The sequence below is a fragment of the Ictidomys tridecemlineatus genome, chromosome 1 (genome assembly GCF_052094955.1).
Source record: "Ictidomys tridecemlineatus isolate mIctTri1 chromosome 1, mIctTri1.hap1, whole genome shotgun sequence".
Taxonomy (NCBI): Eukaryota; Metazoa; Chordata; class Mammalia; order Rodentia; family Sciuridae; genus Ictidomys; species Ictidomys tridecemlineatus.
Window position 1 is genome coordinate 182131018 of NC_135477.1, and position 285414 is coordinate 182416431.

Below are 285414 nucleotides of genomic sequence, written 5' to 3' on the forward strand. Positions count from 1 at the left end.
GCAGCCAACTTCCTCCTGTCCCCTCTCAGGCCCGCCATTTGTATTTGCCTCCTTAGGGGCATCAGGTACACCCCTGCTCTTTCCAGCTGTGCTGGACTCACCTGAACAGTTAGGAGGGCATAGAGCAATGTTGGCGGTCATCTAACCTATACAATAAAGCGAGAAATAGGCCCCTGCCAATGTAGTATTATACTGTTCAGTGGGGGTGGGGGCATAGCCCATAGGGCAGTGCACCTTCAAACTAAGGGAACTATAATGGATTAGTCTCATGATGAATATACTCGATACCATATAGATTGCAAATTTAAATCTAAAAATGAAGTATAGGATTGCTATACATGATAAGATAATAATTTTGGAGTGTTTGTATATTTTGGAGGGTGGATGAGGAGGAAAAAAAGACATAGAAACCATACAAGATTGTGTAAAAACTGTCATACAGGGGAAAAAACCAACAACACAGAGGACACAACACAAAAGGAAAATGCTAGAAATATGTGACAAAAAGGATATCCATAATATGGAAAGAGTTCCTGTAAACCAACAAAAACACGACTCAATAAAATTGAAAAAATGGTTGAGAGCAGTAGGGCCTTGCTGAAAATAGGAGAGAAAAACAAATAAAAATAAAGAACTTGCAAATTAAAACACTGATCAGATTGTCAAAGATCAAAAAGTTTGATATTCTCAGCAGCACAAAAAAAAAAAGAAAGAAAGAAAAAAGAAGAGAAAAAGGGAAAAGGAAAAAGAAAGAAACTGAGTGAAATGAGAAAAAATTCACTTGGGGCCAGGAGTGTAGCTCAGTGGTGGAAGGCTTGCCTGGCGTTCCTGAGGCCTGGGTTCCGTCCCCAAGTTAGAGAATGACTGTACCTGCTTACCTTTTTATGTGGTTGATTGGGCATGTAAGGTGGTAAGCCTCTTTGGAGCAATTGGGTACTGACAAAATTTTAAATGCAAAAGTCCTTCAAGCAAATATTTCCCCTTCTCGGACTGTAGGTATAGACACATGCACACACAGTCTTTTTCATGGCAGTTTTTCATATTTTTTTAACAATGAAAATATTTAAAAAACAATGCAAGGGCTGGGGATACAGCTCAGTTGGTAGAGTGCTTCCCTCGCCTGCAGAAGCCCTGGGTTCAATCCCCAGCACCACACACACACACACACACACACACACACACACACACACAGAGGAATATATCCACATTAGGGACTGGTTAAAAAAAAATCATGTTACACCAAAACCAGCAGCCATAAGAACTAATTAGTTTCATTCCTACATGTTCTTATGGATGTACTTTGTGATACATAAAATATCAAACCAAGATTCAGAAATTTAAAAAACATATTTTAAATATGGGCATACTCACACACACTCACTCATATGGTTCTATGGAGTTGTTTGTTTGTCCTTGTTGTTTTCTTTGTGATGCTGGGGACTTGGGGGCCCTGTGTACCCAGCACTCCTCCACTGAGCTACATTTCCAGCCGTGGAATTTTTTTTTTTCTTTTTGAAGGGAAACAAAATGGTAGGGAATCGCCTGGGGAAGAGTACTTGGGAACGGGGCTCAGGTATAAAACATGGCATTTTAAATACTACGTTTTTGGGGACACTTGCCTTTTCACTTTCAGGTCTGGGGAAATAAATATCTAGGTCAGAATCCCTTGAGACATTTGTTAAAAATGCAATTCCTGGGTGCGACCCCTCATTCAGGAAGTTAAAAATCAAAGGTGCCTGTAGTTCTCAGCAGCGGCAGTGAGGGAAGCCTGCCTGGTAGGGAGACCCAGTACGGTGGTCAGCAGAGCCCCAGAGGTAGGAGGAGCGGTGGCCTTGTCCAGCATTGTCTGAGGACAAGACCTTAATGGTTCTGGCTGCATAAGGCAAAGACTCTCCCCCAACTGTGCTTTGGTCTTAAGGGCCCAAGTTTTGGGGTCACTGAGGATGCAGTTCCCCCACTGTGGTCAGTGCCCAGTCCTGCTGGTCCCTGTGAGTGGCACCATGAGGCTAGCCCACAGGCTCGGAAACCCCCTCCTGGCCCTGCCCCCACGCCCACGGTGAAGTGTGAAGGTCCCTCAGTTCCGGAGCCTGTCCTTGGGCCTACTGTTCAGCTTCTCCTGAGAGCCAGCCTCCAGATGCACTTGGGAATCAGAACCAGACCCGGAATGTCCTCAAAAGACTGAAGTGACAATCCCCAATCTTGGGTGACAGGGCCGGTAAACAGAAGTATTTCATACCTTGTCCCCCCCAAACACGTGGGGACCTTTACAGCCACTAGTCGAGAGTTACACGCTGCAGTGAGGTGGACCCAGCAGCTCCCCGAAGCTCTGAGGGACACAGGTGGCACGGCTTCAGGCCTCTCTGGACCCTTCAGGCTATCAAGGTCCCTTCCATCTAGGCGACCCCCTCCCCCTTCCCAGAGGGAGCCCAGGGTCCTGAATTCGCCAGGGTCTGGCCTTAAGCCGCAGCGCAGCCGCCACCATATCTTTGCTCCAAGCGGGACTGTGGGCAGCGGGAGCCTGAGCAGCTAACTGAACCCTTCTTGCTGTCACCCCTGAGATCTACATCCTGCTCCCCTGTGCCCAAGCGCCCTATGGCCCTTGAGGGGGATATGACAGCCACACACAGCACACCTAACCACCAGGAAAGTTCTGGGTCCTCTTTTTCTGGTGGTGTTAAATAATGAGTAAAGCCCAAACAAAACAAAGCGGCATGTTGCAGCCACCTCCCTCCCCAGAGGGTTCCCGCCGGGCTTGGTTCCTGGTCCCACTTACTTTGATTTTCTAACAACTGATTTACAGGCACATCAATGACTGCTCAAATAATATATTTAAAAACAAGTAATACATCGTAAAAACAACACCACACCACACAAAACAAGCATGTAAAAACGGGGGACTCAGGGGACCAGGTCTTTCCCGAAGTCACCCAATTACCTCCCCCAAAGGCTGATTTGGGTTTTCTCCTCCTCCCTCCTCTGGGTGCTGGGGATCCAACTCAAGGCTTTGCATGTGCTAGGAAAGCCCTGGTTTTAAAACCCACTTTATCAAAGCATAATGTTCTTAGAACAAAATGAACAGTTGGAGCTACATTTCCAAGGCTCTGGGACACGTGCCTGAGCTTGTGGAAAGACCACCAATAATCAAGAGAAGAGAAACATTGACATCATCCCAAAGTTTTTTTTTTTCCTGCTTCTTCCTAGTTAATTGCCACACAGACTGTCACTGGTTTTTAAAGATATTTTAAAAAGTGTCTGAAGATATTTTCTGTGAATTTTATTTGTTACTAATTAAGTTATATCGTAGAATGCATTTTGTTTTTTTTGTCCTCTGAGAGCAACTGTGTTCCCTTTGCATTCTTGCTGTTGGCGGTTTTTGTTAGAATCTTGGTGGAAGTCACTTTCCTAATGCTTTTGGGAGTGAGTTTCTAAAACCGAATTTGTCCTGGGTCATGGGGCATGATCGACTTTAAAACTCGTCTTAGGGCTGCCGGGTACGAGGGAGTCACTTTTCAACTTCCGTTGTCCTTTCGCATTAATTTCGCCCTCTTTCCTCCCCGGGCTGGGCGGCCGGCCGAGGACATTCCATCCCCGCTCCCCCGACGGCTGCAGCCGCCCCGTGACGAGCACCGCGTGGAGAGGCAGGGCGCAGTCCTTTAGGATCCCGTCGTGGGAGGCCACAGCTGGAAAAATCAGGTGACGTTTGAGTCGGAGAGATGACGATTCAGAAAATGATGAAGAGGAAAATGCCCAACGGGCGTGAACCTGGGGAGCCGCGGTTTGGAAGAACTTTAGGCTGGGCGCTCGGGCTGGTAAACGCCAAGCTTCTTGGACTGACTGCCGCCGCCAGTTTTTGCCCAAAGCGCAGGGTCGAGCTGGGTGCTGGGCTTGGGTGATCTGGCACAGCTCGGGGGAAGAAGTGTCGCGGGTGTGGACGGATCCTGGTTCCGGCTGAGCCGCGGTCCCGGGAGCTTCCCCCACCCCGCAGGCTGATGCCTGGTCAGTGTCGAATTCTGGTTGGAAACCGCCGGGTGGGCGGACGATCAAACCTTCCCAGGTCGCCGCCCTTACTCCCTCTTCACCGGCTTTCTTCCTTTCAACCTGCTCTGCGGAAGGGCTGCGACATTTCCACTGCCCAACGGAGCTTGCGGTGACCAATCAGTGGGAAATCGGGCACAGGAAAAGCCCCATTCGATTCTGTACAACTGGGTTCCATCAGTTTCTATGGAGAGTGTCCGGGGGCATGACGCGGGAGGCCAGGAGGCCAACGAGCTCCGGGATTCCGGAGCACATGAAGGACCGGCAGCAGGATGCCGCCAAGAGCCTTCTGTTCGCCTGACAAAATTGGCAAAATGCGGGGATTCGAACGCCAAATGAGCGTAATGGACACATCCCCTACTTTGAGCGTACACGTGACGGTTGTAGACATTCAAGCCCTTAAAAGGAGCACGATGCAGCGTTTACGGTGTAGATCTGCATCGGTGGGGACGTTCACAGCGACCAGAAACGGCTTCGAATGTGCATGCTGGTGTGCTTTAAGCATACTGAGACCATGCGAGGACACAAACGTGTTCCCTGAGCGCACAGTCACTTTTTGTCTCTCTTTGCGTGTGTTTTAGGAGCGCACGGTCAAAAAATTTTCCAAGGGTACAGAGGCGACATGGTGAAGTGCCCCTTGCTGTCCCCTCCGTTCCTACAGGGCTCCAGGCTGCTCCTGGCGCGCACGTATTCGTGCACTCCACGGTGTAAACGAGTCTGCTCTCCCTGTGCCCTAGCTGGACGTCGCCTGGGCAATCCTTCTGCTGTGTGGCCCTGTATCTTTAGGTAGGGGACATCTTTTGTCTCTCGGCAAGAAGCTTTCCTCCGGGAGAGATAAAGTAATCGATAGGGTCTTTTAAATAGCTCCGCGTTTCCTGTGCGGCGAGGAGTATCAGCGTGTGCACCAAATCTGCTCTGGTATGTCACCTTATCTCCCGTCCCCGCTGTTGTCCCCAAACGCTGCCTGTCAAGGGAGACGCCACCCGCATTAGGACCCAGACTGGGGCCCTTCCGCTCGGGGTCACGCGCTGCGTCCTCAGCTCGGGCCCTGCTGCCTCTTTGGGGTCCTGGGGGGTGGTGGGAAGATGAGGTGGGGGACAGGATAGGGGCGCTGGGGGCTCCGTCAGGGGAAGGGGGAATCGTTAGGGTTCATATCACTCAGGGATGGGCTTCTTCTAACTACAAAAATAGCTGGACTGCAGCTAACTGGGAGCAGTGAATGGCAGCTAGGCGCACAACCTGGCTTGCCGGTCGGTGCCTGCAGGAAAACTAGGCTTGTCCTTCCGAGAGGACTGCTCGGATTTTAGAAAGCGCTGCCTGGCCGGTGGTCACCTTCCTCAAGCGGTTAAGTGGCAAACCCTGGAACAATCCTGGAAGATCTTCTGCGGGCCAGGCCTTGTGCCCAAGTCTTTCTAGGGGTTGGAACAAGCTCTAAGACCAGGAAGACCCCGGGCCTCTTCCAATGTCTAAGCACTGTAATGCACATCTCTTCGTGCACCCGGCCTCAATTCAGAGTCTGTCTGCTTTATCTATTTCTTTTAAGAAAATAAATCAAATTACAATAATAAAAACTTGTTGCCCTCCTCTCTCCCATCCCCAAATCATGCACCAGTCCACCAGCCATCTAGGCAACAGGGCATTAAGTTCCCCGTGTTTCCAGACTCAGAATTCCCCACAGGGCTCTTTCTCCTGGGAAGTAGTAGGAGGAGTGATTTCTTGGCTTCAAATCAGACTTGCTCCCTTGCAAATCGCCCAGGATCATTCTGGATTGCTCCAACTGCTGGGGGAGGACCACCCACCAAAACAACCAGGGGAAAACCCAGACCTTGGAAAACCATGTTTTCCCGTTTATCAGGATTTATTTCTCTAAAATAGAAATTTCTGTCGGGAAATAGAATAGGGGCAAACATCACTTTTCTCCATCCTGGTGAGGTAGAGCATTCCTGAATCTTCTTTAGGTCTTCCTTCTCCTTGTGGGTCTTTCCATATCATCTCAGCCCTCATTTAAAGGAAAGAAAGAAAATAATTTGATTATTAGCGATTGCCAAAGGTTGGTGGTGTGGGAAGGGAGTGCTCTCTGGAAGAGTGGTCCCTCATATCCTGGGCTGTGCTGTGCTGTGCTGTGTGAGTTGGACAGCACCTTTGCATTCTGGGCCCAATGGTTTCATGCACTCTCTTGGAGTGACTCTGGGGACCCAGCTGTTCAGTCCTGGGTAGACTGACGGAGAAGGCCTTTGTGGAGGGGCAGCCATCTCCTCTGCCAGGACAGGGCCCTCCTGGGAGGGCTGCCTTTGAGTGGGCACCTGTTAGGAGGGGGCCAGGGTGCCTGAATTCTTTTCTTATAACAAAATGTGTGGGGTGAGATGGGGAAGTTGGAACATTTACAAGATGCAGAGTGATAAGAACAGCCGGCTTCTGGTATGGGCATCTCCTATCGCCCTTTCCCTAGATGTGACTGCCCTGTGGGACCTTTAGGTCCTTTTCTTTAGGGGAAGCTGTACTGCCTGTTCAGTGGAAAGTGACCAGAGGGGGAGGTGAGACAGGTAAGATTGGGAGCAACTCTCAGCCTAATCCTGGATCCTAGGCTCCGGGAGGGACATGCTTCTTAGATAGGAAAGTAAGCTTTCCTATTTAGGACATTTAGGAAAGTGAGCTTTCCTAGTTCCTATTTAGGACAGGAGTGAGCTTTCCATTGCTGTGACCAATCTTGGGGTGCCTCAGCCCCCTCCCAGATCCAGCAATGCTCTTGCTCCCCTCTCTGGACGGGAGTGTGTGGCTTTGCAGCCTTCCTAGCTTTCAGGAACCTTTTACTCCAGCATAACCAGAAGTGCCAAGAATAAAAATGAACAGCCCTGGGAATTTTCACAAGCCCAACTCAGCCTTGTAGTAGCACGTGGTCCAAGAAACGGAACATGCTGGCACCTGGGAGCCCCTTGGATCACCTTTCCCTCTGGGTAATCCCTGTCTGACCTCCTGCAGAGATTGCTTTTGCCCAGTTTTGAACTTCACTCTATGTATGTCTGCTCATAGAGGATGTGGACTGTGTCTGGCGATTTTTATGCAACCTATGTTGGTGAGATCCATCCACATTGTTTGTAGCCCTAGTCAAGCCCCCTTTCACTGCTGTGTGGCAATTTATTTTCTTAATGTTCTATAGGTTGAGCAACCCTAACTGACATCTGAGATGCTCCAGGATCCACAACTTTTTGAGCCTCAACCGGACACCACAAGTGGGAAATTCCACATCTGACCTCCTGTGATGGGTTGCAACCCAAATTCAAGTGCATCGACATAATGACTTTTGTGTTTAGACTTGAGTCCTTTCCCTAAGATATTTAGTTTTATATGCATGCAAATATTCCCAAATCTGAAAAAGTATGAAATCTGAAATACTTCTGATCCCAAGCACTTTCATAAGGGACATCCAACTTGAACCATATGTTCATACTCTGTTGATGAACTTTTGGGTGGTTTCCAGGTTTTTGTTTTGTTTTGTTTGGGGGCTGAACCCAGGGGCTGTGCTTTTTTGGCAGTTGTGAGTAGTAAGTGCCACTGTGAACTCCCTAGACATGTGTTTTGGTGAACATATATTACATCTTGCTTCTGGGCAGTAGACATAGATTTGATTTTAGAAGATTCTAAACCAAATTCAACAGGCTTTGAAATCGTTTTTTTAAACTACAGTTTCTCCATGTCCTCTCCGGTTCTTGGTATTGTGTTTTTAAATTTAAGCCAGTCTGGTGGGGTGTGGGGATAGCTCATTGTGGTTTTATTTTGTCTTTCTCTAATGACTGATGAATCAAACACCTAAAATCTAAAAATAGATGTTCCTTGGCTTTTTGAATAGTTTCTTTTGTGAAATGCTGATTTAAATCTTTGGCTTTTTTTTTTTTCCCCCATGATTAGTGGAGTCTGTTATTTGTTTGTTTGTTTGTTTGAACTGGATTCAATCCAGGGGCACTTAAGCACTGAGCCACATCCCAGCCCCTTTTTGTATTTTGTTTAGAGACAGAGTCTCACTGAGTTGCTTAGGGCCTCACTAAGTTGCTGAGGCTGGCTTTGAACTCTCAATCCTCCTGTCTCAGGCATTGGGATTACAGGCCTGTGCCGCTACAACAGGCTGTGATTAATATATTTTTAAAATTCTTTTCAAAATTAGCTTTTATTTTAAAATTCATTTTAACTGGGACTAGCATGCATGAGGCCCTGGGTTCAATCCCACGACTGATACATAAAAATAAAATAAAATACCTGATACATACAATATAACAATGGTGCATATTGATGGGATATAATGTAATGCTTTGATACATTGTGTAGTGTTCAAATCAGGTTAAACCTCTGTATCTCCTCAAATGTTCATCATTTCTTTATGAAATGTACAGCATATTACTGTTATCTATAGTCACATTATAGTGCAATAGCTCACTAGAACTTCTTGCTGCTTTCTAATTGTAATTTAGAATCTATTGATCACATTTCCCCTCCCATCCCACCTGGTCTGCATTTAACTCTCCTGATGACTTAGCGCCTATTTTAACCCTCATCTAGGAACATACTTGACTTCTAGGTTGTGCACTGCTGGTCTGTATTGGGGGTACTTGTGGCTGAGATATTTTCTTGGGCTCTGCTGTCCCTGTGAACTCCTTGAAGACAGAATCCAGGACTCATTCTGTTTGTTTTTCTCCTAGTTGCTAAAGTATTATCTTTTGCAAGAATATTTTAATGACCCATTAAACAGGGAGAGCCCCAACAGAACCATGTGGATATGAAGAAGAGGGCTGACCTGAATATTAGGTCTCTCTCTCTCTCTCTCTTGAAATTTTTTAATATTTGTTTTTTAGTTTTCGGTGGACACAACATCTTTATTTTATTTTTATGTGGTGCTGAGGATTGAACCCAGCACCCCGCACATGCCAGGTGAGCGCGTTACTGCTTGAGCCACATCCCCAGCCCTTATGTATCCTTTTTAGTTTTGTTTGTTTAAATACAGTGATGGGTTACAAAGCAAACTAAAATTAAATGGAAAAATTAAAATTTTAAGAGTTTTTTTTTTTCCTTTCAGTGCTAGGGATTGATTCCAGGGCCCCTCGAGTACCAAACCCATACCTCTGAGCTATACTCCTAGCCCTATATTTACATGTCACTTTTAAACTTTAAAAGTGACATATAGATATAGAAGGGTAGCTGACCCCACCCTCTTTCAACGTCTCAGACCTAGTGCTGTCTCTTTCAGGTAGTCTTTCCTGATTGCTGCAGTTTAGAGAGAGATGCTTGCCTCTTGGAACATGAGCAAAATAAAGAATATAATTTTATACAATCTTTCCATACTTTGGGAATTATCATTTTAAAAAGCCTGCAAAATTTGGAGTGAGAATAGCGAATGATAATAATAATAATAATATAATAATAATAATAATATATTATTATTATTATTATTATTGGGGTTTGAAACTGGGGATTGAACTCAGGGGCACTTGACTACTGAGCCACATCCCCAGCCCTCTTTTGTATTTTATTTAGAGACAAGGTCTCACTGAGTTGCTTAGTGCCTCACTTTTGCTGAGGCTGGCTTTGAACTCCTCCCTCAGCCTCCCGAGATGCTGGGTTTATAGGCGTGTGCCACTACTCTCGTCTGCAGATGGTTATTTTTAATCACTTTGACTAGTTTCCAGCCACCAGAACTTCTTGCTGCTTTCTATTAGTATTGCCTATTTACATCTTCTATTGAGATCTTCTTTTTAGTGTTTTTTTTTTTTTTTTGGTCTCTAATTAATGTGTGATGCTTTGTCATTTTTTTTTTTTACACTGCGAATATTTTTTACCAGTAACCCATTTGTCTTCCTCGAACCTTCACTTTTATTCCAAGGCATTTGGTGATGTCTAAGGGGGGATACTTATTGCTGGTGGGGTTTGACTCCTAATCAGGACTGGCTATGGTCAATGGCAGAGCAAGACAGCACCATCAGGGCTCTGACCATTCTGGCAGTGACCCTGCGGGGCAGGGATTCCACAGGACAAAGCCTGCTCCTACTGTGGCCTATTAGAGGCCATAAATAGCTGACCTTAGAGATTGGAGCACTGCGTTCCTTGAAATTTCCATCCCAGGCCCAGGGAGAGGGAGTGTGGATGGCTCCTCCCCAGACAGAAGGAGACTCAGAGCAGGCCACCCAGAGGAGAGCGGAGAGGGAAGGAGGGTTCTGAGTTTAGGCTGGCGGCCTTTGAGGCACACGCAGAGGAAAGGAGAGCACAAAGAACTGGCGGGCATTGGTCTGGTGGGCAGGTCCACCTCTGGGTGAGCTCAGGCTCTGTGGAGCTGCATCCTCCTCCAGAGAATTGCTTGACCTCCCCAGACCTCAGTGTTGCCATCTGAAAACTGGGATAAAACTTATAATTTCTCAAAAGATAATTTATGAGAATTAAGCAGGGCAATGTGACGCGAAGCCTTGACTTCTCTGAGGCTCTTCCCATTGAGAATCAGTGGTAACTTTGCTACTGCTTCCGCCAACAGGACACGTAGTTTCCAGGGCCAGGCAGGCCAGGGAAAGGCACTGGATCCTTTCTTTTACCCTTTCTGCTCTCTGAGCCCTGAGCTTCAGACAAGAAGCCAGTCACTGGAAGAGGCCACCTGTGGGACCCTGGTTAACCGTGTGTGACGGGCCCTCCAGGTGATCCAGCATCTCACTGGCCCAGTTTTTTCCGACTTCAGAGACCAGCCATTCCTGCTGGGTTCCTTCCCGTGTTTTGGCCCACAGAATCAGCGTGTATGGGTGTATGTGGTCATGCCACTGGGTTCTGGGATGGTGAGTTACACAGCAGTTGATAGGCAGAGCACAGTCTGAGCAGAGAGGTGTTCTGCACTTTTTGCTCAATAATGGGTGCTCAGTAAACAGAGCCTTTAGTGATATCAGTAGCAGAGCTGTCCCAGTGTAGAGAACAGAGGCTGTTAACAGAGAAGAGAGCAGAGGGGCTTGCTAGAGGCAGGTTGACTTGATGATCTCAGGTTTTCCACCTTGGCTCCAATTTTAGCTTCTCTTTCCTCTACCTCCAGAGTCCAAAACTACCAATATTCATCGTAGGAGATGGTCAGAGGCCTCAGACTTTTCTCATCCTTCTTTTACTAGTGGTCTTGGCAGGGATTGCAGGGTGGGGTGGAGTTGGGGAGGTGGGGTGGGGAGCAGAGGAGGTGCCAGCAACCATGTCCTTGCTGCAGCTAGCAAACCTCAACAAGACAGCAACCAGGATAGTGACGAGGCCGCATGACCACAGTGCCTGGCCTCCGTGGGCTGCTTTTCAGTTGATCATGCGCTTCGAGCGCTGCCTGGTCTTTAGGCAGCAGTGATTCTGCAGCAAGTGCCCAGGCACCGGCACTGCCACCTGCACAGGCAAAGAGTGGAGAATTTTTAAGAGAGGGAGTTTTATTTTGTTGCCCAGACAGGCCCGGAACTCCTAGGCTCAAAGGATCCTCCTGCCTCAGCCTTCCCAGCACCTGGGATTGGAAAGGAAAGTTTATGGGATATGGGGGTTCCGAGTCAGGCTTTCTCTCTTCCTCTTCAAGTTTTCCTGCTCATCTCTCCTAAGGGAGAGTGCAGCGGGGCTCAGGCCTACAGGAGGAACTGTAGTTGTACATATTGATGGATTTGCTGTTACATATTGTGCACAGCATGGTAGTACAACTTAGCCAATATCACTCCCCACACCTCCTTCCCTCCCTGTCCCCTACCTTTTTCCTCTACTGATCTCCCTTTAATTTTTAGGATATCCACCCTCCCCTTTTTTTCTTTTTTCCTCTCTGGCTTCTGCATTTGAGAGAAAACATACAACCCTTTACCTTCTGAATTTGACTTATTTAACATGATGGTCTTTAGTTCCATCCATTTTCCTGCAAATGCCATAATTCATTTTTCTTTATAACTGAATAAAACTCCATTGTGTATATATACCAAATTTTCTTTCTTTCTTTCTTTCTTTTCTTTCTTTCTTTTTTTTTTTTGTGGTGCTGGGGATTGAACCCAGGGCCTTGTGCATGCAAGGCAAGCACTCTGACAACTGAGCTATGTCCCCAGCCCGTTTTCTTTTCTTCTCTCTCTCTCTCTCTGTCTTTAAAATATTTTTTTAAGTTGTAGATGGGCACAATACCTTTATTTTATTTATTTATTCATTTTTGTGTGGTGCCGAGGATCAAACCCAGTGCCTCCCACATGCCAGATGAGTGCACTACTACTGAGCCACAAATCCAGCCTTACCACATTTTCTTTATCCATCCATCCATTGATGGACACCTGGGCTGGTTCCATCACTTGGCTATTGTGAATTATGCTGCTATAAACATGGGTTTGCATGTGTCACCATGACTTCAGTTCTTTAGGATAAATACTGAGGAATGGCATAGCTGGTCATATAGTGATTCCATGCCTAGTCTTTGAAGGAGCCTCCACACTGACTTCCACAGTTGTACTAATTCACAGTCCCACCAACAGTGTAAAAGTGTTCCTTTTCCTCTCCAGCATTTATCATTTGTAGTCTTGGTGGCTGCTATTCTGACTGGTGGGGATGAGACGTCAGTGTCTGCATTTCCCCAGTTCTAATGATGCTGAATGCTTTTCATGTATTCGTTGGCCATTTGCATTTCTTTTGAAAAGTATCTGTTTAACTCACTTGCCCATTTATTAACTGAAGTTATTTGATCTTAGGGTATAAAGTCGCTGAGTTCTATGCATTCCAGATATTCATCCTGTAAAGGTGTAGCTGGCCAACATTTCCTCCACATCTGTGGGTCTCTCTTCACATTCCTCATTTCCTTGACTGTGCAGAAGCTTGTTTAAGGCTTTGGATTTGCCAAACAAAACTTTCAGCTGCAGCAGGCTGTGGCGGGCTGTCCTGGTCCCTCGTTTTCTTGAGCTGGTGTGGGCCCGCGCTGCAGGAGTGCGGACTGGGCTGGCCCTGAGCTCTGGCTTCTCGGGTTTCCTGGCGAGTGCGTCCATCTCTCCTCAGCTCCAGGAGGAGGCTCTTCCCTCTGAAGCGCGGCAGGCAGAGCGGCACCAGCAGATTTTCCACGACTTGGGGAACATCTGGACGGGTCGTTACTGCGTTAATGCGGCTGCAGGGCTCATCTCAGCTGCATCTCCCAGTGCCTGACCTTGACCTTCCCCTTGGGAAGCGCCTTTGACTGTGGGGGTGCTCCTGCCAGGGAGGAGAGAGGGAGAGGGCGCCTGGGAGATGGAGCCGAGAGATGGAGAGAGAGAAGACTGAGAGCAGAATACCGCCTCTCCTCCTCGGGTAAGATGGACAGCAGCCAGCTGCCAGGAAGGACATCGAGCATCAGATTATTGGAGGACAGTTCGCTTTGATGAAAACCTTCATCTTCTCGTTTAATGGCATAAGAGCGCTTTCCTTTTAATCAGCAAAATGAGCCAATTGCTGGGCCAAGAGACTGTGAAGAGGGCAGGGGACGGGCCAGGCAGAGCCCCCACCTGCCCCTCAGGCCCAGCCAACCAGCCCCTTCCTTGGAAGTTGTGAGCAGAGGGCCCCACGTGTAGAGAGCACTTGCCTGTCACAGAGAGGCTCTGGGTCCGTCCCCAACACACACACACACACACACACACACACACACACACACACTCACACACACACTTCAGAGAGGAAGGAGGGATAAGTTTTGAGATCTACTACGCAGCAGATGACGTCGGCCAATGATACTGTATTATGTATTTCAAAATGACTCAGAGTTTCAAATATATCACCCTAAAAGATAATAGGTAAGCAAGGTGACAAGTGTGTTAATCGGCTTGAGGTGACCACTTCACATTGTGCACACCTATCAAGACATCACATTGTCCCATATATGTGTGTGCAATTATGACTGCCAAACAATATTATATTAATAAACATGAGAAGAGCAACAATACCCACTTCTCAACGACTGGGATCACTTGTGTAAACTACTGGGCTCAAGGTCAAGTTTAGCTTCCCCCACATCCTCTCTTTTTCTCAATCCTCACCACCTTATTTCTTTTCCTTCCTTTTCTCTCTCTCTTTCTTTGTAAAATGGGGATAATGTCACTGGTAGACTTCCCTGGGCTGTTGAGAGGGATCAATGCGCATGAAGGATGTTATGTACATGTAAATGATACTTTTTCTCTTTGGAGAATATGCCTTTGAAGAAGTCATCCTTATTTATTTAGTCCTTATTTATTTATTTATGTCGGGGTTGAGCTGACCTACCACTGAGCTACACCCCCACTCCTCCTCACTCCTTTATATAGTGAATCGAATCTTTGTTTTATTTGGTTTATTTCAAAAGGAGGAAGAAAACCACTGAAGACCAAATAGATGTAAGCTCTGTCACCTAAGGGGACACCTATGCAGATGTCCCAAGGTCATCTGTGGGACGTGGAAACCGAAACACCTCTTTGGGGCTGAGGTGGGCTCTGCTGCACGGGCTTGGCTTTATCTTGAGGGCTTTCCTGGACAGGGCAGAGTGGAAGGGATGGCCTGCTTTCTTGTTGTGGGGTGTTTAAACATCCTTCAGGAAGAGTTTTCACATGTCTTCCTCCAGGTGGGCAGCCAGAGTCCAGAGGGTTTGGATCTCCTGCCTTCTAGGCAGGAATCCTTAGCATTGCAGAATCACCTAGAAGACAATGGTATCCTTTTGTATCTTAGTGGCCCTTAGGAATCACCTGGAATTCTTGTTCAATGAAATTCGGGTTTAGCTGGGGGCAGGAGTCTGCACTCTAAAACCAACACTTCAGGCTTCAGGATGGCCCTGACTTTCTGATCTGTGCTTTGACAAAGCTCTTTGAATATTCCAGAGCATGAATTGAGATCGTTGTAACTTTGAGGTGGGGGGAAAAAAAGAATGTGAAACAGCTCATTAGTTATCTTTATATTGATTAACAGAATCTTTCGGATACATTGGGTTATCTAAAATAAATTCCCCTGTGTAAAACTATGGCTACTAACGAAATTTTAAATTACAAATGCGGATCACACCATTATTAATGCTGTTCTAGAACTTTCTCTCTGTAGATTTGGATGCAGTTATGGATACTGCTGCATGTACAGTTACAAAAAAGAGATAACTGGGATCATTCATTTTGCACTGGCCTGAAGCTTACTCTTTTTTTTTTTTTTGAATCAAATAGGGTATAATTTCTCATTTTTCCAAGTGTGCAGGTTGCACTCTTACCCATCTGTCTTGGAGATCTTCCTGTCATTATGTAGAGGTCTGCTTTTTTCTTTTAAATGGATGTGTTGTATTCCATCTCGATAAGCCACAACTTATCAAACCACTTCCTATTGATTGACATTTGACTTTTTCCATATTTTTTTTGCTATTACAGGCCAATGACTTTTATTGTACATTTTTTTTTTAAATACCTACATCTCTTGGCTCAAAGGGTTACTGGGGTTTTCCAGGTTCTTCCTGAAAACTATAGGGTGACTGTGCTGCTTATTGTCCACAACGCAACATTTGGGAGTGAAAGACATTGGTCTCAGTGACGATTATGGGACAGTATTTGCTACAGAGAGGACTGACCTATGCCGATGACATGTGGTCACTGGAGCCATAGAAAGTCCTAGCATGTGTCCTGCTAGGTGATGATTCACATGATGACAGCTAGAAGCCAGTCCAAGCCCTTGTCTCCAGGCTCCAGGTCCATCGCTGCCATCTGTCTGGAAAGTGGAGGCCATGGAGGCTGGGGGGAGGGCAAGAGGGAAATGGACCCAATCTCCCAAGAGAGCGCTCAGGGAATAGGGAGGCTCCCTGGCTGGAGGCCGACTCCCAGGAGCCCTTAGTGGAGTGGATGGTGGGCAGGGGGTTGCCGAGATGGCCTCATCCTTGACCACTCATGGCCGACTCAGGGACCATCTGAGCTGCTGTGACCTCGAGGTGAAAGACCCCGGATCTTGTTACGGGTCCCTCCAGGAAGCCTCCCCTCTCTTCCCGCCCTCCTTTCTGTGACTAATTTCTGAAATCTCTGTAACCGAGAAGGCATTGGATGGGATTTCCTACTGTGGGAGGGCCATGGGTGCCGGACCCGGCGGGGGTGGGGTGGTGAAGGCCGAGCCTCCTGGGCGGCCTCCTGCCAGCCCTGCAGAGTGGAGCTGAGGCCCAGGCTGGGGGCAGCAGCTGGTGGGGCGTTGGGATGACCTCACTGATGACGGCCAGATATGGCTCTCTCCTGTGGGTAGATTCCAGAAGACAATGTGCTCCCTGCTACAAGAGCCGTGGTCATTGTCTGAGGGGATCTGCCCGCCGGGCTCTGACAGTTCTCAGCTGCCCTGTAAATCTTCCCTCAGCTGCATCTGGCCAAAAAGATGTCATCACCATCTTCCCATAAGCCACGGGAGGAAAGGTTGCTATGACACAGCTCCCTGTCCCCTGCAAGCCCAAGAATCCTGGGGAAGGGAGTCACCTTGTCAGGGCTGCTTAGCTGGAGCCGGGGTTCCATTCACAGGTGGCCGGAGGCTGGACACCTGGGCTCCCATCTGCTTCATCACGGACGGGATCCAGGATCTGGAAGCCCTATAGGCCCATTCAGTTAAATTGCCTCCATTTTTTTTTTAAAGCAATGGAACCTTCTTGAAAATGATATTTTTATGCATAATCTCACCATGTAGAGTAGAGGTCCTGCGCCCTTTCAGCACCGGTTCCCGTTGTCCTCAGGGGCTCCTTTCTGGAAGCTGCTGTGTCGGCACTCTGTCCAGCCTGGGCATCCCCCCCCCCCCGCCGGGGGGCATCTCTGACGCCTGGTTGTGGGTGTCTGGGCCCCTGGTGCTTGGGACAAAGTCTTCCCTATGTTAAGACAGAGCCATGGCCAGGAAGACATGCTTTGGGGCAAGGCGGTTCTCCAATGTGGCCCCTGGAAGTGGCTGTTTAGTCCCTGAGCTGGAGGTGACCAACGTGCCAGGCTGTACTGAGCTGTGACGGAGGCCTGCTGTCGCACCGTGGGGTGGTCAGGAAACCACCACGATCCTTGCGACTGTCATCGAGCAGACACCAGGGACTGGGGAAGTCACAGGAACTGCTCTCAGCCGGGGCGGCTCTGCTTGGGGGTTCCTGGCGGAGACACGGTTCCTGGGTTTTCATGGCCCATGATGAGCACCGCGCTGGGGAGGGGCTGTCAGCAGATGGCATCCAGGTTGGAAGTGGTCTTGGTAATTTCCAGGAAACACCAAAACACAAAAAAACAGAAACACCAGGCTATATCATCAGAGGGGACTGACTGGACAGTGGCTTGGGAACTGGCCATGTCCTTCCTCGGCCTCGCCTGCAGGCTGCAGAGCATGGTGCTGGTGAAGGCAGAGTTTTTATTGCTCTCTCTGTCCTCACCAGTGGAGTGCTGGGCAATTTTTTTCCCTTCTTGATGCTGGAGACTGAACCCCAGGGGTGCGCTACTTCTGAGCTGTATCCCCAGCCACCTTCCTTAAAAAAAAATATATATATTTTAGTTGTTGGACCCTTATTTTACTTATTTATATGTGGTGCTGAGAATCGAACCCACACAAGGCAAACGCTCTGCCCCTGAGCCCCAGCCCCAGCCTCTCCCCCGCCTTTTTTATTTTTCATTTTTGAGACAGGGTCTTATGAGTGTCCTAGGCTTGGGGTCCTCCTGCCTCAGCCTCTGTGCACCACTGTGGCCGGCTGAGATTCTCCTTCTTGGTCACTATGTAAATTTAAGTTCTGGGATGCGGAGAGAAAGTTCTAAATGGGCTTGGTCGGGGCTGGGGATGTGGCTCAAGCGGTAGTGCGCTCGCCTGGCATGCATGCAGCCCGGGTTCGATCCTCAGCACCACATACAAACTAAATGGGCTTGGTCAGTAGGGCTGTCCCTCTGCGTCACGGGCTCAGCCTCTGTGGATTAAACCAAGCGCAGATTGAAGCACCTGGGGAAAAAAATTGCACCCGTTCTAAACAGTGTCTTAAAGATTATGAGCCATCTACAGGTGATGGACGTGTAGGGGAACATGGGGGCTGTTCTAGGCAAGCACCCTGCCATTTTATATAAGGGACTTGAGATCCCTAGAGTTTGGTATGGGTGGGGGGTGTCCTGGAATCAATCAGTTCAGATCCTGAGAGACAACTGTATACACACCCATACTTAAAAAAAAAAAATTGAAAAAATTTAACCTCCAAATATTTATTGAGGGACTTGAAATTTACAGGCACATCTCCAGTCCTTTTTATTGTTTGAGACAGGGTCTCACTAAGTTGCTGAGGATGTTGCTAAGTTGCTGGGCTGACCACCTTCTTATTTCTATTTTGGTAGGTGGGGTAGGCCATGAGGATTGCATGTCTAATAGGTGGTGCTTGGGCTGAAGGTTGTGGACTTATTTTGAGGACTGTAGCAGTCTGGCTGGGCACAAATAACCGGGAGGTCACAAGCCACTTGTAGATTCAAGCAGGAATGAACTTCATTGCAGAACCCACTCGAACTCAATGGGAACTCCACGGGAACTCCGCGAGAACTCAAAAGTAGCGGGCACCCGAGGTAGCAGGAGCCGCCTTATTGCCAGACAGCAGAGGTTTATATATACAACTGAATACACAGCTTGTTTCAATTTAGCATCCTCCAGTTACAGCAATCAGTCATTATCTTAATAATTATACACAGCCTCACTTAATTATCATCATCTTAATGGCTCGATGGCGTCACTTCTCAACCACTCCTTCTGGCAAAGTGCCAGGCGCCATCTTGACTTGGTTGTGGCTCTCAACAGAGAACCACTGGCACAGGGCGGTCCCTGAGTTATGGAGCTCCTGCTGAGGCACCGTTCTTCTTCCTTCTGGGAGCAGATTGTCTGAGAGTCTAGATTTGTCTCTTGCCTGTGCTGACTCCCTTCGTGGTGGGACTTTGCTGCCCCTCCCTGCAGAGGTGGAGCTGGTTCTCCAGGGCCTTGGATCTAGGTGGACCTGGGAAATCGCTTTGGTCAGTAGGATGTCACGGAAAGCAACCCTGGGTGACTTCCAGATCCCAGATTTTAAGAGGCCTGGTGACTTCCACCTTTTCCATTTTGGTACTTTGCCCTGAGACCAGGAGATAGGGAGAGCAGTCTCATCTCCTGGGGGAGGAGAGATCATGTGGCGGAGAACCAAGTCTCCTGCCAGCTAGCAGCCCCAGCTCCCAGAGACACGACTGACAGCATCTGGAATCTTCCAGCCCAGTTGACCCTGTGGCTCAGGGTTTGGGATCTGGGACATCCCCCACAGGTTCAGGTGTTGAATCAGCCATGTCCAGAGGTGCGGCCTTTGGGTAATTTTGGACCAAGAGGGCTTGGACCTCATCAATGGACTAAGTCCACAGCTGGTAGCGCTGGAGTCTGAGGCAGAGGGGCCTGGGTGGAGGACGCAGGTCCCTGGGCTGGGCCCTGGCGGGTGTTCCTTGTGCTTCCCCCTCCCCTGCTTCCCAGCTGCCGCGGGGTGAGGTGCTGTGCTCCACATGCCCTTCTACCACGAGGCTTCTGTCTTGGAACAGACGACCATGGACTGGACCCGCTGAAACCCTGAGCCACAGTGGGTCTTTCCTCCTTTCAGTTGTTGTTCTCAGGTATTGTGGTCACAGATGGAAAGCTGACATGCTCAGGTGGCTGACGCTCAGCACCGTTAACATTTGGGGCCAGGTGACTCTTGGGGACTCTCAGATCTCTCCTGGGGACTGTAAGATATTGCCACATCCTTGTCCTCTTCCCAGTAGACGCCAGCAGCACCCACCAACAACCATGTCTCTGGGTGTTCTCAGCTGTCCTAGTGGTGGGGTGGGAATCAGCCCTGGTGGAGAACCAGTTCTCCAGGCAGGTTCATGGGAAAACAGCCCGGCCACCACCTGGTTCGACCATAAAATCATGGGCTGCAATCAATGGTGGTCGGGTCAAGGCCACTAAGTTTTCAAAAAGTTCTAGATGTTGGAGCATTCCAGATTTTTGATTTTTGGAATAGGGAGGCTCAACCAGTAAAGTCTACGCAAATATCCTCCCATCCCCAGGACTGCCCGTTCTGAAACACCTCTGGTCCCAAGAACTTCTGATAAGGGATACTTGAGCTGGAATTCCTTTTGTGAAGCATTTGCTACTTTTTCATGTTTTAAATTTGTCATCCAACCTTCTTCTAGAGTAGTTGGCAGACACTTAAAAATTTATCTCCCAAGCTCAGAAAAATGAGAAGCAAGACCTCACATGACTGCTCAAGGGTCACACAGCTACTGGGAAGGGCCGACCTTTCTGATTCGTCTTCTGTGCAATCTGAACCCCGAAGTCAGGCTGCCTGGTTTAGGAGCCCTATTCTGCTACTTATGACAAATGTAATTCTAGGCAAGAAAGAACTTATCTGACCCTCAGTTCTATCGTCTACAAAACGGAGACTTGGCTTATGCGGACTTGATAAAATCGTAATGAGATAGAGCACGGATCAACTTTTTTTTTTTTTTCTGTGAAGGAGCAGAAAAAAAGTCTAGGCTTTGGCAATCACACAGCTTCTGTCACCACTATTCAGCTCTGTGACCACAGGTGAAGGAAGCCATAGACAGTATGTATTGGAATGGGTGTGGCTGAGTTCCAGTAAGACTTGATTCACAAAGTCAGGCAGTGGGATAGATTTGGCTCTGAACTCTATTTTCTGGTCCCTGGAGATGGAGCATGGCTAGATTTGGGCCAGTACCAAGTACAAAGGACATGTTTGATAATGGAGAGCTATTACTGATATTATCATACTATTATTGTAACTACTTTATCCTTCCGTCAGTCCTATTTCTGCTTTCCAGTTTTGTACTTTTTTTTCAGCATTATTATATGGTTCCATCTATTCGTTCATATGGAGAAATTCAGTTCCACCTGGGCTGACCGTGGTAGCCATCTTCCAAGATGGTGCCCAAGTGTCCTGGTGCTCTGGAAGGATAAGAGGCCACTGGTGAGAACTGAGGCTTACAATCCCCTCCCCTAGTGAGTGGGGGTGACCTTGTAACCAGTAGAGTATTGTAGACGTGACTGTGTATGACCTGAGATGGTAGGTCAGAAGGGACATTGTGGCTTCCTCTTTGCCTGCTTTGGATTACTCACTCTGGGGAAGCTGGCTGCCATGTTGAGAGGCCACTTGAAGGCCTCTGGGGATGGACATATGGCAAGTAACTAGGGCCTCCTGTCAAGAGCCGGCATGGCCTTTTCAATTGTGTGAATGCTCTTGAAAGAGCACCTTCCAGCCCCAGTCAAGTCTTTGGATGACTAAATCGGGCTGATATCCTAATTTAATCTCATAAGATACCCCAAGCTAGAATGACTCGGCTGAATTGCTCCTATGTTCCTGACCTCAGAGACTGTAGGAGATAACACCTTGTTTTTTGTAAGCAGCCAAGATTTACAGTAATTTGTTATGCAGCAATGACTAACTAATACACCAGCTCTCAAAACTGCCCTATCTTGACTGAGTGCTTCCATAAGAGCAGAAGGTGGCTTTGAGCTGAGAGTCTGCTGATCCCTTAACACGTTGAGTGACAGAATAGCTGTCAGAGCCATGATCACTTGGGCTTTGCTATAAAAGGTTTTTAGGGATTCCCAGCCTCAAGTGATCTGACCACAGTCTTCCCATCCTAGTCCCGTCTCCTGGAACCCTTATGCAACCCATATCCTAGTTACACTGAATTTTTAAAACTAGGTGTCCATATTCACAACACATCATTTATTGCATATTCTCAGTACACAAGGCCCATGCTCGTGGTTTTCAAGACCTCTATGAAGAAGGTACTCGGATCAGGAAGCAACTTACTGTGGTTTGGGTGGCCCCTCCAAAACTCATTTTGGAATTTAATTCCCACTGTGAAGTATAACGTGGGACTTTGGGGGGTGATTGGGTCACAAGGGGCTCTGCCTTCAACATGGATGAATCCACTGATGGATTAATGGATTGTCTTGAAAGTGGGTCCATTTGGTTCTGTCTCTCATATTCACCCTTCTGCCATGTGATCCCCTGTGGTGCCCCAGGACTCTGAGACCCCACCAGCAAGAAGGATCTCACCCATAGGTGGTCCCTCAAATTGGGTCCTCCCAGCCTCCAGAAACATGAAATGAATAAACCTTTATTCTTTATGAGTTCCCCAGTCTCAGCTGTTCTGTTATAGCAGCAGACACATGCCAAGGTCTCCGCTTGGCACCAGAATCACGAGCCACCACACACCTTTGTAGGTTCAACAGCAATTCTTTATTCCCGCTCTCACACCGCCTCCACACAGGTCCAGGGGCAATCGCATTCTGCCGTCTGCCCGCACAATTCACCTACTCACGAGCCTATCTCCAAATCCCATTTTAATCTCACGAGAACTCAAGGGGAACAAGCAGCAGGAACACCCTAATCCCAGCAATAATCTTCAACCTCCAACTTCCCTAAAACCCATTATCTTAAACTGGCAACGCCTTAAACTCAAGGAGCCGGTTACTTCCTCAAACCTGATCAGCTCTAAACCGGATCCGCCTTGGTCCTTGAGCAAGGTCACCTTATTAAAGCATGCATGCAATGTCCCATCAAATGTCCTCTAAGCAGCATGGGGTACGCTTGGCAAGGAAATTTCGATGCGTCATTCCTACTTGGTAATGGCCCTCAGCAAACACAGACTAAGATAGTACTTTAAGAAAGATGGCAGAGCCGGAGGATAGCAGCCCATGAAGTGAACACGTCCGTCCACGCAGTGTGAGCTGCTCTGAGGCTCTGCCAGTCCTGGCCCGTCCCTCGCCTTGCCTACACTGTCCCCTCTTCTTGGTGTTCTCTCTCCTTCTCTGGTAGGTGGCACCTACTTCTATTTTGAGTCTCCCTTCCCATGCCACCTTTCCCTGACATTCTTACCCAGGTGACACATATTTTTGAGGGACTTGAGATTTCCAGGCACAGTTCCCCAGGCTGGACCTGCAGCAGGAAAAATAAAGCCAACAAACAAAATTAGAAAGAACAACATTCCTGCGTTTAAGGAGATGGCCTTCCTGGTGGAAGAAAATCAACATGTGCCTAAGGTCATTCTGATGAGACCACGGCCACGCTGAGGGGCTGGTTCAGCGGTAAAGGAAGATGATACCTCAGTACCCCAGGCCTCTCCAGGCAACTGGTGTCAGGTGTTGAAGGTGGGGAAGACTTGAAGAAAATCAGTGTGTGTGAGTGAGTGTGTGTGTGTGTGTGTGTGAGTGACTGTGTGAGTGCGTGAGTGTGTGTGTGAGTGTGAGTGTGTGAGTATGTGTGTATGTGAGAGTATTGTGTGAGTGTGTGTGGATACCCCATGTGTGTGAGTGTGTGTGTGTGAGTGTGAGTGTATGTGTGTGTGAGTGTGAGAGTGTGTGGATACCCTGTGTGTGTGAGTGTGTGTGTGGATACCCTGTGTGTGTGAGTGTATGTGTGAGTGTGTGAGTGTGTGTGTGTTTGTGTGAGTATGTGAGTGTGAGTGTGTGTGGATACCCTGTGTGTGTGAGTATTAGTGTGTGTGGATACCCTGAGTGTGTGTGTGAGTGTGTGTGAGTGTGTGTGTGTATACCCTGTGTGTGTGAGTGTGTGAATGTGTGTGTGTGTGAGTGTGTGTGGATACCCTGTGTGTGAGTGTGTATGTGTGTGAATGAGTGTGTGTGAGTGTGAGTGTGAGTGTGTGAGTGAGTGTGTGAGAGTGTGAGTCTGTGTGTATATCCTGAGTGTGTGTGTGTGAGTGTGAATGTGTGAGTGTGTGTGTGAGTGTGAGTCTGTGTGGATACCCTGAGTGTGTGTGTGTGTGTGTGAGTGTGTGAGTGTGAGTCTGTGTGGATATCCTGAGTGTGTGAGTGTGTGTGAGTGTGTAAGGGTGAGTCTGTGTGGATACCCTCAGTGTGTGAGTGTGTGAGTGTGAGTCTGTGTGGAGACCCTGAGTGTGTGAGTGTGTGTGTGAGTGTGTGTGTGTGTGTGTGTGTGTGTGAGAGTGTGTGTGTGAGTGTGTGAGTGTGTGCGGATACCCTGCAGTAATTCAATGACTCCCTGGAGATGAGTTACATTTTAGATTCTATGGATGTTCCATTTCCTAATGGACTTGAGTCTGTCCTGGAGTCTGGACTTCAGTGCCTAGGGCTGGGCTGGAGAAATGAACTTGAAATCCATCAGTGTACAGATGGCATTTAAATCCATGGAAATGGACGAACTGAGGCAGGAAGAGTACATACTGGGAAAAGAGGGCCCAGGAACGGTCCTGCTTTTGCTCAAGTCAGCCCCTGCCCACAGCTCCATCACACTGGTTAAAACAGTCTGTTCCTCAGTGGAGGGGGAGGGGCTCAAGGGACAGTACCGTGTTTTAGGTCTGCAGCTGCCATGCCCACGGAGTGCCTCACCCCCAGTAGGTGGTCACCAGATGTTAACTGGGGTCATGTAATTATGTGGTTGAGTGGAGAAGGGCTTTCATCCTGGAGTTCTAGGTTGTCCATGGGAAGTTCTTTCTTTTGTCCTTCCAGAATGTAGCTCACACACCAACCGAAGGTGGTCAGAAGCCCCCTGAGGAACCCCCTCCTAAAGGTGGCTGTCAGGAGACAAGGGTGTCAAAGCACCAAGCTCTGCTTCGCAGAGAGAGAGGCCCAGAAGGAGGAGACTGTGAGGAAAATGAAGAGGAATAAATGGAACCAGGAAGAGGCAGTGTGTATGGCGTAGCAGTGATTCACAAGATCGTTGGAACTCGAGTTGCTCAAGAAAATCCAGGAGGAACAAAATTAATTAATGATGATTGTCAGAGGTTAGATGCTTCATATAAGTGATCTCCTAATTTTTGTTATTGCTTTTCCCAGACCCAGAGATTGAACCTGGAGGCACTTTACCACTGAACTATATCACTATCCTTTTTGTTCTGTTTTGTTTTGAGACAGGCTCTTGCTAATTTGCCCAGTCTGGCCTCAAACTGGTGATCCTCTTGAGCAGCTGGAATTACAGGTGTGCACCACCACACCTGAACATCTTGTTATATTGGTTTCTGTGTTTGTTTATGTGTGGTGCTGGGGATGGAACCCAGGGCCCCACGCATGCTCGACGAGTGCTCTACCATTCAGCTACGTCCCCAGTCCTGTGTTTTGAGACTAAGCACAGGCTTGACATCAGATGCAGGGGAGGTGACTGTTGAGCTGGGTCCTGAAATTGAAGAGGGTGTTTGACTGCTAGAGAAGGGGAGGGAACGCTCTGAAGAGGGGACAGGAGGAGCAAACACAGGGCCACCACAAAGCAGTGAGTATCTGAGAAGCCCAGACTCTGAACTCTTGTTTGAATCTGTGTTCGTTCAGCTCTATACAGCCAAGAAATGAAAGCTTGATTGGCAGAGAGTGTAGCAAAAAGTGACTTAACTCTGAGGTCAGAGTTCAGAGCTCTGTCGTCATCACCGGGAAAGGGCACCCCATTGTCTTCTGGCTCTCATTGTTGTGGATGGAATGTCAGCTGTGTGTCTAATTCCCTCTCTTTTTAAAGGTGATTTATTTCTCCTGTTCCACTACTTTACCTGCTTTTAAGGTTTTTTTCTCTTCAGCCTTGGTTTTTGGTAGTCCTTTAAAAATGATGTCCCTAGATTTGAATTTCCTTTATTTATCCTGCTTGGGATTCGTCGGGCTTAAATATATGGTTATGTTGATGTCTCTTTATTTTCACAAATTCTGAGCTGCTGTCTTTTCAAAGATATATTTTCTGTGCCCTGAATAACATTAAAAAGAAAATTCACTAAAACTATCTTTTGAGTTCCTAATTTTGATTATTGTATCTTTTAGTTCTGAAATTTCTATTTGATTCATTTTTTAAAAGGACTTTTTCTTGTTGTTGTTGTTGATGATGATCTACCTTTATTTTATTTATATGTGGTGCTAGGAATCAATCCCAGTGTCTCACATATGCCAGGCAAGTGCAATACCACTGAACCCCAGCCCTGGCCCTTTATTTGACTGTTTTAAAAATAGTTTTCAGTTCTCTGTAAAAATTCTGTCATTTCCTTGAACTTAGTAAGTATAGTTACTTTCAAGTCCTTGATTACTTCAATAGCCAGAGCCTCTGTAGGTCTGTTTTTGTTGTTTCTTCATTTCTCTGTCTCTCTGTCTCTCTCTCTCTCTCTCTCTGACACTTGGTATGCTTTGTGCTTCATTACTTTTTTTTTTTTGGATGGGATTGAGCCCAGCAGTACTTAACCACTGAGTCACATCCCCAGCTTTTAACAAAATCTGCATTTTTATTTTCTCTTGTGAGACAGGGTCTCACTCAGTTACTTAGGCTCCCTCTAAGTTGTTGAGGCCAGCTTTGAACTGGTGACCTTCCTGCCTCAGCCTCCTGAGCTGCTGGGATTACTGTACCTGGTGCTTCATTCCTTTTTGTTTGGGGCATTGTATTTGCAAACTTGCAGAATTAATTTGAACAATTTTCCTCCTAAAAAGATCTATGTTTGCTTCTGCGAGGCTCTTGGGGCTCAGCAATATAGAGTTACTTAAATCTAATTTCAGAACTTTAGAATGCTGGAAGCCAACTATATAGTCCCTGCAAGGGCTGCTGTACTTCTGGTTCTTATTTACTTGTAAAGAGCATCCTACTAGAGTTCCAGTCCAAAGCAAGTCCCAGTCTTACTCTTTTTTTTTTTTTTTTGGTGCCAGGTTTTTGAACCCAGGGGTGTTTAACCACTGAGCCACATCCCAGCCCTATTTTGTATTTTATTTAGAGACAGAGTCTCACTGAGTTGCTTAGCATCTTGCTTTTGCTGAGGCTGCCTTTGAACTCATTATCATCCTGCCTCAGCCTCCTGAGCTGCTGGGATTACAGGCAGGTGCCACTGTGCCTGGCTAGTCATAGGATTGGTGAACCTCAGATTTATCCCCTCCTCCTTTACCTCCATTAGACCCCCAAAAGTAGTCCTCGGCCTCTCAGCCACTCCTTGCAGAATTAGCCAACACCCCCAGATCTAATGCAGCTCAAAGAACGGTCTCATCTCCCTGGGCCTCCTTCTTCCCTTGGATCCTGGCTGGTAATTCTTCACTGTTTTGTTAGTTCTCTCAGGTCTTTAAGAAGGCTTTCAAATTTATCTTTTTATTCTTTGAAGAATCATCAATTTTATCAAAGCAAAGCATTTATAAACAACAACAAAGGAAGCTGGCAACAGATGTCATTGGAGTTACGCCTTTTCTTCCTCAAAAAGACATCTGGCAGGCAAATTCTCACCCAGAAACCACTTCCAATGATAGCATGTGTGGATTTTTCTTTCAGTTTATTTGTCTTTGCATGTCCTGGTCACAAATTCACACACCTGAAGCAGGGGACTATCCTTTAGGATTACCATCACCATCATCTTCATCATGACCAATTGTTAGTTTACACTGAAGGAGAAGAGAGCTGGGATAATTTTACTGCTGTCTTTGAATCTGTTAAAAATTCCCTAATTTTTTTTGGCGGGGGGGGTGGTGCTGAAGATTGAACCCAGCCCCTTGCACATTAATCTCAGTTTTCTTTCTTTTTTTTTTTTTTTAAATATTTCCTTTAGTTGTTGAGAGACTTTTTATTAATGAATTAATTAATCTATCCATCCATTTATTTAAATGTGGTGCTGAGAATCGAACCCAGTGCCTCCCACATGCTAGGCAGTCACCCTACCTTTGAGCCCCAGCCCGGCCCACCCCCAGCTTTCAGTATGCAGGCACAGCAGGAGCCAGCGTGGGCAGCCAGCTTCCTCTGCCTGTTCCAGGGTCTCCTCACCTTCTTCTGGTTGTCTGGGGCGGGTTGGCTTCTCCAGCTGTGCTCAGCAGAATGCAGGTCGCTCTGCATTACTTCGTTTGCTCTCCCTGGCGATGGGAGCTCCCTGTCCTGAGATGGGTTCTGAGACCCATCACTAAGTGCATGTGGGACCTGGCGTCCAGGGGCTTTTGTTTGCTGGTCAGTCCGATGGGGATCAAGACCCTGGGTTTGCTGCTGCACAGATTCCTGCGGAAGCAGATGGGATGAGTGACCCAGTGACATGGCCCACGTCCCCTTGATCCTCAGTGCAGGACTTTCAAGGCATCAGACTCTTTGGGAAGGAGGGGACCCACAGCCGCCGAGTCCAGGGCGTGGTGCACAAAGCGGCTTGCACCAGGAGGCCTCTTCGGTCAGTTTCTAGTTACCGGGTTGGTAGATGTTGGCCTGCTCACTATGCAGGCTGATCTTTTAAAAATTTTATTTATTTAAAAAAAAATTTTAGTGTTATCTTTTTATGTGCATCTGGGGATCAAACCCAGGGCCTCACACATCCTGGGCAAGTGCTCTACCACTGAGCTTTTTGTTTTTTTCCTCATTATTTTAATTTTATTACTTATTCCTTTTTTTTTTTTTTTTTTGTGTGTGTGTGTGTGTGTGGAGTTGGGGTGGAACTTGAATGTAGCAGGCAGGTGCTCTACTCCGAACGACGGAGGTGAATTTTTATGCCTTTTCCCACTCACTTCTTTTTCCACATCACCGCATTTCTGGAAGCGTCCCTGGCTCATTTCTTTCCCTTCCGTCCTTGCATCTGGTGATTTCCTGAGCAGAGCCAGTGTGCGGCAGCCAGGTGGCCTGCATTCCCTGAGGGCAAACCTTCAAGGGGGAATCTCCCTCTGCAGGGCCCCTCCCTTGGGGTCTCAGGCTTATTTTGCTTGCTTTGGTCTCTGTGAACTGCACAGAACCAGGGCTGACCCCGCTGATCTGTGGATGTGTGGCCGAGACAGGTCCCAGTGTCCTGCCCGGGTTGTGCATGGGAGGGGAGTCAGGGCTGCGACGTGATGGCATTTGTGACAGGGTGAGGGAAAGAGATTGCTGGCCGGGGCTTCAAGGGGTGCGATTAGATTACAGCGGAGTTGCCTGTCTGGCGAGGGGGAGACTTGGTCCTGCTTGGCTCTACCCAGTGGGGCCCACGGTCACACCCTGGCCAGGGCGGCTGTTCCTGGAGCCCCAGGCCGTAGTCCGGGGGCGCAGGGCTGGCAGGCCTGGCTTTGCTCTGTGTTTCTTGACTTCTTTCCTTCCTCTTTCTGAATGCGAGTTTCCACATGGCCAGAACATCTGTTGCAAAGGTTGCTGGCCACCTGGAATCCTGTGTCTGTCCTGTCCCTTCTCTTGTCCCTTTGGAGGGACTTGGGGAGAAAACCTTGGGCTTTGGCATCAGACTCACCAGTTAAATCTTTGCTTGACCATTCACAGCTGAGTGACCCTGAGCCAGTGATTCTCCTCTACGGAGGTTCGGTTTTCTCATCTGTGAAATGAGGAGGAGGATGTCCACCTCTGAGTTTTCGTGAGGGCTTCCTTAAACACACGGTGTTTCCGGTATGACTTTTGGCACCTCAGGTGCATTCAGAGAGCGGTATTTCCTTTCTCTTTTTAGTTTCTTGGCATGATTTTGGTCACTTTCTGTTAGCTGGCTGGGAAGAGCTTTCCCATGACGAGTAAGTGATTTGGTTGTGCCTCCTAGTGACCACCCCATGATATTAGCTGTCCTCTTTGATCTTGGTGCCAGGTGGCTGTTACCCAGGACCTGTGGTAGGTGCAGTACCCAAGCCAAGTGGGGGAGAAAGTAGGTCCAGGACCTAGTGGAGGTCACCTGGAGGTAGCAGGCTGCGTGTGGCCTTCTTCTCCCTGGTCTGCTGTCCTGCCATGGGCCATCAAAGTGGTCTCCTCTCTGATTTTCCATGCATGTGCCCTTTTTCTGGGATATTGATTTTAGGAGTAGAAATTAATGATCTTCCACTGTCAGACATTTCTATGTTTTTTAAAAATATATTTTTCTTTACTTGTAGGTGGACACAGACTTTATTTTATTTCTTTATTTTTTATGTGGTGCTGAGGATCAAACCCAGTGCCTCACACATGCTAGGTGAGCGCTCTACCACTGAGCTACAATGCTAGCCCACATTTCTATATATTTAAAAAAAATTTTTTTTGAAGTATTTATTTTTTAGTTGTAGTTGGGCACAACACCTTTATTTTTACTTATTTTTATGTGGTGCTGAGGTTGGACTCATGTTTGGTAAAGTGATATGAAAAGCCAAATGGAAATATCGTCTCTCATAATCAGCTGGGTTCTCCAGCCCAGGGAATCAGAAGACCTGCTAGAAACAAGGCAGGACGGTGCTGTGAGGCCACTCCCAGGCTGCACACAGGTGACACGTGTTTCTGGGTCACGTTCCTTCTGGTTTGTGGAGGGCTGCTCCTCTCCCCTTTCCCAGACACCCAGAAGATGGTACAGGATCCCGTAAGGAATCATCCAGCTTCTGGGCATCACAGGAGGACTATCTGTGAGGCCCAGCTTCTGCCCTGCTTCTGAGACCTGTGTGGCCTTGCCGAGGGGCTCTGCCCGAGCTGGCGACTACACTGGCCAGGCTGGGCTCTCCGCCTGAGAGCACGAGCCTCAAGGCCTGTCAGAGCCCTGCAGAAGCGCAAGTGGGAAGCCAGGATGGATCCCAGAGCGCGTGAGGACAGACGTGACTGGCAGCTGGGGATGGCTGTCCGTCAGCCGGCACCTGGAGGGTCAAGTAACATGCTAAGCAGGAGAGACAGGAGCACCCGGAGCTGTTTGGACGTCTCATGGTCCCTGATGAGCTCTCCTGCGAACACAGTGGCTGAAGACATCCAGCTTCTCCCCTGGGCTGCAGGAGTCATGGCGCTCTCTGTCTTTTGGAACACTCATTCTGAATGGCCAGGCCTGTCAAAGCTGAGTTCAGAAGCCTGGGACTGTGGCCACGGAGTGACCACTCAGCGCTGGAATGTGGACTGTATGGGAGAAACCTGGCCCTCCCCAACCAGGGGACAGTCCCATGCCAACAATGAGGGCAACATCCAGAAGTTTAAAAAAACACACTCCCGAGCTGAGATGGTCCCCCTCGTCCTTCATCACTTGTGGTTGCTAAGGACTGGAAGGCCAGGTTCACGCTGCTGGAAACGCAGGATTTTCATGGTTCTTCTAGAAAATCCATCTCTTCCCAAGCAGAACTGTGACTAGAGGTGTTTTCATCAAGTCTCCTTCTTCCAGTTGCTCTCCGCCCCCCCCCCCCCCAGCTTTGTTCTGGCTCAGCTCTCAGCCCAGGCCACCCAGGGGCAGTGGGCCGCTGATGGGGGCAGCCTCGGCAGCTGCTCCCTCCAAATTCCCTGGGATTCGAGGCGGGCGCTGGGTGATCGCACCACTGTTATCTGGGATCAGCTATTTTTGCTCTGTATTTATACCGTGCAAGCAGCAGCGCCAAGCTGCCAGATGCCAGCACGGGCAGACCACTCCTTCCCTCGGTGCGCACCTGCTGCTCTGCTAACACCCGGCAAGGTGGCAGTTGGTGGGGACCAGACCTGCCCACCCCGGCCAAATGTCCAGGCTGGTGATGGGAGACACGGGGAGAGACAGCTCAGCGGTGACCGGCCAAGGCTGGATGCAGCCCTGGAGGAGGTGGGGGAGGAGGGCTGGCAGCAGTCCCTGCAGAAGACGCCTGTCACCTCCCTAATCCCCTGAAGTCTTCAAGTCTAGGAGCCCTCTCCCTGCCGCCCAGCCCTGCCGCCCCCACAGCCCACACCTCCCCAGGTGGCTTGGGAGGCGGGCTGACGGCCTTGTTTGAGGTAGCCTAGAAAAGTGGCAAGTGCCCAGAGTCCCAGATATAAGTGCAGGGGTCCTTAAAGACCCGCTTCCTGTGCTCCCCACCTTGGAGGACAAGGGAGGCCCGGCCTGTCAGCTCATCTGCAGGAAGGCCACGTTTTCTGGAAGGTGTTCTGTCTCACGAGGGTTGGGCTGGGGGACCTCAGCTAGTGTCCTAAAAAGGCAGTCTGTGCCTGCAGGAAGTGGGGCTCAGCCAGCCTCTGGTGCCTCCAGGGGGCTTCTTCCCTGCTGGGAAGGCTGTTTGCCCACTCCCTGCCCCACCCCAGGCAAAGGTGGACTATGCCAGGCGCCAGGCGGAGGCTGAGTGGAGGCTGAGCCTCGCCCGCCCTAGGAGTCTGGAGGCCACCAGATCAGGATGGGCTTCCAGCAGAGCCGGGGGTCCCACCCTCAGGGATCTTCCTGGGAGCATGTGGCTTTGGCACTGTGCCTCTAGGTTCGGGGTGAGCTCTGCTTGCTGGCTTTCCCAGCCCACGCCACAGGGTGGCAACAGAAGAAAATTAAAAAAAAAAAAAATTAGATCATACGCTAATGTAGAGTTCCCCAAAGTTTAGTTGTTTGTACAGCAGGCGAGATAAATACACGTGTGTGTCCTTTATCCCAAATAAGTGGCCTGGAGAGCTTCCAATTTTGGAGGTTTACAGATTTTGAAATATTTGCATGGACATCATTGGCCGAGCATTCCTAGTTTGAAAATCTGAAATCCCAAATGCTCTGACATCGGAAACTTCTAAGTTTCAAATTGTAAGTTTCAGACTTTGGGGCATTTTAGATTTTAGATTTTGGGGATTGGGGATGTTCAACCTATAAAGAATTAAGATATGTAAATAAAGGTAGTAAAAATCAATGCATTAAACAAATGTATTTATTGAAATGCTATTTTTATTGAAATCAATCCACATAATGTAGCCTTGTTCCAGTTAAGAGTATCCACTTGGTGCTGGGGATGTGGCTCAAGCGGTAGCGTGCTCACCTGGCATGCGTGCGGCCCGGGTTCGATCCTCAGCACCACATACAAACAAAGATGTTGTGTCCGCCAATAAAACTAGGAAATAAATATTTAAAAAATTCTGTCTCTTAAAAAAAACTTAATTTCTTTAAAAAAAAAAAAAAGAAAAAGAATATCCACTCTACCACCACTGAGCGCTCTCCTAGCATGTAGGAGGCACCGGGTTCCATCCTTAGCACCACATACATGTAAAACAAAGTTATTGTGTTCACCTAAAACTTAGGAATAAATATTAAAAAAAGGACCCAGTTATTTTTTTGTCTTAATAGACGTCAAAGTAAATACTCAATATATGTATTTTAACCCACGGACTACCATATATTGGAAAATTCTGGCCTAACTAAAAGAAAGTCAGAAAAGTGTGGGGAATTCAGGTGGGTCCTGGTGGGCTGGCATGGGGTGGGGGGGCACATTTGGATGGGTTTTTTTTGGTGGGTGTGGGCTGGAGGACTGATGGGAACAGGAAGGGAGCAACAGAGAAACACTTGATTGACAGAAGGCAGAACAGCATCACATCTGGAGGTATTCGACCCCTGAGTGAAAAGGAGAGATATTAAATTCTCTATGTGTTTTCCGTTGCTGTAACACAGTACCAGAAATTAGGTCTTAATGAAAAGAGGTTCATTTTGGTTTGAAGTTCTGTAGTCTAAGGTGGAGGACTTGCATCTGGTGACAGATGGCCTTCTTGCTGGCAGAGTCCTGAGGCAGCATAGGGCATCAGATGGCAAGAGGCAGGGAGTGGGCATGTGCCTGGGTGTGTGTGTCCTCTGGGCTCCTCTTCTTATGAAGCCACCAGGACTCAAGACTTTTCTGATTAACCAACTCCTCCCTGCCTCCCGGGGGGGGGGGGGGGGTGAGGGTGGGGACACAGATGGGGCATGAACCACAGCACCCTCTAGAGCCCCAATACAGAGCTGCCATCTTAATCCAGAATGCCTCCTCTACACCGGGACTGAAGGTCACCCAGGGGCAGGCTGAATAGAGGGGCCACGGATGCCGTGGCCACTGTGGCTTGGTGGCCTCTCAGTATACATGGCTCTCATAGGTGAGCCGGTACAGCTGTGAGGGCGCCTTCTGAAGGGGGTGGGCGTGCTGCTGTCCCTCCCCCACTGGCCACCTCCCCTGTGGCAGATCTTAGCTCCCTCTGGTCACTTTGGAAAATAGACCAAAAAGCAAAACCCCCACAGACCGACCCCCATTTTGCTCATTGAAAGGCACCAAGAGGATGTTCAGTGGCGGAGCCTGGCCTCCCTCCTCCTGTGTGCGTTTGTCAAGCACCCGAGAGCACGGAGAGCCCATGCTGCCACCATCTCTGGTCCGATTCTTCCACCGAGTGAAGACTGTCGGCATTTCCAACACCGTGGGCCACTTTTTAAACCTGATGTTGGCAGCTGAGTTTCCTGTTTGGAATTTATGAATAACATTGCACTTCATGTCTTTGGTCATTAACGAGCAAAATTCCTCGTCATTTTCTAAGAATGGTTCCCCACGCAGAGGGCTGGATGTGGACCACTGAAGCTGTGTTTTGGGTGAGAGGCGAGAGCATCTGCCCTGGGGGCACCCGTGGGACGCGCCTTATCCACAGGGATTGGGGCAAGAAAGCATTTGGATTCCCAGGTTTTGGAACAGTTGTGTATCAGTTAGAAGACATCTTGGGGATGGAATCCACGTCTAAACACAACTTTCATTTGTCTCACCTACACCTTATACACAGAGCCTGAAGAAAATTTTACACTTTTTTTTTTGAGACTTGGCTTTGCCTTGCTGGATGGCCTTGAACTCATGGGCTCCAGCAATCCTCCTGCTTCAGCCTCCTAATTAACTGGGAGCACAGGCACCTGTGATGGCCCCCACCCCACCCCCTTTCGCTCTATTTTTAAGAACTTTACATACAGACAGGTTTCCTGGTGTAGCCTTTCCCACTGTGATGTCATGTCAATACTCAACACGTTTCAGCTTGGGGAGGATTTTGGATTTTAGAATTGGGATTAAGGGTGCTCAGCCTGGAGGGCTGCTGAGGTGGGTGGGATCTGGCCAGGTACACTTGGAGCAAAGGGGGGTTGTCACAGTCGACCTTGTGCATGTGGGAGTTGTGAAGCTTGCCTAGCTGTCCACTATTGCACACTTAAAAACAGTCAGCTCCAGGTGCAGCTTGTGGAACAGAAGCGGGAGTCCCTCAAGGACAGGCTCCTGTCCCTTCCTGGTCACTCCCGGCACCACGGGCTGGTGGTGAAGGGTCGGGTTCCGCAGGCTGCAGGCGCTTGGTGAGGGCAGCTCTGCTTCACTAAGATGTCGGGGACCTTAGGGTCCTTCTATCTTGTGGCCATCAGCCTTTGCTGCCGGAGAGGGAAGAGGCAGACGAGGCCAGTTCCCCAGGGGAAGGATGTGGCGGCCAGCCACGTGGGAATCTTCTCCCCGTCGCGGGGGAGCACTTGGCCAGGGACCACTCCTGATGGCAGAGGGGTCTGGGAAAGAGCATCTGCCTGAGCAAGGGCGCCCGGTAAGCCGTGGCTTCCCACTTGGGGCAGAGTCTCCTTGTTGTGGGGCTCGCCAGGTGAGCCTCTTCCACTGAGCACCCCCCGCCCCCCGGGACTCCATAGAGAATGGCTAGACGTTGTTTCTGTACCAGATTATTTTGCAATCTTTTGTTTTAACCAAACCCATGCATCCAAGGACAGCAGAGAGGACATGAAGCAGTGGCAGTCGTGTCATAGGGTCACCTCTGTTTTCCTGGGGTTATTCCTCAATGGATTTCCCTCCCAGCAGCCACTTGTGACAGCAGTGGCTCAGTTGGTGGGCTTTGTCTGGTGGCCTCCTGTGGGGTTTGCAGGGAGGAGAAGGCAGCTCTCACCCCTGGTCATCTATCCAGACCCTGTGTCCTTGTCTCGAAGGGGTTAGTCACACAGAAGAGACCTCACCTCTCCGTCACCCATCCTGGAGATGGCAGGTCAAACTATGTCTTCACTTCAAAGCCAGTGCACTGTAAACCATTTAAAAATTCTGACAGAATGATCCCACCTTATCTCCATCTGGCCGGCCAACTCATCCTGTTACTCTCTCCCAGAAACAGTCTTCCAATCCACTTACTTCTGAATCCATTGATTTTGGCATTTCTTCCTTGTTCCCAAATAATATATTTATTAAGATATTTTTTTAAAAAACAGACATTCCCATTAAATTAAATTACTTTTTTCAGTGTTGGGGGATTGAACCCAGGGCCTCGTGCATGCTAACAAGTATTCTACCACTGAGCTAAAATCCCAGCCCTTAAGTAATCTCCTGGTTCATCAGCTGTGACAATCATTGCTTGCCTTTCAAAGGTGAAAGTTTTAGCTCACCTATACCTCTGGCTTCCCTTTTCCTCCAACAGAATTTTTCTGAGTATTTTGTAAAGACTTATTGTTTATGTTATGACTGTACACATTGATTAAGTTTACTTTCTTGTACAATATTTTTACTTAGCTTTCTTTGAATGTCTGCTCAGTGGTGCTCCACTTTTCAACAGCTCTGTAAACTGATGTAATTTCCTGTATGGCCATACCTATAGCTCATCACTTTAACATTTTTCATAAAGGCCTCCTACCTGCTCTTTATGCTTTCTGAAAAGCTGTTGTTCCTGATACTTCTTCGTTCTTCTTTTTCTTGGGGAATCCATTTGCCTTCTGTTGATTCCTTCTTCTTTAAATCCTTTGTCTTCTTTGATTTCTTGGCGACTATCCTTCAATAGATTTTTCATAAATGGTACAGAAGTGGTAAGCTCTTGAGATCTTGCATGCTCAAAGTGTCTTATTTTAATCTTTTTACTTAACCTACAGTATAGCTGGATAGAGAGGCTGAAATTAAAAATGTTAAGATTTTGAAGTCATTTCTCCATTTTTCTCAATCTTGCTAAGAAGTTCTGTTACCATTTTATTTCTTGATCATTGTGCACGTGATTAGTCCTCATCTTGTGAAAGCCCCCCTCCTTTTTATCCTTGTTATTCTGAAATTTCAGATATATTTTATCACAAATTGTCCTGGGAGCTTTGAGGACTTTAAATATCTGGAGACTCATTTCGGTATTTTCATGTATTATTATTAGTATTAATTATGGTACAAAGGATTGAACCCAGGGCCTCAAGAATGCTAGGCAAATGCTCCACCAGTGAGCTATATCCACAGCTGATTAAATTTCATTTGGAGAGAGGGGCTTCCTAAGTTGCCCAGGCTGGCCTTGAGCTCGCCATCCTCCTGCCTCAGCCTCCCGAGTTGCCAGGATTACAGGGATGCACTACTGTGCTCCACTTTCTTGTATTATTTTTTGTGACAATTTTCATTTTACCATTTCATCTGTTCTCAGAAAAGGTTTTCTGGAACTCCTGCTGTGTAATTCTTTGATGTTTTCTTCTGAGCACCTGCATTAGTTTTGTGTGCTCTGGATTTCTCAATTCTCTGTGGGTTCTTGGTCTTTCCTGGTGAAGTTGTTCTTCAGGATCCTGGTGATCCTTGCCTCTCAATTCATATCCAGATCAGAGGAATTGGATTGGAAGCTGTATCTGCTCTCTTAAAAAATTTAGATCTAATTTGTATACCATTAGATTCACCCCTTTAGCGTGTACAATTCAGTGGCTCTTAGTGTATTTACAATGTTGTACAGGCACCACTCCTATTTAATTCCATAACGTTCCCTGTCCCCGTTAGTCACTTCTCCTTCCCAGTCTCTAGTAATTACTAATGTACTTTCTGCCTATGTAGAGCCGTGCATTCTGGAATTCATATAAACAGCATCATACAATAGGTGGCCCTTTGTGTTTGACTTCTTTGTTTGAACTGGCATGTTTTCAGTGTTCATCTATGTTGTAGCATGTATCAGTCTACAGTCCTTTTAATTGCTGAATAATATTCCATTGTATGGACATACCACATTCTATTTATCCATTCATAATTTGCTGGACTGTGTATCCTTTAAGGAGGATTTTCAAATGACTCTTGCTTTCACTCTTTGTCCACCTTTCATCTCATGTGAGGATTTGATGCTTTGTCTTTCTGAGCTTTTCTGGGCTTCTGTGGGTCTCTCTACTCTCAGTTCGGCTTGCTTTCTTCAAGCTGGGTCATTCACATTTCTGTGGTACTCTCAGGTTTACACATGGGGATTAAGTGTCCCTATGCATCCTGGCTTTGTGGACGATGACCTTTGTGCGTCTCTTTCTTCTTGCTCTTCTGTGATTTTTGTTTACTATTTTGAAAGTGGAAGTCCTCATTAGGCCACACAGCTTCTGGTAGAGCACGGGACGTGGGTAAGATGGGAAGTGCTGAAGAGAGTCATTCTTCTGACCAATTCATTCAACAAACATTTCTTGATCACTTATTATGTCCAGGCCCTGTCACAGGTGCTGGGATTCAGGTGACAATAAGAGACACATCACAAGGACCTGACCTTTACGATCCAGCAAGCAGACCCACAGTTACAAGAAGTAGGGGGTCCCTAGGGTCCATGGGGGCCCAGAGGCCCTAGGACACCAAATCCTTGGGGGCTCAAAGCCCTTCTGTGGGGCAGAGTGGTGTCACCTCTGATGTCTTCACGTGCAGTGCTGTGGGGACAGTGGCTACACTGATGGCTGGTGGTGGGATGACCAGGTGAGGTGTCTGCACGAGTTCGGGTCAGATGCAAGTTTCCCTCCAGATGTTTTTCATCCACATCCAGCAGGATGGGCAGATGCGAGCCCCAGCCCTGAGCACTGTGTGTGCTGAGCGGTGGGTCCAGAGAGCCGGGCACAAGGACAGGAGCTCCACCCAGCCTGGCAGAAACTACCAGAACTCCTTCCATCTGCCAGAGGACCCGTCCTTACTGCCTGGAGGACTCCCCAGGGCCTGCGGGAGGCGGAGCCTGGCTGTGGTGCGGCCACTGCCCCCATGATGAGTGCTATTGTGCGGGGCCACCTCCCAGGACTCTGCCCTGCAGACAGCCCATGGCAAGTGGCTGTGTGGTGGGACGCGTTTTGAACCCAGCCCCGTGGTGGGTTCCTCCCAGTGCCTGCCTGGGCTAGAAGAGGCCCCGAGACAGACGGCAGGACAAGCCTTCACCCCAGGGAAGCATTAGCTTCCAGCGAGGATGAGTGAGGGGCAGAGGCTGAGGAAGTATCCGGAACTGAGATCCATCATGTCATGTCGCAGAGGCCCCAGCACAGCTGCCCCCGATATTTTTCAATATTATGCTCTTGTGTCTCCTCCTCTCCTGCATCCTGTCAGCGCGAGATGAAAGGGGGTCGATTTTGTACGAATGTCATCCCAGGTCAGGGAGGTGGCAGGCCCAGCTGGACGCCCAGGTCCCCGCTGGGCTTCTGGAGAGATGCCGAGTGGCAAGGGGCTTGGGGGGGGGAGTGCTGGGGGCGGTGGGTTCCTCTGCAGCGGGAAGTGAGGCCACGTGGGAGGGGACTGGCTGGTTTCTGTGTCCCGGGGAGGATGTAGCTGCTCAGTTTCTAACTGTGGCTGTCTTCATGGAAGAGCAGACTCCCTCCTGGAGAAAGGGTGCTCCTGTGCAGTTTTCATGGAGCTTAGAAGTAGTTCTGGGGGCGCTGCCTCCGTCCTGCCAAGTCCTGACTCCAGAATCCCCACAGTAACCGGCACCTTCCATTCTATCTTCTGAGGAGTGCAGACTTCGGGCCACTTTAACTTAAGCCTCAAACTCCCCCAGCCCCAGGGTCCTTCCATCCCATTTTCCAGAAGAGCCTGAGGCTGCTCTGAAGTCTGTCCTTGTCTCCATCAAGGAGCCTGGCAGAGGGAAGGACAGCCTGTGACAGTGGCCACGGGCCGGGCTCCAGCGAGTTTGGCCTTGATTTTTCCCTTGCATTTCCCCAGCTGAGACATCGAGGAGATTCTTCCTGCTGCTGAGCTTGGTCTCTCACTCTCGTTGTGGAGCAGCCGAGGGCACTGTGTGCCCCTCAGTGCCCCTCAGGTGGTGTCCGCCCACCTCTGGCCCCGAGTCAGCCTAAATGGCATTTCGTGAAGAATCTTGCTCTAAAGGACATTTGCAAACGCTGTCCCTAGGCTCTCCTCACCCAGGTTCTGGGGACTCTGGAATGATTTGACCTGGGAGCTCCACACACAGGCAGGGACATTGTCACCATGAGCCTGTAGCCGGCGTTTGCTTACCTGTCCAGCTAAGAGGCAGCAGAGCTGGGAGAAGGAGCAGGCAGGAAGCCAGGGACAGCTCCAGGACACTTGGGCATCTTCCTAGGACCTCCCCCGCCCTCCTGCCAGACAAATGCTTTGCTTCAGCCTCAGCAGCAAGTGTCCAGAACTTGGTGACACACAGGCAGGGACATGCCACCACTATGACAGGACAAAGGTCTCCAGTGGTGCCTTTTGCTCCTTGCTTGGTGTTTGAGGCCAAGCCCCGGCCCTGCCACCAGGAGCCCTGCAGGGCTCCTCTGCCCGCCTCTCCAGGTGCTGCTGGCTAGTGTGTGGCAGAAGGGACACTTTCAGGTCCTAATCCTTGCCTGGCACTAACTAACAAGCCGTGCAACTTTCGAGGCCAACGACCTCGCAGCCCCTGTTTTTTACCTGGGAAGGTGGAAAAGGCGGGAAGCACCTGCTGCCGTCTCTGGTGGTGGTGCCTCAATTGGGACAAGGTGCCCAGGTGCTGCTTGGGCTCTCTGTGTGGGAGCACTAACAATGACGGTGACACAGTGTAGATGAGCCAGGGCTGCTCAAACAGGGATCCTGGTGATGGGAAGCATCTCCTGCCATTTGCTCCTCTCTCTCTGCTCCCTGAAATTCTGCTTTTCCACAGGAAGGAGAGCCAACCCAGTGCTCGATCGTCTTTTCCACGTGTCTTAGAAAGGACATTGTCTTAGGAGCTCGCTGAAGACTGTCTGGGTCTCAACCCCAGGAGCATCTGTGCCCCAGATCATCAGGACCCTGTGACCATGGACTTCGTTTCTTCTACCCCTAAACCCAGGAGTCGTCCTGCTACTGAGAGCCAGGACTCAGAGATCTGAAACAGAGAGCAGGGAAATCTCCTCCGCCGTTACCCGAGCAAGTCAGTCTTTACTTACGTGTTTTATTCATTTCTCACGGTTCCCCCCCCCCATAAACGTGATTTTGAGATGTCTGCAGTAAAAATCCAGAATGAGTTTTTGGATTTTTCCTTCCATGTATATAACCTCTTCATCATTGTAATGAGTGCACATTCAAGGGACCATGCCATAATTTACCTAGCTGTTGCCGTCACTTATGTCGCTTGTGACTCTAGTATCCAGAGATCAGTGTGAAGGTGCCAGCACTCACCACTACCCTGTTTTTTTCCCCTCTCCCGACCAGTTTCAGCTGGTCACTTTTGGGGTTAGTGAGGTCCCTGCCTCTGCCCTGTGCTGTGGGACGTGGCATGTCCTTTTTTTTTAATCTCCGGAATGGCTCCTTAGCGTTAGGACTGGCTGGTGCAGCTGGTCTGCGGCTTGGTGGTCAGGCGGGGAGGACATGGGGCCCAGGCGGGTGGGAATTCCAAGCTCAATGTCGCCTTCAAGTGAGCACCACTGGAACTGCAGGACCAGGGCTCCTCCTGGATGGGGCTCCTCTGGTTTCAGAGGGCCCTCCAGTCTGAAGTCTGGGGAAGATGTCCACCTGGGACACAGATGGACCTGGGACCCCGAGATGATGGTTGCCAGGCAGCACATTGCCTCTGTTTAGTTTCTGTTCCATAGAAGAGGGAAGGGCTGAGAAGGGAGAGGGGAGACCGGGAGAGAGTGAATGTGAGCACAGCCCCCATTAATTAAAAGGCTACCACAGGCCAGTCTTGCCAAGTGTTTATGTCCATCAGGGCTAAATTTTATAGCAATTAAAAAAACCTGCTGTCTTACAAAAGAAAAAGGCTCAGAGAAGTCATTTGCCCAGGGTCAGTCAGCTGCCAGAGGCAGGAGACAGGTTCAGAAGAGCCTGATGAGTTCTCAAGTCTTGCACATTTCACTATGCAACTGCCCAGACCGGGGGACATGGGCCCCATAGATGGCAAACCCCCACCCCACACCACGTTCCTCTGACTGGGAAGCTCTGTCCTCTGTGTCCCAGGGGCTTTTATTGGTAGGGATGAGGAACCAAGCACCAAGCCCTCTGACCCACGCACACCCATCCTGATTCCTCAAAGGCACTGGTCAGTGGCCTGCCTCGCTGTGGCTCAGGGTCCTGCACCCCCTGCCGTTGAGCCACACCCAGCCTCTCCCTTTCTCTTCCCCACTTTCTTTCTTTCTTTCTTTTTTTTTTTTTTTTTGGTACCGGGGATTGAACCCAAGGCCACTCAACCACTGAGCTACATCCCCAGCCCTATGTTGAATTTTATTTAGAGACAGGGTCTGAGTTGCTTAGCACCTTGCTAGTTGCTGAGGCTGACTTTGAACTCTTGATCCTCCTGTCTCAGCCTCCTGAGCCCCTGGGATGACAGGCGTGTGCAACCGCGCGCGGCATTCTTCCCCACTTTGTTTAAAAAACAGTATTCTCTAGGTTAAACACCAAGAAAGTGTTAGAAAAAGAAAACATAGAAACCCCACAATCCCAATTTCCAGATAGCCACTATTTAAAAAAAAAAAAAAAAAAAAAAAGCATTCCAACAGAAAAGAGTTCAAACAGCACAGAAAGGCCGAAAATCAGAAGCGGCCTCCTGGGGTTCCTTGAAGAATTTCCTTTGCACATAGCGAGGGACCTCTACTTGTTTAGGGATCTCTACGGTGTCCACCACGGGACCGCACCGTGCGCGGCCAGCTCCCTGCTTTTCCCGTGGTCGCAGCCTGCTCCTTTCGCCACGGCAGGGTTCCTCTCCTGTCGGTGCCGCGGTGTTTTACGAGGCCTCTTGGGAGCAGGCGCGGATGCTTGATGTTTCCAACGTTTTCTTCCGCGGGCGCCGCAGCCGCCGATCTCCGTGCGCCCTGGGCGCTGCCGCGCTTCCCACAGCCTGGGGACCAGCCCCGCGCACCTGCGAAGGCGAAGCCCGCGGGCGCCCACCTGCTGCCCCCTGGTGGCCAGGCCGGGGAGCCACTGGCCAACCCCGCGCACTCTCCAGGCCTCCAGGCCACCCTCTGCTCAGGGCTGCTCACCAGCCTGGTGCTGGCTTCACAAAGGGAGAAGAATCCTGGGCCCTGAACCTCCAGGGCAGCCCAGTGGCTGGGCCCAGCTCATTGCCTTACTCGGGAAGGCAGCTGTGGAAATTGTAAACAGGGCTGGTTGGATGCTGCTGTTTTGGGTGCCTGCTGGGTGCCTCTGGGTACTAAAAAGCAGGACATCCCTTATGCTGAAATGGAAAGACCTTTTGGAGTCAGATATGTTTGGCTCTACCACTTAGTTGTTGAGTCTTTTCATCAATTTACCCAGTTTACTTACTCCTCACTCACCCACCTATCTACTCACCCACCCACCGACCCATCCAGTCATCCATCCACCCATCCACCCACTCACCCCACCCATCCAGACATCCACCACCCATCCATCTCTCCCTCCATTCATCTGTCCATTCAGCTACCCACTGGTCCTTCCTTTCCTTTTTCCTTACTCCCTCTCTCCCTCCCTCATTTCCTCCTTCTTTTCAACCATTCATAATTTGTTGAGTGCCAATGTGTGCACCTTGTGCTAAGTAAGCTCTGTGACCCTGGTTAAGTTACTGTGCCTCCTTGAACTTGGGTTTTCACATATGTAAGTTGAGTAACAATGATATCTCAACTTCGCAGAGTTGTTGGGAAGATTAAATGAAATAACCTGCAGGTGAAATACCTAGTCCACAGTAGATGCTCTGTAGTGGTGATTTAGAAGACACCTAATCTTCTGGAAGCTTTGATTTTGTTTGGGAGTCCTGATATAGGTAGGTAAAGTAGTTGGGGAGGCTTTTTTAAAAAAAATAATTTTTAGTTGTGATGGATATAATACCTTTACTTTAATGTGGTGCTGAGGATGGAACCCAGTGCCTCACACATGCTAGGTAAGTGCTCCACCACTGAGCCCCAGCCCAGCCCAGTTGGAGAGTTTTAACAAGCACACAATACCCAAAGGCCATTACCAGACACACTGACAGCTAACTGTGTGCTAACTCTAGGCCTTGGGCTGAGGCAGTGCAAAGTGAGGGTGGGTGAGCAGCTGGGAGATCTCCTCCCTAGCCAGACTTTCAGGCTTTGGTGTTGCTAAGAGAGATAATAAGTCAGAGGACAAAGTCCCATACCTCCTTCTTCTTTTTTTTTTTTTTTTTGGTGGTGCTGAGGATGGAACCTAGGACCTTATGCATGCTAGGCAGACATCCTACCACTGATCTATGCCTCCAGTCCCCCAAGGTGCCATGTCTTGGTTTTACTTGCATTTTCCAACCCACCGGCCTTTCTCCACGGCCCCCCAATCTGCAAGAAGCCATTGATTATTACTAAATTCAGTTAACGCAGTTAGTTCAGGAGTAACTGTGAATCTTGGCAGAGGTTACTAGATTCCTTGTAGGGGAGGGTTAAAGGATTCTGACCTAGTCAATGATTATTAAGCATTCGTTACTTGCCAAAGGTTATTAAGTTAATGAATGCTGGATTTTTCATATTCCTCTGAGGAGGGATTTTTACATCCATTTTCAGAGGAAGAGACTGAGAGTCAGACGGGAGGAATGGCTTTGCTGTATAGCTAGTAGCTGTAGAGCCAGGGTTCTAACTCAGGTGCTCTATTCATTGCTTTCCCCTGTATGTCCTCTGTCTTATACTCTCTCCTGAAAATTAAATACCTCATGTAAGAACCACTTCTCTGCATTTGGATCTTCTACATTGTTGATCTGAGCACCCCACAAGTCTCCCTTCCCCGTGAGGGAGGGCTAAGCAGCCCCCCTCCCTGGAGGGGGCTCAGGGAAACCCCAGAGGTCCCCCTTCTGTAGGAGGAACCCTGAGCCCAGCTCTGGGTCTGTTAAACTCCACCATACTTGGGATAAGCCAGGGCACCCCCCACCCCATGCTGGGATGAACCCAGTGCTTCATGCCTCTGAGCTGCATTCCCCTGCCCAAGCCAGGGCATCTTGGTGGGTCACAGATGTCTGCAGGAGTTTCTGGGGATGTCTTGGTTTTCTTCACTTTTCTTACTAAATACTTTTTAGAAATCACTAAAATAGCTCGTATAAGTCACAGAAAATGAATGAAGTCCTCATGCCCCCGTTCCAGTGTGGTTCTCTCTCTCCTGACCAATCCCGGCCAGGGGACTAGGGGTCCGGCAATCAGCTAGGGTGAAGAGGACCTGCGGGGCTGGGGTCCCTGATTGAGGGAGGACAGGTGTGGGGGGACATGCGATGGGTGCAGGGTTTCCTGGGCAGGGGAGGGGAGGGGAGGGGTGCAGTGCGGAGGGAGCCGGCTTCCAGCAAGGTGGGTTTGAGAGGCTGCAGGAGGCGCCTGGATGCTGCCTGCAGCACCTATTTGATGCGTCAGTGGGTGCAAGGGGAGAGGTGTTTTTAGGTCCTGCAGCAGAAGCTGGGTGCCCGGTGGCCGGCGGTACTGCAGGAGGCTCCCAGAAGATGCTTCTCAAACCCGGGCCCCGCCTGGGTGAGGCTGGCCAGCCCCTTTGCGGATCACTCAAATGCTCAGCCTTTCCAACTCTGTGTATTTCCCTTTAAGATTAAGCTCCTGAGAACGTCCCACTACCTTCCTAATTTTGTTAGGGAGTCTTGATATAGGTAGGTAAAGCAGTTGGAGAGGTTTTTTGTTTTTTTTTTTAAAATAATTTTTAGTTGTGATGGACACAATACCTTGTGCTTAGGGAGTTCAGCTTGAGTAAGAAAGAAGGAAAGAAAAAAAGGAAGCCCTTCTGCTTGCAGGGAAGGTGTATGAGGAAGCTGTCCAAGACACAAGACCCACAAAAGACGACTAAGAAGTGCCCTGGATTCCTGCTTGATGACATACTGCAAACAGCTCCTGTTGCATTCACAGTAATAGTGACCGCCTCATACGCACCAAATTATTTATGCATGTGGGTGTCAGGGTTATTCATTTTCCTTATTTGACTTGATGTATTGATGTACTTTTGTGTTCATTTATTTTTTTGGGGTACTCAGGATTGAGCCTGGGGCCCTCTCCCACTGAGCTATATCCTCAGCCCCTTTTATTTTGAGACAGGGTTCTGCAAAGTTGCCCAGGCTGGCCTCCAGCTTGGGATCCTCCTGCCTCAGCCTCCTGAGTCAGTGGGATGACAGGTGTGCCTCACCACAGCCAGCTCTTTTTTTCTATTTTCAATATGTACAGGAGTGGGAGGCTGGTGGCCGTGTCTGAGGGTGAGTTTGCAGGGTTCTGGGGTGTGCAGGCTCCAGGGTGTTCTTGGAAAGGTGGGAGGGGGAGGTGGCTGGAGGGTACCCAGCTAGTTGCTTGTGGTGGGGCCCCTTCTCTTCTCCTTGACCTGGCAGACCACATGCTGGGCCATGTGCCCCAGGTGACCTCACCTCTGGGAGTGCTCAGCAGTCTTCCCAAGCTTCAGTTCCTACGTCCTTTTCTAGCAGGTCCTCTGAAACCCTGAGACCTAGAAGTTTTCCCAGAGTGGAGAAGTGACTTGTCCAAGGTCCTAGCTTTGAGCCCAGGCCCATGGACCGTGGGCTACCCCCACCCCAGTCAGAGGGAGCATCCAGGTCAGGAGCCTCCCTCCACGTCCGGTTGCCAAGTGCCAGTCCATAGACGGGCTTGGTTTGTTCCAGGATGTCTTTTTAAAAGCTTTGAAAAATCAGATTTTATGTTGCTCCGACTTGAATGTATGATCAAAAATTCATGTGCTGGGAACTCAGTCCCCGTGTGGGGGTGCAGAGGCTTTGGCAGAGTCCTTGTGAATGGGTTAACTTGGGGATTATTGTGGTTGTGGCTTTATTTAAAAGTGCTCTCTCTCTGGACCCTTGGGCCCCATGTCCCTGCAATGCTTTCCACCATGTTTGACACAGCATGATGCCCACACTGGAGCCTGGCTCTGAACTTCAGCCTCTAGAACCACAAGCTAGATAAACTTCTCTTCTTTGTAAGTTCCTGAATCTGTGTCATCCAGTTGTAGCGACAGGAGACAGACTAGGTCACCAGTTAGACCCAGACTCCAGCTTCTCTTGACAAGAACTGGGCGCCGGTCAGGCAGCCCGTGGTGGGCAGGTTCCTGGGGTTTTGGAAACATTATGCAACTGTTAACTGTTGTTATCATGGTTTCCTGGTTGTAGGTATGGTCACGGGCTGCATTGAGACCAGGATGGAGCCAGAACAGGAGTTGAAGCCTAAAGGGGCGAGGGAGCAGGGCGGAGGGGGAGCCCTCCCAGGGCCACCTAGAGGAGCTCCTTAAATGTGGAAAACCTGTACCCAACACCCCAGGGGGCGCAGACACTGGCTCTTCAGGAGGGATTCCCGAGGGAGGGAGGCATGACGGTCAGGAGAGCATGGTGCTCCATGTGCCATGTGCCGCGTGTGTTGGTGCCTCTGAGACCTTCCTGTGGGACGTAGTGTGGAGCAGGAGGCTGTGGGATCCGTGATCCTGAAGCTGTCGAGGCCCGGGCTGGCATGTGTTTGCATTCCTAGTTTTTAACAAAAAAGTTTAACAAATAAAGAAAAACATTTGTTTTAAAGTTAAAAAAAAAAAAAGCTTATTGGCAGGAGGCATCACAATACCAGCCCTTAAATGATACTACAGAGCTCTAGTAGCAAAAGCAGTGTGGTATTCAGCACAAAAATACAAGTGAAGACCAGTGGTACAGAACAGAAGACCCAGAGACAAACCCGCATCCACAGTTATCTCATCCTAGACAAAGGAGCCGTAAACATGCACTGGAGCAAAGACGGCCTCTTCAACAAATGGTGCTGGGAAAACTGGAAATCCCTATGTAGCAAAATGAAATGAAACCCCCATCTCTCATCCTGCACAAAACTAAACTTAAAGTGGATCAAGGACCTAGGCATTAGACCAGAGACCCAACAAATATATAAGAAAATGTCCAACATCCTCTAGTAGTTAAAAGCAAATTAAATCTTCACTGAGATTTCATTTCACTCCAGTCAGAATAACAATGATCAAGAATACAAGAAACAGTAAATGTTGGCGAGGATGTGGGAGGAAAGCAAACTTCTTGCTGGTGGGACTGCAAATTGGCACAACTTACCCTGGTAAGCAGTAGGGAGATTCCTCAGAAACCTTGGAATGGAACCACCACTGGACCCAGTTATCCCACTCTGTGGCATATACCCAAAGGATTTAAAATCAGTATACTACAGTGACACACCCATATCAATGTTTATAGCAGCTCAATTCACTATAGCTAAGCTATAGAACCAACTTAGGTGCCTTTCAACAGGTGAATAGAGAAAGAAAACGTACTATATATACACAATGGAATATTATTTGGCCATAAAGAAGAATGAAATTATGGCATTTGCTGAAATGAATGGAACTGGAGAATATTATGCTAAGTGAAATAAGCCAATCCTGGAAAACCAAAGGCCAAATGTTCTTTCTGATATGCAGATGCCAACACACAATAAGGGGGGTAGGAGGGGAGAAGAGAAGTTCATTAGAATGAAGGGAAGGGCGGGTGGGAATGGGAAAGACAGTAGAATGAACTGGACATCACTTTCCTGTGTTCACATATGAATACATGACAAGTGTTAACTCCACATTATGTTCAAAGAACGGGAAGATCTACACCATGTATATAGGCTATTCCCTACTTATGACCAACTTAAAAAAAAAGCTTATTGAATATGTATATTGGGGAAGAACAGAATACGTACAACTGTGCAGTTTGTGTCTGAAGCTAAGTGTTGTTAAAAAATAAGTCAAAAATTTAAAAGTTAAAAAGCAAAATGTTTACGGCAGCTAACGTTAATTTGGATGACTTTCCCATAGACTGTGGACGGTGTTGACAGTCTGCCCCCGTCCTGGGCCTTCGTTGCTCAGTGCTGTCACTCACCCTGCAGGCTCTGTTCATGGCAGGGCCCTCCCTCGGCAGGTGCACCACTTAAGACCCTTTGTGTTGTATTTCTGCTGTACCTGTTCTATGTTTAGAGATGTTTAGACACACAGATCCTCCCCGGGTGTCCCAGTGGTCTCTGGATTCAGCATTGCTGTGCCCAAGAGGAGCGAAGGTGAGCCCTGCGCGCCACCTGGTGTGGACAGGGACTGCTCGTCCTGGGGATGGTGCAAGGAAGCAGTCACTGAGGCGCGGGTCGGTCGGCTCATGATGCATGTGCTTCTTGGAATGCATGTGCTTCTCGGAATGTATGCACATGGCTAAGCGACAGACTGTATTTGCATCTTCTGACTGTTGTTTGTCCCTTAGAGTGACAAAAGCTTTTCTTTCTGGAACAGCCAAACTCTCCATCTGGCCTGGTAGGCAGAAGAGTCTGCAGAGGCTGGTGGTGCACATGTGCGTGTTGGACCGAGAAGCACAGCTGGCAGAGGAAAACCCCTCAGAGCAGGCCACCCCCCGCCACGGTGGCAGTGCCTTTGGGGCTGCCTCTGCAGGCCTTGAGCCTGCTCTGACCTGGGCAACTGCTGGGCAGCAGGCCTCTCAGTGTCCCCAGCACCCTGGCCTGTCACACGAGCTGGCTCCCCCTGCTCAGCAGCAGACACCTTCAGACCAGTGTGGGGTAACTAAGGAAGGCGTTATCTTGTCCCAGCTCCCCTCCTGGGCTGCCTGACCCTGCTCTGGACAGCATAAAAAGTCAGCTCGATGACGCAGGCAGACTTTAAAGCCTGTTCCGGATGGCAGCTGGGCTCTGAGCTGTCAATCAGAGGTGAGCCAGCACACTCGGGCTGCCTGCCAGGGCTCTGCCCAGAGAGGGCAGGGCACTGAAGCTGTGCAGAGCTCCTGCCCAGCTTTCTCTATTTATAATTTCCCTTGATAATGGGGCCATTCATTCCTGCTGCAGGCCCCTAATTGCTCTGCAGAAGAGGGATGACAGCCTGATCATTAACTTCACAGAATCTGAGCTTGGGCTGTGTCAACAGAGTCCATCTGCTGTCACCAGGGGCGATCTTTGCCCTTCATTGTGGCAAAGGGCAGTTAGAAAAAAAAGAAAACCTTGGCTTGGCTCCAGGCCCAGGAGATTTTTATTATTTTCTGGCCTCAAACTATCTGCAGAGGGGACAAAATGCTCTCCTTCCCTGTGCTGGAAGCTGTGGTCAGCTGGTCACTGCTCCCCTGGCTGAAGGTGTCAGTTTGGTCCCTGGAGATCAGGGATGTGAGTGCTAAAAGGGACCTTAGGGACATTTTGGTTGGGATTAATAACTGGGCCCGCTTCAGCCAACAGCTATTTGGCTAGCAGAATATTTCAAAAACTTTTTCTAAAAAAATTGAGGTTAAAATCGGCATTACAAAAAATTAACCATTTAAAAATTCGGTGACATTTCAGCCTATTGACAATGGGGACCACCGTCACCACCGTCAGCTTCCAAATATTTTAATCACCCAGTAGGCACCTCTGTCCCCATCACGCACTTGCCCCGCGACCTGCCACCCACCCTCTGCTTTGTCTTTTCTGGGTTTTTCACACAAACGGAGTCTCTCAGCGCGTGTCCTTCCGCACCGGCTTCCCTCCCTGGGCAGGATGTTCCGAGGCTCCTTTTTGGAGGGGGCCACATTTGGAAAGGTTTTGGATTCGTCTCTGACAACCGCGTAGAGAGACAGTCACTCAGGGCAGTGCGCAGCTCTGCGGCTTGCGCGGCGATGTGCATCAGAGCGCTGTGACGGCAATTAAATTAGTTTTCGACGTTGAGAAATCGGCTCAGGAAGTCGGTTTCCCCTCTCGGCCCCGGCCCTTGGGCTCTGGGAAGGCCCACCCACCCCCACTCACCCCTACCCTTCCTGGGCGCTCAACTGGCCCTGGAAGCGGAGCCTGGATCCTGGTGCAGCGCAGGGGCTGGACCGATGCGGGGCCTGAGCCGCAGCCCAGCTGACTCGCGCTGACACCAGGTGGCGTAGTGACCCGGCTGCAGGAGAACCCACGTCCTCGCTCCCACTGCCTGGTGGCTCTTTCCACCGCCTTAGTTATCCGAGTTCCTGTGCGAAGGGGTGCGACCTTGTGCAAACGTTGGAATACACGGACAAGGATATTAAAACCCCACCATTCTGCACGCGTGAGCCGTCCCGGTTCACGTTTTAGGGTGCTGCCAGTTCTGTGGACACAGTGTTGCAAGGTATGAAAGTTTACCTGAATAAAAGTCACCCAGTATGGACAGTTTCATATTCTGCATTTCTCATTGTAAATGCTGGAATGAGGGTGGCCCCCTATGTACTCCTCCGTGAGTGGGGCGGAAAGGCAGCCTGCCCCTGGCTCCTCGGCTGCGGGTGGCCCCTTGCCACTCCGGGGCTGGCAGACCCGCAGCCTCCATCAGAGCGCGGGCGGCCCCAGGCTTGACGAGGATGATGACGAAGGCCACCAAGCAAGCCCACCTGGTGAGGAAGGGAGGCTTCCCCGCCCGTTTCCTACTCCCGCAGGGCGGGCTGTCGTGGGGTGAGGGTACGTGTGGGTCTCCCGGGCCTCCGAGAGCGCGCTGCCGGGCTAGCACCGGTTTTCGGGTGGGTGGGACGCTTGGAATCTGCTGGGATCTGTGTGGCGGCGAGGCCGCCGGGCTCCATCCACACTGTCAGAGCCGCGCTGTGCTCTCCATGGCCGCCAGATGGCGCCATGGAATAGGAAACGGGTTTGCCGGCTCCGTGTTGCTGGAAGGGGAAATAGAAGCCCGGCAGAGCTAGCTTTTTAGAGAAACGAAGGAAGCAACCTGGAAACGCACAGTCACTAAGGGTATGTGCACCATGCCGGGCGAGGAGCGAGGGCGAGAGCGGGCGGAAGCAGAAGCACCCCGGAAGGAACAAGGAGTCATGCATGGGTTGTCATGGCAACCATGTAGGAGAGGGAGAATGACGGAGGGGTGACTCCTGTGGGCCTGGCCGGCTCAGGCACCTATGATTTGATGCTAGTACTTCGCCTTGTTTCTGAGCCTCAGGTCTGTAGGATGGGTTGTCCCTTTAGGTTGTAGGACAGATGAGAAAAGCAGAAACCAACGGCCCTCATCCCTGCAAAAGTCTCACCTGCCTTGCTGGGAAAGTGCAAGATTCTGGGCTCCGGGTTGCCATCTTTGACCGGCCTCCGGCCTCTCTGAGTACCTGGACATAAAAAGATAAAAAGTGCCCCATATAGATTTTGGTTGTGTGGGATCAGTGAGGGAATGTGCATTATGGAATATCATCAAGAGTTCAAGTTGTGAGATACACAGTAGATACTACAGGCCATCAGGTTCGGAACAGGGCCAGGAAGACTTCTTGGAGCAGACGGGCTGGAGCTGGGTTTTAGAACAACAGGTGGGGAGTAAGAGATCAAAACCCCCGAATGCTGGGCTCAGGCCACAATTTGAGCTAAGCCCTGGTGCAAGTGCCTGGAGGTGGTGATGGCCGCAGGGCACAGAGGATCTGCTTGCTGCTGTTGGGAGAAGAGGAGCCCATGCAGCAGGCTAGAGGGAAGGGCACCCCTGGGAAGCTCAGGGAGCCCAGCTGGAGGCTTGCGTTGGCCTTGGAAGTCAGGTTAGAGATCCCTGTCCTGGGGCAGCCACCAAATCAAGACCTTCTTGGCTCCACTGCCAGGTATGTAGGGTGTCAGTGTGGGGGTGGGTTTAGGGGCCTGGGGCTGAAGCAGTCAGCAAGGACATCGAGGCCTAGAGGTGACAGGGTCTCCTGAAGTTCAGTGTCTCCTAGCTGGATGAGGTCTCATCTGCAAGTGAGGGGAGTAGAAGGTAGGATGGCATGGGAACATGGGTGGCATGGGGGCATGGATGGTCTGACATGTTCAGAGGTTCTGTTCTGGACAAACCTGCAGCTTTACCTCCAGATCAGTGGGAGCAACCTCGTGGCCTGCCTTCTTGCGACAGCAGGGTGAGGAGCCCAGAAGCCTGCCCAGGCCCCTTACTGGTGAGTACTGGATCTGTGTGGACTACACTGGACCCAGAAATGGATCTGGGTCATGCGTGCTTCTTAATGGACAGCTCCTCAGGCCCCTGGAGAAGCTACCTCAGGAGAATAAGGACCTCAGTGTTTCTGATAAGTGTTCCCTAAACTGTGCTTGGAGCAAGACTCTGGGCTTTGTGGATGCGATTGGCACAGGTAACCCACTGTCTGGACTCACTGCTCGTTTTCTGGGAAGAGTGGCCGATGTTTATCAGGCCCATGCATTGCACTTACTTCCTTGCAAGCCGTGTCCATTTGGTATGACTCTCCCCGTGTTAGAGCTGAAATGGGCTCAGAGAGACCAAAAGTCACGCAGCTGGTAAGGGACAGAGGCGGGATTGTAAGCCAGGCCTGTCTGGGAGCTCCATGGACACTCATTCATTTCACTCAGAGGCAACAACTGTCCGCCAGTCTGGCTCTCCAGCTGCCGTCTGCTGCTGACTCTCTCATTCCCTTGTCTGAATCTGTACCGTCCTCTTCTGTGCTGTGGATCCACGGGCAGCAGCCATTTGGGAAATCTTGCAAAGAAGGTGCCAGGAGACAGGGAGCGAAGGGATGACAAAATAGGGTCTATGGCTGAGCCGCTTTGATCCAATCTGTGGATTTTTTATTTTTGAACAGAGATTGAACTCAGGGGCACTCGACCACTGAGCCACATCCCAGCCCTATTTTGAGTTTTATTTAGAGACAGGGTCTCACTGAGTTGCTTAGCACCTCGCCCTTGTTGAGGCTGGCTTTGAACTCGCAGTCAGCCTCCTGAGCTTGTGGGATTCCAGGTATGCACACTGTGTCCGGCACTCTATGGATTTTGAAATGTTTTGCTAAAGATTTCTTTCCATCTCCTAAGCCTAATCATCATCATCGTCATCATTGTCACCATCACTGATATTGTCATCATCACAACCTCCACCACCACTAACATCATCACCACCGTCACCATCACCACCACCTCTACCATCACCACCATCACTATGACCACCACCATCACCATTATCACCACCACCATCATCACCACCATCATCACCACCATCTCCATCACCATCACCATCACCACCATCACAACCACCATCACCACCACCATCTCCATCACCATCATCACCACTACCATCACCACCACCACCACCATCACCACCACCATCTCCATCACCATCACCATCACCACCATCACAACCACCATCACCACCACCATCTCCATCACCATCATCACCACTACCATCACCACCACCACCACCATCACCACCACCACCATCACCACCACCATCTCCATCACCATCACCATCACCACCATCACAACCACCATCACCACCACCATCTCCATCACCATCATCACCACTACCATCACCACCACCACCACCATCACCACCACCATCTCCATCACCATCACCATCACCACCACAGTGGTAACAATGGCTTTGGTAACAGTGGCATTGAGCAATCACTGAGAAATTTTCGTGCACTAGTTGCTGAGTTCGTTTAATTCTCTTAACAGCGCTACAGATAAGCTGTTTCCTGCCAATTTACAAATGGCAATTACTGAGGCCTGAAGAGGGAGATGATGCACCCAAAGCTACATGTCAGGTAAGAGCTGGCAGGTGTCAGCAAAGTCAGCCCTCCCGCACGGATTCAACCGCCAGGGTTGAGAGTATTTGAAAGCAATGCATTTACACTGAAGAAGACTTTATTTTTTTCCTTGTCACTACTCCCAAGCAGTGCATCATGACAACCCAGCACAGAGCATGTGCACCTCGCCAGGTGTTATCAGTCACCTAGAGTTGATTCAGAGGAAGTAGGAGGATGTGCTCAGGGTTGTGTGAATGCTACCCGTTTCACACAGGGGCTTGAGCACTTGTGGGCCTTGCCAAGCGGCTCCCTCCAGCCAGTGCACTGCCGCTCTGAGGAGCAGGTGAGACTCAGCAGGCCAGCCACGTGCCCGTGTCCACTGCTGGGGTGGATCTGAGGGTGAAGAGATGAGGCTCCCAAGCCAGGAGGTCTCACTGTGGGTCCTGAAGTCAGCAGGGAGAGCAAGGGGAGCCCTAAGCTTCCCAGACCCATGGCCCCCACAGCCTTTCCCCCCGCAGCCTGCTTGTGCCTGGCCCACAGTGGCTTGGTCAGGGCTGTGTCCAGGCTGGGAGCTGGCCCATGACGGCAGGGCCCCTGTTCATTTCTTTGGTACCTGCCTTCCTGTCCCGTAGGCAGTGCTGGCACGTGTGCATGAGGATGTGACCAGGTGAAAAATGTCCCTAGGGGTGGTGTTGGTGAGCATGTGGATGGCCTGGGCCCCTGGCGTCCTCTGGACTATGGCCTGTCCTTTTCAGTGGTTTGAATGGCCCCTCCAAAGCCATGATGAGGTGTAACTGCCCTTGAACAACCCGAGACCGTGGGGTCTATAGCAGGGATGGGTTGGTGCCGAGTGGTGGGAGTGGGTTTGTGTGACAAGGCCCCTCGTGGCCCCTTGTGGCCTCTCTGTCTCGGGCGTGAGAGGCCTTTGGCTACGACTCGGCAAGAACATCTTGGACGTCCAGCCTCTGGACCTGTAAAGAAGAGACCTCTGCTCTCACCAATGCCCCCGCCATGGGCATTCTGTTATTGATGCAGGAAGAGGACTGAGATGCCCCGATGTCCCCTGGGAGGGCCTCCTAAACAGAAATGAGCCTTTAGCAAATAGCCGAAGCTCGAAAGGGGCCGTTTCCATCCTGGTAACAAACCTGCGCCAGGCAGCTCAAACCCGGGGCCCAGTCCGCCTGCCCTGCCGGGGGCTGGTGCCGTCTCCAGTCCTACCGCCGTCTCTCCCTGCTCTCTCTGTTCTGCTTCCTTTGGGGCTGCTTTCCCGGTGACTGCTGCAGGCACAGCCTGGCCCTCTTCATGCTGGGCCTGTCGCCAGGTGCCTCCTGGCCTCACCTTGCTGGGACTCGCCCTAGGAGCCAAGGAGAGCGGGTGGTGGGTGGCTGTTGACTCCTGATGCCCCTGGACGGCCTTGAAGGGCCTGCACTGTTCTCCTTGTGGACGAACTTGCTGATGGTGGCACTGTGGGTTGTCTCCGCCAGGCCCCTTCCGCACAGCTGTGTCTCAGGAGCACTGTCCCCAGCAAATCCGCAGACTCCGGCTCAGAGTCTGTTTCCGGGGAAGCCACCCTTGTCAGGCAGGTCAGCTCTAGCTGCCACCCCACATGGGTGACCTGGCCTGACTCTCAAGCCCGTCTCCATGGAGCCTCATACTGATTGGCCAGCCTGGGATTGCAGGGAGGGACTGCCTCCATTGGATCACCTAGACGGAGGGGGTCTCTCCAAGTTGTGATGCAGTTCCTAGACGAGGTCACGGGCACTGGGCAGGTCCATCAGACAGCTGTCCATTCCAGCCTCCCATCTGGACTTCAGTTCTTCCTTCTGCACTGCCCCTTGCAGCTGCTCAGGACCTTCCACTTTGAGTACCGCAGGAAAGAATCTGCAGCGAGACATTCACACTTCAGTAAGAATTGAATCGGTATGTTTAGTACTTTCTGGTGCATTCCTAAAGGAGGAAGCAGGGAAGGGGCTGGAAAGTGACCGGAAGACAGCTTTGACGCCAGGTATGGGAGCTCCTTGAAGCATCAGGGCTGCATACAGAGGGCTTCAGGCACCCAGGTCAGTGAGGAGCTCCTGGTCACTACAGGTGCACACAGCTGGGCAAAGACCACGTGGTGGGTGCTGTGGAGGGAATTCAAGTGAGAACAAGGGGGCCAACTGGGTCTGGGGTGTCCTGGGACACAGCTGCGAGCACGGCCTGTGCCTCTTCAATGCTGGGCCTGTCCTCCCCTTGCTGGGACTCGCCCTTGGCGTCTCAGCATACACCTTGGAGTTGACCACCAGGGGCGAGGGGGCCACTGTCCAGGGGCGTCCCAAGATCAAGTTTCCTGGCTCCTCAGCCCACCCAGTGCAGGAGATGCCAGGTGGAGGGGCATAGGCGCCCAGCCTGTGGCACAGTGGGGCGGGTGCTCGGAGGGTGAGCCATGGCGATAATGTCACACACTAGCATTTGATTTGCTTTCTAGAACTTACAGAGTACATTGTTTTTGTTTCTTTTGGAAGCTGCAAAAGGCACTGGTTCCAACTCTCCAGACAAGATGAGACTGGCCCAGCCCGTAAGTCCTGAGCGACAGAGATGGGTCATTGCTCTCAGCAGCTCACCGCAAGGCTCAGGTAGAGCCTCAGGCATGGCCCCTGCTCGCACTGTCCTGGGTGAGGCCTGCGGAGGGGCTCCAAGCAGGGGACTCTGGAGCAGGGGACTTTGGAGCACGCAGGGGCGAGGGGTAGCACATGGGAGAGCTGTGGGGAAGGTCTCAGAGCAGGTGCCAGCTCTTTCTTCCCTCTTGACCTTCGGCACACAGGCATGGGGCAGTAACTGTTGGTGCTGAACCCAGCACACAGGGCATTCCCGCCCAGCGACCGGCCATCCCTGCAGCTGTCCCGCTGTGGCCCTTTCCAGGAACAGTGGGTGGGGCTGTCCTGATGTTTTTCTGATTTCAAAGAATTCCACCAGTCTCTCGGAACTTAGGGATGGCCAGACTCGGGGCTGTGCTCTCCTGCCTTGGTGAGCAGCCCATTCTGCAGGCATTTTCCTGCCCCCACCCCCCAGGCTTTGCTTCTCTTTCCTGTTCCCACCACTTGGCCCCCATCTCCATCCCCTCCTGCACTTTCAACCCTGAGATGCAGACTTGCTGGCTCTGCCTTGGGCTTCCTGATGGGTGACACTAACTCAGAAAGAACCTCAGTTCCAGCCCCGGTCCCTGGGAACCCGACCCAGCCTCTTGGCAGGCCCCTGGCGTGCCCAATTCCTGCTTCCCAGCAAAATGCAGGAATGTACGGTGGGAGACCTAGGCCTGGCCCTCTCCCACCTGGTTAGCCTCGGCACTTCCCAGGGTTCTGAGTACAGGAGCCTCCTTGTCCTCAGAGAACACGTTCCAAGACCCCCGTCAGGTATCTGAAACTGCAGACAGCGCCAAACCCTGTATATCTGTTTCTTAGACGTACGTGGCTGGGATGAAGTCTGCTTCACTTTAGGAAGCCCTTCACAGTTCTTTGGAGTGTCTGAGTCACCAACACCCCCACTCTTGCACTTTGGGGTCCTCGGTAAGTGAACACTAGCACCACAGCAGCCTATCTGATAACACAGATGACACCAAAAGGGTACTCTGTGTCCCGGGTGGGATGGCATGAGATTCCATCATGCCCCTCAGAATGGCATGAAATTTAAAACTCACGAGTTGTTTATTTCTGAAAATTTCCACTAAATATTTTCAGACCATGTTGATGGCAAATAACTAGACTGTGAGAAACAAAGCCACGGCAAAGGAAGGGGCTATTGTCATGTTGAAGGGTGAACCTGTGCAGTCTAGATGTGGGGACAGGGTAGAGGGAAGCTCAAGTTCAACACATGGGCTAGGGAGAGGAAAAAATATTAGCAGCTACTACGTGTTGAGTGCTCTGGCCCAGATACTTACCATGCATTATCTTGCTTCATCTCCATAGCAATCTGAAGTAGGTATTGTTACCTCCATTTCCTCCTGATGAGGGAAGTGAGGTTCACAGAGGGGTAATGACTTTCCCAAAGCCCTATGGCAGGTCAGTGGCAAAACTGGGTTCCCCTGACTCCCCCTTCACCGGAATAGCATTCCTTTTTATTTCCAGCCCAAGTCTCCTGGAGTTGCAGACCCTTTTACCAGGCCCCTCGCAGGGCCCAGGTGTGCCCAATCAGTGCATTCCTTCTCCCTGGGCTCAGTGGTGTAAAGAGAGCAGTGAGAACCTTGGGGAGCAGGAAAGAGGGTATCAGGCTGCAGTGAGAACCTTGGGGAGCAGGAAAGAGGGTATCAGGCTGCAGCCTCCAGGGGATGCCATAGGGCAGCCTAGAATGAAACTGGTACAGAGGGAAGCAAAGCCAAGCACAGCAAATAGGTCACTGAGTTCTCATGGTGCTGAGTCTGGATCCAGCTGTACCTGAAGCTGGGATCCTGACCTTGCAGTCAAGTGAGCCAATAAATTTCCTCCTATTGGTTTAAACTAGTTGATTTAGGCAGCTGCTACCAGCAATCAAAATCATCCAATACCACTTGCCAGGACTTGCTCTAATACCATTTGGATGATTTGGTTCAACCTGTGCTTTTGAAGCTCTGTTTACACTGGGGCCTCATGGTCAGTCTTGCCCCAGGCTTTGCAGACTCTGCCCTGGATGGTCTTCATCGCCTTCATAAGTCCGAGTAGAGCTCTTGGGCAGGCTGAGTCTTGGGGCCTGAGGTGGCTCCAGGTGTAATGCAGGAGGCCAGCTCCAGCGCTGGAGGCCTGTCATGTCTGGCTTCTGGCTGCTGCTGAGATGCTCAGAGCCGCTGCTCCACCTGTAGCCCCAGCTCAGCATTCCGGCCTCCTGCTCTCTGCAGGGTCCGCTTTAGGCAGAGGGCTGAAGAGGCAGGCTCGGCTGGCTGCACCCTCCCACCCTCCCTCCTCAGGTGGGGCGGGGGGGGGGGGTGTGTGTCTGGAAGGCTCTGTACCACGGGCTGGCGTGACGTGGACAGTGGGGAGACAGAAGCTTGCCAAGTTGTCTCTTCGGGTCTTGGTTCTGAAGTGGAAACCAGAGAGAGACCTACTGGGTCTAGTGGAAAGCCTGGCCTTTGCCCCTGGGTCCTGGGCGCAACGTTGCTGTGCCACGTGGGTCCTCCGGCTGCTTTCTGCGGGCTGTTCCCGGGCGGGGGAGACACAGCTGTTGGGCTTTGGAGGATGTCGTGCCTCTCGGGACCCCGCCCCCACCACGGTGAACTCCTGACCCCGGGCCGGTGGCAGAAAGTGTGGTATGTCCCCACTGGCAGGATTCAGGGTCTGTGGGAGAGGCAGACAACTGGATTGAATTCTTTAGTGCAAGAGGTTAAACATATTTCAGGGAAGGGAATGTCAGGGCGGGAAGCGCTGAGGCTCCGCTGGCTCCAGCTCTGAGCAGTGGGCTCTGCTGGACTGATGTGCGCATGTGCAGAGGGTCGGGCGGGGCAGGGATTTCATGGCCCCCAGGGGTTGCAGTTGTGGCCTCCAGGTCACCCTTGACACTTGCAGGCTTGTCTGTGGGGCCTGGAGATCTTCACAGCTGGAGGCCTAACTGCTGCAGGTGGAGGGCAGGAGAGGGGAGGCCAGAGCCTCTCCCTGCTCCAGGATGCCCCAGGAATCCTGGGGGAGGCCAGGAACTTGGGGCCTTTAGACGTGTGCCTTGGAGGGAAGGGTCATTAGACAGAAGGATGAGCCCAGGTCTAGGAACAGCCCTCCCTCCCTCCACCCCAGTGCTCCCTTCCCTTTTCTTTGACAACCACATCTTGGTCTTCTTTTGGGGAGATCACTGATTTGAGTGGGGGTGTCCTCAGCTCTTTGCTCCAGGGTTAACCTGGGACTCATCATGGCTGATTGGACCATCATATCCCACTTGGCTGCAGTAGTGAACTTGTGTCCAGGGCTACACCAAGGAGGCATGCATCAGTTAGGATAGGCTGGGTTAAGCTGCAGTAACAACAAGTATCCCTTATAGCAAAAGTGGCTTTTGTTTTTCAAATCCCCCTCTGCTGGTAAAGAGAAGTTCTCTTTTGATGCTGGGTTTGCAAAGCTATGGGATCTAAGTCTGGGGGGGCCACCCATCAGGGAGGCCTGGGAAGGAAGCTGTCATAGAGGAAAGGGAATGGAGAAAGGTGAATGGAAAATGGAGATGATACCATGTGAGCAGCAGGATCCAACCATGCCTACTTCCTTTTACCTGAACCAATATACTTTTGCCTACATTTCCTCCTTCCTTATTCCTCCTACTCTTCTTCCTTCCTCCTTCTTCGTTTTCTCCTTTTCCTTTTCTTTGGCTTAAACAACTTTGGATTAGATTTTGCTTACAACCAAAATAATTGTAACATATAAACCCAAACTCTGTGGGGTTTCTCCCAGTGGCTGGTTCAAAACTCAACCTCCTCCAAGTAGCCTCCCTGGATTAATGCTCCCTAACTCTGATTTCCTCTAGTCGATGACCCCTCAGGAGTTATAACTTTAATTTGCTTAGTATCATTTTTTTGCCTATTCATGTACTACCTTTTCCTCACGTTGTTCTTTGTGAATCTCTTAAGTAGTCATTTACAGCAGCAGTGACAGAGTAAAAAAAGGTGTTTACTGAGCTCTTCTGGTCCCAGGTGTTGTGCTGAAGCTGGGGAGGAGAGAGAGTAAGTCACCTTAAATAACAATAGAAGGTTCCAATTTCATAGAGATAAAACCTACTCATCAGAAGCTTCATTCAAGCTGGGGGAGTCTGGAAGGAGAGGTGGGGGAGTTTGGAAGGGGTGGTGGAGGAGCAGGGGTTGGTCCTGGGTGCCGTCGTCCCGTGCCAGGGCTGGGTGCAGGCCTCCTGCTTGTCTGACGATTTGAGGGGAAGGGCAGGAGGGAGGTGGCCAGGCACAGGCTGCTTCTAGAATTGTCTCAAGGTGCCGGTCCCCCCCAGTTCTTGCATCACCTGCGGACTCTGGCCCTGGTTCTGTGACCAGTCAGTAAGTAGAACAAGCTCCTCTAACACCTTTTGGCCAAATTGGCATTACATCATCTCATGCCACACCCTCTCCTGTCTTGTTTCCCCGAAGACCAAGCCAATCTGACCAAGTTCTACCTGGATTCTTCACCTGTGAGCTGATTCCACTGGGGTGGGGTCCTGCCTTGACAGAGTCTCCACAGGTGTCGAGCCATGTCCATCTGTGAACTCTGGTGTGGGGGGGATCCCTGCTGTGTCTTCTGCTGCTTCTGCCTGCCCAGCTCTCCCTAGCCCACCTGCCCCTTTCCTATCTGGCTCTTTGGGCTCCAGGCTCTGGCTGGTGCCCATGAGTCCATTGCAAGCAGATGCTGCTGGTGAGGACAGGTTCTGGGGACAGTAAGCTCCTTCTGCCCACTGCCAAGTTTCCTACTTCTCCCCAGGAACCACAGTGTCCATGCGCTGTCTCCCTGAGGCATGGGGTGCAGGAGGGAGAAGATTGCCTCTAGGACCCTTGGAGGGTGGCAGTAGCACGTCAAGCCCTTCAGCTGTGATGCCCGGCACAGGGTTATGATAGAGCACAGGGTGACTGTGTCTCTTGTGTCTGGAGGGATTGGAAGGGAACATCCTGGAATTCCTCATGCTCTGTCTCGTCTTGACGAGAGCCTGTTGAAGATAGGGCTGTGGCTCCCAGCTTGGCTACACACTGCAGTGCCAGCAGCACTTTGTCTGGAAGCTGCTGAGCTGGTGTTGGCGGCAGGGTCCCCTCCCTGCTGGCTGTGTGCTCTTCCAGGCCCAGGGGACAGGGCCTCTCAGCCCACTGCCTCCCTGTTGTTTATCCTATCTTCAAATGAGTCACTGCTGCTTGTGACTTATCGACTTGCCTGATTTGACTGGGCAGAGACCCACAGCCATGGGTGACCACCCAGACCCTCAGCAAAGAGCAACCTGGTGCTCGTAGGTCTTTGGACTCTCAGGGTCAAGTCTGGACTCCTGCAGTTACAACTCTTGGAGAGGGTTTGCTTCGTCAGAAAGTAGTAATCACAATTTCTGCCTTGCTGGAGGTGCTGTCAGGCATTACTGTTTTCACACACTCATCTCAATGTGGTCTTAATTTGAATTTTTCTGCTGGCTGATGGTGGGAGGCCCTTGGTATCTGCTCATTGGCTGTTGGGGTATCTTCTTCTGAGATGCCTGTTCAAATCTTTTGCTCACTTTGGTTTCTTTAGTTTTCTCTAACTATTTTAATCATGATGGACTGATCCCCAAACCCTCTAACAGAACCCACAAATTGACTGTCTGTGATCCTTCTGTCTCCCAGAGGGCTACCTGGGACCCTCCCGCCTCTCCTGGTCCACATCTCTGTCCCCGGGACCTGATTATCATTTCTCCCTCAGCTTACACCCTTATTTTGGTGGAGCCTCATTTTGGCGGAGCTTCTTGAGAGAGGATACCTGAAAAGGAAATTCCATGAGACCTTGAAAGCCTGAAAAATACTCGGGTGGTACCCACTTGGCTGGTGCTCTGACTGGGTCTAGATTTCCTCTCCTCCTAGAATGCTGAAGTATCGATCTTTTGTCTTTCAGCTTTCAAAATTACAATTGGAAAATCTGATGTCATACTGATCTTCTTCCCTCTTTGTGTGACTTTTTTTTTCCTCTCTGGAAGCTTTTTGGCACTTTCCCCTTTATCTGTAGGAGTTTCAAAATTTCACAAGAATTTGTCTTGTTGGGGAATTTTTCATTGACTGTCTTGGGACTTCTGGAGGCCTTTTCAATGTGGAAGTCTCTGTTCTCAGTTTTGGGCTGTTTATTAGATAATATTCTCCCTATCTGCATTAGTTTCAACATTGAATTTCCCCCAAAGGCCAAAGTACTAAAGGCTTGGTCCTCACTGAGGTAAGGATCCATCTTTAAGGGGTGGGGCCTAGTGGGAGGAAGTTAGGTCATTGGGGGTGTGGCCCTGGAGGGGATTATGGGACCCTGGTCTCTTCCTCTTCCTCTCTTGCTTTTGAGCCCTGAGGTGAGCATTTGCTCCACTGTGTACCACCCTTGCCATTTGGTGCCCCCACTAGGAGCCTAACCAAAAGCAGTGAGTTTGTCTGACTATGGTTTGGAACCTCCAAATGAGCCAAAACAACCCTGTTCTCTTTAGGAGTTAATTAGCTTGGGTATTTTTTTCTTATAGCAAAGGAAACGTGACCAACATCAGTGGTTTCTTTATTTTCTCATTCTGGAACTGTATGGGTGTCAAATCTCCTAGACAAATCCTTTTTCCCTTCTATAGTCCCATCTCTTTCTGCAAGAAATTTACCTTCCAACTAATTTTTGAATTTTTCATTTCATTCCTCTTATATTTGAGTCCCCAGAAGCTCTTGTTTGGTTTTCTAGTTGTTCCCCTTTGTGAATGACGGCGGATGCCTTCAGGGTATCCCTGAGTGTGGGCAGGAGGCCTGCAGGCCCAGAGTGGTGAGAGGCATGAATGAAGCAGGCCGATTCCCCACAACGAATCTTGTGAGCTTTTAATTCCCTCCCTGCTTCCTAGAGGACCATAGCGACCTAGTTTCCGAGGCCCCAGGCCTAGAATACGAGTTTGGAGATTGCTTCCATCTCTGCCTAAGGGTGCTGTGCAAAAATACAGAGGCTGGTAAAGGAGTCTCAGCTCGTTCAAGGCTGACTGGAAGAGGCCCCCAGGCAGCCAGCCCCATTCTTCTGCACAGCTGCAGCAGGGAGGGTCAGAGTCCTCCTGCCAGGTGCTGGTGGTCGTTTGAAGGGTCACATCAAGGGTTTCTCTTTTCAGAAGCACTGGATGACTCAGGGCTTGGGGTTCAGAAATTCAATGCTGATCTCCTTTTTTCTATCGGAATGTAGGGAAATCTTTGTCACAAGGGCATGGGGAGGATTCCTAGCCTGTCTCTCCTTTGGGACAGGTGGGGCATGAGGGTTTGACAGGCTGACCCCCTTCCCCATATCCTCTTCTGCATCGGTCATGGTGTTCCTGGCCACGCTGGCCTCCTTGGAAGTGGGAGTGTCCCTGGAGTTCCATGCAAAGGGAGGAGACGGGACTCCAGCATGAGCCGTGAACCCAGCGCTTACTGAGTGACCCTGGAGAAGGGGGACGCAGAGTGCCGCAGGCAGTGGCTTCTCTGAACCTCCTCTCTCTTTCCTTATCATGCTTGCTCTCCATTGAATATTTCAAAATGACACTTTTGCACTCAAGTTCGTCTGACCTTGGCTGTTGGGAGGGAATGGGCTGTGTCCACTTCTGGGGAGGAGACGCCTTCTGTCTCCCTCTCCTCCCCTCGCCCCCTGACAGTTCTGTGGATTAGGTGGAGCAGAGGGAGCCCGGTTCCTGCCCTTGGGCTGCGGGGTGAACGTGGGTTAGGCTTCTACCTGCCGCACCTGTTGCAGAACTCATCTGCCTTACGGAGCCTAAGTGTGATCTGCGGCAGGAATGGCGCAGCCCCTTGGGGCTGTGGGCTTGGGGGCCCTTGTGGGAGTGTGGACCTGGCAACCCTGAAGGCTGCCTTCATTTTCCTGGTGTTGTTCTTGGTGCAGAAACCCTAGCGAGCTCTCTGGCCTTTTGAGAATTCACCCACTTGCTCTGAGAGGGCCTCTGGACCCCGTCCTGGGCTCCACTTGGGGCCTTTGTCCCTTGCACTGTTTCGCTTTTTAAAAACACATTTCTCCCCATTCCAGCTGAGTCACCTTCCTCCTCCTCCTCCTCCCCATTCTCTTCTTGACACTCCCGGGAGCCGGAAGGAGCCCTGTCCCCATCCTTGGCTTCTCCGGGCCAGCTCTTGTCCAACTGCCGAGCTCCGAGGAGCCTTGGCACCGAGTTTAGTGGGCTCTGCCCCAGATCGCTCTCCTCCCTGTCTGTGTTGAGTTCTGCTTTCCTTTTCTCATCAAAGAGGTTTGTTAATCAGCTTTTCTGTGAGGACCTTCTTGAGATTTTCGGAGAGAGCCTCAGGAAGGGTCCTCAGCTTGCTGGCATGGGTCTCGTCCCTGCCTGGCTGAACTGGCCACACAGACTCCTTTGGTGGGAGCCTCATGGGGCTGTTCTGCGCCTGCCTGCTGCCTGGGAGAAGGGCTGGTCCCCCTGGGTGGGCCTTCTGACCTCAGGCCTGCTGCCGGCAGATTCCCGCTGGACAGGCCTGGCTCCTCTGTCTGTCCCTTAAAGCCTTGGAACCCACCCTAGAGTCGACAGGACAGAATGGCAAAGGGAGGCAGCTCGTCCTGTCTGATCCCGGCTGGAGCCCAAAGCCACCCCCAAATGACCACGATAATAAGCATAACCCCCTTCGCATGGAATTTTGCAGGCTTCACAGCGTTTCCTATGGACTGTGACTTTTCACCCAGCTTAGTCATTTTATTCTTGCATCTCTGGGACAGTCCTCATTTATTTATTTTTTCCATTTTTTATTTATATTTCTCTCTTATGCCCAAAGAGGTTTACCTGGTGTAGGTGGCCAGGTCAGCACCCTTGTCTATGTCTGCTGACTCCAAGAGGACAGCTTCCCAGTGACTTTTAGTTTTGAGATCCTCTTACCACTTTGGGTCATGTTGATGCTCTTATGAGGCACAAGGATATATTTGCTCGGAAGTTATAGTGAACCGAAACTCTTCCAGTTTGACTTTTGGCGTTCTTTTAGACAAGTTTTCCTTCATTCATTCACACCACGCACTGGCTGGGTTGCTGGGGATGCAAAAAACTGTGCAGAAAGTGACACCATCTCTGTCCTTATGGAGCTTAGGTCCCTGTGGTGGTTACAGTACCGTGGGTGAAATCAAGATCCTAGCTTGGATTTGAAGAATATGCTACAAAATCTACCAACTTGTCTCGGAGGAAGACAGGCACCCTGGAAGAAGAGAAACCACCCAGAGCTTTGGGGGTGAGGCGCCACATGGAGACGGGGGTGGGGCCGCAGGAAGTACTGAGGCGCCATCTTGAAGAGGTCATCTTGGAAGTGACCTGCAGAGCCTGTTGCCCCATCAAATGCCACAGGAAGAGTCTAACCGCCCAACTGAGCCCTTTCTTAATTCTTGACCCACAAAACTATGAACCACGTAAACTAGTTTTCCATCTACAAAGCTTTGGCAGGGGGTCGTTTTGTTATAGAGTGACAGGCAACTGGGACAGAATTCCAGAGATGGATCATTCTTCCTCAACAAAGCCCTCTTAAGAACCACAGAAACTTCCAGAAGCTGGGTAATGGGATATGGGGCCAGCCGATCTTTCTCTTCAGCTCCCGTGAACACCTGGTCTGCCCCTGACAAGGCCTCAGCGGAACTTGTCTCGTTTCCCCCAGTCACCCAGGCTGACCTGGAAGTCAATGGTGGCCATGGCTGCGGGTCCTCAGGTGCCAGGTGGCTTCTGTTCTGTCTTTGGCAGGTTCCCGGCCACGGGCTCCATGGCTTTGTGACCTTTCTCCTCTGTTCTCTTTGGGGAGTGGATGGATTCTCTTTTTTTTCTTTTTGGGGAGTGGTAAAAGCGGAACTGCTGATGAAGCAGGAGCGCGTGACTACTAGACCAAGGCTTCTTTCTTCTCTTCTCCACCCACAAAAAATAATTCACATGAAACCTGTTTTCTGGCCAAGGCTTGTCCCCTCCTCAGCAGGGGGTTTTCTTTTTTTTGTTGACTTTAGAACAAATTCAGATTTCTGTCTCCAGATTTTGGGGCGTTGCGGCTCCAGCTCCCTTTGGAAACTGCTTAAAGGCAAGCACATTTGGAAACCTTCTGCCTCCTCCCTCCCATGGCCTAATAATCCCAAGCCATTGGGTTGGACCAATCCTGAGGGCTCTGGGGTGGGGGGAGCTGTATTCTTGAGCTGGCTTGGTCGTGTTTGACTGGCGACTTCACACCTGAGAGAGAGAGGGCCAGGCGGATGAAGCAGAATTGGCATGGGGGTGGGTGTGTGGGCCACACTGCTTGAGCGTGCCAGCCTTGTGGCCGGTGGCAGGCAGAATAAGATGTCTTCGAACCTCAGTTTCTGTATCTGTAAAATGGGGTTTGGAAATAACATCGTTAAGCACCCAACAGAGCAGGGGGCCACTTCCAGAGCCCCAAGAGTCTGCAGCTGTCAGGATGAGAACGGGGACGGGCAAGTCTGATGGAAACAGCTCCTACTGTGTGTTCCCCAAAGCCAGAGGCTCCCCGGATGTTTTCCTCTTTGGGGACTAACCCAAGCCAAGACAAGCCATCGGTGCTCCGTTCTCCTGCTCTCCCTTGTTTTAACGGGAATTTCACTCTCTGCTGGGAGGAAAGGTGAGGGCAGTGATCTTTCTCTCTAAGCTCCTTGGAGGTTGGTGCTATAAATATGATTATTCTTTCCCTAAGCCTCGGATGAAGTAGGACTGATACTAATAGGCTTAAATTAGAAATAAACTGTGGGTGGAGGCCTGGGGAGGAGGGAAACATGCAGGCTGAGGGGTCACCTCCCAGGTTTGAGTTCATGCTCCCAACTCCTCAGCCGTGGGGTGAGGGACAAGGCCATATCTGGGTTTTTCACCTGAGAGATGAGGACCACACCTACTATTTGTGGGGCAGAGTCAGGATGAGGTAATGCGTGCCAACTGCCTGCTGTGGTGCCCACTGGGTGCTCCCGGGGTGACATACACGCAGAGAACCGGGCTCCAGCTCCATCCTGCAGGGTGGGGAAGGGTCTGCAGGAGGCGGTGAGCTCCCAGAGCGTGCCAGCGTCCACCCACTGTGAAGCGCATGGTGCCTGCTGCAGGGTCAGTCTGGAAGAAGGGGCAGCATTCTCCTCTTTGGGTGGCTCGGGCACGGCTTGGTCAGAGCCCCCTGAGGAGGAGAAGCCCTCTTCACCTCCCACAGTTGTCAAGAGCCCACCTGCCCATAGCTGTCCCCCTTTGTACTAGATGTCAGACCCCCCCACCCCTTAGGTCAATGACACTGCTCCAGTGAAAGCCATTTATTTAAAACCTTTATTGATCCTTGAAGGAAAATAATGCAGTGTGACAACGTACAGAACCTGCTGCCTAGACCCACACAGATAGACCTTCTGACTTAGCCAGCCCACGTGGTGCCACTTCTGAGATCAGTCGGGGCTGCTCTTCCTTAGGAAGTGACTTCGGCAAGCATTGTTTTTCCGTGTTGGGTTGGTGACGCCTTTTACTGGGCTCGAGTTTAAATCTCTGCCTGTGTGTGTGTGTCAAAGTGTGACTGCGGGTGCTGGGCTGATGTTTTCTATTTATTTAGTTTTGGTGTCAGCCTTTCACTCTCCGGGCCCCTCCATTTGGGAATAACAGGGCTATTTATTGATACAGAGGAGAGGTGTTCAGATCATGTTGTTAAGATGCGGAGCTCAAAATAAACACGGCATCTGTATTTGGAGATCCACATCCTTCCTCAAAGGAAGGCTCAAGAGTGAATTTGTACGGAGCACGGAGCGAGGGGCGCGGCTGTTTTCAGCGACTGCTCTCCCGCCACTTTAGGTGGTGTGGATGTTCCCTGGACGCACACTGCCTATGGACAGCCAGGAGCAGGACGACTGCAGCCGCCAGTGCCGCTTCATGCTGCCTGTCCCCGGGCGAGTCAGAGGGAATGACAGTCCCCTAACTCTTGAAGGAAAAAAACCAACCAAGCTGTGGCATGAACAACACCCCACCGCCACCCGTCAGGGGGTTCCAATGAGCATGGCGAGCCACGTCAGGCCTTGGGGGAAGCATAGAGGTAATAAATACAAGTGACAAATATTTACAATAGAAGCAACCAAGGGGACATCAGTAGGCAGACCCAGAGACGTTCGCACACCACCGTGGCAGGGGGTATTTGGTTAGCTCCTGAGTGCTGGAAAGAAATGCCAGCCTGCTGTGGTGGCCGTGGCACACCGTCACCATGGTTTACGCCTGTTCTCATGGCGGAGCGACATTCAGTGCCTCCTCCCTCCCTTCGAGGGTTGAGCTGGATTAAATGCACCAACCCTCTGCGCTCTGCACCCCGGGTCTTCTGGGTGCTTCTCCCAGCAGGTCACCCCACCCCCACCCCCAAATGATTTCTGTACCACGTGGACCTTGCGAGATTGGGTTTGGGGCCTATAAAGACCAGCTGTGTTTGGAGCAAAGATATTCCCTAGAATAAATAAATCACTGACATGTAGGTAAATTGAGCTCATCTCTGGCCTCCGATGACTGCGAGGGAGACTGAGCTAGTGGAGAGATCAGGGGAGATGCAGACCCTCTGGGCCACTCCCTAGAACAGAGATCAACAAACTGAGCCAAGTCCAGCTGGGGGCCTGTTCAACAAAACCTTACTGGAACAGGGCCAAGCCCACTGGTCTCTGTCTGGGCTGCTTCCAGCTCTCACCGCAGGGTTGACCAGCTGCAGAGAGACAGCTCGGCCGACAAGCTGAAAAGACTGTATTTCCTCTCTGACCCTTTACACAAAAGGTCTGCTGACCCCTGCTTTGGAAAGACCCAGGAAACCTGGCCAGGGCTTCCAAACTGGCTCCTATTTGAGTACGGCTGTGAGAGGGTTGGGCTTTAACTTGACAGCCTGTTGGGGAGAAATGCCTATCAAAGAGATGAGCTGAAAACTGCAAGAACCCCCCCCCCCCCGCCCCCCATGGACTTCCCTCCTGGCACAATCCTTCCCTTCCCTTCCTCAGTGAGTCCATTTCTCCTCTCTGCCCTCTGTCCGCTTGACTCCCCTCCTCATCGCTCACTTTCCAAATAACATCTGCCCTGTGGAGGTTTCCAGCCTCACCTCCACTCATGCTAAAGGTTAGCCGCCTTTTTTTTTTTTTTTTTGGTAGCAGGGATTGAACCCAGGGGTATTTAACCGCTGAGCCACATCCCCAGCCCTTTTTATTTTTTATTTTGAGAAGGGTCTTGCTAGGTTGCTCACAGTCTTGCTAAGTTGCTGAGGCTGGCTTCAAACATGTGATCCTCCTGTCTCAGCCTCCTGAGCTGCTGGGATTGCAGGTGGGCACCACTGGTGGGCCTCTCGATGGGTGGCCTCAGCAATCTCCTTCTCTTCTCCCCTTTTTTCCCCTCCAGCATGGGGAAGCCAGGTTTCCTGCTCGGCCTCGCAGGGTGGTGGGTATAGGGCTTGCTGGGACCTGGCGATGGGTCAAGGTGAGCTGCCTGATGGCCTCCCTGTGTGCGTTTCCCTCCAGGTATGAGGTCTGTCCCAGGTGAATGTGAGCCCAGGCCAGGCACAGTGCTGTTGGGCTGTTGGATTCTTTTAAAAATTGCACTTTAAAAAATTGGGCCCCAAAGGGTGGGCCGAGGCTGTTTTTCCTCCCACTTTGAGCTGGTTTTAATGAACCAGTTGCTTTGTTTGAAAGGCATTTATTTAGACAACAGATATATAGATGTAACTGGATAAATAAAAAAAGTGAAATCGAGATTGGAAGCAGTGGTTAAAGTATAAACACACAGGGGTCACTCCCTCGGACTGTGTCCCCCGGGCAGAACAATGGCTCAGAAATCACACATGGAAATGACTCTGCCCTCGCTCCCTCAAGCAGCTCTGAACCAAGAGGCCCCATGCAGGAAACTGAATTCGGGTTCCGCAGAGCACTGTGCGGCTCCTGTGCACTAGCCCCTGTGCCTCCGGGGACATCCTCTCTCCCCTCTGGCCCCGCCTTGCCCTCCCACAGTGCCAGAGGCTGCAGGGTCTAGCCCCCGTGCTTGGCCCAGCGCAGGTGGGTATTCACCTCCCCCAGAGCAGGGTACACGGCAGCCCACCACTCACTGGCCCACGATGGGAAGAAGACAGAGATACAAGGAGGTCGCGGGATGCCCTTGAGCACATGCAGGTGCCCAGCTCACCAGGCCCGCTGAGACCCCGCTGCCCCAGGAGCCTCCATCTCACCTGTTCACACACCGTCATGAAGTCCACAATCCCACAAAATCCTGCGTGTGACATCCCCCCTCTTTAATGGCAAATGTTTTGGAATGTCCATAGATAAGAAAATGGACGGCGTGGAGGAAAGATTTCATGGCTGGTCTTTGATTTCACCTCCGGATGTCAGAGTACTCAGACTGTTCGTCCTCCCACTCGCTGCTTCCAGAAGGTCCCTGGGTCCCCTGGCTCCCCGCTCGGCCCCGGGCCTGGGCATGTGGGTGGCTCCTGCTGCCTCGATCGCCCCTGGAGCCTCTGACAGCCTCCCTGCTGCTGGGCTCTGAGAAGTGCAGGCTGGCTTCCCCGCGGTGGATCCTGGAGAGCCTGGCTCTGTCCCCTTGGAGCTGGTGCTCAGGGGATGCCGTGGGGGGCCTCTGGATGGCTGAGGTGCAGAAACTCAGGATGGAGCACAGCCCTCCCAAGTTCTGTTCACACTGGGCCTGGACACTGTGGGTGACAGCCTCCTTCACCTCCTCCCCGCAGGTAAGCAGCAGGTTCACCAGGTCCACGTAGGGTCTGGAGGTGGAGAGCAGAGAGAGACACTGAGGATGGACGGAGTCCCAAAGAGGCTCTGAGAGCTGTGATCAGGTCAGGAAAGGGGAGGGGCCAGTACTGGAGGCCCTTCCTGGAACCACTTGGAGCCCCTCTATGGAGCACCAGCCTCTGGGTCTTTCCTGGGCAGCCCTGTGGACCAGGCTCCATGCAGGCAAGGACTCTCACCCCTGAGTCGCTGTGGAGAGGGAGCCCAAGCAGGACAAAGGGCAGCGACAATGGCAGGTGCTTGGGATAAAAGCTGAGGGCCCAGGCACTGGAATAAAGGCAGACTGCAGGAGGGGGGCTGATGACTGATGCCAGAACCTGGGGTCAGTGCAACAGCCTTGGGCAAGCGGGGAGGGCCTCAGTCAGCAGAGGAGGAGCCACGAAGTTCAGGGTTCAGAGAGGGGCTCTGATGGCTTCCAAGAGCCCCAGCATTGTGGCGACAATGAGGCCAACTGCTTTGCACCAGGGACCTTCCTCTAGGGCCCCCTCCCGAAGGTCCTCCCCACACCTGTCTGCTGCTGGCTTAGGCTCATGAGGAAGGGTGTTCTCAGGGGTTACTGGGTGCACTGCCCTCTGCACCAGGAAGACTGTGGACTGGGTGGTGGGGCTTGGGGAAGACACCTGCCTGCAGCATCATTTCCCATGCAGCTGTCCCTCTGCGTCACAGGTGTAGGGGTGTGTGTATGTGATCTGACCATCCTCATTCTTTCTGTCTGGGCTTCCCCAGGATTGGGGTGAGGGCCAGTGGTCAGGCCTCCTGGTTTGGAAGGAGCCACAGCCTGTTGCTTGGCTCACTCTGGATGCCCTTCAGGGAGACTGCTCCCCCAGGGCTGAGGGTGCATGCAGACGGCGGGGCAGGCCTGCCTTGACGTGCATGGGCCCAGCTGCTCAGCCTGTCCTGCTCTCGCTGGCCTCTCAGAACTCCCCAGGTGGGGTGGCTATGGAATGCTTCATCGGGGTGAACCCCTTCCTTCCTTCCTGGTGCTGGGGATTGAACCCAGGGCCTCATGTATGCCTGGCAAGGGCTCCACCATGCGGTAGGCCCACAGCCCACTGACCAACATTTTTTTTTTAATATTTATTTTTTAGTTGTAGTTGAACACAATACCTTTGTTTTATTTATTTACTTTTTATGGGGTGCTAAGGATTGAACCCAGGGCCTTGCCCACGCTAGGAGAGTGTTCTACTGCTGAGCCACAACCCCAGCCCCACTGACCAACATTTTGAAGTAGCCCTTAGCTAGCCAAGGTCCTGGATGCATCTGATCATGAGCATCACAGCCTCGGATGTCTCCTTGACCAGGGAAGTTACTGGGAACATGGGGTGGTTATAACAAGCCTGGCCTGGAGGGCTGTGGAAGAGCCTGTGATCTTTCTGTGCAACGCACTGTGGCTGTCTTAAGACGTGTGCGGTGTTGACTGCTGCTTGATTAATTAGTCCTCCAGTTGTGATTAGGTAAACTGTCCTCGATTTGTGGATATCGACTGATAAGAGGGAGAAGGTGGCTAAGAGGGCAGGAAGGCCTCGGGCCGGCTGATAGCAGAGAGGAGTGTTCTGGCTGGTGGAGTTCAAGTTGCCTTCTATGTTCTCCTGGATGCCGTTGGCATCATCTGTGCCTGGCTGCTGGGCACTTCCAGTGCCAGTGCCAGCAAGACACTGCCTCCTTGGCTACCTCATGGAAGGCCTGCATGCGGCAGAAAGCGCTCAATGCATGTTTGACTCCTCTGCCTTGAAAAGTGGCTCTGGTTCCTCAAGTTCACTAAGTATCTCTGCTAAAGCAGCCACAGGGTCCTAGCACCTGTCACCCTGGGCCCAGGTGCACATAGCAGGGGCTGTGTCTGTCTTTGGGGTTTAGGTGGATTCCCTCCCTCAGGCTTCTTTGCCCCAAGCTGGGGGAGGCTGTCTTGGGAATGTGCAGCCTGCCCCGGCCTCCCTCCCTGGTGTGCTCTATCTGCCAGAGACTTGCCTGCAGAACCCCAAGGAGGACATGGACCCCAGGAGGCAGGTCTAGCCCGCGCTCTCCTCAGCCCTTGGCTCTCTCCCGGGAGGCTGTGGCCGCGCGGAGGGGTGTGTGTGCTGAAGTGAGTTCATCTAAGCCTTTGGAGCTGGCACAGTGCCTTCTCAGGCTGTAGGACAAGCCGTGTCTAATGACAAAGCCCAGCTCTCTTGACTGGGTGTCAGCAAGGCTAACAGTCTAAAAAAAATACTTGGAGGGGGATGTGCCGGGAGGCTCTGAACCATCACTGGCTGCCAGCACCCAGTGACAGGCTGTGTGCAGGCCAGAGCAGGCTGCCCGCAGCTAGGGGGAGGCAGATGACCAGGAGAAAGATGGGCGGGAGGAGGAGGCAGGGAGCAGAGGGCCCTGGGAGTTGGAAATGGCTGCTCTAACTGCAATGTGCTTGTTTTGGGATCAATAGGGCTGGGGCGAGGAGGAGTGCTGAGAATTCTAGGGTGACTGTATGTCCTCGCTAATCAAATACAGTTCTCATTCTCATTTGTGACCAATGCACACAATTTGTAAGGGCCTTCTTGAATCAGTTAAGATGGCAAAAAAAATAAAAAGCTAAAAATCTCAGGCAATTGAGCTTGCTGTGTAGCGAGGCACTGTGCAGCTGGGCTTCATGAGGGCTACTGATGGGGGCTTTGGGGGAGCTGGTATTTGGAGGGACTCACTGCCCAGAGGGGCTGGCCTAGCCAGAAGCAAGAGGACCTGTGTGTGACCACATAGCCACTCCTGATCAGAGCAGGCCTTCTGCTTTTCTAGAGCAGGCCAAATGGGCAAAGGCCTGAGGGGTAACACGTGCCAGGTCGCCATGAGGAGACACTAGACAGCCACTGAGCTCCTTCCGTTTCAGGGGGACAGCATGCAAAACCCTCAAAACTTCACTCCCCCAAAGAAGACACTCAACAACACATTGTAGACTTATAAACCTGCACCCCGGGCCCATAGTCAACAAGCTGTCTCATGGGTGACAGTGGGGGATGGGCTGGGGCAAATGGACTTATGGAGTTTCTCAGCCATGGGGCGTGCATCTTTTTCAGGGTACCTGGAGGGAAAGGGGTTTCACAGAGCTCACTGAGTGAGACAGGGGGATTGGTTTGAGAAAAGCAAAGAACTGTACTATATTTGGTGACCATGAGGCCTCTGCAGGTATAGTGAGGAGAGGACAGGCCAGGAACAAGGAGGTTGGGTTCTGACAGCTGGCTAGTTCCTGACAACTGGCTTCAGGTACCTATGCCCTCTGCATCTGTTGACACAACCAGCCACGAAGCAAAAATATTTGGAAAACAAAATGTATCTGTACTGAACTTGTGCGGACTATTTTTTTCCCCTAGACATTATCTCCTGACCAATACAGGCCAACAACAATTTCCGTAGCATTTACGTTACATTCGGTATTATAAGTCCTCTAGAGATGATTAATGCATACAGGTTGGGATTGAAATGAGAAAACTTGCTCTGTGTGTTTACGAATATGTCAAATGAACCCCACTATTACGTGTAACTGCAATGCACTAGCAATTTTGAAAATTAAAAACTAACAAATAAATAAATGTGTGCAGGTTATATGCAAAAGCTATGTCATTTTATATAAGGGTCTTGAGCACCTATGGCTTTGTGTATCTGAGGAGGACGCTCCAGGCCCTCAGGGATGACTGCACACCACCAATCCCCACATTGAAGAGGAGGACTCAAACCCCGGAGTGAGGTTCAGCCTTCACTATCCTCTTCTATAAAATGGGACAGTAATTTCTATCTTGTAGCATGATTGGGAAAGACAGATGTGTTAATTCACACAAAGACCCTGGCCAAAAACCTGGAACATTAGGAAAAAAGGATGGTTATCATTGTTGTTGATGCTGTTATTACTATTGCTCTCTTAGACGTATTTGGAAGAATGAAACTGTTGTATGAGGTGTTGGTGTGATTCAAGGAAAAGGCAATGTACTCTCGCTTTTGGCCAGAGCTGCCCGCATCCATGCCCCACACACCTTATGATCCAGAGGCTGTTGCAAGATACCTGCAACCTTATAACCAAGTGGGTAGTGACGGCAGAGGGTTGTTGTCCTCCATGACTGAGGTGATACTGGGGGTGAGGGTGGGGTAGCCTGTTTAGTGACATAGCTGGGAGCAGGTCATGGCATGAACTGAGGAACAAGAGTTCATGTACTGACTTGGCACCATGCCACCCTGTGGGAAGAACAAGGGTGCCCTCAAACTGTCAGTGATATGCCCTGGACTGTTAGCTGGTGGCTTCCTTTCTGTTCTGAGGAAGGAGCCATTGGCTCGTCCCTCATATTAGGAACAACTGTGTACCCACTTGCTTTTACGTTTCTGCAAAAATTAGGATCTGAAAGCTGGAACCATTTTTAAAGAATGAGGAGTCTCTGGGCTTATCTGTGAATTGCAAGTCTTCCAAGAAGGACTGTCACATTTTCCTGGTGTGGCATGCCAATACTTAGCAGATCCGTTTTTGATGTTTGTTTTGCATTTTCTCTGGTAGGGGCTTTTCAAAGAAAGGAGAGCCTTGGGGTCAGGGGAAGCACTGCTCTCGGTTAAGCTGCCTGGTCCCCAGACCCAGTTTTGCCTTCACCCCAGTCTTCTCATCTGTAAAAAGCCAGTCAAAGCATCCAAGTCTTGGAGCTGCTGCGAGGGTCAGGTGAGAGGTTCAGACACAGCACTCAGCACAGTGCCGGGTCCAACAGATGTCTCTGCGCTCAGCTGCCCACAAGGACAACCCTGCAGCTATTTGGGATATTCAGAGACTTCCTTGGCTAAGGGGAAGATGAGAATTTCTGATTTTAAACATTTGAGTAACAGTAATATTGTTTCTGGGGCCCAGGATTTGGAAAGTGGTGATGAAAAAAAAATCTCATTTTTTTTTTGAAAGCCAGCAGGACAGGAGCTCCTGGGGGACAGCTTTTGGGAATGCAGCCCCGGACAGCAGGCCCTCAGGCTGGACGCCATCGCGGCCGCCCTCCTGGGCCCTGCGGGCAGTACTCACTCGTGCAGCAGCAGGTCCTTGAAGTGGATCATCTCCACCATCACCCGGATGTTCTCCTGCGCCGCGGCGCACAGCCCGTGCCTGAGGTAGCATTCCCGCTGCAGCTGGGACACCATTTCCTTAATGGCCGGGCACTTCCGGCTTATGCAGCCGAACCTGTGCCGCAGAGCGTGGGCCTTGCACTTCAAGGCATCTTTGATGAACGACTTGCCCTGAGAGCAGAGGGGAGGGGAGAGGAGAGGGCAGAAGGCCAGGCGTTAGCGCCTGCACTGATCTTTCTGGGGCTGTCACACAGGACTTTTAGGACAACAAATCCCAGGCCCTGTCCCAGACTCATGTCCTTTCCCAGGTGACGGGGCATATCGGAGGTACATCCAGAGTGACAGGACACCTCCGGCACCGCGCCAGAAAGGATGTTAGTGTTGTGCACTAACAAATCTGCCTCCTTCCTCCCCAGCTGCGCCTTTCGTTTCCCTTGAACTGGGGCTTCCGCGGCTGTCAGGGCAGCTCAGGGCTGGCGGCTGGGTGGCAGCTTTTCTGGAACACCCGGGGAACTGGGCCATGACTCCTTTGTGGTTCTCAGCAAGGGTTCTTCCCGAGTGGAAGGTGCCCGCTGGCCGCCGAGCTGCACCTTCTTCCATTCCAGGAGCCTCACCAAGATGGAGGCCGCGGGCCTCCCTTCCTGCCTCAGGGCCTCTGGCTCCACTCGGGCCTCCTCTTATCCTTCAAGCAGGAGCGTTCTTTACCCTTCCAAAAAATGACTCTACTCCTTTAAACTGTTAGGATTTTTGCCACTAAAAGGCCGCCTGGCACCCGGCCTGGCAGCATCTGAGCCGAGTGGCCCTCCCCCACGCTCCTGCCTCAAGAGGCCCACATACATCTGGCCTGCAGCTCTCCTCCCTGGCAACCCCATTAGGGCTGCGCTTATCCTAGAAAGGAGCCAGCTGTTGGGGTTGTGGAGGGAGCTCGGCCCTGGCTTCCTTATCAGTGTCCCGGGCAGGGGGCACTTGGGTGCCCACCTAGGATTCCCGGCAGCCTCCTTCCTTACTCTAGAAACAAGCTGTGGTCCTAGAGGCCACCCTGGGTTTTAGACCCGGGAAGCCACTTGAGACACAGTCAATGGTTCAGGTTGGACACGGAAAGCCAGCCAGCACATTTATTTTGGTTCTCTCTTTAGAAGCAACTGAAATGCGTCCAGAGAGCATCTGAGGGCTGAAAACCCACCCTGTGGCCCCTTCTCCTGCAGCTCTCCAGTAGGAGCCAGACGGGACAGAGAGCTTAACTAGTTCTGTGCTGGGAACTGACTGGTGGGGATATCTCTAACTCGAGGACACGAGGACATGCTCCTGTTGGTTGAGGAAAAAAGGGAGATTAATTCACTCCAGGGCCAGAGCGACCTGTTCTGGTCTTCTTCCCTGACATCCTGTGGGATTGCCCTTCCGCACACATCTTTCCTCCGGATTTCCTATTACGCTTCCTAATTCCAGTTAATCCAGAAGGGGGATACGTTATTAGGGAGCCTCGAGTTCAAAGTTGTGCTCTTTCCTCCCTGGTCTGTTTCCCCTGTTGCCAGCTCACATCCTCTGTGGTTAGACTGCGGGCCTGCTGCCTCCCGGCTGGCTCCCAGGCCCAGCCCCTGTCAGGCCCTCCAGGATGTCAGGCTTGCTGACGGCCCATGTGCATGAATCACACCTCCACTGTGGCCTCTTCAGGCGCTGTCACTGTGCCCCAGAGAAATGGGAGAGGAAGTTTATGATACACAGTAACACGGCGTCTCAACAGGGCACCTGGGACCAGGGAGAAAATGAAGTGGGGGGGCCTAGTGCCTCGTGCATAGGAGCACGCGTTTATTTGGGTTGTAGACATTGGAGTCGTAGGTGCTTGTTAGGTCCTTGCCCTGAGTGGCAACTTAGCTTGAACCTGGGACCCCAGAATATCTCAGTTGGGTCAGATCCTAGCCATATTTATTATATAGAACAAGAGAAAAACACAGCGTTTCATTCATGGTTTTGACTTTTCAGGTTGGGAAAAAAGAGCCTGCTACTTAGAAGGAATAAATATCTGTTCTTTTGGAGGCTTTGAGGAGTCCAGTTTGCCTGCCCCTCCCCCACCCCACCTATTGGGTAGAAAAAGCTTTTGGAATGTAATACTGGGGGTCTCTGCCCCTGCCCCTTTAGCCTACTGTCCCTCATGCAATGGCTTTGGGGACTGGGTTCTGGGTGAACAGAAACGATGTGTCCTCTCTTCCAAGGTGTCCATCATTTCCTATGATTCTGGTATGCAGGCTCACTTTGCCTGTGTAGACACAGCTTAAGAGTGTGGAAGGATTCACCTACATAAAGACAGCAGGACATCAGTGCCCTGGGGAGACCCTGGCATCCCGCTCACACCTGGAATGTCTCTTGCAAGCCCTGAAATTAACACCAAGAACAGCTAAGGAAACCTGTTAAGGAGTTAAGGAGTCTGTTAAGGACTTTTCCCAGCAAACATTTCTATCGCACTGTGCTAACCTGAAACATGCTTCACACTCTGTGTGGTCTTTACCTGGGCATCAAATTTTCCAGCGTTGTGCAGAAAAGTCATGCAAATCCCATGTAAGCCCCGAATCTCACAAGAGTTGTTCTCGAAACATTCAAACACGCCACACCCCACATCGCCAGCGTTGACCAAACAGTGTTGGATCTCCGCTAAAATGAAAATTACAAATATATACACAACTCAGCCATGCTGGGGAACATTGACAGGGCAGCTGAAGGAAAAGTCAGTGAGGACCAGAGGAAAATGTAAGGGGGGAAAAAAAGTCAGTGATAACCATATCAGAACTGAAGAGCAGGGAAACCAAATTTCATCACTAATACCACTTACAGAAAATGTGATATTTGTAAATATTTGTAAACATTAGCCAAAAATTATAAAAATCAGAATCAGAAATTAAGTCTGAGTATTCTCCCTGCTCCTTTCCATTTTATTAAAGCATTTGTGGGAACGTGTAGTTTGAGAGCAGAAAACATATTAATATCAGCTTTTTAAACTCACAGACAAAAATAAGATTTTAAGATGAAGGTATTTCATCAATGAAATACCCTTCTCTACTCGGATCTGTAGAAGTTGTAGCTATTAAATCAGTCATTTCCTTCCTAACCCCCAAATGAGAGCGTCCCCAAAGCAGTTTCAATTCAGCTTTATGATTCAACACCTAAAAATCAAAACAAAATTCCTATTAAGGCAGCGCCTCCAAACCATCCGCATTAAAAATACCAAGCTAGGAAAGCCGCGGTTTGATGGCAGGCTCGGGGAATCGAGTCCGACCCTGGCTAGCCTGCCAGAAGGCCACCGTCCACCGTCCGCCCTTAGAGGTTCCTCTTAATTAGGGATCCTGTGTGAGGTATCACTTAATCCTCTGGAATTCCCGTGGCCCCAGCGCTTGCTGCCCTCCTTCGCAGAATGTGTTTCTAATTCGACTGCCCGAAAGGACAGACCCGGGGAGTTAACTGTCAGGCTGCCGCAGGCGGGAAGCCTCTTCCCTCCCTCCCCCTACCCAATTTTCTGATTTAAACCGACCACAAAATTACATCAGAAAAGTATCTTTTGGAAGAAGGGCGGAGTCAGAGCAGACAATCCGCACTCTGATTCCTCTAGCGAATGAGGGGTGTATCTGTGGAGGGTCACCAACTACCTAGAATCAGATTCAGTTCCCAGAGAAAGCGCTGGAGAAGGGGAAGGGTTCCGCGAGGGTCCTGGGGTGTGGAGGGCGCCCTCCCTGGCAAGTGAAGGTGAGAGGCTCCAGGAGGACCCCCGGCGCAAACCGGAAGGAGGGCGCAGGGCAGCGATTCACTCACTTGGGGCGTCCCCTGTGGGTATTCGTGCATTCCTGCTAGGGCGGTGAGCGCACGCTCGCTGCCTCTGCGGCGCTCGCACAGCCCCCCAGAACACAGCGGGATTGGGTGCAGAGTGAAGGAGCTCTAGGCGATTTTCCTTCTCTCCCCGGAGCTGGGAAAAGAGCCAGCCCAGTGTCCCGCACGCCTGGCTCTGCTCTGCTCAGAGCTCGCCGGTGAGCACAGAGCCGGTCGAGCAGAGGCGGCGCACGGTTCGGTCCTGTCACCATTTCTTCTCATGCTGACCTGCCCAGGAACCGAGGACTGCGGCAGCACCACGGAGGTACGCTTTGCGCGACCCCTATCCCTTTCAAAAGCCATGCCCCCGCGGGGAAGTTCGCGATGCAATTCGTCTAGCCAGCAAAGTTCTGGGATATCGGGCATCTTTTGAGGAAGGAGTGAAGCAGTCCTGCCGCGGCTGGCCAGCTGTAAAAGAGAGGTTCTCCCCGATGCAGGGCTTAGCCCGGCTCCGGGGACCCTCGGAGCCTCCCTCCGGCCAGCCGGAATGGAGAAGTACGCTTTGCACTGGACCCGAGACTCGAAGGCTGCCTCTGGCAGCGTCAGGCGCTGCCTCATTTCCCCTCAACCCCGGGGGAGGACAGCAACAAGTCCTGCCCCAGCCATTTCATCACCCTGCTAGCACGTGCAGATTCCGGGCGCTCCGAGCCCGGCGCAGACATAGCTTGGCCTTGCGCTTTCCTTTGCACGTCCCGCGCCACCCCAGGAGTTTGCGCTGCCGGGGGTGGGCGTCTGGTTCTGGGCGAAACGCCCAGGGCGCGCTGCGTGGGTGCACAGGGTTCTCTCCCGCAGCTCGTGGCCGCAAGGGCGCACGCATTTACCTGTGTTCTGCAGAGACAGGCGGCCTTTCTGTTGGGAGCCCCTGTCTTGAGGACCTTCGGGAGGGTAGGTGGCGTCGGTCCCTCGCGCCAGGTCGAAGGTGGCCAACACCAAAGCCAGGGTCACAAACTGACCAAGACGCTCAGCACACATGGTTCTTGGTATAAACCTCCCGCCTGGAGACCTGGGTTCTTTGTGCTCCTCTCCTCCTCCTCTTCCTCCTCCTCCTCCGCAGCTTCCCCTCCTCCTCCCACTCTTCCTCCTCGCTCGCCTTTTCCCTCCTCCTCACGGCCGCGGCTCGGATAGAGGTTACCCAGCGCCCTCCCGTAGCTCTCCGGAGAGCATGTGACCAGGCCGTTTGCAGAGCCGCGAGTGCCCGGCAATGGCAGGGATGGTGCCTCAAATATCCCTGGAAGCTCTGGTGTCACTTGAATGAAGGAGTCGAGCAGGTGTTGTCCCGGCGGTTGGACCAATCCGAGACCCTGGCCCGTTTGACAACACAGCCTGGAGGCGGGGCCTGCGCCCCACTACTACAGGAGGAAGCCGAGCGCCGCTGGGAGCGCCCGACAAAGTTGCAGACCTGGCGGCGGCCAAGCGTTTGCGTGCGTGTGTGCGAGTGTGTGTGTGAGCGCGGCCAGAGATGCGTGCGCGTGTGCGGGTGCTCCGAGGCAATGGCCGAACAGACTTAAAAAAAAATCAAAGTGGAGCCCAGCTCCGGTTGCAGTTAGAGGGTGAGAAGGGACGGTTCGCGCTGGGACCGAGTTACCCGGGTCCCTGACTCGCGTCACAACCTCATCAGGCTGCGAATTTCCTCTTTCCAGTTTGGAATTCAGGAAGGTCCGCAGCCCCGAGGTCTTGAGAGGTTGGAACTGAGATACCTGTGCACAGTGGTCCTGCGGGCAAACTGAACGCCCATGGGAATTCTTAGCGTGAGACGCTTTGCGTTAAAACAAAGTAAAACCAAACATGACTGAAGACCGGAACAGAAAGAAGTACTAAAGTTATTTGCCCTGAGCAACCGCCGCCTCCTCCCGCTTTCTTTTTGGTGGGTCGTGCAACACCTGGAATATCCTGTCTCGTTCCTCCCCCAGTCCAGTCTGGGCTGCAGGGATCCAGGTGACAATCCCGACTTGCATCATTTCCAGGCGGGTGGCCCGGGAGGCCCAGGCAGCCTGAGTCAGCCACCGCGGAGCTTCGCGTGCTGCAGAGGCCCAAGTTTGAAAGACAACTTCAGGCGTCTCCAAACACACACTTCTCTTTCCTAAAGTGGCACTCGCCGCCCCGCTTGGGCTCCCTACTCTCAGTCATCGGATGGAAGTGGTAAAAACAAGCAGAAAAGCAAAATCTGGGGGAAAGTCTCTGCATCACTTCTTTCCTGTCTGGCCCCCCTCCCTAAGCACGGCGGGAATGAGACTGCCCCCAGCTGCTTCTCCCCGCCTGGAGGAAGCCAAGGGAAAGTTGGGCGCCTCTCGGAGCGCCTCTTGCCCCCGCTGTGTGTGTACGTGTGCACGCTCACGTCTCCCTCGCGCCGGGGCCGGGGACAGGAACTGCTCCTGGCCTCGTCAACCCGACGGCTCAGCTCGGGGGTCTACGGGGATGGGGGAGGGTGGGAAGCGAGTGCGGCCACCCAGAGCCACCCAGCACGCACCGGTGTTGGCACGCCCCCGCCCCTCCCCCTAGTCCCCACCCTCCTCTCCGAGAACAGGTGAGCCCGGTACCCGCTCTCCACCCCCACCCCGCCCCGCGCCCCGCCCGCGCCCTGTGCAGTAACGCGCAGGGCAGGTTTCATCACCCACTGCCCGCGGCCACCAGCCCCTGGTCTCCGCGGTGGGGCGCACTGTCTGCCTTATTGGGGCCGCCATGTGACACGCTTGGAGGAGGGGGTACAGAGACGCTGGGGCAGGTCATCCTTAGGCCGCTGCTAGGTTTCTGAAGCTTCTCTTCCCGGCTCCCAGCTGCCCTTGGGCGTGGGGAAGGCGGAGGCTGGGGGCCAGGGTGAGCACCGCTGGCTGCAGCTGTCCCGAGTTGCATCCAGCCGGCCAGAGGGAGGAGAGGAGGTGGTGGGGAAGGGCACCTTCGATGTAGGCCTTCCAGGGGCCGGAGCACCCAGAAACTGCTCATCTGTGAGAGTCCCGGGAAGTGGTCACTTTGAAGGTCTGCAGTGTTGGTGAGAAACAGCCCGCGTCCCGGGTTCCAATGGCAGTTACTTCCTGCAGCCTGAGACCTTTTGTGGAGAGTGGAGGGAGTACCCTGCCCCAGGATTGGCCAACCTCATTCCCACCTTGCCTGAGTTTGAACCCTCAATTTGGCTTCCTTTATTAATTTGTGAAAAAAAAAACCAAAACCCTCCTGTAGACCCCTGGAAACAAAACAAAAAGCCGGGGAATCAGGGCCATTCTGGCCTATTCTGCCTCCAGAAGGCCCTAAATTCCCCGAGTCAAGCTGCCATTTGCTCCTAGCCTTGTTTAAAGGTGTAGCTGGTAGATTTTCTTTCCATGTGGCCTCTTTTGAGCAGTGCTGGCATTTAAAATGCATCTGGTCACCTGTTTTGGGGGACAACAGAAACAGGAGATGCCTGCCACAGGAGTGAGTCACCTTTGCAGCTGTAGATTCCTGGGCACCTGGAGCACCAGCCAGGCCTCCCCTCTGCCTTTCTTAGTTACCGCCTTTCTTCACCATGAGGCTCCAGTCTGCCCTGGAAGGATCCGACATGATTTAAAAATTCACTGCGAGGCTGTTTGCTCCAGATATGCAAAGGGACATCGTGGTCCCCCAACTGTCCTTCTAGAACAAGACAAACACAACGCAGCAGCTAGAATTTGAGGTGTTGTAAGCACAGATCCTAGTTTATCTCTGGACCATTCCAGGGTCAAATTATCCAGACAAGAGGGTCACCAGGGCTGCATGAATTTTAGCAGAATCACTAGGCAGTTTGCTGGGTTACCAGCTTGGGCTGCAGGCCAGGGTAGAACTGGGGCTGAGGGTCACAGACTGTGACTTTGTTGTGACCCCCTCTCTACTGTGGATTCCTTCACCTCCATCTGTCACTCAGGCCTGATTTGGGGGATGGTGGCTGATGAAAATGGTGTGTGTGTGTGTGTGTTGGGGGGAGAATAATCCTGGAAGCTAAAATGAATGGAGAACAGGCCTGTACCACATTCCAAGCCCAAGACGTCAGTGTCCCTCCAGACCCCAAGTCCACCTGAAGGGGAGCTGAGACACCTGGGAGGAGTGAGGGCAGATAGCTGGTGCTCCTGCCATTCAGGGGAGTGTGGCTCTCCTGATCTGTTTAGGGCTACGTGACTGTGTCGAGGCAGGTGTGGCCTGCCTCACGACTTCCAGGGGCTTCTGTGGTTGAGCAGGAGACTCCCATTTTCCTCTGTGTGTCCTCTTCACCAGTCACCTTCAGTCAGTCAGTCCTAAGAAGGAAGGTTTTGGGGAATGGACAAGTCAAGGCAGGGGACTGAGTGTCCATCACAGGTGGGAGGGTCAGTGGAGGATTTGGGTCAGGAATAGGAGTTGCCCAGTGTGTTACTAAGAGGGAGATGGAGCTGGTGAGATGGGCTGGGATGTGTTGTAAGGCTGGGTGGTGCCAAATCAGGGGAGCCCATCATGGCTGACTTTGTTCTCTCATCCTCACAGTTATTTGAGGCTAAAACCGTAGGATGTGCTTTGACTTGACTCCTTTTAGGAATCAGGAAAAGTTCAGGGGCCCGGGGCTTCCTCTGTGGGATACAATGAGAGGAACGGAAAGGAATGAGTTGGAATCTTGAAGTGGGTTGAGGTACCCAGTAGGACAGAAGGTGTCGCTTGGCTGTGAAAGGATGGGAGCTGTTCTTGCTGGCAGAGGCAAGGACTTGTAGGTTGACACACGCTGTCCAGTCCAGGCTTTCTGTGACTTCCAGAACCCTTGGAGAACATGGCTTACAGTGGGGAGCTCCGCCCACCGCTCGCCCCACCCCCTTGGGGCAGGCTGTCTGGGCCGATGGCACCACCTTATGGTCAGAGAGGGAACTGCCTGGCCAAACAGTCAACTCCTACAGGCTCTAAGGCCTGGGGCACTGGTGTTGCTCCCCTAAATTCCATCATCTTTTCCCTACCCAGTGGATTCATATCTTTTCACAATGGCATGCTCTAAATCCCCCTTCAAGGAAATAACCCTTTCAAAATTTTTTATTTCCTTCTTCTTTCTCCTTCCTTTGTGGCCTTACAGGATGAGCCCCAAATCTAACCTCGGCTCCAGTGCATGGAACCTGTAGGAAAATGAAAAAAGTTATAGAAGTGAAACTGAACAGTCAAAATTACAAACTGCTGCAGTCCAGGCCCCAGTACCTCACAAGCTGAGTTCCCTCCCTCAAGGTCTCCATCACGTCTCTTCTTTCATTAAAGCCGATTGTTTCACTAAATAGAAGGCAGGGTAAAGGAGGGCGTGTCTATTATGTTCGGGTTTGCCTGTTAGGACTACTGCAAACGTGCTTTCTACTAATTTTCCCTGTCAAAACTCAGCACAACAATCCGAGTTAAGAAGCCCATTTGGGGGACTGTCCTGGGACCCATCATTCCTAAGATTGTTTTTAAGCCAGGCATGGTGGCACACACCTGTTGTCCCAGCTCCTCCCAAGACTGAGGCTGCAGGGTGACTTGAGCACAGGAGTATGAGGCCAGCCTGAGCAACAGAGTGAGATGCAGTCTCAAAACAAAACACAAGCCAAAAAATATTTTGGAGGAAACTATATTCTGAGTCCCCCAAACAATTAACTCAACAGTGTCAGGGCACAACCTGCTGTGAATTGGGTTTTTCCTACCGGTCATCCATCAGCCCATCAGCCCATAGTCAAACTGTTGATGGGTCATCTAGAAATACGAGAGAGAAAAAGGAATTTAAAAAACCCAACAGAATAGAAACACAGTATCCCTCACAATAAACCCACTTACTGGGAAGAATCCAAGGCAGTAAACCTGCATGTCTGCTTGTGGCCTGAGTTTTTGTTAGTGCCTTGCTCTGCAGCCCGAGTAGTACCCGGGAAACCTCTCTGTTTCCCTTGAGTTGTCATTTTTACCTCTTAATCGAAGGCTGAGAGAGCTCCAGGAGAAAAGGATGGGGCAGGGGGTGCTGTCTCCGAGGAGGGAGCTGGCTGTGCCCAGGTGGACATTGTGGGGCTGGAGCCTGTATGGCTCTCCCCAGGGGTTCACTTGGACAACTGCTGCATTGCAAGTTCCTCCTCCTCCTCCTCCTCCTCCTCCTCCTCCTCCTCCTCCTCCTCCTCCTCCTCCTCTTCTTCTTCTTCTTCTTCTTCTTCTTCTTCTTCTTCTTTGTTTTGGTGTCAAAACCTAGGAACAAATCAGGAAAAGTCTTTCTGGAGAAGTTTCTAATACTCCAGATTTTGAACATGGACAGTAGATGCTCAACTCTATTAATGTGATTAACCCTCAATATGCCCTCAGGGCTCCCTGGACCCTGGACCCAGTTTTAGATTTTCCTGAGCGGTTCTGTTTGTAAGGACTGCTATGACATGGATTTTGTTCATTTTTAGGAGTCTTCCAAAGGGCCCAGAAAATATTTTAAACAATAATAAAATAAAACTCATTCTATCCTGAAGTTGCCACATAGGACCGTTGAGACTGTTTTATAAATACAGGGCTGTATGGACAAAGCATGAGTTTATAGTGATTTTAATTTTCTTACATATTAAAAATGTTTTCCTTCATCATTCTAGGAACTATTTCATTATTATTCATCACTTATTGCCAATTATGGTAAAAATTAATAAGAGACAAGTGGTGAGAAGTGGATTTGCCTGGAAAGATGATATAATGGGGACACACCTCATGGGTACCCTTGTCCCAAGTGTTGCATCATCCCTCAGGAAGGTGAGAAGGGACACGGAGGACACCATCTTTGTAGCCTTCTAATTTTGTTTTTAAACTGGACATGCTTTTTATTATTTTATTTTGCTTTTACTATGCATTTATTAAATTATGATTTAGTTGACAGATAATAATTGGATTTTTTGGGGGGTTTATTATTTTTTCTTTGAATGAGCACAGTCTTGAAATAGAAGTTTTCATTTTCGGCACAAAATGAGAAGAAGCCGACAGAGGGAAATGATGACTGATGGGTGGACGAGGAGATGGGTGCCTAGACGGTGGGCTGTGGGTGGGCTGTGGGTTTGACCGCGATGGTGAGGTTGACTCTATGAGTAAAGTTTCAGGCTGTGAGTCTCCAACACCAGCAATCTAGATGGATCCTGCAAACCGATGGGGCAACAGCGTACTTCTAAGGACAAAAGGGGGCACGATATTCTTCTCCCGTGGTCACTTGGCAGGAACGGTTTTGTCATGCAGTGTTTTGAGACAGGAAAACATTCCGTCTTTCAGTTTCTTTGGTGTTAGTTTACCAAATTTGCTCGGTACCGTTTGAAATGAACAAATGAAGGAGTCAGATCACAAATAAAGATGCAAAGAAATAGGTGTTACAGAAATGAGAGACAAAACTTAATGGCTAATTATTCCATTGGGCGCTTCTGCACGTCGGAATAAAAGCGCTTTGCGGTTACCAGAGGGTGACCATCTTCTCTGGAAAAAAAACATATGAGCTGTTAGAGGTTTCAGAAGTAATGTGTTTTATATTGCCGGTGCAAGAAGATCCAGAAGTGATGATGAATTAGAACTTACCAAGGATTTGCTTGCAATCTGAGATCAGTGTTTATAAGCTGGCTTTGTGACAGGTTCACACACGATACCCCGGGAGCAATTAGCACTGAGACCATGTTGCTCATTTTGGGTTTATGTAGCTTCAAAACCTGGACAGATATGCCAGGAAATTTTGCTATGTTTAAATTATTAAATTTTCTAGCAAAGTTAAAAAGTAATCCCTTTGGTCACACTTCCATACTTTATTTATAAAAAATAAAAAGGATCCATTGCACTTTAATGTTAAAGGATGACGACTTTTTCCTGATACATTGGGGGTTAAGGTTATAGAGGCAAAATATTTAAACCAAAATGAATTAAACCATCCACAGTTGCGCATTTGATGCTCTGGTCTGTCCACAACAGAATCCAAGAATCCTCATGTGGACTTGAATGGGGGACATCCTAGAGTCTTTCTGCTCACGAGCTCCTCCTACTCCAGTGGAGACAGAGTTACTGTACAGGGCTCAGTGTGCAAACGCAGGTATTCTATCTTAAAGGGCAGTTTGCAGGATTTTGAAAAAAATTTATTTTATTTCTTACCATCCTGGGAATGAAACCCATGTCCAGGCAGGGGCTCTACCACAGAGCCACTGCCCCGGCCCTTATAGGATCTCTAAGGTTAATTTTGATTACTCAAGATCTTCACCTTGAGGATTTAGAACCTTGTCCACTCTGACTTCATTCATTTAGCAGACTCGGGCGCGGCTGGGTAACAGGAAGAGGTCATCTGCCCTTCCTGGGGTAGGAGCCCAGATGGAAGGGAGCAGAGATTTCTCTAGCACCCTCTGGTAGGATTTATGATAGAGAGAAACCAGGAGGACGGTGGAGGGACGCAGGAGAGGAGTCAGAGAGGAAGAATTAGTTTTTACACTCACTTTAAGAACATATAAATTGAATCTTGAAGGTTGGTTGGAGATATTTACCAGATGGAAGAAAGAGAAAAGTCCAGGCAGTTGGACTAACTTACACGGAGGACCAGAGAAGCCCAGGAGAGGTGGGCTGAAGAAGCGGTGGCTTCCTGCAGTGGGGAGGGGAGTGTTTGAGAAGGAGAGGACTTGCTAGATTCCGGGACTAGTGTGTCTGACTTCCTGTGTAAGCGTGGCCACATGCTTCTTAGCAAAGGGCACATGAACTGAGAAGCATGCATCAGGCAGGTTTGCTGTCGTGCAAACGTCACACAGATGTCACTTACACACACTAGGCCGGCGACGTTGGCACGAGGTGATCCGATTCCATGGGACCACTGACATGGCACCGTGCCCCGCCTGAGAATGGGCGTGGATGGTTGATGTGCAGTGCGGGACCCTGATAGAAGGCCCCATGCAGAAGTCAAATGTTGCAGGACAGTGTTTTCCCATCTGGGGACATTCTGAGGATGCAGTGGCAGCTCTGGCCCTGCAGGTGGATGGGAGGGGGACTCCCCGAGGCCGGGAAACCTGAGAAGTCAGGCGGAAAGGAAGAGGTGGTTTTGAGAAACTCATGGTGACAAACCAGGAAAATCCCTGACGTTTGCATATGAGGGGAAACGGGGTCCCAGCAGAAGCAGAAGAGTCTCCTTCTTCACCCTCCCCCGCCGGTGGTCCCGGCTTTCCTTTCCACCTCTCCTTCCCGCCTCTGCACTCGCTGCAGGTGCTTGTTTCTGACTCCAGACGGGGCCATTCCGTTCTGCGCTCTCCGTTTGTGTTTACTGATACAGAGCTGACCTGTGGGTTTCCTGCTTCACTCTGGTCACTCACACCCTCTTCAATAGAGGTGTCCACAACAGCAAGATGGACAAACTAACAAGCCACAGCAGCAGACAGACAGAGACCCGGCACCAGCTCACACCTGTCTGTCGCTGAACTCCAGAGGCCTTAGATGTTGTCCACTGCTGACCACAGAACCCCCAGGCCCTGCGCGATCTGGCCCAATCAGGGTCAAGATCTCACAGAAACCACTCTCTTCCTCAGGCATTCCCTTCTAGAACCTTCTTTCTCTACTGCAAATAGGCCAAGCCTCTTCTGCCTTGAGGCTTTAGTGCGGTCCCTATCACCTCATTTGCTTTGTGGGTTGCCTGATGAATGGCAAGCTGCTGATGGAGAGGACACTGCCAGCCGTGGTCCAGGTCCAGTCCCAGCTCCTGCCACAGCCCCTGACACGCAGCCGGTTCCATGTGTGTGTGAGTGTGCACGTGCGTGTGTACTGGGACATAGTGCCCGCCAGTTCCTCTAGCAGACCTGGACTACTGAGGGGAGCCCACTTGTGGGAGAGGGTGGAGAATGTAGGAGTCAGGGGGTGTCCACGGTGTCCTGTGGCCTTTCCTGATCCCGCACTGCTTTGCGCTGCCGTTGCCTACAGATTAAAAGTGCTTCTGTGTGCCCTGCCCCTGGGGCCTCTCTCTGCCCTGGGGATTGTTGGTCCCATCTTAAGCCCAGAGGGTTCTGCCTGAAGCCCCTGCGTCTGAGGGAGTCCACATCTAGATCTGCAGCAGGAGATACCAGTCCTGAGGTCTGCAAGTTGCAGTCCCCTTCTCCATCCTCACCAGGGAGCGTCAGGATTATGGGTCAGATCAAGGACACTTTCATTCTGATGCCAATCAAAGTGAGTTGGACAACATATCGGGACGGTACCTATTTTTAAAAATCATTCTTTTTCCTAAGATCTTAAAACCCTGAGAAAGACAGAAAAGAAAAGAAAAAAAAACTTGCAGAAAGGAGAGAGAAAAATATCATTAGAAGGAAGGCCACAGAGGAAAGCAGTGCAAAGGACCAGAGGTCAGATACGATCAACAGAGCCAAAGGGTATGTGTAGATTCTTCCTGTTTTGGGGGCAAGGCTACCAACAAAAAGATGAGGGCTCACAGAATCAAGGCGGAGGGCTGATCATCATGGATGAAGGAGAAAAACAGGAAAAGACAAAAGGAGAGAAGAGTTTCCGAGGGGAGGCTGCCAGGGGTGACCTGGGGCAGGTGGCTGCCTCACCAGCATCACCAGCAATGCAATATGGGGTCCCTTAGGGAGGCGGGAAAGAGGAAGGCCTGGAGCCCTTCATCTCACAGCCAGGTGGGAAAATGTCCCAGGGGAGGGGAGGGCTTTGGATCTCCTCTCCCCAGGATTAAGCTCCAGGCTACACTGATTAGCTGTGTGAACACGGCCAGGTTACTTAGCCTCTCTGAGCTTTAGACAGTTGGAGGTAAGCACAAAATAACAGTATGTGCTTCTTAAGGGTCAGCAGAGGATGATTAAATAAATGGGAGAGTGGGTCAGAGTGTCTTGCTCAGTGCGTGGCCCCTGCAGGAGCTGAAGAGCCCTTGTTTTCAGAGTGATCAGAGCAGGGGTGGTGGCTGTGAACATTCTCTGATGGACATCCGCATCCAGGTAAGAATTGGAGCTTTTGTGGCTTTGGGCACTGCGGTCAAGCCCCAGGAGGGCAGGAGGCAGGGGTACCAGCTGCCCCCGCTCCCCGCTGGCTCCTCCTGCAGCGAGATGGGCTGGGTCCCCCACATTTGCTGGTCACAAATGCCTTAATGGGCCGTCACAGTCGAAAGACAGGATCTTTCATTTGTATGTGTGTGCCGCATCCAAATGGTATTTTTAAAGGTTTATTTCTGTGTGTTCACGATGTTCTTGAATAATGTTTCCCTAAGTATGGTCAAAGATAAAACTCAAAATCTGGTCTTGCATATTTTAGAGTGTGACTGTCTTGACCAGCCTCAGGGTCCATCGCCAAGCTCCTCACCACCCTGCGCTCCCTTCGGGGGACTCGCTGGTGCTGGCTCACTGGCCAGGACACTCCTAATCACAGGCAAGCTGGGGGGCGGTGTCCCTGCCGTGTCACTGCTGCCCTTGACCTGGCTCTCTAACTGGCCTAATGGGGCCAGGCCCTTGGGCTTCAACCCCGAGCCAGGTGCTGTGCTGGCCTGGAGGGACCCGTGAGGAATAACAGGGACAAGAGAACTGGTCTCTTGCAGCAGGGCAAGTCACAAGAAGAGGGACAGTGGCTGAGGGCCTCGGGTAGCTAGGTGGCCAGAGAAGACCTCCGTGGACAGAGGTCATTTACAGAACCTTGGTGACACAGAGGAACCAGGCAGGCAGAGCCGTGCCAGAGCAAAGGCCCAGAGGAGGAGAGAGTTTGGCTTGTCCAGAGCCCTGCAAGACAGTGGGTGGCTGGGACCCAGAGAGTGGCACGGTGGGGGTGGGGGTGGGGGTGGGGGTGGCAGGAGGGGGGTCACCGGGGCCAGTGGCCAGGTCAGGAGTGTGGCTGTCACGGTTAGATGTGAAGGAACTCCTGAATCTGGAGAGCGGCCCTGGGGAAGTGGGGAGGGCGCTGGGCCTGGTGAGCTCGGGGCTGGAGGCTGAGCGGGGCAGGGGTATGGGGCCGGGGCAGAGCTTGGGCCGCTGCTCAGCTCTCTCTGTCCTCTGTCTCACTCCCTCGTCTGTGTCTCTGGGCACATGGCAGAAAATGGCCCGCCCTGAAATTGGGCACCTCTGCTGCGGAGACCGGCCCAGCAAGAGCTGGTCTCTCAGTTCCAAGTCCAAGTTCCTAACAGTCCCTGGCTCTGGGGGGAGAGTCTGAGGGCCCAGAGCCCTGCTCTGACGCTCCATGGTGGGGAGTCCGGTGAGGATGGGCTGTGTCCACCCCGGGGCCCTGTGGCTGGGGCAGGGCAGCCATCCCCTAGGTTGGAACCACGTGCTAAGCCAGAGACCATGAGGCTCCCCACGGTGCCAACCCTCGGGATACGGAGGAAGTTGCCGCCATTCTGTGTCCCTGGCTGTTCCTGCTCAGCTCTCCTCCGGGATCCTGGGTCAGCTTCTGTGTACAGGGAGGGACCATGGAGAGATGTCAACAGGAGATTTCCAGACAAAGAGGGAAGCCCAGAGCAGCCTGGAGAGTGGCCCTGCCTGGCCGGATTCAACAGGGACCTCTCAGCCCACAGCTCCGAGGATGGGCCGCTGTCTGGGCCACAGAAAATGGCTTAGGGGCCATTTCCTGGCCCCTAAGGCTCTTACCCCTTTAAAAGTGCAGTCCTCTGAGTCTTTCGCTGCCACAGGAAAGTCCCATGGGTCTAAACTGGCTCCTCTGCATCCAGGGCCTGAGGTCAGAGCCCAGGGACGGGACCCGGGCTTAGCTCTCTCGCGCCTTCTCTTCACCCCGCTCCCTCCTCCCCACACAGCAGACCTGCTCTTCCAGCCTGTGCTCAGGTTCCTGTGTCGAGGACTGCTCAGAGACCACCCCTCCTGGGGTCGTCATGGACCTGGACACATCAGAGACTCTGGGCCAGTGTTTGTCCATCGAACCAAATTGGCTCATGAGCTGACGTGTCCTCTGTGGACAGAGACCGGCGGGTCTGCAGGACAGGCCTGCATTCACACACTTGATAGGAACCAGCCCGTGGTCGGTCATTTCTCTACCATCCCGTGGCCTGGGCCAGTCCTGCATCCCACGGGGACAATGACTGACTGACTTTCTGCTTTCCCTGAATCTTTTTTTTTTTAACTTAGAAAATTTATTCTAGCAGGAAACTTTATACCATGACCACGCATGAAATCCAGTAACCCTTCCCATAAATAGAAGGTGATCGTGAAATGAAATCCCAAACTCTTAAATAGAAAGCATGTGTCCACTGCCCCTGCACCATCCCCAGGCACCAATAAAACGTGCGTCGCACTCGGGGACTTGGTTCTGTGTCACCGGAGAGGATGAGCTTGGGAAAACCAGTCTCTGGCAAAGTCTGGATCCTGGGTGACGTTCTATTCTGTGACCGGTGGAGGTGGGGGCCAGGGGCTGCCCCTGGCCGTGGACTGTAGTGAGGGGCACATAGGCCAGCAGCCAGAGGGCCAGAGGAGCTGGGCCTGGTCCTCAGCCCTGCTCCTGCCCCGCCCTCCTCTCAAGACCCCCCCCCCTCCTTGCTGCTCATCCCGAGAACAGCTGCAGAGCAGGGTGGGAGGAGTGGGGGGCTGGGCCGTGGGACAAAGGCCAGCCAGTGGCTAGGGAGGAGAGCCGAGGAAAAGGCTGAGGTGCTGAGGGCTGAGTGGGTTCTTCTGAGATGCCAGTGGCAGGGTACGCTTGCTCCTGACCCTTGGGGTGCTGGCTGGGCGGGTGAGCACGGGGGGGGGGGGCGCATTTTGCTCTTGTGTTGTAAAGGCGGCTCTCCTCCAAGGGAAAGGGGTTAGGAGCAGAACAAGGTGCATATGTCAAACCCACATGATTAATATTTAGGTGAAGACTCTTTCCCTCCCTGCCTTTCTCTCCTCCTCCCTCCTCTCCTCTGTGGGCTGTTTGGACTCGGCTTGATGACCAGTTTGCATTTTAGCAGGTTAGGAGATCAAATGACACAGCAGGTCATCCATAAACCTCCAAATTCCAAATCCGATCTTCTTCACGGCTCAGTGCAGATGCAGTGTCTCAGGGCCAGCTGTGAACCACTATTCTAGGCCATTTTCTGTCCCTATTACAAAATACCCAAGGCTAGGTACTTTATAAAGGAAGAAGGTTTATGAGGTCCCTGTTCTGGAGATACAAGAGCATGGTGTGGCATCTGCTTGGCTCTGGTGACCACTGCGTGTGGATAGCAAGGTGGAGGGAGCAAGGAGCGGGGAGGAGGGAGAGAGGCTGAGATTACTTGGCGAGTCAGGAAGCCAGAGGGGTGCACTTCCTCCACAACTCACCCCATAGGAACTAACTGGGCCCCTTCTGAGGGCAGCCCCCAGGGACCTAAGTGCCTTTCACTGGGACCCACCTCTTAAAGGTTCCCTTCTCCACACCACCCCCCTGAGGCCGGGCTTCCAGCAGGAGAATCCTTAGGGACACGCTCCAACCAGATGCCAGTCCTGGCACATGTGTCCTCACTGCCCACTGGCTGGCCGGCTGCAGTGTCCCTGCATCCCCAGAACCTCATCGCAGACCTGGGGGAGACTGCATGTGATTAGAGTGTGGGGCTCACATTGCACAGAAGTGTGAGTTCCTGGCCCCCTGGGGGTCGGGGGATAGAAGAGGTCTATGCAAATTAGGTGACCCACACAGGACCACAGCAGGAGACCCAGAATGCTGAGCACCAGAGGCCAGGTGGCCATGGTTTCAGGAGGGGCAGGCAGTGCTGGCCGTGGTCACTGCGGACACCCACCCAGAGGAGGCAGAGGGTGCTGGCTGGACCCCAGTACTGGACAGGCTCAGTGCAGGAAGTGTCTAGGGACTGCACTCATGTCTGGGTCATGTCACCCCCTGTCCTGGGGGCTCCAGGGCTGACCCCACGGCTCTGCCTCCCGGCCCCTGACCGTGGGCTCCACCTGCTCCCTTGCAGAGGGGCAGCCTGGGGCTGGCTTGCGCCCTGGTGGGCTCTCCTCCGTCCTCGCTCTGGCCTCGCCTCTTCAGCCTCTTCTTGGAGCTTCTGTCAGGTACCAAGCCACCTGTGGTTCCCCTGTCACGACTCTCACAGTGTCTGCCCGGTCTCCACCTCTGTTCTGGGTCTGCCAGTGTCCCCAGAGGTGCCAGGTCAGTTTTCCTGCAGAGCCTGGAGGACCTGACTCCTCCTCTCTGGCTCCTCCTCCAACTGCCTCGCATCTGTACCCAGCATGCTCCTCCAGCCTCTGTCCTCCCAGTCCCTCTCCCAGCCTCTCCTCCAGGTCCCTCCCCCAGCCTTTCCCCAGGCCTCTCCTCCAGGCCTCTCCTCCCAGCCTCTGTCCTCCAGGCCTCTCCTCCCAGCCTCTCTGCGTCCAGCCTCTGCCCTCCAGGCCGCTCACAGCCCTTTTCCCTTCTGCGTGGCCCTCTCCCCTCCCCAGCCTGGCTCTGGTCCCTCCCTCAGGCTCCTACAGCTTCTTTCTCACTGCCCTGACCTTTCCAGACCATCCTGAGGCTCTGGACAGATGGGGGCCTTGCCTGTCCCCTGGGAAACCTTTGACAACTCCCGGAGGCCAGCTCAGGGAGGCCGGAGCTCCCGCACTGACTCCTGCACAGCAGCCCCTGCCTGTGGCCTGGTCCCCGGCACCACTTCCTGCACTGGCCCTGTCCAACCCCAGGGCCCAGCCAGCACCCTCTGCCTCCCCTGTTCCTGCCGTGCTCAGCCTTGGGGCCAGCGCAGCTGGTTGTTACCGGCTAGTCACTGGCGGACCCAGGGGTGGCTGTGGAGGTTTCCCAGAGGTGTGGTGGACATTCACAGTCGGTTGGCTTTGGGTGGACATGACGGTCCTGGTGGTGAGGGGTCCTGTCCACTTAGCTGTAGGCCTCCAGGGCAAGGCTGGGAAGCGAGTCCACCTGTGTCCAGCCTGTTGCCCGGTCCTGCGCACGGCCTGCTCGCCAGCCCCACGAGGCGCGAGCCGATTCCTCACAGAAGTCTCATCTGTGTGGGTGGCTCTGTCCACGGACTCCCGCAGCTGTGGATCGCAGACTGGAAAAGCCGTCGTGTCTGAGCACAGGCAGGACCCGCCATTACTCCCTCGAGAGCCCAGAGTGGCTGTGCTGTGGGTGACAGTAGGGTCAGCTCCATGCGGAGGCTGCCGGAGGATGTGCTGGGTTCTCTGCCAGTGCTGGGCCATGTCAGGGAAGGGTCTTGAAGGTCCGTCCAGAGTCCAGTGTCAGATAGGCTCCGGGAACCACTCCCCCTGGGGACAACTGTGCTCACCCTCTGGAAAACCTAACTCCTCCCCTCCTCAGACACCTGTCCCAGTGTCCCCTGTCGGGAAGCCTCCTCCTCCCGGCCAGCCTTCAGCACCGGCTTCCACCCTGTCCCCAGCACAGGGGACAGGGTGCCTCCTTTCAGCTCGCCCCTGCAGTGCACGTGGTGGGACTGAGCATGGGCCAGGGGACTCCAAATACTTGCTGAATGAGTGCTGTGGCCTGGGGGTAAACTGGTGGCTCTAAGCTGACCAGAGGCTCTCCTGGGAGAGTCAAGGGCGTGTAGCCCAAGGTCAGACATCAAAGAGGTTTACCCTCCTGGCACTTGGGGCCCAGGCTCCAGCAGAGGCCTCAGCTCTTCCTCCCCTGCGGTCCTCTCCCTGACTCCACGCACAGGGTGTATAAAGGTCAGAGGTCTCTGGACATTGCTGGGGGCTTGAAGGCATGTGTGCCTCCAGAATTCACGGGTGTAGGTCAGTGGTAAAACCCTTGCCTGGCATTCGTGATGCCCTGGGTTGAGTCCCCAGCACCATACACACACACACACACACACACACACACACACACACACACACACACCCCTCAGAGGTTGGAACTCACCCCCAAGGTGGTGATGTTAAGAGGAGAGCCCCTTGTGAAGTGATGAGGCCTGGACTTAGCCCCCATGGATGGGATCAGTGACCTTACAGAAGGGCTTGGGGGAACGAGTTCACCCGTCTGGTCTTTCGTCTCTCTGCCCATGAGTGGACGGACAGTGCTGTTCTTTTTGCCCTTCTGCCTTCTGCCATGTGAGGACATGGCCACAGGCGCCATGTTGGAAGTAGAGAGCAGCCCTCACTGGACACCAAATCCACTGGCCCTTGGTCTTCCCCCTCTAGAACTGTAAGAAAGAAATTTGGTTTTTAAGGTATTTTGTTATAGCAGCACAAATGGGCCAAGACATACTGCTCCAGAGCTTTCTGGCCTTCTTCGGTGAGTAGCTACTGCTTGACTGTTGCTGTGCGAAGATCCTCATCTTGTCCACGCCGGACATGATTCTGGCTTCCCGGGGGGCCATCCCGTGGGTACCTCCAAGTGGAAAACCAGACAGGCCTATATAAATCCACTCAGCTGAGCAGACAGTGCAGGATGGGGAGTGCCAGCTGACTCCTTCTGAGTCCCTGGTGACATTTCATGATGGCCTGCTGATCACAGTGAAAATTCACTTCAGAAGTCTCTGCCTTGAGCGAGCTGGGGGACTTCTCAGTTCTAACAAAAGCCAAGGCCTTCCCGGAATTTTCTTTTAAAGACCCAGCACATAACCCTGCTTTACCTCTGCCGGGAGGCTTTGGAATCCACAACCCTCATGCTTTCTCTTTTAACCAAAAACACCACCACCCTTTGCTGGTGGGCGAGGCACATTAATGAGCACAGGAGGGTATTGCAGAGGGCTTTTGAAATGGCAAGAAGATTCCTTTTATTTTGTCGTTTTTTTATGGAAAGGTCAAATAATTGAAAAAACATCTTCGATGGGGAGTTCTACTTAGGGTTTACAGAAAAGCACACTTTGTTGATAAAATATGAACTGTTTGAAAGATTTATAAGTCTCAAATCCTGCATAGCCTTTCAGAATCCGAAGCAGCAGGAAGCCGCTGTGATATTTTTAAAACAAGTATTTATAAAAGTAATTGGGTCTCTTGATGTGGAATAAGGAGGGGAGACTGCTAAGGAAGCTATATTGGACTTGACATAAAAGCGAGGTATGTAATTTGGGAGCAGAATGAAGGGCAAAGACGCGTCCCCGGTACCTGTGGGCCTCTCTGCCTCTGGGAGCTGGAGGCAGGACAGAGAGGCCCCGGGCGGCAGCCTCAGGGCCTGGGCAGCGCCCAGGTAACACAGCTCATCCCCAAAGCCCTGTTAAGACACCAAGGCCCTCTCCACTGTAACACGCAAACGGGACAGAAAACACATGTTTCTGAGAACATTTTGGTTAAAATTAAAAATGTGGCAGGGACCGTGCCAATAATTTACTTGAGAATATCCGAACCAGATGCTGCTAGCCCGTAATTCCGAGTAATTTGCCAAAATTATGTATTTACTTTAATCCAGGAGATGAAGTTAAAATATGCATGGTTTTTGTTATTTGTGATTGAAAACAAAAAAAAAAAAAGAAAGAAAGAAAGAAAGGAAGAAAGAAAGAAAGGAAGAAAGAAAGAAAGAAAGAAAAAAACCCCAATGTGACTTGAAGTAGAAGAGAAGGAGAGGAGTGGTCAGAGTCCATTAACTAGTCTGTTAACTAGTACTGAGCACGCGCAGGGTTAACCAGAAGGAGGCCAGCTGCAGATCCTCTAGAAGCCAAGGAGCCCAGGCAGGAGTGACCTGCTGGCGACTGTGTATATGGTGCCACACCAGCAGGGGCACAGGGGGACGTCCTCCATCAGCAGCCTGGGTTTCTCCCTGTCGGGCCTGGTCATCCAGCTGTGGAGCTAGTTGGTCAGTGGACAGCGATGTGTAATTCTTTTGAGCTGCTTGGCATCCTCTGGATAGAGGCGGTGGACGGGCGGGCTGCCACCCGGGTCCCAGCTCTGCCGTGTGCTCCGGTGATGGGCGCATAGGTGGTGACTCAGCCCTGGGCTTGGCTTTCTGGCCTGCAACGTGGGCCTGACACGTGTCCACCTTGGGATGTGCGAGGGCAGCTGCGGGGACACTGTCCTCAGGACAGTGCTGAACCCCGAATGCCTCACCCTCGCCACCCTCTGTCCTCCTGGCAGACGAGCATGTGACTTGAGGAGGGGACACTGTATCTTTTCTCTGTCGTGGTAAAATAGGCATAACATGAAGGTCACCTCTGGACCACCCTTGCTGGCTCAGGGGCATTAAGCACATTCACGTGTTATCACTGTTTTCAAATAGCATCTGCTCTGGAATCCGGGCTGGCTGGCCCGCTCCAGCCGGGTCCTCGGCCCTCTCACCTGGACGGCCACCAAGGCCAGTGGCTGGGCTTTCTGCCCGTGTAGGCTTTCTGCCTATTGTAGCCCTGGGTCCGTCCTTTGTAGCCTAGTCCCTTCCAAGGCCGGCCTGGCCACTCTTAGCCCTGGAGTCTCCAGTAGCCCTGGTGCCATCCGTCAGGCTAAGCCTCATTAGCAGGGTGTGGAAGGGGTCCCAGACCTCTGTGTTGGGCACCGAGCCCTCGGGGAGTGTTCGGGGTCCCTGAGCTGTGCCCTGCAGGGGGCGGGGACCGTGCCCATTCTACAGAGGCGAGGTGGTGTCCATTCTAGCCTGGGATGCCACCTCACACGATGGGGTGTGTTTTGGGGTCCCCCTTACTGTGTGCAGTTGGAGGAGTGCCAGGCTCTGGGAGGTATTCCCGGTGCCACCCTGCTTGGGGTGTCCTTGCATGGGACATGTGTCACCAGGAAGAGGTGTTGTTGGGGGTCAGGGCTTTCCTGCCTCTGCCCTCGTCTATGATGACACTGATTCCTTGGGCTTCTGCCCCTCATCTGGGGTGCGAGGCAAGGCCCGGAGGTGGAGGGTGCTGGCTTCCCCCAGAAGGGTGCGGGGAGCTGGGGAGAGGAGAGGGGTCTGTGGTCACTGCTTCAGCCCGTGAGCTAACTGGCTCCTGTCGCCTGCTTTATTTTAGGGAACATGCAGCCCAAGGCCTGGTCTAGAGTGGACCCAGCGAGGCGTCTGGGGGAGGATGGGCTGGTCCTCAGGACACGTTCACAGCCATTCACTTGAGCAAGGAGCCCTCCTTGCTGGGGCCCAGCACCCAGCACCCACACCCATGTGCCCGCCATGGCCCTGGTGGTCACTGCTCAACCTGCCTTGCTCTGCAGGGGACCTTCCTGAGGTGTGGACGTCCTCTTGGGGAAGAATGCTCCTGCCGCCTGGCTCTTACGCTAGGCCTCGTTGCTTTGGAAAGATGCCAACACACAGTCCCTGGGGGGACGGAGGCGCCTCTCCTGTCACGCCTTCCCATGTGTGGGGGCTGCTTCCTAGGGCGCCTCCCTTCTGGCCTGTTTCCTGGGTGGTCCCCCCTCCCTCCCAGAGCTGCCCCTCAGGAAGCTCTGCCTGCAGCCTTAGAACCCAGACGGCCTGGAGTGCTCTCGGAGACTGCGGAGGACATTAGGGTCCACCAAGGAAGAGCCCTCTTTTTAGGAAGTCTCTCTGTGAGGCTCACTTTTCTGCCATTTGCCTGGTTCCAGAAAAATCTCGACAGGAGGGAGGTTCCTCGGGGGTCATGAACAGTGCCATCTGAAGGACAGACTTGAGCATGTGGCATCATTGTAGAGGGGAGAAGCCCGCCCAAGGCTGTGTGGGCTGCCTTTCTGTGCCAGGCTTATTCCACTCAATAGAATGTTCTCCAGGTTCATCTCCGTTGCCATCAATGACAGGATGACTTCATTCTTTTTAATGGCTCAGTAATATTCCATCATGGATGCATACCACATCTTGATCCATTTGTCTGCTGATGGACATGGTGTGTGATCCACATCTTGGCTCCTGCAGGCAGTGCTATAGTAAACATGGCAGTGCAGATGCCCACTCACTCATAAGGAAGGTAAACAGGTGGTCTTGGAAGTGAAGAGCAGAGCTGAGGTTACTAGAGGCTGGGAGAGGAAAAGGGGAGGGAAGGCAGAGGGAAGGGTCCACAGAGATGGAATGACACTGTGAGAGCAGGGGTAGGTCCCAGTGCTCAGCTGGGCAGCAGGGCTGCAGTGAATGGTGATTTACTGTGTATCTCAAAATAGCATCAGATTGTCGGGCCTGGCCCACATCTGAAATCTCGGGGACTCAGGAGGCTGAGGCAAGAGAATCTCGAGTTTAAAGCCAGCCTCAGCAACTTAGTGAGGCCCTAAGCAATTCAGTGAGACCCTGTCTCTAAATAAAATACAGAAAAGGGATGGGGTGTGGCTCAGTGGTTGTGTGCCCCTGGGTTCAGTCCTCAGTACCAAAAAAAAAAAAAAAAAGCAATGACAGATGTTCATGAAAAAGTGATGGACCTTTGAGATGACAGATATGCTAATGACCCCGATGTGACGGTCACACATTGCATACAGGTGTTGAAGTGCTGCACTGTGTTTCTTCCTTCCCCCTTCCTGTGTTTGCAGCGGCAGGTTGAACCAGGGCTTGCAAATGCTGGGTGAGTGCTCTACCACTGAGCTGCCCACCCCAACCTGGCACCAAATCCAGCTCGCGGGTTGCTCGGGACAGCCGACAGCCGGTCACAGGCCGGGTGGGGGTGCACCTCCCTCCAGGTGCTGGCTGCTGGGACTGCTGGGGCCACCTTTGCTGCTGGCTGGCCTGGTGACGGTGTGTCCACACAGGAGAGGGGGAATAAGCAGGATTTCTTCTTTTAAATCTCCGAGGAAGTGTGAAGGGTGAGCTGCTGACCAGCAGAGAGTGGCCACTGACTGGGCCTCGGGTGATGGCATCAGCTGCCGGTCAACAGTGGCCTGAGCCCCTCTTTCCACAGGTCCTGAGACCAGGGCCACGGGGACAGACTTCCAGTTGGCTGGGCTGTTGATTTCCACTGAGGGGTTTTGTGGTAGAGGCAAGTCACCTCCGGGAGAGCGCAGGCAAGCACTGGGACTGCCTGAGATGGCCGGCTCCTTAGGGACGAGCCATCCCTCCTGCTTGCACACCTGCAGTTGTGCACACCACCCCCCGCATGTACACACGCATTGTGTGCACACGGACGTCCGCGCTGGCCACCGGGCTCCTCCCGTGAGCAGAATCCGCAACCAACCCTGGTTCACAAAACTCGTGATGTGGCCCTTTCGTCTCTCCCCAGCCGCTAACCCTCTGTCCCTCTCCTCCACGTTCTGCTTTAAGGCCCATCTGCAACTCCTCCTGTGTGGGTGGGAAACACCCTGGAGTCTCCTGCCCGCTCGCTTGGGCCTGAGTGCACGCCTCGGCCGCCCTCTGGGGCACTGTCACTTAACGGATAAGGAAAGATGAGGCGTGGGATCAGGCCGAGCTCGACTCCTCACTGGCTCGGCTGTGACCTGGGGCAGTCACCCCACCTGGAGCCTCACCTTCCTGTAGAACGGGAACCACCCTGGCGCTGTCTTTTCAGGGAGCTGTGGGACTCAGACACCGACCCAAGGCCTGGACACGGCTCAGGTGGACACTGGTGCTGATCAGTGCCCGGTTCTGCCCCGCCTGGTCATTCTCGGAGAGCCTCTCCGTCTTCTGCGCTTGATTCCTCCGGCTCCCCGGAGTGTGTGCCGGGAAGGGCCATCTTCTTTTCCCCGGGATCTGGACAGAGGCCCGCAGGACTGGGCAGAGGCCCGGCGGTTCTCTTCTCCCGGCCACGGGCGTCTGCCTACCTGGCTGTGGTTTCCCCTTTGGAGCGAGGGCTGGGATCCTTCCTAATTTACAACACACGGTTCCTTAGCAACCCTCTCTAACATAGGATCAGGTATAAAAATACTTTTGGTTAGAAATTCAAACATCTTCATTTATTATAGATCAGTGCTTTTTTAAAAGTACTTTTATTTTCCCTTCTTACTTCAAAAGCAATGCAAATTCATTGCAAAATATTGAGCATACTCAGAGAGTCAGGAAGGACGGCCACCAGCCTTCTGTCACATCTCGGTGCTCTCTTGCAGCTTTCACACACGTCTGTCTATGTCCGGTTACAAGATGGGCCCTGCCCTCCACGTCCCTCCTGTAAGCGGCTCCCCATTTCCTGATGCCCATCTGTCCAGGACGTTTTAAAAGGACTTTTAAAAGAACACATTGTTTCCCGTCTGACAAAATGTGACTTCTCCAGGAAGAACCTGGGGCCTGGCTTGAAGTGTGGGCACTCTCAGTGGTGGCTGTGTGAGGGGTAAGGGCCGAGAGATGGCTCGCTGGGCACCACCCCAGGGGGACCCCAGTGATGTGCTCCTGTAGCCCCTGGGCCCCGCCTGGGCTGCAGTGGGGGCTGGGCAGGACACAGTTAGCACATGGGTGGGAAAGCCTCTCCCCAGGTCCACCTGGAACCAGAGATGGCCTTAGTCCCAGGGCCGAGGGGATGGATGGGTGGCCTGCTGCCATGGCATTTACTGGTAGAGAACAGTTACAGTGGAATGTGACCCTTGGAAGCCTGGGCATGGAGTAGGGGAGGGAAGGCTCCTGTCCTCGGGAGGCAGGTGGTGGTGGCTGGACACACACACACGCTGGAGCCGCACCATCTGGGTTAAGTCCCACTGCTCCTGCCTGGAGCTTTGGGACTGCTGTGGAGTGTCTCCCTGTGGTAGTCAGCTTTGCATTACTGTAACAAAATACCTGAGATAATAAAATCATAAAGAGAGGAGGTTTCTTTGGCTCATGGTTTCCAAGGCCTCAGTGGTTGGCTGGCCCCGCTGGTTTTGGCCTGTGGTGGGTGGCTCATCGTGGTGGGAGTACATGGTGGAGCCAAGCTGCTCACCTCACGGACGGCAGTGAAGGAGAGGAAGAGGAGGAGGCTGGGTCCCCATATTTTCTTCAAGGACACACCCTCCATGATTGCAAGACCTCCCCTTAGGCCCCACCTCCATGAGCAGGGGCCAGACCCTGAATGCCTGGGCCTTAGGAGACCTTCTAGATTCAAACCACAGCACTCCCCAGAGTTCCCACGCTGGAAACTAGTCCCCAGTTCACACGTTGGTAGCATCTGGAGGAGGGGGCCCTTGAGAGGGAGTCAGGGTGAGGTGAGGTCCACCAGGATGGCCTTAGTGGCTCTATAAGAGGAGACCAGAGTGAGCCCACGGCTCCATCTCATCGTGGGACGCCCTCCCAGGTGTCGGGGGATGCAGCAAGAAGGCCCCGGCCGACACCTGCACCTTGAGGCTGGGCCCTCCTCCTCCAGGACCGTGAGGAATAAATCCCTCTTCTTTATAAGTCACCCAGCCTCGGGTATTCTGTTTTAGCAACACTTCACAGACTCGGTGGGTGATGTCGGCCGTGGGACTTACGCTTTCTCTGTGCCTCAGGTTCCTCATCGTGAGGTAGAGATTAGCATCGTGTCTCTCTCCTAATGTAGTTTCAATTAATATCCCCTTGCAGGAGGCTCAGAAGCAGATCGTGCAGAGCCCAGCACAGGCTTCCTCTGGAGTCCTGCTGTTCTAGGTCAGTAGTGCTTAGCCCTGGCCACACACTAATGTCTCCACAGGAAGCTCCCAAGACTTCTGGTGCCTGGGCCCCACCCAGACCCACTGGATCAGAGCCCCTGCCCTCTGTGGCCCCAGGATGAAGGGCCTTTGGTTTTTTTTCAAAGCACATTCTAATGTGCGGCCAAGTCTGAGAATCGTTGATTTGAACCTAACCGAGGAGGAGGAGCCCGTCTGCCCAGCCAGCCTTTGATTGGCAGCAGAACTTCACTGTGTCAGTCGGGGACGGTCACCTGGAGCCACCCGTGGAGAAGTGAGGACTTTCCTGGAGGTTCAAAGGTATGCTGCCCTTGACCGTGAGCCCTCCTGCCTGCCCGGTTAAAAGTTGAAAGACTCCCTGCCCTGTGGTGCCTGGCGCACAGTAGGTGCTTAACAAGGTGTGAGGAGGAAAGTTGTGCAAATTAAAGCGATCACACCAAAGCTTCAAGTGAGGTTTTAGTATGTGGAATCTGTCAGCGAAATGACAGGTTCTTGCCTTGGCTGCCTGGGGATTTTATTCAGTGGGTCTGCTGTAATGGACTCCAGGAATCAAGACTTTTTTTTTTTAAATTTTGAAAAAAAAAAATTGAAACAGTAACCGGACATATTTATGGGGCATGGTGTGTGACATTTCGGTAAGCGTCTACAGTGAGTAAGGGACCAGGGGAGGTACCTGGCATGTCCTTCACCTCAAACATTCATCTTTTCTTCGTTGGGAACGTTCCAAATCCTCTCTACTCCCTATTTTGAAATTTCCGATTAATTTCTTGTCAATTGATTTCTGTCAATCAGCCGTCTGTGCAGTCGAGCATCGGGAGTCACGCCTGGCCAGCTGCCCACTGGGCCCGGCAGCCACCCTCTCCACCCCTGCCCACCCTGCCAGGCCCTGGTAACCACAGTGCTATTCTCTCTACTATGAGATCAGCTTCCACAGAGAAGTGAGATCATGCGGTTCCCTCTCTGGGCCTGACTTACCTCACTTAGCATAATGTCCTCTAGTTCCATGGACACTGCCGCAAATGACAGGATTTCAGGAATCTGGTGTTGCGAAGGGCCCCCAGCACAGTGCAGAGAGGTTCTCCCAGCGCTCTGAGCCCCGGCTTCTCAGCTGCCCCAAGGGCCCACGGAGGACCGTGCCTGGGGTGGGGAGGTTGATGGATTCCAGGGGTCAGCCTGGGTTCTTGCCTGCGGGGGCTGCGTGGCAGACGGGTGGGCAGGAACAGAGGCGGCAGGTACTGAGTGGGCCTCACACCTATGTCCTGAGACGGGCAGGAGACCTCCGCTGAGCTGGAAGGGACAGAGTCTTGCCCAGGTGTGGGCTGCCTCCTGACCGCCAGAACCTAACCACCGCTTCTGCCATCCCAGCAGGATCAGCCCCCAGGCCTTTTGTTGAGCCCCCAGGCCTTTTGTTGCCTGCAGGGGGACATTTCTGTAGGGTGTTAGTGTCCTGTGCTGCTGGAACAACTTACCAGAAACGTAGTGGCTTCGAACAGCAAAAACTCATAGTTCTTACAGAATCCAACACGGATTCCACTTTTCTGGCTTCTAGAAGCAGGTGCTTTCTTGGCCTGTCTCTGTCTCCACGGCCAGCCAGAGTGGACTGAACCCTCAGTGGGATCACTCTGAACTCTTCCCTCCCTCTCTACTTTTAAGGCCCTCCTGGCTCCACAGGGCCTGCCCCGTGTGACCGGGACACTCTCCCTGTTTTAAGCTCTGCTGCTTAGTGACCTTACCTCTGTCATAGCCTTGGCTCTCCTTTTCTAGATGAAGTGACGGGTCACAGGCTCTGAACACCAGGATGTGGGTGTCTTTGGGGACCGTCATCATGCCCATCAGATCTACTGTCTCGACCAACTCTTTAGATCTTTACCGGCATCAGTCTCAGTGAAGAGCTAGTAGTCCATGTCCCCCACACGTAAACTCCTGCAAGACCGACCCGTGTCTTATTCTGACCTGAATTGCCCATGACTTGACCTTCAAATTGGGGCTACTGGTATCTTGGAAACCCAGGAGAGCTTTCCAGAGTTAAAGGTAATTTAGAAGAATCCATTTCAGTCTTTTTTTCTTTTATTTTTTTGCAATGCCAGGAATCAAATCCAGGTCCTCATACATGCCAGGCTCTCCACTGAGCGCACCCCGGCCCCACTTGCAGGTATTTTGTTAGCAGTGAGTACGGACTGGGAGAGTGCCCACGTGGTGGGGGTCCTCTTTTCCCTCCTGCCAGATGTTTTGTTAAGGAAGACCCAACCCTCTTCCCTTGAAGAGCTGGATAGTGACATTCAAATACATCCAGGCCTCCCCTTGTCCTGATCAAAACATACGTTCTCAACAGATTGTACAAATACATTTAACACGTAGGTATCCAAGTTTGTAATATATTTTTGTTCCCTGGATCAAATGTGTATAAATAAGAATTGGGATGATAGTTGAATCCAGAAGAAAAATGTTAACATGCTCAGAGTCTGATGGTGCCAGGAAATAAATAGTAAGTTAGAATTTCAGCTGGACATGATGGTGCACACCTGTAATCCCAGTGGCTTGTGAGGCTAAGGCAGGAGGATCATGAGTTCAAATCCAGCCTCAGCAACATAGAGAGGACCTAAGCAACTTAGCAAGACCTGTCTCAAAATAAAAAACAAAAGGGCTGGGGATATGGCTCAGTGTTAAGCACCCCTGGGTTTAATCCCTGGTACCAAAAAAAAAATTTTTCCATTTTTATAAATTTTCTTGCATGGAATTATGATACTGAGATTTATGTCTAAAATTGTGATTATAAAAAGATTTCTAGGGGCTGGGGTTGTGGCTCAGTGGTAGTGCGCTTGCCTAGCACATGTCAGGCACTGGGTTCAATCCTCAGCACCAGATGAAAATAAATAAAAGTATAAAAAAAGATTTCTAGCATAAAATTATATCATGATAAATAAATTTGATTTCAATAAGGAAAAATGTAAAATAGTCTGACTCACAGCTGTTCATGCACTCTTTTTTAAATAGCTGATGGTAGGTATCAAATTGCTCTGGTATTTAGACTCCATAGGAAACATTGAAAGGAGTGATGTAACCGTTTTATTTCTACAATGTCAATATTTACAACACAGTGGGAATTACATCTTTTGTACAATTTAAATTTATGATAAAAAATTTGGATGTCAACCAAAAATGTGCAAGGGCTACACAGCGTGTCAAAGTTCTTTAGAGGATTCTGTAAGCTTAAAAGTTGAAAGACTCTTGCCCTGTGGTGCCTGGTGCACAGTAGGTGCTTAACAAAGTGTGAGGAGGAAAGTTGTGCAAATTAAAGTGATCACACCAAAGCTTAAAGTGAGGTTTTAGTACATGGAACAGGTGGGACCCTCCAACGATGCCTTGTAGGCATTCCTCCCCACGGTCCGTGAGCCTCTTGGGGACTCTGGCATTGTAAGAAATCATTAGCCTCCTTTTTCAGACTAGGAAGTTGGGGGTTGGCTTATGGCGGCAGAGGCAGAAGTGACAATATGGCTCTGCCAGCTCTATGAAGAAGAGAGCTTAGAGAGGGAACAGAGATTTGGTTGTTCATTCTTCCAACTAAGCAAGCAGCAGCCGGCCAGCCAGCCAACAGCGGAACATGCAACCACCCAGCCAGCCATGCAGCCAACCACCCACCTAACCATCCACCCAACACCCATCCAACCACCCTGCTAACCAGTGAAACATCCAACCACTCATTCAATCATCCACTCAACCACCCATCCACCCGGCCACCCACCCGTCCATCCATCCAACTATCCAGCCAACTACCCATCTAACCATCCATCCCACTACCCATCCCACCATCCAGCCAATCACCCAGCCAATCACCCAGCCAACCACCCACCTAACCATCCACCCAACACCCATCCAACCACCCTGCTAACCAGTGAAACATCCAACCACTCATTCAATTATCCACTCAACCACCCATCCACCCAGCCACCCACCCATCCATCCATCCAACTATCCCGCCAACCACTCAGCCAACCACCCATCTAACAACCATACATCCAAACAACCATCCAACCACCCTGCTAACTGGTGAAAGATCCCACCACCATCCACCCATCTAACCACCCATTCACCTAGCCACCAATTCATCCAACCACCACCCACCCAACCAGCTTCAAGGAGCCCTAGATCCCAGGCTAGGAGCCTGGAGCACAGGTCAGGAGTGTACAGTTGAGTGTGGTCCCTCCCCTGAACTGCGGTAATAAACCATGTAGCCTCTTGGCCTTTCCTGGATTCTCCTGGAGACCCCAACTCTGCTTCTGGATTCGTGTCTGCCTGGCAGAACGTGTTCCTGGTGGGAGGGAATTCGCTCTCCATGCTAGTTGTAGTTGGCTGCCCTCCTCTCCCTCTGTGAGGCCCCCACCTGTGCTTCTGGCTGTCTCGGACTGTCGATTCCTCATTAGCAGGAGGGAGTCCATTTTTAGGAGTGATGAGTAGATGGAAAATCATCACTGATCACTCATGGCAGATGCCGCTGGAGCTTAATCAAGGCCAGACGGTGCAGCTCGGTGACTTTGTAGACGTGCAGGAGGGAAGGGTGCTGGATCTCAGCGAGGTCCAGGGGCTCGGGTAAACTGACTTTTTGGTACTGGGGATTGAACCCAGGGGTGCCTACCATGGAGCTACATCCCCAGCCCTTTTAAGAAATTTTAAATTTTGAGATGGAGTCTTGCTAAGTTGCCCAGGCTGGCTTCAAACTTGTGATCCTCCTGCCCCAGCCTCCAGAGCTTCCGGGATACCGGCATGCACCCCTGCTCCTGACCTTGGGAAAACTTTTATTATCAGTTTGTAATAATAAAATGGAGTGATCTGTTCTCTGGTGTAGAGGATGTAAAATTGGACAAGATGTAGTTTTGCTCTCATGGAAATAATAATAAAATTTTAAAAATTTGTGGGTGAAAAGAAACAATGAGGCATCACATTGTGTTTATGCTCCTGCCCGGTCCCTGACCTCCTGGTGTGGATGGAGTTGGGGGACAGAGGGACGGGGTCCCTGTCTTTGACCTCTCTGCCTGGGGACCAGAGGCCCCGGGGCCCCAGGTTCTGAGGGATGATCACTGGTGGGAGGTGAGAAGTCGGGAGGTAAGTCACCCCTGGAGGAAAAGCAGAATGGGTGTGAAAATCTTCAGGACCAATGTTAATTGAATCAACTGAAAACCCTCGGTCTGTTTCCTGTGCACTTGAAGTCACATCCTAGTGCCTTATTGTGGCTTCCAAGTGGCTGTGGGGGGTGAAGAAGTCAGGGACCTCCCTCCCTCTAGGGTTTTGGGAGAGGTGACAGGAGTTGGTCAAGGCTGGGGCAGGAGAGGGACTGTAGAGAGTTCTGTGGGTTGAAAGGCAGGTACAGGAGAGCCCTGGGCGATGGTCCATTAGGTGTTGGATGGGGCATGAGTCAGGCCCCTCTCCGGGCTCTGGGAGAGATGCTGGGGAGGACTGGAATTGTCTTTATCCTTGGCTTCTGGATGCCACTTCCTAGAACGTGACACTAGACTGTTTTAATTTGCTTGGGCTGCATATGGAAGCACGCCATGGACTGACACTTCCAAAACTCTGAGATAAACCTTTCTGCTTTATAAGTTGATTATCTCAAGTATTTTGCCACAGTGATGGACAAGCACTCTACCACTGAGCCCCAGCCCCACCCTGCTCTTCTTTATGGAAAGGGAGATATTCCACTCCCCTTGTTCCTTGTCCACATGACCCCAGGCCCTGGTTGGTGGCAGCCTGGCAGGAAGGATGGAGGGACAGTGCAGGAGGCCCAGGCACATTAGGTTCAGCAAGACGCAGTGCCGAGGAAACACACTATTTGAAGAGAAGGGCCATTGCTAAAGGCTTTCAGTGCTAAGGCAGGGGTGAGCTGTTTGAACGTTGGTGCTCATGATAGTACATGGCTCAGGCCTCAGTGAAGGGTATAATTCTATTGTGGGATTCCAGTGAGCTCATAAGCCACAGAGCATGGCCGGTCAGCTGATCGCAGGGTTCCGTTACCACGCAGCTTGTCAGCCAGGCCCACGGTGGCTCCGCCTGAGGACGGAGCAGCCAGGGCTCCCCTGCACTGTGCCCTAAAGAGGCCTTAACTACAGAGATCAGTTCAGTCGGGGCACATGTGGGTGTGTATGCGTGTGCATGTCCCCATCTACAGTGTGGCCGGGAACCCAGTGGGACAGCGTCACGGGGTGGTATCTGTTAGTAAAATTTCTATGCAAAATATTCTCTCTGATGTGCCCTAAATAGGTGGGGCTTCCTGAGAACTCTGTGAAGCAGCTCTTACTTGATTCCTGGAATCATGACAGTGAACGGGAAAAGTGGCACGGGGAGGGACGACAGGGCACAGTGGGGCCTGTACACAACATGATCCGACCCTGAGTTGGCCAACGTGAAGTCTCTCACTACAAACATGCCTGCAGTCTGTGTGAAATTTGGAATACACGCTTATCTTTATACCAGACCATGGATCTGCCAGCCGCAGTCTTTGGGTCAAAATCTTCAGGACCAATGTTAACTGAATCAACTGAAGACCCTCAGTATGTGTCCTGTGCACTTGAAGTCACATCCTAGCTCCTTATTGTGGTTTCCAAGTGGCTGTGGGAGGTGACGGAATCAGGAACCTCCCTCTAGGGTTTTGGGAGAGGTGACGGGGGAGTTGGCCAAGGCCACCTGTTTTTGTCAAGTTTTATGAGAGCACTGCTGTACGCCCATTTCTTGAAGTACTGTCTGTGGCTGCCTTTGAGCGCAGTGGCAGCTGTACTGGTCTGCTTCCCATTCCTATAACAAAACGCCCGAGTGAATCAGCTTCCATCAGCTTATAACAATGGTGGAGGTCTCAGCTCTTGACTCGTCCCCCATATTGCTTTTGGGCCTCTAGTGAGGAAGCACATCATGGTGGGAGCCCATGGTGCAGAAAAAGCCGCTCGCCTCATGGCCAGGGAGGAAGAGAGACAGGAAGAGGTTGGCTTCCCACAGTCCCAGGGACCTAATGGCTTCCCACAGCCACCTCTTACAGTTCCCACCACCTTCCAATGGCACCAGGCTGGGGACCAGGCCTTTAACATGGGCACCTCTGCGGACATTTAAAATCCGAGCCATAGCAGCAGAGTGGCTTTGTGAGAGAACACGTGGCCTTCTGAGACTGAACCGCTTACCCTCTGCTTTGGGAAGTGTCTGCTGGCTCACCCTGGACGGGCTTCGGGAGGCCGCTGGTTCCATGCTCAGGCACGGTTCTCGTGCAAGAAGGATCTTGCGCCATCCTTGGGAGGGCTGTGGCCGCTGATTTCACTCCACTCTTCCTTCTCCTGCTACCAGGGTCCCAGAGGAGGGTCTGCATGCCTTCTAGCCCATCCTGAGGGTTCTAGTGCTCCGACTTGTTTAGTGGTTTGGGCTCTGGCATGTGACAGCCTTGTGGCTAAGCGGCGGTGAAGGGAAGTGTGCTGGTGGTCCCCGAGGAGGGAGACCCGTGGGGCAACTTCACACGCAGGAAGGAACTCCAGGGGCCCCGACCTGCCTTCTTTTGCCTCTGGACATCGTTGAGCAAGGACCCGGTGCCAGCAGCAGTGATGGCATCTTAGGGCAAGTCCAAGGCCAACAGCCAAGAGCTGGGGACGTGGGGCTGGGGATGTGGCTCAAGCTGTGCACGCTCGCCTGGCATGCATGTGGCCCGCGTTCGATCCTCAGCACCACATACAAACAAAGATGTTGTGTCCACCAAAAACTAAAAAATAAATATTAAAATTCTCTCTCTCTCTCTTTAAAAAAAAAGAGCTGAGGACGTCAGAGGGGCAGGATGGTCCCCATGGACCCAGTGAAACCAAGTTACTCAGTGCAGATGTGCCCTTTCCTACGTTTTGTTGGGAAATTGCTTTATCGTCCATTTCCTTTTGATGGGCCTGGACTGGAGACCGCCACGTGCTGTGTTCTCATCCTCTTTTCTTGGCTGGGTCTTCTGGCTTTCATGTCTGTTTATTAAGGTGACATCCCACAGATCTTATGAAATCGTTCTGTATGTTCTTCTTACATTTTTGTTTTTTTTTTTCCATTTAGAATTTTACTCCGTCAGAAATCAATTCTTTTTTGGAATGGTGCGAGGGCCATGACTTTGTATTGTTTTCTTCTTTTCCAGATGCAGAAATGATTTTTCGAGTGTGTGATGGTGAGCGAAATCCATCGTAAATCCGTAAAGAATTTTCATAAAGACAATCTATCTGTTCTGTGTTGGAAACTAATGGGATAAAATCGTTTCTGGTAGATGTCGTCTTAGGAAGTGGCCACAGGAGATGAGGACTTTTAAGTGCCATAGTTATGCCACTAGAGTATCTTCTAATTTCCTACAGGGACTCAGAGGAACTGGAAGGCCTCCAGCAGAGGCCTCGATTCAAGACACACTGTACAATGAGGGGACACTGTCCCTGTCAAGTACAGTGGAAACCAGAGTTTTGAGACTAGACTCTGCCAATTTCCTCCTAGGTTCTTGCCTCACAGATTTGAAGAATAAAATCCACAGACAATGGTGGGAGGGAAGATGGACAGAGCGCTCCCAGGACGCAGGAGCCGGGCAGCAGGAAGGCCCACTCTGCTGTGCCAGCCCAGGGGCTGATAGGGCCTTGGGTGTGAGCAGGCTTGACATTTTCGCTGAACAGGCAGAAAGGTTGCTGGCTGTGTCCTTCAGCCTGGGTCCTGATACCTCCTGTGACGCCCATCTGGCTTCACCCCCACCTTCTATTCTGACTCTCGGGGAGGAAGGAGCTGGGTGCTCCTATGGGTGATCCTCATGGTCTTTTCCATTTGAAAAGACTTTGCTGTGGCCTATTGATACTTCTTTCACCTCCTGGCTGGTCTCTGCCTTTGAACAAGGCCTTCCCGGGGGTCCACTGCCTGACCACTGTGTGCTCTGATTCACATCTGCATCACTGATGGGGAACACCTCCTGAACCACGTGTCTTCGTGTTTCATCGATGTACCAGCGTCCTACATCGGACATCTACAAAACCTGTGGTGAGGCCTGCAGCAGACCTAGGTGACACAGCACAGCCATTGCCCCCGGTCGGCAAAGCTGGATAGCAGGTGCTCAGTGCTGCAGGCAGCTGTGACACAGAGGTGAGTCCACGTGTGTCCAACCTTGTCGAAACCAGGAGGTCCAGCAAGAACACCAGGCAACAGGAATCTCCCATCCTCCTTACAAGCTTAGGTGCCACTCACACGTATGAGGTCCCTTGCCAACCAGAATGCTGCTGTCCAGGGCACAACCGTATTGTCTGATCAGGCCACCCCAAGTAAGATATTGCATTATGTCCTGGGGGTGGTTAGGAATGTTGACAGAAAAAGCCAGAGTAAAAACTTATCAGTACCTTGCATTGTGTTGATTTTGAACTCCAAAAGTTCCTAGCTACTGAAGATCATGGACACAAGGGAACCGAAGTAAATCCTCTCAAATTAGGGAGCAACATTCCTTTCTTATCGAATCTAAAACAAACATGCACAATCAACAGGAAAAAACCCTGGCTCGTCTTATGGTAATTAAAATCTACTTTTAATAAATTAAAAGGAAAACATACTTAGGAGATATTTGTGATGCATACTTACACCAAAAGGGAGTATCAGGAATATGAAAAGAACCTTGCAAATCAATAAGAAGATAAAAGGGAAAAAAAAGAAGAAAAAGGGAAAATGGTTCAAAAGACATGAACTGGTATTTCTCAGAAGAGGAAGCGTAAAAAGCCAGTCAGTTTATGAATTCTTGCTCGGGATCATTCGGGTTTGGGAAAGTCAGACAAGACCTCAGTGAGCTTGCCTTTCGCATCTATTTAGCTGGAGAAAACCTACCTCAGGTGTATCCAAATTTAGTTTACAATTGTAACCCTGTACTAATTCTTGGCACATAGAAATCAGATTCAAATGTCGATTGTGTGCATGTGATTTTCCTATTCCACTCTCTCCCTTCCTCTTTTACCCAATCATAATATAATATTATCCACTGTCATAAAAATGATCAATTTTGACAAAAAATTTAATGTTTAAGGACATCAAATTCTAATGCTCAAGTAATTTTTTTTTTTTAAAAATACTTTTAGTTGTCAATGGACCTTGATTTCACTTATTTATATATGGTGATGAGGATGGAATCCAGAGACTCACTCGTACCAGGCAAGTGCTCTACCACTGAGCCACAACGCCAGCCTAAGTAATCCTGTTTTGAAACCCTGGTTAGCGTATCCCCGCAGACTTCCGCTCTGCATGACGAGTTAATTGAGCAGACGAACCAGATCCTCCTCTGCAAAGCCTGTATGTGGCTTGAGTGCCAGTCCCTCTGCTGGGATTCCTGCGGCCTTAGGAAGATCCCTGGTCTCACTTTGCTTTAAGATGACACAGCATCGTATGACATTGTTAGCTCCCCAGTGAGTCTGCCTCTGTCTCTCTAGCAAGTAAGTGTTCCTTTTTGGTAATGACACTCTAATTTTCAAGGAGAGAGCCACTAGCCTCCAACTCTCAGCTCATATGGTTTGAGGCTACTCCCACCTCCAACTCAAGGGGTGGGCATGGATCCCCGGCCTGCCAATCAGGGCAGTGGCTACGGTGATAAAATAAATCCTTGGGTACCAAAGACCCTTGAGTTTTTGAAAAATTGGATGCATCCCTAACTGGAATGGACATTAGCATTACTCTCCTAGACTACTTGAACAAATTGTCTTGAGCAATGGCTTAACACAGCAGACATTTTCTTGCATTTCTGGAGGTTAGAAATCCTACATGAGTCTCACTTCAAGGGGCCGGCAAGGCTCTGGGGAGAATCCACTCCCTGCATTTTCCAGCTTCCTTGGCTCATGGCCCCCCTTCTCCACCTTCAAAATGAGCATGGATGGGCCAGGTCCTCACATTCTAGCAATCTGGCCTCCTCTTCTGTCAACCTCTTCCACGTTTTGGGGACTTTTGTGATAATAAGAGACCCCCCTCCCCCAACAGATAATTCAGGACAAGATTTCCATTTTAATAGATTATCAATGTTAATTCCATTTTCCCTGTAAAATCACACATTCCCAGATTTGGGGGGATTAAGATGGGGGTGTCTTTAGGGGAGATGTCATTTTCTGCTTATGACAGCAGTTTTCAGTTATCTACCTTGATATAAATAGACAGTACTTTAAAGCCATATTGTTTTAATAGTGTGCTAATTGAGAAACCTTCTGCATCTGAGGCAGCGACATTTATGGAATTTGTCCATCTGCAATGAGCAGTCATTGACTGTTTGCCCCTCGCCCCCCTTATTCTTTGAGCTCCCATAATTTGGAATGAATTACGAGGGAACATACTTACAAGCATGGACAACTGACCCTGGTCTTGGGCTTCTCATGTCACTTATGATAAATCCATTAATTGGAATCAAGGCTTACACTAAACCTTCCACCATGCTGTTGATCCACATTGGTTCTCTTGAGCCTGCTAACTCCCTTTTGGTTATCAGCAGCCTGATTTTCTTGGGGAACCACATTTTCTCCAACTCCCAATTCATGCTGTTTAACTGAGCCTGCTCCCACCTCCAACTCCAAGGGTGGCCATGGGTCCTCAGCCTGGCCAATCGGAGCACTTGTATTTCCTTGACCACAGTGATTGGTTTAGGGGTGGTCAGGTGACTGAAACCAGGCCAATGAAACTGCATCCTGTGGCTCTAGATGCAGCTGTTGGAAGAGGAGCTCTCTTTTTCTCCTGGGGTTGCTGAGTGTCTGAATATGAGCTTGGACCTTCTGGTGGTCAGCTTTGCTGCCACTTGGGGAAAAGCAGATCTGAGCACAGAGACAACACAGAAAGAGCTCTGTGATGTCATAGAAGGGGATAGTTTTTTTTCCTTGACAACTTTGAGAATTTTTTTTTTTAAAGAAAAAATTTGAGAGGCATTTATTTTTGACATCTTGTGGAAGCCGTGTGGGTTGGATGCCTTTCACTTGCGCTCAAAGGAGGCCAGTGAACTAATTGAGGACAGAGCTGAGCTCAGAGCCTACACTTGTTGGGCTGAGTTCATCTCGTTCTTCACTACACACAGGCCCTTCCCTGATTTAATGTCTGTTTCCTGATTTGTGGTCTAGTGAGAGGTGCTATTGTCACATGCGTCAGAAATCACCACCTAGGGGGAGGGGGCTGGGTTGTGGCTTGGGGTAGAGTGCTTGCCTAGCCATGTGTGAGGCACTGGGTTCAATTCTCAGCATTAAATATGCACACATACACAGAAAATTAAGGTAACTAAAAAAATATTGGAAAAAATAAAGAAAAAGAAATCTCCACCTATGCTGAGAGATCTCCGTCCATATCAGCCAAGTATTTATTTGGGCAGACATTCATTGCACGGATCCAATCTTGCTCACCTTTGTCAGACTTGCACAATACTTTCAAAATGAAATTTTACAGCAGAAGGTGTCTGGGAATCAGAGGTGGCATGGGAAGTGTGGGCCTTTGTAGGGTATTAGAAGAATTACTATGTGGGTCTCACTTAGGGACTGAGACACAGCTAGTCAGAAGCCAGGAAACATGGCTAGGCTCTTTTTTTTTCTTTTTTGCTATATTCTGTGTTATCGAATATGACCAAAAAAATGTACAACAATGGTAGTATAGTAGTTGTAGATTTGGGCAGGAAAATAAGAAATCTCATTTTCTTTTCTTTTTTTTTTAGAGAGAGAGAGAGAGACAGAGGAGAGAGAGAGAATTTTTTAATATTTATTTTTTAGTTTTCAGCAGACACATCTTTGTTTGTATGTGGTGCTGAGGATGGAACCCGGGCCACATGCATGGCAGGCGAGCATGCTACCGCTTGAGCCACATCCCCAGCCCAGAAATCTCATTTTCTTAAGAAAGTTAACTTAATGTCCTTAAGTGACACTTATTGTGGACTTCTAGGATGCAAAGTGATTGCAGAGAAAAGTGGGTGAAATTAGAATATATGTATCAGTCAGGTTAGGCTAGATTTCACTGCAGTAACAAATAATCCCTAAATCTTGGAAGCTTTTGATCACAAAGATTTACTACCCACTCATTCCCCATGTTCCCTGCAGGTGAGCAATGGATTGGTACCTAGGCTGATAGAGTAGCCAGTATCTTCAGTGTGGTCAGTCAGCATTCTAGCAGTTGAATGGTACGTATCACTTTTATTCATAACTCAGGAGCCAGAGCTAGGCCACATCCAACCATGAGGTGGGGGACCAGAAAGTACAAAGCTACCATGTGTTGGAAGGAGGAGTCAGGAAATATTTGGTGAGCAGCGTTCATGAGATCCAGGGCAGGTAAGTTAGGACTTTGACAGAGAGTGGAAAAAAAATGTCAAGGGGGAATAAAAAGAGCACCAATCCTATGGAGGTGGGAAGAGAGGTGGGGGGAGAAAGAACAGGCTCCAGCGTCCTCGGAATGTGTCGCTCCATATGCTGTAACAGAGCCACCATTTGTTGGCATGTGTACTATGTACCAGGTGAGCTCCTGCGCTGAGCTCTGGGATCAGTTATTTAGGAGGTTAATTACAGAAATGCCTTCTGATCAACAAGCAAAGGTGTTGATGGCCGAAGGGTAAAGGGGAACTCACAGAACTAGAAGGAAAGCAGAGGAGTCTGTCTTCCAGTGGAAATCAGATCAGTTAAGGCTCTCAGCAGCAGGACCAAAGCACACCTCTAGCCCTCTTCTCCCGTCTTGATGTCACACTGTTGCAGATTTGCTGCAAAGAGGCTACAGCAAGGCTTGGGTTTGGTTGCACCACTGGCAAGAGGAGCCAGGGTTCCTCACTAAGACGGAATGTCTGTGGCACCGACTCCTCAGTCAATGGTGCTTCTAGGAGAATGGCGGTGAATGACGATTGCTCAGGCAAAGATGCTTGTAACAGCACTTTAGCCCAGATGGACTCACAACAGCACTTTCAACCCAAAGCCATTCTCACAGAGAGGTTCTAACGTGGGCATCACTACCTCCATGTTGTCCAGCTGAGCCTCAGAACCTAAGGAACATCCCACCTTCACCGTGCTGGTCTCAGTCTGTGCAGGCTGCTATAACAAAACACCTTTGATAAACGAGGTATCTTGCAAGAAACAGACATTTATCTTCCATGGTTCTGGAGTCTGGGAAGTCTAAGATCAAGGTGCTGGTGGATTCAGTGAAAAGTGAGGGCCCATAGATGCTCCTTCTAGTTGTGTCCTCACTTGCTGGAAGGGGCAGGCCAGCTCTGTGGAATCTCTTTTATCAGGGATCTCAGCCTAGTCCCAAGGGCTCTTTTCTCATGACCTAGTCACCTCCCCAAAGCCCCCACTTCCTTACCTAATCCTCAAGGTGATGGCATGAGTTGGTAGGAGTCAGAAGCTGACTGTGGGACTTGAGAGACAGTACTTTGGTCATTGTTATCTGCTGTCTCATGCATACATGGTGGCCTTCTTATTGCCAGTTTTATTGGCATTAAAATGAGAAGAGGGCTGGGGATACAGCTCAGTGGATAGAGAGCTTGCCCCACATGCACAAGGCCCTGGGTTCAATCCCCAATACCATTAAAAGAAAAAAAGAGAAGGAATTTGAAGTTGCCAATCACTAATCACATGTGCACTGTGTTGGGAGAGCATTTTCTAGTCACGTGTGTGACCCCTTTGGTCTCTCACTCATCCCGGTTGCCAGATGAAGACATGACTGGGAGCTGGTAGAGGTGGGCCCAGGTAGAGGTGGGCCCAGGTAGAGGTGCCCTACCCGTGGTCCTATTTTCTGCAGTGACGTTGGAGGTGACGACCTGGCTGGGGCTGCCCTGTCAGGTGTGGGACTCAGGCTGCTGCTCTGAAGTGTGGGGTTGGCAGACTATGGTCAGCGTGGAGCTGGAGGAAGGGGTAGCAGATGGAAATGACCAGGTACATGGGACGTACGGGGACTCTGCTGCAGAGCGGGCTTTGCTAGCCTCCCCTGGTGGCTCTGAGAGCTCTCTCTTCTTGTGTCCGAGCCGTAGGTGATGCAAGTGTCTAGGGCTTGTGGTGTTCAGAGAACTGGGGAAGCACAACCTCAAGAAAGCAAGCCCAGCTTCCTGCCAGTCCCGACAGAGAGGGCCTTACCAAAACTTCACCTGTGAAGTGGAAATCTGAAAACCCACTGGGCATGTATGTGGAGATGAGTTAAAAGACTGCAGGGCCTTGGGTACTGAAGCTTCCTTGGGCTCGCCCTCTGCTTTCTGCTGGACGTGGCCAGCTGCCCCTAATTCTCCAGAGCTTGGAGGCATGGCATGGCCTGGTGGTTGGGGTTGACCAGATGTCTCTGGCGTCTCATGGTGGGGCTCAAACCCCAGTTCCACCACCTGGGCTCTGTGACTCTGGGTGAGTTATTATTTACTTCTCTGAGGCTGATTCCACACCAGTCAAACTAAGCGAGCATCAAAACTGTGCTTGGCACATAGGAGAGGTTCAGAGAAGACAGTGAATAAAGGTACCCAGCCAGGGAGCAGAGGAGCCAGCTGCAGGCCGGGAGCAGAGTCCAGGTTCTGCATTAAGCTCCCTGCCGCCTGCGCTTGTCGGAGGTGCTGCCTGGCAGAAGGCAGCAGGGGTGGCTCATTCCACCTCCCACGGATGCCCCGGGCTCCATCATCCCGTCTTCAGTGGACTGCTGACCTTCAGAGAGGAGAAAGCAGGATCCATAGTTCAGAGCTTTTCCTCTCCTATGTTGTCCCCTCTGCCCCACCCGCAGGGCACTCCGTGGGCTTTGGAGCAGCGCTGGAGGGAGCAGTGTTCTGTTTCACGCATGCACACTTACGGAGAGTCCTCCCAAGACGACCTCCTGCTGGGTCCTGGTGCAAACTGACTGGAGTCCGAAGATGCACCATCTCACGTGACAGGAGCCCAGAGGAGGCGTGGCCTTGCCTGTGTGGTGTCAGGGGTGCTGTCTGACCTCTGGGCTCTCTGGGTTTGTCCTGCAAGGTGTGTCGACTCCATGCCAGGCCGCCTCTCTTCCTTGTGACCTGCGGCAGCCTGCAGCCAACAGGCTTGTCAGCACGTGACCAGTGACAGAGGAGCCTCCGCACCGTGGACTCCTCATGCCACTTGGGCCAGGTTGGGCTACTCACTCACCAGAGGCCTAGGGACGGTTGCTGGGCAACACTGAGTGCTGATTGGCTCAAATCTACATTCCTGGGCCAATCACGGAGCGTCTCTTAGGCCAGTCACACCTGCTGCGTGGTGGGGTGAGTTCAGGGTCAGGGAGACTGGCTTCCTAGGGGACCGAGAGCCGAAGCCAGGGTGCCTAGACAGCAGTACCCTCTGTGGCCTGTGAGGATGGGCAAGGGCAGGGCAGCGTGGTGAGAAAATGCCATAGTAACCTATAGGACCTGAGAAAAAAGAGATCTTAAGATATCATCTCTAGTAACTCTGAAAACTCTCATAACCATTGTGAGGTCATCACAGTTCACAATGTGCCACAGCAGGTGCCACAGCAGGAGCCATAACTTGGTGCTTTCCCCACATCATTGTAATTTGGTCATTTGGTCCTCCCTGTCGAGGTTGGAGTCCTTGTCCCTGCTTATAGATAAGCAGGCTGTGGCTGGTGGGGTGACTGGCTCAAGGTGGCATAGCCAAGAAACTCGGAGCAGAGGTCACACTTGTGTTTTGGGTGGGAAAAGCCCCAGGGCCCCAGCCTGAGGACTCGGGAAGCTACCTTCTCCTGTGGATGAGCCCCAGGTGGAGCCTCGCCAAGAGTGTTCCCCACCTCGCTGTTGGCAGTGGGGGGCTCAGTTTTAGTTTGATGACCTTTTAGCAGAGAACTCCCAGCGTGGACCCGCACGTGTGCACGCAGCACCTGGGAAGGTGAGGGAATTAGTTGGATGGTTGAGTTCCTCAGGCTTATTAGGCCTTATATTTCCAAATATAGCCATGTGTCCAGTAACCACAGGGGTGTGTTCTGAGAAATGTGCCCACGGAGTGCATTTACACAAACCTAGTGGCACAGGTTGGTCACCTGACAGGACCTCATTGCCAGTGCCATCAAGGGACTTGATCCATAGATGAGAGATGCCTGAGGCTGCTGCTGGCCTGTACAAGGCACAGTTTGATGGCTTCTTCTTCTCTTTTAAAAGCAGAATCACACTCCAAAATAATGATACAAAGTATGGTCCAGCGGCCCCACAGCTGTTTACTGTTACCATTGTCAAGTTCATGTGCTGGGCCTAATTGTATGTGCTGAGCTTCCTGCACAAGCACACAAGGAGTGTGCTGTGCTATGATGTCACAAGGGCCGTGATGTCACCAGGCCCCAGGAATCTCAGCTCCATCACCACCACATGGGACCCCTCCTCTCTGGTCTGGCGTTGCTGACTTGTCCCTCAGCAAGGAACGGCTGTTACTGCCTCTGCTCCTTCCCGAAGAGTTGGAACCAGGCCACCCCTGATCCCTGCTGAGGCTCCAGGTGTGACCCGATTGTCCCCCTGCCAGATGACAGCAGGAGGCTGGTGACTGATGACTCTGCAGGCTGACAGGAAGTTAGGAGAGAGCCAAGCATCTGGAAGGAGTGAAGGCCAGAGTGAGTGTGTGGGGGGATTGGAAGATGGGAACTTTCCCAGGAGCGGGATTCCCAAGCTTCAGGCATTCATATAGAATTGCTTACAATTCGTGCCATTGTATGTCTTCCTTGTACTATTATTTGTTATTTTTATTTAAATTTACTATCAGGGAAATAAATTATTGCACCTCATGTCACTTCCATAAGGGAAAAAGAAACAGCACTTACTATAGAATAAATAAAAGCAATACTCATTGAAGTAAAAAAGTCCTTAGACCACCTAAGATATTCCCATTTGCTCTGCGTATCAGAACTTCTTTTAGACTTTCCTGTGCCTGCAGATTTCCTGAGAGTCTTATTAAAATGCAGATTCTAATTCAGTCCTGTTTGGGATGGAGTATAAAAATTTTCACTTTCAAGGAACAAATGGGTCCTTGAGATTCAGCAGACAGAGTCCTGTGAAGGGGGCACTCCGAGACCTGCTCATTACACCCCTGTGTCCCTCTCCCCTCCTGTATTCCCACCTGCTTGTCTTTGGTGTTCTTTTTATTCCTCCATCAACGACAAGGCCAGAACTTATCTACCATGGGTCTTCTGAGTGCTGTTCCCCAAGTGCTTCCAGGCCCCTACCTGCTCTTCAAACGCTTGGTAGTATCATACTTTGTGATCCCCTTAGAACTGTGGAGTGAAGGTGACAAGTGTCATTTAAATGCAAAACTCGTCCTATCTGGATTGCTGACTGACCACCTTGGAGATGGTGGCTGCTCTGTTGGTCTGGGTACCCGTCCCTTGCCCACTAACTCTAGGCAAGTGATATGAGCAAGAAACAAAACTTTATTGTTCAAAGCCACATAGATTGTTTGTTACTGCAGCAAAACCTAATCTGAGCTGACTGACACACTTTACTTTTGCCACTTTTCCCTGAAGCACTTTATGTGTTGGAAGCTTGTAAAAAGCATTTGCCAAAATTTTTTTTCCTCTCCAAATCTTCAATCACTGTGCTAGTACTCTTGTACCATATTTGGCCATGTTCAATGACACGAACTGGAAGAGGAAGACAGCCCAGTGTGGCTCCTTGCTTCTTACTGAGCCGTCCTCTGACCATGAGGATGATATCATGCTGCAGGAGGCACCACAGTGGCGTGGAGGAAGATGGGGTTCTTGGGTGTAGATGGATGCCCGTCATTCCAGAGGGGACTCGTTCAGTCGACCTGTGTGGGGCTCACTTTCTGTGCTGGTGCTGGGCTAGTTTTAGGAGCTCCAAGTGTCTTCCAGGAGCCCCGGTCTGGTGGGGAAAGCGTAGGTGGAAAAGTTAGCAGCCTTAGCTCAGCACTGCTGAGGGCATGAGCCAGAGCGCCCGGGCGCAGGTTGGCTGCTCACCACCGCTTGCGGGTCACTGGGGTTTTTGTGTTCCCTCCAAACTCAGGTGGAAATTTAGTTGCACTGTGATGCTATTGAGAGGTGCTGGTGTCATTATCAACCTCCCACACGGGCTTGCCCTTGCCTTCCTGTGGAGGATTACCTGGCATGGAAGCCCGCCAGAGGCCAACACCACACTCACCGACTCCCCGACCTCCAAGATGCTGAGGAACAAACCTCTTCATAAGAAATCACCCCCGCTGTGGCATTCTGGGATGGCACCAGGACATGAGCTAGGGCAGGTGACACTGGGTCAAGTGCATAAGAGAGAAGGCCTTTGTGGGCCAAAGCCAGCTTGAGAGCCACGCCGTGGGCACTGGGCGTGTTGGTGGGAGAACTCTGGGCTGCCAGCTCCTCAGGTGCGTTGGATGGCAAGGCTGGAACCAGATGTGGGCAGATTTGAGGGTGTTCGACAGGTGTCCCCGCAGCACCGCTGAGAGACGCGCACAGGAGGCAGAGGGGCACATTTTCATCAAATATGTAGATAGATCAGGAACCTGATCTAATATGACTCTGGAAGCAATGGCAGGGACAGAAGCCAGGCTTTCTCCAGGGGGAGATCAGCAGCCCCAGGAGCCAGGTGGCCACCAGGCTGGGGCTTGAGTGCAGGCAGAGGCGGGGCAAAGCCATGGTTTCAGGAGGTTGGGTGTGGCACCTGGGGTCACTGCAGAGTGGCAGACTCCAGGAGGGAAGGCCTTGTGCTGTAGGGGAGGCGTGGCTGATTTTGACAGACCAGGGACACCGCTTAAGGTAAATCAGTTTGCTCAAAGAAATCACACCCTCCTGTCACCGTGCACAGTGAACAAGAAGTCCTTTGAAGCAGGTGGAGGTAACACTCTTCCATACTATAAATGCCAGTAAACACAGGAAGGCGTGCTCGGTAGTGACAGAAATGGTAGGCAGCATGTCCTGCGGTGGCGAGACTGAATTCTTGAATTTGTGCAGGACCTGCTGAGGCCTGGGCTGTGTTCCTTCCTACTGGACTCAAACCCGGGTGGATGCAGACTGACATCATCGCAGCCATCTTGCCACCATGAGGGGGCCGCTTGTCTGTGAATGGAACCGTGCCACAGTGAGGAGAGCCGAGACCAGCCTGAGAACACCCCTGGAGCCCCTGAGTCAAGCTGTACCTGCGGCCGGTGCCCTTCTGGACTTTTCAGTTACAAGTCTGAGTCGGATTTCCTGTCGTTGACGAGAGTTCTAGCCAACGGATGTCAACTGATGGAGAAGAAAGCTCACGGTAGTCATCACACCCAGGGTCTGGCCCACACTGTCCTATGTGCACACCTCACCAAAGCCTGTGAGACGGGGCACTCCTCCTCCTGTTTGTAGACAACGAGACTGGAGTGTGCACAGTTCACCAGACTTGCTGAGGGTCATGCAGCCAGGAGTGAACCCGGCAGCTGGCCCTGAGCCGGTGCCCAGAGCCACGGCCTCTGCAGCATCTTTAGTACGGGGCGTGCTGTGTGGGGCTTCCCCTGCAGCAGGTCAAGTCTGGCTCTGCACAGCAAGTGGGACCCTGGACATTCCCATTGGAGGAAAACCCACAGGATGTTTTCCTACAGTTGGAAGGAGGCGATTTCCCACCATGCAGTGTAATGACATGGGATTAATTTAATTGCCAAAATTAAATGTTGGTTGCTGGGAAGGAGTAAATGGTTCTCCATCACTAGGGGATTTTGCCAACTCGCCCTGAAGTTGGAGGAACAAGACACCTGCTTGTTCGTTGGCATTCACGTCTCGCGTGCAGCTTTGTGTAATATATGCTGACGGGGCTTCCCTATCTGTGCTGTCTGGGAAGGGACCAGGCTTCCCTTGGAAAGCCGCCTTGTCAGGTAGGAGCTGGAGTGCTGAGAGGAGACAGAGGGGCAGAGGGGTCTGCCAGAAAGGGCAGAGGGGAAGGGGAGCCCTGGAGGGCAGGGGACTGCCGAGGGTGGCCAGGAAGGAGAAGGGCCTCGCACAAAATGGTTAAACTATTGCTCACTTCTATTATATCCTGAAAAGTGGTGGTGACCAGAGCTGCCTGGATCAGGAAAAAAGAGTGTAATTCCATCTCGGGGCTTCTGGTGAGCTGAGCGTGTGGTTCTGTGGTCATGATGTCACCAGAACCCCTGGTGGAATCACAGCTTTAAATTTACAACTTATAAGTGGGAGGCCGGGGATCCCTCATGTCATGGACCCAGATGTGGAGGTGCCCCAGGGTCGAGGTTGGGCTGAGAGGTCACTTCTGGAGGCTGACCCCTTTCCCCTCTGCAGGCCAGGAACCTTGGCGAAGCCACTTTTCTCATTTGACCTGCTCCCTCTTCCCCCGTCTCCCCCCTCCCTCCTCATCCCCATGATTTGTTTTATAAAAAGCCCAAGTGAACCAGATCCCTCTGGTCTTCCTGCTCATTTAGCTCACAGTTCAAGCCTTTCCATCTCAAAATGCACCCAAGAGATGCTCAGACGAGAGAGAGATGACTTTGGAAGGGAGACCCTCCCGTGAGCTGGGTGGCTCCCTCCGTCTTCCTTGCTGTCCCCACCTTCCCCTTCCACTCCTGCCAAGGTGAGGGAGTGAGGAGCCTGAGGTGGGGCCACTCCAGCAGTCCAGCCCCAGTCCACCCACTGACCCAGGCCTCCTTGAACACGGCGGCCTATCCGCAGCCCTGCACTGTTGGTTAGGTTGGTTCCTCAGCCTTGGTTTGGACATCGCCAACACCTAAAGATGTTTTCTGAACATTTAGTGTGTGCCAGGAGACCTCGAGCTGGCACCGGTTCAGGTGGAGGCAGAGAGGTGCTCTGACCACGCCTTCCTACGATGCCAGGGCCCGGCTATGTTGGCTGCCTGGGGGACAGCCACAGGGCCATTGTGCCTGGGGGTGAGCTCTGTCCCTGAGTCACAGGGAACAGGACACAAAAGCAAGCTGGACCTACTTACCGACGTCCCCACCAATGGGCATGATGATGGGTGAAGCCAAAGCAAGAAAGAAACCCAGGATCATGGCTAGAGCCGTGTCCCCACGCACCAGGGGACGCCAAGCAGCTGTTCTGCAGCACCGCCTGGGGTGCTGGCTTCCCCCCACACCCATCTTCAGTGACAGGGCACCCAGGAGACGTGGGTTTCCTGGGACCTGCATGTGGTGCTGCCTACCCTGTGCTTGGTGATGGGCAGGGCCAGGCAGGTTCAGGGGACTGGTGACCAGTGTCCTGAGCTGCAGTTCCTAGCTCCAGTGCCTCCGCCCTGTGCCATCTTCGCCCATACCCGGGAGACAGAAACCACCTCTAGGGACGGCTTGGACTGTTCTCTATGGGAACCCGCTGGGTCCTGGCTTTGCCACTGGCCATCTACCTGGTACTCCCTGGGCAAGGCACGCAGCAGTGTTTCCCACCATGGAGGGTTAGTGCTGCCCCTCAGGTCATGCCGTAGAATGTGTAAGTACAGCCGCCCTCGGTGTCTATGGAGATTGGCTCCAGGATCCTCTGACAGGAAACTCTGCAGACTCTGCAGTCACTTACCTGCGACTGGGACTATGTTCCAAATCTCATCTGGGCTCCAGATCCCGTCCAGGCTCCTTAGGCATCTGCTACATTTGCCTGCCGTGTAAGTGGTGGTTGTGCTGCGTTCCTTAGGGAACAACAAGAGAAAAGTCTGTGCATGTTTAGTGAATTAACTAAATCAAAAAATACTCGAGATCCCCAGCTGGTTGACATACTTGAGACAGAACCCACAGGCATGGGTGGCTGCCTGTCCATATATTGTTGTTGACCCATGTTTTTCTTTGAATTTATTCACTGTTCAGTATCAATAAACTTTAAGTGGCATTCTGTGTCGTGATCTCAAATAGAAAAACAGTGACGATTTCTACTGGCTTATGATGGTCCCTCTGTGCCTTTTGGCTAAATCCTCCTGCCGGCCAGAGCTGAGCCTGGCTTCTCCCTCTGTGTTCCTGAGCCGTCTGTCACATTAGTCTTCCACTGTGATTCTTCCTAGGAAAAGCAGAGAATTAAGAGCAATTAATTTGATTTAATATCATTGAGCACTATGTCTGGCCACAACCTAAACCAACACTCATGCCGGGCACTCTCCTCTCCTTACAGTCCTGCGCTGCTGTGTAATGGCCATCCCCATTTCATAGGTTAGGACACAGAGGCACCGAGAAGTCAACCTGGCCACGTTCACGTTGCTGGCGAGTAGAGGCAGCATTGCATGCAGCTATCTCCGGATGCCTTGATCTTGATCTTGAACTCTACTCTCTACAGGCTTTTTTGTTTGTGTGTTTAATTAAAAATTTTTGATTGATACAATATATTGTAACTATTTATGGATACAATGTGATATTTTGACACGCGGACATTGTGTAATGAGCAAATCAGGGTAAGGACCCTCCCACACCTTGCACATCTATCATTTCTTTGTGATTAGAATCTCTCTTCTAGCGACTTTGAGACACAGTATTGACCCTCCTCACCCCACCACGTAAGAGAGGCAGAAGTAACCTGCTACCCAAGGGGCCCGTAGCCGCCCCTTCCCCCCTCCGGCCCCTCTCTCCCCTACTTCTCTGAGACTGCCTTCTGTGGCTCTGGAGGAGGAAGTGCCATGCTTGTCCCCGGTGCCTGGCTTGGGTCACTCAGCAGGTGGGTCGCGCTGCGGAGAGCGGCAGCTCCATGCCTCACGGCTGAGCGGTCTCTGTGGCAGAGCGCTGCCCTTGGTGGACACCTGCGTGGACTCCAAATCGTGGCAGTTGAGCAGTGCTGCAGTGAACCTGGGCTTGCAGAGTTACAGGCTCAGTGTCCATTAGGTGGCCACCTGGGGTGTGGTTCTGTTTTCAGTGCCACAGGCTCTTGAGAAGACTGCCCATCTTGCCCTGTGGCAATGGCGACCTCCTGAAAGGTGGTGGAGAGTGGGGTCGGGCCATCTCAGCACAGTGAGTGTGTGTGGGGGGGAGCTGGGTGGCCTGTGGCTGTCGTGCCACAGGGCCGTGTCTCCTGTGGGCATGGTGCTGTTGGCACTAGGGCCTAGTGATAAATGCACCCCGGTGGACCTGGCTCTCAGGGAGCTTATGGTCACCAGCGGCCAAGCAGGACTTGTAGGTGGCACTGAATATGCCACAGGAAGAGGCTTCTATTGCGAAAGGAACAGTGTGGGGTGGGAACAGAGTGGGCTGGAGACTGTCTGTAGTCCCTAGCAGATCTGAGGGAGGTGGGTTTGTAGAATGCACCTGGAAAGGAAGAGGGACCCCTGCCCAGGCCCAGAGCAGCTGGGGAAGTGTGCGAGGCTCAGGGACTCGGGGGGGGGGGGGCTGGCTGCCACTCAGTGCCCAAGGGGAGGGCGGCTGCTCCCCTCCTGCCATTGCGGCCCCCAGGGAAGGCCTGCAGCCCACCCTATCTTCACCCGCTCTCCTCACATCAGGGTTGCAGAATGTGCTCAGGGACCAGGGTGACCTTGGCTCTGCAGAGAGAAGTGGACACTCTGGTCCCTGCCATTTCCTGAAGAACTAAGGATGGCCTTGGTCTCAGTGACTGGGACTCAGGGCCCAGCTTGCTGGCTGCGCTGCACGTGCTCGGACACCTCTCTCCAGAATAAGCGCACCCTGCAGTCCAAATGAAACCCGCTGGGGCAGTGACTCCTGGTGAGCTGCTAAGGTCCCTGAGTGGGGACTGCCACTCTTCATATGAGCAGCTCCCGACCTTCAGAGCAGAGCTGGGGGCTTGTGGTGAGGCTCAGGGTGTAAACATAATAGCCTTTGAGATATTTAAAAGATGCAGACACTCTTGGGCAGCTTTGGGTCCTGGGTCCCATTTGGGCCTGGGAGGGTAGAGGAAATGATCCCCATGTCAACCTTCCACCAAGGGCAGCGCAGGCTCTATCTATGTGGCAAATGGAGGTTTGGGAATCTGCTCAGTGAGCACAGGCCAGTGGGAAATCTGATCGTCATGGTGAGCTAGGCTGTGCTGCCCGACCTTGCCGGGGTCAGGGTGCTTTTTCTGCCCACTGCCCCAAGTGAGGAGGTTAGGTCACTAGAGATGCTTTAAGGTCACTTTTAAATTTTTTTGTTTTATTTTAACCAATATATAAAATAGATTTACGGGGTGCCTTGTGATGTTTCCATACATGTGTATATTGTACAATGTTCAAATCAGGGCAAATCTGTCTCCTCAAATGCTTATCATTATTTCTTTGTGGTTAAAACATTCAACATTCTGTCGTCTGGCTTTAAGACAAGTAAGTGTCACATCGTCATCTCTGGAGCTTTGCACCATCTGACCCCAAACCTACTACAGAGTCATAGTAATTAAAACAGCAGGGCCTTGGCATAAAAATGACATGTAGACCAGGGGGACAATGGAGAGAGCCTAGAATGAACCCAACATGGGCAGCAGCTGATCTTCAACAAATGTGACAAGAAGGTGCTTTGGAGAAGAGGCAGCCTCGCCAATAACTGGTGCTGGGAAAACTGGAAATTCCTGCACAGATGGATGAAGCCAGACCCCTGTCTTTCACCACTTACAAAAGCAGACTCCAAATGGATTGAAGACCTGAATGTCAGACCTAGAACTCTGGCCCTGCTAGAAGACAACAGGAGGAAATCTCCAGCACACTGGAACGGGCAAGTTTTTTAGACTAAGAGCCCCAAAGTGGAGGGATGCCGTAGTCTGGCTGAGCACAAATCACGAGCCACTCAAGCAGGAACAAACTTTATTTCCAAACTCCACCAGCACACTCCCCAGGAACTCTCCCGAATGCCACCCACGCGTCTCCTCCAGGAACACACCACCCACCCACCGGAACTCCCACCACCGGAACTTCACCAACCAACGCAAACTCTTTGGGAATTCGGTGAGAACTCAAAAGTCATCATCTTAATGGCTCGCTGGCGTCACCTCTCAACCACTGCTTCTGGCAAAAGTGCCATGCGTCATCCCGACTCGGCTGTGGCCCTCAACATCAGGAACAAAAGTAAAGGTAGACAAATTGGATAACATCAAAACACAATTCTTCTTTACTTTCAGATTTTAAAGTTCCACGGTTTTCTTGGAAATGAAGTAGAGATTTGCCAAAGTTGTTTGCTCTATGTACTGGGCCAGGCTCTCAGGTTATAAGCAACAGAAACTCTCTGGGAATCTACCGGGCAGAATGTAGGGGCACCCTCATAGGAGCAAAAGTGCCCGAGTCCTGAGGATGGGGAGCTGGAGCCCACCGGGGAGCTGCAGTGGGAGCTGAAGCCAGTCTCTCAGGGCCCAATGCCAAGGAGTCAGCGCCATCCTGTTTAGCTGTGGACCGTTCCGCCCGGCGAGGCTCCTGAGTGGAGAGGGTCTGGCTGGCCTGGCCTGGATGCGAGGAGCACAGGGTGCCTGGATGGGGAGAACCGTGGGGGAGGGCGGAGCCAATGCCTAAGGACAAGGTCGTGTTGCTTAAAAAAAAGATGAGCTAAATTGACATTTAATTTTAATTAATTTTAAATTGACCACGGGACTTGGAGGTGGCACGTGCAGAGGGGATAAGGACCAGCTGTCGTCTTCTCAGCCTGATCCTACGAGATTGGCTCAGCATTCCAGTTGCCTGTTCTCCCCTCACGGCCGAGCTGAGCGCTGGGCCTCAGGTGAGGCTGGGATGGGAACACTGGAGCTTGTCACTTCTGTTTCAGTGTCATAGTTTTTGGACATGAGTCTTGGGCTGTTCTTTTTTTTTTTGCATGGGTTCCTTGGGCCAGACAGCAAAGGAAGAGGAGAGGCCCCCTGAGCTCTCAATTGGCTTTATTCTCTTGCCCTCTCAGGTTAAGTGAGCAAGTTCTATCAATTAAGTTCCCAATAAGTGTGTTCTGTCTGTGCCCTGACATGGGAAACAGCTTCCAGCAACATTTAAAGAGTGATTTCCTAGGGGTCTAGGCCTTCACTAAGACACGTGCATGCCTGTGTGTAGTTCTAGTCAAATAAGCTTAGGATGTGTTGCAGATCACAGCCCAGTGGTTATTCATGGTGCATGTTAGAATATTAAAGGCCCTGATGGCTCCTGCAGTGGAGAAGTCAGCCTTCTTCCATCTGGTTTGCTATTTCCCGATCACTCTTGACCTCCAGTCTCACACACTACCCGTCCCTGTGAGACGTTACCTTCCTTGGGGCATGTGGGTCACAGTCCCCTTTTCACATCCTTGCACTTTTCCACATAGTGACTTCAGAGCCATATGTGTACCTCACGCCCACCACCACGTCGCTCTGAACCCCTGTGACGAGACTCATTCACTCTGCCAGCCCCCCTTTGGGAGGCAGAAATGTGTGAAGTGTTCTGTGGGCACGGTAGGAGGCAAGGAGATGAATAAGGGAAAAAAAAGCCTGGGGCTCACGGGCACATGCTTGCCAGCATGTCACTGAGAAGGCAGAACAAGTGTCCGTGAGCAGATGCCATATGTCAGACCCAGGGCAGGCCAGGCACTCAAGCCTGCTGCCCAAGGCTCATGCCCGTCAGGCAGCTTCTACCTGATGCTCGCTGCACTCCGCCCTTAAGACGTTGTTTCTCTTCATCCACACAAGGAAACTGAGGCTCCAAGTGGGTGCTTCCTGCTGCCCTCGCACCCCTTGGTGAGAGAAGGAGACAGGGCTCCAGTCAGCTCTGTCCGATCGGAGGCTAGGGACGGCTGTGGAATCCCAACTACATTTCCCCCACCCCAGGGTCACCCGGTTTCTCAGACTGTCAGACAGTGGAGTGGGCTTTAATGCTTAAATGCACGCTGTGTTAGGAGATCTGAGCTGTGACCTTGGTCACTGATGGATGGAGAGGAAGGCAGCTTAATCTTCAGACAAAGTGACTTTATTATATATATATATTTAGTTGTAGGTGAACACAATATCTTTATTATCTATATTATTTATATAAAGTCACCTTCAGACAAAGTGACTTTATATATATATGTGTGTATATATATAAATATATATATATTTGTAGGTGAACACAATATCTTTATTATTTATACGTGGTGCTGAGGATCCAACCCAGTGCCTCACACAGGCGAGGCGAGTGCTCTACCACTGAGCTACAGCCCCAGCCCCCAAAGTTACTTCTAATGGGAACAAGTCACATGCACCCTTCTATGAAGAATAAGACCTTCCAGATAAACCAAGAGACTCTCTATCTGCCATTCTGGTTTTCTCCTCTCTGCATGACAGGTAAACCCCATCACCAATTTGGCATTTGTTTCTTGGTCCCTGATGTGTTAACCTACGTACAAATACATGCGATATCGGAAGATACCACACGGAACAAGTTCCCTTCACTTTCCTTTGTTCTCTGAGCACTGTATCTGAAGCTCTTTCTATGCTAGCACACGCAGCTACATCATCATCTTTATTTCCAACTTTTTGTTTTGAAACAACTTCGTATTTTGAAACAGAAATGTGGCAAGAACTGGCTCAAAGAATCTTTAAGTCCTCTTTCCCTAGAATTCTCATTTTGCCCTCCTTGCCACATTGATGTCTGCCTGTATGTAAATGTTTGTGCATATATGATGGGCATGTGCATACACATACATTTTATATATAATTTGTATATGAATATATAAAATTTAATTTTCTCTTTGGATAATTTGAAAATGTGGCATCTGCTATGTCCCTTTACCCCTAAATACTTCACTGCATAATTCCTAAGAGTAAGATGCTCTCTTCAATGGCTGAAGTAGCTACCAAGTCCTCTAAGTTCAGCAGGTATATGCTACTCTTATCCACCCTAGCTGCTGCAGGCCACTTTTGTCAGCTGACCCAATGAAGCCACTCCTGGTATCTGTCCCTCAAACCTGGGACCCAGGTTAGGATCAGATACTTGTTTTAGCTGTCTCGTGCTTCTTTGATCTTCTGACCTGGGACACTGTACAGCTTTGGTTTTATGATATTGGCCCTTTGGAAGGATACAGTGACTTTCAGTAGAACTGGCCTCTTCTATTTGGGCTTTCTGATGTCTCTCGTGATGTGACTGTGGATCAGAGACAAGGTGCTCATTATCTAGGCGATGAGTCTCAGGGCTCCACGTCTGCACCCTCCGTGTGTACACCTGCCCCTTGGTGGTGATGCAAATATTGGTCACCTGATCAAGGTGTTACCCTGTCTGTCTATTGTGTAGTTACTGCCTTTAGTTCTTGCAGCTAATGAGCAGTCTGTTGGGAGACCCTGGAGACAAGCAGCCTGCCCCTCACCACCACTCCCCACAGACATAGGGCCCATGGATGACTTGAACCTGGACCAGCCCTCACGGTGGTGACAAGGTGTGGCTTTACAGAGATTCTTCTTGTACACCAGCTGGCTTGGTGCTCTGCCATAAGGCTGAGTTCCTTCTTTTCCCCTGTGTATGAGTCTATTTATTATGATCAGTGGGTCTAATTTTTCAGTGGTCTATAGCTTATGCTAGTCCTTCCTTGACATCTGCCAGGCGTGGGTTCCAGGATCCTCACAGATAGCAAACTGCAGATGCTCAAGAGCCATCTATAAAATGGTTTAGCATTTGCACATAACCTATGTTGTACAATTTAAAACATTTCTTGTTTCCTTATAGGATCTAATACAATGTAAATGGTCATTATAATGCATTGCTTTTAGGGACAAGAAAAAGCGGTCTATGCAGACAATCTTTTTTTCTGATTCTTTTCTGTCCGTGCTTGAATTTGCAGATGGGGTGTCTGCACATGTGGAAGGACAACTGGACTATCCTTAGTGATTTTGGTGTTAAATTGCCCTGTTTTGGCCACTGGGAGTCCCTTCCTCTGTCCTTAAGACACGCTGCCACTTTTCTCGAGTTCTTCTCCACTCTGGCATTGCAGGGTGTCCAGATCCTCTTGCACCCCTCCTGCCTCAGCCCTGGAACCAGCTGCTTCTCCCAGGAGCCTGGTTCCCTGCAGCAGGGAACAGCCTAATGGTCCGAGACCGCCAGCCTGTGCGCGCCCTGCTCCGGGCTCAGGGTTTGGCTCACTGTATCCCTCCTGCCTACCTCCCTACAGCTTGTCTGTTGCCACGCTGATGTTGAGGTGGAGTGGGGTGCCCCTATTTCAAGCACCTCTCAGTGGTCACTCTGCCTGGGGAGTGTCTCCAAGGGAGGCTGCTGAGAAGTGGGACTTCAGGGTCACAGGGTGTGTGTGTGTCTGAGATGTTGCTTGAAGTGCCAGCAGCCCTGCCAGCGTAGACACCACCAGAGGGGACCTGGGGGTCCCCAGCTTTCAGACCCGTTCTATCTGCCCCCCACAGCCCTGGGGGAGGAGTGCTGCTGGTCGCCCTTGTGCTTGTCTTCCTGATGGCGGGAGAGGGTGGCCCTCTCTCCCAGGGCTATGGGGGGCTTGTCTTCTCACTGGGGCTGTGATTTCCTCGGCTGTCCCTAAATATGTCTTGTGACTGAGGCTGGGCGAATTGAGTCCCACAGAGTCCCATGTTCTGGACCTCTGAGTGTCTTTCCTGTTGTTGTTTTCTCTATGCCCAGTAATTCCTGTAACCTAGAGCTTCAATTTGACTTGGGTTGATTAGGTTTATTGATTTCTGTTAAGAATGGAAGATGCTTCTTGACCCACAGCAGGGCTACATCCCAATGAACCACCCTGCATTGAACATGTCACAGGTTGAGCATGTGCTGAGCCCCCCATGCGGGCTGAACATCCGCTCAGCAGCATGATGCGCTGGGGGCTCTCAGTGCGCCTCTCTGTGGTCCCTGAGGGGCTGAGCGAATCACTAGCCCAGGAGAAGATCAGAGCTCAAAATTCACACAAGTTTTCACTGAATGCATATTGCTTTCGTGACGTCAAGAGGTTACAACGTTTTAGTCAAAACAGCAGAAATTGGAACATTGTTAGGTGAACCGTTGTGCGTCAGGCATTATCTGTACCTCTGGTAACCACTGCAGTGTGACTTTAGAATGTGGGTTCTGGTATCATCCTTGAAGATACTTAGGAACTTCAGACATGCTTTTGAAGCCCTATTACAAAAGCCAGGCGATTCTCATGGGCAGGCAGGGAGGTGTGGGTTTTCATCCTCACCGTGCTGGTGGTCAGTTCTGGACCTGGCCCTCGTCCTTGTGTATGTGTCCTCCTGGGCCACCTTGAGATGCTCCGGGCTGTGCTCTGGAACCTCTGCTGTGGAGATGGTTGTATCCCTGGATCACTCTGCTTTGTAGGCCTCTGGATCCCCATGTGTCCTGCAGTGGGCAGTGTGGGCATCCCTGCTTCCTCAGGGGTCTGGTTTTACACCTGGACATCTCCCAGAGGCTCGTGTGTTGAAGACTTGGTCCTAAATGCAGCAATGTCCTGGGGGGGGGGCTTTGGGAAGCAGTTGGATGGTGGGTGTTGGGGGATCTGACCTTGTTTGTGGATTAATCCACTGAGGGATTCATAGCTAAATGGAGTCCTGGGACGTGGTAGGAATGGCAGGAGGTGGAGCCTACCTGGAGCAGTGAGTCCTTGAGGATGTACCCTGGGTCTAGATTGCCCCTGGCCCCTGCCTCTTTCTCTCTCTCTGCGTCCCACCATGAGGTGAGCTGCTTGGTTTTCTATGCCCTTCCGCCAAGATGTTCTGCCCCAAAATTCAGCCAGCTGGCCAAGGACTGAATTCTCTGATACCATGAGCCAAAATAAGCCTTTCTTTCCCTAAGCTGACTTTTTCAGGTGTTTTGTCATAGTGACAGGAAGCTGACTAACACATGGGGCATGCTGGGCCTGGCTGTCTGCACTTTTCCGACAGCTTTGCTGGAGAGCCAGAGTGACGAGAATGGACCATGAAGGGAGTTTCCTCTTTTGTTCTCATGTCCTGCTGTCCTCTTTGTGAGTTCTTCCTGGAGCCACCTTGTACACCTGGCACTGTGTCATGTTCTCACCCACCCCCACCTGTCTCACCTGAGATGCTGATCTGGCTGGTCATCTCTGCCGGACTCTCTGGGATGACCAGATGACCACTTTGGATCTCGGCCACCTTGGCCTCCCTTTGTCATCCTGAGCAGAGCCTTTACCTACTACTTATTTGGGGTCTTCCTCCTGGGCTTTATTTCATTGAGTCCTGTTATGGTTTGGATGTGAGATATTCCCCAAAAGCTCACATGTGAGACAATGCAAGAAGGTTCAGAGAAGAAATGATTGGGTTACGAGGGGCCTTAACCCAATCAGTGAATTAATCACCTAATGGGATTAACTGAGTGGTTATTGGAGGAGGTGGGGAGTTGGGGGCATGGCTTTGGGAAATATATATATATATTTGTATCTGATGAGTGGAGACCTTTCTTTCTCTGCTTTGTGATCATCATGTGAGCTGTTTCTCTCTGCCACACTCTTCCATCACGATGTTCAACCTCACCTTGAGCTCCAAGGAATGAGGCCAGCTGTCCATGGACTGAAACCTCTGAAACTGTGAGCCCCCAAATAAACTTTTCCTTCTTTATAGTTGTTCTGGTTGGGTTCTTTCATCACAGCAGTGAAAATGCTGACTAAAACAGAAATTGGTACCAGGAGTGGGGTCACTGCTGTGACTAACCTGACCATATGGTCCAGAAGCTTTTGGAGCTTTCTGGAATTGGTGGGAGGAATTTTGAGATGTTTAGCAGTGCAAGTTGGAAATGCTTTAGGTTGTTGTAGGCGGATCTTAATAGCTGATTCTAATGGGAGCTCAGAGGACCAGAATGTCAATAGGACCATGGACAGTGAAGACAGGGCTTGAGAGGGTTTGGAGATGGTGGGCTATTAGAATTTGGATTAGACACCATTCATGTTATGTTCTGGGTAAGAAGTTGTCTGCATTTTGACCATGTCCTGAGACTTCCTGTGAGGCTGATTTTCATAACATTCAGGTGGTGGCAAGAATATTGCTGGTGGCTTTTATTCAAATTTATTGAGATAATCAGGAGCAGAAAGCAAAGCAGAAAGATTTGAAAAACTTGGACTTGAAAGGTGAGAGTAAAACTGGGGTTAAGGAAGTTGCAGTTGTTAAAGACATTACCATCATAGCAATGAAGAAGCTAAAACAGATCCCATTTTACCTTCCCATGTTCATGAGTGGAAGGGCCAGGTGAGCTCAGTTCTGAACCATGAAGCAAGAGAAGAGCTCTGGTTTATTCCTTAGCTTGCTGTCCACAGCCTTCTATCAGGTACAGTCAAGTTGATAAAGACCCCCTGGAAGAAAATTGGAGGCTCAAGTTCATACTGCAATGGCAACTGACACTTAGTTTCTGTGTCATGGAAATCATGGTGACATGTAATTTTTTTTGGCAATAAAAATAATAAATTCTTTGATATCCGTTTCCCTAACCTTGGAATTGAACTGGTATTATGTTTTGCTTTAAGTAAGGGGAGGTTGGTAACTGTCATACAGGCAGAGGCTGGAAAAGTGCTTGCTGTTGGGACTGCGGTCTTCTGATTGGTGAAGGCTGAGCTGGAGAACTGGGATATCCTGTCCAACAAGTGCACCTGGAATAAGCCTTGGGAGACAACGAAGAAATGCTCCACTGGCCCAAATGCCTGAGCCCCGAGTTGTAGCTAACTACTGATCCCTGTTAAAGCCACTAGGATTTGGGAATGTTTCTTACACAGAAGAGTCGGGCTGGTACACAGTTCACCTATGGGCGTGACTCCTACTGAGTTCAGAGCTGACCTGCTGAATATGGGCCCATTGTCACCATGTCTTCCAGTAGTTCAAGAGAAGAGAAAAAATTCAAGAGAATTCTTAGGTGAACTATTCTAACTTTTAAAGTGATGGCACTAACTAAAAATGTTAAAAACATTCTGGAGGCTCCAAGAAACATCTGGGGCTGCAGGCTCCCCTCTTATTGCTAATGGCATCAGTGTTTGCTCCACCTTGCTCCTCAATCTGGGGAAGGTGGAATTTGAGGGAGGTGCACAATCAGCTGCAGGTCCCGGGAGTCTCTGGAGAAAGGCTGAGGTGGGAGCCAAGGCTCCGTCCTGGCCTGCTGAGCTCATGAGTCCATGAGGGACATCTGTGGTCAGTAGAGAGGCCTCCAAAAACATCTCCAAGGAGGGCATATCTTCTCCTCCTTCTTCAAAACTCAAATGAAGAATACGTCCTCTGAGCCTCTCCTCCGTGTGGTCCATCCTTCCACCAGGGAAAGTAGTAGATATGGGCGAGCGTCTTATCTGAAATGCTTCAGATTTAGGAAGAGCTGCAAATGCCCAAGAAAGATGTCTTGGGGGTGGGTCCTGGGGCTAAGCACAGTGTCCACGGACACTGTAGACACACCTTTGCACACAGCCTGAAGCTGACCCTTGCATTATTTTTAGTGCACCAGTGTTTTGACTACGATCCATCCCAGGAGGTCAGGTGGGACATTTTCCACTTGTGCTGTCCTTCTGGTGCTCAAAATATGTTGGGTTTTGGATTTTGGAGCATTTTGGATCTTGGATTTGGGGCTAGGGATGTCCAGCTTGTACTGTACTTTTTTTTTTTTTGAGCCCGCATTTCTGTTTGGGGAGCTCCTGGAAGGTGAAGCCTGTGCTGTAGTTTGTATCTGGCTTGTCCCCCAGATTCATGTGTTAAAGACTTGGTTCCCAGCCTGTGTCATGAGTGGGAGGTGGTGGGACCTTTCAAAGGTGGAGCCTAATGGGAGAGAGTGAGACCATCAGGGATGTGCCCTTGATGGGGAAATTGGGATCCCAACCCCCTCCTGTCTCTCTCTGCTCCTCGACCACCGTGAGATAAGCAGCTTGCTCCATCCCATTCTCCCACCAACATGTGCTGCCTCGCCACAGGCCCACAGCACTGATGCCAACCAACCATAGACTGAAACCATAAGACAAACCTTTCCTCTTGATAAGTTGATTATTACGTGTATTTTGTTACAGTAATAGAAAGCTGACTGACTAAAGTTGACTAACCTGGGGAACTTATTTACCTTTCTATCCTTATGCTTAGACTGCCCTCTGCTAAAGGAATGAGTGACTCAGAAAAGACCTGGAATATTCTTCCTGTCCTTATTTTCTGATAGTTCTCCATCATCTTGAGCTGAGGCAGGCTGAATCTTATTGCAATTCCTCCCAGGCACTTCTCCTTGCACCCCTACCTCAGTGAGTCACTGAGCCCAAAGTTCATCCCACTAAGAAATTTAAGAAAATGTAAATTTCTCACATTTTTTTTTGAATTTATGGAAAAGCAACTAACAAACCAAAAATAAAGTCCAAAACCAAATGCCTAGGCCCCCAACATGTTCACCGTGTCAGAGACGACTAAGCTCTAAAGAGAGGGCATCTGGTTCTGATTGGCTGTTGGAACAGGGATGCTGGCCTCCCCAGGGCCTCTGAACAGTTACAGCTACAGGGTACTGTGACAGGGCCCTGGAGGCCAGTCACCTCTGGAGGGGAGGGCGGGATTTGATTGCTTTTGCAATCTGGGCCGGGCCAAACATCTGGACAATTATGGAAGAATAATCCATAAACTGGTGCATAGCCTCAAAACTCCTGGTCCTTCCACTGAGGGTGGGGACGCACGGACACATTGCTCCAATTTTTGCTCAGGTATTTTATACCTTGTAGAATAAGACGTGGTGTGGATAGATGAGCAGGCCCTCAGACACCTCAGAGAGGCCTGGGGAGGACGAATGTGCCTGTGGGGGGCCTCCCTCTCCTCTCTGCCTGGAGGTCTGTCCCACGATGGCCAGCTGTCCCCAGCGGGTGGAGGACAGCCATGCTGACCAGAGGCAGGCCTGAGCCAGGCTGGAGCAGGGCCTGAGGCACAGGCTTCCCTCTCTCCCTGGGGGGGGCAGCGGGAGGTCCAGACCCAGGTTGCAGTGTGCAGGGGATACTCCCCTCTCCCTGAAGGGCCTTCTGGTGAGTCTCCTGCCCGAGGTGGTCTGGACGGGCAGTTGGGTCCAGCCCAGTTTGGTTCAAGGTGGCCTAGTGAGGCCCTGGCTTCCAGACCCACCTGCAAGGCCTCCTTTGTCAGTAATAGCTCTGTCCGTTGTAATATGCTAGCCATTAAGGGCAGCTGTGGATAGGGGGGACACAGGCTGGGCTCCCTCTGTGCTCCCTCCTGCTGTTGGGACTCCCCTTCAGGAATTCTGCTCCTTTGGGTTCAGGTGGGGTGCTTCCCTGGATGGTTCTGAGAGAAGGAAGACATTAAGAAAATGGTGTCCAGGTCCCACCAGAGGATTGATTGGCCCACCCTCTCTCCCTGCAGGGTCCTTGGGCTCCAGGCTGGGGACCAGAGAACAGAGGATGGGCTAATGGATCAGGACTGGGGAGGGGGAGGCGGCAGGGAAACCCAGACATGGGGTCGGGGGGCAGTAGAGGCATCTCGGCAGCTTTCTGGGAAGGAAAGAGATAAGAGCACAGAGAATATTCCAGAATGGAAGAAGAGAGCAGAGGGAGCAGGGGCATCGAGAGAACCCCCGCCCCCTACCACCCTCCTGTCTGGCCCGCAAGCTCCTTAAAGGCTGACCTGGCTTCTAGCCTCTCATCCTTCCCAGCCCTCCACATAGGAGGACCAAGGCAGGAGGATGCCACAGTCTGTCTGGGCACAAAATCACGAGCCACCACAGCCTTGTAGATTCAAACAGCAATTCTTTATTCCCAAACTCACACCAGCACTCTACATGCACATTCTGGGGAAAATCCACACTTCCACCTAGCTCTGCATCCCAAATACCCTCTGAACACAATGGGAACTCAAGGAGCGGGCGGGCGCCTGAGGCAGCAGGATATGCCCTATTCCCAGCAGGGTCCACCTTAAACCTGGAACCGCCCTAAACCCAAGGAGCACCCTAAACCCTGATTTGCCCTAAACCTGGATCTGCCCTGGTCCTTGAGCAAGGTCACCTTTCATGCAATGTCACTGCAAATGACCTGGGTCCAAGGCAAGCCCATTTCCACATGGAGAGTCTTTCCTTTAAGCAACATGGGGTAGGCTGACAAGGAAATTGCCATGCGTCATTCCTACTTAGCTATGGCTCTCAGCAGGAGGATCTATGCAAACCTGGGTTCCTTAACTCCCCGCAGTCTTGATGGTCTCACTGGTAAAATGGAGAGAACTCGACTGGTCGTGTGGCCACATGCGGAAGGAACCAGTGTGTGCTATGGAGAACACCTTGACCCTTGACCCTCAGTGGCTGCAAAGGGACTGGCCCAGGACCTCCTGCAGACACCCAGACTTGTTTGAGCTCAAGTCCCTTAAACAAAATGGCAGAGGTTTTGCACAAGATTTTAGTTTCTGAATTTTCTCATCCTCTGGATACATCGAGTCATCTCTAGGTTACATTTAATAACAGGTTACATCTGATAACATCCAATATGACAGGAATGCCATCTAAATATGCTATGATGTGTTGTTTAGGGAATAACGATGGGAAGAAAGTCTATTTATGTTTGGTACAGATGCACCCCCCACCTCAAATATTTCTGATGCACAGTTGGTTGAACCCTTGGATGTGAGATCCACAAATATGGGGGCTGACTCTTCTAGTTTCTCAGTGTCATTGAAGAAAATTCACCAGGTCTCCTTTTACCCCTCGTGTGGAATAGAACTAAAATAAGATGCTGCGATCCTGGGAGGTGGCAGTAAGGGCTCTGGTGGGAGCCACAGGCCTTGGCTTCCGTCTGTGAATTGCTGCTGGATTGGGCCAGAGGTGGGCAGCAGCTGGGGCGGGGAGGGGCCAGGCTGGTCTCTGAGCTTTTCAGGTAAGTGCCCTGACTTTTTTATTTGGAGGGCAGATGGGATCGACATACACTCAGGCTACAATCACACAAGAGTGTTTTTTAAAAACAAAAATAGGCAAGTGATATGCAAACATTGCTTTTTAAAAAAGTTTTCTGTAGTTGCGGATGGACAGAATGCCTTTATTTTGTTTATTTTTATGTGGTGCTAAGGATCGAACGAACCCGGTGCCTCAACATGCGAGGCAAGCGCTCTACCACTGAGCCCCAGCCCCAGCCCCAAACATTGCTTTTTGATGATTTATACCCAAACAAATCATTTCGGAACACCACAATCTAAGAAAAGTATAAAATGAAAACCACATAAAAATGCAAAGCATCCCGCAGGGTGTTCACCGTCTCAGGAGCACAGGCCTTTCCCAGGGGTGGCCTGTTCATGGGGTGAAGGGGCTGAGTGTGGCCGGGTTTGCACTCTCACCAGCGCGGCCTCTGTTAGGGGGCAGCAGGGTGACTCGCGTGAACAAGGCTGTCAGTGAAGAGAGGCAAAGCGGGACTACGAAAGCACCCCAGTGGACGTGTGTGCCCATGTTCTGCCTTCAAGTCCTGCCCACCCACTCACCGGAGACGACAGACGTGTCTGTGAGACTCGCGGTGGCCAGCGGGCCATGAGGCCCACATGGGGCCTGGCTTGGCTGTCCCTTAACAAACCAGCAGCTCCTAGGAGCAGTGGCCTGGCCGGGGGTTTTGTGGTGATGGCCCCCTGTGATGAAGCCAAGGACCCCATGTCACAGCTCTGCAGCACACAGAGCCATGAGCCTCACACACCTGCAAAAGCAGAAGTCCCACAGAAGCTGGTGCCGGGTAAGCAAGGTCCCCCAACAGAACCAGTTGTGCAGAACCCCAGTGCTCTGTGCTTAGGCTGTTTCACGACTGGGTTTTTCCAGAGGTAAGATGAGGAGTGATGCTTGCAGGGCCCAGCCTGTGGGGTAAGAATGTGCCCATGTGAAATAAGACGTGGGCCAGGGAGTCAGCCTGAGCCCATCCATCGCCTCCAGCATCTGTCATTTCTTTGTGGTGACAATGTTCAAAATTCTTGTAGTGTTTTTGAAATGTACACGACGTTACTCTGTCTGTAATCACTGCGCGGTGGAACGGGACACCCGCACTATTTCTCCTATCTAACGGCGGCACATCTTGCCTCTCCTCCCTGCTCCCAGCCTCGGGTGACCACGGTTCTATTCTCAGCTTCTATGAGATCAACTTTTTTTTTTTTTTTAGATTCCATATCTGAGTGAGATCATGCGGTATGTGTCTTTCTGTGCCTGGCTTATTTCACTTGACACAATGTCCTCCAGTTCCACCCATGTTGTTGCAAATGACAGAATGTTGTCATTTTTATTTTTGCACAGATCCAACTCATTTGTTTGGAAAGGGATCCTTGTGGAGTGGCACCTTGGAAAGCACCCATCTGAAGCAACGTTGGGTGGATTGGTTATGATTTTCCCAGGACATGTAAGTAAATTTACCATGCTTTAACACGAGTGTTCCTGGTGTAACCACCATGCCAGGTGGTCATCCTGCCAGGCACCCTGGGGAGTCCAGCTGTGGACAGAGGTGGGGACAGCTCATGTTCTTCCACTAATTCTCCCTGAATCTGGGTCTCACCTCTGAGTTGTGGTGGTGAGACTCGGACAGAGAAGGGTCCATGGTAGCATCCCATTGCCCGGACTCTGGACTAACGGAGCCTTAGGTGTGCTGTGCCTCCTTATGATCGGGTCCATCCACACTGGCTGGCCTTCGTGGAGGCAGAGTGGAGGAGGTCCAGGGAGGGAACTTGTTCCTGCTTGGCCCTACTGGACAGCTCTCAGGAAAGCGAACACCATCCCCCATGTCTCAAACTCCCCAGTGGGTCCACTTATTTTTCTCTTTTGTTTACATATATTTTCGTCTTCTCGCGGAGAGGTTTCCAGATGGGATCCTTCAGGTTGTATGAGAGACAGTCAGGTTCACAGACTATTCTATCTTCAGCATTTCCCCCAGTTTTGTGGCCAACAGTTTGGAGATGTTTGCTTTCCGAAGGCAGACATTCATTTATCTTCTGCTTCGGCAAATATATAGTCCACGCTGGCCATAGGCAAACGAGGAGGGAGCCAGGCACACAGTAAGTCCTGCATCTACAGGACTCAGTCAGGAGGTCCAAAAATCTCTGTATAAATAGTATACACTAGATTTCTAGCCCAAAATGGCAAGCATCATGTATTTGACAAAAAATGTTTATACAAAAAAAAAATAGTATTCTTCTAGTAAAGTGATGTTTAAACAATTTACAGTGGATGATTGTTGCTTATCAAGCCAGTCAGTTAAATATAGGCATCCTGATTTGGGACAAATAGATGGAGATGAGCTCAACCTTTCTGATGTCTGTATCCAGCATCTCTCCTTCTCCTGCCATAAGGCTACATCCTTCCTTCGTACCATCTGCAGGACTAAACCCCCTGTGCTGGTGTAGTTCTCGAGCAACATCCGTGACCTGCAGTGTCTTAGCATCTCTGCACTGGAGAGATTTTTCATCTGACTCCCTCCAGAGGCCTTCTGGAACCCACCTTATATGCCTATGTTCCCGAGGTCCTCTGGATACGTTTCTAATTAGCTTTTGGTCAAGAGGTCACTAAGAGAACACTCCCTGCCTGGAGAATTATAGTTGAGACAGGTTTCCAGCAGGTCATTTGCAATATACTGGGCTCATCAGCACCTGAGCAATCTTTTAAGGTCCCATCACAGAGCTTAAAATTTTAGCCAGGAGTGAAATACTATGTAGCAGGTCAAAGGTCAGGAGAGGGCGATCCTGGGGAGGATCAATAACACTCCTTCCCACCTATCACAGATTTACCTTCTGTAATTTTAGTTACCCATAGTCAATGGTAGTTTGGAAATATTATATAGAAAGTTCCAGAAATAAAGGATTCTTAAGTTTTAAATTACACAGTGTTTGATGTGTCTATTAAATAGTGTGACAAAATCTTGAGATATCCCACTCTGTACTATCTGGGATACAAACATCCTTTTGTTCAGAGTATCCACATTGTGTATGCTACCTGCTCATTAGTCTCTTAGTAACTGTCTTGGTTATCAGATCCGCTGTTAGGATACCAAGTACTCATGCTCATCTGTATTTACTTCATAAGGCTCCAAAGTGCAACAGTAATGATGCTAATGATTTACATCACAGCCTTGGGTACATCTTAGATGAAAAACTGACAGTTCTTGACTTGATGAAGAAAAAAAATGTATGCTGAGGGAGGTTGCCAAGATGGATGGTAAATTATTGTTTTAATCTCTGTGCCTAATTTATTAATTGAACTTGAGCATAGGCAGTTAGGTGTAGGGAAGTGTGGTCTGTGTGGGGTTCCGTACTACTGAGGTATCTGGCTGTCTTTAGGGTCTTGGAAAGTATCCCCGAGGAAAGGGATCTGCGATAGTCGGAGGCCTGTTTGTAATTCTGTCTGTGGAAGATGACCCATTAGAAATGTCAAAAGAAGTTTGCACGTGGGTGCAAACACTGAGCTCCTGACTTGCACACAGGGCTTGGGTGGACCAAGGGGACAATGGCTGTGTCTGACAGGTAAGCCCATGGGTTCACTCCTTGTGCTCCACTAGTCTTGGGAGGTGACACTGGCTTGGCAAGACCTCTCTAGAGACAGAGGAGGAAGGCCTTAGGGGAACACCGCCAGGGCCCTGAGGCTGTTCTTCTCCTGTGTCTAACTTTCCTCTTCACTGAGATGTCTTGTCCTATGAGTTTCAGTTCTGTGACCTACATGTTTCGTGCTGGGCTCCAGTGAGAAGGAAACTTTTCTCGTGAAGAAAGTGTGGTTCAGCAGGGGCTGTGAGAGGGGCCAGCGACCTTCGCTGACATCGTGGGTCAGCCAGGGTTTACCAAGCTGAGGACCACGGTGCTCCCCAAGTGGACCCCCATTCCCTTGTCTGAAAATCTGCATTTCACACTGGCACAAAACAATGTCACTGGAGAACCAAACCTTCCCGGTCCCGGAACACTGGCCTGGGGAATCCGGCTGCAGCCTTTCCACCTTGAACTTTGAAGATGCATGGTTTTCTCGTACAAAAATAAGAGAGCAAGTTTATTTTCCTCCTCCTGGGGTAAGAGTAGGTTAGGGTTTTGGAGTGTGGGGCTGGGCCAACAAGTTTTGCAATGCAATGACCTCATCTGTATGAACTCAGATTCTGCGGTCTTAGAAGAAGGCCTAGAAGATTCATTAGAGGGCTTGTTTGGAACAATGACACTACTTTATCTCATTCGATGTGTCTTTGGTTCTTCACTCGTTGATTTAAAGATGTTTGTTTCCTGACTGATTACTTGAAAATGGGTCTCGGATGTTTTCAGCACTGAGTCGTTTTTATTAACAAATATCTCAGTGACAAAAAAAGACAGAAAACCATAAAGGGAAAAATGCAAATGGCCTAAAATCAGCTGTTTAAAAGTCAGAGGCAGGTTATTTAGCCTTTTGGCCAAGATCAAGGGTCAAGGGTCAAAATTCAATGCTGACAACACATACCTAGGTTTATTTATAAAAGTCAGTTCATATTATACAGACCATTAGCAACCAGTGTCTTCTGCTCATGTATTATGAAAATTTCCATGTTGTTCCACATTTTTCTCTATCGTCATTTCAATAGCTGCATAGTCGTTCCCTGTGCATAAGGTCATGATATATTGGGCCAGTCCTTCACTGTTTAGACAGTCAGCGTCTTTCCAGCTTTTTGCTTTTATAAACAATGCTTCAGTGAGCATCCAAATGCATGCATCGTTAGCCACAGTGATTTCAGGGACAGATGCTTAGAAGTGGAACTGCTGTCAAAGTTTATGCATATTTTAAAGGTTATTAATAGTTTTTACAATCTTTCCCTCCAAAAATGCTTTACCCCCACGGCCAGTGTGTCCGCTTGTTCGCCTGTCTTTCCTCCTAACAATAGGTATGAAAAATTCAAGATGTGCCTGCCAGTTTGGTGGCCAAAGTTCCCAGTTGGTTGTGCTCCTCAGTTATTGGTAAGGACAGGGATTGAACCCAGGAGTGCTTAACCACTGAGCCACATCCTGACCCTTTTTATTTTTGTTTTATTTTATTTTTTTTAGAGATAGGGCCTCACTCTAAGTTGCTTAGGGCCTTGCTAAGTTGCAGACGCTGGCCTCAAACTTGTGACCCTCCAGCCTCAGCCTCCTGAGCAGTTGGGGTGATGGGCGTGTGCCACAGCACCTGGCTCAAGCCTGTATTTTGAACATTACAAGTTGCTTCTGAAGGACACAATGATAGAAAGATCATGACGTGCAGAGGAGACATTCTCTGTCCTGCCTCTCCACCCTGCCTAACCCCCAGGTGACTGCCGTTGAAGGTTCGGGGCCTTCAAAGCAGGTGTGACTGGTCTTTGGAGCCTGGAGGCCATTGTCACTTGCTTCTGCTCAGGATGGGTGCAGAGCTGGTGGGTACGGCTCAGCTTACTCCACCCCCAACCAGCTCCCGTGCCCACGACTGCCCTCTTAGTCCAGGGTTGGTGTGGCCTGCACATGTGTGTAGTGGGCCCGGAGGGCAGCCGGTGTGGACCTGGGCGGACCGAGTACAGGAGAGCCCTCTGGCCCAGCCCTCTCTCTCTGGGGGCACGAAGTCCGTCCTCATCAGTTTTTGTGGGGGTCAGACGTTCTAAGAGGGAGCGATGCCACACGAGGCCACTGTGCCACGTGGGGTGGGCTGTGCCAGGCTGCTCAGAGCCATGCCTGTCTCTGGCTTGGGAGATTGGCCCCAGGTAACACACCTGAGGCCTCCCAGGCAGTGGGGACAATATCCCAGGTCTGTCCTCTTGATGCTTGCTATGGGCTGTTCAGGGTCACGGGATGTCACATGGAACCGAGCCAGTCTGGTTGGATCACCCGGGAACAGCTCCACACCACCAGGTCCCCCAAGGCAGGTGGCCTGCTCTCTTCTCCTGCACCTTCCTGATTTCTTTTTTTTTTGAATCAAGAAATTGCATTGAATGAAATATCGGTTTCATTCTCAGAGCATGTTGGTGTCTGAGTTTTGTTCCTGTTCAGACTTTTAGAAAATATACAGGTTCAGGTTCAAGCTCATCTGCCCTTTTTTTTTTTTTTTTTCTGGAAAAAACCCACTTTGGTTTGTCCCACTGTTCAGTAACAACATTAATGCCTGGGCCCAGCTCGGGGTTCGGCTCTGGGGCGTGGGTGTTTTGGTGGCGGATGGGCAGTGAGAGCCCTTGATGGAGACTGAACTTCTTCTGTTCCAGGCAGAATCGCTCGTCTGTTGGTGAGCTCCTTCTCGGTCCCTGAGGGCTGCCTCAGAATTCCCTGGGAGTGACAGTGACGCCTCCCCTCCTGGCCCCATGGTGAATGGTCCTCTGTGTGAAGGGGATAGAGCTGGGCAGAAGCAACAGGACCAGCAGGCAAAGGGTGTGGTCAGCGCCCAGGCCTGGGCGGCCAAGAGAGGTGGCCCCACGTGCCTTCAGGTCCTTCCTGCCTGGACCGTGCCTCCCTGAAATCCGGTCAGGACGGAGGAGCCCGTGAGCAGGTCTTGGGCGGAAATGATCCAGGACCAGCCACGTCGGTCCAAGGGGGTCTGTGAGGCAGCGCGGTACCGTCCAGAATTCTGTTCTCTTAAAGACCCCCTGTCCTGGCCCACGTCACTGGGCCGCCTCTGGCAAGTGGCTTGTTTTCTCTAAGCTTCAGTTCCTCATCTCTGAAGTGGGGACACTGAGGTGCCACTGTCTTCCACCTGCAGGGTGGACGTGAGGCCCACCCAGGGCCCGAGGGCTGCAGACCTAGCCTGGAGCCTGGGTTAGGGTGAAGCACTGAACTCAGTGACCCTGAACCACCTTGGGGGACACACCACACATGCACGGACCGCGGCCGACGGATGACCAGTGGTAAAGAGCCTGCAAGTGGCACAGAGGGGCGAATGTGGCAGGAGTTCCGAGCAGGGTGGGTCCCCGAGGTAGGGGCGGAGGGCGGGCGTTCCGGAGGCGTGACCTGGGCCTGGAAGGAGAACTCTGTGCACAGGAAGGCACAAGCCTGGCCTGTTCCTCTCAGGCCTGGGAAGAGCTCCATAATCGTCCACCCTCCATCAGAAATACTGTCCATCGTTGACCCAGACGTCGTGTGGCGTGTGACTGCATTTATTTGGTTCTCCTCTGATGGGCCGGTTCCAAGCCACCCACTCACCCTGGGAAACTTCAAAACAACATGGCCTAAGGGTTTCTTGCTGGTGGCTCCCAGGCAGACAAAAACAGCCATGTCCCCTCAGTGAGGACAAGGTCCTATACACCCTTTGTGTCATTTTGGCCCACAGACCAGGAGAAGCTTCTCCAGAGTGACCACCAAGGACCCGGCACCCCTTCCTTCTGCCGCTAGGTAGATACCTGTTCATGGCAGCGCAAGAGCAAGGCGTCCTGGCTACCCACGCGGGACAGGAAGGAGCTGCGTGCGCTGTGTGTTCCTGGTACAGCGCCGGGCCCTGCCAGGATGGTTTGGGGAGGTGTCTGCGAGTTCCACGTCGCCGGATGTGGCAGTTGAGCTGGTGACTGTGGAACATTCCAGAGGAGGAGTGGGGTGGGACAAAGCGAGCTTGAAGCTGGAGGAGCCTGGTGCCTGGAGCAGGGCAGCTGAGACTCCAGGTTGCCCGCTGCCAGCCTGCATGACACCTCCGCTGTCTCTCCCCGCAGCCGGGGCCAGTGTGACTTTCCCTCCACGTGGGACGACGCTGGGGGGTGGGTGCCCTGGCAACAGCCCACTCCTGGAGGGAGGGCAGGGGCGGAGGTCAAGCAAGACTTGGTTGGACAGTCCCAGGAGGGTCGCCTCCGCCACACCCTGCAGGGGACCTGGGAGCGTCAGTCACCTCTTGGAGCTGGTAGAGAGCTGGGCTGCAGACCCCATGACCTTCAGATGTCATCGAAGGCAGACTACCAAACACCTGTTTCAGGTTCAGATTTTCAGAAACCAACAAGAACACACCTAGAAGGGGCCTGGGGTCCACCGAGCAGCGGGCGGCACTGTGGGGAGAGGTCTTGGACGGCGGGCCCTGCATACCCCCCGCCACTCCAAGGCGGCTCTAGCAGCACCCAGGGCCTGCCGGGGCCTGAGGGCAGGGGTGCGAGCCCCGGCTGCCTCGTCCGCAGGAGCAGCGCCTGTCACAGCGGGAGGGAGGACAGAGGAGATAACCCTGGTGGCCATCGCGTGACAACAACCTGGTGGAGGTGCCAGGGAAGAGGACGCTGGGCCAACGACGGGTCCTGCCCCGACTTCGCCCTCCACCTCGCCTCCGGCACCGCTGACCACCTGGCTGCGTAGGACCACCAGCTTCAGGGGACGGCAGAGGGGGCCTCAGGCTTGGCTCTCCACGGCAGGGGACTGTCACTCTGCAGGTTCAGCTTCTCAGAATCCCAGCCCTGAGGGAAAACGTGAGAGGGGAAGGGATCTGTGCAGAGAAGGCGCTCCTCCGGGTGCCTGAGGCTGGTGGCTTCCGTGTCTACCCTTCCTTTTCCTGTAACATGTCCCAGCCTCCTTTGCCACTAGCTGGGGTCATTTGACTAAATTCTGCCAGATAAGTACAATAAGGAATTTACGCGGTAATCCCAGGAGTTGACCTCGAATGGGGGGGATCATTCTATACCCTTCCTGCTGGGTTGCTTGGAATGCACACATGATGTCTGGACCAGAGCAGCTGTCTTGGACCATGAGGTGACATGCCAAGGAGGGTGAATCATGAAAACAAGAAGGTGACATAGTTAAGCCACCATATCCACCCTGGGTTGTCTGTCTCTGGAATTCTTTTATGTAAAAACAGAACTACATTTCTATCCTACTTGAACCTATTCTTTGAGAGCTGGCTAGCAGGAGAGAGTCTTGTGTATGGGTTAAACGGATCCAGCCACGATCTTGCCTTTCTGTCTTAGAGGCTGGCGGCCTGCAGAGTCGAACTCTGGATGTCTAAGGCCAGAGTAGAAACAACCAGAGGCCCCAGGGTGGTGACGCTGTCTGCATTGGCTCGGGCTTCTGCCGCTCACTGCCTGGCTGAGCTCCTGCTTTTGGGCCAGAGCAGGGAGAGAGATGGACAGGGTGGGGGGAGAGGTGGCTCTGACTGGTGCTGGCCAGGCGGGCCGCCAAGAGCTCGCTCTGAAAAGGGAACAGGTTTCACATGGACAAGATGGAAGGACTGCCTGTTCCCTCTGGAAAGTTCTATTAAAACGACCAACCCAGACACACTTTAATATTAATGGGAAATTCCTCCCGTTGTTTATGAAATCATTTTAGAGTTGATTTTAAAAAGAGAGGGTGGGAGACAGAGAGAGAGAGAGAGAGAGAGAGAGAGACAGAGAGAGAGAGACAGAGAGAGAGAGAGAGAGAGAGAGAGAGAGAGAGAGAGAGAGAGAGAGAGAGCTGTTTGTTGGCTAAACGAAGCCCAGACGATTATTTATAGACGCATCCGAGTGGCTTGGTTTAATATGGAGCAATGTCTGAAAAGAGCCACTTTGACACCGGTAAGGGCTCCTGGCACTAAGAATAAATTTATGAATGTCTTTTATGAGAGTCAACAAACTAGACAAATAACCCCACAGAGCGTCTTTCACGCAGAGAACCAGAACAAAGCGGCCGTATTCGTCATTCGTCCTGGGCAGGAGTGGCCGGATGCTGGGCCCGGCTAATGGGATTTCTCTGGGCACGGCCACGATGGCAGGCAGATGCCCGGTTTATTTCCATTCCCCCACTTGTCTGATTTGTCTGAGCAGCTAAATATCTCTTTCCCAGGAGAACATCTGCTCTCTTAAAGGTGGGAAATCAGGAAGGCCTCTGAGCTGTGAGTGGGGAGCCCACCCTCACGAGAGACACCCCAGACCCTCCTCAGAGGTGGCTGCTGGGGTCTGTGCCTTGTCTCAGAGGGGACCCTGCCTCCCCAGCCCGTGCAGGCTCCGGATCTTACCTGGGCGGCGACTCTCTGCACAGTGTGGACTCTCTGCTGCTGGCCCTGGGCTTACAAGCAGGTGGATCCTCTGGAGTCCCCTTCCCTTAGGGTCTCCTGCCTAGTGGTCTTCCTGCTTTCAGGAACGTGCCCCGGCTGGAGCGGAAATACATGCACAGAAATGCAGAGGAGCAGATCCCCAATATGAGGTGAGAACTTCAAGTTCATCATGGAAAGGGAACGTCATGCATGTGAAGGAGACCGCCTCACCGAGGGATCAGCCAGGACCCTGTGCACATGAAGCCCACCCCCACCACGGAGCTGCACCCAGCCCACCTCCCCTTCCCGTCAGTCAGCCCTGCTGCTTCAGGGCCACACGCGCACGGCCCCATCTTAACAAGATCTCGTCTCTAGATACAGTGTCACTCTGAGGGCCCGGAGTTGGGATTGAAGATATGAATTTGGGGGACTCATTTCAGCCCATAGCCGCCTCCTTCCCTCTTTCTATCTGGGTTTCTTCTTGCTGGAGGGTTCCCTGACCCACCCAAGGCCCAGGGAGGTGTGGGGGTGCTGGGGCCCTGGGGACAGGAGGGGCCTCACGTGCCCCCGCAGTCTCTCTGCCTCCTCAGCACTGCAGAGGGGTTTCTGTCCTCCTGTGGCGGGAGAAGCCCTGTCCCGCGGGATGCCTCTTGCTGATGGCAGTGATGTGTTCAGACGCCACACGGCGCCTTTGCAAGGGAAGCTGTTCAGAATCGAGCCATCCCTTTCCTCAACCCAGCCTCGTTTTCAAATCCCCTTTCTTGCTGCTGCCATGAGAAATCTTGCTTGAAACTCAAAGCTCAGCCATTGCATGGCCCTCGGAGGCGATGGGTGGATAGAGATCGATGGGGTGATGCCGTTGACAGGTGCGTTCAGAATGATGGTGATTTCTGCTTCCTAATCATTTGGTTGACGCATCCACACTGGAGAAATAAGAACTCTGGAAATATTTCATCCGATTCAGAATTTTTAAGTTTCTTTTAGGATCAAAGAGTGTGCATGAGGAAAATGTGCTGTAGGAGAAGTCGAGTGTGGCCTGGGGCCAGCCGGTGTGCTGTTCTCAGACCTGGAAAAAGGACCAAGGAAACCAATCACGCTTTGACTGGATGTCCAAAGGCATACACCATCATTGTTTTAGCACTTTCTTCCAGTCTTTTTTCTGTGACTAATTTTGGGGGTTATTTTAGACTTATCACTATTTTTTAAAATTTGGTCATAATTTTAAGGTTAAAAAATAGGAAGTGCACAGGGAGAGGCCCCTCAGCCATCCCTCACGATGTGTCACTTGGGCCAGCTTCTTAGGCACCTGTTCTGTCACAGTTTCTTGGATCTCTTATTTCTACCCCCTTTTTACACACAAAAAATTACAATATTCTGCACACAGGGAACTTTCCAGAACACAGAGCACTTTCCCCTCAGAGCTTCCTCGGTCCCTCCCTGGAGCCTGGACTCGGGGGGGTCTCTTCCTGCTCAGCTGTGACATGGGGGGCAGGGGGGGGGCCCACACCTGCACTGCTGAGGTCCCTCTGCAGCTGCGATGGGGCCTTGGAATGTACATCAGCTGACCTGGTAATGACTCTGCCTGGTAATGAATCTCCGCTTCAGGCTGGACGACGGGTGTGCGTCCGCGACCGCAGCCTGGCTCGTGGGGACAAGTGTCTGTCTGAGCACGTTCACTGAGTTCTGGTCCCCACCTTGTCTGAGTCCAAAGGCACAGAGCACGGTCCATGCAGCAAGTGGCGTTAACAGGTGAGCCACCGTGAGCAGCCAGCGGCAGCGGAGACCTCGGTGCCCTGGGAGCTGTTCTTCCTGGGTTCTGGAAGGTCCCGAGGCCGGAGAGAGCATGCGAGGGACCCTGGGAGGCAGCCTAAGCTGGGTTAGGAGGCTGGGGCACAGGATGCGCTGAGCCTGCATGGATGGACAGCCTGTTTCTTCAGGATCCAGCGGGGCTGCTGCAGCCAGTCTCGAGGTGTTGCATTTCCAGCACATTCTACACATATTCTCTATAATTACAAACAAGAAAGGAGGGGGACTGGGCGCCTCCAGGATTGGCCTGCAGTCCCACATAACTCCAGCTGGCCAGGACCCCCTGGTGTTGGCGGGGTACCCGTCTTTACCTGCGGGCTGGCCACCTTGGGACTGGCCGTCTTTGCCACCGCGCGGCGGGGCTGGCCTTTAGGAGAGACGCAGCCAGTACTCAGAAGTGGGGAGAGGAAAGCTGGGGTGTCCTTGGAGCCTGGAGTGCAGTCCTGCCCTGAGACGTGCCTTTGCTGAGTGGTGAGGGGTGAGCTGCCTTTCTCCTCATTGGACCCTGAGATCCCTGGAGAGGGATGGGAGCTCCCCGGCCCGTGAGGGTTGCCAGCTTAGGCCCTGGAAGCAGACGGCGGGGTCACCTCTGATTCTGCCCTGCAGTTGTGGCCTCGGGCAAATCCTGCAACCCACGCCCATCTCTGCACCTGGGGTTAACTGGTGTTGCCTGCCTCTAGGCATGTCTAATGTGTCCAGTGTCCAGTGCAGCAAGTGTCCAGTGTCCAGTGTGTGGTGAGCGCCTCACAAAGGCCGTCATTGGCCTGCACCTCATCTGCATTCCACAGAGTACGTGGCCACTTCAGCAGCCCCAGCGTCACTCTACCAGTCCTGCTGCTGCTCCTCTCACGGTCAGCCTTGCCCATGGCTCATCTGAGTGCCGACAGTGGGGGTCAAGATGTCGGGGAACCCTGTCTGGCTTTTCCATCAGCAGATTGAAAGATTCAAGGCTGGGCAAACAGACCAACTGTGGCTCCCAGTGAAAGGCAGGCGACAGAGCAGACGTTTTGGGTGCACCCAGAACATGGGCCCCAGACAGAGGCCATCTTGCTTCCTCCTGGGTTTCTCTCCTCAGGACTGCCTGCCTCCCCAGGAACACAGCAGGTTGCATTTTCAATCCCTGGATCAGCCTGTTAGGGCTGCCGTGATGTACTGGATGGTTTAAACCAAAGAAATGCATTTCCTTACAGTTCTGCAGGCTACAAGGCCAAGGTCAAGGTGCCCCAGGTGGTTTCTGGAGAGGGCTCTCTGCTTGGCTTGTACCTGCCACGGTCTCCCCTGGTCTTCCTCTGTGTCTGGGATGGAAGGACTCCAGTCAGGTTGGACTAGTGTTGACCTTAATTGTCTTAATTGTCCCCTAGAGGCTCCATCTCCAAGTTCTTCAGCATGTGCATTTTGAGAGGACATGACACTACCTAAAGTGGCTTTCACTGCTGCCCGTGACCTCCCAGGTCTCTCTCCTGCTTGGAAGCTCCTCTCCCCGTTCCCGGACCCCAGAGAGACACCACACAGCTATGGCCTCTGGCAGCAGCAAGTAGAAGATTTCTCCAGAGTCCTAGGACCTGGAAGATGGTAACAGCATGAAGACTGAAGTGGTGGGTGTGGAGGAGGAGAGGTGTGGGTGGGCAGGAGTATTTTGGGACTGTTTGTCCTTTGCACCTATTAAAGTCTGGCCCAGTTTAAAATGAAGCCATTCCTATTTTTTTTTTAATTGGAGTTTTGAGGAAAGTGGATGATTCGTGTGTGTGTGCTCAGGTCCTGTCTTGGGATAGAAAATAAGCCAGTGTTCAGCTCTGTGATTGGGGACAGACAGTCTCAGGGTGCTGAATAAAGGAACGTCACAGGATTCTTGGCCGTCTTCTTTTCTCATTTCCTCAGAATAATTTCAGTGTCATCTTTAGCTTGGAGCCACAGAACAGTTTGTTTCATTGAGCTTCACCCCCAGGAGGGCACAGACAGTTGACAGTGACGGTGGCCTGTGGGGATGACGGACCACAGCATCCCTCCCTGGGGTGGCTGGGCGCGGCCTGAGCTGTCCATATCGATGCTCTCATTCTCTTTTGGGTTGTATTGTGTTTATTTTTGTAAGTTTTCCTCAAATCCACCCGTCCCCTCATCTATCCATACACACCTGTATAGATTATTTGGGAATGATTTTCTGGATCCCAAGGTGCTGTGGGAAGCAACAGGCTTTCACTTGGGAGTTTGAGGTTGGGCCTCATTAATGAGTGTCACAGAGGGATCTGGAGTCTCCCCCAGAATCTCACGTGTCGAGGGCTTGGTACCAAGCACCCAGGGGTGTTGAAGGTGAGGCTGTGGGGGAAGTGGATTAGTCCATTGATAGCTGAATGGACCACTGGGAGGCGGTGAAAGCTGTAGGTAGGTGGACATGGTCTAGGGAAGTAGGTCTTGGGGACATGGCATTGGGGACTCTGGCTTGTCCCCATCCCTTCCCTCTGTCTCTTTATGCTTTCCAGCTGCCGTGAGCTGAGCGCCTTTCTCTGCCACACCTTCCGCCATGATGTTCTGCTCACCTCCAGCCCAGGCGGCGGAGCCGGCCAGCCCTGGACCGAAACCTCTAAAACCGGGAGCCAAGACAAACCTTTCCTCCTCCCGGGGGATCGTGCCAGATGCTTTGGTCACAGCTATTAAAAGCTGACTAATACAATATGCCACCCAGACTCGTCCTTGGGATTGCGAATGGCAGTATCATACTCTTTTTTTTTTTTTAAATGCAGAGTGAGATTTCACTGCGTCCATCCTGAGAAGTTGAGGAGGACATTATTCTGAGAGAATAAGCCAGACCCAGAGAGGAAACCCTGCACCACCCCCTAGTATGATCTCAATAAAAGGCAAAGTAGATTGAAGCCCAGGGGACAGCAGACAGGGGGTACCGGGGCAGGAGAGGGGGAGTGGAGAGGGAGGTCGGGAGAGAAGAGTCTAGACTTAATGATGAGTGTGAGGACTGAAGTGAAGAATGGCTGGAGGTCCCCAGGAGAGCAGATGTCAGGTGCTGTCACCATCAGCCACCCTCAGGAGAGGGACGACAGAGCGCAGGGATGTGGGACATTCCTGTGACTGGTCATGTCACTGTGCATGTGTGTATCGAAGCACCATCTTGCACACCTTCAACAGAGACAATAAAATTAATTTTAAAATGTAGACTAACTGCTAATATCTTTCAGTCTGAGATAAAAATATAAAGCAGGTTTATTTTTTTATTTTTAATTTTTTTAAGGTTTAACGTGCTGATCTGGCTTTGAAGAACACTTATGTGCAGGTAATTTTTTTTCTTTCAGTGCTGGGGATTGATCCCAAGGCCTCGCATGTGCCTGGCAAGAGCTCTTCCACTGAGCTACACTCCCTGCCTGTGTATAGGTATTTTTAAGGTCATATCTGCATCTTTCAGGACAGGGACACATCTATTCAGACAGACAGAATGCACACATGAACTTAGAATATTTTGGCATTATCAGGATGTTCTAGTTAGTCAATGAAGACCAGAATGCAATAAAACATCTAACTCTGTGGTTAATGTGTAATTGGGGGTTTCTTTTTAATTCGGGAATCACTTCAGTCTTGGGAATGATGATCTGTAGCTTCATCAGTGGATGAGCTAATTCTGACCTTCCTGCTAAGCTAGGAGAATAGACTCAAGATGGCAAAAGGTTCACTTTGGGGCTGGGCTTTAGACCAGTGGCACAGTGTTTTAAGTTAGAGGCCACTTTTAAAAAATTGAGAGAATTCACATAAAAATCTAGATTTCAGGTTACTGTGGAAGAACCACTGGATCAGGTTTCCAGATCCCTGCTGGTCTCTGACCCACCCAGCCCTCAACTGCCATTTAAAATTGCAGCCCCAACAGCACACCTGTTGAGAGCCACAGCTGAGTCGGAATGGCCCCTGGCATTTTGCCAGAAGTAATGGTTGAGAGGCGAGCCATTAAGATGATGCTGGATTGATTCAATTGTATATTAGACCTTTACTGTCCGGTAATAGGATGGCTCTTGCTGCCTCAGGAACCCGCTACTTTGGAGTTCCCGTTGAGTTCTCGCGGGGTTCTGAGAGTGAGTGCGCCCACAGTCCGGTGGAGAGAGTTCTGGTTGGTGTGTGGTGTGTCCTGAAGAAGGCCGCGTGGGTGGCGTTCGCGGGAGTTTGGAAATAAAGTTTGTTCCTGCTTGAGTGGCTCGTGATTTGTGCCCAGCCAGACTGCAGCAATTGGTGGCTCATGGGGGACGCCTGAAGCTTGGGGGTAAGTAAAATTGCTCGCCCCTGAGGAAAGGCGAGAGAATGGGTGACCATTTCAAAAAACAATATGTTCTTGTTTTGATTTGTTTTGTTTTTGTTTCAAGCTGCCTGTCCCTAGAACGTTCTCAGGCAAACTGGGAAAATTGATTGGCTCAAGGTTTGAAGTGGTTCGCCCCTGAGGAAGAGATAGAGATAGACCACGAATATACATTTCAAGAAAATAGGAAAATTGACAAAACAATTTTTTGCTCCTTTTTTGTTTCACCCTGTTTCCGTTTTGTTTTGTGTTATCTTGTTGGGTTGTGTTATACTTGTAGCACAAATGTGGGATTAGAAATTAGTAAAGAACAAACCGAAAGAGTGTTAAGTAAAATGCTTGAGGAAAGAGGCACCCCAATAAAACCAAGAGCAGTTAAGGCATACGTTGATACAATACAAAAATGTAGCCCATGGCTTTTTAAGGAGGAGTTGTTGAATATATCACAATGAGACAATCATGGTGAAGATTTAAGGGACAGGGAAAAGAAAAACCCAGGAACTCTGCCAGTTGGCACATTGCCATTGTGGATGATGATACGATTTTTTGTGCCTAGTCCAAAGCTTTCAGTTCAGATTATGGTAGAAGACATATTAGATCAGGAAAAAGAGGAGGCCTCTCGAGATAGTCAGATACAACAGGAGGCTGCTACTAACACCTTTCTATCACCAGAGGGCGTAAGTGTCCAACCAACAGCTCCACCTATGGGACCCTCAACCCCCGTAGTTGATAGATGGGATCCTGAGACAGGACCTCAAAGATTAACATGCCCTGTATTTGAGACAGCAGGAGGGCAGCGAATTCACCATGCTTTAGATTTCAAAACAGTGAAGCAGCTAAAAGAGGCTGTAACAACCTATGGTCCTCAAGCACCCTTCACTGTAAGCATGGTTGAATCCATTATCAACTTGAACATGACGCCAGCAGATTGGACTAGTATGTGTAAAGCTGTGCTAAATGGAGGACAATACCTGTTATGGAAGGTTGCCAATGAGGAATTTTGTACAGAGACGGCTAGGTGAAATGCAGCAGCTGGTTATCCTCAGAGAAATCTAGATATGTTGTTAGGAAAGGGACCTTATGAGGATCAGCAGCAACAAATTGGTTATGATCCTGCCATATACTCACAGATTGCTGCAGATGCAGTTAGGGCATGGAAGACTTTACAAGGACATGGAGATTTACAAGGTCAATTATCTAAGGTAATACAAGGAGCTAATGAACCTTACGCTGAATTTGTAGATAGGCTTATTGAAACAGCTACCAGAGTTTTTGGGGATACAGAGCAAGCAATGCCATTAATTAAACAGCTAGCCTTCGAGCAAGCAAATCGATGGTGCAAGGAGGCCCTTAGACCATGGAAACATGAAGATTTAAACACATATATTAAATTATGTAGAGACATTAATGAACAAGGGCAAGTCTTCGCAGCTGCAGTACAACAGGCTTTAGATGCCAGGCCAAAAACATGCTACAATTGTGAACAAACAGGACATTTTAAAAGGAATTGCCCCATAGGAGGAGGGTTTAACAAAACTAGTTATCAAAGGGATAGAATACCAGGTATTTGCCCACGATGCCATAGAGGGAGACATTGGGCTAATGAATGCCATTCTCAAACCACCATAGTGGGTACTCCGTTACCAAAAAATGGACAAAGACCAGGTGTTTACCCATGATATCATGGAGAAAAGCTTTGGGCTCCGTTGCCAAAAAATGGACGGGGGGGGGCCAATGCTCCGGGGCCCATGACCACAAATATACAGGGCACTGGAGGAACCCAGAAACACCATGGAGGAACCCAGCAACACCATCAGGGTAGTGCTCAGGACACATTATCCATCAGATCTCTCATCAGACAAACTAGAGGGAGCGCAGGGTTGGACATCTGCGCCTCCGCCAGAGCAGTACTAACTCCAGAGATGGGAGTTCAAATCATTCCCACAGGAGTAAAAAGACCTCTTCCCCAAGGAACAGTAGGCTTATTGTTAGGACACAGTTCTTCTACTCTAAGAGGATTTATGATAAATCCTGGGGTAATTGATCTCGATTATGAAGGTGAAATAAAAATTATAGCTAGTTCTCCAAGAGGTATATCAGTAATTTCACCAGGAGATAGAATAGCACAGTTATTAATAATACCCAGCCTGCATGATAAATTTTCCAGTCATACTATAGAAAGAGGTTCCAGGGGATTAGGCTCCATAGGTGTAGATTGGGCTATGTTGTCTTTAAATTTAGATTCTTGCCCAATGCTAAAAATAAATATTCAAGAATATGAATTTAATGGGCTACTGGATACAGGTGCAGACCTTAGCATCATATCTCATCAAGAATGGCTGAAACATTGGCCATTACAACAGGCCACTCAAATGCTTCGAGGCCTAGGAGTGGCGACTAATCCCCATAGAAGTGCAATGATATTAGATTGGAAGGATCCTGAAGGATGTGAGGGAACTATACAGCCATATGTATTGGATCATCTTCCTATAAATTTATGGGGACGAGATGTCCTAGATCAATTAGGTTTGACATTAACAAATAACATCAATACAAATGCGCTCACTATTAGGGCTAGACAAGGTTTCAGGAAAGAAAAAAGATTAGGAGAACAAGGACAAGGTTTAGCAGCACCAATTCAAATAGATCAAGGAACAGACAGATATGGATTGGGTTTTCAGGAGGGGTCACTGAGACAATAAAAATTACTAGGAAATCAGAAAGGCCAGTATGGGTTCCTCAGTGGCCCCTGACTAAAGAAAAGATACAAGCAGCCCATGACCTGGTCAAACAACAATTAGCAGAGGGACATATACAACCTTCCATATCTCCCCATAATACTCCCATTTTTGTCATTAAAAAGAAATCTGGTAAATGGAAATTATTGCAAGATTTAAGAGCCATTAATAATGAGATGGTTATTATGAGACCTGCTCAATCAGGGATTCCTCAATTGTCTGCTTTGCCAAAAAACTGGTATGTTTTAGCTATAGATATTAAAGATTGTTTTTTTTCCAATTCCAATTCATCCTGAGGATAGTCCACGTTTTGCATTTACTATCCCTGCACTGAATCATGAAGGTCCTTATCAGAGATATGAATGGAAAGTACTCCCTCAAGGGATGGCTAACAGTCCAACTATGTGTCAAATCTATGTTAACAAAGCAATCCAGCACTTAGAAATCAAAATCCTGAACTACAAATATTTTATTATTTGGGTGATGTATTATTAGCACACAAAGATAAAAACACATTGCTAGAATGTTATGCCACACTTACAAACTTATTAAAAAATTATAATCTAGAGATAGCAATAGATAAAGTACAATTAAAATTTCCAATTAATTATTTAGGAGTTCTATTATCCTCAACCGGGGTCCGTCCACCGTCCACCAAAAATTCAAATACGAGTAGATCAACTCAAATCACTTAATGACTTTCAAAAGTTATTGGGAGACATAAATTGGATAAGGCCTTATCTAGGTATACCAACAGGAGAGTTGGGACCTTTATTTGACATCCTAAAAGGTCCATCAGATCCCCCCACTGGCACCAAGGCCAAATTTTGGGGCCAACAGAGGTGAGGCAAAGAACCTCACCCCCTCTCTGGTGCAAAGGCCTATCCACAAGTATGGCTGTATGCTGGACTGGTAGTCAGTGACGGGTAAGATCCAATTGCAGTGGTACCAACCTAAGACAGGAGGCTGATGCCTTGAGGTCAGCTCATCTGATGATGGGTAAGGACCATCATCAGATGAGCTGAGTATTGGACAACCTAACAGGCACGGTCCCTAAGCCACATTGCTTGTTGTTTAATTAAACAGAAGCGGGGAGATGTTGAGAGCCACAGCTGAGTCGGAATGGCCCCTGGCATTTTGCCAGAAGTAATGGTTGAGAGGCGAGACATTAAGATGATGCTGGATTGATTCAATTGTATATTAGACCTTTACTGTCCGGTAATAGGATGGCTCTTGCTACCTCAGGAACCCGCTACTTTGGAGTTCCCGTTGAGTTCTCGCGGGGTTCCGAGAGTGAGTTTGAGCACAGTCCGGTGGAGGGAGTTCTGGTTGGTGTGTGGTGTGTCCTGGAGAAGGCTGTGTGGGTGGCGTTCGCGGGAGTTTGGAAATAAAGTTTGTTCCTGCTTGATTGGCTCGTGATTTGTGCCCAGCCAGACTGTGGCACACGCCTTGGGAGTTTATTGTAAATTCTTAAAAAGCAAAGATTAAATCATTAAGACAACCCCTGTTTTGCATCTACCTGGTGTCTCCTCTTCAAAACAGTTAAAATCCCTCCTGGTTGCTTTCCGTGTCCTCCCCAGCACCGCGCCTGCGTCCAGGATGGAGCAGTTAGGATCCCTGTTCAGGCGGTAGTTCCTTCTACACCTCTTGAGGAAGCCGTTTGGATCCTTGTCACCTATGAATTTATAAAACTTCCTCTGCAGTTACATAAGTTATTTCCAAAATGAAGATATATTTATTATTTTTCTAATTGTATAAACAATATGTTTTGGAAACAAGAAGCTTCATGAGTTCAGAAATGTGTAAATGGAAAGTAAAAATCGCCCAAAGAGTCTTCCACAAGGTTAATCACTGCCAGTCCTGCCGAGCTCACTTCTCCTTAAGCTATTGGGAAGACATGTTCACAGGTGTAAACGTACCTAGGTGACACAGTATCAATGGCGCACTTTTGTGACCTGCTTAAAAAAAAAAAAAGCTCAGGAATACATCATAGAAGGCCTCTCAATCTGTCCAGAGATGTCCATTTTAAAGTAACGTGGCTCTTCATACTGTGAACATCCTGAGATGTATTTCTAGAATCTTCCATTAGCACGTTGCACTTATCCATAATAGTGGCGTTCACCCATGTGTGGGATAGAATTGGCTCCATTTTAATCCCTAGTACTGCCATGTTCCCCTCTCCCTGCCTGCCATCTCCCTTCCTTTACGTCTTCCTTCTATTGATTGATTGTTTTTAACTGAGGCTTCACAGTTAGACACAGGGGTGGGATTCTCCGAGGCATACTCGCGTCTGTACGTGGGGTAATTCTGTCCTGTTTCATTGCTCCCTTGCTCTCCTTCCCCTCCCTCCTCCCTCTGCTCCACCCCCTTTGCTGATCTCTTGTGTTTTTGTGAGAACCCCCCTTTTCATTCCCTCATTTTGCTGTGGCTTCCACATCTGAGAGGAAAACATTGGACCCCTGACTTTCTGCGCCTGGCTTATTTCACGTAGCTTGACGTTCTCCAGTTCCATCCCTTTACTGGCAAATGCCAGCATTTCATTCTTTATGACCCCGTCAAATTTCACTGTGTATATGCACCCCATTTTCTTTATCCATTTTGTTTATTGACGGGCTCCTGGGCTGGTCCATCACTTGGCTATTTGGTTTTGCTATAAACATTGGCATGCCCGTATCACTATAGTCTGCTGGTTTTAGTTTTTTTGGATGAATACCAAGAAGTGGGACAGCTGGGTCATGTGGTGCTTCCATTCCTAGGCTTTTGAGGAATCTCCATTCTGCATTCTCCAATCTTAGTGTAGTTTTGATTTGCATTTTTCTAATTGCTAGAGATGTTGAACATTTTTTTTCACATATTTGTTGGCCATTTGTATTTCTTCTTTTGAGGAACAGTTGTTTAGTTCTTTTTTATTGATTGTGTTTTTTTTCTTTGTTAAGTGTTTTGAATTCTTAATGTTTTTTGGATACTAATACCATGTTAGAGGAGTAAGTGGTCAAGATTTTCTCCCATTCCGTCCATCTCCCTCTTTGCACTCCTGATTGTCTTCTTCGCAGGGCAGAAGCTTTTTAATGGGATGCGTTCTGGTTACGGGGGTCAGTGCCTGGGTCAGTGTGTTGAATTGTTAACCAGATGTGTTCTTCTAGCCTTTGCAAAGTTTCTAGTCTAATTTCTAAATCTTCTATCCACTTTGAGTTGACTTTTCAGTCATCTTTCATCTGTCATTCATGGTTGGCGATTTAGGTTGCCTCCATTTTTTTCCTTTATAAACAAAGCCTTGATGACCTTGCCTATGTATGCCCATTTGTTCAATGGGCTCATAATCATGATTAGGTTGAAACTGGGCCTATCCTAACCTTTGATGACTTTGGAGATAATGTGCTTTAAAAGATCATTTGAGCTCTTGGAATTGAGTGACCAGTTCATATAGATATTGTCCTAGTTTTTCTAAGTATGTGACTATAAGTATTAAAAACAAAAAGAATTTTGACAAACCTGGTTGGCAATCTTTTACAGACACCAGGGTATGGATTCTCCTTGACGTGAGTGTGGCCATCTTGAATTGTAACCGCCATGATTGTCCCAGAGGACCCTGCTTGGTTTTTCCTGCATAGTTTCCCAGAAAACCATAAATAGATAAAAGCTTAGAGTCACTCTCCACCTGGACCCTGCTCCAGGGAGGCGCTGTCCTTAAGATAAACAGGATTCATTCCATCCAGGACAAAGTCACTTTTGTCCCAATCCACCATGTGTCCCTCTCTGACCCAATTTTCAGGGATCCAACTGGTCTTGTTGCTGCCCAGTTCCCCCAATAAATTGCACTTTGTGCAGTCCTGGGTCTCTGTGCCTCCTTTAGTAGCTGGCACCCTGGGGCCCATCTTCATGTGCTGGGACCGGGTTGTTGTGGAATGACCAACAGTACCGAGCTGGAGACGTCCAGGCACCTGGCCCTTGGTGAGCCTCCCTCCTAGTTCAGTGGAGCATGTGCACACAGGAAACCCCAACACACACACACACACACACACATACACACGCACACACACACATACACACACTCTACAGAAAGTGCTGAGCTTCCATGCACAGTGGATTTCCACGCCTGGGAAAGTGAGGGACACCACTCTTGCTGTGCCTTGAAGGATGAGTAGGTCACACCAAGTAGAGAGGGTCATTGGGATGCAGAGGTGACCTGGGAGAGCCTGAGGCTTAGGGAGAGGAGGGTGTCCTGCCCTGGCTGGACTGGCAAGGAGAATTCAAAAGTCTTCATGGGGTGCTTGGCCTTCTTTACTGGAGTGATCATTTTGCCCCTTTCACAGGGGTCGGAAGGCAGCTCAGGACTGAGGGGGCTTGGAATGGAGTTGGCACACACTGTGTGGAAGCCTCCCCCGGAGCAGGGTCCAGGTGTAATGTGGGCCATGTGTTGTTGCCTGATTTCTTCCCGCCTCTCCTCTCAGCCTCTAGCTGGCTGAGCAGAGGCTCAGTGACCTCCCTGGGCAGCTCTCCCGTGTCCCTCCTGCAGGTGAGCTGTGCAGACCTTCTTAGCCGACACTGCCCACGTGAGAGTCCCAGGTTGGGATGGAGAGAACGTGGTGGGGACACACGTCCTCTGGTTTCAATATCTTTATTCTGACACATTTGCCTCCACACAGGAGACTCTTGGCCATCAAACTGGGCTTCCAGCTGGGAAATGTGGAAAAGCCATATAATTTCAAGTATTTTCCACGAAATGCTGTAAATTTGTAGTCCCCAGCATGAGTGCTGTCCCAGGTGATGAAATGGAAAACCCTGGGTGTGGGAGACTTCTGCTACAGCCACAGCCACCCTATCTTGGACACGTTCTCCCTCTCCCTGGGCCTTGGTGTCCCCGCAGTGTGGAGACTGGCAGTGGTGACCATAGGGTGTGGAGGGTGTGACGAGGGAGGACAGGTGCCACCCTCTGATGTCCATTGTTTAGTCTCAGTTCATTGTCACAACAGCTTCATGGGTCACTGTCCTTGTTTTGCAGAGGAGCAAACTGTGGTCCACAGGCAACAGCTCAGTTTGTTTAAGATCAACTGGTAAGTGTCAAAGCCAGGTTCAAACCCTGGGCTAGCAAACTCTAAACATCAGTGACCCTCACTACTCCCTCCCTATTTTTTTTTCCCTTATTCTGGGGAAACAGAGATTTGGTGGGTTGACCTCAAAGGACGCTTTAACCAATCGCCTCTCCCTCCACTCCAAGGTCTTTGTCACAAACATGTTGTTCTGCACCTCCTGGTGGAGCAGGACAAGTCAGTGCAGGAGGGCGGAGAGCTGGTGTCATGAGCATCTGTATTTGCTCTCCTCGGAGTAGACAGGGTGGAGTGGATGGCCCTGCCTGGGCTTCCATGCCAGGTGGGACTGAATTCATTTGATTTGGGAGGTTTTGTCATTTCTGGTTTTAGCCACACCTTCTGAGCCGGGCTCTTTTTATAGACAAGGGAACTGGAGTGTTTTCTGCAGGCAGAGTGGCTTTGTAGACGCCCTAGGGCCAGCCCAGACACAGGGAGGACAGGGCTCCAAGTCACCCAGGATGGAGCCAGCTGGGTCCAGAGAGGAGGGCAGCGTGCCCACGCCCTGCCCTGCCCCGCCCAGCCCAGCAGGCTGCAGCGCCTCCTCAGCCTGAGCAGAACTGGGTTGTCAGCTTATGAGAAAGGGATCCCTTAGTGGGAGGGTCTTTATTCCTGGTCCCTGGGCTCACAGAGGCCTCACAGAATACCCCGGATGTGGTTGCTCTGAAGGGGAAAAGCTGCTTAAAGTTCAGCGTGTCCATGGGGCTTTTTATATGCCCCCAATGCCCCCATATCCTTAGTGGAGGTGGACGTGCGTAGGTAAAGCCTGATTTTATTTGTGATAAAATGTACCTAATATTGGTCATCTGGGCCCTTGGTGAGCACACAGGTCAGTGGCATACTCAGAAAAACGATAAATTATATCCCATCTGATTCAAATGTAAGATATGTCAAGGTCATTGTACCGTCATGTGTAACTAATTAAAACAAAAAATTAAAAAAAAAAAAAGACCGTCAGAGCCTGTGCAGCCATCACCCCAACTCCTACATCCCGTCCCGCGGACTCCACTCTGTCCCCAGTACTCCCTGCTCTCTGCCCCGGGGCAGCCGGTCTGCTGAGGTGCCTGTTGTGGGGCCTCGTGGGGAGCACACAGCCAGCACTGCCCTCGTGCCTCTGGTTGTTTCTCTTCCAGGCTTCCCGGGGGCTGCCTGCACTACACAGAGATCACGTTCTGGTCCCCTTGTGTGGCCTCATAATGTCCCATTGTCTGTAGGAACCACCCTAGGTTCCTGTCCCTGGGGGGATGGGGTGGCTGCCCCACCCTGGGCTACTGTGAGTGCTGCTGGGAGCAGGGTGTGCTGGCCCGCGTCTGCGACCACGGATTCAGTTCTTTTGTCCACGGATTCAGTCCTCTGTCTCAGGGCCAGCAGCCACCCTAAACAGTGGGATTTGGGCTGAACTGTACCACTTCTAAGTGTTCAACTCCATGAATCCACACATCCGCCCACTTGCTTACCCCTCTGGATGCACCACCCGGATGGAGACATAGGACATTTCCATTTTTTCCAGAAGGTTCCTTGAGTCCTTCTGAAAGAAACTGTTCTGGGGTTTGCTGCTGTGGTTGTTTCTTCTGAGATTATGGGAGGGGGTCCACATAGATCCTTGATGACTAAGCGTATTTAAACTTCACGTTTTTACTGAGATTCTCTTCCTCTGAGGAGGTCTTTTATTTTGAGGAAGAGGGTGGACTTGCATTTCCAAGAAGGTGACCCTGAGGCAGTGGATTTTGAGTTCAAGGGTCTGAATTGTGACGTCAATAAGAAGTGGGCCAGTGGGTGTAGGTGCCTGAGGAGGGGAGAAGCCCCTGGCCCCTCCGGTGGGTGGTGGCCCTCTGTGTGATGCGGGTGGGGCCCAGGGGTTCCTGGTGCTGCCGCAGACCCGTGGCCCTACCTCAGGCCGAGTGACCCACCAGGTCCCGTCAAGGAAGGGGTGGGTGGTGAAGACCCTAGAGGAGCCCAGTGGGGACCAGGTGTCGTCCGGGTCTGAGGTGGCCTGGGGCCTCTGCTTCCTGAGGGCCTGCACCCTCTGTTCTGCATCCTCTTCTCTGATGCTTCCCGGACTCACGATTAGGCCTCCTGAGGGTTTGGATTCACCATGAGCCTCCGCCTCCCACTGTCCATCCCAGACCCTTCCAGCCCAGCTCCAGCCAAAGTCCAGGCTGCCCCAAGAGACACAGGGTGCATGCGAGTTAGTCCAGTGTCCCCTCCCCACTGGGACATTCAGGGATGTGGAGCTGGGCTGGACTCTGTTCTTCTCTCTAATCAGCTGGCTGCTGACCAAGGTCAGGGGCACCATGTGAACCCGAGGCCCAGCTGGAGCCATTGCCAAGGAGGAACCGCACTAGCTCTGTCTGCCCTGCTCAGCTGCCCGGTTCTCCTGCGCAGGCTTAGCTGGGAGCCCAGCGGTGCTGGCCCTGCGTCTCACTGGGCTCCGTTTCTTTGGGGCAGCTCCCATTCCTGGCCCTGAGGTCCCTCCAGCTTCCAGGGTCATGAGGGCTTTAGCCTCCTGAGTGAATTGACAGCCAGCCTCCCTTGAGCTGTGTTCCCTGGGCTGTGATTTGTCCCTAGTGCCCGTCAGGGTTTTGGACCTGCAGCCTGTGAATCCCCTCCCACGGGTCACTGATGCCTGGGCAGAACCCAGACCTGGGATCTATGATAGTCTATTTTCTGTTACTACAATGACTTACCTGAGGTTGAGACACCTATAGAGAAAAGAGATTTATTTTGGCTCCTGCTTCCGGAAGTCTGGGGTTGGAGGGGCAACGTCTGGCGACGTCTTCTTGCTTGCAGAGTTCTGAAGTGGAACAGGGCATCCCATGTCAGGAGACAGGGAGTGTATGTGTCTTTTTTGATCTTTCTCCCTCTTTTTATAAAACCATCAGGATTCAATCATGGGGCCCCACCCTGATGAGTGCCTAATCCTGGTCACCTCCCAGAGGCACCCTCTAAACACCTCTGGATGGTTAAGTTTGCACCCTCTTAAGGCCTCTGGATGGTGCCTCGGAGGAGCACACTCACAGGATACTCAGACCCTGGCAGAGCCCCTGCTGGAGGCCAAGCTTCTCTGCAAGCTCTGCCCCATTGGGAGGCGCAGCCCCCCGCCCCCCCCACCCCCCGGCCTTCTAGGTGAGGAGTGAATGCTGGGCCGTGGGCAGGCAGGACTCGGGGCACCGAGAGGTCCTCTTTTCCGTCAGTGCGCCTGCAGCTCCCTGAGGACGCGTCCCCGGGTCTGCGCTGACCATCTCTGAGTTCGGCAGCTCGGAGAGCAAACACAGATTTGGCTCAGGCTTCTTTCCTCGAGCCGTCTCAGGGCCAGCAGCCACCCTACAGGACAGGAGGACGGGATGCACTCTGCATATGGGGGACACCGTAACAGCAGTAATGGAAACAGTAGTAGTGGTGAAGCCAACAGCAGAGCCCGGCTCAGTCCCAAGCCTTCTGTCTTCCGTGGCTCATTTGTACAGCCGCCCGGGGAGGTGGGCTCTGCTGCCCCCCAGCCTTAGTCCATCGCGCTGTCAGGACAATGCGCCATGGACCTGGTGATCTGGGAGTGCAAAACTTCAGTGGGACAGCCCTTGGACAAGAGTTCCAATGACCGCACGGGATCGGGGGCCCTGGTCTCCCTGGCCCTGCCCAGCATCTTAGATGCCTTCCTTCCTTCTCTCCTGCTGAAGCTGTGGAACTGGGCTGGTGGTTTCTGCATGAGTTTGAGCCTCAGCTTCAGGGGACTTTGGAGGTGCACCAGGAAGAGGGCCCCATGGGGAAAGGACACGTCTTTGACTGACTTTGGTAATGCTGTTTGCAGAGGCTTCGCTGTGGAGACGCATTCCGCCCTGACATCTGCTAGCCGGAGCCAGCTTCCCAGTGACGCAGCCTCTTCAGCTCCAGGAGCAGAGCTCTGGGGACTCTTCGCACCACCACCACCGCACTCAGCCCTGTGCGCCATGCCGGCTTCTTCCCTCCTGTCCAGCTGCCTGGCTGAGCCCTGTGCAGGGTGGACAGCCTCAGTGCCCATCAGCAGATGAACACATAAAGAAACCGTGGGCTATGGACATAACGGAGTTTGGTCATCCACAAGCAAAACTGAATCATGTCATTTGCTGGAAAGTAGATGAAGCTGGAGAAAATCCCATCTACTCAGAGGGTCAAGAGAGAAAAAAGACGGGGGCGGGAAAAACCTCATGAAAATAGAAGGGTCAGCACTATCGTAGAGGATGGGGCCAGGGTGGGCCGAGGGGAGGGGGCGCTGCAGAGGAAACAGAGCCAGTCACTCTCTGCAGGTACAAATGTGTCCTGTGAGGCTACAACTACAAATAATCATAACTCACCAGTGAAATGTCTTTTTCAAAAAATGAGCTAGGGATGTAGCTCAGGTAGAGCTGCTCTGGGCTTGGAGCCATGAACTGATTGGAACAAAAAAAAGAAAGAAAGAAAAAGAAAAAAGAAGAGCGACAGCCCAGCATCTGCACATTGGGGTGCAGAGGTGCTGGAAGCCGGCCTCTGCCTTCTGGAGCCAGCTCTTCACCCAGGTCTGGGTCTCCTGGTGTAGCGCCATCTGGCCTTGGGTGGAGCTTCCCTTCCTTCTCGTGAACACTGTACAACGAGGGCTCCACCTGCTCAGGATTTGGCCATCCTTGCCTGCCAGTGACTTACCTAATGGGCAGCACAGCAAGTGTGGCACTCGGGCGTGTTATACCACACACATGCCCACACACCTAACATCGCATAAGTTTATTTGCTACTGGTCGCTAAGTGTGTGCTGCGCGGGGTTCATGGGCTGTTGGGGTTCCGCTGTGTAGTGGGCAGGCCACACGCTCCCACATACTCCCAGTACACCGCGTGGTCAAGGTCTCATATTTCTGAGATCTCAGATCTCAAGGCTTGACCCACTGTGGCCTCTGCCCACCAGGCAGGTCCTGGAGGAGGGAGTGGGAAACAAGGGAGCTCTAGGATCTGGACCCCACTTTGGGCCGGGAGCTAACTCCAGAGAGAGCCGGGATTTCTGAAGCACCTTGTTCCCACTGGTCTTCGAGGCACCCTGGGCCGCCGCTGCGCAGGCAAAGATATGCACTGACCCCCCGTGCCCCTCAGAGCCGCTGCAGGAGCCGGCTTCAATTACCAGGGACATTGCAGCCCATCGCCTGGCAGGTTCTGCAGCCAGAGGTCTTCCAGCACAGGACGGGCTCGTGGGAAAAGGATCCATCTCCAGGACTTCATACCACGGCTGCTTCTCCTACATGCGTATTTGTGTTTATAGAAAATTCAATACTTAATTGTATGCTTGGCCGGCTCACCACTAATTCTAAAAGAGACATTCCAAAGCCTTGGTTAGGTTTGCTCATAGCTCATGAAAGCCGGGACTTGACTGTGGGCACCCGGAGCCAATCCTGTGGAGACAGGGCAGCAGTCACCTGGGAGGGCCAGAGGTTAGGAGGCCCAGGGTAGAGAGGCAAAGGTCATCTCCCTGGCACCCAAGTCCTTCCCTCCTTCCCAAGGGGACCCCAGTGTCCCAGCATGTGTCTGGGGGCCCCACCCACCTCCAGATCCAGAAGTAGAGTGTCTGAAGGCACCTAGCCTAACTCCTGTTGCCGTGAATTGGCTGTGAATGGGTTCAACAAGAGGAAGCCTAGGAGGTTTCTGAAGGTTATGGAGGAGCAGAAGTCTCTCCCCCTGAGATGTGGATAAGGAAGATAAACCCGTTAGCTGTCTTGAAACAGAGGAGCCACTCAGGATGGAAACTGACACTGGGAGGGCTCACTAGGGCATCAAAGCAAATGGTTGTTGAATGGGATTGTTCAGCTGCTGGATCAGATCTTGCCTGAAGTCTGTTATACCTCCATTTCCTTTAAAGGCAAATCAGAATGGGCTTTCCTTTAATTTCACCCACCCCATCCTTTGCAGGTCTGTTTGGGTGCTGGAAACACCCACCAACAGAATCACTGCTCTGGGATGGATGGTGAGGCTCAAAGACCTCAGAAGCCTTTGAAATCCCCACCCTGGAATTGGTCCCAGAAGAGTTGCTGGTCTCACAGAGGAGAAAGGTGGGTCCCAGGTCACAATGGGGTGGTACTGTGTTGGAGGTGCACACACCTCTGCTTGTAAGGTGACTCCAGAGCCTAGCACAGCCCTTGCTGCCCTGTCAGGGCCCCAACAGAAGCCAAGAGCCTCCACATTGGGAGGTAGCTCTGCCCCGGGGGCCGGGAGGTTCTGACCACTGGACTTGTGCAGCACCTACTCTCCGCCCCGCTCTGTCCGACCTGGTGGCGCTCAGCAGTGTCAAAGCCGTGCGCCCATGAGGGGCACCGAGGAAAGGAGTCGGAGAGTAAAGCGCAAACAGGGAATAGGTGGTCAACAATGGTATGGAGAAATCACACAGAGGGAGGGACGGAGGAGGCGAGGAAGGTGCAGAGGGGCGGGCGAAGCGGGACCAGGAAGTGCAAGGAAAGGGTGCTCGTGGCTCAGCTGGGACTGCAAGTGGGACATGGGGGGGGCTGTGGAGTGGGAGGGGCAGGGTGGGGCAGACCAGGTCAGAGGAGGGGACCAGGTCCCGGGGGCCTTGGGGCTTCACTCTGATGTTCAGGGAACCATGTGATTGGATATAAAGGTGTAAGGTGGCCCTGGCCATGGCCAGAGAATACCCTGGGGAGGGTCAGTGAGTTGAGCAGAGGCCCAGCAAGGGTGCGTCCACGTCCTGACCCCCAGCACCTGTGCGTGTTCCGCTTTCTGGATCTAGGGGTTCTGTAGCTGTTGCTGGTCTTGATGTGAGGTTGTTTTGCATTATCCAGGGGACACGTTCTCACAAGAGAACACAAACACACACACACAGAAGGTTCTGGACATGGAAGCCAAGTTAGTGGACAGAGCCATGGGTGTCTGGGTTGGGGTGGGAGTGAGGAAGGCAGGTGGCCGTCGTCGAGGGTGTGGGAGAGCCAGCAGGGCCATGGTGCTGCCCGGCAAGGTGGGGGGTCCTCTTGGAGACCACATCAATGACTCCAAGTCCTGGTGGGCTTTAGGATGGTCAGAGCTGCGTTCATAAAGGCTAAGCTGGGGAGTGAGCGCTCAGTGCTGCGGTCAGCTCTGGCCTCCACCATGTGTACTGTGGTACCATAGACTGTGAAGCTCAAGGTCAGGGTGTCAGCAGCATAGATTTTATCCCGAGGCCACCCCTGGACATGTAGGTGGCCATCCTGCCGAGTGCCCACCCGACCTCTTATTTGTGTGTGGGGGGTGGAGTGGGGACATGAGCTCTGAAGCTCCTTGTGGGCAACCCTTTCACGACCTCACCTCCCCCCACCTGCCTTCCGGAGGCCCACCTCCAAACAGCATCACACTGGGGGGGGGGGAGAGTTGGCCCATGAATTTTAGGAGGGCACAGCTATGGCCCACGACAGGCATCTGATCAAGGGTGTGAGTGAGGAACAGGGTCATCAGAGGTGCGGTGATAGAGGGAAGAGAGAGAGGAGTGTTGGGGGAGTCCTCTCCATGGAATCCAAACCGCCGGGCATCTTGGACGGGAGGGTGGCGGGGCCGGCACTGGATTCTGCAGCGTGTGTGCTGCGCGTTCTTGCCGGCTGTCCTGTGCGTGGATGCCTGGGCCTGCCCCATCTCCACCACTGTGAGCCACGCCAGTGCGGGCGGGTGCATCTCCCCCCCCCCCAGGTGTGAATCTGGCCTGGGTGATCCTTGGTGAAAGACTTCACCTCTGTCTCGGCTTCCTCCCTTGGGAAACGAGGATGGTGCTCATGCCCACCCCGTGGGGCTTTGTGAGGTTTGGACAAGTCAATGCGAGCACAGTGCTTAGGGCAGATGACGGCACGGGACTGAGCCTTTTGCAGCTGCTCCTTTAGGTCAGGAGTGGCTGGGAGCTGGGGTCCAGTGCCATCGAGGTCCGTGTGGCTTTTCAGGGAGGTGGGATGGACGCAGACTTGAATGTGGCAAGGGGACATCTCCCACCTCTCTGGGCCAGTCATGGGGGATTCTGGGGAAGGGGAGAGCTGCCCGTGAGTGAGGCAGGTGTGGACAGAGCTCTGGGGCCAAAGCCCAACTGCGGGGATATGGGGGCAGTGGGCTGTGGCCCTGGCCACAGGAACTGGCCTCAAGCAGGAGCGCTATGGGGTGTGCACTGGCCAGGTCTGTCTGGCCAGGAGGGTTCAGAACTCGGGAGGCCCTGCTCCTGAGAGTGGACATCATATTGAGCCCTGCTGCGGGGAGCCTGTGAAGCGGAGTGAGGCATGTGCCCTTGCAGTCGGAGTCCGAGGGCCCCTGGAAGGACTCGGGGTGGCGTGGGCGGGTGCATGAGGACCCGCTAGTGGAAGGGATCAGGTCCAGTTTGAATGTGCAAGCCTTGAGCCAGAGCGTCTGGCCTGTGCTTCACGGACATCACCTGGGGAAGGGTGGACAATGCAAGCTCTAGGGGAAGACGCAAGTCCAAGGGACCAGTTCAGAGGCTTCCTAGGAGATTAGCAACAGGTGCTGAGGCGGGGAGGGGGCAGATTTGAAGAAGTACTATTTATTTCCTGGTGATATTTAGAAATCCAGAGCCAACAGGACCCAGGAGGGTCACTAGAACCCAAAGATGATGACAAGAGAAGGAGAGGTGAGACTTGGACTCAGTGAGGCCCCATCGCCACCTCTGACGATTCTCCAGAGTTTCCCGGAGCCTCAGTTTCCCTGACACCCAGGAGCACAGAAGATGTCTCCAGCCTCCCTGGCACCTCAGCCATGGAGAGTGAGCCAGGGGTGCTGTCACACCTCAGCCTTGCTGCACAGTGAAGGTCTCCTCTGGGTGCTTCCTTGTGACTGCCTCATTCAGGGCTCGCAAGTCCGTTGGTCCACTGAGGCAGGTGGCGGTGACAGAGGAAAAATGACAGCGGGGGCTGTTCTGTGCCTGTGCCAGCGCTCTTACTCGATGCCTACTGCACTCCTCTGAGGCACCTGGGGTTTCTGTCCCCACTTTGAAGATGAGAAAGCTGGCCTGGAATGGGATTGAATCAGGCAGTCAGTGGACACCCGATCCATGAACCATTTCTGTCCTATATGAGAGGAGAGGGCCACTATTCTCGCATTAGGGGAGGAGCAGGCGGGTCAGATCGGCCCCCTGCCTGTTTGGAAGCCAGCCACACGTTCATCCATGCACTGTCCATGGCGAGAGGTGACCAGCAGGACCCCAAAGTCTGAAGGCTCACTACTGGTCCTTTGCCAATCCCTGTGCTAGAACATTCTGTGTTCTCCTCTCTTCCTCTCCATCCTGCCCCTCCCTTCTTCCTCCCAGCCGCACCACAGAATGCACCATGGACGTCAGGGAGGATGCCGCACAGTGTCACCTTCTGCTCTCCCTGCGTTTTGCCATGGGAGGTGGAGAAAGGAGGAACGGGTAGTGGAGCCCAGGCGTCTTCTGATGGTCATTTCTGGAGTCTGGCAAGGGTAAAAGTGGCTTCTGGTCCTCATAAAGGACTTACTGTCCACTTGCTCAGTCCTGGGCACTGAAGGAAAGGTCAGGGTCTCCCCATCTGGGAGAGCAGCGAGCTAGGCCTGGGTCCTACCTGTGGCACCCGAGTTTAAAGCCCTTGTCTCTAAGGATCAGATCTGTGCAGTGTCACGTGGGCAAATGTCTCCTTCCTGGGGGGTCAGCTTCATGACAACTGCAGGTCTGGTCTAGGGACAGGCACTGCTCTTTCACCCCGGGGAGGGCACAGGACAAGCCCTTACTCCCTCCTGACCTGGGACAGCTGGGCACCCCCTGCTGGGCCTGGGGCGAGGAGCTGTAGTGTCACCTCCTGGCCACTAGAGGACTTTGTCCCATGTCAGCCAGGGAGGATGCCAGGGGTCTCACTACATGGCAGGAGCTTTGCTCATCTGCCCTTCCTTTGGTTTGTCCAGGGGTTGGGTGCGGCTGCTGTATGAGAGGTGAGGTGACGTCCACGGCAGGACCCTCAGGTGCTGGGCTGTGGGGAGTGCCCTCGGCCTGCTGACTAGGTGAGGAGGGCCTTTCTGTTGAGCACAAGTCATCTCCTTGCAGCTTTTATGAGTGGTCCCCCTTGCCTGATGGCCCCTTCCAAGAAGTGCCCCTCCCCTCCCCAGTCAAGGCTCCTAGTTCTCAATCGCTCAGATGACCGTTCTAAGTATTTCCCAAACAGCGACTGGACCCTCAGGTCACCTTAGGAGAGGGGTGCTTTATCAGCCCTATTCACAGATGGACAAGCCGAGATCCAGAACTTGCCAAGGACCACGCTCCCCTTCAGTGCCCAGGCCAGGCCCTGAACCCAGGCAGCTGGGCTCCAGGGCTGCTGCCCTTACTTCGCACGCTTGGCTCCTCCACCGCCCCGGAGAGGCCAGGTCACCAACGACATCGGTTACAAACCTTTGTCCTCACTACGTGCACATAACAGAACATCTGGAAAATCAAAACAGAAAATCAAAATCTGGAAAATCAAAATAGAAGAAAATGACCCACAATCGTCACCACAGCCCAGCGGGCGTCCCGGGGCTTGGGCCCTCATTTTGATGTGTTTCCCTGTTCCTGTGCCGGCAGTCTGTGTCCTCTTCCCCACTTAGCATGTAACGTCTCTGTGTCATCACGTGGTCCTCACAACCACTGTTTCAGATATTGCCAGAATGTGTGTATGTGGTGACACGAGGGAGGTCCCAGGGAAATGGTCAGACGGGGGTGTCCCAGGAAGGACAAGAGATCAGTACAGACTCAAGGCAAGGACGTCCATGGGACCTCTGGATGCAAATGATGGCATTAAAGGCCACTGCACTGACATCTCCTGTCAATGGCACTGAGCTAGAAGGTGGCAGTTGGTAATCCAGGTCCTCATTTGGCATCTGGGAACTAGAAATATCTCTGTAAGATGACAACATGTGGCGAAGGCCATGGGAGAAGCAGGAGCTTGTTCTATGTTAGCACAAAGTTCTGCTCCAGAAATCTGGGGGTGTGGCCCCGGAAGTCTGGAGGTGTGGCCCTGGATGGAAGTCTGGAGGTGTGGCCCTGGAAGTCTGGAGGTGTGGCCCTGGATGGAAGTCTGGAGGTGTGGCCCTGGAAGTCTGGAGGTGTGGCCCCAAATGGAAGTCTGGAGGTATGGCCCTTGAAGGCCTGAGTCCCCTCCTGCTCCATCGATTACAACCTCGGGCATATCTTTCACTTTAACTCTCTCATAGGGATAATAGCAGTTCTCATGAAGGGCATGAGAAAATCCAGAATGTCTTGTGAGTCAGCTAGGGATGCTTTGAGCTGCAAGTAGCAGCCAGCCTGACCTACAGATGACCAAGCTATGAAGGCTTTGCATAAGCTCATCTCGTAGACAGTATGGGCCAAGTAGCTAAGTCTGGAGCAAAGGCTTGACCATGTCGCTGGGACCCAGGCCTCTCTCTTTGACATCCAGAATCCTTGAGGCATTGATCGCATTCCATTGGTGGCCTCTGTGCTAAGCCTGCAGTGTCAGCGTCATGCCTTCTCTGTCGACCAGCAGGAAGGCCCCCACCTCCCCTGAGGCATCTTGGAAGGGCGGGGATGTTTCTCTGGAAGCTCTTCTCCTACACGGGCTCAGAACCATCTGCTCTCCCATGTCTTTCTCATCCCCCTGGATGTGCATGGTGGCTTCTGTGGCTTTGCCAGGGGCTGTGGCTCCTGGCCTGTCAGGGATGGCCCTCTCTGCAGGAAGCACGCTCTTCCCTGTGGAATCTGCAGGTGGAAGATCCGCGTCTTCACCGCAGCTGTCAACTCGGGGATTTATTTTGTTGTGTGATTATTTACTTATGCCATTCTCATCTGTTAGCCTGTAAGCCCTGTGAGGTCAGAAGCCACATCTGCTTTGTGCACTATTGTGTCCCCAGAGCCGAGTGAGGCTTCTGGCTTGTGGTAGGGGTTGGGGACATATTTGTTGAGGGAGTCGGGGTCCTCCATCGTCTGAGCACATCTGCATATTTCTGTACACATTGGTGGCTACCCCAGAACCTGTTTCCTCAGCTCAGTGACCTCTTCTCACACGGCCTCTCCCTTACCAATAAGAACGTTTGTCTTGGAAGCACACCACGGTCTCAGATTCCATGGCTGTGCTCCATGTCCACTCGGCTGCCCGAGCTCTCCTGCAGCTGTGGCCGATGGTCTTAAGTGCATGTTCCCACCCCAGCTACTTAGGACTTTCTCTGGGGTGTTGGCACCTGCCAGGGACACCTCGGCCACCCGGAGATGAGCAGGGGTGGACGGCCCCTGCCTCCCCATGCTCCCGCAGGCCTGGTCTGAGGCATGTTGTGTGTGGATTCTGAAGAGCCTTCAGGACAGAACTCCAGCGGCCCACAGCTGCAGCCCACCGTCCCTGGCTCCTCCACCCAAGACTCACTTCTCCCTTTTGTGCTTCCTGGTATCTGCTGAGAGCCATTGCCAAGTAGGAATGAAGCATGGCATGACCCAGGTCATTTGCAGTGACATTGCATGTAAAGTGACTTGGCTCAAGGACCAGGGCAGATCTGGGTTTAGGGTGGATCAGGGTTTAGGGCGCTCCTTGGGTTTAGGGTGGTTCCAGGTTTAAGGTGTATCCTGCTGGCAATAGGGCGTATCCTGCTGCCTCCAGGCACCCGCTCCTTGAGTTCCCGTTGAGTTCTTGTGGGATTCAGAGAGTATTTGGGATGCAGAGCCCAGTGGAAGCGTGGATTTTGCCCAGAACGTGTGTAGAGTGCTGGTGTGAGTTTGGGAATAAAGAATTGCTGTTTGAATCTACAAGGCTGTGAGTGGCTCGTGATTTTGTGCCCAGCCAGACTGCGGCATTTGGTGGCCTGTACGCGGAACGTCTGAAACTTGGAAGTAAGTCAAATTGCTCGTCCCTGAGGGAAGGCGAGAGAATGGGTGACCATTTCAAAAAACAATGTGTTCTTGTATTGATTTATTTTGTTTTTGTTGCAAGCTGCCTATCCCTAGAAATTTCTCAGGCAAACTGGGAAAAATGGTTGGCTAAAGGTTTGAAGTTTGTCGGCCCTGAGGAAGAGAAAATTGATACAACGATTTTTTTGTTTCATTCAGTTTCGGTTTTGTTTTGTGTTATCTTATTGGTTGCGTTATCTTTATAGAAGATTAGAAATTAGTAAAAAACAAACCGAAAAGGTGTTAAGTAAATTGTTAGAGGTTCAGACCATGGAGAAAGACATTTTAGATCAAGCAAAAGAGAAGGTCTCTCGAGCTAGTCAGAGGAAGAAAATTTAAAGGAAAGGGGGTTATTAGGAAAAAGGCTACAACAGGAGTTTGTTACTAACTCCGTTTTATCACCAGAGGGCGTAATTCAACCAACAGCTCCACATATGGAGATAGCTGAGTGGCCCTCAAACCCTGTAGTTGATAAATGGGATCCTGAGACAGGATCTCAAAGATTAGCATGCCCTGTACTTGAACAGGTAGGAGGGCAGCGAATTCACCGTGCTTTAGATTTCAAAACAGTGAAGCAGTTAAAGGAGGCTGTAACAACCTATGGTCCCCAAGCACCCTTCACGGTAAGCATGGTCGAGTCCATTACTAACTTGGACATGATGCCAGCAGATTGGGCTAGCATGTGTAAATCTGTGCTAAATGGAGGACAATATTTGTTATGGAAGGTTGTCAATGAGGAATTTTGCACGGAGACAGCTAGGCAAAATGCAGCAGCCGGTTACCCTCAAAGAAATCTAGATATGTTGTTAGGAAAAGGACCTTATGAGGGTCAACGGCATCAAGTTGAATATGATCCTGCTATATATGCACAAATTGCTACAGATGCAGTTAGGGCATGGAAGACTTTACAAGGACATGGAGATTTACAAGGTCAGTTATCTAAGGTAATACAGAGAACTAATGAAACTTACTCTGAATTTGTAGACAGGCTTATCCAAACAGCTTCCAGAATTTTTGGGGATACAGAACAGTCAATGCCATTAATAAAACAACTGGCTTATGACCAAGCAAATTGATGGTGCAAGGAGGCCATTAAGCCATTAGAAGATTTAAACACATATATTAAATTATGTAGAGACATTATTGAACAAGGGCAAGTCTTAGCAGCAGTACAACAGGCTTTAAATGCCAGGCCAAAAACATGCTACAATTGTGAACAAACAGGACATTTTAAAAGGAGTTGCCCATTAGGAGGATGGTTTAACCAAACTAGGTATCAAAGGAATAGAATACCAGGTATTTGCCCACGATGCCATAGAGGGAGACATTGGGCTGATGAATGCCATTCTCAAACCACCATAGAGGGTACTCCCTTATCAAAAAACAGACAAAGACCAGGTATTTACCCATGGTATCATGGAGAAAGGCATCAGGCTCCATTGCCAAAAAATGGACTGGGGGGCCCAATGCTCTGGGGCCCACAACCACAAATATACGGGGCAGTGGAGGAACCCAGCAACACCATCAGGGTGGTGCCCAGGACACACTGTCCATTAAATCCCTCATCAGATAAACCTGACGGAGCGCAGGGTTGGACATCTGTGCCTCTGCCAGAGCAGTATTAACTCCAGAGATGGGAGTTCAAATCATTCCCACAGGAGTAAAAAGACCTCTTCCCCAAGGAACAGTAGGCTTATTATTGGGACGTAGTTCATCTACATTAAAAGGACTTATGATAAGTCCTGAGGTAATTTATCCTGATTATGTAGGTGAAATAAAAATTACAGCTAGTTCTCCAAGAGGTATATCAGTAATTTCACCAGGAGATAGAATAGCACAGTTGTTAATAATACCCAGCCTGCATGATAAATTCTCCAGCCGTAGTGTAGAAAGAGGTTCCAGGAGATTAGGCTCCACAGGTGTAGATTGGGCTATGTTGTCTTTAAATTTAAATTCTCACCCAATGCTAAAACTAAATATTCAAGGACATGAGTTTAATGGGCTACTGGACACAGGTGCAGACCTTAGCATCATATCTCATCAAGAATGGCTGAAACATTGGCCATTACAACAGGCCACTCAAACGCTTCTAGGCCTAGGAGTGGCGACTAATTCCCATAGAAGTGCAATGATATTAGATTGGAAGGATCCTGAAGTATGTGAAGGAACTATACAGCCATATGTATTGAATCATCTTCCTATAAATTTATGGGGACGAGATGTCCTAGATCAATTAGGTTTGACATTAACAAATAACATCAATCCTAACGCGCCCACTACTAGGGCTAGACAAGGTTTTAGGAAAAAAAATGATTAGGAGAACAAGAACAAGGTATAGCAGCACCAATTCAAATAGATCAAGAAACAGACAGACACGGGTTGGATTTTCAGAAAGGGCCACTGAGACAATAAAAATTACTTGGAAATCAGAAAGACCAGTGTGGTTTCTCAGTGGCCCCTGACTAAAGAAAAGATACAAGTAGCCCATGATATGGTCAAACAACAACTAGCAGAAGGACATATACAACCTTCGGTATCTCCCCATAATACTCCCATTTTTGTCATTAAAAAGAAATCTGGTAATGGAGATTATTGCAAGATTTAAGAGCCATTAATAATGAGATGGTTATTATGGGACCTGCTCAATCAGGGATTCCTCAATTGTCTGCTTTGCCAAAAACCTGGTATGTTTTAGTTATAGATATTAAAGATTGTTTTTTTTTTCGATTCCAATTCATCCCGAGGATAGTCCACATTTTGCATTTACTATCCCTGTACTGAATCATGAAGGTCCTGATCAGAGATATGAATGGAAAGTACCCCCTCAAGGGATGGCTAACAGTCCAACTATGTGTCAAATCTATGTTAACAAAGCAATCCAGCACTTAGAAATCAAAATCCTGAACTACAAATATTTTATTATTTGGATGATGTATTATTAGCACATAAAGATAAAAACACATTGCTGGAATGTTATGCCACACTTACAAACTTATTAAAAATTATAATCTAGAGATAGCAATAGATAAAGTACAATTAAATTTCCAATTAATTATTTAGGAGTTCTATTATCCTCAACCATGGTCTGTCCACCAAAAATTCAAATACCAGTAGATCAACTGAAATCACTTAACGACTTTCAAAAGTTATTAGGAGACATAAATTGGATAAAGCCTTATCTAGGTATACCAACAGGAGAGTTGGGACCTTTATTTGATATCCTAAAAGGTCCATCAGATCCAAATTCACCCCGAATGTTAACGCCTGAAGCAAGAAAGGCATTAAAAATCATTGAAACATATATGGAAAATATGCATCTAGATAGAATTGATATAAGTTTGCCTTTATTATTTATTGTACTACCAACAAAAAATTCCTACAGGAGTATTTTGACAAGAAGGTCCATTATTATGGATACATTTATCTTATTCTCCTAGCACTATTCTTACTAGGTATCCTGAGGCTGTAGGACAATTAACACTCAAAGGAATAAAAGCAGCGAAGGGAGTGTTTGAAATTTCTCCCCATAAAATTATTACTCCATATACTATGGATCAAATTGATGAGTTAGCTAATGAGTTAAATACTTGGGCAATAATCATGTGTAAATCTAATATTTTATTTGATAATCATTTACCATCTAATCCTTTGTTGTCTTTTTGGTCTAAGCATCCTGTAGTTTTTCCAAAAATGACAAGAAAAACACCTATCATGAATGCTCCAAATATATTCACTGATGGGTCAAATAATGGTACAGCAGCAATAGTTACCCCTGATCAAACTTTTACATTTTTAGTACCCAAACAATCAGCTCAAAAGGTAGAGCTTAATGTAGTATTACAAGCTTTTGTGATGTTTAAAGATTCTGTATTTAATTTATTTTCTGATAGTCAATATATAGTTAATGCTATTGTATCCCTTGTAGATGCTGGTAGGATTTCCTCTTCCTCTACTGTTTTCTCTTTGTTTTCCACTATACAAAGTCTAATCTGGGACAGAAAAGATCCATTCTTTATAGGACATATCAGGGCACATACAGGATTGCCTGGAGCCCTTAGTTTGGGCAATGATTTAGCAGATAAAACTACACATGACATACATATTTTCTCTACACTAGAAGAAGCTACAAATTTTCATAAAGGGTTTCATGTTAATGCTAATACTTTACAAAAGCGTTTTAAAATAACTAAGGAACAAGCCAGACATATAATAAAACAATGTCAAAATTGTGTGACCTTTTTACCACAAGTTAATCTTGGAGTCAATCCTAGAGGACTGATACCTAACCATATTTGGCAGATGGATGTCACACACTTGCCAGAATTTGGAAAATTAAAATATTTGCATGTTACCGTTGACACTTCTTCCGGATTTTTGATGGGTTCCCTTCATGCCGGAGAAAAAACTAAAGATGTTATAGCTCATTGCTTACAAAATTTTGCCACTATGGGCGTTCCTAAACAGTTAAAAACAGATAATGGTCCTGGCTATACCTCTACCTCTTTTAAACAATTTTGCTCATCATTTGGTATTACTCATATAACAGGAATCCCATACAATCCACAGGGACAAGGCATAGTTGAAAGAGCTCATCAAACTATTAAAATGTACTTATTAAAGCACAAAGAGGGAATTGGAAAAGGGTATATAGCCTCCAAAGATAAACTTAAAGTAACGCTTTTTACTCTAAACTTTTAAAATTTGGATTCATCAGGACGTAGTGCTGCAGAAAGACATATGTATCCAAAAAATGTACATAGTCTAAGGTACTTTGGAAAGATATTGTAACAGGACAATGGAAAGGTTCTGACCCAGTGATTGTCTGGAGTCGGGGTTCTGTTTGTGTTTTTCCACAGGGAGAACAGCAACCGATTATTTAAATTCCAGAGAGATTAACGAAAGCAATTTCTACAGACAAAAAGAAGATGATTTGACTCAAATCCATAACAGCTGATATCCAGAGCTCCAGCTTGGCTATTCTTACATCTGTGACAGTGATTAACCAGGGTGCTTTTTTCAATATCTATTTTATTATTGCATTTTCCTACATCATAAAGTTCTATTTTATTTTTTGAGCTCATACAAACCTAGGTTAATGTTTTTCTGATCAGTTTTATTTTTTGACTGTGGAGTTTTTAAACATTGCAATGGAGATTTCACCTAGGTAAAGCTACAAGGCCTTTATTATTGTCTTATGTGTTGCACGTTTGTGTGCACTCTTGTGTTTTGTGTTGTATGTCTGTGTGTGCGTATGTCCATATATCATATATGAGGAGCGCTCATGAAAAAATGGATCCAAATTATTTTTTTTTATTCACGTGATTTAAATGGTTTAATTTAAATTAGGTAAACAGCTGTCAAAGATTGTTTTTAAAGGTGGTTAACAGATCTGTTTGTTTACTTTCACCTTTCCTTCTCATTATATTTAATAATTCTGTTCAGGATAATGTCTCTTTAGCATCATTGCCAGAATTCCTATCTTCATCCCAGTGCCGGTGAAGACAAAAATAAAACCAAACTACAGCTTCTATGGTAGCTATCACAGTAAACTGTATAAACTGATGCATCAATGAATATAACTCAACAAGTAATGCTCAATCAAGGACTTGATTTACTTTGGGAGGAAATGGACATATTGATAGACTCCTCCGATTTGAACTGCTTGCAGAACTTGCCTGGACTATGTATCATTTGTATACATTGTGAACTATCGTTTGGTGCAGCAAATTGTGGTAGTGCTGGCATATCTTTGCTGATAGTGTCACCAGTGATGCAATTTTTCCAAAGGAGCCGTCAATTGGCTTGGTGTCGTGGCATTTCTGTATCCTCCTCCCTTCTGCTAGTGATGGTCTAAAATTTGGGGGCCAACAGAAGTGAGGCAAAGAACCTCACCCCCCCACTGGCACCAAGGCTAAATTTGGGGGCCAACAGAGGTGAGGCAAGAACCTCACCCCCCCACTGGTGCATAGGCCTATCCACAAGTATGGCTGTATGCTGGACCGGTAGTCAGTGACAGGTATGATCCAATTGCAGTGGTATCAACCTAAGACAGGAGGCTGACGCCTAGAGGTCAGTTTTTCCCATGACGGGTAAGAACCATATGTTGAATTGGACAACCTACTAGGCACAGTCCTTAAGCCACACTGCTTGTTGTTTAATTAATCAGAATCGGGGAGATGCTGAGAGCCATTGCCAAGTAGGAATGACGCATGGCATGACCCAGGTCATTTGCAGTGACATTGCATGTAAAGTGACCTTGCTCAAGGACCAGGGCGGATCCGGTTTTAGGGTGGATCAGGGTTTAGGGCGCTCCTTGGGTTTAGGGTGGTTCCAGGTTTAAGGTGTATTCTGCTGGCAATAGGGCGTATCCTGCTGCCTCCAGGCACCCGCTCCTTGAGTTCCCGTTGAGTTCTTGTGGGATTCAGAGAGTATTTGGGATGCAGAGCCCAGTGGAAGCGTGGATTTTGCCCAGAACGTGTGTAGAGTGCGGGTGTGAGTTGGGAATAAAGAATTGCTGTTTGAATCTACAAGGCTGTGAATGGCTCGTGATTTTGTGATCAGCCAGACTGCGGCAGGTATCCCCAAGTCACTGCTGGCTATCCCAGTGGCCCACGTTTGTGGATTCGGCTAACCGTGGATGAAAGGTATTTTAAAAGTTTGATCTGAACACGTCCAACCTTTGCTCTAGACTTGTCCTATTCCTTTCGATCCCAGGAAACACCCACGTTCACAGAGTCCCCAACTCAGCCTGGTAGGCGGGCTCTGTCCTCTGGAGGCAGTGTGGAGGCTGCATGCGAGTGCTCCGTGGGGTTCTGATGTCCTTGGGGTCCTGGAGCCATCCCCTGCAGACACTGAGGGACGACTGTGCTTGTGTGCTCTGGACATGGACTGACGTGGATGCAGGCGAGACGTCGGGCCTCAGGATTCAGAGCTGATGCTGATAAAATCTTTTCAGACCCTGGGGTGGCGTGGACGTGCTGTGCATGTGAAAAGGTCACGGGTGGCAGAGGGCCAGGGCCGAGAGTTACGCCTGAGTCTGCGTGTCCTCCCTAGGCTCCTGGGGGTGCCCTGGCCCTCCGTGTGATGTGCGCACAGAGTGCCTGGATTTGGATGAGGGTGAGCCCAGGTGCCAAGGTCTCGGCTTGGCACCAGAATCACGAGCCACCACACACCTTTGTAGGTTCAAACAGTAATTCTTTATTCCCGGTTTCACACTGCCTCCACACACGTCCAGGGGCAAATCCGTTCTGCCGTCTCCCGCACAATTCACCTACTCCATGAGGCTATCTCCAAATCCCATTTTAATCTCAACGGGAACAAGCAGCAGGAACACCCTAATCCCAGCAATAATCTTCAACCTCTAATTTCCCTAAAACCCATTGTCTTAAACTGGCAACGCCTTAAACTCAAGGAGCGGGTTACTTCCTCAAACCTGATCAGCTCTAAACTGGGATCCGCCTTGGTCCTTGAGCAAGGTCACCTTATTAAAGCATGCATGCAATGTCCCATCGAATGTCCTCTAAGCAGCATGGGGTACGCTTGGCAAGGAAATTTCGATGCGTCATTCCTACTTGGTAATGGCCCTCAGCACCCAGGGAGAGGTCAGCGTCTTTTGGGAAGAGGAAGAGACACTACAGCCCCCGCTTCGCAGTCTTTGGAAGCCAGGCACGGAAGCTCTTGTCCCCTGGATCTTGGATTTCCCACCTTCCAGGTGTGAGAGAGACGATCCTCCTGTGCAAGCCACTCTGCGTGGGGCATTTTGAGGTGGCGTCCCAGGCTTGACACGGCGTCTGAGTCCTTGTCTGACAGTCCCTGGCCTTCCTCCTGTCCTCGGGAGTTTAAGCCGAGAGTCGCTGGTAACCCACATGGTGCAGCAGTGACGTTGGGGTGGTGCGTCCAGACCACCCAGATTCCCCGGGAGAAGGCCCCGGTTCACGGTGCTGGGATCCCGACGCCGCGCGCGAGAGGCCACCGTAGCTGCTCTGCCTGCCGAGTGCCCAGCAAGCCCAGGGCAGCTGACCTTCAGGAGCAGCGAGCTGGAGACCCCAGCAAGGACCACCGCCCCTGGCTTCCTGGGTTCCCGCCCCGGGGGCTCCCCAGCAGAATCCCCACAGGAGGGCCTTCCACCCCCCAGAGGGGGTCTGACGCCGTGGGCGCTGCCACCCCAGGCGTAAGGGGCTTTCTAGACGTCGTTCTGATGGATTTCAGTTTATAGATTGGGCACTGGAAGACTTTGGCCACAATAAGGAGTAGTGAGCTAGAACAGGGACAACAGTCATAGTTCCCCACTCTGCACTCTAACACCTGTTACTGAAAACTTCTACGTTATTTCTGGAATGTTCTATTGAATACTTTGGGTCTACAGTTGACTTCAGGTAACTGAGATCACTGGAAGGGAAGCTGAGGGAGGGGTGGATAGCCACACAGCGATAGCAGCCCGACCACTGGAGGGGAGGGCCACCTACAGATGTCTGTCTCAGGCACCAGGAGTCGGTTCTGTTTTCCCGCCATCTAACTCATGGTGACCCACGTGTGGTACTTTATGATGCGGATCCTTGTGCTTCAGTTTGAATCCTGAATGTCCCCTAAGGATCCATAAGCTCAAGATGTGGTCCTTGTCCTGTGGTGCTGTTGCGGGGTGTGGAGACCTTAAAAGCCAAGGTCCAATGGGAGGAAGTGACGTTACTGGGGAGTGTCCCTTTAAAAAGAAACTGGGACCTCAGCCATTTCCTCTCTTTGTCACCATGAGGTGAGCAGCTTCCTCTGCCGAGTGTTCCTTCCATCATGTTGCCTTGTCACCGGCCCCAAAGCAGTAGGTTAACTGTCCGTGGGCTGAAACTGCCAAAACTCTGAGCCCAGATAAACCTTTCCTCCTCCTCCATTGATTCTCCCAGGCATTTTGTTGCAGTAACAAAAAGCTGACCAACACACCTAGAAAACCAATGTGAGTAGTTTCTCATGTGTCCTTCGTTACCCCAAAGTCTGCATATACCCCGTATGTGTATATAACTCTTTATTACATAAAAGGATCATTTAATAATACTTTGCCACACGAGGGTTTTTCCCCCTATCTAATTTATTGTGGTGATCTTTTCATAGTGGCCTACGCAGTTATGTTCCAATTGACTGGTGTCCTTATAAAAAGGGGAAATTCGGACAGCATGCTACGGCTGGGGAAGTGTACTTTATTTAACTGCTCTCTTATAAACGGACAGGTTGTATAATTCAGTCATCTCCTGAGCTCACCGGATGCCTGAGTCTTCAGGATGGCAGGGTTGGTGTGGATCTAAGAGCAGCAAATGTCTGAGACCCACAGACAAAGCGGGGCATGGAACAGAACGGCAGTGGACAGTACCCGTGGCCTTCCTGAGGCCAAAGGACTTTCGAGAGCGCTGTGAGCACCTCCCCTCCCTGCCTGCCATCTGTCCCTTGACTCCTGCCACAGTGGACCCCTGGGACTTAGCAGTAGCTCCCTGCAGCACTTCCCCCAGCTGGCCTGTCCTCTGTCCTCTGGCATGGCCGTGGACCGAGTGCCCCTGAGGGAAGGAGCGCATGCCCATCTCAGAAGCCAGGCAATTGGTCACAGTCAAGTGGCTGATCCAGGGCTTTCTGACACGGGCACAGGTGTTGGAGAGAGCGGGATCAAGGGCCTTCAGGTCAAGAGCATGCCTTGCGGATCAGGAAACTCGATTCACTAGTCATGGGACTCAGGCGAGTTATTTAATAAGAAAACAGCGGCCGTGGCAGCTGCTAGCATTTATTGAGCACTTACTCTGTGCCAGGAACTGCATTTGGCATGTGCTGGGCATTCAGATCCTCAGGATGACCCCGTCAGAGAAGCACTATCCCTGTCTCTACTCTGCCAGGCTCGGCGCGGCCAGGACCTCTCGCCATCGTCTTGTGGCCAGTGAGTGGCCGATACAGGTTTCCAATTTAGATCTGCTCAGTTCAGGTTTCTTAACCTCTGCATGCTGCCTCTGGGGACCTCGGTCTCCTTTTCTGAGAGGGAGAGGATGACACTGACCACTCAGGATCTCCAGGCCCCTCTCATGCTGCACCAGCACCTCTCTCTTGAAGAAAGACGGGCCATTTGTAGCAAGTTGGGAGGCACCGGCATTGGATCTTCAAAGTGAACTAAGTGCAGCTGTTAACACCCTGAAAACCAACGGGGCACGGTGAGAAAGTTGTGGTAGTGACCGCCACAAGAGGGACAGGGATCCAGACGACAGTGAGACAGCATGTCATGTCTGCGTGCCAACACAACAGCAACACAGAGCAGCAGGTAAGAAGCCGGGAGGGTGTGAGCACCGACCCCCGTGCGCTGTCTCCTCAAAGACTGAAAAGCAAGATCAGCAGGTGCTCCACTCACATCTCCTCCACGTCCCCCCAGTAGTGGAAAGCAGGGTCTCAAGCAGACGTCCGTGCGCCCGTGTTCCCAGCAACACTAGGCACAGGAGCCAAGGGGACAATGCGAGTGTCCAGGGACAGCGTGGAAAGTGCCCTGTGGCTTCCACAGTGGAATACTATTCAGCCCTGAGGAGGAAGGAGCCTCGGACATGCACACCTGTGAGCCAACCTTGAGGACACTGCTCAGTGACGTTAGCAGAACGTGAGGTCCCCTGAGCAGCCAAGTTTGTGACACAGAATGCTGGCTGCCACGCCTGGGTGGCGGGGTGGGAAGGTGGGACCGCTTGGCGGGTGGAGGTTTCTGCTCTGCAGGTGGAAAGGGCTCAGGGACGGCGGGGGAGGGTGGCGCACTGTGGGAATGTTCTTGGTGCACTGAGCTGTGCACTGGAGCGTGGCCGCTGCGCTCAGCTTGACATGATGGGTCCTGGACTCTGGTTCCAGAAAGGAGAGAGAAGGAAACGGTACCTGTGACTGCAGTGACTTCCCTGGGATCAGTGCCACCAGGGCTGGGAGCCTTGCTCCGGGACAGCGGCCTGGTCTCGGTGGCCCTGCCTGGGCCTGAGGCTCAATCAGCTGTTGCAGCTGAGCAGGGTACGCTCAGGGGTCAATGTGGCCCTGGTGGCTTATGGGAGCCCTGTGACATCTGCCCTGCACATACCGTGTCGGAAACAAGAGGACACCAGGCAGGGAGCCCGACAGCTGGAGTGGGGGTGGCCAGAAGAGGGGGACCATCTGGGGCCTGCTGCAGGCGTCCGCTCCATGGCGCTGGAATGCACTGGAGGAAGAGGACCCTCCGTGACAGGACCATTTGCTTTCTTTGAAGGGACACGTGTTGATCTGGGTTTAACTCCCTACAGTCCAGACAGGCTCCATTCAATGTGGTCGAATTCCCGGATCCTGAGAGAGGTGGGAAAGAGAAAAATGAAAAGTGGACCCCTTGCTGACAACACAGTAGGTCATGTGGGAATACAGACAGGCTGGGCAATAGCCCTGGCCCACAGGGATGGGGTTTGCCATCCAAAATGTTTGGAATCATTGGCCCAACAAAATGGTGGAGGCCAGCGATAGAGGTCCCAATGGAGGGGCATGAAGATTCTATGCCCTTTCTTGATGTTGACTTTCAGCCACGAAGGTGGAAAGAAGGGGAAAAGCAGCTTCACACTTTAACAGAGGGAGTGTCATTATCAAGAGGCAGGGGGGAGTTAAACACCTACCTGTCTTAGTCCATTTGCTGTTGCTGTAACAAAACACCTGAGTCTGTGTAATTTATGAAGTAAAGAGATTTATTCAGTTCACAGTTCTGAAGGTCCCAGAGCATGGTCCTGGGGCCTGTTGAGGGCCTTGTACTGCTCCATGCGTGGACAGGGACACAGATATGTGTGGAAGACATGCGGAAGGATGAGAAGCGAGAGAGGTAGCAGAGGACACCAACCCACTGTCTCAGAGATTAACCCAGAACTGTGAGGGAGAGAGCCCATTCCTGGGAGAAAGGCACCCATCCTCTTAATGATCCAACCGCCTCTTAAAGCCCCACCCCCATCTCAATGCTGTCACACTGGGGACTAAACCTCAGCGTGAGTTTTGCTGGGGACAAGCTATAACCAAACTGTAGAAGCACTCAACTGGCTGAAGAAACAAAAAGGACTCTGTGGGCTCATTTCTGAAGTACAGAATACTGTCTGACTTCAGGCACGGCTGGATCCAGGAACGTACCAAGGTCTTCAGCATCCTCCTCTCTCCACCTTCAGTCCTGGCTTAACTCTGTGGATCTCACCGTTGGGCCGTCTGTCTGCTTGTGGTGGCCTCAGAAACCCCAGCCCTGCACCTCACCAGCAACAGAGCTCCAGAGTCTTCTTGGGACAGTCCATAGTGGGCTCTTGAGCCTAGCCCAGGTCAGGTCCCCATCCCTGAATCACCCTCTGTGGCCAGGGCCATGGACACGCTGGATGGCCAGGTCAGGAGCGCAAGTCCATCCCTTGAGGCCGAGGACAGGGAGAGCCTTCCTAAGCCACAGGGGCTGACGGTGAGGATGCGGTGGCTCCCAGAGGCCAGCCTGGGGACCAGAACCAGGGGACGGGACACAAGACCCACAAGCAAACACTTTGTCACCATTGCGAACTGTTGAGGGGATACTGAAGCAGGGGCCTCTGTCCTGGGGATTTCCACCCTGACGTGCTCAGTGCTGGGAAGGACAGCCAGGCCAGGAGAGGCCCCGCAGCCTGCCTGTGGGGGTGCAGGGAGAAGGCTCTGGCAGAGGGGAGGGCCAGGGAGTGGACGGGGGTCGTCCTCCCAACACCTACCTTCCCCCTCTCGCAGGGGTAGCAGCAGTGACATTTTTCATTTGGTCCTTCAGCTGGGATAGGTCCTGGTTGGTCCTCTGCTGTCTCTGCCTCAGAGTGAGCAAGAAGGGAGGCAGCCTCACTGACTGCTGGCAGCCATTCTGTGACCATCAGGACACCCAGACTTGGGAAAGGGAAGGCTGATGCCCCGGGAGTTTGGAGAGCCATTAGGCCAGTCCCCAGCTGGGGGCTCACGTGGCCTCGAGACCCCCGTAGACTAGTCCACACGTGTCCTGACTGTTTGACTCTCTTTGTACCGGCTGATAAAGGCATTTTGACTTGTGTGAACTGGTCTACAAAAAGACTGGTTTCTTTGTCATAAGAAAGCAGAATCGGAGGCAGGAGAACGGATTCCCCCTGGATGGCAGGAGCCGCCTGGTGGTGACGCTCCAGCATTTGAAGCCTCCCAGCTAAGGCGGCAATTTCGGGAGCTTCTGAGAGAAAAGAGAGACCCTGCTGCTGGTATCCACCCCACCAGCAAAGGGGGGACTCGCGGACCGCGTCAACGTGGGGACAGGCCTGTCCTGAGGGTCCCTCTGGGCTGCAGGACGACTATGGAGGAGACAAGGGGAGGTTTGGTAGGGGTTTAGCTCTACTCGCACCATCCTCAAAAGAGACCCGTAATTATTGAAATTATTTCTTCAAAACCTCCCACGTTTCAAGAAGGCCTGCCACCCGGTGCTCATTTAAGGTGAACGACCGCTAGTGAGTGAGCTCTAGGATTCGCTGTGATGAAACGCTTTCTGTGTTCCGGGGTCACTTTGTAGGAAAATGGGACTTTCATACAGTGAATGTGACTGGCGAGGGGACCGTCCCTTCTATCAGACACACACGTCAGCTCTGGGCACAGATTATCACCCAGGCTGAAGGCTGTGATATCTTTGCATTTCTGATGGATTGAGAGTCATATTCGTGATTTGATCATTGCCAAGTTCAGGGTCAGGAGTGCTTCCTGGTTTTGCCATGGCGATGCTTTTCTGGGAGGAAGGAGGGAAGACAACCACTCGAATCATTCCGCTCACTTTATAGACGTGCTGCCTGTCCAGGTCCTTTCACAGTCCTCGCTGGGTCCGACACCCCTGAGTTCATTCAAGCAATTTAAAAATCATCCCCGGCTTCCATCCCCTCCCCACCCATGGGAGGCCCTCGCTGCTTCTGCTGTTCCTAAACTCGTCTTTCTGAGCTTCCAGAATATTCAGCATTCCCTCCTTGGCCTGGTCTCTCAGGGTCCTGGAGCACAGTCCTTGGCCACTCCTAGCTGTGTACATCCTGCTGTCCCACCAAATGCCACCTTCAGTTTGGCTTGTGACATGGCTGTGGGGTGTCGAGGCGGTTTCACGGTGTAAGTGGATTTTGCTAAACAAAGACGGGAGGGAGCAGCGAGCTTGGGATATATTGGTGTTATTTCAGTGAAACGAAGAGGGAACTTGGCTCAGAAGCTTAGCCCTGGATTCCCTGCCCAGGGAGTTGGGTGAAGGGAAGGAGAAGCTCAGGCCATGTTTTCTGGGCTGTTATTGTGTCCAGAAAGACTCAGGTGGGACAGGGGATCCTTAGTGAATGAGCAGAAGCAGCTGTTTAATTCCCACATCAAATGACCAATCCCCAAATGCCAGGCTCGGGTTTGGTTTGGGACCCGGTTTGCGATAGGGATGGGCAGGGAGAGCCAGTGTGTCCTTGAAGTCTCTCTCGATGGTTGTCAATGACTGCTGGCAGCCATTCTGTGACCATAAGGACACCCAGACTTGGGAAAGGGAAGGCTGATGCCCCGTGAATTTGGAGAGCCATTAGGCCAGAGCCACTCCGTCCTTCATGTGGAGTTAGTTCCCGGAGCCAGGAGCCTCCCGGGTCCTCTTTAGCTCTTGAACTGGGCACATTTGCCCCTTTCTTAGTCCAAAGCTGTAGATGGAGGCTTGAAGATTCTTCTGGCCTCTTGCAGAGCCACCCCCAAAGCTGCCTAAGTTCTGCCCTAGGGGCAGGGCTCATGTGTACCCAGTCCCCATTCCTGTTATGTGACTTAGGAGAAGGACACTTTTAACAACCTGAAATTGTGTCCCTGGCCAAGAGCACTTGGGGGCCGAGGACCAGAGGAATCCTGGACTCTGGGCCCAGTTCAGCTTTTGCTCCGGGTGCAATGACACGTGCGCTAGTCTCTCTGACTCTAGTGACGTGGCTGGCTGGTCCTTACGGAGGGTGACTCTGGTCACGTGCAAACTCCCTGGCGAGGCCTTTGTCTCCCCTCCTCGTGGATGGAAGAGGGAACTTGTGCCCCAAAGACGAAGTCCCCGTGCCTGGAGTGACTGTGACTCAGTGGTGGCAGAGTGGGACTCTTACCCACCTGAAGTGCCACTGCACCGTTGACCTGCACTCTTAGGAGCAGTTGGAGAGTAGGCACGTGCTGGCCACAGGTATCCTTTTAAACTCCCGTTCCTACACCGGCTGGTCGCTGGACCAGGGCACAGCCCAGGGCTCAGGCACAGAGGTCGAGGAACCGAGCGGAGGCACCTGCTCTGAGGAGACGAGGTCAGCGTAGGATGGACCGCTTCCAGTCCCCCAGTTCATCTTCTCACTTTCCTGCCCGAGTCTGTGTCCATGGCACCAAAGCCCCTGAGGGGACCTGGGGGTGGGGGACGAGGTTTCCTCCGTGACAGGGTCTGAATGAAGGTTAGGAAAGAGCTCTGCAGTCCTGTGCCCACCCAGACCACAGGAGCCCCCTGACTGGGAGGGCCGTGGGCTGAGGATGGGCCAGATCTGCCTGGGCGTCCAGATGAAGGGCAGAAGATCAGCATCCAGAGGCCCCCAGGGGACAAGCCAACGGCCACGGGCCCTGTGGACACTGCAGGGCTGTCCCCTGGCCAAGGGGGAGCCCCAGGGCCCTCACTCTGGCCACTGCAGCAGGTGGCCTCATGATGGTCACCTGTGGGTCACCATCACATGGCACTTACCTGAGCCTGGAGACTCTGCCAAGCCCCATCCTTCCTGCCCTGTGGGGACACCCGGCTCTCTCAAGGCACCCCATACTTGGGTAGCCCCTGGGACAGGAGTGGGTCTTGACACCCGGACAGACGGTGGCTAGGGCTCCTGAGCCTGGCTGGTGTGTCACGGAGGTCAGAGAAAGGGTGGGGTGTGGAGTGGGCTGGGGAGGGTTCTTGAAGGACTTTCCAGAAGTCACCTGTGGGGGGGCACACGGGCCAGGCTGAAGAGGAGCGGAGTGGAACGGCTCAGGCATCCCGGGTGTGGACTGCAAGGACCTTCCAGAAGCCGAGTCGGGCTGGTGCCAGGACATCTGGGATGGACATGTGAGGGTCAGGGAGATGAGTGGGCATGGGAGTCACAGACCTGGGCTCGTGGCCCGGCCTGCCACTGACTGGCTGGGGTCTCCACAGGTCACTGCGCCCACCCCCACTGCAGCCTCGGAGTCTTTGGGGAATGGAAACCCTGACACCTACCCAGGGAAGCCCCAAGTGGACATTGTGAGGTACCAGGCACAGCCCCCAGCACTGTGCTTGGCACAGACCTGCAGAGAGAACCCTGTCTCTCTTGTTCTCCTGGGAAGCGCATTCCACGGGTGACGGAGATCTCCGTGCCTACTGTCTTGTCGATGTGGCCTGCGGAATGTCTCCAACCAGTGATGATGGCACATTCTAGCCTTGACGCCTAAGAAATGGGGAGAATCAGGCTGGGGGGCTCTGGGCTTGGATGTTCCCTTCATGCCCCACCCTCTCTGTGCTCAGCAAAGGACGAGAAAACAGAGACGCTGACGAGCTGTGCTGCCGAGTCCCACCCTCAGCCCTTACGCTGCCACCGCACGCCCTCGACACTTCTGAGTGGGGACTCGGACGAGGGAGCCGAGAGCGTTTCCCCGCGTAGGGGAGGGCCCTAGCCAGAGGACGGCTGAGGGCTCGGTGGAGTCACTCCAAGGGTCCACTCCCGGACACTTCTCCATGTTGGTTGGTCAACTTTCCATTACTGTAAAAAATACCCGAGACAATAAAGTTGGAAAGAGGAAAGACCGATTTGGGCTCAGAGTTCTGGAGGGTTTGCCGTGGCCGACGGCCCTGCTGCTTCGGGCCTGGGTGGCACAGTGCGTCACGGTGCGAGGTAGATGGTGGAGGAGTCTTTCAGCGATGCCCAGGTGCAGAAGAGACTGAGGAAGGGGCTGGGGTCCCGGCATGCCCCTCAGGGTGTGTCCCCAGAGACCAGAGGCCTCTCCCTGGGCCTCCCGACACAGTCACGCTGAGGATCAAGCCCTTAGCATATGGGACATTTGGAGACAACTTCAGATCTGACCTGTAGCAACAAGTGCAACCCCAGTGCCCTGTGTGAAACATGCCAGCTCTCAGGTGACATGCATAGTGGCCAGGTTACTTCACCAAAGGGCTTCTCCATCAGAGTGGTAGGTGTTGAGACCCCTCCAGGCTCACTGAGAAGGTCAAGTAGTGGCCGAGTGGGATGGACAGGTAGAGATGGCTGGATCCAAGCTGCCCCGTGCTGCCCTCCAACAGAGGGACAAGCACACGCGTCTCTGTCTTCAGGAGCTTCTGAGGCCCATTTTTAAAATTCAGGAAAGCCCAGAGGAGGCTTGAAACTCCAAGAAGACAAAGCCAAGTCCCCGTTTCCCTGCCCCCCAACCCTGCCCATCTGTCCTGGCTGTGTCACCTGGATGTCACCATGGCTTGTAGCTCAGCGGCAGGCACCCAGTGGGCACCTAGTAGGTATGACCCTAAACGGGGAGGACAATGCTGTTTCAGAAAGTCCCACCCATTATCTATCGCCTCACTTCTTCCCGAGGCTCTGAGTCCTTCCCTGGTCCTCTAGTGAGACCCAGAATGTAGACCCTGTCATCCACGTTCGAGATCAGTGACCATGGTTCTTCATGGTCACTCAGGTGTGTCACTTTCAGAGTCTTCGTCATTTTGAGTACTAGTGGACGTTATCGCAAAGACTCTTAAAAATCACCTTTTCAAAAACTTAAATTCCTTAACCTTATATTTTAAAAAGTTCTGAAGTGTGATGTGCTATTTGTATTTTTATAAGCAGAAAATAAAACCATCAATTTAAAACAAGATAGGAAGAAGTGAGAATGAAGACGTCTGGAGTTTGGCCGCCCGCTGGGCCCGTGGTGCTGCCTCACGCTGGGGGACATAGTTGTGACCGACTTCTTAAGGGCACAGGTGAGACAGTGAGGCCCGGGGACGTGACGTCACCGCCACCAGAGGCCAACCTTGGACTTGAACTCAGCAGTCAGAACTCATTGGGATTGCTGGGTGCAGAACTGGCGATGGCTTCGTCCCTTCCTGCTGTCCCCCAGGAGGGTGTGGCAGATGCGCAGGATACGACAAAGCCCCTCCGCTGGGGGACTCAGGATTTGGTGGGGGAGATGGTCGTCTGAGAAGCTGCCTCTGCACTGCATCACGTGACGAGAACTCGTAGAGACAGGCAGAAGGGCCGGCGGGGGAGGGACGCTCAGGACCTGCAGTGCAGGCAACTGGACCCTCAAGCCGCCCCTTATCTTGGGATGAGGAGGTAACACCCTCCAGCAAGAAATGCCACTCCACTGCCAAATCTCCTGCCCCACAGTCGAATCAGGGACCACTTCCTGTGTCCCTCAGGCCTGAGTCCAAAGCCCAGCCACGCAGACCTCTTAGTGACACAGCTGCGTTATGTCACCTCTCCGAGTCCAGTTTCTCCCTCTTTAGATAAAACTGAAAGATCTGGTTGCACCTTAGGGACATGAGGAGGAAACTCAGGGGTGCAAAAGGGGTGTGTGGGGTACAGTCCTGCCCACACAGTCGTCTAGAAACAGAGCCCTGCCCAGCCACCTGCCTGCCACAGCCGTCCTCACGGGGAGCCACGGGCAGGTGTGGTGGTGCAGGCCCTTGGTGGGGATCCCTGAAGCGGTCCTTCCTGGGGTCTAGGACCTTCTGGGTGGGGCAGGTCTGCTCGGTCCCTGGTCAAAGCACTCACTTTCCTTCTCTCTGCAGCTGAGACACAACCTGCATTAGTAAAAGCCAGCTCAGTGAACACGTGGCCCGTGGTCTTTGGGTCCGGCAACCACAGGTTGGCCCAGGCTGGCTGACTTCATCTCTGGAGGGAGACGTAGTTCCAGCACAACCCAAACTGGGCAATGTGGAATTCCTCCCGTCCCCAGCCCTGCCCACCACGCCCCCTCTGCACGGTGACTCAGGAGGGCCCACGTCCACGGAAAGGCATGTGTCTCTCCGCGGTGAGCACAGGGCCTTGCTGTGTCTGGACGACTTCACAGGCTTGTGTCCACCACCGATGGCACGAGCCTTCTTTTCTGCCGGTGGCTGGGAGCTGGCGGAGCAGAGGATGCAGGGAAGCCAGAGAGGAGGGAGAGGAGATTCCTTCCGAGGGGCTGGGAGGGCAACGTGGGCTCCTGTTGAATTGGAATGAAGTCTTGGATGTCTCTGCAAGAAGTGACTGACCTTAGTCAGCAGGCCAGAGGACTGCTCTGTTGTGGTGGTCGCTGAGATTGCTGATGGCCTAGGCTTCCTTCGATACACGTGGGGACGGGCTGCCGAACATTCAAACAGCTGCTTAGACACGCGGGTCAGGCCATGCTGCGAATCGCCGGCACTGACAGCTGATTTGCCTTTAGTGTTATTAACGAGGAAATGAGAACTCTAGGAACGCAGACTCCACGGAGGACATCCCAGAGGAGGGAAGAAGTACCGCATCTGATCAGTCCCCAGGTCACTGTCCTGGTGCTCTTTCCCCTGGGCTGTACTGAGATTCGGCCACTGTGCAGGGTCTCAGGGAGCAGGAGGACTCGGAGCTGGCCTAGCTTGTGCCATGGCAGATACTGGAACACCAGCAACCCCTCGACTGGCTCCCTGCGTGACGGGGACCCACGTGCCAGCTGTCATGGCTAGCAGAGGCTGCAGGCTCCCAGCCAGCCTTGTGACTACTTCTGTAGCTACCTTGGTCCCTGTGCGGGTTTCTGTTACTGCGGTCACCTGTGTTTTCACAGTGAGGGTGAGACTCAGGGTCCCCTCGGGGTCTGCTACTGCCCCGCCTCCTCTTTAAATGGAGCAGCATGACCTCAGCGTGGGGGACTGGCCCGGCCAGCAGAAAGCATCTGCAGGCCATTTCCTGTGTGTACGAGGTGTACCAAGTCTGCAGGGTGCTTGGGACTCCCCCAGTGAGCAGTGTTAGGGTGTCACAATGTTGTTACTAGAAGGGCCCCTTTAAAAATCGCTCCTGTTACCTGTTATTATTTATCAGTGCCTTTGCACGAATGAGCTTAGAGGATTACCAGACAGCTGAGAAGGTGGACTGCCTCGGGAGGAAACGGGACACAGGTGCAGGGCAGAGGGCTAGCGAGAGATCTGAGGCCACGGGAACAACCAGAAGGGCCTGTGAAGCAAGATGACCTTGAAAGAGGAGGGGCCTGGGGAGAGGAAGGCAAGAGGTCAGGCTTTCACATCTGCGTGGATGCATGCGCTCACGCAGAGCCAACCACACGGCCACCTACAAGGTTCCAGGATGTAGTGGCATCCAGGGGCACTTCCTGCCCTCATGGACCTTACCAGCTTGTTGAGGAAACACAGAACAAGTCCACCTGTTGTGCGTTCAGAAGACGATCACTGCCCTGAGGAGGAGGAGGGCAGGGTGGGGGCGGGAGGGGAGGTGGAGGGGGGCAGGGTGGGGGCGGGAGAGGAGGTGGAGGGGGGCAGGGTGGGGGCGGGAGGGGAGGTGGAGGAGGGCAGGGTGGGGGCGGGAGGGGAGGTGGAGGAGGGCAGGGTGGGGGCGGGAGGGGAGGTGGAGGGGGGAGCATGTTGTGTCTGATAGCAGGTGAGGACATTTGCTTTGCAAACACAGCCTCTTGCTCCACCAAGATGGTTGTGGGATGCATTCCAGCTGCTGGGCAGGGCAGCCTGTGGCAGCACCCTGTCTGTCTGTTGGCCAGGGGGATTCAAGGGCAAATATTGCCAGGTGGTGGTGGTCAAGGTCGTGTGCACTCAGTGTGTTTACAGCTCAGGATGGACTTATCTGGACGTGGTCCCATTCTATATGAGGAGCACCTGTTCTGGTTCTGACTGGCACAAGCTGGGGCATTTATAAGTCTCCTCTGGGATTTGAACCTGGGCCCCTGGGATTCATTGCTCTTTGCCTTGCACGGTCCTTCCCTGGGGTGGTGACCTGGCCGTGGCTCACACGGCTCTCACAGTTTCTTGCCATCACGCTATCTGTGTGCACGCTATCTGTGTGCTCTAAACATGAGCAAGTTCATGATCACTACATCCTGAGTCATGGACAGCTGGATGCCTTGCTCACTCAGAGGAATTTCATTGCTGAAAAAAAATCCCAATGGTATATACCCCAAAGGATTGGAAGCAGGACTCTAGGAGAAATGTGTAATCCATATTTATGGAAGCATCATGAAGTAGCTAGAGGTGGAAACTGTTGAGTGTCCACTGTGGCTGGATGGAAAACCAACATGGTGCAAATGCGTACTATGATATAGTGTCCAGGCTTGGAAGGAAGGAGATGCTGACCCACGAATCCACCTGGAGGCATCACGCTATGTGAGACGATCCAGACCCCAAAGGGCTGTGAAAGGTACTGAGAGGAGACACACTCACAGAGACAGGAGTCTGGGGTGGGGACAGGAGCCAAGGGCTAACAGGACAGAGTTTGAGTTTTGTGAGAGAGCATTTATGTGAGTGTGAGGTGGTGGCCATTGTTTCACGGGGGCTGAATGCCCTTGAGCTGTGTCCTTGGAAAGGCTCTGTGTGGAGAGAGGGAGGGAGGGAGAAATGCTTGCGCAGGTGCATTTTGACATCTGATGGGAAGGGCCTGAATTTAGCTCAGGAGGGCTGGCTTGGCTCTGCCGGGACACCCCCCACCACCTGCAGTGGGTACTGTAGCATCTCCTGGGTGACCTCTGAGCTCATGGCCTCCCTGCCCCCCTTTCCTTCATCTCCTATTTATCAAAGGCCGACTGTGAACCTTTCACCTGGCAGACGCTGGACATGAAGTATGTGATCTGTGCTCAACTACTGGCATTTCCTCCTATTTCTCTACGTTTTATTGGGGCAGACACACTCTTGGTTTTGCTTGATTTGGGTTCATGTTCCATTTATTTTCTGTGCCATTATTTTTTCCCTAAGCAGAATGAACCTTTGCTTCTGCTTTAATTGCTAACATGGTAGAAAGGTGTGGGGGGTGTGGGGGGCGTGCGCTGGGCAGTGCCACCAAGAAAAGCAAGTGGGAAGGGCTCGAGAGTCCCTGGGCCTTGGAGACCAGTGGACGTCTTCACATTTTTCTGATCCTGGTGTGGTGGGAATTTGCCTGCTTTATGGAGAGCCCTGCTGGGATTCCGAGGGCTTGGACAGCCAGGCCAAAGCCTCTTCTCCTCCCTAAAATAGCTGTGCCTTTTTTTAAAGATGTGACCCGCCCCTGGGGAGGTGGCATTTCCCTCTTGGTTTATTTTCACATCTGGGTGAGGGTCCTCTGCCTCCAGGACATTTAATGAACCTCTTCAGAGATCACCCAGTGGGGGTCAGGACTGAGCTGGCTTCCAGCCGGCAGCCTGGGGCTGGCCCTGGGGGACGCAGAGGACATTTCCTGTCTCTCTGGGAGACCCCCTCCTGCAGGACTTGACGTCCCAGGGCGCTCTTCCTCCTGGGTGGGAAAGGTGGAATGAGTGGAAATAAGGAGGCGGGCTGGTTTTAACTGGTTCAAGATGTTTCCCCTGCCTTCCCTTTGGTGGCCACTGGCACAGCTCGCTCTGCCTCCACAGGGTCCTGCGGGCTGTGCCGGGGCAGGGCCCTGGGGCGGCCTTCCAGAGGCAGTACCGCAAACTCTTGTACAGCGGTCCTCAGGTGGGTGCTTGTCCCTGGGGCCACCGAGGAAGCCAGTGGCCAGCGTCCCCAGGTCCACCCAGGTCAAAGGTTCTGTCACTCTCAGCCTCACAGACAGGGCCTTGCAGGCCCAGCTCTGCTCTGTGTGCCTCTGTGTCCCACCAACCCATGCTCCATGCTCTGGCCCCACCCTGCCCCCTGTGGGAGTGTTTCTCCCTTCCAGACCCACTCTGGGCTCTTCTCTGTCCCATCAGGAGGATGCTCCGATCCCCCACCTGTGCCTGGGGATCCTCAGGTCCTCTCCAAGTGGCCCTCCCAGCAAGGGCTTCTTCCACACTCAGGTAATGTCCTTTGCCCAGGGTGGTGTAGCACCCTCCCTCCTGGGGCTGCACTGCTAGTGGTGGGTTCCCTGTCACTTGCCAGCACCTGTGTTACTGGTCCTTGCCAAACCCAGCTTGAGTTCTCTGAGAGTGTGGCCGGAGCTTGGATGGGGATCCACGCCGCTGTCTCCACACCTGTATCCACACCTGTATCCATTCCCGTGTTTCTTCTACCGAAATCCCCCTCCACGGTTGGCTCCCTTCTGGTCTGCCATATTCTTCAAAATTCTCCTAACCTGTCGTCTCTGGGATGGCTGCGCAGGCCTCCTCCCTCTTTCTGGTCTCAGTCTTACATCCTTTATCTTGCTCTTTAGGTCCTGTCCTATCTTTACCCCATTGAAAATTCACGGTGTTTAATTTCTTTTAGGTCTGATTAAGTGACTGTCTGAAGTGCCCCCTTGAATCCCTGCCCAGGAGTAGATGTCCGTAAATAGTTGCTATGATCAGACTATTTCATGCCAGGGTGTGAATGGCTGTTGGTCTAACACATTATCCCTTGGAGGAGCACCTCACATTTATGAAAGCCTTTCAGAGCGAACGGTCCCTCCAGTTAATCCCTGGTTGGTCAGAATGGGCTGGGGCTCAAGGACTTTCTGAGCTCCTCCACCTCTCTCCAAGGCAAGGCCTCCTGGTGTGTGCATGTGAGAAGCAAACCCTTCAAGTCCATCTCCAGCAGGCGGAGGCTGCTTGGAAAAAGGAGCCGGGTTGCTCAAGAGTGGCCTGGGGGAACAGCGTCTGTGGAAAAAGACAGATGACTGGACACAGCTCTGCTCGGCTAATGTGCCCTTCCAGGGCTATTGGATTGTGATTTTCTACATGGTGACTGGCCGGCTTTCATCTCTTGTGGTTGGGTCTATAATAACAGAGACTATGACTCTAGTTTTGCCAAAGTGGAAAAAAAAATGCCATCCAATGGGGTTTTTATGGTGGTTCTTAAACATTTAAAAATATTATTAAAGATGGAACTCAATAAGTCTTTCACATCCTGCTCGGGGCTGGCGAGCCAAGGCACAGACTTACAAGGCTTGGCATGGGCGGCCACGGGAGCTACACCTGGGAGGTGCCAACTCGCGTTAAGTCGCCCTGTGCAATTTTGCCTAAAAATGGAGCTACCTACGTAAGAACCGAGCCAGAGTAATATGACCGTCCATGGCTGGGGCAGAGATCAAAGCAAAACTCCTTGCTCCTTATGAAGTCCAAGAAGCCCAAGTACAACCTTCCCCAACTCCGGAGGATCCAGCTCCCATCTCAGGTGGTTGAGAAGTAGGGCCAAACAGAACTACCATTGCAACTGGCCTCCTTCCTGCTCCGGGCCAGTCTGGCACCTAGCCTCATACTCAAGATATCTGGGGACATTTTTTTCCCAGCAGGATCCCACAGTGTCCAGACAGCTCTCAGTGTGTAGATGCCTAGTGTCTTGGAAGGGTTGGGACAGAAGGCATCTCAGGAGGAGATATCCTCAGGGAAGCAGAAATGAGAGGCCCCAGGGCCTCTGACTTTGCTCCAAATCCCCCCAGCTGCCCAAGCCATCAGCACCCTACATCCATCTCTTTTTTGAAAGTTATCCTGTAGCCACTTTGGAATTTCCAACACCTAAAAGGAAGTGCGTGAACAGGACTGCACATGGATTTGTCTTGGCCATCAACTGGAGGCCAAGTTGACCTCCTTTCTGCAGCCTGCCCCAACTCTTCCAGCCCCCGCAGGGAGCCTTAGCCTCCCATGTGTCTTAGCCTCTGCCAACCAGCGAGGCTTTTGTTATGCGTGCGTGTTCTATGACGGAGGACCCCTCGTTTGTATGTGAATCCATTCAAAACCTACAGGGCAAACACAGATGGAAAAATCCTTAGGAAAATATTAGCAAACCACCTCCAAAAAAGATTAGACACCATGATCAAGTGTGATTCACCCAGGGATGCAAGGTGGGTCCAATATATGTAAATCAATAACTGTAATTCATTGCAAAAAGAGAATCAAGAGCAAAAATCACCTGATCACCTCAATAGTTGCAGAAAAAGTCTTTGACAAAATTCAGCACCCATTCATGTTAAAAATCCTACAGAAATCAGGTATAGAAGGAATGTACCTGAACACCACAGAGGCCATATTTGGAAACCCATAGCCAACTTCATGATGAACAGAGAAAAACTGAAAGCATTTCCTCTTAAATCAGGAACAAGACAAGGTTGTTCACTCTCACCACTTCTATTCACCCTAGTTCTGAAGCATTAGAGCAATCGGGCAGGAGAAGGAAATTAAAGAGATACACAAAGGAAAAGAAGAAGTCAAACGATGTCTATTTGTTGATGACATGACACTAAGGAGACCCAAAATATGCCCCCAGAAGACTTCTAGGGCTGATAAACAACCGAGGTGACGCCGCAGGATACAAGATCAACATGTGGAAATCAATAGCTTTTACATATTTCAATAATGAATCTTCTGAGGAGGAAATCAAGAAAGCCGTTCCATGAAAAAAAAAAAGTTCCTTGGGAATAAATCTAACTAAGGAGTTGAAAAACTTCTACAATGAAAATTATTTAACACCGAAGAAAGAAATTGAATAGAAGATGGAAAGACCTACCATATTCATGGATAGGGAGAATTAACATCATCAACATGGCCGTATTCCCCAAAGCTAGTCACAAAAACAGCATGGTCTTGGCATAGAGACAGCAACAAAGATCAAGTGAACAGACCAGAACTCACAGAGTCTAATCCACAAACAGTCATCTGATCCCTGACTGAGGTGCCCAAGGGTAAGCTGGAGAGAAGACAGCCTGTTTAACAAATGGTGTTAGGAGAGCTGAATAGTCCTATGTGCAAGGAAACGAGATCTCTACCTTCAACCCTGCACAAAAATTCAACCCAAAGTGGACCAAAGACCAGAGGTAGGTCAGAAACAGTGAGATTTCTAGAAGAAAACATAGAGGCAACACTCAACACAGTGGTGCAGGCACTTCCTTCCTTAATAATATTCCTAAAGCTTAAGAAATAAAACCAAATCAATAAGTGGGATGTCATCAAGTTAAAAAGCTCTGCACAGCAAAGAAACAAGAGTGTGGAGACAGAGCCCAGAGAAGGGAGAAAAATCTTTGCCAATTACTCCTCTGTTGGGGGATTAATTAACTAGAGTATACAAGGAACTCAAAAAGCTTGCCACTAAAATACTAATAACCCAATCAATAAATGGGCAAGAGACCTAAAGAGATGTTTCTCCAAAGAAGAAATACAAATGACTAACAGAAGAAAAAAAAATCAACATTGTTAGCAATCAAGGAAATGCAAATCAAAACTATACCAAGAGTTCATCTCAGCCAGAATGGCGATCATGAAGAATACAAGTAATGATCATTTCTGGTAAGGATGTGGTGGGAAAGATACACTCGAATACTGTTTGCAGAACTCTAAATTAGCACAACCACTTGAGAAAGCAGATTTCTCAAAAGACAAGGAGTGAATCCACCAGATGTCCCAGGTATCCAGCTCCTGGGTATTTATTCAAAAGAGCTAAAATCAGCATCCTAGAGTGATCCATCCTGAGAATGTTTACAGTAACACAACACACAATAGCCAAGTTATGGAACCAGCCAGGGTGCCCGGAAATACACTAGTGGAAAAACAAAATGTGGTATGAATGCACCATTCAGTATATACTGAATTCCACTCAGCCACACACACACAAAAAAAAAAAAGAATAAAATTATGTTATTTTCTGGTAAATAGGTAGAACTTGAGAACATGCTAAGTGAAATAAGCCCGACGTAGAAAGTCAAGGGTGGAATATTTTCTCTCACGTGTAGGAGCTACAGAGGAAAAAGAAATTTTTAAAAAGTGTGTGTGGTGGGGGGGAATATCCCCCCAAAACAGAAAGGAAAACTGTAGAGTAGAATCTGGGGACCAAGGGTGAGGAAGGAGGAAGGGAAAGGGGAGGAGCAGGGAATAAGAGTGACCAAGTCCTGCCAGTGCCTGTGGGAATACATCGCCTTGTGTTCCAGTTCACCTGTGACTGCACAGTACCAATTAAAACAGATGAGTGAATGGAAGGAAGACCAGTAGGGTAGAAGGTTTGGATCAGGGGAGAAAGGGCGGGGAGGGAAGAGGTCAGCCCTGGGAGTTAACATGTGCTATGGGCATTATGATCGTGTCAGAATGACCCTACTCTTATGTATAACTACAATGTGCCAAAGAAAATTCAATAAATCTTACTTTCTTTCACAAAGAAAGAACGAACCTGGGCAGCTCGGACTAGTCAGTCTTCGGACGTTGGTAGGGGAGTGAGGGGTGTGCTCCCTGACCGCTGGGCATTTCGCCTGCAGCGTGGGAGCCCGAGGTGGCCCCTGGACGTCTGGCGCTCCCGCCTGGCCTGTCCTGATTGGGCTCCAGCTGTCCCACCTCTCCTGCCTCAGTGCTTATTTCCCGGGCTTAGATCCAGTGTTGGGTGGTCACTGGCCTTGGTCAGAGGTGGGGGACAAGCTTGCTAGGTCTCTTTGCCCTCAGGAGCCATTTCTGAAACTCTAGCTTCCTGATCAGCATCTGTCTGACTCGGGACCCTCACGCCACCGTGCATGTGGAGCAGGGGAGGCTAGGGGAGTGGAGGCTGAAGTCCCCCTGTTCTGTGTGCTCAAGAAGTTTAACAAATGTCCACTCAGAACGTTTCGGACTATTGAAAGAAAGTAAATGGGGCGGGGGAGCAGTTTAAAGAGCAAAAAGTCTCTGAGTCATTCCACACTGAGTGACATGCCAACTAGGAGAGGGGGTTCCACTAGCACTTTAAGAATCCCCAGCTCCAAGCAGATTAGTTATTGGAGTTCTTTATGGCTACAGGGGATCCTGGCAGCAGTACTGACTGGTCATCCCTCCTCTGCCCTCCCACCACTACCCGAATCCCCCCTCCCCATGCCCCCACCCCCTGCAGATGTCTGCACCAGCAGCCAGCGTCACAGGGAACAGGTGGCAGATGTTTTGCCTTAGGCACGGAGGTGGAAGGACCTATGTGTGGAGCATGAGTTGCTTTGGTCTTGCTTCCCCACTCCTCCAACTCCCACACTAGGATGTCCTCCCTGGACAGCAGTGACAGAGAGCCCAAGAGGCGTTTGCTTACTTGGAAGAAGTGGGATGGACACCCCGGGACCCAGCTCCCGTGGCATCCCCAACCCCTCTCCTGGTACGGCTGGGTGGAGCAGACCCATGGCAGGGTGGGCACGGATGCCTTGCTCCTAATGGTGATGTCTGTAGAGCATTCTGTGACCCGACATGTCACAGCTCTGGGCCTCAGTGTCCCTACTTGACATGGTGTGACAATGTTCCTCAACCCTACCCTCCCAGCTCCTTAGTGGGTACCTCTTTCCTCTTGCCTCTCCCCAAACCCATTTCATGCTCAGCGTCTTACCAGTGTCTGTCTCTCGAGGATGCAGTAGGAGTGTTTTCCTCTAGAGACCCCCTGCGCAGGAAAGGGGCTCCTGAGCACCAGAAGTCTGCTGGGTGCAGATCAGTGAGACTTCAATGAAGGTATTTCAGTGGGGACTTCTTTTATTTATTTATTTTTTTTGAAAGCGGAGTCTTTTCCAAAATGCCTGAAATCTGCCATGGCAGTGGAGGAGATGTCACACAGATAAGGCCATATGGTTGTCTTTTATTCTGAAATTAACCCATCAAATGTCCCACATGCTGTGTAAAGGACAGGTATAAAAACCTATAACAGCCAGGCTTCAGTGGTGCACACCTATAATGCCACCGGCTACAATTGCCTCGGGAGGCTGAGGCAGGAGGATCACAAGTTCAAAGGCAGCCTCAGAAATTCAGTGAGGCACCTAGTGACTCAGTGAGACCCTGTCTCTAAATAAAATCTAAAAAGGTTTGGGGATGTGGCCCAGTGGTTAAGCACCCCTGGGTTCATTCCGCAGTACCAAACAACAACAACAACAAAACCTATAACACTTTTTAAAGACACCTACATATCGCTCAATTTATATTTTTATAGGTGTTCTATATGGGATGATGAGATGTAAAAATGCAACTTTTTGGTGTCATTAAAATGACTTTTGCAGGCATTAGTTTTTCTGATGACTTCTACAGGGAGACTTCACACGTCCACTGCACTCCTGGGGTCCTCAAAGGCCCTCCATGTGCACTTCGGAGTACACGTCAGACCACCCCCTCCTGCATGCTTCCTGGTGGGTGCTCTAGGCTGGGGTTCACCATTTGCTTGTACTTGTTTTGAACAGATACTAAAATGCACGGGTCTTAAGTATATTACTTACATGCACAGATTTCTAAGACTCTCTCATTTCCATTTGGGTCCTGAGTCTCCGTACTGTCTCACCTAACGAAGCCAGAATCAGACAGGCAGTCAGCATAGATAGGTAAACCGAGTCAGGTCAGATGAAGGAGGCCAATTTTGAGTGGGTCTGGGAAGTGGGAGACTGCCCACTGAGGGATTGAAATGTTAATTTCTTCAGAGCCCTTCCTCCACCCTTTCAGAGAACCTGCCTCGGCTCCAACCTGTTGCCAAGGTAACCTGTCCCAGGAATTGCCCCTCCCTCCCGGTTGTTAATGTGTCCTGGGCTGCTCCATCCTGCCCTTCCCCCTTCAGCCCACCTGTGTCCCACCTTTGGCCCTCCCATCCAGCATTCCTGGGCCTAGTCACTTAAGCAGGAAGGAGAAAGATAAGGGGAAGAGAGCAGGAGAACAGAGGAAGCCTAGGACATATAAAAAGGGCAGAACACCTTGCTTCTGGGGATACCAGGATACTAGCTATAGCCCCCTTCTCCCTCTGAGAGGGAGAAGTCTAGGTTACCCCTTTTTTACTAAACCCTGCTTCATATGCTTGCCTGGGCTGCTTCTCTAATGTTCAGACTTCAACATGCAGGGAAGCAGGACTCGTCACTGATAACTGGCAGTATCACTAAGAGTTAGCTAATTGAGCAATTATAGCCAAGTGCCCACTCTGTAGTCCCATCTGGAAGCCGGAGAGGCCTGCGCTCCTTTATCCCTCAGTGAGGAGAAGCACTTGTCACCCCTGCGCCAGCCATCGGGCCTCTTAGCTTCCTGGCAGCGGGTGCCACCCGCTCCCCAGCTCCTTCCAGACATGGTGGGAGGCCCCCAGCTGCTCCCAGCCTGGCCTTGTCCAGCTACACCCAGCAGCACTGGCTGTTATCTCACGTAGCTCCACAGTCGTAGCCTTGGCTCCCACACTAACAGTGGGGGAAGCGTGGGGTCTGCAGAGCTTGCCTGCTAATGATTTCGCTGGGTCCTCAGCTCAGTGCGTAATTGATATAAGTATTGTACCCACTTCACAGGTCTGGGCACTGAGGCTTAGAGAAGGGAGGTCATGCAGCTTGAGTCTGGGCTGAGGCCCGGGTGGCTTCACACACTGAACTCGTCTTGTGTCCCCACCGAACTGTCCTCTGTCCCTGAGGTCTCATGTCACTCAGTGTGTGCTGGAATTACTTTCTTGGAGAGGTGATTTGGGCATGGTGTTAAGCTGGTGGGTGAATGTGCAGAGGGCATAATTTGTGGTGTGTGTGATAGGAAGCGCTCTGTCTGCTGGGAGGAGAGCTGTTCCCAGTCTGCAGACGTAGGCTGTGTTGCGGGTGAGCTATGTGACTTTAAGAAAGCCCCTTACGATGTCCAGTCTTTTTTCAATGCTATGTATTTACGCAATGAGGGTCATCCGCACACACGTTTGACTCCCCCTTTCAACACCCTGCCATTGTTCCTACTCTTGTTTTATAGGTGAGGAAACCAAGGCACAGAGAATGAAATAACCTCTCAAGGTCACATGGCTGAGGGACCAGGGTGCTCAGATTCTGGGGTTTCCTAGCTGCAGGCTCTTGCTGTATCTGCAGCGTGGGGACCAGCAGGCCTTACGTTGGGGTTGTGGGGTAGGACGCACAAAGTTCCATCTCCAGAGAAAAGCAAGCTGTGGCCCAAGGACCAAGCAGAGGTGACAAATGGAAACCTCTGGACCAAATTTGGTCCACGTCAGGCATGGGGTTCTCTTTAGAGAGGTTTTTTGGCTTTTATTTTCCACTTGGATCATCAACACTTTAAAATCAGGACATGCACATCACACTATGTCTCCCAGCTTACCTTAATAAAATCAGCATCTGGCCAAAGCGGGTCCCTCTTTGGGCACGAAGCAATTGTCTGGTGTTAGGCCTCGTGGGCTCTGTGTCCCTTTGCCTTCCCTCCTGTCAGGTCCCATCAGGTTTGCACTGTGGCGTTCGGACACCAGGATTGCCTCCTTCGGAGTTTGCCTGGCTCCCATGGGCATGCCAAGTAGCCCAGGGGGTGCCTTGCTGTCCTGTCCCAAAGGGAGCCACAGCTGGGTCACTTTCTATCTATGAGGTTGAAGGTCAGGGTGTTCTGGGAAGGTCAACCCACGAGGCGCACAGGAATGCTCTGAAGGCGCCGCTTTCCCAGCACCTCACCAGAGGTTTTACAGGTGGGGTGTTTTGCTGAGGGCTAGGGCTCTATCTGGGGTCCTTGTCTTTGGTCCCTTGCATTATTCCTGTCAGGTTTTGTCTCCTTGGTATCTGGGCACACGCCCCACGCTGACCCACAACTTCCTCCTGGCTGCCAAGGGCCTCCGACCCCCTCTAGCTGTGCACCCTGTTGCCTGGCCTCGGATCCCAGAGTGAGTCACGTTGCCCGGGAGATGGGGCAGGAGCAGGCCCTTCCCCAGCGGGGCCTCGAGGAGGCCACGGCAGGTGTGTGGAAGATGTTTATCGATGCGTGTCTATCTTTGTGAGTACAAAAGTTGGTTTCAAAAAAAGGGCTCCAGGTGAAAAGTGACAGCCGTAGCACACAGCACTGGTCTCTCAGGGAGCTGGAGAGCCGCACGGGGCTGCCACCATCTTTTCCTCATCTTTGGGCCACATTCAGGGGCAGGTGTGGCCCTCCCTTCTCCCTTGCTGGCCTCCTGTCTCTCCCCTCTCCTGAGGTGGGGGCCTGGACCTGGAAGGCAGGGCTGGGACCAGGCTCTGCCTACGGGGCTCCTCCTGGCTGTGCCCTGCTGTCCTCGCAGCTGGGCCCTTTGCTGGTCTCCAAGCCCCGGAAGACCTGCAGGGTTGGGGTAGAGAATACGGAACACCCTGGCTGCTGCAGAGGAAGGGCCGTCCCCAAGGGTAACAGACATAGAGGTGCAAATGGACCCAGCAGCAAAACCTCCGTGGAGAGTATCTTGGAGGAAGTAGCCCACCAGGCACGTGGACGGGTCCTGAGAGACGGTCGTGGAGCAGTTTTGCTGCTGTGTGAACATTACTGCCTGTGACTTACAGAACCAGGGGCCTAGGCCCAGCACTCCATGTGATCCCTCCACGTGACCAAGAGACACAGTCAACACAGGGCGAATGAGGCTGCTCCTGGGTCCCGTGGCCCCTGACTCACAGTCAACGTTGTATTCTAGGTAGGTATGTACTGGACAACTGTACACATGGACACTAATTCATTGTCATTGTCAAGTGTTATGCCTACTCTTGTATGTGTCTGGAATTTATCACCTCAACCTGTGAGCAGGGCCTCCAGGCTGCAGTGTTGCTAGGCAGCAGCACCCTTCCAGTTACTAGGCAGTAGCGCCCTTCCATTTGCTAGGAAACAGCATCCTTCCAGTTGCTAGGCAGCGGCGCCCTTCCAATTGCTAGGCAACAGTGCCCTTCCAATTGCTAGGAAACAGCACCCTTCCAGTTGCTAGGAAACAACACCCTTCCAGTTGCTAAGCAGCAGTGCCCTCCAGCTCCATTACAGACCACAGGACCACCTTAGGTCTAGGTGTGGACTGCAGTTGTTGGAAAGAACAAGAAGACATACGTTGAACTGAGGGAAGGGACTTGGCGGATGACTTCATCTCTTAGGCCTTGGTTTTCTCATCTGGGTGATGGAAATAAACCCAGCACCTGGCCTGAAGGTCCCCGGAAGGAACAGTGAGGGACAGCTCATGCAGCATGCTCAGTGGTCGTGGCCCAGCCGTGGTGCTGCTGTGAGGCGGGTCCTTCCTGGCTCATTCTGATTCAGGCAGAGGATTAGCGCTGTCTGGGGCTCCAGCTGGAGTTGTTGTCTGAGGACATCTTTCAGAGGGTGTATTTGGTGGCACATTAACAGCCATGCCCTAGGGCCACCATTTTCCTGTGCCTTTATTTGGTGTGCAGGGACAGGGAACATTCTGTTCTGTTGGTCATCAGTCAAGACTGTGGGAGTGGACGGCCGCTCCGAGCACTTGGCAGCTTGCTGGGTTGGGCCGGCGCCAGCGGGGACCAGCGGCAGCCCATGGGGCTCGGCAGCAGGGCCGCTCTCCCACCCGGCTCCAGGTGCCAGCACATGGCTGGGTTTGCCAGGGCTTCGCCAGGGTGCGCTGGGGGACGGCACGTGAGCACACTGCCTCGCCTGGAGGTGGCCAGAATTTTTGCCAAGGTGACAATAGAACAAAGGACAGAAATGGGCAGGAGAAACCAGCCCGGCTTCCTCCATGAGGGCGTCCCACTGAGAGGGCCCTTCTCCTTGGTGGTCTTGGTGGAGCTCACAGGGATCCCCCTGATTTTTGGAATAAACGCGCTTTCTAGTTTCCACCCCTGATGCTCTGATTCATGGGGTCTTGCTGGCCCTGGAGGACCGCCCTCTCATGGCTGGTCATTTCCTAGAGATGGGGAAGCAAGCGCCGGCCCCAGGCAAACCATCCCGTCCAGAGCCAGTGCTCAGCTGCCCTCTGCACCGGCTCTTACACTATGGCCATTGTCACCCAGGGCACACCCGGCCACTCGGCAATCCTGTACCCAGGTCGGCTAAAGTCCTCCAAACCAGACAGCTCCTCATCCTGCCCCTGGCCTCCCCTGTGCTTCTGTGTAGGAACACAATATAACCCCTCCATGTCCCCTTCATCCCACCTCTGACTGCCCCAGGTGGTCCACGGGGCTGCTGCGCCCTGACTCCTGCTCCTGGAGAACTGGGAGTCGAGACCCCTCTTAACCTGTCTGTGCATCTTATCCTTGTCTCTGTGTCTTGTCCCTGTCTGTGTGTCTTGTCCCTGTCTGTCTGTGGGTCAGACCCACTCCCAGGTGCCTTGACAACCACACTTGATGAACATTGGCTACTGAACAGGCCAATAAGTAGGATCCAGATATGGACGTACTCAACTCGGTGGCCCTTCAGTCCTCAGGGAAATCACAGAGGTGTGCACTGCCTTTCTTGAGAATCAAATGGACATTTTCTTTGGCTTCCAGTTTCGGGGGCTTCAGTGCATGGTGGCTTGAGCTGGCGTTTTCATCTGAGCACATCTTTCAGAGAGTGTATTTTGGTGGCATGTTAACAGCCATGCTACCTTGCTGAGGCTGGCTTTGAACCTGCAATCCTCCTACCTCAGCCTCCTGAGCTGATTAAGAGGTGTGCATCACCATGCCCAGCACTGGCCTGGGGCTGTCCTGTGGCCTGGAGTGTCCCCCAGAGTCTCCCATGTTAAAGGCCTGATCATAGCAGGAGGTACTTGTAGGAGGTGACCCTGTGAGAGGAAGTTGGCCATGGGGGTGGAGTGGGGGGCAGCGTGCCTTTGAAGGGGAGTGGGGAGCTGCCCCTCCTCCCTCCCTCTCTGCTCCAGGCCCCCTCAGGTGAGCAGCTCTGCGCCCCCAGGGCCTCATCCTGTGCTACCTGACCACAGGCCTGAAGCCCGGGGCCAAGCCACCATGCACTGAAGCCTCCAAAACTGGAAGCCAAAGAAAATTTCCTCCATAAAGGTTGACCATCTCAGGTGTTTTGTCACAGTCATGAAAAGCTGACTAACACAGGGCCCAGGGCCTTACCTGGAGGGCCGGAGTGACTGTGTGTCCAGCACTGGGCTGGTGTGATGGGGGGACATGGCTGCAGGCTGGTCACCAGTCAGCCCACACTGTGCTTTGGGCGGGCTCCTATTCTGCCTTGGTTCCATCGCAGGGGGCTCAGGGAGTCCAGGGACTTGCTTCAGATTCAACCTCGGCCCCTCCAAGTTCAGTTCTTCCTAATGTTTGCTTTAAAGATCTTTATTTTAATAATTACAGATCCACAGGAAGATGAGCATCACAGAGGTCCTCTCGTCCTTCGCCCAGTTTCTTCAGGGGTTACGTCTTCCATAATGACATCATCATGCAAAACCCCAGCAGCTGACCCCACCACCACGGAAGAGTGGACAGTGCTCCTCAACTTACGTGAGAGTTACAGTTCCCCAAACTCTTTGTAAGTTGAAGAAATTGTTAGTAAAAAACATGTGTGGGACCTCCCCAACCCACGCACACAGGACCCCCACCCCCAGCTTAGCGACTCACACACGGTCCCCGCCGTCGTCTCCTTGTAACTATGGGCCATCAGGGAGCTGCCCGAGTCTCACAGGAGCATGGGACCACACTGCTGGCCTGGGAAGACCCACACTCAAAATCCAAAGTAGAGCTTCTAAACCTTCAGGAGGAAATCATAAAGTCAAAAATCATAAAGTCAAAAATTGCAAGGGGCACCGTCATTAGTCACCAGGGTTACCTGCACCTGCTTGGAGGTGTGAGCCACCTGGGAAAGTAAAAAACTGAAAATAATCAATCAGGTCTGACCCGCAGACAAGTTAGGTTAGAAGGGGGCCTGGTGGCCCCAGCCCTGATGGCAATGGGTCTCTGAACAGGGCCCAACCCCTGAGTTAAGGGGATACATGGAAGGCTTCCTTGTTTCGGGGATCATGGGTAAACCTGGTATCTGGGGCTTGGCAGGGATGCCCATCTCCAGGAGGCTGCGTTTGTCCCTGGGTGGGAGCCACGGCAGGGCACCAGTGTGACCTGGGCTTTCTCCAACCGGGAAACTTCACCTAGGAGTCCCCAGAAAAGCTGCTTGCTGTCTTAATGGCTCAGACAGACCCAGGATTTATCCACGGCTTCCAACAGTTAGTTAGGGACCGTCTGTAGGTCTGTCACTTGCACACCTGTGGATGTGTGTAACTACCATCCGGACCCAGAGTCATAGTGTCACTCCAAAACTTTCTTAGGTGCTCCCCTTGGTACATGGGTCCGTATCCCAAACCCCAAGAAATTATAAATGTTTTCCATCCCTCTAATTTTGTTTTGAGAATGTGGTATAAATGAAAATATGGAGAATATGCTCTTTTAACCTTGGCTTATCACCTGGGCCTTCGCCTCACTCGGCATCCCTGCGCAGTCTCAGGGGTAAGGTGATCCCCGAGGCTGGCCGCGGGCACAGCAGTCATGGACGCCGCAGCTAGACGTGAGCATGGTGGCCCTCTCATATATGCTTCTCATGCAGCACTTTCTTTTCTCTAAAATAAATCTAATTTTTTACCATTTGTCCTCGATAGTCACACGTGACGGTGGAATGCATTTGGACACGTCAGGCCCAACAGAGGAGGGCTGAGCCAGGCAACGGGCCAGGCTGACGGGGGCCGACGAGGACCATGAGGCACCAGGCACCGGCGTCTGCAGGAGCCATGGCTACCCTAGACCTGAGAGGATGAGAGAAGGGTGCCTGCTACTGGGACTGGGCAGAGATGCTGACCTGTCCAGAGGCTGTGGCATGGGACCAGATCCACAGTGAGGCAGTGGGGAGGGGGACTGCGACCCCTACCATGGGCCAAACCCACCTGGAGGCCCAGGAAAGGGGCAGGTGATGCGATCCACAGAGGCTGGCCTCCAAGGGCCCAGAGCAGAGCAGAGGAGGGTGCAGGGGGGTGGATATGGCAGGCTGGAAGGTGGCCTCCCAAACAGGGCCTAGTCCAGCCCTGGAGCCTGAGGGCGGATGGGATCAACGCAGTTTGTAAGAGGGATACAGGGGCGGGGTGGATAGGAGACAAAATGGCAGAAGCGAGAAGTGATGGCCATGTGAAGATGAGGCCAGGAGCTAAGAAATGTGGGTGACTGGGGGACAGAGAGGAAGGAAGAGGGTTCTCCTGTGGGCAGCTGCAGGTAGAACTGGCTGCACCTTTGCAACATAGGGCTGTGGCTGCAGCCTCGTAGCACAAACCCGGCAGCCCGGGGGAGGTGGGGAGGCGCCTGGGGGTGACTTAGTATTCACCTAAGAATTTCAGTGTTTGCTAATTACTAAAGGAGAACGTCAGTATTTACAGCATTTAACTCAGGTCCCCTGCAGGGAGCCAGAGGACAGTGCTTCTCCAAGTCTCCCTGGCGGGCCTTCTCTGGGACAGAAGGGACTCTAGAGGCTTGCTTACAGTCACTGAAAGCTGTTGGACTATGTTATGGTTTAGCTCTGACTGTTACCCCCAAAGCTCAGGTGAGACAAGGCAAGAAGGTTCAGAGGTTATCTGATTAAATTATGAGAGCTGTGGCCTAATTAGGGAATTAATCCACTTGATGGATTAATAATTTGAATGTATACTGCGTTGGGTGGCAGCGTAGGCAGGTGGGCAGGCTGCAGGAGGCGGGTTGCTGAGGGTGTGCCTGGGGATTCTATCATGTTCCCCCCACTCCTCCCTTGCTCTCTCTCTATTTCCCACTCCCATGAGCTGAGCAGTTACCCTCCTTCATTCCTTTCCTCCATGATGACCTACCTCACCTCGGACCCAGAGTAATGAAGTTGGCCACTCATTGACTGCACCTCTGAGCCCATGAGCCTCCCCACCAACAAAACAAAACAAAACAAAAAACTCACTAACAGAGATTGATGCCCAGAGTGGAGCTGTTGCTGTGACTCACCTGACTATGTGGTTTGGAAATTTTCTGGAGCTGGCTTGTAGGAGGAGTTTGGAAAAGCTTGGAGATGCAGGATGGAGAACTCTTAGAATGTTGTAGATGGAATTTAATGGGCTATTCTGGTGGAAACGCTGAAGATCAGAATGCCAAGAGGAAGGCAGCAGACTGTAAAGACTGTGCTCATGAGATTTCATAAGAGAATGGGGACTCTACTGGAAGCTGGACTAGAGCTCATTTATGTTACATTCTGGCAAATAACTTGTCTACATTGTAACCATGTCATGAGATTTTGTGTGAGGCTGGATTTAAAAGTAACAGACTGATTAATCTGGTGAAGAAATTTCAAGACAGCACAGCATTTAGGCAGTGCCATGGGTACTGCTGGCAGTTTAACAATCTTCATGATGAGTATCAGGGGCAAAATCAGGTAGGAAAGATTTGGAAAGCTTATGATTTAGACAGAAAAGTGTATGTAAAATTGGGACTAAAGAAGGTGTGGTTGTTGAAGAGATCACTGCCACTAACAGGAAGCTAAGTACTTTGCACAGATACTAGGAAAGGTGTCTTGAGGTCATCTCAGGACCACACCCATTACAGACTTGAGGATGTAAAAGGGAAACTCTTTGAGAAAAGACCATGGACACTCTGCTTACACAGAAGTTATCTAGGAAGTTGTTTCTCCAAAATTCAGTTCACCATGCTCTGATTCTCAGACACTCAGAGGCTCCTGCAGCCATGTTCCGGCTTCTGATGGAGCAGAGTTTGGCGTCATCAGTGTGGTTCTGGTTCTGCAGAGCGCTGGAGTAAAGGGTGTCACGGAGGCTTTTATCCAGATTTCAAAGAAAGACCTGGGATTCCAGGCAACTTGTAGCAGCTTTGGGATTCCCGTGGGAAGCCCCTGAGAGGGTAATGATGGAGCTTTGAGAAGGAAGGTGGAGCTGGAGGTGGGGGGGGGTGTCCCCAGATGAAGAGCTTCCAGTAATGATGGACATCTGCCCAGCCAAGCTTCCCGACAGATCAGGCTGAGAGAGAGGCCACGTGAGCTGTGACCAGCAAGGCCACGTGGGTGGGGCTGCCCGAACTCCTTGGAGAGAACATCCTGCTGCTGAGTGCCCCAGATTCTGGAGACGAGCTACAGGACCTGTTTGCTTAGCTGGAGTTTAGTCTTCATGTGGTCCCATCCCTTCCTTCTGGGCCCCATTTCTCCTTTTTGGAATGGAAATGTTCATTCCGTGCCATTGGGTATTGGATGTACCCAACTTGTTTGGGGTTTTTCCAGGGACTTATAACTTAGAGGAGACTTTGGAGTTGGGCTTTTGGGCAACCCTGGAACTGTGAAGGCCACGGTGAACCTTCAAGATGGACCAAATGAATTTTGTCTTGTGAGATAGACATGAGCTGTGGGGCCGAGGGCAGAATTTTATGGTTTGGATAGGAGGCATCCCCCAGAGCTCATTGGAGACAATGCAGGAATACTCAGAAGTGAAATGATCGGGGGATGAGAGCCAAAACCTAATCTGCGAATCACACTACTTGGTGAACTAATAAATTTAAAGGACCACGGTGTGGGGTGGTGACTGTGAGCAGGTGGGGCCTGGCTGGGAGAGGTGGCCCTGGGATCGTGTTTTGTTGCCCTGTCTCCTTCCTCTCTCTCTGCTGCCCAGTTGCCATGAGCTGGGTAGTGTTTCTTCTCTATGTCCTTCCACCATGAAATCCCACCTTATCATGGCCCAGAGCAATGGCAATGGCCAGCCATGTACTGAGACCCCTGAAGCCGTGAGACCAAATAAAATTCTCCTTCTTCATATTCTTCTCATCAGGTGTTTTTGGTCACAGGGACAGATGACTGGCAGAGACTGATTCTCATTGGCTTGGTTTGGGCCATGCAGCCTCCTTAAACCAGGTGCCAAGTGGCTGGGTGGGCATCTGCTCCGATTAGCCGGATATGGCTCCCGTGTCCACCCCTGCGGCCAAGGCATGGGGGTGAGTCTGATTAAGCTAGACCTTGGAGAAATTGGGCTCCCCAGGAGAAACCGAATCCCACAAATAGGAGATGGAAGAGGAGACACTGGTGATACACGGGCATCCCAGAATGTCCAGGGAACAGAAATGTGAAGGGTCGACTGAAAAGCCACAATTTAGTTGCTAGGCTGCTTCCTGGTAGAAGGGCGCCCGCCTGTGATCCCAGCGCTCAGGAGGCTGAGGCAGGAGGATTGTGAGTTCAAAGCCAGCCTCAGAGAAAGCGAGGCACTAAGTAAATCAGTGAGATCCGTCTCTGAATCACATACGAAATAGGGTTGGGGACGTGGCTCAGTGGCCCCCGATACCTGCCCCCACCCCCGAAAGAAGACTTCCTCTGGTTGCGGAATGTGTTCCCTTCAACTTCAACGTGACTGAGGGTCTCCTTGGTGAACCCTATAAAGGGGAAAATTGTTAAAAAATAAATGCATTTGGGGATTCTTACAGTTCCGAGCATCATCTTTCCCAAGTGACTTTGAGGGAACCAAATGAACAAAGAATGCTCATGCAGAGAGGATACCAGAAACTCCATCCATCGAATCCCTCGAGCGAGAGCCCAGGGAAGGCCCCTGTGTTCCTGGACGCCAGGGCCGCCTGGTGCTTTTAATAAGGGAGGCTTGTTCTGGCCAGTGGTTCTGGCCACGGTCCAGGGACGCTCGCTCCAATCTCTCTCTCAAATTCCCTCCTCAATTTCCTGTGGCATTCTTTCTATTTTTCTTTTCCTTTTATCTTTTTTGAAATCTTTAAATTACTTTTTCAGCCTGAATCTGCTTCCTGGTTATTTATAAGAGCTGGGTGCCACCCAGAGGTGGCTGTGTTCTTCAGACAAAGTCAGGAGTGTTTTGTTTTCCATGCCTCCTTAGCTTGAAGGTGGAGTGAAATGTGGTCAGACCCAGGGTTTGGCTCAAGTGCCACCATGTCTAGAAGATGGCAGTAGCAGTAAGGATACTTTGCAAGTAACAAAGAAACAAACAAAACAAAAACGAAAAACACCAAACAAAAACAACTCAAAATAGCTTACGTGTTACGGGAATTTATTGGTTCGTGTAACCTAAATGCCTAGAGATGGTAAGCCTTCAGGTACAGTTTGATCAAGCTTTTGCATAGTTCTCCATGGAGGCAGGAATGTTCATCCTCCTTATTCACTGAAGTAACTGAAGATCTAGAACAGAATCTAGTATCCAGATATTTGAATAGTTTGTATAAATAAATAAATGTTTTTTTAATGAACACAGTTATTTCCACTCTGCCTTCTCTGTGGATTGGTGTGGTCTCAGGCAATGCAGAGCAGGACTGATGAGGTGTTGTCTTTACCTAGCTGTCTGTCTACCTACGTATCCATCATTCTATCTAGATCTCTACCTCTTTTTCTTTCTCCTTCACTTTCTCTCCCTCTCTCTCCTTCCCCCCTCTTCCTCTTTCTCCAAAAAGTGCATACCCTTACATCACTGTCTAGCTAAAGCTTCGCAAAACAAAGGCCTCCAGCATTTTAAAAGGGAACTGAGGCCAGAACCCTGAAGCGTCTCTTTAGACCGCCCTTTCACTTCCTCATGACAGACCGTGGTGGATGCGCTTCTCCCTGAGTTTCCCAGCCTGTACCTTCTGCTTGCTTTCCAAATGCACAGTCCACCCCCCCCACCCCAGCCGGACTGGGAGCTGGAATTCATCCCCAGTCCTGCTGCTCGATGTGTTCCCAAGTTGGCAGCAAAACCCTTTCAAACCATAACTCTGTCGTTTGTGCAAAGGGAACGCGTGCCCGCCAACCGCTCCACTGGACAGCCACAGCTCTGCACCCCACAGGGGGCAGCCTGGAGCGGCCCCCACCTGCCTCGGGTCTCAGAACCCAGATGGTTCCTGCCGAGCCCAACTGTTCTGAACTCCGACCTTTTGTGCCTATGGAGCATCCGGCCCAGAGCCCACCTCATCTCTTTGCAGATAAGCTAGTGAATTTCCAGTTACTTATTTCAAATATTTAATTTTTGGGGTCCTCTTACTTAAAAATGCCTCATGTCTGTGGGCTGAGCTGGCTGACAGACGATCCTGTTTCTCTTTTTTCTCTGCGTATGGATTGCACATTCAGGAAAGAGCCCCAAGGGCTCTGTCAGGCCTGGGCAAACTTCCCAAGATGGGTTTCGATGAATTGAACCAAAAGTGGCCTGAGCGTCCATCAAGTCCTGTGTGACAGACCCCAGGGAGCTGCCAGGGCGAGAACCCATGGAGACCGGCCAGAGATACCACAAGGGAAAGCCAGCATCCCTGGCGTCCCTGCAGTGTGGGTGTGGAATGCACAAGAGTAGCCTGGGCCAGGGGCCACCGTGTCACATGCAGGCTCCACTAAGTCAGTTGAGCACATTTCTAACTTTTTATGAACCTGAGCAAAGAGAGGACACTGTCAGCAAGCAGATCTCCAGGGGCTTCTTTGATGGGCACGTCAGGTGATATTCTGAGCGAGTGGGAGCTGGGCAAGGGGCTGCAGGGCAGAGGGCAGACATGCCTCTGGTTGGGCACCTCTCCTGATGAACGGCGGGGACTTGCCCGCGGGCAGGGGATTGGCATTCTCATGAAGGGCGTGGGATGTGCAAGGCAGGCTCTGGGCTTGTGGTGTGGAAACGTGGTCCAGAAAGAAGGGTGCAGAAGATCTGGGCTCTACCCAGGCGAGACCTCATGGAGATCAAGGTGGGTCCCACCTGCAGACTGCAGAGTCAGTGTGCAGCGATGCATGTCCCTCCCCCGCCTCACTGGGGGTCCTGACTCCGGCTTCCTCCTGTATTGAACTCAGCACCTTCCTCTCGCCCCAGGAAGACTCCTCCGGGTTTGCGGATCTCTCCCAGGATCGCTTTCCTTCCTGGCGTCATGTCTGCAACTGGAGGCGATGTTCTGTGCCAGGCCGGGCTGTGTCCTCTTAGGACAATGCCTCTGGCCCTCTTAGACCCACTTGGGGAAACAGAGCCGGGACTGTGGTCTCCAGAGCCACTCACAAGAGATGAGACTCCCTGGACTGAGGCCCAGCAGAGGTCACACAGGGGCTCTGGGCCAGGCTCTGCCCTAAGCAGGACGTGGCCACTGCATTATGCAGGTCGCTGACCCTGGGACGGGCCTTTCAGGTTCCTGTGGACCACAGCTTCATGGCTTCCTGTGGCTGGGTGGCCTGTCCCCAGCCTTGGAATGCCCACATCTTCAGGGTTCTGCTCTGTGTAAGCTTTTTTATTATTATTATTATTTATTATTATTATTTGCTTCAGGAATTTTATCACAGCTGAGATCTGCTTCAGTGGTATGCGTATGGGAAATGTTGATATTCTTGGATTTGGGATCTTTCCCTCCGTCTCTGCCTCTGCCTCTCTCTTACACGCAGCCTGCGGACGTTGGTATGGGACCAATTACTCCAGGTTGCAGTCATTACTTTTATATAACTAGAGTTGGGGACTTGTGAATCAATTCCATACCCATTAGCAATGCAGGCTTGAGCCAAGATGTATTTTTTTTCCTCTCCTTTTCTTTTTTAACAGGACTGGACAGTGTTGAATCCTTGAAGAAAAAATCAACACCTTTTTTTTTTTTTTTTTTTTGAGTGGACAGCACATTCCTCCCTTGGAGAGCTGATGAAGATATAAGTGTAAGAAAACCTCTAATTGAATCCAGCACACGGCGAGCCGCGCCGCGCCAAGCACACCCAGCTGAAATCACATGTGTCACTGGTCTCAGCCCCTCGGGGCAGCAGCACAGGGAAATATTTCTGGATTGTGTCTCTGGCGGCCCTTCCTAGCCACGTGGCCAAGGCAGAATAAGAAGGGCCCTGTTCTTGGGCAGAAGCCTCGGGGTCTGCCAGGCACCCCAGCTGCCCTTGATAAGCGGTCCTGTTGTTGGTTGCTGAAAGGCCAGGGACACAACGGTGACCCCGAGAAACAGAGGGGGTTGGCGAGGACCCTCCTCAGGGGCTTTCACTGCACTCCCCAGGCCTGGGCTTCTCGGCTTCCTGCGTGGGGGCTGGGGGTGCATCTGTCCCCACACCCTGGAACTGGGACATGCCAGGATGTGTCCTTTGGTCCAGTGCTCTGGTGCTCAGGGCGAGCCCTGCGGGACATCTGAGCCCCCTCTGATGGGAGGAGGCTGCAGAGAGAGGGGTCCTCCTTTCAGAATTCCTCCCCGATGACTCACAGCCAGGTGCCCCAGCGCCCCAGCTGCTCCGCCTCACGTGGTCGCTCCCTGGGGATGAGCCCTCTGAGGCCTGGTCCCTGGCTGGGGAGGGAAAGAGTGTGGGCCCCAGAAACCATGCTCTGGAGTTGGAGGGCAGAGGAAGCCCCTTCCCCAGCAGCTGCAGCCATGGCTTGAATTCCAGCAGGGCCTCTGTGCCTCCTGCTGGGCTACTGAGCTACTGTTCCACTTTGGACCTCCACCTAGAGGCCACTGGTATCAGTGTGGAGTGTGGAGGTGGCAGCAGATCTAGGGACCCCCTCCCCAGCCTTGGGCTAAGCACACTCTGCCGCTAATCTGGGCGATGGCGTTCTGCCCTCACCCACGGAGGTGGCATGGCCCAGGACGACTGGGCTACATGTGCCGCCCAGCTCTGTCCCTGAGCCTCGGGCTGCAGGGGAGTCCCTGGGCGTCTGCAGAGTGGGCGGCCTGGTCTGCACACCCGGCCCTTCCTTCCGCCTGGGAGTCCTGGTTGGAAGAGGCATTCCAGGACATTCTTTCTGTCTGGCGTGGGGACTTGGCCTAAACCTTGAACCAAAAAACCAGAACAGACTGCACCAGTTTGCTCAACCTCGAACCAAATCCAAATATTTTTTAATATCACTGAGAACCGAACCAGAGCTCTGGGGTTGGGTTGGGTTTGTTTCCCACCCACCAGCGACCACTCAGGGAACACGGTGGAACTGGATGGGGACCTTCTATCTCCTGAAGGACCCAGAGGGACCCAGAAGAGGACCCCTGGCAGGTGGGGAAGGCAGAGCCGGCCGGCTCTGCAGAGGTGCCCCCTCTCCTGCTGCAGGGTGGGAGGCTGAGAAAGCCCATGGGCACAGCGAGGGCGCAGCCACTAGGCCCAGCTGGGGTTGGCCTGGGTCCCGAGACAGTTGAACGTTTGCAGCCACAGGCGCTCGGTGGGCGCCTGCTGCAATTGGGCAGCAGCGGGCTGGCCCAGCATCGTCTCTTCTCTGGACCACACTGAGGGGGTCCATGGGAGCAATGGCTCTGGGAATGAAGCTGTGACCCCTGGTCTCTCCAATAAACTGCCTGGTGAGCAACTGCAACGATCCTCCTAAATACTGCCCCCCCCCAGCCTCAGGCTGTGACCCTCTGGGCAGATGTGCCTAGTTAAGGTCTCAGGAGGAGGTCACCCTGGAATTAGAGCACACCTTAAGTCCAATGACCAGGGTCTTCATAGTAAGAGGAGAGGACACAGGGAGAGGGGCGTGGGGAGGGGACCAGGCAGGGACTGGAGGGCTGCAGAGCTGGCGGGGACCAGGTCCGAGTCCTCTGCAGAGATGCCTTGGTTGCCCCTTCTAGCACCCTGAACGGTGGAAAGATGGACATTATTTGAACCACTGCAGCAGCCACAGGAGGATCCCAGGTGTCCCAGGGGAGACCACCCTAGAAAGAGAGGGGCTTGAGCTTCAGGCTCTACCGGGGCTGCCTGTGGCGTGTGGGGCTGCCTGGTGTCTCCGAGGGCCGCTGTCCTCCTCTGTCACATGGAGCTGATGCTGTCTGTCAGGCTCTGTGAGGGATGAACGAGCTACAGAACAAGATGTGTCCACCTCAATGTGTCCTTCCCAAGTGCACACAGAGTTCCGAGAACCTGGGTCTGGATTTAAAGTGTTGAAATGAGGCACCTGTTTCCAGTTTGAACCAGTCGAGGGACTGTCTGTTTGTTTGTATTGGGGATTGAACCCAGGGGTACTTAACCCCTGAGCCACACCCCCAGCCCTTTTTATGCTTTGAGACAGGGCCTCCCTAAGTTGCTTAGGGCCTCCCTAAGTTGCTGAGGCTGGCTTTGAACTTGGGAATCCTCCTGCCTCAGCCTCCTGAGCCCCAGGCATGGGTCACCCAGCCTGGCACAAGTAATATTTTGAAACCCCTTTGGTAGGGCTCAGTTTGGGGTTTCATAAGACAATCCAAGTTTAGTTGGGGATGGAAATTTAGTCAACGGGTGTGGTTCCATCCCCATTTTGCTTATGACTTGATTCAGTTGATGTCCCCCAAAAGAGCTTGTCCACAGAGCATTAAGTAAGAATCCCAGCCAGCCGCTCGCCTGCCACGACACTCCCGAACTCACAGGGCTTCTCTAGGAGCCTGATAGCACTTCATACATCACTTCAGACATCAGGGGACTTCAGAGCCAGACCCGCTGGCCTCACCCACGCGGCGGTCCCGGAGGCCCAGGCCGTGCCAGTCGCTAGCCCAACCCGCCCCTTCTCCGCCTCCGGGTCCCCGGGGAGGAAGAGCACTCCATCTTCAAAACATGGACTTATTTTCATCCGAGTCTGCGGCTTGGGAAAGATGAGAAAAGTTAAGGCAAAATTCACACGTGGTCTCAGGCAGCCTCTTCTGCCTCTGGAAGGAGGGATCTGTCTTCAGGACAGAGCTCGGGGTGTCCACGCTGCTTGCCCTGCTTTCTCCCCCAGGCCCACTCACTCCTGTGTGGGTCTGCTCCCTGGGGGGGGGTGGTCCGGGGCCCACACTTTCCTGACCAACGAGGCACAGGCAGGTTGGGTAGGAGGGACGAAGGGTCCAACGGGGACTTACACAAGCCGACTGGAGCCAGGTGACAAGGAGGTGGTGTGCCCGGACATGGGGGTGTGCGCAGGCTGCAGGGATCCTGGGATGGTTGGTAGAACATATACGTGTCACCTATGCCATAATAAGACCGGAAGGTTAGAAGCCATCCGGGAGAACTCACTTGCATGTTTAGAATATCTCATAATAAAGCCTTCTTTTGAGCAAATACTTGGAAAGAGAGATATTGGATTTAAAAAGAAGAAAAAAGAATAATTTTCTGTCAAGGAAGTGTTCCATGAAGAACCGCCCTGTGCAAATGGCAAAGTGGGCATTGACGGTGCCCCAGAGCTAGAGGACCATCGGAGGGGGTCTTGACATGGAGGTTGAAACTGCTTTTTCCCTGAAGGGACCCACATGCTTCACCCGTGAGCACAGTGAAGACCCTGGCAGCCGCCGACTCTGTCTGAAGAGGTTTCTTCACACCAAGATTCTGCTTCAGGGTGGTATTTTTTAAATTTATTTTTTCTTTGTTCTAATCAGCTGTATGTGACAGCAGAATGCCCTTTGATTCGTTGCACACAAATGGAGCACGACTTTTCACTTCTCTGGTTGTACACGAAGTAGGCCACAGCATTCGTGCAATCACACATGAGCAGGGTAACGATGTCCGTCTCTTCCCACCCCCCATGCTCCCTCCCCTCCCTGGTGTGGTATTTTTAACTGATTTTCTCCAGAGCCGGTTTCTTTCTCCAGATCCTGCCCCTGACCCCCAGTCAAAGGAGAGGCATTGTGTAGTCCTCCCATTCCCAGAGGTCTGCAGTCAGCGCGAGGCTGGTGCTCTGTGTCACAGGAGTGACACTGCACCCAGCTCCTGCACCCTGGGGCTGGGCAAGCATTCCTGGCTCTTGGTCGCAGGGCTCCTGCTGCAGCTCCTGGGCACTGGGGTGGGCAGGGCAGCCAGTTCATGCCCGGCAGTGCAGGCAAGCTCTAATTTGCTTCCAAGATGGTTGGGGGCAGGGAGCACTATTTATGGAGCCCCGAACCCCTTCATTACGAGCCAGTGCTCTTCAGATGTTTTTCTGGGTGTCTGTCGGGGTATGTAATTACCCTCCCTTTGGCTACGAGCTTTCAGAACACAGAGAGGCCACACGCGCCAGGACCTCCCACCACCAGCGTGCCGTGCCCGACCTCCTGGAGGAGTGGCGTGGGGTCTCAGCCAGTCCTCAGGGACTTACCTGGGTACAGCAAACGGCCCCATGTGGGCTGAGTGGGGTGCAGAGGGGCTTCAGAAGCCGACACCGGCTGCCACGTCCTGAGCCTGTCCCATCTCTCAGGGGACTGCTTTTCACCCTTCTCTCCCTCAAAATGCCGCCGAGGAAATGAAAGGGCTCTCTGTGGCCCGAGCTGCAGCAAAGGGCACAGGCAACAGTGACCACACATCAGGGTTCAGGGCACAGAAAACACACACACACACACACACACACACACACACACACCTTGAGCAAAAGGTGGTAAGTTGGTGAACAGGACAAGAGACATGTCTCCTACGCAGAACAGTTCCAAGTAGTCATCAGCGAGTCCAGGCACGGGAGGTGGCCATGGCACCCGCTGCTCACCCTTGGGATCCGCTGTGCCAATTCTGTTGTTGGGTGAAGGCTTGAAGCACACTCACACACACACCTGGATCACACACACACCTGGATCACACACACCAAGTGAGCACTCTCATACACCTAGAGCAAACTCATACACTTGGAGCACACTCACATACACCTGGAGCACACTCACACACACCTGGGGCACACTCATACACTTGGAGCACACTCACACACACCTGGAACCTTCACACACTTGGGGCACACTCACACATCTGGAACACACACACACCTGAATTACACTCACATAAACCTGGGGCACACACACATACCTGGAGCACACTCACAAACACCTGGGGACACACTTACACACCTGGGGCACACTCACACTACCTGAGAACACACACACCTGGGGCAATCACACACCTGGGGCACACTCACACACACCTGGGGCACTCACACACACTTCTTCCTCAAGCCTGCCCACTTCCCTCCAGGCTGAGATCCTCCCCAGACACCTTGGGTCTCTGGGATGCCACCTTGTGTGCCTTGTGTTGCAGGCTCTCTGGGTCCTTGCCTGTGCTCTGGAGGGAGCTTCTGCCTGGAGTCCCCTTTAAGCCAAGGTCACCTGGGGAGTCCCTGGGGAGCAGAACGATGCAGGATGCTCTGGGCTGCTCTGTTGTGCCGTGGCCCCAGGTGACGGCTGAGATGTGGCTGACTGAGAGGCCAGAAGCACACAACACACCTCAGAGTCTAGACTAGTCTTCACAGAGGAGCGAGAGCAGCTCACCACTGACTTCACACAGCCGTGTGCTGAATTGACCACCTGCGCATGTATGGGGTCAGGTAAAAGATTAGCAAAGTGCAGGCCAGCTCTTCTTCCTCCTCCTCCTCCTCCTCCTCCTCCTCCTTCTTCTTCGTGGCTACCAAGACTTTTAAAACTATTGTCACTCCTCTTGGTGTCCATGGGATTGGTATCCGTACACCAGAGGACAGTCACCTCTGAGGATGCTCACGTCCCTTATGTAAAGTGACACAGATTAGCTGTCATGTGGAACTACGGTTGATTTTTGCATGCAACTGACCTCTGTTGAATGACCTTCTGAAATTCACTTATAAACAATAGCTTGCGTATGGATTCTCCTGTTTACTGGGAACATAGTCAACTGTTTTGTAAGTACTAATAATTTTATTTTTCTTTGAAAATCTTGTAGCTTTCTTCTGTTAGCTGGGATGCCTTCTTATATATATACATATATATATATATATATATATATTAGTTGTAGGTGAACACAATATCTTTTTTTTGTTGTTGTGTGGTGCTGAGGACTGAACCCAGTGCCTCACGTGTTCGAGGCAAGTGCTCTGCTGCTGAGCCACCACCCCAGCCCCAGCTGGGGTGTCTTCTATGACTTTTTTTGCACCAGGTAAAACCTCTTGTTCAATATTTAGTGGAAGTGGTAAAAACAGGTATTCTTACTCATTCTTATCAAGCTTTCACTATTTTACCAATAAGTAGAATGCTAGTTATTTTTTAAAATACTCTGTATCAGATAAAGGAGGGTCCATTTTCCCCTGTGTACAGAGAGCTCTTTTTTTTTTTAAACGTCATGAGCGTGCGAGGAATTTCATCAGAAGCTATGTCGCATCTACCTGAGGGATCAGGTGACTTCCCTCTCCACGCTGGTAACGCGGAAGTCAGGGGGACTTTCTGATGAGCAAACCAGCCTCTCACCTGGAATAAGTCCGCCTGCTCAGGATTCATCATCCCTCTGGCCTTCAGCCAAATCCGTTGGCTAGTTTGTGTTTCTGCATCTCTACTCACAGACGGACTCAGGACTCATCTGTACTTATCCTTCATGCCCTGCTCAGTGTTTGGTGTCAAGGTGACAATGACCTCATTGGATAAACCAGGAGGAACTTCCTTTTCTTAGTCTGTACAGGGGTAGATGACATTGTGTCATTTTGTTCGTGAATATTTGGGGAATTCACTTGGAATCCACTTGAGGAGAGCACTCTTTGCCTGGAGACTGTGTTGCATAGATGTTGTTAAGTACAGCTCCCATCTCTAGCAGGTGAAGACGGTTCCAGATTTTCTATTTCTAATGTCAGATTTTGTTTGGTTTTTCTAAAGATTTTACCATTTTATCAAAAATTTTGCATTTGTTGACATTCAATTGTTCATAATATACCATAATCATCCTTTGAACATATGTGGGATTAGGTTTTGTCATTCAAGTTGACAATTTGTCCCCTCTCCCTTATTTTTCTTATCAGACTTCCCAGAAATCTAGCATTTTTATTATTCATTTATAGGAGCCAACTTTTAGGCATATTGATTTTCCTTAAAGTACTTTTTCTTTTGTTTTTTTTTTTGTTGTTGTTGTTTTTTGGGGAGGCGGTACTGGGGATCGAACTCAGGGGCACTCAACCACTGAGCCACATCCCAGCCCTAGTTTGTATTTTATTTAGAGACAGGTTCTCACTGAATTGCTTAGGGCCTCGCTGTTGCTGAGGCTGGCTTTGAACTCTTGATGCTCCTGCCTCAGCCTCCTGAGCTGCTGGGATTATAGGCATGGGTCACCGTGCCTGGCCTAAAGCATGTTTTATATTTCATTAATTTCTGCTCTTAGTTTTTCTTATCTGCCTCCTTCTAGTTTCTGTAGGCACAGTTTGCTGCTGTTTTTCTTCTTTTTGGCCTTTGCTCTTTTGAAAGACATGCAAGGAAGGCTATGATTTTTCTCTAAGTAGAGGTTTGACAACATTCCCCATATTTTGATGTGTTATGTTTTTGCTATCATTTAGTAAAAGATATTTTTCAATGTCCTCTGAATTTTTTCTTTGGCCTATTTAAAAGTATATTACTTAATTTCCAAATATTTGGGGAATTTCTACTTATTTTGTTATTATTTCCAGCTTAATTCATCTGTGGTCAGAGAACCTATCCCAAGTAATTTCAATCCTTTGAATTTTCTTGAGACTTTTTTTATGGCCAGAATAAATGTTCACATACACTTGAAAATAATGTATGCTCTTTTGATACAGTGTTTGGGTAATGTTGCTGATTCAAATTTGTTAATGGGCAGGGGTTGTGGGTCACGGGCTGAGGTTGGGGCTCAGGGGTAGAGCGCTCACCTAGCACGTGTGAGGCACTGGGTTTGGTCCTCAGCACCACATAAAAATAAATAAATAAAATAAAGTCATTTTAAGTCTATCTACAGCTAAAAATTATTACCAAAAAAAATTGTTAATTGGGCTGTGTAGATGTTTCCTATCTATATTGTTGAGAGAAATATGTTAAAGTCTTCCATTATGACTATGGATTTGCCTATATTTTCTTTTCTTTTTTAATTAGAGCTTTATGTATGTAGTAGTTAGGTTCACCTATATCTTCTTATAGTTCTGTGAACTTTTGTCTCATATGTCTTGAATATATAACAAGCTGTGTTTTATGTACTTAGAGAATTGTTTATCTTCTTGGAGGATTGATCCTTCCATCATCACGAATATTTCATTTTATCCTAATTGAGCTCCTTGGCTGGAGTCTACCTTGCTGTGAGCACAGCCCTAACAACTTTCTTTTGCATGGTTTTTGAAAGGTCCATTTTAAAAAAACATCTCTTACTTTTTAACAGCTCCACGTTGAATGTTTAAGTTGTGTCTCCAGTAATCAGCTCATGAGTGGATCCTGGTTTTAGTTTGAAGGCTGTAACTTTTAATTGATGCGCTTGGTCCACCTGGATCTCACGCGGCTGCAGACATGCCTGGGCTGTCTCGGGTCCTGTTCTGGCCACTAGGCTAGTCCCTCTGCCTCCCACAGGTGCTCATCAGGTGCTTCCTCCTGGCTCAGCTTCCCTTGGCGAGGCCTCCCTCTGTCCCTGGCTCTGGTCCTCAACCTGCTCCTGTCCACCTGCCCCTCAGCCACTGTCCACTCTTAGTCCTTTCGAGGGCGGCCTCGGGTCCCCCAGGGTGTGCAGCTCCACCCGGGACCTCTTCCAGCTGCAGAGGCCTCCAGCCCAGGCCACGCATCCTCCCCGGGATGTCACAGGCGACTGGAGGCCACGTTTCCCACACTGAGGTCCATGGGAGTCCAGGGCCTCCTTTCTGAAGTCTCCAGTTGCCCGGGTAACATGGGTTTTCTCTCGCTGGGCCCAGACCGTGATGTCGCCTGGACTCCTCTGTCCTCTGCCTTCTCGAGGCTGGCTCCTATTGACTATGGACTTGCCCCATGACCCTCCCCACCCTTCGCCTCGGCTGCTGCCCCTCGTCTTTCTTGCAGTGGCCTCCTGCCTGGCCCCTGGCTTCCATCCGGCTCCTGTGCAGACCATTTCCACACAGTAGCTTGAACTCTCTCTTGAACTTCACACCACCTCTATGCTAAAGAGGGTACAAGATAGAATGGTTTTCTATCCTCATCAGAGTAAAAGCCGGTGTCCCCACCAAGGCCTGGGGAGCCCTGATGGACCCGCCCCTGTCGCCTTCGACCCCACTGTTGGCCCCTCCCCAGCCACTCTGCCCCAGCGCACCACCTGCCTGCAGCTCCTCCTAAACACCAAGCACACTGTCACCACAGGGCCTTTGCATGGCTCACCCCCTTCCGGAGTTGGTCCCAATGTCCCCTTTCTGGATCACCTTATTTAAAATACTTGTTCTCCTTCCTTCCATGACCTTCTTCTCCTTTGCTCTGTGTCACTCCATACTCCTTGGTTGGTGTGTTTGTGATGTCTCCCTCCATCGTAGGCTCTGAAGCTCAGCAGCTCTGTTTCTGACCTGCGTTTCCAGGATCAAGGTCAATGCACAGCGTGCGGGAGGCCACCCCCCAATGTCCATTAAATGAACGAAGGAAAGGTTTTCTGTGGCCACTCTATGAAGTTGATGGGGACTGGGGAGTCAGGGGCAGGACCATGTCTCCTGAGGAGGAAGCCGGAGCCCAGACAAAGGGTCTTCCAGCTCGGTTCAAGGTGGCCCAGATCTCAGTGGTGGTGGGCTCTACGCTGACAGCCAGAGGTGACACAGCGTGGAGACTGAAGGTCAGGCAGACGCAGGAGCCCCTTCTGGTCCAGTTCCACATAGTCGAGCGACACCAAAACGCAGGAATGAAATAAAGACCTTCCAATGTGTGAGGATTCTTCAGTTTGTCCAGAGTGGAAAATAAGTGGAAGCTAATCGACTAGGAGGAGGCGAGGCTGGGGGCAGGAGTGTCCCCGGGTCCTGGGAAGCAGTCGGCAGACAAGGAGTCGCCAGGGAGGATTCTGATTCCCAACATCAGGGAAGAGTCTAAGGCCGCGGGAACGTCACATAGCCATTCAGTGAGCCTTGGCGTCTCTGAGGTGCCCAAGGCACCTGCTCCGGGCACTACCAGTGGAGGACAGGACTTGCCCTCCTCCAGTGCAGGAGAATCCAGCCTGGGCTGTCACCAGATGGGTGAGTATCGAAGGACCTTGGGTTGGCCGTAGAGAGCACATTCGGTAGTTCTGAGAATACACAGAAGGGCGGAGGCGGCCAGGGCGGGAGGCCGTGGGGAGTCGGGGCCGGGCCAGAACCAGGGAGCATGGAGAGGGTCTTCTGATGAGGTCAGCTTCCTGCTGGACGAAAGTGCTCGTGGACATAAGCGGGGACCCAATCAGACAGACACCGTGTACTCTGTGCTCCTAAGAGAAGGACCCAATATAAAAACTCAAACAGACGGAGGGGGCGCCAATCGATAATAGAGAGGAGAGTGTGGACAGGGGAGAAGAGGACCGTAAAGAGGACAGGCCACAACTCCCCCACCCGATTCCCAGCTCTGGGCCCCTTCTCTCTGGAGAATCTGTCTCTTGCTGTAAACCCGCTGCTTGCTGGATCTCTCTGGGTCCCGCTCTTCAATTCTCTGCTGAATGGAGGACCCAGCACCCCAGGTGGTCACGATTTCTCACATCAATTCCATGTTGAGAGGACGTGTAGTCAGGGAACTATATGATACGTCAAGTGGGGACAGAGCTGGGTGCACACAAGCCAACTCACAGAAGGAGGGGACGGGGAAGGACATCCGTGGCAGAGGGGAGGAGAGTGGCTGGTGTTGGGCAGGTCCAGTTAGGGAACGGAGTGGAGCTAGACTCCCCTGGTGCTGGGCTCCTAGACTACATTTCCCAGGTTCTTTTACACTCAGCCAGGGTCACGTGACCAGGCTCTAAGCAACGCGGTGGGAGTGGGATGACTGTGATCTGAGCCTTGGCCTCTCTCCCATGTCCCCCAAGTTCCCCTTGGCGGGAGGCAGTCCTCTCCCCACACAGTCACCTCATCGTCCATCCCCGTCCTCCTCTTTCTCAGTCCTTTGGCCCCAGTGCATGTGGGTCACGTGGAACCAATCTTGGAACCAGAAGTCTTGCCCTGCCATTTGATCCCATCATGACACATTTTTCTAAATCTGCTGTTTGTGTCCTGAATCTTTCCTGTGGCATTTTTTTTTTACTTGAAGGCTCTGAATTTCCCTTGAAAGTCATAACATAATAAGAATCTCTCCGCTGCTGGTTAGTGCTCCTGAGGTACCAAGAATGCTTGCGACCTATTGGCCTAAACAGAGAGAAGGATGAGGATGAGAGGGAACGGATCAAGAAAACACTGCGTGCGCTGTCGTTTTGCAAATGTGTTCCTGCTTTGAGATTAAGAAGACACATATTCCTAGACAAGAGCTGCTCTCGGACGAGTTCACTGTGGTTCCGAAGCCTCTCCGCCAACGCACACACCCACCATCACCTTGAATGAAGTCTTCAAATACTTTGGTGTCAGAAATGGATATGGGCAGTACTGCTGTCATACGACCTCAAAACACAACGATGTGAGGATGAGGGTCTCTAGGGTACATGTCCATGTGTCAGGATTAGGACCATGTCACTTGGAGCCAGAGCCACCTTGTGTGGGTAATTGCATAGAGTTGCATTTAAAGAGCTAAAACGCTTTTGAAGAAAGAAAGAAAAGATGTATTATAGGAATTGTGATTTTCAACAGTTTTTTTCAGCATTAGTCGGCTTACTTATTAGTAAACTGTACAGACTTAAAATCTATAATTTGATAAGCTTTGGAAAATGTGTATCACCAAACCAAGATCATGAAATACCCACTGCTTCTCAAAGTTACTCATGCCCTCGGGTGTGTGTGTGTGTGTGTGTGTGTGTGTGTGTGTGTGTGTGAGAGAGAGAGGGAGAGAGAGAGAATGTGTGAGCATGTGCTGGGACTTGAACCCAGGGCCTGGGTCACTCGGAGCTTGCTCCACCCTCTGCTGCACCCCAGCATCTGGAGCCCCTGGAATTCCACCCTAGCACTTCTCCTGCCACTTCACGTCTGCCTCCCCCTACTCCACGCAATCACTGATTTGCTTCTGTTTGATCAATTTGTGTTTCCTAGAGTTTTGTCTAAGTGGAATCCTACATATGTGCCATTTTGTCTGATTTCTGTCACTCCCCATAATGATGGAGAGAATCGGCTCTGCTGCAGGTAGCAGAGGCGCAGCCCTTCTCGGCTGCATGGGGACGCTGCCACTCTTCAGTCATTTGCTTGCTGGACTTCTCTGTGGTTGGCCACTGTCGGCTGTGACAAACAGGGCTGCCTTGGTGTTGGTGCACGGTCATTGCATGAGAGTGAGCTTCATTTTTCCTGGGGTAGTGCCTAGGAGCGGATCCTCTGGGTCATATGCTCAGGGTACAGCTGACTTTTTCAGAACTGGCAGACTGTTCTTGACAGTGTGACCGTTCTGCATTCCAGGGGCAGCATGTAGCATGCAGCAGTGCCCTGTATCCTTGGCAACTCTTGGGACGGTCCGACTTTTAAGTTTCAGCCACTCTAGCACGTGGGTGGTAGTGTCTCACTGTGGTTTAGTCTGTGTGCCCGTGATCAGCGGCGATGTTGGTCTTTTCGTGTGACGAGGGGCCACCTGTATGGCTTCTTTGACAAGCATCTGTTCAAATCTTTTCACATTTTTTTTAAAATTGAGTTTTTTCTTATTTGGGGGTTTTGAGTATTGTTTCCATGTTTTGGATGCAGACCTTTTATTAGATGGATGATTTGCAGTGACTTTTCTCCCCATCTGTGACTTACCATTTCATTCTCTGACCCCTCCCTCTTCCCCTCTTTCATCCTAGTACTGGAGGCTGGACACGGGGCCTGCGTGTGCTAGGTAAGCCCTCTGCCACTGAACCGCGTCCTCAGGCCACTTTTTTTTTTATTTTTTATTTTTTTTATTGGTTGTTCACAACATTACAAAGCTCTTGACATATCATATTTCATACATTAGATTGAAGTGGGTTATGAACTCCCAATTTTACCCCAAATGCAGATTGCAGAATCACGTCGGTTACACATCCACAATTTTACATAATGCCCAATCAGTAATTGTTGTATTCTGCTACCTTTCCTATCCCCTACTATCCCCCCTCCCCTCTCCTCCCATCTTCTCTCTCTACCCCAACTACTGTAATTCATTACTCTCCTTGTTTATTTTCCCATTCCCCTCACAACCTCTTATATGTAATTTTGTATAGCAATGAGGGTCTCCCTTCATTTCCATGCAATTTCCCTTTTCTCTCCCTTTCCCTCCCATCTCATGACTCTGTTAAATGTTAGTCTTTTCTTCCTGCTCTTCCTCCTTGCTCTGTTCATAGTTGCTCTCATTATATCAAAGAAGACATTTGGTATTTGTTTTTTAGGGATTGACTAGCTTCACTAAGCATAATCTGCTCTAGTGCCATCCATTTCCCTGCAAATTCTATGATTTTGTCATTTTTTATTGCTGCATAGTACTCCATTGTGTATAGATGCCACATTTTTTTTATCCATTCATCTATTGAAGGGCATCTGGGTTGGTTCCACAGTCTAGCTATTGTGAATTGTGCTGCTATGAACATCGATATGGCAGCATCCCTGTAGCATGCTCTTTTAAGGTCTTCAGGGAATAGTCCGAGAAGGGCAATAGCAGGGTCAAATGGTGGTTCCATTCCCAGCTTTCCCAGGAATCTCCAAACTGCTTTCCAAATTGGCCGCACCAATTTGCAGTCCCACCAGCAATGTACAAGAGTACCCTTTTCTCCGCATCCTCGCCAGCACTTGTTGTTGTTTGACTTCATAGTGGCTGCCAATCTTACTGGAGTGAGATGGTATCTTAGGGTGGTTTTGATTTGCATTTCTCTGACTGCTAGCGATGGTGAGCATTTTTCATGTACTTGTTGATTGATTGTATGTCCTCCTCTGAGAAGTGTCTGTTCAGATCCTTGGCCCATTTGTTGATTGGATTATTTGTTATCTTATTGTCTAATTTTTTGAGTTCTTTGTATACTCTGGATATTAGGGCTCTATCTGAAGTGTGAGGAGTAAAAATTTGTTCCCAGGATGTAGGCTCCCTATTTACCTCTCTTATTGTTTCTCTTGCTGAGAAAAAACTTTTTAGTTTAAGTAAGTCCCATTTGTTGATTCTTGTTATTAACTCTTGTGCTATGGGTGTCCTATTAAGGAATTTGGAGCCCGACCCCACAATATGTAGATCGGAGCCAACTTTTTCTTCTATCAGACTCAGAGTCTCTGATTTAATATCAAGCTCCTTGATTTTTAATGTTTTTGAGGAGTGTCTCACGAAGGGCAAGAGGTTCAGATTATAAAGAAGATTAGTTTTTTATTTTATAGATCGTATTTTTGAGGTTTATCTAAGAAGTCTGCCTAACCCAAGGTCACAAAGACTTATCTACTCAACTGTGTTTGCTTTTCTGTCAAAAATCAGTTGTCCATAGCTAAGGGCGTCTTCTCTGGGATGTGTCCTAACCATGTGCTTGTAGACTTTTAGGGCAATGCCACTCTGTATGGAATAAACTAGCTTTACGATACATCTTGAACTTGAGTTGTGTTGATACTCCACATTTCTTCTTCTTCTTCAGTCTTCTATGGCTACTATAGATCATTCATATTTCAATATCAATTTTTAGAATCAGACTGTTAATATTCATAAGAAAGAATATTTTATATGGGATTATAATGAATTTATAAAACAATGTGGGAAAAATCAATACCTCAACAGTACTGTGTCTTCTGACTCATGAATATATTGTAACTTTTCCTTCAGTGTTTTGTGATTCTCAATATAAGGGTCTTGTACATCTTTTGTTAAATTTAGCTGCAAATGTTTAATATTTTATGCTATTACAAGTGGTATTTTAAAATTTTAATTGCTGATAGTTCATTATTAGTATATTGAAATATAATCAATTTTTGGATATTAATCTTGTATCTGCACCCTGGCTAAACTCAGCTATAAATTCTAACAACTTTTTTGGGCAGATTACATCAGATTCTCTGAATGTCTGCAAATAAAGCAGGTTTTACTTCTTTGTTTTTGATATAGACATCTTTTTTTTTTCTTTTTCTTACCCTATTTTACTGGCTAGAACCCCTAGTTAAATATTTCTGTTAAATAGAAATGAAGAGAGTGAACTTTCTTCATTTGTTCCTTATCTTTTTTTTTTTAAAATTTCTAGAATCGAACTCAGGGGCCCTCAACCACTGAGCCACATCCCCAGCCCTATTTTGTATTTTAGTTAGAGACAGGGTCTCACTGAGTTGCTTAGCACCTCTCCATTGCTGAGGCTGGCCTTGAAATCTTGATCCTCCTGCCTCAGCCTCCCAAGCTGCTGGGATTACAGGCGTGTGCCACCACACCCGGCTATTCCTTATCTTAAAGAAAATACATTCATTCAATCTTTCACCAAGCTTAATATCACCTATAGGATTTTCATAGATGCTCATATTCAAGTTGAGAAAGTTCTTCTATTCTTTGTTTACCTAGAGGTTTTTCTTAAAGAGATATTAGATTTTTAAAAATGCCCCTTTTTTGATTATCACGTGGATTTTCTTTATTTTGATAATAAGGTTGTTATGGTTTAGATTTGAGGTGTCCCCCAAAAGTCTGTGTATGAGACAATTCAAGAGAGTTTAGAGGTAAAATGATGGTGTCAGGGGAGTTTTAACTTTACCAGTGCATTAATCCCCTGATAGGTACTAACTGGGTGGTAACTGTAGGTGGTAGGTGTGTCTGGAGGAGGTGGGTGCCTAGGTTATGACTTTGGGGTATACATTTTGTTCGTGTTGAGTGGAGCTCTGTCTCACTCCTGGTTCTCAAGTTCTAATCTGCTTTCCTCCTCCACCCTTCTGCCAGGAAGTTCTACCTCACCTTGAGCCCAGAGGAATGGAGCTGGCTTCTATGAAGTAAGTCCTCTGAAACTGTGAACCTCAATTTAACTTTTCCCCCTCTGCGTTGTTCTTGTCAGGTCTTTTGGTCACAGCAGCAAAAACAAATAAACAACAACAACAACAACAAAAAAAAAACCAATGGTGAATTACATTGATTCTGTTTGTACATAATATTAGATTCACTTTACTAATATTTTGGTGGAGTGTTATTTCATTTGTGTTGATCTGAGATATTTGTTTCTAGTTTTCTTGATTGTGATGTCCCTGTCTGTTTTTGGTATTAGATTAAGTCTGACTTCATATAACAAGTGGAGAAGTACTCCCTCCTTTTTATATTATTTCTTCCTTAAAATATTCAGTTTAATATTGCTTTTGTAGAAAGTTCTAAATCTCAAAGTTTTAAAATTAGATATATGGCCATTCAGGGTATCCACTGTTTCTTAAGTGAGTTTTAGTAGTTTATAATTTTTGATGAATTTGCCCATTTCCTTTAAGTTGACAAAAATATTGACATGGAGTTGTTCAAAATATTCTTCTATTGTCTTTTAAGTATATGCAGAATCTGTAGCAATTCCACATCTCTCATTCTTTTTAAAAAAAGTTTTTATTAGTGTATTATAGCTATACATAATAATGTGGTTCATTTTAACATCTCACACATTCAGGGAATAGAATCTGTTCCATTTCAGTCCCCAGGACCTCCTCCCTCCCTCCCTCCCTCCTTCCCTCCCTCCACTGTTTCCCCCTCCTCTACTCCAATGGTCTCCCCCCATCTGTTTATTGTTTTTATAAATTGGTGCTTCATAGGTAAACATAAAGGTGAGAATCACCAGGGTACATTTGCACGTGCACACGGTGTCATTTGGTCGACCTCATCAACCTCATTCTGCTGCTCCTCCCCCTTCCTGTGCCCTCCTCCATCCCACTGATCTCCATCCCATTTTCTTGGTGCTCCCCACTCCCCCCTTCTTTTGTTGTAGCTGCGACGTGTGAGCCCGTCTCTCATTCTCACTCTTAACCTAGGTCTTCCTCCTTTTCCTGATGAGTCTAGTTAGAGGATGGTGACGATGCTGGGGATGGCACCCAGGGTCTTGGATGTGCCAGGCAATTGCTCTGCCATTGAATTTTTTTTTTTTGTAGTTGGACACATACCTTTATTTATTTATGTTTATGTGGTGCTGAGGATCGAACCTAGGGCCTTGCACATGCTAGGCAAGCGCTCTACCACTGAGCCACACCCCCAGCCCTGTTATTTTTTAATCTTCTCAAAAAATGAAGGAACATTTTGGTTGCATTTATTTTATTCCATTTTTTTTCCTATTCTCCACTTTAGCTTTTAGATGTCAATCTTCATTAGTTTCTTCCTTCCTATAACTTTGAATTCCGTTTGCTCTTTTTTTAACTTTATATTTTCTTAAGATGGGAGTTGAGGCTATTAATTGGAGACATTTCTTCTCAAGCATTTGGTGAAGAAAGTTCCCTTTAAGTTCCGTTTTAGCTGCATTCTAGAGAGGTGGGTGTGTTCTCTTTTCATTCAGTTCAAAATACTTTCTAATTTCCCCTTTAGTTCATTCTGTGACTCATGGGTTTTATCTACTAGAGGATCATTTGCTTTTCTTCTTGTGATTTATTTCTAATTTAATCAGATAATATACTTGGTGTGTGATTCAAATTCTTTTAAATTTCATAGATTCGGTTCATGGCCAAAAATATGGTTTGTCTTGGTCGATCTTCAGTATGTCCTTGAAAAGAACGAGCATTCTCCTTTGGTTGGATTGAGGGTCCTCTCAATGTCTATTGGGTCAAGTTGGTTGACGGTTGTTCAAGTTACACCTGCTGAAGCCAATAAAGATGTCAAAACAGAGCTGGGAGAGCGGTACTTTCGACTTAGTTTTATCTTTCTATTTAAACTGGGTTTCTTTGGGGCAGCATATGGTTGAATCTTGGTTTTGTTTATTTATTTTTCTTAAACACCATCTGACAGTTCCTGCCTTTCGTTGGAGACAGTTGTATCTAGGGTGCTTATCGACTCGGGCAGGTCGAATCCCACCCCCTGGATGCTCTTCTCCTTGTCTCTTGAGTGCCCTTTGTTCTGTCCCTCTCTTTTTCTGAGTGCTTTTGAGTGATTTTTAATATCCATTTGGTCTCCTTTGGGTATCAGCCCTAAGATTTTGATTTTCAGTGGCTATTGAAGTGCTGTGTGCTCAGACTCCACCCCCTTGCAGGGTCGCGTCCCTTGGTGGGCAGTGCAGTCTCGCCTGGTGTGGTCCCCTCTCCTCTCTGACCCTGGTGCTCCTGTCCTCAGTGTTTTCTACTAGGATGTGTATCATAAACCCACCCACGGAAACTCAGATTTACCCCCATACTTACCATTTTCAGTGTTTTTTTTTTTTTTTTTACTTTTTGGTGTAGATGCCTATTTTCTTTCTTTCTTCTTTTTTTTTTTTTTGAGAGAGAGAGAGAGAGAGAGAATTTTAATATTTATTTTTTAGTTCTCGGCAGTCACAACATCTTTCTTTGTATGTGGTGCTGAGGATCGAACTCGGGCTGCACACATGCCAGGCGAGCGCACTACCACTTGAGCCACATCTCCAGCCCCAAGATGCCTATTTTCATTTGGTATCATTTTACTTCTTCCTGAAAAGGTTCCTTTAACATTTATTGTGGTGCAGCTCTTCCAGTGATAAATATTTTCAGCTTATGTCTTTATTTCTGCTTAATGTTTGAAAGACAATAGGGAAAGCATTTTAGGTAGGCAATTTTCCCCTCAGTGTGTGAAAGGTGCTCTTCCCTGTGTTCTAGCTTGTGTTATTTCTGGTAAGAAATGCGCTGTCACTCGTCTTTGTTCCTCTGTATGTAATATGCCCTTTTCCCTATGTCTGCTTTTAAGATTTTATGTTTATCATTAATTTTAGCTTCTTGGTGATGACGAACCTTGATCTTTCTTGTGCTTGGTTTTTGGTGTGCGTGTGTGTGCATGTGTGTGTGTGCGTGTGCGTGTATGTGTGCATGTGCGTGTATGTGTGCATGTGCGTGTATGTGTGCATGTGCGTGTGCGTGTGTGTGTGTGTGTGTGTGTGTGTGTGTGTGTGTGTGTGTTAGACCTGTGGCTTTACCATCACTTCCTCAGGTGTCTCGTTCTGTCTTTGTTCCCTTCCCTGGAAGTTCCCATGACCCATGTGTCAGGTGGCTGTAAGTTGTCGGAAAGAAGAAACCCTGTTTGGTTTGGGGAGTCTTTCCCTGGGTGCCTTTGGCCTGGTTTCTGTTGCTCTACCTTCAGACACACCCTTCTTTGGGGCAGGGTCTGACCTGCCGTTAATCACTCGCAGTCTCTGTTTTGTCTCGGGCGCTGCGGTTTTGTCTCTGCATGTTTGACTTGTCTTTCTCATACTTCCAACTTCACGTTCTCTGTTTCACTTAGTGTTTCAGTATTTATGATACAGTCACAATGCTTGTTGATACGTATTTGTCTTGTTCTACCCTTTGGGTCATTTCTAGGCCGGTTTCAGTTGACTCTTCTGCTCCCCCTGGGTCATATCTTCCTTATCCTTTGTAACCTGGTAATGTTTTAGTGGATGCCAGATGTTCAGAATTTCACCTTCATGGTTGTTAGATATTTTAATATTTTTATAGATATTTTGACCCATCTTCTGGGGTGAGGTTATCTGGACTCATTTGACCCTTCAAGGTGCCCGCTAGCCCCCCGGGGCAGTATTTTGCCCAGGCTCACTGCTCTACCCTTCAGGTCAGGCAGCTCCGGGTGCTCGCACCAAAGCCCTGGGCATGTGACACGTTCCGGCAGCAGTTGGTTGTGACGGACACTGGTACCTCTGATCCCAGTGGTGGTCTTTCCCCAGCCTTGTGCCGTTGCTGGACACCCAGGGAGACCCCGCAGACCTCTGGACTTCTCTGTGCAGCCTTCCCCTCTCTGGGGTTGTACTGCGCCCCACAAAGTCGATTCCCTCCACCCCCCTGGGCTTGGGGACTGCTCTGGGCTCCTCCTGGTGCCCCTCACCATGCCCTATCTGGGGAACGCTCTTGGGGTCACCAGCTAGGAGGTTCATGGGGTTCACCTCATGTGCTTCCCGTCTTGACAGGGTCCCTGTCTTTTGGGATCTGCTACAGTCTGAATATTTGTGCTCCTCCAAAATTCACTGTGGAACTTAATCCCTGGTACAATTATATTAAGAGGCGAGGTTTTTAGGAGTGACTGGGTCTCAAGGGCTCCACACTTGTGGGTGGCACCGGAGCCCTTAGAGGTGAGCTGGAAGGAGCTCCCCTTTTTTTTTGTTACTAGATTTTTTTTAAATGTTCAATTAGGTCTATATGACAGCAGAATGCATTTTGATTCATTGTACTCAATTGTAGCACAACTTTTCATTTCTCTGGTTGTACATGATGTAGTGTCACCCCATATGTGCATGTACCTCGGGTAATGATGTCCATCTCATTCCACTTCTTTCCTGCCCCTTCGCCCCCTCACCTCCCCCCCTCGTCCCCTTTGCCCAATCAAAGTTCCTCCATTTTTCCCATGCCTCCCCCATTATGGATCAGCATCCACTTTTCAGAGAGAACATTCAGTCTTTGGGTTTTGGGGATTGGCTTACTTCGATTAGCATGATATTCTCCAACTCCATCCATTTACCTGCAAATGGCATGATTTTATTTTATTTTAATGCTGAGTAATATTCCATTGTGTATATGTACCACATTGTCTTTACCCATTCATCTACTGAAGGGCATCTAGGTTGGTTCCACACTTTAGCTATTGTGAATTGTGCTGCTATGAACATTGATGTAGCTGTGTCCCTATAATATGCTGTTTTTAAGTCCTTTGGGTATAGTCAAATTTGCTGGGTCAAATGGTGGTTCCATTCCCAGTTTTCCAAGGAATCTCCATACTGCTTTCCAGATTGATTGCACCAATTTGCAGACCCACCAGCAGGGTATGAATGTGCCCTTTCCCCCACATCCTCGCCAACACTTATTGTTGCTGTATTCTTGATAGCTGCCATTCTGACTGGCATAAGATAAAATCTTAGAGTAGTTTTGATTTACATTTCTCTAAATGCTAAAAGATGTTGAACATTTTTTTTTCATGCATTTGTTGATCGAATGTGTATCTTCTACTCAGAAGTATCTGTCCATTTCCTTGGCCCATTTATTGATTGGGTTGTTTGTTTTTTTGGTGTTAAGTTTTTTGAGTTCTTTAGATATCCTGGAGAGAAATGCTCTATCTGACATATATGTAGCAAAATTTTGCTGGAGGGAGCCCGCTTGGCCCCCTTCTCTACTGTGTGAGGACAGGCATGTGTCCCCTGTGCCAAGTGAGGATGCACTAAGGCATCATCCAACGAACCTGTACCAGACGGCAGGTCTGCCTGGGGTGCCAATCCCACCCCCACGTGGCACTTCCCAGCCTCTAGAACTACAAGGCAAATCCATACTGTTTATAGGTTATGCAGGCCAAGATACGGTGTTAGGCAGCAGGAGCAGGCTGAGAACCGTTGTTTCATGCATTTTGCTGGTTCTGAAGCTGCCTGGGGCAGGAGGATCAGTCTGTCCCTGCTACACCATTGTGACCACAAGCACAAGTCTCTGCCTGTGAATGTTTTCTTCTGAAGGCCATCTGGGTTATTGTTTATCGCTGGGTCGTGCAGAGGCAACAAGAGCTTGTGTGCCCACAAATAGCTCGAGGACACACCAGGCCACTGCCTGACCCTTTAACTACTTCTTATTGTAATCTGTTTTTTTTTTTTTTTTTTTTTTTTTTTTTTTTTACCATTTAAAAGCATTTTCAAAGTACAATGATCGTTTGCGGTCCTGAGGGAGACAAGTTCCAGGCTAGCAAAAGTTCTCATGGAATTTTATCTCAAGAAAGACAGAGCTTTCTGATTTTAGAACTTGCTTTCACAATAAAAGCTAAACTAGCTTAAAAGTTTTTTTTAAATGACTAATGGTAGACAGAATCATTTTTAAAATGTTTGAATGATTTGAAGTGTATTCAATGGGAAGTGAAAGCTCTCCCCACCCCACTCCCCAAGTCTCCCTGTCACGATGAAACCCTTGAACACAGTGAGTGTCTGCAATCACTGACTTGTTGAAATGGAGATTGAAGGTGGGCTCCCTCTCTTAAGGTCACGGCTCTGTAACCAGGTTGGAGTGCAGGTGAGTCAGATGCCCTCTGTGCCCTTCACCATCCTGTCCACCTCCTAGCATGACACCTCTGGCCTGCTCAACAGTGATGGCCCAGGCTCCATTCTTGAGCCAGGGAGGGAAGGGAGGGGAGGGGAGGGGAGGGGGAGGGACCCGCCCCCGCCCCCGCCCACCAGGGAGGGACCCGCCCACCAGGTCTCTGCTCTTGCGGGTGCTGCTGTGACCAGGACGTGATCCCAGTCAGAGGGAAGTTAAACTTGCCAAGGCAATGAAGAGGGGTCCCGTAGAGGGCTAGCATCCCCAGCTCTTGTTGTCAAAGGAGACAGCGTCCTGTCTCTCCAGTGCTGAGGAGAGGAACCCTCCCCTCAACCTCTATTTTTTGGTCACAACAGAAAACTAGTTGATAAATATGAGATGGTGTCACCATTACCGCTTCAAGGCCTCTTTATCAAGTCCAGTGAGTGCCAACCAAGCTTCTTAGCGTCCAAGCTGTATGGTGTCCTGCCACCAGCAGTGCGCCATCCCCTCGAGGGGCCCGGGGGCCACACCGCTGAGCTGGAGGAGGGTCAGGGATCCGGTTGCCTTATCTTGGCCATGAAGAAAGGTGAAGGTAGGAAAAGAAAATCGAGAGCCAGGGTGGCCGTGGCCATTTCCTCCTGGAGCCCGGCTGTGGTGTCCGTTGGGCCCAGCAGCAGCTGCCCAGCAGCCCTGACCGAGCGGTCCCCCCTTGCCCTACTGGGACGATGTCCCTGTGTTCCCTGTGGAGTCCCCACTGGCACATCAGCTCCCGGGGCCAGATTTCAGAGTCTCCGTCCTCTCTAGTGACCAGAACAGAACCTGGCCCGAGGCAGGCACCCAGTCAATAACTGTGGAAGCATAAAAATGAGCCAATAGCTGGATTGAAGGCTTTAAGGGACGGGGACCTCACTGAACACCCAACGTGGCCTGACATGAATAACAGGGACGTGATTTTGTTGACGTACAGGTCGTGTTTTTAATCAGTTGGACTCTACCTGGGACCAGATAGAGCAAATCAAAGGAGGAAGAGGAGGAGGAAGAGAAAGAGGGAAAGCAAAAGCTGAGAAGGCGAGGTCTTGACAGCCCGATTCACGTGGAAGAGAAGTGGCATCAGATCATTAGGTCGTGAGGGTGATCCACCCATAAAATACACACAAATGCCACTACCCCAAACCAAATCTGGGAAGGCAGAGAGGGACAGCAAGGGACAGTGGACGAAGCCATAGGTTGGAGTCCAGGGATTCTGCAGGGAAGGTGGAGAAGGAAGGGAAGAGGTCCCAGCACAGGCCTGGAGCAGGGAGGTCACGAGCCTGGTGACTTCAAGCAGAGACATGGACAATTCCCATGGGCTCGTGGAAGATCCCGGATGATGTTTTCCTTCCATCCTACAGTGAACGACTCTTGACCTCTCGTTCCCCGGGGGCGTCTGTCCCATTTCTTGGATCCTGAACAGAACAGAGTTCAAGCCCCCCCCCCCCCGCTGGGAGCCGTTGCAGCCAGCTCTTGTCCTCACACAACACCAGCACAGCTCCTGTCGTGAGCACCCAGAACCTCAGCGTGCTCAGCCCCATGACGTCTGCCCCGTCCCCGACTGTCCCTCTCTGTCTGGTGACACCCACCCTCCATCTACCTACCCTTTACTCTGTTGGAATTGCGCTCACCATCCAGGTGCCACTTCAGAGCTTCAGCAGGATCCGTTGCTTGTCTCCTAGACTCAGGGCTTCCATGTCCAACGGTTCACCTGACATTGCTCCTGAATGTAGTCAAGGCTGAATCCTTGGTTTCCACAATGTCCCTTCCCATGGTCCCTGTCACCTCAGCCAATGCACTTTTGCCCTTCCAGTTGTTCAGACTAGAAACCCTGGAGTTATTCTTGCCTCCCAAATTCCTTTTTCTCCCTTGTACTCTACCTCTGTATTCCAGTGGCCGTGAGTCAGCCATTGGCTGTCGACCTTGCCTGCAAGTCTGCCCACAAAGGTCCTCATGTCCAAGTGTTCAGGCTCCTGCATGGTCTCCTCCCATGCCTGGTCCCAGCCCCACACCTAGAACACAGAGGTGATGATGTGTGGCAAAGCCTCTTCTATGGCTTGCTCTGGGGATGCCAGCTGCCACGTGTGTGCCCCTCCTGCAGCCCTGCAGGGGATCCACAGTAAGAATCTGAGGCATGTGGCTAGCAGCAGGCACCACCTGGCTGTCCAGGAGAGGGCTGGATTAGAAGCAAAGCCTCCCACCTGGCAGACCCTGAGAGGACTGTGGGGCCAGCCACGGCCCCTGCAAACTCACAAGAGGCCCCAGCCAGATCCATACAGCCAAGCCACATACATGCTCCTGACCCACCTATGGGAACTGGAGGAGATGTAAATGCTTACTGCTGCCTTGAGGGCATGAATACTGGGAAACTCTGCTACCTGGCAGTAGCTGCTGATGGCTCCTGACTAATCCTCCCGGAGTTTATTCTCCAGCAGGAGCCAGAGACTTTCAAAACGTAAGTCAGACCGTGAGGTGGGAGGATAGGTAGGATGGGATTATGGGTAGGTTAGATACTGTAGGAGAAAAGATTAGTGAACTTGAAGGCACAGCCACAGAACAGTCCAAAGTGAAACAGGCACAGTGAGCTTTGGTTTAGATGTGAGGCATGCCCCAAAAGATCATGTATGAGACAACACAAGGATTTTCAGAGGTGAGATATTAGGTTGTGAGATTTATAATCCAATCTGTGGATTACTCCACTGGTAGATTAGCTGAGCTATATCTGAGGCAGGCAGGGTGTGGCCAGAGGAAAAAGGCCACTGAGACTGGAGCTCTCTGTGTCCTGGTGGCCTTGTCCTGAGCTGATTCCCTGGCAAGGCCCTCCCACCATGATGTTCTGTATCACCTTGGGCCCAGAGCTGCAGGGTCGGCCTGCTATGGACCGAACCTCAAAGCTGAAAGTCCAACCCAACTTTGCCTTCTCTGTGTTCTTCCTGTCGTCATGTGTCTCGGTCACAGCAGCACAAACCTGACTCAAACAAACTGCTGTTTGTGTTTAGGTTTGCTAAACTCTGAACCCATAGACCTGACCTCAGTGAACCCCAGCACAAGAGACTTGAGGGAAAGTACACTCAGCTACTTAATGGAGCCCTTAAAATCAGCGAGAAACTTAAAACAGCAACCAGAAAGAAAAAGAAGCTCACAGGGCTGGGGATGTGGCTCAAGTGGTAACGCTCTTGCCTTTCTAAACCAAAGCCTTATTATTTCTCCCATGGTATTCTGTCTCTCCTTCTCTCTCAGAGGCTCCTACTCCAAGATCTCTGAAATTGCTCACGCTTCTCTGCTTCTCTGCCACTATTGATTTCTTTTCGGGCTCACTGTGCCTGTTTCACTTTGGACTGTTCTGTGGCTGTGCCTTCAAGTTCACTAATCTCAGCAACACATAAATAAAAATAAAGATGTTGTGTCCACCAAAAACTAAAAAATAAATATTAAAAAAATTCTTTCTCTCTCTCTCTCTCTCTCTCTCTCTCTCTCTCTTAAAAAAAAAAACAAAAAAAAAAAACAACAACAAAAAAAAACATGCTACAGGGGATTGTCTGAGCAGTAAAATGATACAAGGGGAACCTAGATCAACCCAAAGGACTGAAGGACACCAGATGTGACAACTGCATGTAAAAAATCGATCACTATTTTTCTATTATTTAAGCCTTTTTAGAAGATAATTGTTGCTGGATATAGTGCTGCATGTCTGAGATCCCAGTGGCTTGGGAGGCAGAGATTGGTGGATCACAAGTTCAGGGCCAGCCTCAGCAACTTAGTGAGGCCCTGTCTCAAAACAGAGAAAATAAAAGGGGTTGAGGATGTAGCTCAGAGGTTAGGCTTGCTGGGTTCAATGCCGGGTACCAAAAAAAAAAAAAAAAAATGAGCGTTTTAGGCAATAACAAATGATTTGGTTTCTAACTCGTGGAAAAAGTAAAATGTGTGCTCGTACAGCACAGAGGCCAGGAGGGGAGGATGGGAGCATGTATTTGCACGTTCGCATTCTAGATGTGAACAGGATAGTGCCACTTGAAGGTAGCCTGGGATGAATTCACTATAACATAAATAACCAAAAATATTATTTAAAAAAAGTTAGAACTAATAAACCAATAAAAGGGACAAAAAAAAAGAATCATAAAAATTCTCCCGAATTCAAAAGAAGGCAAGAAAAGAAAACAGAAAGAGAGCAGGGGGACAAACATAAAACAAACATCAAATGACCGCTTTGGACCCGACCTACTGATACCCAGCCACATGGGTTCAGTGTCCATGGTCTGGAGAGCCACGTTCAAGGGCAACTGTACACTGTTCACAGAGGCCCACCACGAGTACAGACAGACGGGAGAAGAGCAAGGGGACAGTGACAGGCTCGCCCCACTGATTCGGGGGAGGAGACCCGAGCCCACGCAGCAGTGGTCACGTAGATGGGCCAGGGTGAAGCGGGAGTGCCAGTGACGCCAGAGGACGACGCTCCTGTTGTTCACGGAAACAGTGACAGTCACAAACACCCCAGGTAGAAACCAAAGGGACTGAAAGGAGCGGTGGACAGACCACCCCTGAAGTCAGGATCCCAGTCCCGCTTTCTACAATTGATGGGTCTAGTAGGCACGACACTAATCCTGGGGGCTGGGACAGGGCTCGGTGGCAGAGGGCTTGCCTCACGGGCACAGCCCTGGGTTCCATCCCAGCACCACCCAAAACAGCCCCAACCACAAAACCCTCAGACTTACCGACAGGAGGGAGCAACCCTGTGGGTCAACTTGACCTGTTGCCACCACCAGCAGTGGAATGTGCAACGTTTTCATGCACATTGGACATTTATCAAGATGGACCTGATTCTGGGCCAGGAACCAACTCTGAATAGGTCGTTGAAAATCTGAAATCACAGAGTGTATTCCACGGTAAACATGGAATTAGAAATTAGGAGTCAATACCAGTAAGATATCTGGAAAAAGCATAAATATTTAGGAACTAAATAATACATTGCTAAATAACTCATGAGTCAAAGAAGAAACCACACAGAACATTTTAAAGTGTTCTGACCTGAAGAAAGATGAAAAGACGGCCCGGCGGCAGCTTGGGGGGGAGGGGGCAGGTAAAGCAATTTCTTTTTTTTAATCATTTAATTGATTTTATTTTTTTAAATACAGGACAGCAGAATGCATCACAATTCTCATTACACATATAGAGCACAATTTTTCACATTTCTGTTTGTATATAAAGTAGGCTGGCACCAATTCGCGTCTCCATACTTGTCCTTTGGATGATGATGTCCATCACATTCCACCGACCTCGCTAACCCCTGCCCCCTCCCTTCTCCGCCCACCCCTCTGCCCTCTCTAGAGTCCATCTGTCCCTCCTATGCCCCCTCCCCACCCCACCATGAGTCAGCCTCCTGATATCAGAGGACATAACAATGACCAGAGCAGGAAAATGATGAAGAAAGTCAATAAAACCCAAGATCAGGCAGTGGAGCAAGAGGATCCCAATCACCAGGGTGAGGAAGGAGAGGGCTGGTGCCACCGTGGTCCTGCATGTTGTACAAGGGACATCGGGAGCCATTCCCACCAATAAGCCCAACAGCAGGGTGAGGTGGACAGACTCCCTGGAGGACACCAAGACAACCGGTTCCCGGGAAGCAGTAAATCCGAGCAGCCCTCTGCGTACTGGAGAAGTGGAACTCGTGTTTCAAAATCTTCCCGTGAAGAAAACTTCATCTCTACGGTGCCACTGGTTAAGTCCACCAGAGTTCAAGGAATTGGGCCGTTCTACACAAATTACAGAGGAAACACTTCCCAATTCATTCCGAGATGCAAACATTGCTCCAAAAGCAGATGGGAGACACTTTCGGGTGGGGGATGTGGATCAGAGCATCATTCCTTATGAACCAAAGTCATTAAAATGCCCACCATTTCAATCCTATTAGATATAAAGCACATCACCACCAAGTGGGCTCGTCCCAGGTCTGCAAACGTGGTTTGACTCGAGAATCAGCCAGTGTAACTCGCCCATTTGCAGACTGAGAAAGGAAAAGCATCTCAACAGACGCAGAGAGTATTTCACCAACATTTATTCTAACTTAATCTCTTAGAAAAGGGAACATCCTTAACTAGGTGAAGAAATGTATGCAGACCCCCTTGACCAACAGCACCCCGGATGACGGCAGCTGTCACCTTCCCACAAGACCAGGAACAAGTAGGGCTGGTCGGTTCTCATTTCCATTCCAGATAGTTCTGAGGGTCTAGCCAACACGGCCTGGCAAGAAAAAGAAGCAAAGGGCATCCAGGTTAGAAAGCAAGAAACCTCTCTCGATCATCTCTGTAGAATGTCCAAAATTAGTCGGTTGAGCGTGGTTGCAAAAACGTAGTATCAGTATTTGAAAATCAATCATATTTCTATATATTAGTAATAAGTGGTAGGATGCTAAAATTAAATATGGGTGCCATTCACAGGAGCTTCAAAAATATGAACTATTTAAGGATACATGTGACTGAAGACATGCAAATAGACTGAGAGCGTGGCTGAGCCGCTGCATTGTGCAGAGGTCCCGTGTGTTTGTGGTGAGAGACTCGCTGCTGTTAAGAGGTCTCTTATCCCCAAGTTGATTGGTTAATTCGACCCAAGCAAAATCAAAATCTCACGGGCCTCGGTGCAGAAATGGACAGGCCCATTCTGAAACTGATAGGAAAATTTAAACGACCCAGAGTAGCCAGAACATGCTTAGAAAAGAAAACAAGTTGGGAGAGCTACGTCTTCTGGCTTCAAGACTTATTATAAAGCTACTCTGTGAAGACAGCGGCGTGCGGTGTGGACGGCAGGAGGAAGAAGTAGGTCAGCGCAAGAAGGGAGCGTCTGTAAGGAGACACACTGGGACGTGCCCAGCTGATTTACAGCAGAGGCGCCAGGTGAGGGGAGAGAGGGGGCGCACTTCCCATCAGATGGTGCTGGGGCGTTCCGGGTGCACAGGCAAAGAAACCAGCCCACCAAGACGACCACAGACCTAAGGGTAAAACTCTCAACCGTGAAGCTCATTGAGGAAAACGTGGGTGACCATCATCTGCAGCCCCCCGCCTCCTTGGGCTCCGTCAGGTATTCCAAGGTCCTCACTCACCACAGACAAACTGTAGCAGAAAGCTTCTTTCTCATTCTGCAAAGTCCTTGTGCTTTTGGAATAATTTTTAACTGATTTGAGTTTTGTTGTTACTCCTGTTGTGATCATGGCTTCGGTACCATTGACTGAGCGGACAGCATGGGACCCTGGGCTAACAAGGAGGCTCCTGGACCCTAAGTCACTCACCAAGCACGGGCCAGCACTGGGATCTTCCGCCCTGTTCCCCACCATCATGCCTGCCAGGACTTGGAGCTCATGATTCCGGATGCGCCCGGGGCTCCTGTCTCTTGGCAGATAGCAGGACAGACTCGAGGTTCTCATCTTACCCCGAGGAGCTGTTGACTCTCCAGAGGGAGGGACAGACACAAATAAACAGATAAATAAAAAAGATAATCAGACCTGCTGATTAAGTGTGATGACAGAAATCAGAGGGAAAAATGGAGAAGAGATCAGCAAGCCCACAGGACAAGGGAGGAGGAAGCAAGCCAAGAAGTCGGGGACTGACGTGCATACCGAGCCCCCGGGGGGATGATGAGAAGGCTCACAGTGTTGGCTGGGTCCCTTCAACAGATAGCACCTCCATGTCCACCGTGGGGGAGGAGTGAACCAATGACTTGTGGCAAATCAACACTCTGGGAGTGTCAAGCTGCTATGTTCCAAAGTGTGTCCCGTGGGGTCTGCTGCGTGGCTTGTTAGGAGGGAAAGCGAGCCACAAGTGCCCGTGGACTGCAGGGGCCCAGTTTTGCCAAAAGACCAGCCCCAAGCCCAGAGGCTGCCTGTACACGGATTTGCATGCATCTTTGTGAGCACAAGAGGGTGGGGGGGTTCGCCCCAAATTTGGAGGCGTGGAGGGCAGGCGAAGGGGAGAGGAGGTGTTTGTGGGATTTTCCTATGTGCCACACTCACATGTGTCACTCAGTAGGTGGATGTGTGCCACTTCTGCAAAGTGTGAAGAGGGATTTACTAAGAGAGAAAGGGTCCGCCCAGCTCGAGGCCTGAGCCAGGATGGACGTGGCGCCCAGAACAGGGCCAGGGCCTCTCTGCTCTTCTTGGTGGCTGGCGGGAGGGTGACTTGCAGGAGGAGGCCCCTCCAAGGTGTGGTTTCTGAGTGGGAAGCTGCTCGTGCGGGGTCAGGGCGCAGGCCCTTCTCTGTGAGCCCTGGTGACAGGCCAGGGAGAGCGGGCAGTCTGCAGGGGAAGGCCTGGCAGTGGCCGGGCTGCAGGTGTGGATGGGCCTTGGGCTGTCCATGCGGAGCAGCAAGAAGAGGGGTGCTGCTGGGACTGCTGGGAGGCTGGGCCGCTGCCTGTCCCTGCCCAGGAAGGACACAGCGGGAGGGAGGGGGAGCCTGCTACTGGCAGCTGTTGGGCAGGGCCATTCCAGGCCTTGGGAGCGCAGCAGGTGGCTCTGCTGACACAGACCCCCGGAACAGTAAATCCTCTGGGCTCAGGAGCCTTCGGAGAAGGCTTCCAGGGAACTTGAGCTCCAGTTCATAGAAGGCTGCACAGAGCTCGCCCTATTTTCAACCTGCTAAAAATCCTCCTCCCTTCCCCTCGCCCTGGCAGAGGCCCCCCTAACTCCAGTCCTGGGCTGTGAGGGGTGAAGGGAGAGGTCCCTCCCTACATCTGGAGCAGGGTCCCTCAGCCCTCTCACCTCAGGCTTCCAGGCTGGCGCCCTGGGCGGGTGGCCTCATACCTTGCTCCTCACTGTGGGGTGCTCCCTAAGACCCCTCTTTGCCTCCTCTTCTCCTGTGGCCCCATGGAAGGCACGGTGTCAGAGGCGCTCCTTCTCTTCCCGGGCAGAGTGCTGGCAGGCCAACCGCAGGCGTTGGGGGGCCGGAAGGGCATCCTACGACCCTGGAGAATGCCCTGACACCAGGGGAGACCCAAGACTGCGGCATAGTGGGAGACACCCCTAACAGTGCTGCCTCCCCTGGGCTTCCTGGAGGGTGACATGAGGGTCTGAGCTGTCCCGGCCCCCTCCCTTGGGTGGCCTGTTACGTGCAGCTGACAGCACCCCACTGGCTGCACGGGGTGTGCAGGGCAGCTTCAGCACCTGCCCCCCTCCCCATTCACAGTCCCCTACACACGGTGCCAAGACTTGCTTCTGCCACAAGCCCTCAGACACATCCCATCAGAACCTCTTAGAGGGGCTGATGGGAACAAGTCGCTGGGCTCATTGTCAGGAGTTGTGACTTGGCATACCTGAGGACACGCCAGCCATCTGCATTTCCAACAGCCCCCCGCGCTCCCCCCCCCCCGGGGATTCTGATGCTGCAGTCCATGGTCACATTCTGCAGTCCAGGGTCACTCTCTGAGGACAAACTGCTGGAGAACAGTTGGCATCAGATTGAACTCCTCCCCAACTTTCCCTCCCTTCATCCTGCCCCCGCCAGGTTGGGGCTCCCGGGTGTCCAGCAGAGGCTCTCATGGGCACTGTCACCCGAGGTCAGGAGTGGGGCTAGAAAGGGGAATGTTTATTGGGCATCTGTGAGTGGCAGGACAGACAGTGGGCAGCGGATTTAAGAAACCAAGCAGTGAGGTCAACCGTGCTCAGCAGTAACAAGATCCGTAAGGAAACCCAGGGAGCCGCCTTCCACAGGAGGCCACGGGAGGCTCTGAGCAGGGGACACTGGCACCAGAGAAGCCAAAACAAGGGGTAGGTGAGCCAAACTGAAGAGGGCTCAGGAAGAGGAAATGAGGAATGCAAAGGTCCAGGTGGGGATGAGCTGGGTGTGGTCAGAGCTCAGAGAGTGGCACTGGCCAGGAATCAGGGAGCAAGGGAGAATGGCCCAGGATGAAACTGAGAAGTAGGCAAAGGCGGGGGTGTGCTGGTCACCTATCGCTACAAACAAGCACCCCCAAGCCTTCGTGGTGTGGAACACAACTGTTAGGCTTGAAGGTTCTGTGGGTCAAAGATCTGGAAAGGGACAGCTGTTCTGTCTCCCCTGGGTCTAGGCCCTTAGCTGGAATGACCTGCGTGGCTGGGGCGTGGCAGGTCACTCCAAGAGTTCTTCATTCCCAGGGCTGGGCCTGGTGGCTCAGCTGGGTCAAAGTGTGCTCAGGGACCATGTCATCCTGAACTCTTTCACATGGCCTCTACAGCATGCTGGACTCAGGCCAGACTGTCTTCTTACATGGCAGCCGAAGGCTCCAAGAGCTGGTGTCCCAGCCAACCAGACAGAAGTGCCAGGAGTCACGAGGCGTCATACCCACTGGTCGAGCCCTCGCAAGCCCACCCAGGTTCAGTGGGAGGAGTACTGATCTTCAGCTCTGTCTCTCCAAGGCCACAGTAGGAGCTGTGCTCAGTCTGGGTACAGTGAGGACTTGGAAGGTTGTAAGCATCGGACTGACCTGGGCCTGTGCTGGCTTCCAGCGATGCTGCCTGGCATCCTCCTGTCACTCAGAGAATCACAGAGGACATCTGTCCAGGGCTCTCGGTGAGGCCCAGTCTGGCGACGAGCATCCTAAGTGCAGGTGTGAGAATCTTACTTTCTCTTACAGTTACACCGAGTCATTAACTCACCTCCTGTCCGCTGGGCGCTTGGAAAATGGCCCTTTGCAGATGGGAAGGGCCTACACCTTCGCAGTGGCCCGATCTATTTTCTAAACGAGGGCATCGGGTTCAAGGCAGGCAGGAGACTTGGCTGAGGCTCCAGAGAGTGGGGATGCTGGCATCTGGGCCCAGCTCCTCGGAGCCAAGCTTGGAGCTCTTTTTTCTTCCACATCCTGGGTAGGACAGAGCCCTTGGACCCTGGACTGGCTCTTCTGGCATCTGATTTCCAGGAAGGGGCACTCCATATTGAGGAGGCCCATTCTGGGCCAGCAGAGAGTTCATCCTGTGGCAGAGAATTCTCTGCTTTGTGCACACAACTGGGGATTTATAAAGCTCACCACAGAACCTGGCTGAACACACACTGTCTCTCCACTTGAGGGTCAGCATCCGGAGCACCAAGCGCTAGGCTGACCACGTCCGGCCCCCACACCTCCCTCCCAGGAGACCCTGGCAGCTTGCTCTGAAGGAGTGCCCTGCTCATCGACTTCAATGTGCTCATGAAAAATTCCCCATGAAACCACTCTGCCCACCGTACGTACCCTACTGTTTGCGTTTGTGTTTAATACACGCTGTACTTTTCTGGTGCCCAAGGGCGGGGGGACTCTCGGCCCGTGTGAAGTAGGCAGAAGCACTTGGAAGAAGTTTCTGGAAGCGTGTTGGAGCTGGCCTGGGAAAACGGCTCTGAATGGCCACTCCCGGGGGCCGAGGCCTTGGAGGCTGGGAGCCCCCGGAGCTGCGCAGGAACCCTCAGCGGCAGGCCCACGTGTCTTGTTGATTCTGAACCTTTGACAAAATTAGGAGCAGCTGCTGGGGCCAAGCAGGGATGGTTTATGATGTGCTGACACCTCAGGAGATGTTACAGGGAGTGCCGGGCGCCATCTCCGGAGGACGCGAGTTTATGACTTTCCCCTCGGCAGGCCCAGGAATGCAGCTCCCGTGTGCTCGCCGCTGGGCACACAGAGGGAGCCTGTGAAGGGTCACTTTGGCCAGGCTGGCCAGGCCCAGACCCCATTCCTCGAGGTTTTGGCCTTCAAAAGAGGGAGCCTCTCCTCCCTGGCAGGACAGGCACTGCTCTGCCATTGCTGTGGCCTGTGGGGACGCCTACTGAAAGGCCAGGCAGCCTCATGAGCACAGCCAGCTCAGCCTGGGGACCATGCTGGCCCTGCCACTTCCCAGCTGTGTCACCTGGGCCAACCAGCTTGCTTTTCTTCACCATGAAAGGAGGCTGATTTCTTCTGCCCTCTCGAGTAGCCACTGGGCGGGAGGTGCTGTTGGTCAGGGCCTGAGGGCCATGCTGAGCTGCTTCTGCGGGTTCCTTTTCTCATCCACAAGATTCCTGTGACAGAGCCGCCCTTTTACAGAAGAGAAAATAAGGCCCAGGGAGGTGGGAACCTTGCCCGGGATCCAAATCCCCCAGAATGCAGGGCTGACCAGGATGTGGACGGCCTTCTAGATTTCCTGCTCAGCTCTTGTATCAGATGTTGCTGTCTAGAGGCCTAGGGACAGGCCTGGCTGGCAGTGGTTCACTGCCCCTTGCTCCCTTTCCATATGCCATCTGCTGACTGTAGGAGACAGATAAGCCGACCAAAGCTCTGGCACTGCAGGTCAGAGCTGGCAGGAGCTCAGTACCCGCAGAGCCAGCCCCCGGCATGCACCTGTGCCAGCTTCAAGGCAGGCTACTCCAACAGGGTGGCCACTCCCAGGCTTTTAGTACTGCCCTGGGCGGCTTCTGCGCTCTCAGACTGGTGCAGCAGCCTGAGGAGCCTAGTGCGGTGGTGGTGAGGCACCTCACACGAGAGCCTCCGGGGAAGGTCATTTGCTCTTGGAGCCTTGGTTCCTCATGTGCAGGTGACCATTGTTCTCTTCCTTCAGAGCAGTTGTGAGGCTTAATCCCATGGAAGCCCTTGGTGTGGCGTCTGGCCTGTGACACGCGCTCAGCTGAGGGTAGCCAGTATTGTCTTACCCTACAGACTCAGATGCAGGTCACCATAAGGGCAGGGAGCTGGGCCTTCCTTTTATGAAATGTTTTAAGAAACAGGCAAAAACATCAAAGAAAGACACATCCTCCTGGCTTTAGGGGCCTTCCTTCTCTGTGTAACTATTTTGAATCTTCTTTTTAAGAATCTTTAACCTTTTCTCAAATGAAGCAAGAAGTCCCCTTCCCAACCTTCCCCTAGGGAAATATGAGCGATTCCCAAGATGCTGTCCATGTCCAGCTCCTGCTGCAAGGCAGAACTCCGTGTGCCCCTCTGCACAGCTGTCCCTTCCTCCAAGAGCCCCGGTCAGAGTTTTCTGTGTGTTGTTTAAGGCACATAATTACTTGTGCGTTTTTCCTGAGTCCTTAGGAAAATCCTTAAATTCCCACAGAGTCCATTTAAATTATCTAAACAGTGAAATTCTTCTTGCACTGACCTTAAGGGAACAGAGTGGTTTGCAGAAATGTCCAAGAAGCAATCATTTTACGGGGGCTGACCTCTGTCTGTGGGGGCCCCCCCACCAAGAATTCCACCCAAGAAGGAAACAGAAGCGCAGTGCCTGGGATAACAGATGCTGTGCCTAACGGTTGCAGGTCCCTGTCCCCTCCCTGCTGACAGACAGTACCCTGATTTTGTTCAGGACATCAATGAACCCAGGTCCCAGGGATGTACATACTTTTCCAGACACACTTGCAACAAGGAGTGGTGATAGGACATGTTCTGGAGGATGGGACGTGCACACAGGGTGGAGCTTAGGAGACTCTTTGCAAGATGAGCACTCGCTCCCTTCTCTGCGTTTCCCCCTAGACCCAGGATGGGTGCAACATGGCCACCATCTTTTTGTATGGATACATTAGGATTATAGACAATAGTGGGATTCGTTATGCCACACATTCACACATGCACACAACATGATTCGATCATCTCATTTTCTGGTATCTACCTTTCCCTCTCTTCCCTCCCCCATCTACCCCATCCCCCTTCTATTATTGCACTGCTATTTGGATTAGTGCACTATGATTATCCATGTGAACACACTCACATGCAACTCATGTAGATTCATACGGAGACATGATAGAATCTGGTAGATTTCATTTTCTAGGACATGCAACTCATGTAGATTCATACGGAGACATGATAGAATCTGGTAGATTTCATTTTCTAGGACATGCAACTCATGTAGATTCATACGGAGACATGATAGAATCTGGTAGATTTCATTTTCTAGGACTTCTCCCCCATCTCCTTCTAGATCCTCCCTAGCCACCACCTTGAAAACGAGACAGGGACACACAGAGACGTGGTCCTGTCTTCACTGAGCGGCTGAACTATATGGCCAGCCCTTTCTACCTCCAACCCAGTGGTGATGGGAGGAAAGTAAACTCCCCCTGGTAAGAAAGAAGGCTGAGGAGGGAGTTGGGTTGACCAGATGGCTGAACTTCTTTGTGGCCGACACATGACATGAGGGTGCCAAAGGGCCTGGGGAACCCCCCGATAAGAACACAACCACCTCTTCCTGGGCCCTTCTTGTCCATAGGAAGAAAAATTGTTAAAGTCATTTCAGCTGGGTTTCCCATTACTTGCAGCCCAAAGTTTCCCATCTAAGAAGCAGAGGGCTGGTGGCCTTTGGGAACTCAGGAAAAACACAGAAACAAATACAGAGCAGACAATTCAGGGATGGATCTTCCTTTCTGACCACAGTCTTCTTTCTGGGTTACAGCCTGGCCCAGTGACCCCGCGTGGATAGCAGAGTGGTCAGAAAAACCGAGATCAGGAAGTCTAGGTGTGTCACAGATAAAAAGAAAAAAAAGAAGATAAGGGTCCTTGGGTCACGAACCCCTAGCCCTTAGGGGAGGGTGTCCTCTCAGACAGCCCCGGGTTCTCCTCGCCCTGTTTCCTGGGTTCCCATTCGGCTTTGTCAAATTACTCACCGTTTCTTGGACATTCTGTGCCTTGGCTAGGCCTTCTACTTGGCTCCAAAGTTTTCATCATCCCTTCCTCCACTCCCCTCTCTGGCTTGTCCTTCAGTGCCCTGCTCGATGACCTCTTCTGTTAGGTCCTCCCTGGTCCCCCCATGCTCCCCCCACACACACACCGGAGGCACTGCTCCTTCTCCCAGGTCATCTTGGATCTCCACTGTGACATCTTCTCCGGCCCTGCCTTATACAATCAGTTCCTGACCCTTGGCCCACACCAGTCTAGGCACTTGGCATGGGACACCACAATTCTTTGTAGACATGTTTATCTCCCCCACCAGAGGAGGATTTTTTGGGAGGGCAGAAACCATTTATCTTGACCATTTTCACTTTGTCCAGAGCCCAGTGTGGTATGTGGAAGACAGCAGTCAGGGCTCAACTGTTCAGGGCCAAGTGTCTGCCTGGGAACACCAGTTTTGGGGACCATCTCAGGATCTGCACACCAAAATGCTCCATGGCCACATGGTGGTGGGCAATGCCAGGCCAGGGGAGCTGAACAGACCTCCAGAGCCAGGTCTCACAATGCGAGTCTCCGAGGGACCCTAAGTGTGCCGGGTTTCTCAGAGGCTTCGACCAGGGGACCTCTCTGGTGGAGAATCTTGAGGACTAATGTGTTGAGGAATGCATTTGGAAAACCCTAAATCCAACAACTCCTTTCTCTTAAAAGGCAAGGATAATTCAGTGCATTTCTTAAGATCTCCCAGCTGGATGGAGGTACAGATGAGGCCCAAGATTGAGAGCCCTTGAAGGCATGCCTGGGTCACCTCCAGGGTCACCAGAAGGGGGGAACCACAGTTGAAAAGGCAGCAGTTGGAAGGGTCAAGCTGACCTGAGCTCAAACCCAGCTGTCCCTCTCAGCCCATCTCCATGGCAAACACTCAGACTCTCTCAGCCTGGGGCTTCTCATCTTGAAGATGTGGCTAATGTCACCTACTGCACAAGATGCTTGTGATGTCTGGAGGGTCGAATCCAAATCAAAGGCTCAACAAATGGTTGCTATGGAAGCCAACGATTCTCTCCAAATGTCCTGGGAAGTGAGGAGAGATCCTGCAGATATGGAAGGCAAACACTGAGGAAAAGTCAACACCACTTTGAGTACACACACCTACGATGCGTAGATACAGCCAGCGAGGCTCTCCGGCCCAGTATTGCCTAGGACAGGGGCCTGGCTCGTTCTGCAACTTTCCTTCCTGCACCGAGACACAGATGCCTGGACGTCCCAACCTCCCTCAGTCCTTCAGACTGGCTTCCTACCTATCCTGGTGGCCCTGGAGTGGGCAGAGGTGCAGCCCCCGGCCCAGGTCTCTCTTCCCTCTCTGTCTGCTCGGCTTGGGCACCTTGTACCCCTTTCCTGTGTGCCTGCACTTTCCCTGTCACTTTCTGCCGCAGAGACAGCAGCCCTCCTCCACCTCGGGGCACCCTCTGGGCCCGTCCTCTGCCTGGGCGAGTTCCCATCTCTGATGGTCTAACTCTTTCTTCCATCTCACCTTGGAAGTCACAGCCTAGAGAAGCCTTCTGCTGGTCACCACCTCCAACGATCGATCCCGTTACTGCCCACAGAACTCCCTCCACCTGTTCTTCCTAATAAACCCAGTAGCAGTTACATTTTTGTGATTTAAAAAAAAAAAAAAGTGCCTATCCTGTGTTGTAAAAGCTCAGCTCCACGAGGTGTGCTTTGCTGACCTTTGTGTCCCTGGGGCCTACATGGGTCAGGAGGTGCATGCTATATTGTCTCGGTGACATGTTTGGTTTATTTCGGGAACCGTGGATCCCACACTTTTCTCAATGGGATCGTCTCTTTCGTGTGCCTGGAAGAGGAAGGTGGGGGATCTGCCAAGCGAGCTTCTTTGCAGACAGAGCTGGTGTTTGAGCCTTGGTGCGTGCAGAGCCAGAAGCCCAGCAGATGAGCCCACACCAGTGAGAGCCCCCATCTCTGCCCCTCCACAGGGACACTCCAGGGACCTCTGGAAGAAGATTCTTCCACCTTCAGTGGAGTGTCTTCTGAACATCCAACATATTCCATTTCTTTTCACACTGCGGATGTGGGAGGAACTCTTGGCTTCCATTCTGCTTCAGCTCTGGGGGTCTGAGGGACTCGCAGGCATTCAACCAAATGAGAGCTGAAGGCTTTCAACTTGGGCCCAGACTGTGCCCAGGATCCAGTAGCCTTTCCAAGCCCTGTTGTCCTTCCCCTGGGACCTCTTACTGTACTGACCACAGCTCTCGATACCCAGATGCATCACCGACATTCACATCAAATCCTTTCTGCAGAGGTTTGAGGACTTTTTAAAATTGAAGTAAAACTCACAAAACAGAAAAGGAACCATGCAGAGAGTACAGTTCAGCCGCCCTGAGACCACCACCAGTACCTAGTTGCAAAACATGATCCTAAAGAAAACCTTGGAACCCTTTAAGCAGAGTTTTGGTTTGAATACAGTCCGTCCCTTCTGAAACTCACCATGGGGCTTGATTGTGGTGGCCATGGTGTTGGGCGGTGGGGGGGATGGGGGGCTTTCAGAGCTGACAGGGATCGAGGCATTTCTGGCGAGAGGGGATTTGTTCTCCCGAGAGTGGCTTCTTGTAGAGCAAGTCGCCCGGGTTCTGCTCCTTCCTCACACAGCACACACCCACTTGCCTTTCCACTCTTCTACCGATGCAGCGTGAAACCCTCACCAGATGTGGCCACCTAATCCTGGGTTTCTAGCTTCCAGAATCATAAACTAGATAACCTTTTCCTCTATAAGTTATGCAGTCTCAGGTAGTCTGTCACAGCAACAGAAAATGGACTAGATGAGCAGTCACTCCCCATGCCCAGCCCCTGGTGCCCACCAATCTGCTTCCTGTCTGCATGACTGTCTCTGGATATTTCATCCAGATGGAGTCATACCATGCGTGACCCGTGTGTCGGCTTCTTCATCTGCAGAAGGTCTCGGGTCCTTGGTGTTGTGGCATGTGTCTGTCCTTGGTCCCCTTCCGTGGTCTGTTTTGACGGATTGACTGATTCAAAATGTGGGTCCGCAGAGACTGGGAACCCCAAGTTCCCTCGACATGGGAGAGGAGGAGAGTCTCTCCCGGTCTCTGCAGGTCACACAGAGAGGCTCCCTCCCACCCAGAAGACCTGTGTGCTGGGGACGGCCCAGGAGCACATTCCAGAGGTCTTGGGACCTGGGCACAGGCTCCCGGAATAGACAGAGCCGTCAGTCAGCATTAAAATAACCCTGGCCAAGATGCCCGCGCCCGAAAGATAGCCACAAACACAGCCCCAGGGTACATGGTGGCACGCGGGGGGTGGCGGTGGCTCTAAATTAAGCCTTGGTCTGGAGGCCTGTTGACTTGGGTCTGGTGGGGCTGACTGGTCAGGGGGCCCTACGGGGGCACGTCCCTGGTTTGGCAGGTGGTGGGTTAGCAGGGCCTCCGGAAGGCCAAGGCCGGGGCTCTGCCAAGAGGTGTGGCAGGATGGCCAGCGCTCAGCACTGTCCAGGCCGGGGACAGACTGAGCAGGAGGAGCCAGGGGACGCTCGAGGACTTCCGCTCCTTGGGTGGAACCTGGAAACAGAGTGGCCGCTGGGCTGGGGGAAGCTCTCTGCCAGTGTGCTGTCCAGGGTGGACATCAGAGGTGATCGGAGGGACAAGGGGACCGAGTTGGAGGACAGCGCTCATGGGGACCTTGCCAGCCTGCTTTCCTTCGGTGGCTCTGCAAGCTGCTCCTCTGCTTTTGAAACCCCGTCACAACGTGACTATAGGTCTGGCATCTGGGAGGCTGGGGCTGGGTGGACCCGGATGGGCCCGCCTGTCATCTCTGGCGAGGTGGACATGGGGACTCCCCTCTGAAGCCTAGTTTCCCCTCTGTCCCCGGCAGTGATGGCACAGTTAACTCAAGGAGCCAGGGCATGGCTGAAATGCAGGGGACGCCTGGCATGGACAGGTGCTCAGGGAACGCGCGCTCTCTGCCTCCTCCTTCTAAACATGAGGGAGCAACGGGGCCTTTGTGTGAGTCCCATAATGCTCCGTGACACAGCGCTGGCCCAGGGTGGCTCGCAGAGGGAAATGGAGGGAGGGTGCTTTACAGCCTGGATTTCCAGGTTCCTGGGAGAAGAGAAGTGGATCCCAGTGAGAAACAGTTTCAGAATAACCCAGGATAGCAGGGCACGGCAACTCTGAAGGGACATGTGCCACTCTTGGGTGTCAGCCGGTGCCACTTCCTCGGTGGCCTTGCTGATGCCCACGTGGGTGGGTGCCGCTCCATGTGTGTTCTCCACAGTGGCTCTGACCCGTCACATTGGTGGGATCTGTGTGTGGGTCTAGTCCTCCTACCCAGCCCACTGGGAAGACACCCACTCGGTAACATTTTTAAAAACTACTCTCAGTTGGCTTCTAATGGCACTTACGATCTTAGAGGGCCTGTGCTAAGCTCTCCGAGTTGTGTCTTGTCTTCATCACACCCCGGGAAATCCATCCTGTTAACATCCCTGAGAGCAGAGGACAGACATGAATTTAGAAGACATGTGCTTGCCCCGGGTGTCAAGGATAGACCGGCAAGGCTTTGACCCAGGCAGACAGACCCAGAGTCACCCTCAGAGTCTCAGACTCTCTGCAAACCATCCCTGTGATAAGGGGCTATGTTCAAAATGCACAAGGAACTCAGGCAACTCCAGTGCACGAACACACAGTCCCATTAGAAATGGGCCGAGGACCCGAACAGACACTTCTCAAAGGACAACATACAAATACTGGCTTGGAGGTGAAAAAATGCTCAATGTCATTAGTCACTAGGGAAAGGAAAATGAAAACCATAAGATATCATTTCACACCTGCAAATGGCTTTTATTAAAAAAAGAAGAAGAAGAAGAAGAAGAAGAAGCAGAAGAAGAAAAGAAAACCATGTTGGAGAGGATGAGGAGAGAAGAAGAACCCAGTGCTGTTGACGGGAATGTGAATCAGAACAGGTCTGGAAACAGCCAGAAACCAAAACAGACCTCACATAGGACGCAGCGACCCTGCGCCTGGTCCCACGTCCAGAGGAAATGAACTCAGCACGCGGAGGAGACATCTGCACCCTGGGTTCATTGCTCCACTGCTGACCAAGGTCAAGCTGGGCGTCCATGGATGACGGTGAGCATAAAGGAATGGAGTGGACACACCAGGAGGCTCTTCCACCTCGGAAATAAGGAAACCCTGTCGTCTGTGGCAACATGGATGAACTCCGGGGACATTCTGCTGAGGGACATCAACCAGGACAGACACTGCATGACCCCCTTACACATGGGACCTAAGAACAAGTCGAACTCACGGACACAGAGTGGAGGGGTCACCAGGGCTGCGATGGGGAGACACGAATGTGTTGGGGGGAAGAAAGGAATCCCACCCCAAGCTGGCGATGTGCTTCCACACTGGGCTCAGTGGGAGGGACTGGTCTTGGGGGGGCCCGAGTGGCTGCTGGGGAAGTCTCTGAAAGACCTAGGTATCGCTGGGCATGTCTGCACGGAGGACCGGGTGACTCGGGAGACACTGGAGATCAAAGCTTTCCAGACAGACAGCCACCAGCCTTGAGCACCGTGGTGTGGGCGGCACACTGGACCCCCAGAGAAGCCACGCTCTGCACACAGTGGGGAGCCCTGGCTGGGTGGGGCATAGCTGGGCCAACACAGGTGCCCAGAAAGAAAGCACAAGAGCAGGGTGCTCATGAGGTGATGCCACCCCAGGGCCACACCTGGCCTGAGGGGCAGGTTTGCCATGACTAGTAGGGCGACTGAGAAGGCCCCCTTTCCTCTGGCCTGCAGACTTATCTACAAATCAGGGGAATAATAGTTGCTCCTCATGGGGAATAGTGCCAGTCTTGGGTACAATGAATGCCATCGAGCTTCCTGAGGATGTAAAGGTTTCTCTCATTGGTATCAGAAGTGGTGTGAACCTCCATTTGACCCAGCTATCCCACTCCTTGGTTTATACCCAAAGGCCTTAAAATCAGCATACTATAGGGACACAGCCACGTCAATGTTTATAGCAGCTCAATTCACAATAGCTGGACTATGGAACCAACCCAGGTGTCCCTCAATACATGAATGGGTAAAGAAAATGTGGTGTATATACTCAATAGAATCTTACTTAGCTTTAAAGAAGAGTAAAATTATGGCATTTGCCAGTAAATGGTTGGAGTTGGAGAATATCATGAGATGCAAAATAAGACAGTCCCACAAAACCAAAGGCTGAATGTTTTTTCTAATATGCAGATGCTAATTCACAATAAGGTGGTGGGGGGCAGTAGAGAAGAATAGTGTTACCATAGATGAGGTAGAAGGAAGTGATGGGAGGGAAGGGAAGGGGATGTGGGGATAGGAAAGACAGTAGAATGACACAGACATTATTACTAATATATGTGACTGCGTGACCAACATGATTCTGAAACATGTACACTCAGAAAAATGAGACATATCTATGTATGATATATCAAGGTGCATAAATGCATTCTACTGTTATGTATAATTAATTAAAACAAATTTTAAAAAATTTTAAAAAAGAATATTTTTTAAAAAGTGGTGCATGAACTGGGCATGGTATTGCATGCCTGTAATCCCAGCGGCTTGGGAGGCTGAGAATCCAGAGTTCAAAGCCAGTCTCAGAAATTTAGTGAGGTCCTAGGCAACTCAATGAGACCCTGTCTCTAAATAAAATATTAAAAAGAGCAGGGATGTGGCTCAGTGGCTAAGCATCCCTGGGGTCAATCCCCAGTACCATAAACAAACAAACAAACAAACAAACAAACAAACAAATAAATAAATAAAAAATACAAAGTGGCACGTGGCATTAACAGGAGTGTCCATCTTAGCATTCGTATCAGTACAAACCTAGGCTTTCTCTGAGTGGCCAAGCCACATCATGGTGAAAGTCAGGACGGGCCACCCTCCCAGTCAAAGCTTTAGACTCAACTCTTCTTAACGTGTTCATTGCCCTATTAATTGAGAGCAGAGAGACACCAATACGTGCAAACAGCACACACTGATCCAGTCCAGCCTGCCTCCCAACCCCCAGCAATCACGACCGTCTCTCACTGTTTTAGACTGGAGGGTGCAGAGAATTGGCGTCTGTGTGTGAGGCTCTGGAGTCACGGGCAGCTTTGAACATGATTGGAGAACGCGGGTCATGCTAGAGCGCAGGTCTGTGCCTAGTGCTGTGCAGCTCAAGGGAGGGAATTATTAACTTAAAAACCCCTTTCTGAGGATGCGGCATTCACTTGAGCTCCTCGCGGGGGGAAGGGGTTCATGCAGGCAAAGGAGAGAGGGCATCAGTCGCTGCAGAGCTCGGCTTGCTCAAGGCACAGGCTGGAGCAGCTGAGGCTGGCATTTGGAGGAAGAGGTAAGACAGGTGGCAGCCACAAGGGTGGCCCAAGCCATTCTGGGGCCCCCAGACCCTGCAGGGTCCCTCATCCTCCTTCCCTCCAGCCACAGCAGGTGGAAGCAACTCTGGGCTCCCATGTCTGGGTTCCAGGCTCGTGTGGCTCCAGGGCCCCTGCAACTGGGCAGCACACAGGTGAAGAAGCCGGGCCAGGGCTCAGGAGGGAGTCCAGGAGGCCAGGCTGGGAGGGCTTCCTGGTCTGTGCTGCGAGCCCGGCCAGGGTGACCTCCCTCGGTCAGCAGTGTCGTGGCCCTGAGCCACGGAGATGCAGGGTGGAGATAGTTCTTGGCTGGGCACGCCAAGGTCTGGTATGTCTCACGACTCCCTGGGAGGCCTTCCCTGGGTGTGCTGTCTGTCACAGACCAAGGCGTACATGGCCCCCATTGGCACAGCCTTCCTTTGACTTGTTTTCCCAAAAGTGCGGCTGGATTTGCTCAGTGCCATCTGCACAATCTCACCGGCCACCCCACCCGCCATCTGTTTACAGGCTGTCAGACAGCTGGCTGGGTGAGGGGGACACTGTGTGACCACAGAACATACAGCTTCAACTGCCTCCAGCAAGAGGGGCCCTGGGGCCTTTACCTCACTTGCCCTGGGACCCTGTTGAGCAGCCGGACCTGGTGTAGCATCCACCATGGGCTTGGCCGACACCACCACCAACAGCCATGACAGGAATGGAGAGCCTCCCCGAGGCTCTGTTAGGTACCAGGGTGATGCAACACCCACCAACCCTGGAGCACCCTGGGGGGGGGGATGTCCCTCTGCTCTTACTGATGTAAGAGATAACGAGGTGAAGAGGGTCGTAACTGGCCCCGAGCCACAGCTGAGGGACAGGCCTGGGGATGGCACCCCCGTCTGTCTGACTCTGAAAGCACAGGATCTTTCCTCCCCTCCTCCCAGATCCAAGGCCCCTCAGAGTCCAGCTGCCCTGCCCCAGGCCCTGCCCTGCCTGGTACTGCAGCACAGCGTGGGGGTCTCTGGTCCTTCCCAGGGGCCCCTCCCTCTCCAGGCCATTGCCCCTGCGTGTTCCCCACCCAGCTCTGGGAGCCTGGCACAGGGATGGTGCCTGAGCTGCAGAGAAGACGTCCCTAAACATTCAGTGACTGTGTTTAAGTTTCCCTGTTTATTCCCATGGATCACCCTCCTGCCTGACCATGTCTCTCCGTGTCTCTCCGTGTCTCTCTGTGTCTCTCCGTGTCTCTCTGTGTCTCTCCATGTCTCTCTCTCCATGTCTCTCTGTGTCTCTCCATGTCTCTCCATGTCCCTCCGTGTCCCTCCGTGTCTCTCCGTGTCTCTCTGTGTCCCTCCATGTCTCTCCATGTCTCTCTCTCCATGTCTCTCCATATCTCTCTGTGTCCCTCCGTGTCTCTCCGTGTCCCTTCGTGTCCCTCCATGTCTCTTCATGTCTCTCTGTGTCTCTTCGTGTCCCTCTGTGTCTCTCCGTGTCTCTCCATGTCTCTCCGTGTCCCTCCGTGTCCCTCCGTGTCTCTTCGTGTCCCTCCATGTCTCTCCATGTCTCTCTCTGTGTCTCTGTCTCTCCATGTCTCTCTCTCCATGTCCCTCCATGTCCCTCCATGTCCCTCTGTGTCCCTCCGTGTCTCCCCGTGTCTCTTTGTGTCTCTCTGTGACCCTCCGTGTCCCTCCGGGTCCCTCCATGTCTCTCTGTGTCTCTCTGTGTCTCTCTCTCCGTGTCTCTCCGTGTCCCTCCGGGTCCCTCCATGTCTCTCCGTGTCTCTCCGTGTCTCTCTCTCCGTGTCTCTCCGTGACCCTCCGTGTCCCTCCGTGTCCCTCCGTGTCTCTCCGTGTCCCTCCGTGTCCCTCCGTGTCTCTCCATGTCAATCAGCTTCTCACCCAACCACCAGGAAAGCGTTGGAGTGAGTGGTGACTTCACGCCTCCCCTGGAGGCGCTTTGTATTCACCCACTCAGCATTCCCGGGGTGCGACCTCCAGGAGGCCCCCCCGCCCCCCGTCCCGTCCCGTACCGTCCCTGACACCCACCAGCACCTTCCACACCCTGAAGACATGGTGGGTGGCGGTGGCTGTGTCCCCAGAAGTTTCCATGGGCACCTGCAGTCATGCAGCTTTGCACAAGGGCTGACCACACTTCTGGTGGTCCTGGTCTGCCTCCCTCCCTGGCCCTCCCTCCCCTGGCCCTGGCCCTGGTCCTGTTCTGGTTTTTTCTTGCCCTGCTGTGCCCAGGAGGCCGACTCCACAGTGCCCGGTTGCTGTGGCTTCCAGCTGGCACTGTAGGGAGGTGGCATTCCCCTCCTCCCGCCCCTGCCCTGCTGCCCTATACTTCCCAATGTGGCCCGGGGCGGCCCTCCTCCTCTAGCTCCAGCTATCGCTTACCCCAGCCACCGACCCTCCCCTGGCCCCTGAGGCCAAGGTGTGGCAGAGGCTCCCTGCTCTGGCTGTCCAGTCACAGGGGTGACTCTGGTCACGTCCACTGTGTCCCACTGACAGACACGTGGGTCCAGTCCACAGCTTCACCACCTCAAGCTGTGCTGCGGGAGACTCTCTCCCTGGGTCCCTCCAGAGAAGGTTCCAGATGTGGAGCTGCTGAGGAAGAGAGGTGGATTTGAAATGTGCTTGGTTCAGTAAGTGCTGCTGCAGAGCGCCGTCTGTTTGCCCCTAAGAAGCTGAGGAAGTCTTGTCCGGGTACTGGGATGTCATGCCCTTGAGCACCCTTCCTGGCCCCCTGCACTACCCAGGATGTCACCACTGGGGTGACATGAGAGCCTGGATTCCTCCAGCACCTTCTGCTGTTAGCTCCACGGGCCACGCGGGGCTCTGTGGTTGATTTCTCTTGTCCTTTCTGTAAATGATGGTTTTCAGCTGAGGGAGAGCTTTCCTCCCCTTACAAGGGACGTTCAGTGTCTGGGGGGCCTTGTTCATCGTCACAGTTGGAGGGCTGGAGGGAGGAGTGTCATCAGCACCTGGCATGTGATAGTTGGGGGTCGGCTAAGCCTATAGCAAGGGAGCAGGGAGAGCAGGGGGAAGCAGGGAGAGGGACTGCTGGCCTCCGGTGCAGAGCTGGGGCCAAGCCAGGAGCACTGGGCCTGGTGGTGAGGGGCTGGTGTTCCTGGGAATGGGGGAATGTAGCAGTGCCAGCCTGGAGTGGCTGGAGCCCAGCAGCGTGTGGCACAGTGTTCTTGGTGCTCAGGGAGGGGTGGGAGTGAACACGGCTCTGTGTCCTTATGTGAGAAATATCTTTTGTGTTTTAAGCTATCAAGATCTGAGGATTCTTTGTTACTGCAGCAGAACCTAGCTATTCTGATTGATTTCGGTGGGACTCCCTAGTGGTACCAGAGGTGGTCATAGACAGTATACAGGATGGCATTGAATTTTATGACATCCCCCAGGAAGAACACTGTTCTCTTTTTAATGACGTGGATTTCACCGATAAACACATCTTGGTGTGGAGCTGGGATGTGTTTACCTCCTGCCCAAGAGGTCCTATGTTGAGTGGACACAGGTTTCTGTAGTTAGCTAAAATTTCATAGGGAAGTTTAGAAATAGAATTTAATTTTAAGGTGGCCTTATATTTATGGCAAAGGATCAGGGTTTTCTTTTGATGGTAGTGATATAAAATTCTACAAATTGAGAGTAAAGAAAATGAGTGATTTTAAGGAGATAGAAAGCCAATAAAACATAAGTGGTACATGCTCACAGCAAAAGTCATTAAGACGTTTTCCAAATGACTGAAGCTGGGACTGGATCTCAGAGCGAGCGTGTTAGCGCTTGAGCCACATCCCCAGCCCCAGGGGTTTCGATTTGGTCTGTTCCTTCAGAAACTCCTGTTGAAATTTGATTGCCATCAGGTGGTGTTGGGGTGGATCTTGTAAGGGCCAATTAGGTCGTTAAGAGGGGTCAGGGCCTTTCTTGTAGGAATGAGGTCTGTTCCTCTGGGATTGGTTGCTGTGAGAGCAAGGCAGCTTCTGTGCTTTATCTCTTCCACATGCCCACCTGTCGTTCCCATGAGTGGAAGCTGCACGAGGGCTCAGCACCGTGTTCTTGGATTCAGCCTCTAGAACTGTGAGCCAGCAAACCACTCTTTCCTTATAAACTACCCAGTCTCGGGTATTTTATTATAGCAACGGAGAAAACGACGCACGTGAAGGATGCATCCACTCTGAAGCTGCAGTGCTGGGCGGAAGTCAGCCATGTGGAGTGACCACGTGCAGGTGGCCAGCCGACAGGCTTAGTCTTAAAAGTCTCCCAACATAGACCTTTAAAAGATTCCATTCTCTAGCCAGTGAGTGACCTCTGGGCTTGAGTCTTCCCAAGCGAGGTCCCAGACTCGAGGAGCAAACCCTGCAGCTGCATGTCTGAATATCTGATCCCAGAAACACAGGAGCATTAAAAAAAAAAAAAAATGGCTGGTAAGCTGAGGTGGCTTGCTTCACAGCAGGGGTCGAATGAGACACAATAACTATGTGTTCCCATCTCAGAGTCCCCAGCTCACAGCCACAGGGCTGATACCAAGCAGGCTAGGTAAGAGCAGCTGAGTAAATAAGTGAGGGACAATGGGACAGATTAGGGTGCATCTCCAAAGCTCTGCTCTCCCCTGGGCTTCCTCTGTGCCCACAGGAAGGGACAGAGCACCAAAGCTCTGGTGGGCCCGGGAGCTCCAGGACTAGGAAACCAGACCTCTCTTCAGAAACTCTGATGTGACTTCTCTGACAAGCTACCCTGGTTTGATTGACAGATTTGGTAGCCATAAGAAGATCAAATGCCAATCTGAGTGGGAAAAGGGAAGATGGGGCAGAAAGGAAATTTGTGGGAGAGGGATTTTTGTTGCATGTCATTTTGTTCCAAAACCAAGTCCCATGCAGTAACAGTAAGAGGTCACTCTTTGAAACATACTAAAAATGGCCATCGGCTAACTGTGCCCTGCCACTCACCAGGGCCCCACTGCTGCACCTGGATGCCCAGGGTGGGGACGCCCACCCTCCTTTCAGTCCCAGTCCTGGGTGGGGGCAGTGCAGTAGCTAAGATGGTTTTCCCAGCGCTGCTCAATGCCAGTTCCCTTTGATTTGCCCCAGGGTGCTTTGCAACTGGTGTTAAAGACTCTAGCTGTGAAGAAGGATTTTTAAGGAGCCAGGAGTTGGCCTGCCTGGACAGCACTGGTGGGCAACGTCCAGCTCAGGCAGTTTTCTGCTGGTGGAGAAGGAATCACATGGCACCAGAGAGGGAGGGGGCCAGCCCCTTTCAACAGAGGGCCACGCCCAAGTCCCAGTAATGGAAGCACTGCCTCCTGGGGTCCCGCTGCCCTTGGAGGTTTCCCTGACATGTGACCCAAGAAGAGTTGAGAAGACTCGCAGACTAAAACCTGGCAGGAATAACTGAGAAGAGGCTCCCTGGGCTGCGGGGAAGGATCTCTCTGCAAAATCCACATTGTAAATGCATTGTGAAGATCTTTGTCAATCGGGACCTTGGAAAGAGGGAATCTAGTTCAGCTACTCCCTTCTACTGGGAGTTTATTGAATGATGTTTTAGTTCCTCGAAGCAGAAAAGTATGCAGCTAATTCATTTCACCTACCATGAAACCTCGATCTTAAAATATCGTTCAAGCTGACTTTATCAGAAACGTGTGGGCTGGCGCCACCTATAGGCCAGTTGTGATGCTGCAGCCCAGCTCTATTAGATGCTGTAAAGGTCCAGGCAGGGAACATCATAAAGTTAATAGATAATAAGGAAAGGATTTTTTAAAAAAATTATTATGTGAAAATATAAGTATTTCTTACCATAGTCTTAACAAGGGGTAAATACAAGCTCTTGTGGTTTGTAACGTAAATCATTGAATTGATAGTGAGAAGTTGGAGAAAATTGTCTTATAGAAATTTCTCAGAAAATAATTCTGTGTACAGAGGAAGTGAATTCACACTCACATGTCCCTTCATCTGTGGAGTCAGACCCTGGAACCTATGCTGCCGGATGAGTAGGTGATTTCTATATTACCTGTGTAGGAATACAGGTCCTGTTGGATGGCCTTAGGTGATCTGAATGGGGTTCAAATGTTTGGGAGCAAAACTGCATTGAGAAGGAGAATCCAGTAGAAAGTAGATGGAGTAGCTGTGGGGCAGAGAAAGGCTACCAAGGAAGGTGGGGAGGAGAGAGAACTTCAGAGGCAGACATGTCTGTTAAGGAATGGAGGAACAGTACTCTAGGGTAACGTCTCTCCTGCACTCTCCCCACGGAAAATCTGGTTGGATTTCTTTGTGGAAAACGGATTAGAGGTGATAGTATGAATTGACCTAGTTTACAAATAGAATCTTGGAATTGACAAGAGATTTCAAGAGGCCATCCACCCCATACCCATCCAAAGTAGGGGCCCATTCCCAGACACTTCTGGGAGGTATGAACTGTCTTATTCCAATGCACCCAGGACAGAGGGCTCATTTCTCCAGGATGAAGACAGGAACAGCAAGGAAGTTCAGGGAATTGGTGTGTTCATCTGATTCAAAAGAAATATGAGTAGTGAAGCGGCCACACTGTGCAGTGGGAGGGGAGGGGCCCAACAGCACAGCATCCACTGAGCATCAAGCACTTCATTTATGTTATCCCATTTGTACATGTGGGGGTGCTCATTCCTCCTACTTTGGAGATACAGAAGTGACTATCTTGCAAACCCAGCTGATGTGCCTTAGTTCAACTGGTGGAAAAGGAAAAAGAGAAGGAGGAGGAGGATCTGAACACAGATCTCTTCCAGGTTTTCACTCCTTCACCATGTCCTTCCTGTTGGCTTTACTAGGAAGCCACCCTCTGACAGGACTCATGGAATATACCTGTCCTGCACTGGCTGTGGTCCTGCATCCTCAGAGAAACACAAATACAAAGTGGTCGACTGATTTTCAAAGGAAATGTGGAGAATAAAACATCTCTGGGAAAAGTTGAACTAGGAGGATTTCCCTTGCAGAGGCTGGTTATGTAACAGGTCTCCAGGTTACAAAAGATTTGTTGAGATGGTGGCCACCAGCTGGTCCTCATCTCGCCTCTGGATGAGTGAGGAGGAAATTGGCTTAAGCGGTGGCCTGAGGGTGTCTATATGGAAGAATTTCCTGACCTTGGAATGGGTCAGTGCAGAAGAAACAAAACAAAGGAGTGCGCCTTTTTCCTGAGGACACCAAATGGAGACCAGAGTGTCTCGGTGTGTGGGCTTTGGAAAAGCCAGTGTCTGCCTCTCTGATCCGGCTCACTGGGTGGGTGCCCCAGGGTTTTGCACTCAGGGCTACAGAGGAGTGTTATGGGGCTCCCTGGGAATCATCTCTGGCAGTACCTCTGATGGGGCCATGCCTCTGTAATGGCTGCATACTCCTGGATAACAATCAGTTTTACCAGGCAGCCGGGCATTGTGCATAGGTAAGTTCCAGGGCTCTCCGTCACTGGCTGTGTCTCTGGCTGGGTAATTTAGGTAACTTCTCTGAGGCTCAGTTTCTTGGTTCATCAAACTCTGCTAAGAAGACCTGATGGGATTCTGCTGAGGAGGTAATGAAATCAGCTATGCCCAGGGGTAGCAGAGTGGCCGGCATAGAGGTGGCACTCAGTAAATGATAGTCCCTTGTCTTCACTACCCAAGTCTCTAGAATTTATGTGGAACTTAAATAAATTCCACTTTCTATAGTACAACCACTTGGCTTTGAGTTGATGAATTCTACAAGATCACTCTGTTGGACCTCGTCAAGGACTGAAGGGGTGCAACTTACACTTGTAGCACGGGGGCATTTGTGGATTCCCTGCTGTCTCTGCTTCTCTCACACAGTGAGGACGCTGGACTATCTGCCATCAGCCTGATCTTTCCAGACCACAGTGGCCAGGTTTTTTTAGAGCTTAGCCTTGCTGCCCCTTGTCAGTTCACCTGGCCAATGTCCTCTGGTCCTGTCTTGTTCCTTCTGAGTCTCCAATGTCCACAGATTCCAAAAAGGCTCCAAATTGATTTAGGTCAGCCTGACTTCCAACTCTAGTTCCTCTGTGGACTTGGTCCACAAATCACTTACCTTCTCAAGCCTCAGTTTTCTCATCAGTAAAATGGGAGTGAGGCTCTTGCCGTCCTGTGATGTGAATGGAATTAGACTATAGGAAGCACCAGACATGAGGCCTTTTATGTCTTTGCCAAATGAATGTTGGGGACAGCAGGGTTTGAGGGACGGTTCCCAGCTCTAGGCCACGGCTGAGCCATGTGGGTAGACAGCTGGCCCCCGTGTTACAGTGGCCCCACTTTCAATGTTTTTGACTTTACAGGGGTGCAATATGCCTTCAGTAGAAACCCAGGTTTGAATTTAGGGTTGCCAGGAGGATCTGACTGCCGTGAGCCGTCGCTGAGGAGGGGTGTTCCGTAGGCTAGGTGGGGTCAATGCATTTTCAACTTGGGATATTTTCGATTTCCAGTGGGTTTACTGGACCCCATCATAAGTGGACGAGCACCCACATGGGAGCCTACCAGACAGGGAGGTGACTATACACCGGAGCTGGGTTCGCAGCACCTTCTCTTCCTCTCTTCTGTACTCGCTCAGGAGGAATTGTCTTTCTCTGGCGGAAGAGCCAGAAAGGTGGTCTTTCCTTGCCTAAAATTCTTGCATAAATTCCGGGAGCCGCCGTTCTGATTGGCTGGCAGTGGCAGCAGGGGCGGGGCGCAGTGCCTTCTGGACTGGGGCGCAGGCGCAGGCGCAGGGCTCTGGGTGGGTAGGCGCCTTGGAGGTCCGTGGCTCTGTAGTCTCCCAGGCAGGCCTTTGCTTCCGGGCCATTAACCACGACACGATTTCTCCAACAGTGCACTGGTGACGTTCTGGGTGGGCCAATTCTTTGCCGAGTTCATAGTGGGGTGATCCTCAGCATCCTCCATCCTCTAGATGCCCTCGGCGTGCCCCACCCAGATGGGACAATCCTGTCCCCTGAGAGTGTCAAACGTCTCGGGCTGAAAGCCACTGAGTTTAGCCGCGACTTGGAGCCATGTTTAGGTAATGTGCCTCCTAGTCCCTGATCTCAAAGGAGGGAGAAGGGGACCTTACTGCCATCAGCCCTTAAACCCTCTGACTGGGGTACCCGGTGGTTAAGCGAGAGGCCTTCTGTAGTTTCTCTGTAGCAGGAGGTTCAGCCCGCGGCTTGCACGGCTGCCCAGGGCCAGGGTGTGCAGGCGCAGGAAAGGGCGCGGGCGGGGAGCCGCTGGGCCTGGTGAGTACTCGGGATGGGAGTGCAGGCAGGTAAACATAGTGGCCATCTCCGCAGGGGCTGCCAGGGGACCGAAGCACAGCGAAGCACACACAGCCCTTGTACAGAAAGCGCATTTCCCTCCCTCCTCGCTTCCCAGCAGGGCGCTGCAAGCTGCCCTGGCACGTCCTGCCCTGCCCAGACCCTCTGCTCCCGGTCATCCACCACCGCCAACTGGCTCCACCAGGTCGACGCACTCATGGCCCGGGCTGGACCCAGACGCGGGGAGAGCGGGGGCAACGGAAACACCCTGGGCAGCGCCGTCAAAAATAATCGCCGCCTTTCCAGAGGCCAGCTCACCAGGGCCAAGGAGAGAACTGTCTGTCTCGTCACCTTTCAGTTCTTGTTAAAAAGCAGAAGCCATGTCGGGGCGGGCAGGGCCACAGGACAGAGAGGGCTTTCTTCCCAGTGCTGGCCGCAGCTCCCAGCTCTAATGAAAGCTCTTATTAGCCCCAGCTGGCGTCCCATTTTTTTCCTGAGCTGGAATAAAAAATTGCCTGGGTCATCCTTTCCCAGGCTAATTTCAAAAGCATAATTGCCATCATCATAATTGATGACTATTTACTTGGTCATTAATAGTCACGCACGCCCTCCCCTTAGGAGTGGATCAAATGGTCAGAGAATATTTAGGGCACGTGGCACCGGTGTTTGTTCCCCCCATTCCACACAGACCCCCTACCCTGAGGGTTCAGGGTGACCCCTTGGTTTCATGACACCCAGAGAATGCCTGTCTGGCTTCCATGCTCAGACAACTACCTCACGTGCCTGTTAGAGCCGGGGTGAAAAGTTCGGGATTCCAGAGACCTGGGGAGAGTCCTACTGCAGCTAGTCAGATTGGAGGGCCAGCAGGGGCACCGTGGGATTCCTGCTGGAGGAGGGGGAGGCCCAAGGGAGGTGACCAACAACTGGGCACGACTCCTCTCAAGCCCCTTGTAGGAGGCACGTTCCAAGCGTCAGTGGGCAGTGAATTTGGGAAGAGAATTGGCATCTTTGCCTTCAAGACACAGAGCTTAAGGTCATAATGTTGCAGATATTCAAAATATGAACGTAGCTCCCATGTTGCCCAAACCCCCAGGCTCCATCCCGTGAAAGTTGGGGAGGAGGCTGGCTTCATTCACACTGGGAGCCACTTGTCCATTCATCCCACCTGCTGTCACGCACAGCCCTCCGGAGGCTCTGGGGCTTCAGAGAGCTTCAGAGTTTGAGGGTCCGGAGGCCAGTTCCTATCTTGGATTGTGGGAGTGACTCAGGCGAAGCCAAATGTCAGTCCCCAAGACATGGAGCTTCCTGATTGGAAGAATTTCCTCCAAGCTCCAACAGGCTGACCAGAGCCCTTCCTAGAAGTTTTGACACCAGGCCCAAGAGGCGACCTCCCTGGCATTGTAGGAGAGCCATCATTCACAGACAGCTCTGTGCCATTCAGTCCTCAGGAGAAGGGACTTAGTTGGTATTCAGAGACCAGTTGGCTTCAGAGATGGCATTTGAGTCCCTGCTTATAGTTATCCCTGAAACTTGGAGCAGAAACATTGAGAATAGCTAGATATGTTGTGCCATGGCGTAGTTCTAGGAAGTGCCGTTCATATGACCCCCATGTGATGAAGAGCGACCCTTATGGTTGTGCAGTGGGCAGCCTGCACAACTCTACATGGTGACCCTGCCTGGCAGCGTCCGTGCCCTTTCTTCAGCTTACTTGGAGATATTCTAGTACCCTGTTATTACACTCTCCTTTGTGCCAAATGCAGTTGGAATTGAATTTATGCCACTTAAACTAAATGAGACCTAAGTAATATGATGAGAATAGTTATCTGTGACCACAAAGAAAAAAAAAAAAGATGTAAGCTCTCCCCACCCCCACCCCAGCTTATCCTAAATAGCGGATGGAAGGACCTGTTTTCTTAGTTAATTTATTGGACATTCGGGGAGTCAGGGGTGGGTGTAGGGAAAAAGAGTAGAAGCCGGTCTGTACCCCCCACAAGCCAGAGTCCTGGGGTGCTAGGCCCGGGGAGGCTGCCAGCCCACGTAGAGGGCGCGTGAATGCAAGCAATTTCCGGAAGGCTTCGGGCGGGCTGCGTGGGAACAGCTGCACAGCTCCGTAATGGGTGTCAATGTCAGCGGAGACTCAGCATTGGGGGGGGGGGGTACTGTGCAGGGGAATGCAGTGCTGCGGCCAGCTCCGCGGGGGGGTGGGCTGCAGAGGGAGAAAGGCTGCCAGGCAGGATAACTGACGTCCAGGTCCAGACCCCGAGGGGGGAGGGTGTGGAAGGGTCTCACAGACACTGTAAGGTCATCGATCCTGCATCCGACCCCTCTCGGGGCTTCCCGAGTCCCCCAGGAAAATATGTGGACAATTTCAGCAATGAACATAATTAAAGGATACTTTTTAAAGAGGACGGGAGAGGGGCCCTGGCAGAGTTCTTAGTGAGAAGACCGAGGGCAGAGAATTCCAACAATCCTGAGGAATGTAAATAAGGGTTCCACCGAGAGACGTGGTGTGGCGCGGTGGGATTAGCAAGGATTCTGAAGTCGGCCTCCTCCGGGTTCATGTCCTATCTCTGTGGGACTGTGGGGGGGGGGCACGTCAACCCTGGAAGCCTCAAGGCCGGGGATAATCATACCTAATTGTGTGTGGGGAAGTACCAGACACAATAAATAAGTATTAACTGGGCCCCTAGAGCCACCCAGGAAACGCAGTGCTGGGCAGGGCCACGAGGGCGCGGGCTGCAGCCTCTGGTGGTCCCCTGGTGCTGTGCGTCGGAGGCCAGGCTCTTACTACTCCTGACACCATCCTGATTTCTCTGGTGCATCATCCTTTCTGATACTCATGGGTTAGCTGCTCTCATCTGCAGGCCAGATATTTTCTGGGCTGTGTAACACTGTGTGCTGGGTGGTGGAGAGCTCGGACCAGCAGGCTCCGTGCTGGATATTCCCACCTTCCCACCGACCTCGGGCCTTGTGCAGGTACACTACCTCCCCAGCCTCCCCCAACCACTTTTGTTAAATCTTAGTTTGACACAGGGTCTCACTAAGCCGTATGAGCTGGCCTGAAACTTGACATCCTCTGCCACCCAGGCAGCCGGGAGGAAGGTGTGTGCTGCCCACCTGGCCCACACCACTCTAGTGTGGATTTTTTTAACTGTCCCTGCTCCACCCACTGACACTGCACCTTCTGGTGTACCCTTTGGGTCTTGGGGTTGCTACTGCTGCTTTTTATCTCTTTCTCTCTGCCTGTTGGTATGGATGGTATGAACGAGGAGACTTGTTCCAGGATCCCGGAGGATACCAAAATCTGCAGATGCCCAAGTCCCTAAGCTAAAACGACATCGTATTTCCATGTAACTTTGCATCTTTAGATGACTTACCACACCCAATACGATATTGAATGTTTAGAGGATAATGACAAGAAAAAAATCAGCACATGTTCAGTACCGACTCAAGTCTTTTCTCCAGTAGTTTCCACCTGAGGATGGTTTAATCCAAAGATGCATGACCTGGGGATACAGAAGGCCAATTGTATACCAACTTTTGATTTAAAACAAGAAACCTTGCTATCTCACAGTTTCTGCCAGCCAGGGATGTTGGGATGCCTTAGCTGAGAGATTCTAACTCAGGATGTCCAAGGTCTCGGCCCAGGTTTCAGGCAACTGGAGGCCCCCTCCCGTGGCTGTGGACAGGAGGCTGTACCTCCCCACATGGGCCCCTCCTCGGGCTGCTTGAGTGTCTTACAACATGGCTGCCCGCTTCCTCAAGAGCCCGGGCAGAAGAGGGAGCAGGTGAGCAGAGAAGCACAGTGCCTTTCAGGACCTCACTGCAAACTCACATGCCACCACCTCCGGCCTGTGCTCCAGCCTACTTCTGAGGGGATGGGGACCAAGATGCACTTGATGAAGAGCTGAGCGGGACAGGGTGTGTGGGCCTTTCAGACCAGAGCATCCAGGGCTGCCATCCTCCCGTCCTTCCTTAGTTCTGGGACGCAAAGGTTGGTTTCCCCAGCAGTCTGGTCAGCAGGGGTCTCTTTCCCTTGGCCCCCCGGACATGATGGACTAGATAACTCTTCACTGTGGGGTGTCCTTGGCATCACAGGGTATTTAGCGACATCCCTGGCCTCTGCCTCCCAGACCGCAGGAGCAGCAAACTCCACTTGTGACCATGAAAAATGCCCATGTCCCCTGAGGGACATGTCCATCAAGACAGGGGACGGTGGCTGGGACCAGTGTGCTTGGCACTGCCCCTGGAGCCTGGCCATGGTGCGCTTCATGACACAGCTAGATGGGGCGTATCATTCCCAGACACCCACGGTGCAGTGTGTGACATCCACAGCTCTTGATGACCAGGACAAATTCGTGCTTGCACCATGATGCTGGGTGCGGAACCAGGGCCTCATGCAGCTGGGTAAGTGGTCTCCTGCAGAGCCGCACCTAGCACTCCCTGTCTCTGTGTGTCCTGGAAGGGCACCTTCTGGGTTTGGTATTAGAGGATGGGACAGGACAGGGATGTGTCCTTGGCTATGCTAGCACATCCCCACCCTGTCTCCATATTTGTATGCTATGACTTGCCTAGGAAAGTATTTATCATTTATTAATATATTTACATTCGCCTGGCGGAGCTGTGCCATTAACTGATCTCTTGTTTTCCTGGGATTGACACTTGCCTTTTTGCTGTTGCTGGGTCTGTTTGCTTGCTTAGCCTTCTCTACCTTATCCCTAACCCCACCCCTGAACCTCCTTTAGTATATCCGTTCTCGTAAACTCCCTTTCAACTTCCTGAAGAAATCCAAGAGCATCTAACCTGCTCACCTGGGCTGGGGGCTCTCTATCCTGTGCACAGTCGGGAGCCTGGGGTGAAGCCGGCATCATTATTCTGAGACTTTCTCCCACCACCTGTTTCTCTGGGTTGTACAGGGTTAAATATTTTCTCCCAAGAATTCGTGACCTTCCCAGAACCTCAGCATGTGACATTATTTGGAACTGGGATCATGGCAGATGTAATTAGGAGGTCATACAATTGTAGGGTGGGCCTTAGCCCAATGTGACTGGCATCTTCACTAGACGAAAAGAAAGAAGCACCGGACGGCCGGACAGACGGACGGACGGACGGACGTACTCGGGCAGCCAGAAAACTCTGGGGCCCAGCGGAAGGAAGCTGCAGGAAGCCAGGAAGGGTCCTGCCCTGGGGCTTGGGGAGAGTGCGGCCCACAGTCACCAGGACTTTGGATTTCTTGCCTGGAGGGCTATGGAGCAACACATTTCTGTCGTTTTGAAACAGCCCATTTTCAGCACAGTAGCCCCTCCACCCCAGATCGTCAGCTTCACTACTAGAGTTTTAGAGACCCGTGGTAAACTAGTCCAGAAATAAGAAATCCGTACATTTTAAGTTGCACCCCATCCTGAGCGGCCTGCTCTCTGGTTATCAGGTCCCCATCCCTGCGTCCCAGTGCGTCCCAGTGCGTGTGTGGAAGCAGCTCTCATTTTACTTCACAATGCTCTGCGGTGCAGACGAGGGCTGCTGGCGATGTGGGCAAGCCAGGGAGAAGCTGTGAAGTGCTTCAGAGGAGTAAAAAGGTTTTACTTTTCTAAACCTTTATAAAAAGGTTTATAAGCAGCGGTCCCAGGCAGAGCTTGCCGGAGCGCTCTGCGCAGAGGTTGGGTCTGCGTCCAGGCATCCTGGGGTCCGGTCCCTCCCCGAGGCTAAGCTGGGACTGCTGTCCTTGGTGGTGTCAGTTCTAGGAAACTAATGCAATAGCACATCTTCTAAAATCGCTCTTTAACTTATTCCTTTGTTTGGTATGCACGTCCTCCAGTGGCTGCCGGGGAAGAGCAGGGAAAAGGCAAACATCTCTTTCTTTCCTTTCTCTCTTTCTTCTTCTTTTTCTTTTTCTTTTTCTTTTCTTTTTTTTTTTTTAGCATTTGCAATCTTCTTTATTTTTGTTCTGCTCTTACACACTAGTGACAATTGGGCTATAAAACTCTGCATGGAAACCACTTTCCTTTTGGAATCTGAAGTCCTCCCTTTGCTCCCTTTTTCCCTCCCTGTGCTGCTGAGAATTCTGAATTCCGTCTGAGTCCTGATCGGTCACACCAGACCTGCTTCCTTATTTTCTTTCTGCCTTTCAGAAACGTTCCTTTATCCCCCTGATCTAGAAATCTCCTGATAATGGAGCTGGTGGGGGTGTTTCATCATTAACGTGTCATCTTCCAATCCACAGGGCTTGTTCTTCAGTTTGGGAGCCATTCTCTTTATCTTCGCGAGTCTCCCTTCCCCAGTTTGGCTGTTCTTTCCTCTTATTTGGACTTCTTGGACTTGTCTCCTGGTCACCTCCCCACCCGTGTCTGTCTCTGTGCCTTTATGAAGATCTCCTCCTCACCAGAGCGGCCCAGGGGTTGGTGCAAGGGAAGGGCCGGCAGCTCTGCACACGTGGCCGCCCCCCCCCCCAAGCGCCCTGGGTGCCAGGCACACCGTCTGGAGTCTGGCTCCGCCTCCTCACAGAGCAAGTGGAGAAACTGAGGCCCGGGGAGAGGAGGGACCACCCAGACCCACACAGGCACCCAGCCCCAGGCCAGGCCAGGCAGCTCCCCTGCTGCGGAGCAGTTGGAGCAGGTTGTGCCTGGGTTGTATCTAAGTCCAGGATGCCTGTGACCTGGTTTGGGTTTCCAGGCCCTCTCTAGGCTAGAAGTGGACAGGATGTTCCTGAGGCTGTCCCCCCACCCCGCAGAGTGTAAATCACAGGCAAAGAGCAAGTGTTCCTCAAGCAGAAGCAGGTGCTGCTCTCAGATGCTGGTGGCAAACCAGGTCACACTTCGAGAGATGCTGGCAGCCCACCCATGTTGTCCCTTGGTCCACTCCCCACCCCGAACAGGCCAGTGGCCCAGCACTGCACAGCAGCCCCTTCCTGCCTGGTTCTTCCAACTTGTGTCTCTGTGTGTTCCCTGCAGGGAATCAAGAAGCCTTACAACCCCACCCTACGGAGACCACCCACTGCTGCTGGCTCCATCTGCAGATCAGCAACAACACCTTCCACACAGCAGATCAGGCAAACCCCACCTAGTGTGGCCACAGGCACCGGGCTTTACCCAGCTCTGTGGTGGACAGGCCCTGACAGCGGGCAGGGGCAGGGGCAGGTGTGACCCTGAGTGCCAGGTTCTCAGTGGCTCCATATCCTGCCAATCTGAAAAGCTCTGGACCTATTCACTGCCAATGCAAATTCTCTCAGAAGTTGCAGAAACATTTTAGAAAATTTATCCTTGGTTTTATCTTCCAATCATTGGAAAAAAAGTTTTAATTTCGATTTTCATGTTTGAGCAATAAAGTATTTTTGTTTTGTATGTGTACTTGTTTTATTGGATCCTGTTCTTGTTTCATGAGTGCAATGTCTTTTCTCATCTCTCAAAGGTTAGTGAAGATCATTTGGGGAATCTTTCTTCTGCTTAAGTAATTTCTGTTTTCTCCAATTCACTCTTATTTGTTTTACCTTTTCTCTGACTTTAATAGTAGAGACCTTCTTCAGATGTCTGTTCATCCATGGTTGTCTGAATGGGGGAAGCTTCTCAACCTTGAGCTTTATTCCGGATGCTGTGCTGTGTCAGCTTTGGGGCGGAGGCCCTATCTTCAGGCCTTTGCCCATGGTCTTGTTAGACTTGAGTGAACCTCCTCCCACTCTCCTGTTTGGAAGGCCGTGAGATGGCTGCCAGCATTCTAGGAGCACAGCAGGGGAAGGGGATGAAATGGTATCTCAACTTGGAACATCACAGTCACCAAGCCTCCTGTTCCAGTGATGTCCCTGGTCTCAACATGGTCAGGTGTCTGGGAGTTGCTACGTTTCACCTCCCTGGGAAGACCCAGTGGTTGGTCTTCAACACAGTGGGTCAGGGCAGACACCTAGTGTGGAGTAGGGAGGGTCCTAAGCAGATTGAGGTCAACTGCCATTATCCCATCCTCTCTCACCACAATTTTGCTCCCAGGTCCAGAGGTGCCTGTTTCCTGAGCTTTCTGGGCATTCTCCTGTATGAGCCCCGGTGATCAGGGTTTCTCTGCGGGCTTCTCGGCAGCCGCTCCTCATCCATGAGTACCCAGCCCCTAGCGGTTGCTTGGCCGCCTTCATCATTTTCCTGTGTGGACTCACATCTTTGGAGGCTCCCATGGTGATGGTCACAGCGAGACTCACGGAGGCCCTGGATTGTGTCTCCAACGTAATCCTGGGTGCTACTTCAGAAGGGAGGGTGAGCTGTCACAAGTCCCTTCCAGATGCTTTTCCCAGCCCCACTTGATCAGCAGCACTTTGGACCAATCTTGTTCCATTCGGCAAAACCTGTACAATGTCTTCATTTAGACAATCGTGTTTCCTGTATGAGTGAAAGACTCATATTCCCACCAGGGGCTTTCCTCCAGCACTTGGCCACCAGACCCTGTGGTCTGAGGACGGCCCCTCCAAGGGGCCTGGGAGGAAGCAGAGGCGGGTGGGGGTGGAGAGACCTGGTTCTTGGAAGCCCAAAGCCAGCCGAGGGCCAGTTTTATCAGGATGGTCAGGGAAAGCTGCTTGGAGGAGGTGGTGCGTGAGCAGAGACCCCGGGAGGTGGGGAATGTGGGGCAGACAAGCAGGAAGGTTTTCAGGAGAGGAAGGACAGGGTGGAAGATTCTAGAAGGAAAATTGGGAGGTCCGTGAGTGTGAGGGGGACGGTGCTTGAAGGACCGTGGCGTTTCCTCCGGGCAGGATGGGGAGCCATCCCGTGTGGCCGTGGCCACTGCAGAGGGCAGTCATGGGCAGGAGCTGAACAGACAGCCCCACAGGGACGGTGGTGTTGGCTGGGACAGGTGGCAGCCCTGGAGGGAGCCAGGGTTGGGCTCGGATAGATTCTAAAGGCAGAGCTGAAAGGCGGTGGAGGGAGAGAGGTCCCCTGGGGACTCCAGAATTTCTCTTTCTTTAAAAGACATCTGTTTGTGACTTTAAAGAGGACCTATTTGAGAAACATAGATCACCACAACACTTCCTAGGCCGCTTTTCAGAACAGGACGAGCATTAATGACCTACAGATTTTTGCAAGGCTTAGCAAATATCCTGACGACGGTCGCAGGGTATAACAGTCCTGAGCACATGAACCGCATCCTAAAGAAAAAGCTAACGGGGAAAATGCGCAGCCATGTTCATCACTATGGTCACACTCAGCTCAATGACTCGGTCGTGGGACATTCCAGATCCCGATGGGACCAATCAAAACCCCCAGTGGGTCGACACCACACACAGTTCTGAAAGAGCCGAGATCTTGAGGGATTGATCGCCTACAACGCAGGCATCCAAGAAGGACACCTCGTGGTTTACTGAGGCACTTTCCAAGTCTCCGCGCAGACGCACAGTCAGGTGGTGATGACGTCCTTTCATGACTCACGTTCTTGGACTTCAGCTGCCGGAAGGGGGAAGTCGCCAGGTGTTGAGCTGCAAGACTCGGGCAAGAGCAGGTTCCATAGAGGAGACCAGGAGCTCAGCTTTGGCTGCGCTGAATCTGATGCCCCCACGGAGCTGCTGAGCGCAGGGTGGGCTGGAGGAGCAGACGGAGGTCCAGAGCCGGGAGCCTCAGTGCGCAAACACTCGGGTGCTGTGCACAGAACTCATCCCCCCATCACCGCTGCCACCTGTAAGGGATCCTGTTCTTCCCCACAGACAGGGAAACCAGGACGTGAAAGGCTGGGTAACTCGCCCACCCCGTGGTGGTTCGTGAGCTTCGAAGCTGGACTTGAACCTGACCTGTGGGCCCGAAGCCTGCCTTTTGCCTGCCGCGCTCTCCGCTCTCCGTGTCGATCTCCCACGAGAGAAGCTCCAGGGCCGTGGATCTGGAGTTCACCCCTCACTCACCCTAAGGAATGCACCTGCCCCTCTTAGCAAAGTCCTTTCCTCTGTGGAATGAAGATGGTCAGGTCCCTCCTTCCCAGGGACAGTGCATGCCAGTCACAGCTGCTCGTTACCATGTTTCTCATCATCAGTGACCAAAGGCGGCAGTGTCCCCTGGGCAGACCCCGCCACACCTGCAGTGCCCATGCTGTGTCCTA

The 285414-nt window shown here is 51.3% G+C and overlaps 2 protein-coding genes and 1 long non-coding RNA gene across 7 annotated transcripts in view; 1 reads left to right on the forward strand and 2 right to left on the reverse strand.

Moving 5' to 3' along the window:
• Positions 1-50409: 50409 nt before the first annotated feature.
• LOC110598986 (uncharacterized) lies at positions 50410-156523 on the forward strand. Of its 5 annotated transcripts, none has more exons than XR_013440161.1 (7): positions 50410-50733; positions 52410-52501; positions 54027-54115; positions 112678-112707; positions 143446-143548; positions 155217-155450; positions 156333-156523. It is a non-coding gene; the product is annotated as an uncharacterized LOC110598986 (long non-coding RNA). The 5 variants fall into 5 exon arrangements; XR_013440160.1 differs by having other exon boundaries at positions 52422-52501; XR_013440163.1 differs by having other exon boundaries at positions 50411-50733; positions 52422-52501; positions 155217-155427.
• Positions 67964-81758, reverse strand: Stc2 (stanniocalcin 2). The gene is made up of 4 exons (XM_005334113.5): positions 81165-81758; positions 78995-79137; positions 76451-76662; positions 67964-71420 (listed from the first exon to the last, which is right to left on the reverse strand). Exons 1-4 carry the CDS (start codon positions 81313-81315, stop codon positions 71018-71020), a joined length of 909 nt encoding a protein of 302 aa, XP_005334170.2. The 5' UTR covers positions 81316-81758; the 3' UTR covers positions 67964-71017.
• A 93694-nt stretch (positions 156524-250217) lies between the features above and the next one.
• The window catches only part of Bod1 (biorientation of chromosomes in cell division 1), a 67760-nt gene continuing 32563 nt past the window's right edge, over positions 250218-285414 (reverse strand). The window contains exon 3 of the mRNA XM_040273327.2: positions 250218-250420. Within this exon, the coding sequence (XP_040129261.2) occupies positions 250378-250420 (43 nt within the window). The 3' untranslated portion in view covers positions 250218-250377. The remainder of the gene's footprint in view (positions 250421-285414) is intronic.

Coding starts and splice junctions, on each gene's coding strand:
- Stc2 (XM_005334113.5), bottom strand. CDS start 81,315: ATGTGTGCTGAGCGTCTTGGTCAGTTTGTGACCCTGGCTTTGGTGTTG. Junction 76,663..78,994: donor CTGGAAAATTTGATGCCCAG/GTAAAGACCACA, acceptor CTCTGCTCTCAG/GGCAAGTCGTTCATCAAAGA. Junction 71,421..76,450: donor AAGGACCTGCTGCTGCACGA/GTGAGTACTGCC, acceptor CTCCACCTCCAG/ACCCTACGTGGACCTGGTGA.